The sequence below is a fragment of the Acipenser ruthenus genome, chromosome 19, assembly GCF_902713425.1.
Source record: "Acipenser ruthenus chromosome 19, fAciRut3.2 maternal haplotype, whole genome shotgun sequence".
Lineage (NCBI taxonomy): Eukaryota > Metazoa > Chordata > Actinopteri > Acipenseriformes > Acipenseridae > Acipenser > Acipenser ruthenus.
In genome coordinates, this window is record NC_081207.1 from 30,894,534 (window position 1) to 31,154,533 (window position 260,000).

At 39.8% G+C, this 260,000-nt stretch overlaps 9 protein-coding genes across 23 annotated transcripts in view; 3 read left to right on the forward strand and 6 right to left on the reverse strand.

Moving 5' to 3' along the window:
• Positions 1 to 40,391, forward strand: part of LOC117424146 (nuclear factor of activated T-cells, cytoplasmic 3-like) — a 54,443-nt gene extending 14,052 nt beyond the window's left edge. For both annotated transcript variants that reach the window (XM_034040258.3, XM_034040259.3), the window contains exons 2-10: positions 4,035 to 5,169; positions 8,215 to 8,377; positions 16,696 to 16,895; positions 19,808 to 19,980; positions 21,013 to 21,153; positions 25,229 to 25,284; positions 25,501 to 25,627; positions 28,147 to 29,169; positions 40,138 to 40,391. In XM_034040258.3, the coding sequence (XP_033896149.1) occupies positions 4,035 to 5,169; positions 8,215 to 8,377; positions 16,696 to 16,895; positions 19,808 to 19,980; positions 21,013 to 21,153; positions 25,229 to 25,284; positions 25,501 to 25,627; positions 28,147 to 29,169; positions 40,138 to 40,211 (3,092 nt within the window). In that variant the 3' untranslated portion in view covers positions 40,212 to 40,391. The remainder of the gene's footprint in view (positions 1 to 4,034; positions 5,170 to 8,214; positions 8,378 to 16,695; positions 16,896 to 19,807; positions 19,981 to 21,012; positions 21,154 to 25,228; positions 25,285 to 25,500; positions 25,628 to 28,146; positions 29,170 to 40,137) is intronic.
• A 5,046-nt stretch (positions 40,392 to 45,437) lies between these two features.
• Positions 45,438 to 64,268, reverse strand: esrp2 (epithelial splicing regulatory protein 2). 6 transcript variants are annotated; one of them, XM_058992857.1, is made up of 17 exons: positions 64,186 to 64,268; positions 63,713 to 63,870; positions 62,985 to 63,113; positions 55,865 to 55,978; positions 55,254 to 55,368; positions 54,780 to 54,878; positions 54,005 to 54,059; positions 53,583 to 53,693; positions 53,022 to 53,154; positions 52,765 to 52,807; positions 51,688 to 51,989; positions 51,274 to 51,492; positions 50,631 to 50,829; positions 49,857 to 50,112; positions 49,370 to 49,544; positions 47,101 to 47,278; positions 45,438 to 47,065 (listed from the first exon to the last, which is right to left on the reverse strand). In XM_058992857.1, exons 2-16 carry the CDS (start codon positions 63,842 to 63,844, stop codon positions 47,120 to 47,122), a joined length of 2,241 nt encoding a protein of 746 aa, XP_058848840.1. In that variant the 5' UTR covers positions 63,845 to 63,870; positions 64,186 to 64,268; the 3' UTR covers positions 45,438 to 47,065; positions 47,101 to 47,119. The 6 variants fall into 6 exon arrangements, with proteins under 6 accessions (XP_058848840.1, XP_058848839.1, XP_058848842.1 ...); XM_058992856.1 differs by lacking the exon at positions 64,186 to 64,268 and adding an exon at positions 64,042 to 64,178; XM_058992859.1 differs by lacking the exons at positions 63,713 to 63,870; positions 64,186 to 64,268 and adding an exon at positions 64,042 to 64,178.
• Positions 64,269 to 75,558: 11,290 nt separating this feature from the next.
• Positions 75,559 to 77,556, reverse strand: LOC117424033 (leukotriene B4 receptor 1-like). Its single transcript, XM_034040054.3, has one exon. It carries the CDS (start codon positions 77,545 to 77,547, stop codon positions 76,510 to 76,512), a length of 1,038 nt encoding a protein of 345 aa, XP_033895945.1. The 5' UTR covers positions 77,548 to 77,556; the 3' UTR covers positions 75,559 to 76,509.
• A 2,041-nt stretch (positions 77,557 to 79,597) lies between these two features.
• On the forward strand, positions 79,598 to 88,168 carry LOC117424704 (E3 ubiquitin-protein ligase AMFR-like). 2 transcript variants are annotated; one of them, XM_034041352.3, is made up of 13 exons: positions 79,598 to 80,730; positions 81,673 to 81,765; positions 81,918 to 82,082; positions 82,392 to 82,544; positions 82,786 to 82,826; positions 83,149 to 83,281; positions 83,628 to 83,761; positions 83,876 to 83,986; positions 84,098 to 84,288; positions 84,605 to 84,708; positions 84,808 to 84,924; positions 85,191 to 85,381; positions 85,718 to 88,168. In XM_034041352.3, exons 1-13 carry the CDS (start codon positions 80,467 to 80,469, stop codon positions 85,893 to 85,895), a joined length of 1,875 nt encoding a protein of 624 aa, XP_033897243.2. In that variant the 5' UTR covers positions 79,598 to 80,466; the 3' UTR covers positions 85,896 to 88,168. The 2 variants fall into 2 exon arrangements, with proteins under 2 accessions (XP_033897243.2, XP_033897242.2); XM_034041351.3 differs by having other exon boundaries at positions 79,600 to 80,730; positions 84,808 to 84,942.
• Positions 88,169 to 91,982: 3,814 nt separating this feature from the next.
• LOC117424451 (dipeptidase 2-like) lies at positions 91,983 to 104,229 on the forward strand. Of its 3 annotated transcripts, none has more exons than XM_034040789.3 (12): positions 91,983 to 92,115; positions 93,541 to 93,748; positions 94,626 to 94,752; positions 97,233 to 97,362; positions 97,869 to 98,010; positions 98,860 to 98,926; positions 100,274 to 100,339; positions 100,645 to 100,821; positions 101,425 to 101,509; positions 101,822 to 101,897; positions 103,424 to 103,559; positions 103,740 to 104,229. In XM_034040789.3, exons 2-12 carry the CDS (start codon positions 93,588 to 93,590, stop codon positions 103,917 to 103,919), a joined length of 1,347 nt encoding a protein of 448 aa, XP_033896680.1. In that variant the 5' UTR covers positions 91,983 to 92,115; positions 93,541 to 93,587; the 3' UTR covers positions 103,920 to 104,229. The 3 variants fall into 3 exon arrangements, with proteins under 3 accessions (XP_033896680.1, XP_033896681.1, XP_033896682.1); XM_034040790.3 differs by having other exon boundaries at positions 91,985 to 92,115; positions 100,277 to 100,339; XM_034040791.3 differs by lacking the exon at positions 100,274 to 100,339 and having other exon boundaries at positions 91,986 to 92,115.
• Positions 104,228 to 133,781, reverse strand: LOC117424447 (solute carrier family 12 member 4-like). 3 transcript variants are annotated; one of them, XM_058992860.1, is made up of 25 exons: positions 133,548 to 133,781; positions 122,992 to 123,086; positions 122,218 to 122,349; positions 120,024 to 120,170; positions 119,519 to 119,573; positions 119,113 to 119,243; positions 118,476 to 118,717; positions 117,982 to 118,196; positions 117,461 to 117,625; positions 116,767 to 116,865; positions 115,447 to 115,504; positions 113,845 to 114,019; positions 113,335 to 113,453; positions 112,696 to 112,794; positions 111,888 to 112,007; positions 111,648 to 111,752; positions 111,226 to 111,394; positions 110,844 to 111,039; positions 110,058 to 110,227; positions 109,624 to 109,755; positions 109,389 to 109,496; positions 108,767 to 108,954; positions 108,299 to 108,313; positions 108,061 to 108,194; positions 104,228 to 105,178 (listed from the first exon to the last, which is right to left on the reverse strand). In XM_058992860.1, the coding sequence occupies exons 1-25, from the start codon at positions 133,681 to 133,683 to the stop codon at positions 105,087 to 105,089; spliced, it is 3,297 nt and encodes a 1,098-aa protein (XP_058848843.1). In that variant the 5' UTR covers positions 133,684 to 133,781; the 3' UTR covers positions 104,228 to 105,086. The 3 variants fall into 3 exon arrangements, with proteins under 3 accessions (XP_058848843.1, XP_058848845.1, XP_034784237.2); XM_058992862.1 differs by lacking the exon at positions 109,624 to 109,755; XM_034928346.2 differs by lacking the exon at positions 108,299 to 108,313 and having other exon boundaries at positions 133,548 to 133,780.
• A 23,703-nt stretch (positions 133,782 to 157,484) lies between these two features.
• On the reverse strand, positions 157,485 to 180,313 carry LOC117424449 (sodium-dependent noradrenaline transporter-like). 2 transcript variants are annotated; one of them, XM_034040787.3, is made up of 15 exons: positions 180,072 to 180,313; positions 178,593 to 179,044; positions 176,324 to 176,455; positions 175,147 to 175,387; positions 168,983 to 169,121; positions 168,304 to 168,438; positions 167,922 to 168,025; positions 165,757 to 165,881; positions 165,304 to 165,416; positions 164,837 to 164,965; positions 164,231 to 164,330; positions 161,586 to 161,686; positions 160,503 to 160,670; positions 159,586 to 159,657; positions 157,485 to 159,414 (listed from the first exon to the last, which is right to left on the reverse strand). In XM_034040787.3, exons 2-15 carry the CDS (start codon positions 178,888 to 178,890, stop codon positions 159,391 to 159,393), a joined length of 1,881 nt encoding a protein of 626 aa, XP_033896678.1. In that variant the 5' UTR covers positions 178,891 to 179,044; positions 180,072 to 180,313; the 3' UTR covers positions 157,485 to 159,390. The 2 variants fall into 2 exon arrangements, with proteins under 2 accessions (XP_033896678.1, XP_058848846.1); XM_058992863.1 differs by lacking the exons at positions 178,593 to 179,044; positions 180,072 to 180,313 and adding an exon at positions 177,204 to 177,523.
• A 5,251-nt stretch (positions 180,314 to 185,564) lies between these two features.
• On the reverse strand, positions 185,565 to 198,347 carry LOC117424450 (lysophosphatidylcholine acyltransferase 2-like). Of its 3 annotated transcripts, none has more exons than XM_058992864.1 (14): positions 198,331 to 198,347; positions 196,940 to 197,082; positions 194,123 to 194,340; positions 193,511 to 193,623; positions 192,327 to 192,387; positions 191,972 to 192,030; positions 191,787 to 191,821; positions 190,306 to 190,360; positions 190,107 to 190,189; positions 189,255 to 189,380; positions 188,730 to 188,883; positions 187,786 to 187,884; positions 186,574 to 186,715; positions 185,565 to 186,195 (listed from the first exon to the last, which is right to left on the reverse strand). In XM_058992864.1, exons 3-14 carry the CDS (start codon positions 194,286 to 194,288, stop codon positions 186,017 to 186,019), a joined length of 1,272 nt encoding a protein of 423 aa, XP_058848847.1. In that variant the 5' UTR covers positions 194,289 to 194,340; positions 196,940 to 197,082; positions 198,331 to 198,347; the 3' UTR covers positions 185,565 to 186,016. The 3 variants fall into 3 exon arrangements, with proteins under 3 accessions (XP_058848847.1, XP_033896679.3, XP_058848848.1); XM_034040788.3 differs by lacking the exon at positions 198,331 to 198,347 and adding an exon at positions 197,667 to 197,948; XM_058992865.1 differs by lacking the exons at positions 196,940 to 197,082; positions 198,331 to 198,347 and adding an exon at positions 195,134 to 195,272.
• Positions 198,348 to 199,362: 1,015 nt separating this feature from the next.
• Positions 199,363 to 213,586, reverse strand: LOC117424448 (72 kDa type IV collagenase-like). Its single transcript, XM_034040786.3, has 13 exons — positions 213,139 to 213,586; positions 212,098 to 212,324; positions 211,490 to 211,638; positions 210,930 to 211,058; positions 210,558 to 210,731; positions 208,063 to 208,236; positions 205,210 to 205,383; positions 204,788 to 204,943; positions 204,542 to 204,668; positions 201,919 to 202,055; positions 201,341 to 201,500; positions 201,057 to 201,166; positions 199,363 to 200,093 (listed from the first exon to the last, which is right to left on the reverse strand). The coding sequence occupies exons 1-13, from the start codon at positions 213,280 to 213,282 to the stop codon at positions 199,990 to 199,992; spliced, it is 1,965 nt and encodes a 654-aa protein (XP_033896677.3). The 5' UTR covers positions 213,283 to 213,586; the 3' UTR covers positions 199,363 to 199,989.
• Between the last annotated feature and the right edge of the window lie 46,414 nt (positions 213,587 to 260,000).

The following is a 260,000-nucleotide window of genomic DNA, read 5'->3' on the forward strand; positions in this document are numbered from 1 at the left end:
TAAATGGGATGATATATGTAACGTGGACACCCAATCTCAAATCTGCCTAAATAATGAGTCCCTCTCTTGCACCAAAAATGGTAAATGGGATTTCAGATGTAACATGAAAACCACAAGTCTCAAATTGGCCCCAGTAATCAGATGGCTCATTTAAGAAATGTTTCCTGACTTCGAAGTTACTCATCGCTTTGGAAACCATTTTAGGCTAAAGCAATACTAATCTTGAGCCATTTCCCTACTTTTAAGCAGGGTTTATACCAACTACAGTAGGTTAAAAACAATGAAGAGGTTGGGTATACAGCACGCTGTTTCTCTTTAAACTATGGCTTAGTCATTGGGACAAGTTCACAAAGTATTAACTCCAGGGCAAAACACCAGTTTCTTATAAAAAGGAAAAAGCTAGTAATGCTGTAAATCTAGTATGCACCCTCCAAAGTGAGTGTCGTCAGAGAAATGTAAATTAACCTAAAAAACAACTTTGCACTGGAGCAAATACTGTGAATAATAAAGTGAATGTTATCCAGATTGTGTTCTGTTTTTAAATAGAGTGGGTTTTATTTTGTGAATTAGTTGTTGGGCTGACCCTGTTTTGCAGATGTAGTACAGTAGCTGTAGTAAGTAGCTCCTTATGACTTTAAAGTTAGAAACACTTCATGCAAAGCCTGTATCATCAGGCCAAGCAGCTTTACTTTGCAACTAGAACCTGTTTAAAGAGAGAAACCCTTTGCTTATATTCAAACCAGCATGCCGTTCTAAGGTCTTAGGTATTGCATATGGCTACCCATTTAACGATTTCAAACTGTTATTAGCTTAAGAACAGCAAATCCTATTAAAGTTCTTCATTTTAAATAAATATGTTGTCAGCTGTGTGGATACTTCAGTCATTAATGACGCCTCTGATTAGGTCTTCAAACCGTGATGGGCATGATGACTTTTCTTTGAGACAAGATTATTATCATGTTTAATAAGTACAGTATTATTATTATTATTATTATTATTATTATTATTATTATTATTATTATTATTATTATTTTAAATCATTTTGATTTAACAGTTTAAAACTGTTTAACATTATTTCTAAGTATAGAGTTGAACTTCAGACCAACCTCGCTGACCAGACCTGGACTGTGATAGCCAGCTGAGTTACATTCTCAGCATGTGGGGTGACATATACTCCCCACTGAGCAGGTGTCCACTTCGGTCTTTGCCAGGGTGTTTTCCCACTTGGCTGTAGGGTTGAAACTCAAAGCAAGTTTTAAATATCGGGCTAAACTGGTTGAGGGGATCGGGGGATGGGTTGGAGGTGAAATCATGGTCTTAAGACTTCAGATGACATCAACCTTAACTTTGCAAAACAACCTCAACAGCAACCCCTTCTTTAAAAGAATTGTCGTTGACATTGGAAATGTGATTGCAGTAGTTAAAGGATGTTTTATATTAAAGGGCGTTCTGAGTGTGTTTCTACTGCATGCTCTGATTTGGCTGCCCCTGTCCTCACTTTTTAATTTGCTAAATTGGGCAACGAATTTATAAGGGTGTTTGTTGGGAAACTGTTTTTTGGGAAACTGGAGCATGTCTGACAAAATAATACCATTTAAACCTTTGAGAAACAACAGCAAATTGTTCTGTTTGTAAGGTTTAATTAAAGTGGCTTGTTAATGCAGGCAATATATTGGATCATTGGCAAGCAGTACAGTAATTCATTAAACTGTAAGTTACAAATAGAGTGAAGTGGACAGAGCTCATGGGATATATAAGTGTTTCTGTTGTTGAGACAAAATGTATCCATTTAAAGAGCTTTTTAAATCGGCCTAGATTTTTGGCTTCAGATTTGCATCGGTAAGTGTTTCTGGGAGCCACAGTGAAGTGTGTGATGCAGCCTTTTCACTTTTCAAACATGCATTTAAATAATAAATAGGTTGCAGATATGGGTGAATGAATCACTCATTAGGCTAATTCTGTTTCTTTTTTAAAAATCGGGGAATTGTTTCTAGTTTTTACATACAGTAACTGATCCTTTTGGACGTTATTCTGTAAACTATATATCATCCATTTAAGTTTCACCTTTTAGATATAGGTACAAACCTATTTACTAAAGCAGAACTGATGAAGTATTTTAACTGTTAAACAGGCTTATTGTTTTGGGTTCCTCCAATTTATTTAAATAAGAACTGGACACTGCAATATTCTTTAGTGTGCTGGCATTTAAGGATACAAATGCATATCTTTAGATGCTAAATATGCTGAAGTACAGTACTGGATTGTACCATTTAATATGGTCAAATAATAAAGCGGTTACCGAATGTCTGAATAACGTATACAAGATTTTCAGTCCAATTGATGTTGGGTAACAAAGTTGACGGTAGTATTGCATAGCCTTTGTAACCATGTATATTTGTAAATTCAGTGTTTACAGTTCATGTATAGTTGTGTGTGTTTTGGCCCGAAGTTCAACCAGCAGTTTAGTTTGCGTACCTGCTGATAGTGAAGAAATGTATCACTCACTCCATAATTTAACTTTATCAGTAACCTCTAAAAATCAATACTGTTTTAATTCTGGTCTCCTTTTTCACCCTTGTGCAGGCCATGTGCAGGACATTATGTGGGCGGCTGCCTTTTTAAGCCTTGTTATTTATAGCACAGCACCAATGTGGTGTTGACAGTTACTAGCAGACACAGTTGTGTGAATTTGTTTCCTCAGTACTGTTGTTCATCGGTTGTCCCAGAGTTTGAATGAGTCCTCTCCTCCAAAGTTCTACTGTACCTTACTGTAACCTTATCTGAATAATATAATGGTAATATTTTACAATAGTAAGACATTCATTGTGGTTACAGTTGAACAGACACACAGGTAATTGTTACGGCCTGTTTGCTAATAGTGACCTTTATCCATGAAAGGCTTACTTAATACTTTACTAATGAATGAACAAGATAAATGTTGTATTATTTGCCTTCATCTTTCTTATCATTTTACTTGACGTTGGATTGATACTTACTTTTAAAGTACAATGACAACGAGCTGTAAAAGCTTTTTTTTTTTAATAAAAAGAATTATCGAGCTGCTTGCAGATTAGTGAATAGTAGCTGTTTTGACGAATAGAAGTTTATTATGAAAGTGATTGTTACAGTACAGTAGGTTAGTTGAAGAAACATGCCCTATTTTAGTTTTAGACAGTAATTTAAGACTGTCTCGACTGCAGCTTTTCCCACCACACTGTTGTAAAAGTATTTGTTTCTCTCTTGCATATCTCTCAGTACTGCCAGCTCTGTTAAACAGATGGCATCTGTAAGGTTAAAGTTTATTTAATCCTTGGAAGGAGCTATTTCTACTATGCAAAGTAAACAAATAATGATGTAAGACAGACACTGAAATTCAGATTTGAGTTCTATGTGCAGTAGCGCCCTGTAATTTAATAACTGTTTTAACCCGATACAGGTTTAAAATCTACCATTAATGCATAATGGTTTGAGTAGCCGATGCCTGTTTTGTAATATGCTTGATTTTTATATATTTTTTAATGGAAGATTTGCAAATTCTGCTTCTAAGGTTTATACACCATTGGCTACTGTACATGCCCTTTCTATGTACGAAAGAGGCATCAGTATACAGACCCAGTACAGTGCACACTTAATAATTTTAGATAATTAGGTGTTTTGGATAACGAAGGATGCTTTGAATATGTTACTGCTTCAGATAATCAAGATGTATTTAAGAAGTGACTTTAAGTAGGTTCAGTCACATTTCAGATCCTTTTATTCAGCTAGTACTTTTAGGTGTTGCATAATCATAGTACATATAATTCTTTCCTCCTTGTTTTTAATTAAGTATATATATATATATATATATATAATATATATATATATATATATATGTATATATGTATGTATGTGTATAATATATATATATATATATAATATATAATCTATGTGTGTATATATATATATATATATATATATATATATATATATATATATATATATATATATAATCTAATATATATATCTATCTATTTATTCATTTCTTCCTTTTTCAGATCTAGAACCAGATGACTGTGCATCATTTTACATCTTTAACGGTGACCAGTCTCAGTCTGTTGTCCACCAGCCCATAGGCATCCCTCGCCATGGAATGCAGTCACACTCTCCCATCATTTCACCTCCACCTAGGCTACAGGCGCACAAGAACTATGAGGGGTCTTGTGATATCCAAGAATCCAGATACAGTCCAATGGGCGGTCCCAAAGCCTTTGAGTGCCCTAGTATTCAGATAACCTCCATCTCCCCAAATTGTCACCATGGAATAGAGGCAAACGATGGCGAGCTACAAGCAGGTGGTTCAGATAATGATTACCATGAAAGACCTTTATCAAGGGACCACCTTTATCTTCCTCTTGATCATTCTTACAGGGATTCCTCCTTAAGTCCTAGTCCCGCTAGCAGTATTTCTTCCAGGAGCTGGTTCTCGGACGCTTCCTCATGCGAGTCATTCTCTCACGTGTACGATGACGTAGACTCTGAGCTCAATGAAGCTGCTGCCAGGTTTAATATCGGGTCTCCCTTGGCCTCTCCGGGTGGATCACCAAGGGGCTGCGTGGGAGACGAGTCCTGGCAGCCAACCTATGGGTTTGGTCATTCTTTGTCTCCGATGCAATCTCCAGGCCATTCGCCTAGAACCAGTATCACTGATGAAAACTGGTTGAGCCCTAGGCCACCTTCAAGACCATCCTCAAGGCCAACTTCCCCCTGTGGCAAAAGGCGGCACTCCAGTGCTGACATCTGCTACCCTGGCTCTCTCTCTCCCCACCACTCCCCGAGTCCCTCCCCAGGACACTCACCCAGAGGCAGCGTGACAGAAGATACTTGGATAAGCAATACATCTCTTCACAGCGGACAGGGCCATAGCCCTGGAATAGCGCCATTTCAGTGCTGCCCTTCTGAGGCAGACATCCCCTCCAAAACCAGGAAGACCTCTCAGGACCAGACTGCCACACTGTCCGGGAAAGTGGAGCAATGTCTGGATGATCCTGGAAACATGTCACCGTCCCTAGGGTCCCCAGTAGATGATGCTCAGCATCTACTGAAGAAAGACGGGCCTGGGGAACAGTTTCTTTCTGTTCCGTCACACTTCACTTGGAACAAACCAAAACCAGGCCATACTCCCATCTTTCGGTACGTACTTGTTTGTACTTCGTATAAATGTATTCTTTTTTTCAGCCTGCAGCAAGAACAGATGCAAGATGCCAGATTTCCAGCTTCTAAGGGTACTAACTAATCCTTAGCTAAAATTTTCACCCATAACAAACACCCTCAATCATACATTCTATAAGACGTTACACTGTGCAGGTTCATTTCTGTTAGTATTTTTGATTGTAAAGGAAGAATGCAGCTTTAATTACTGTATAATTTGCTTTTTACAGTATTCATTTTTATTGTCTCATTGCTTTAACTATATAGAGCCAGAAAATCAGAAAATGAATAATACAATTCTTACATAATACATTCTAAAAACAGCAGTGTTTTTTTAATGTCAGATGCTATTTTACAAAAAAAGGAGGGCAACTAATTAAGTAAGTGACTATCTTTCAAAGGTGGACAAGTTCATTAATGAAATATATTAGTTGTACTTTTTGTTCAATGGGATTCCAAATGTGACAAGACATTAATGCAGGGTCTGATATTCTTACATTTCCAGTTGTCATTTATCCTCTGACTGTATGCTTCATTAATTGTTATACAAGCCCCCCCCCCCAAAAAAAAAACAGTGATCTATTCTCTTTTCATGAAACATATCTATAACTGGCTACAACTTGTGACTGGCTGGCTGTTAAAACAGAAAAGAGACTTAAAAAAAGATATTCATGCCGAGTCAGCATCTTTAAAATTAAAAGATTAGGAAATTGCAAAATGAGTACCATGTGATTCTGCATACAGGACATGACAATGCTGGATTACCACTCTGAACAGTATCCATTTAATCTAGTTGTACAGCAACATCAATATGCACTTCCAAGTGCCAGTCAGTGTTTACTTAAAACTGATGAATTTGACTGTTTTAAAAATGCATATAACCCATGACATCAAATTGATAATATGCAGTTTATACAGCATGTAAAATAAATAAGAAATGTAATCAGAACTAAAACAAAATCAGTGAACATGGTAAGCGTGCCAGAGATGCCTGTTTTACTAGGATGTTTTGTCCTGTACTGCCAGTTAGTCATCACAATTACATGAGCCACTACACTCTAACAAGCGATTTAGTTCCTCTAACAGAAAATTAATGGCTATTGTTTACAATCAGCCGGCCAAATATTTGTTTCAACCAGGAGCTAAATATTTATAAGCGGTGGCTTAAAGTACACATGTGTTCAGGGTCTCTGAAATGTCTCTGTGTGCATCATAAGTATACAATGTCAATGTTACATGTCTAGGAAAGGGTAATACCACTCTAACCTGCAGACCACTTTAGTAGTATACTGTAAAATAGCATGTGTAATTTCAATTCTGAATACAGGCAAGTCTGCTGACACACTGTAAAATGATAATGTTTCCCTTCCTTGAGTATAGGAAAACCACATAATAAAAGACAAGAGCAGCCTTTTAAGGTGTTGCATGAATGCATGCATGCAGCTGAATTTAGTTACACTTCTTCCCTGGAGCAACTCTGAAAGGATTTCCATAAGAGTATGATATGCCACTTTTTTTCCTACAATGCCCTTTACGTCAACATACACTTTAGATTGAATTGACTGCTTTGACTTTAATGCCATAATCAGATCAGATAGTGTATACACTACAAAGGACTTTATTATAGCAGCATGGGCTCATATAAAAACACTAACTTAAAGCTGCAGTGTCCTACAATTGTTTTGAAATGCATACTAAAATATATTGGAAACCACTTTCTATCACTACTGCAGGAGTAGTTGGTTATGGAAGTCATCTACAAGCTCTGTTACAGCCCATGGAGCTATGAAAATAAGATTGCCTTATTAAGCTAATATTTAATTAGGAATTCCTTCTGCTCACATACTTTAACATTTTGCTCAAAACTAGAATATGTATAGAATTGTAACTAACGGACGCTAAAGCATTTAGTTTGGATTCATAGATTTTTTTTTTACATGTATGTAAACCTATAATGGACCTATTTTTCCTGTGACATATTGCTGCTACAGCAGGGAGGGGAGCTGAATGATACTGTAACTGTGAATAGCTCACAAACACCTGTACTTTTTGGATGCCAAATGTTGGAAAATGTAATGCCATTGGCATGTTTTTTTTTTATTTGTACTGTTTAATGTCGGGTACAAATTAAGCAGAATGTGCTAGTAATTCATCAGGAAACTGTTTAAAGTGCTCTCCAGCAAGTCATTATTTTCTAGAATGCAGCTGTTCAAACACAAATGTAGACTTTTAATAAATAAAGCATTTGAAAAGCAAGAAACTCAAGAATAATACAAGGAATGTAGTGTACAGTGGTTCAGGGAAATTGCATAGAGATATTCAGAAATGATTTGCCTTTCCCGTAAATCACTACACTTCAAAAAGTGCTTTGGATTGTTTTTAATAGTCTTGTACAAATATGAAATGCCCAGCCTTTTTTAATTTAACACTGGGCAAAGTTGTTGTGTTACGTATTCTTAGTATTGATGATTTTCTTAGGATTGAGGTGCTTGTGAGTCGTAGAGTGGCATTGGGGTGTGGAGCCTTTCACCTCGAGATTTAATCACAGTGAACTTCAGGTCTGGGTGAAATAAGTGTATTTAGTTGCTGGCTTAGCCCAGGCCTATGACAGCTACTAACATCACAAAGTCAGTATTGCAGTCAGTACGGATTGGTACATTTGATGGCATATATTGTCCTGGCCTCCAGGGCTCCTAAGTTCCTATGTGGATTAGTAAATCCACACCAAGCAGTAAAGGTGTGATTTGTGAATTTGAACACTAGGGTAGGAAAGCTAGTTTTTTTTTTTTTTTTTTTAAAACATGCCTTATGAGACTCTTACTTGTGTCTCAAAATCTGACTCCTAATACTATTTCCTACCATCATTGTATTTTTGTTAAGAAATTATTATTATTATTATTATTATTATTATTACCACCATACTGTATGTGTTTAATCTTATAATATTTTAAGAGACCTCACTGTTTTACAAAGTTTTAGTGGTAATTGTTTATTTATTTACGTATTTATTTATCTTTGTGGTTACAGCACATCCTCATTGCCACCATTAGATTGGCCTTTACCAAACCAGTTCGGTCAGTATGAGTTGAAGGTTGAGGTTCATCCCAAAGCTCATCACAGAGCACACTATGAAACGGAAGGAAGCCGAGGAGCGATAAAGGCAGCTTCCGGAGGGCACCCGGTAGTAAAGGTAAGGCACCTGTAAAGGCATGGATGCACTTCACTACACTACATGTACTACATGTACTCGGCACATGTGATTAGATTGATAACCAAGCTATGGAAATACCTACATTAATGTCACGTAACAAAGTTATCTTCTTGACGTGTAATAAGTGTGCAGACTGATTGTACCTGTGTTTTGAAGAGGATACAAAATGAATGTGGGTTCATTGAAGCCAGTTGACACTGTTGCTTACATGCCAGTTGGGTGCCTACAGCTTACCATGATCTTGAATGATACTTGTTGACGTATGTTGTACAAAAATCTTTAAAGCAATTGTTGGGTGGAGTGGTTGCCTTGCATCTTCCCCCTTTCACAGGGCTTTTACATGGTGGACCAATTATCTTGGTTGACTTCTGCTTGCCTTGTGCAATACCATCGGTACATACATTTACATAGTTAACTAATATCATGGACAGGTAAGTTTTCAGTCACATTCTTATATTTCAGTGAGAAGCTTGGGAGATCCTTGCAAATAGATGGTAAATATTGAATGTGTCTCTGACGATGGTTGCCTTTTGTTAGAGCATGGTACCATTCCATCCCTGCAGTCCCTAATTAAGGGTGGAATCTCTGGTGTGTTACTGCACATATGCACTGAACACCCTGAATTAACATAACACATGATAGATACAGCACTATTTGGCTTTTATATGTACAAAGAAAACTGCAATGTACTGATAGATTTGATTTATTAGTAAAAAAACAAAGTCTAAGCAATGTAATTCAGTTTACAGGACAATCCAGCCGTACCCGTGTGAAAAAGCAACAGTTTGTAGTTAGTTGCTCTATAACTGCAATTGTGACTGCAAATTGAGATTATTGTAATACTAACTGCAATTATAGGGCAGTTAAACGGCAGTCTATTAACTGGAAGTGTTTTTCAAATGACCAATTCTCACGTTTCTCTCATTTTTTATTATATTGCTGATCACCATTCCTTGTCATTCACTTTATTATTAGTTCTGTTTAGCATTTTAAAGGTACTTGTATGGTTTTCTACATTTAGAAAATTTGTGAACTAATTTCCCTAGATCTTTATCCTAAAATTACTTGCAGCTAATGAGTAACTCCTTCTAGCCTATATTGTGTAAACTTTTTTTTTAAGCTAATGTGGGTTTGTAGATGCATAATTTAGATATTCACTTGCAGCTGTGGGACTCTGATACAGGTCAGTCCTCACTTCCACACCTTTTCTCTGTGCTTTTAATCTAGAACATTTCTTGTTTCAGTGAATGGGTACTTATCTGACAGATCAGGTGCGCCAACAAGGTCAAGCTTTCATAATCTTTATACTTGTGAGGTTATGTGGACACCTGAATGGGTTAATGTAGTAGTCTAGTAAGTCCTCTTTCTTGGATAATTCTCAGTTGTGATTTCTAAACTTGGCTCCTGTCCTTTTCCAATTCCAACAGATATCTTCTCCTTTTGGATCAGATTAATTGGGGTACTTGTTAAGGAGTTGGTTAGGGGTTCACATCGGAACGGACCACAGTCTCCTCTAACCTGAACTTCTAAATTATTGGTTTTCCTATCAAAAATGAATGTAGCATTCCTGCAGCGTGCCGAAGTACAGTACTTGGAAGTAAAATTTGGAAATGCAAAAAGCCATCAAGGTTGCTGATCATTGTCTGCTTTTCATTATTTTACTTTGTTTTGAACATTTTAATTGTACAGCTTTTTGTGTATTCTTTTAAAGCGTATACTTTCTTGTAATTTCTTTGTGGAAAAGCTTAGTCTTTTTTTCTCTCTGGTAGTTGACAGGTCTGTAACAACCTCATCTCTTGACAGTAATTGTTCTTTGTTGCTCATTAGGCTGCTTAAGGAAGAAGAAAATTGAGCTTCTTATGGAGAGTAGTAGGCAAATTCCCATCAGATGTATTCCCTTAAGAATTGGTTTACCTTGGTTTCTTTAATGTTTCAAGCATACAGAACATAATTTTAACCATCGAAACAGAAAGAAATCCTTATTAACCCATGAGTGAAAGCTTTGTTAATAGAGCCACCTGTCAGATAGTGTGACAGACTGATATTAAATGATTACTTTTAGGATACTTTTGGGTAAATCTGTTTTTTAAATCTGGTTCCATAGCTCACCAGCTGATAGGTATAAAACCAGTACGAATCAGCTCAAAGAGGTTCCTTATGTGGTTTATCCTGGAGATGAAAATGCTGCTAAGACTGCAAACCACAACGATGCAGAACATGCAACAAACAAACTTCTGTACCACTCTACACATTGCGTACCCTGGGGTGGTGAAAGCCATCATTAATAATTAATACTGTAGCATTGCCCTTTAATATGTAAGAATAATTTATAGATTCTCGCTTTGTTATCGTTAATGGGATTCTTGTTTCTTAGAACATTGTCTCATAAAGCAGTCCTTTATTTTCAAAGCATTTTAGTATAATGAACCCAGTTCAATTTCTGAGTTGTTTGTCTAGTTTTGTAACTTTAGTAATGGGCGTATTAAAACCCAGCTAGTGGGGCAGGGGGCTTGTTTGTGGAACATGTTTACACTTGACATTAATGTGTACTAAATATTTAGCATAGCTGATTCATCGTGACTTGCTTGTCTGAGAGTCGAAAATGTGTTCTGCCTTTTTGATTAAAACTCAAAAATACAAAAGCTAATAGCCCTGCATATGATTTGATGGTTTACAGGTAGATTATTATTAATTGATACATTTTGAACATAACTGAACTGGTTTATCTTTTTCAATTAAATACATTTTATGTGTGTAGCAAGTAGGTTTATTCACATTAGATCTGTAGACTATTCATCATACCTGTTGCTAGGAGACTTGAAAGCCCACAACCAGTTTGGCATCTCCTGGCCTGTGTGCATTTAATCAGCTTATTGTGTTTTCTAACACAAAGAGAACCCTAGCGTCTCGATGACATGCCTTGCTGGGGAGCCAGTACAACCAGGTGCAAGATGCTTTCTAAACTCAGCATCGGGTTTAAAGCTGAAACACTTCAGTACTGTAGTACTGTGAAGTCGGTGTCTTTTTTGTATGTTGCTCATTCAGATATAGTTGTTTGGTTTTCTTACCATTCACAGTTCTGAAGTTAAGATATATACAGAAAAGAAACAATTAACTTTGTCTGCATATAAATGTTTTTTTTTAGCACAAAGGTTGGAATGTAGCTAATGATATGAGCTGTCTTGCCAGATGGTAAACTTCCCATTGATTGAAAAATGAAGTATAAAATGAATAGATACTGGCCGCATGTGGTTTCACTGTTTTCATGCTTATTTGTGAGGAGGAGAGGTATGAAAGTGAAACTCTGTGTGTGTGTGTGTGTGTGTGTGTGTGTGTGTTTATTAGATAGATAGATAGCTAGATAGCTAGATAGCTAGATAGATAGCTAGATAGATTATTATTATTATTATTATTATTATTATTATTATTATTATTATTATTATTATTATTATTATTATTATTATTTATTTCTTAGCAGACGCCCTTATCCAGGGCGACTTACAATCGTAAGCAAAAACATTTCAAGCGTTACAATACAAGTAATACAATAAGAGCAAGAAATACAATAACTTTTGTTCAAGTAAAGTACAAGTTTGACAAACCACAATTCAATAATACAGCAGGTAATAGTGATAGTTACATCAGGATATGATTAAATAGTGAAAGTTACATCAGGATGTGATTAAATACAAAGTACTACAGGTTAAAAACTTGGCAGATTACAGTATTCTGAAGTACAGGATTAAATGCAGTAAAATAGGGGCTGATAAGAGCAAAATAAAGCACATTTACATGAAGGGTGATAGTGTCCCAGGATAGATAGATAGATAGAGGATATATATATATGGGTAGATGGACTATATGATAAATATCATTCTGTTGAAAATAGGGAAGAGAAATACACAATGATAGAAGTAGTGTTATGTCTGTTGTAAATCTAAATATATTTGTTTACTGAAGCTGCAGGTGCTGCTACAGTAACAGGAACTGAAAATTGTCGGGGTTGTCCTGATTTCTGCATATCCTGTAATGACCTTCAGTCTTTGACCTCTGAGCTGTAGTTTTACTTGCGCACACACTGACCTTTGCCATGGAAACGATACGAAACACAGAATCAACTTGGCAGAGCTGCTTCTGGAGCAGCAGGTGCCTGTGTGTGAAAGTATAGTGTTACTGGAGGGAAGGTTTACATACAATTAATCATTGAAAGTCTGCAGCACCTCATGCTCTATTTGATATATATATATATATATATATATATATATATATATATATATATAGAATGTGTTTTGTTTTTTCTTTAAAGTTTTACGGGGGGATTTGAATACAGTTTTAGATGATCCCGCTGGGATTGTTTTTGCTATTACTGGAGCATACCAGTGGAACAGATGCGGACCAAAATAAACAAGCTCAATTTAGACGTCCACATGTAATATTATACAGAGGTTTTATTTTAGTTTCAGTTTGCTATCCTAGCGTAAAGGGCGTGCAACTGTTTCTCTGGTTTGGCTGGTAATGTCACTAGTCTAATAGAACTGCAGATTCATCTGCCTAGGCTGCATCTTGCATTTAGCAGCTGGTGAAGGAGGATTTTGTTCAATTAAATGGCAATAACACTGTAGCGTAATATTATTGTGTAGTCAATGTAATTCTATCTATTCTGAGTGTCTCAGTATTTTCTTTGTGTGTTGTACAATGATGAGAATGCAGTGACATGCTTTTCCGCCTGTGCTGCCCTTCAGCAAAGACTGCACACCGTTTTCTTATAAGATGAGCCAGGTTTAAAAGGCCAAATAGCTGGCCTTAAATGACTTATTTAAATGACTTTCTTTAGTGCCATAAAGAAAACAGACAGATGAAATGTATTGCAGTAATGGAGATTGTTTATACAACCCTGCGTTAGTAAATAGAATCATTTTTTCATTTTACAATATGTCTGTAACAAATATCTTTTAAAAAAAAGGAAATAAAACAAATTGCGGGTAATAATTAAAAGAAAAACAAAAACATGTGTGTCCAATTATTTTTATTATTTTTTAGATGCTTCTCTTAGATTTAAAATAAATAAATCAATAAATAATGGTTTGCCTTTTATTTTTATTATTATCTGCAGTTTTTCATCACTTTTATTATTATTCTTTGCTGTTGGTGTTGCTTTCAGTAGAGTGGTCAAGTTCAAGTTGAGCTCCGTGCCTGTGAACTGCTGTGACTGTCATAACAATCTCAGGCATCTGATACCACCCAGGTCATTCCTAAAAAAAAATCTTCCTGGTAGACTGAAGAAGCAACGCTGATTCCCTCTCAGCTTGGGTGCACTGCTCTGAGATCACTTGCACAGCTCCACTGGGGTGCGTGTGCGTGTGTGTGTGTGTGTGTGTGTGTGTGTGTGTGTGTGTGTGTTTTGTATTCAAATATAATATTTTATAGTATAAATCAAGAATTATAAAATTCCATGATTACTATTTATTTATTTTTTAATTTTTTTAAGGAAAATAACAATAGTCTAACCTTTCTCAAATAAAATGAATACAAAAAATATTATTTAAAAAAGAAAAAAAAACACTAACTTGTTTGTAAATGTTGGTAGTCTTTCAACTGTGTTTGGATATTATGATGAAAGCATTCTAAAATGCATTGTTTCCTTGTGGTTTTTAGAATGTGGGATGTTTTCAGTTAGAGTAGTTTTACTGTTCGTATGAACATATTAAATGGAACAGCAGACAACGGTTTTGTTTTGATCTCAGAGTGTGCACCATATGCTGTGTCTGACACATGAGCTACCGAGGGTTTCTCTCTGTAAACAGAGCCGGAGAGCACGTTTCTGTTAAGATCTGAAGTTGATTTACTGCCCTCCCGGAAAGTGGTTTTGGCACACATCTTTCTTTGTCAGCACAGTTTCTTTGTCTTTATTTAATAAACGTATGCCTGGGAGGTCGACCCCAGTGGTATTTTTAACCTTTACCTCCAGTTTCATTTGATTTTGGATAACCACACTTGGTTTTCACAGCAGAGTATTGATAGAAATACAGTAATATAGCTTAATATAGCTTAAAAAAAACAGTGATGCCTTATTCCATGGAAATACACTGTGTTTATCACGTGGGTTCACTTTATACATGTTGCTACAGGAATTTAAGAACATTGTTTCAAGCATTCATACATGGGGATATTTTTGCCTGCTTCTGCAGTCTCTATATAAAAAAAAAAAAGGTTAGACCTTTTGAATTTGTGATATTTCACATTTTGTATTTATTACTATGTTTCAACCATGTTCAAATGATTTATCTACTATTTTGTTCACCTCTTTATGGGTCCTACTGTACGTCCAACTGTCTTGCCTAAACAGTGGAATTTGAATTTACATAACATATAATTTTACAATAAATTAAGTATAAGAAGAGTGAGTGTAGTCTGCTTGGGAATTATATTTGCTTTGCAGTGGCCTGCTTCAAACGAGCAGTAAAATCACCTTTCAGGCCATTACGTAATGTTGTGCATGTTTTTTTTCCCCTGCACACCCTAAAGATTAATTAGCTAGAAAAAACATATGCAGTTACTTGCCGTCATGTCATTGAAATAAATCTTGCAAGCTGTTTTTTGGTTTTTTTTTTCTACAGTGAAAAAAGGAAGATGTTTGTAAAACCAATGTTAATAGGCAAGAGGTCATGTGGAGGAAATGGTACAGACAAAAGGTCATAAAAGGATATTGTCTTCAACCTGTCCATCAGTGCCACCCAAGGTGGAGATATAACATGGCTTTGCTTTAGGATCTGACTGCTCTGTCACAATATTTCTCTATTTTTGGGGGACAGAGAAGCTTCTGTTTGTAAGACAGAATTATTATAGTTGTTTAATAATATGTGATTTCGGTTGTTGGCACAAATGCAAGATTTGTACGGGAATAGATACAACTGTATTGTTTTAATCACTTCTACAATACTTTTCAGTTTCGTTTAGAAACATATAGTATTTAATAGTATTTAAAAAACAAACAAACTAACAAAAAAATGGGAATGTGCTACAAGTATTTCTGTTAATGTAACCTAACAAGAACAAGGTCACTGTTCAACTGGGGCTCAGTTTTCAGGGTCTCCTGGGAGTTTGTTATAAACGAGTTTCTCTGTACCTATAGTTAAGGCACACACCAAGGTTAAATAGCCTGCCCATCTGTTTTGTGCAAACCATAACATTTTAACAGAGTTCCATTGTTGACACTTTTTCTGCAGCAGTAGCCCCTGTAGCTTACATTAGAAAATATCCATGCCGAAGGAGTTTCTAACCTGCTTTCTCACCCAACTCTGAACATTCACAGGGCAATATTTTCTCTTTAACAGGGGTGTTGTTTATAATGAAACCACAGAACTCCATCCATTGAGAAGTGATCTTGATATGCAGGTTGCTCTGTTTTATAATATAAATAATATAAAGAAAAGAAAAAAAAAATCCCCACAGCAATAAGTTAAAACCATGCGTTTATTTGGTTTATTTATTTATTATTTCATATATACACACACATATATACAGCTGGTGCTTGGAAGAGCATGACATACTTGCTGTAATGTCATTGTCTGTGGAGTATTACTGTATTTTAGTCCTCACTTCATTGTGTTATTTGCTAATTGGGTAATGCCTTATTACCTTACCGGGACCAGCTTTAAAAAACTGTATTGCAAGCAAAAAAATAAAAGATTTTCACGTGGAAGTTGCAGTTTGTAGCAATAATTAAATAGATGATAAATGAATAATAAAAGCTGTGTTTTCAGTCAGTGGGAGTAGCAGAATGTGTACTGTTGGTACATGAAGGTGGACAAGGAGACTCTTTTTAGAGATGGAACTTCTTCTAGTTTGCAACAGAGACCCTGCAGAAAGAAAATATGCACATTTTTAATCCATTTAGTTTTGTCAAGCTTGCATCCCTGATGAAGAGAGTACCGTTACACTGTGTTATTAAATACATTGAAGTCATTTGCAGCCAGTCTCCAGTGAAAGCTTTGCTTTGATTAGTATCATGGTGCTCGTTGAGCATTTTGATTACACAGAGTACTTGGAACACAGGTGTAGCGGATTTAAAAAAAAAAAAAAGTATCATTATTGTTAACGTTATGGCCGAACTCTAAAAACAGATTTACATTTAAGAAGTATTTCCACAGTACATATGCACCTTTTCTTTTTAATCTCTATATAAGTTGCTAAAAACTATTTTGCGCTTCAGCAGATAATTGTGTGTGTATTAATTCTCAGTATTGCCTTTTAAGTAATATATTAGATACATAAATGTATTATTTTCTTTCTTTCAGCTTTTCGGTTACAATGAAAAGCCAGTCAATCTACAGATGTTCATTGGAACAGCTGATGATCGCTACTTAAGACCACATGCCTTCTACCAGGTGCACAGAATCACTGGGAAAACTGTGGCTACAGCTAGCCAGGAAATCATCATTGCCTGTACAAAGGTTCTCGAAATTCCTCTTCTACCCGAAAACAACATGTCAGCCAGGTACTTGTCATGACTTCTTAAGGGTTACATTATTCATCCTTGAGCGTGCCACTCTTACAGCCTTACAAGCATAAAAATAGCACCCTTGTCCAAAGAATTTATAGTAGTTGGGACTGTAATGTCTTTCACTGTGAATTTTATAGATTTTTAATTGAAACCAACAGCATAGCAAGGCAGAAAGGAAAATATGAGAATATAAGACCATGGGAGTCTAGAGAATAAGCTAATTTTTCCATTTACAGACAAGCATGGTTTATAAATTTTGCATACATTTGTTTCAACATCACAGCTTTATTCCGTGGAAGAAATACACATGCAGTCTCAAAGTCTTTCATATTCTATTCACGGCCTAAAATATGTTTAAAAAAAATATTATTTTAGCAGGCAAAGGGGGAGTTTCCATGTGTGGTTATTTACACGTGAAGTGGCAGTGCACGTGCACGTTTGGGAGAGGATCAGGTTTGTGGCCGAAAATAACGGCCACAGAGAGGTATAGGATAAGTCTCATTTACTCGTGAGCATGACGTAAAACACAGGAAATCCACAGCCATTTTCACATGGAAGTCCGCATTTCATGTGAAAACGTCCACTGCTCCCAATCTAGACAGCCTTGGAAGCATACGTGGAAGGCATCTGGCACAGATCTCTATAATCCTACGTCTCCGCCGGTTTTCAGACATAGTGATCTGCAATAGCGGGGTTGGTCAGTTTCATTATATACCTTAGGTTAATAATTTTATTTTTTCTTTAATTAATAAGTTGTGTGATTAAATTAGTTGGATTATTATTTACTACGAATGACATGCCACCCCACCAATGGACATTTGAAAAACAATTTGGGCAAGAGCAGTAAAACACATTATTAAACCACCAGGCACAAGGCATTTACAAATCACAGCTTTATTACATGAGCTTAACACTGCTTTTAAATTTTCACTCAAACAAGATGTCACCTGACAACCATGGATTTCCAGGCGAGATCCTCTGGTGCACCTGTTATCTGTGCATGGAATCCACATTTTCCCGAGCTGTCTGTGAAAACAGCACGAAGAATGCTACACATGGCTAATTTGCATATCGACCTCCTCTTCCCCTTCATTTGCATGACGTCAGGTGAAAAGAGGGTCTTCTCGAGTAAAATTAACTAAGCCAATGGAAACCCGACATGTCATTTTTCATTTGGCTCGAGCACAATGTCTCGAGAAAAATTAGAACACACTTGGAAACTCCCCCAAATTTACATTTGTGAGTATTTAGGGTTTTCTTCTACAGAGGTAAAGAGGCACATGAATTCATGTTTTAAGAATACTTGTAATGCAGAGTATAGATTAAAATAAAAATATGGAGTAATAGTCTCCATGGCAACTTTATTTTAACAGACATGTCCCTTACAAATAATGAAGAATGGAGGTGATTAGCAAACAAACCTTTCTTTATTGCTTTAAAGTTGTGGTCTATTAATTGTTAATGACCTATATAGTTGTCTTCTTGGATTTCCTAGTAAATTATGAACTATAATTTAACATGTAAAAAGCTTAAGCAATTCTGTTGCTAGTTGACCAAAGTAACCCTTATCAAACTTACTGTTAAACTTCAACTCCAGATGTAAAAGTGAAACCCTTTCCCAGATCTTGAAAATAATAATAATGTTTTCAAACCTGTAATTGCTATAAAATTGCTATAAAATATGATGAATAAAACACAAATAAATAAATAGTGTTTTTCATTAACCCTTTATGCTCCTGTGTACTACATACCCATGTTCAATATATAAAAATCAAACATCATCAAAACGTGTGCCATTATCGACTTGCTCTGTGCCATTTATTGAAATGTTCAATACAACAGAACCCGGGGTTGCCTTTGCAACCACTGCACATTTTTCTTGTGTGCTTTCTTTTGTTTTAATTTTCGTAGCAGACCCTGCACCTTTTTTACGGTGTCTGCTTCCCTTGTGTTGGAGGGATAGTCACAAATGCGTGTACAGGGCTACTTTGTGCAGGCATTGTGATGGATCTGGCTGCCACAGATGCCTGCTTCATTGCCTGTACCCAGTACTGTGTGTTTTGATAGTATTTCGTCACAGCACTGCCATTTCAAACCAAACAGCTTCCCGTTTGCAGTTGGCTTACCTGTAAAGTAGCTGCATGCTCTTTTGTTTGTACAGTTTGTACTGTTCTTGGCTCCACATCCTCTTCATCATCATCGCTGAGTGATAAGTCAGCATCACTGTCGCTGGTATCGAAATCCCCCGAACCAACTTAACTCCCATTGACGCTCTCCACGTACGTTGCCATGTTTAGATTTCGCTAAAACCAATATAAACTACAACTAAACAAAAAAAACTAATAATAAAACAAAAAATACTAATTTAAAATACTATATATATATATATAGTATTATATATATATATATATATGCGACTTTCATTGCATATTCCACAGTACTAGCACTGCCTTAGAGAATGAAACCTAAAACGCTAGACTGAGAAACCGATCATAGAATAGAATCGGAAACTTGACATACGTACGGCATGGTACTGTAAGTGGGTTTTCATTTGACGTACGTGCATACATCATGGTGTTGAAGTGGTTAATAATAGTCAAGTATGAGCTGACCTTGAGATTGAAGCAACAAATCAAACACCACATTAGAGTTAACTTGTGTATAATGTTTGTCTATCGAACAAACATGTAAAGGGCTTGTTTATTTTTTTTCCCCGTAGTACTTTAGACATTATTTGCAGCAATTTACTTGGCCACAATCGTAAATATTCTCAGTCAGTGTGCAAGTAGCCATAAATAGATATATTTACAAAATGTGATATTCCTGAAACTGCTCTAAACAGTTGCTGGTATAAACTAATTTTTATAATACCAGATATTTTAATTATTTGACCTTTCTCTATACAGCATTGACTGTGCAGGAATTTTAAAGCTTCGGAACTCGGATATAGAACTCCGGAAAGGTGAGACCGACATTGGCAGGAAGAATACCCGAGTGAGAGTCGTGTTCCGTGTGCACATCCCACAACCCAGTGGCAAAGTCCTGTCTCTTCAGGCTCCATCCATTCCTGTAGAATGTTGTGAGTACTGAGTTCCAGTCTTAAACTGTAGAAAAGTTTCATTAAGCTCATTTATAATATTGTTTTTTTTTTAGCTGTGGCTTTGTAATCTTGGATCTGTTCAGGACAGCACATCTGTGAGAGCAATAAGCATGATGTTTATATGTAATAATATTATTTAGGTAGGTAGTTACTGGTTAATAATATGGGCAGTGTGTGTATATATATATATATATATATATATATATATATATACACACACACACAGAGATGCCTATTGGATGTTTATTGATGAGTTGTGATTTATTTTATTTTATTTTACAGACTATTAAGAGACAGATTTGTTGCAAAGACTATATTGGGTGGGACAGACTGTAATAAAATATTGTGTGAACTTGAATGCTGGCCGTACAAAGCTATGCATCAGTGTGGGAAGTTTTAACTCAAAACAACTATAAAAGCTATTTTTCCATACACTTTTGAGCCCATTTCCCCTTTCATCTGACCAAAATACAGACTTGCATCTGTACATTCCCAGTATGATGAAGTTGGCTTAGCTGAATCTTTCCTATGGTGACACTTTGGCACTGTGTCTACCTTGTCATACTGTTCAGCCCCGTTTTCCTTTGACTGGGCCCTCTGCCCTTTAGTTCTGGCCCTGTATTGATTTTTCTTGGGGGGGAAAGCCCTTGCAGGAGTGAAAGACAAACACTAGTCACCTTTTAAGGTAAGATTATTGGCTTTTTTATGGTGCCTGATTTCAGCATTTCCAGATCATATTTTGCAGACCTAAATACCCATCAGTTTTTACTGTATGAGAAAATCCAATAACCTAACCTTACCATGTCTTTGAACAGTACTCCACCAGACCTGCTTCATTTTCTAGACCTTGAATGCTGTCTAAAATCTGTTGTTCATTTGAAGATGGTGTTCCTAATTATTATTAGCATATTGTTTCTGGCATTCCACTTCCGTGTGTTCTTCAATAAACCTCTAGTTATGTTGGAATACTAGTTGAATATAATTGACATTTACTATCCCTGTCTTTCACAGCACAACGATCGGCCCAGGAGCTGCCGCAGATTGAGAAATACAGCCTGAACAATTGCTCAGTCAATGGAGGAGAAGAAATTATTGTAACTGGTTCCAACTTTTTTCCAGAGTCTAAAGTAATATTTCTGGAGAAGGGACCAGGTAACTCACCATTTTACAATGACCATACGGTTTGTAGGCATTTATGAGTAATTCATTTCCATACAAGGTGATCCTGGCAACCATAAAGGTTGAGGCTGTTTTTCAAAACCAGTTTAGCAAATTTATTGGGCTGGTACCAACCTCTTTATTTTTAGTTAAAAATGTCACCGTCAGTAGGTAGTTTTATAAACAGGACTGGGTGCATGGCTAGTGGGTTTATACAAACCTGGTTTAGTCTGGTTTTGCTTCAATACTCAGGCTTATGAAAATCTGCATTGAATACATTGAACTGTCCTTGCCATTCTTGCAGTTCTTCATCTTACTAGCGTTTACAGCCACATAATGTGAGAATGATCTGCATGTGTTATAAACTCCATATCATTGTTGTGTTCAATCAAACAGTTGTTTAAAAATCCAGTTAAATTGTTTCATATAAGACAAGGGTATGCTCAACTTGTTGGTAATTCAGGTTTCCCTGAAAAGGTATGAATTGGGTAATGAACATCAAGGAGAATTGTTCGTAGATTTTAATAGTGATCCAGAGAGTCAGTGCTCAGTAAGGAAAAACGATTTATGATGTATGCATGGGACTAAACTAAACATCTGAAGCATTTGAAACTTTTGTAGCAGTATCAGATTGTATTTTTTCTACTTTTATCTAGGGAGGGGTCCCCCCCCCCCCCCCCCCCCCCCCCCCCCCAAGTCTTCCCCCTTCTCCCTACCCAGTTCAACATCTTGGGAATGTAGGTAGCTTGTGGAGAAGTAAAACTATTTAATTCTTAGTGTCTCATGCCCCGGAGTCCTGAGGATTTGATTTACGTCATCACTTCGCTAACAATAATAAACAAGTAAAGGCGAGCCCAAATTGGATATAGTTCAAAGATGGCATTCTGTTACCAGTCCATCCCTGTCATGATTGTTTGTGCAATGTCTGCCATCTCCAGGGAAGAGCCCTTAGTTATTGATTGCTGACAAAGTTCATTGATGTTTTAATAAGTAACCTTGAAAAGGGAAATCTTTTTAATTTCAATTTAAACTTGACGTTAAGAAACTTGGAGAGGCACCTCACAGCTGCTAGCGCTCTGTATTCCAAAGTAGGAAAATTCTTCAAGATTGATGTGACTGATGAATAGCAGATTCAGACGCAGATTCCATTACTTCAGTACCCCTTTTTCAGAACAAAAAAGAACCAGTTTTTATAGGCCTGAAAGCTCAGTCAACAGAGAGGTCTATTTCTGGAGGCAAAAGGAATTGTGATGGATTATGAGGTTGAATGATATAATAAATATAATGCTCCTACTAATGATGATATTATTTGTGTCAGTCTGTATAACAAAATGTCACAAAACCATTCTCTATTTGTTATTTTTACATATATGTCACCTTGTATAACTAATGTAGCTAAGATGTAATAGTTTAATCCATTGAATACAATATAATACCAGAATATTTAAACTGAAAATATGCAAAGGGCTGTACTACTTTTTTGAATTTTAAAACCTACAGTATTTCTCTGGATCATTATTTTTTTCATTTTCAAGTAAATTAAGTTTTAAGCAAATATGCTGTTTGAACAGGTTTCATATCCTCAAAACTGGCACAAAACAATTGATGCTTGGAGGATGTGGCCACTGTTAAATGAGTAAAAGTAGACCACACATGATGCAATGTTATGCACATGACCTGAACCATGTGGCATGTAATGTAATGGATTGTGCAGTATATAAGGCCTGGGGCAGTTGGGTGTTAGATAGCAGTCAATTGGGTCAGGAAGGTGAATAGTTTGCCGAGGATTGGGAGCTCTGAAAGGCATCAATCAGTACAGGTAGTGAGCAAACTGTATTGATCAGAACAGCGTGCAGGAGATTAAACAGGACATGTTTTATTGTTTTGTTTTCTTTTGTACAACAGTTGGAATTGTGCTTGTAACCTTTTAGACTTATTTATCATCACAGACACATTGCTGAAAGATCACTAGCTAAAACAAATTATACAAATTAATCTTGTTGTGTGGCACTGTCTGGAAACAGTGCCATTAAAACTCATTTTTATCTAGAAAAAAAAACAGAAATAATTTATGAGGTACTGTCTGATTTCTTTCAGATAAATGCAACGACAATCAGAAATTGCTCCCAAGGTGCGATGCCCTAATTATGAACTTGGCATTATTAAGCCAATGTTTACAGCCTTTTACTGTACCAGTATGTTTGCTGGAACGTGTTAGGTCAGGGACCAGGCATCAAATGGCGGAAGGTAGGAATATAGTGATTTAGACAGAGGTGAGGCATGTGGATTGAAAGTGGCCCCCGGTACATGTGGATAAGATTACCTTCCCTCCTTTTTCCTGTTAGGAAAGCAGGGTTTTCCTCCAAATTACACCCACAGTCATAGGCTTCCTGTTGTTACTAGAGAAACTAGGGGAGTGAGCAAAAGAAAAGTATATCAAAATGATTGATATGGCAGTTCTTGTGTGACCTTGAAGAAAAGTTTAGCCATGTAAACTAATAAAGCATGCTCAAGGTTCCAATCAAAAAGACAAACAAACGCAGCACTGCTTCCCTAAGGTAAGGCTATCAGCTACAGGAAGTTTTCTTAAGGGAGTGTATGCCGATTATTTATATATTATATATATATATTTCTATTTTCTAAATTATATAACGCATCACCCTCCCAAAAAAACAGTAATGCATAGCTGAGATCAGAAATAAATCCACAGTTTCAAGGAACGATAATAATTAAAATCAGGAAAAATACTTTTCTTTTTAAGCTGTTTTCTTTGTGTCCCCCCCCCCCCCCCCCCTTCAGTTTGGGAGGAAACCTTTCATAATCACACTCGCACACGCCATTTACCATTCAGTGTTTTCTAAAAGACTATTAAGCTACCCTGTTTAATTACAAGGGTTTTTTAGAAATAAAGTTTAAATCATTTATCTAAGACTTGCAATGAGCTCTGTAAGCTTCTCTAACTCCATTTCAGTGCCAATACTGAAAACAATAAAAACAACTGACCACATTTCTGTCTCATCGTCTTTTAGCTCGGTATTGTGATAATCGATACAGTCTTATGTGAACAAAGTATGATGAAAGCCTAGAGCATTTAAAGACTCCTTAATGAGGTTGAAGTCAATACAATCTGGAAATATGCCTAGAAGAGAAGGCAATTTCGACTGTACTGCTGTATATTAAAGAACAATTCTAAAATAAGAACAGCAGCTGAGAAACTTATCTTACAAAAACGTGCCACTTTTGTCTTTAGCCAAATGTAAATGCTTGTTTTTTTCAACCTTTTATAATTGGGTGAAAAAAGGAATTCTGGTATATTGGCGAACATTGTTGTCTATACGGCCAACAATGTGCTAAGGGGTTTGCTTTAAAAAATTGTTTTCAGGTACCAGTGTAAATTTAAGTATTGTTGAAAAAACCTTATTTACCACTGCCAATTTATATTGGGTCATTTGTAATTCTGCTCTTCCATTTTCATCCTAAGATTACATAATGATCCAAGTTTGGATGGGAAATACTGTATGCATGATTTAAGGCTATATGTATATAACTAGGGCTTGAACTTTTCAGTTTTCATTTTCCAAATATCTACCTCCCTTTAAATGTTAATTAGTAGTTAAGCTGTCTCTGCATCCTAAAGAGAAAACTACACATTTTAGACTGGGTTTAAGACAATTTTTTAATTTTGTTACAAATCAAAGAGACTTTAAATGATGGACTTGCTATCAGTGTACACTCTGTACTGGGTATTTTATGCTGAAAAGAAAATCTGGCAGGACAACTCTGTTAAACGAGTGAAAATAACAAAAGCACAACGATAAACTAGGCGACTGCAAGAATGAAATGTAATTAGGATCAGCGATGAGCAATTAACATTATTTGTTACATCTGTGTGAAATAAAAATTAAGTGAAACAGAATCAGACTCAGTCAAGATATGAAGGTAAAAACAAGTGGCATTGTTTTGTAATTAACAGCTTTTTCTGAGTTTTAAGGGACATCATGTGATCAAAAATAAAAACAGAAAACCTCAAGCCCTATTTATTTATTTATTTATTTATTTATTTATTTAGATGGACGGCCTCAGTGGGAAGTGGATGCAAAAATAATACGGGAGAAAAGTCAAGGGGTAAGTATTAGACGTGCCGAATTCTAAATGTGATTCTTGAAACCTGAGGACATGCACTTGTATGTTTAGTATCAGCTGTGTCATTTAAGTTTAAAACTGTACTAATAAAGTGTAAATGCAGATGTTATGAAAATGGGTTAACAATCAGATACACTGTTAACCGGTTTCGTTAAAATGTATAGTCCAATTGACTGGTAACTTTTTTTTTTTTTGTAGTCTACTATTGTCGTTGAGGTTCCCCCCTACCACAGTAAGACAGTCACATCTGCAGTCCAGGTGCAGTTTTATGTGTGTAACGGCAAGAGGAAAAGAAGCCAATCTCAAAGATTTACATACTTGGCAGGTAACTAAATACAAATAGGTATTCAGTGTATGTGTGTGTATATCCTGATAGTCTTAAGTGTTTGGGGCTGATCTTAAATTTTGCTGGAGTTAATTTGAAATGAATGGCTTCAGAATTGAGGGACATGCACCCGTTTACTGGTCATTATATATATATATATATATATATATATATATATATATATATATATATATAAATACATATATATATATATATTGGGAGTTGAGAAATATTTGGAAATTAGAAACACTGGCTTTCAAAACCTAAAGTTTCTTCTTCAGATGAGCTCTTATATATCACAGTTAATGTAATAAACAGTATCAATTCCTCAGATTTATTACCACTATTAGCTTGCTTTAACACACCAAATAATAATAAGAATAATAATAATCTATTTCAGCAATATTTCATTAGAACATTAGAATAGATTTGAAGAAATGAAGGTTGTGTTTAGTTCAAAACTTATGTACTTTTATAATAAACGACCTTTACAAAATTAAGAAAAAAAAAAACTGTTGCAATCTGCAAATTGTAAAAACATTTTAAAAAAAGCATGAAGGAATACATTTTTTAAAAGTAAAAAAAAGGTGTAGTCCAGTAAAATATGTTATCAGTTGTGATAAAGCAAGCATGTCCTACATTTTTTACTAAAAGTAATATTACAGAAAAGCAGCAAAATTGTACCAAACCCTAACGCCCACCAGGTCTCGTGGTGCACCCACTTCATGCAACTGTTTCCTGTTTTCCTTTTAACAGCCATGTTGTGAGCCAATGAGTGACAAGTACAGGTGTCTGCAGGAAGTGGCTGTTCATACTTTTAAGCAGCAGCCACTGATTATCTGTTAACCGCGGCCTCTTCGTTGAAGAGAGAGTGGCAAAGGCAGGAGCTGTGAACCGTCGACAAAGTGTTTGTTATTAACAACAGGCAGCATGTGGGCGGCAAAGGCACTCGAAGCATGTACAGGAATGGTGCGAAATGCGTAGGCAGGGTATGGCAACACAAACAGCTTGTAATAAATAAAGCTGCTCAGTTTAATTGTCTTGCACTTGTTCGTAATTGGTCAATCTTCAGTCATTTTATAGAAAACAAATTATCGCCGATTTGCCACTAAGCTTCCAATCTAATTTAGATGGTGTTGCGCCTAAAAGCAAACAGGCATTTTCTATAGTCAGTGACACATCTTTTTGTTGTAAATGGCCCACAAATAACATGCCAGAGGGGAAAAAACTCAGCTAAGTTTTCCTGCTGTTTATAACAGTGTTGTTGTATTGGCGGCTGCAAGGGTGATTAGTTTTTTCCCCAGAAGCAGTTTATGCCACAAAGGACAAACAGCATATGCTTTGTAGTTCAGGCAATTCATTTACACCAAAGTACCTTTTTAGACACTTTCTTTTGATGAGTACCAATAGGCAGGTCCTGTAGATGCAGCTGATGCTTGCTTTACTTTGTGTTCTAACACAGCACACATACCAGATAGAATCTGTTTAGTATTTTACTATATTTTATGGTTAATGAAAATTTGATTTATTTATTTATTTGTTATCTTCTATGACTTGCAATAGGTGTGGTACAGGTTTTGAGGAAATCTGTCAACTGGAAAAACAGAATCATAAATCCAACAGCAATTCCCGATAGTAAAGCCAAAATACCAAATGGTACATGCCCTGGAGACTATTACAAATACCCAATTGCTGTGCACATATAATGATAGTTATTTCTGTATACTTTTATCTGTTCAAACCTGTTCCATCAGTACAGTGCCTGGGTGCCTGCAGCATTAAACATGCTTGGATTCAGATCAGGACACAAGCTCTTATCTCCTCAGGTGTGAACCTTTGACTCCCAATTTTCTAGTCTGATCAGCTCTTCTATTCTGAAACAACATCCCCCAGGAATGGTGAAACCAGTGTGGACAAGGAATGAGAGGAGTAACAATCCTTTTCTGTGCGCTGTGCCATGATTTGTTTACAACACACCCTTCATTGCATGTTTCCCTTCAATAACTTTGATGAAATAAACAGTTTTGTTAGTCACAGTGCCAATACAACTACTTTTGTTAATTGTTGAATGTGTGCCTAGCAAGAATAAGGTCAGACAGATCAACAATGGCTAATAGAGTGGATTTAATTAATAGTGTCAGTTACAAAGATTATGGAAGGTGTGTTCGTGCCATAAAGTTAATTGAAGCTGAGTAACTGTCATTTTGGACCTTTACTTGGAGCCTGTTTTTGAAGTATCAAGAGAGGGTGCCCACAGAAATGTAATCTGTATTACCGAAACAAAGAACTCGCTTAGATATACAACTGATAGGAAAAGACTTATCAAGAAAGTGCAAAATGAGTCATACTAATAAAGGTACATCTAACAAAGGGCCCTATTCACAAAACGTTTTAATATTGTATGATAAAGTAAAGTTTTTTTTTTCCCCCAAAATGGCTATATAATTTAATGTGTTTCAACAGAAGCAGAAGAGAAGCAAAATACCTCATTAACTAGAAATGTTTTATTTCCTTTTCAGTTTTAATTAAACAGGAGCACAGAGAGGAGTTGGATTTGCCTGCAGTTCCTTCTATCTCCATCCCAATGACTCATCCTGCCATTGTACCGGGTCTTCATCCAGTCAGGACACAGCTGCCGTCACCTGACCAAGGGCATCCTCATGAAAGTATGCACTCTACTTCACCAAGGGGCCTTGTCCCTTCAATGCAGCAGCGTGCGCCATATGCACCTATGGTCACCACTGTTGTCCAACATATGCCTCATATTCATGGCAGAAACATCAGTGCAGGCTCAGATTGCCAGATGATCAGTCCCCCCATGGTGCACCAGACTTTCCAGGCATCGCCAGCTCCACCCATGAGACCATCCTACCAGCCTATGCAAGCAAACTTGATGTACAATGGACAATCCGGTCTTCCAATCAACTCTATCTCACCACAGGGATACGAAAGAATACCCTTTCAGCCCGATTCAGCTGTGTCTCATCCTTTGAGTCTTGGGTGCCAGCCAGTGGCATACCACTCTCCGAACCCAGGCTCCACGTCCACATCTCCTCCCACTGCAGGGCACCCACTGGCTCACCCATCTCATTCTGGACAGCATGCCCCTCACTTGCAGTCAATTGGTTACCATTGCGCGAATGCGGGTCAGGTCTCTTCCCCAACAGCAGCCCACCCGGGGCTGGGGCAGCCATCGCCTCAGCTACAGCCAATGTCCTACCACTCTTCAAACCAGAGGTCTGCCTCGTCTCCTTCTCCAACAACCCCACACCCCATGGTGCACTCCCCTCATTCTGGACCCTCCTCCCCTCAGATGCATCCATTGCCATACCAGTCGCCCAACTGTAGGCCTGCTTCCTCTCCCTCACCAACGTCCGCCAACCCCATTGTTCACCTGGCACACTCTGGGCAGCCCTCACCACAGGCACACAGTCCTGGAATGGCAGGTCTCTCCGGGCCCAACCTGGACATAAAGGAGGAATCCGATGATGGAGAACTTGCCTTCCGGTCCATCGGCCTGCAGGACATCACGCTTGATGACGGTAAGGAATCAAGTCGACTTAAATGTTCTGCTGTGTTGGTTTTAGATGGAGAAATCAGAGTGAAGTAACTGCTAACTTTTAAGAAAGAAGCCAAACATCATACCCTTTAGTGTGCGAGTGCGAATGGTTTGAAAATGCTTTCAAACTAGTCCCATTTTCAATGATTGGAGCTGGTTAGTACTCGGAATCATTTTTCAAATACATAACTATAACCCCCATAAACTCAGCATTTCAGAGTTTCAGTGCTTTTGTTCTAGTGTAATGTTACAGATAATTACCAAAATGTCTCACTCTACCCTAATTACATATGAACACATTGATAAAGACGTTTCTTTTAGTTTTTGTACATATCTTATGATTGAGTGTTCTATTATGGACAACCCTTTTAGCATGTTAGGAACATTAGTAGTGCCTCTCACTTTTGCAAAGAAAAAAAACAAAACACACTGCATCTTCAGAGCCCTTTTTAGTTGGCAAGGAAGACAAAAAAAATAACCCCTGCTGATTTGTGTTTTTTGCTGTTTTAATAAATAGCACAGTACACTATTTTGAAACTTAAGTGTTTTTGAAACCTGTGATGAGTGTTGAGAGATAACTGGTGAAATGAGTAGGATCTTGTGTTGTGTGTCAACTTGTATGTCACAATGGCAAAATGGAAAAGAAAAATAACACAACACGGAACAAAAATGTAACTTTTGTACGGACTGAAATTAGCTTTGAGGGCTGCTGCATTTAGCAACACCTACTTTTTTATTTTTTGTCATCATTTTGCATTTGTATATGATTTTTTTTTTTTTTTTTAACATCTCCTGTCACCCACATGTAATGTGTAATTACATTGTAAATATATTACAGTAGTTATAGCCATCCACGCAAGTACATACTGGAGTAAGTGGCTTTTTCATTTGAAATTCTATGTGGTATCAAATTCCAGGAGAAGTATTTATGGTACCTAGAACATGTTCCATTCTCATTGCAGTCTCAACCCATCATCAGAAATTTAAGTTGGGACTTATAAAGTATTGACTTTCGTGGCTTCAAATCGTGTGATGAATTGGCAAACTTAGATTTAAAAATGGTGTATTAAATAATACTTCTGGATTTTTTTCACCTTTTTTTTTTTTTTTTTTTAAATTCTGGTGATTTTAGTTGCATTGAAGACTATGCTCTCTAAAATGAGATGTGAGCAGTGGAGGCAGTGAAATGTTCAGATTAAATTAGAGTAAAGCTTAGCTTTAAAATCATTTGCGTGGGCATATCTAATGCTCAGAGATTACTTACAATATTATAGTGTCTGAATAATTCTGTATACATAACTTGGCAAGCAGATTATTTATGGGATTATACTTTTAAATCGGACGCTATAAATAGTAACTAACAGTGTAGCTCTGCAGGACATCTCAAGCGTGAATTCTGTTTATTGAGGTGTGGGTACTGTATGTATGAAAACTATTTATGTAAAGTTGATGTCTACAGTAAAGTTTGAAGCATTGGATACACATTATTACAGTACTACAGTGGTAATGTTGTAATTTGAGTGTTTGTTTTAGCATTAAGGAAGTACTGTGTTAAGATTTGAAGTGCTTGCTTTTTTTTTTCATCAGACTGTTTTTTGCAGTATGAAATTCCAATGACCTTTCTTTAATCCTCTTTAGTTTCCTTATTTTCTATCCTTATTATGTAGGGCTGAAGATTAAAATACAAATCTAAAGTCCTTACATGCACACGGCTCATTAGGTCGACTTGCTAAATTTGCATTGAACAGGAAGGAGTTTCTTGTTAGGCACAGAACAGACTACTCTGACTGCCCTGGTTCTCAAAGAGCCCAGACATGAACTCTGTGCAATATCTATGGGATTATCTCCACAGACTACTCTTTTGCAGGAGAATGCACCCTGTTCACCAGGAAATCAGACAAAGCCTGACCTCCTTAGCTTCTGTGCCCTGGGGTCTTCAGACACCAAAATGCATTGTCCTTTCCTGTTTCAGCAGCTACAATATTAGATTGAACAGATTACATGAAGTATTAATAAAATAATCAAAAACCTAAATAATTACAAACTACATGGGTGGGGTGGTGTCTAAAGAAACAGTAAGTAAATAAATAAGAAAACGTGTTTGTATTTCATAACTGAGGCAGAGAGCTGAGAATAATGTGAGCAGTCAACAGTAAATATTTTATGATTGAGTGCTGTATAGTCAATTAACCTTTCTACTGGGCTAATCTAGACAGATCACTTGGTACAAAGCTGGCTTTGTTCTTTATAATTCACCAATGCAACAGTGGTATGTTGGGCTATGATAATAAGAAGAGATTCACTGAGGCAGACTGAGCTTGCTGTTTGAAGTTGAGATTCATTTACTTTTCTTCTCTTTCAGAACCTGTCTTTACAAAGTAAGTTAGCATGGTTAGGAAAAATGCAGTTTTCATAATGTACCTGTAATTTTTCTTTTCATTGTTAACATCCTGACAACTTTTTACACTTACAACTTTAAAGTCTGTTTTCACAGCTCTCTTCAAAATGTCCGCTCTAGTGCACAGGGGTTTGAGTTCTGTCCTCTAAATTTCTGCAGGAAGAGCGATTAAAAAAAAAAAAAAAAAATACAGTAACCAGTGCTCTGGCTTTTCTGTTCCGTACCACATCATGAATCGTTATTGCTGTGTTACCTGTTTGACAGTGTGGGCAATAATCCTGACACTATCAGTGCACTACAGCGAACATTTTGAAAAGAGCTTTGAAACAGACTTTAAAGTTTTAAGTGTAAAAATTTGTCAGGATGTTAACAAAGAAAGGAGAAATGACAGGTATGTTATAGCAACACGTGGGGACGTGTAAGGCAATATTTTTCGGAACCCCACTACTCGATCTTTTAAGATGTAAATTAATAGTGCATTTTCAGTGTAGCAAATAATGCATTCAAACCATTAAAACATTGCTTGACAAACAATATCTTTGTTTATGTACAGTAAACTGCCTGCCTTTTTAAATGGCAAAACTAATCATAAGTGATCCCAGCAGAAGAATTATGATTTATTGTGGCAGTAACCTAAAATTCTTATTGTGGCAGCCCTTGCGTATAATTAATCACCTTTCGTTGTATTTTGTTTACTCTTTCTGTGTAAGCAAAGCCCCCATATCTACAATATGCCTATCTTTGTTTGTGCTCCAGCCGAGAATCGCAGCTGCTGCACCGCGTATAAGAACGATCTGGGTTAATTATAGGCACAGCCTGCTGCTATGGTGAAAGTTGACACTGTTCCACTTGCAGGTTGTGCGCAGTCACAGACAAGGCTAAATATACCACACTAGCTAATCTGGTGCAGTTACTGGGGCTCTCGACACAACCACAGCTGTTGCAGCACTGCATGGGGATGACAAGCGATCCAACTCTTATCAGGGGAAGCATACGGTATTCACTGCCCTTCACATCCCTTGAGGCATATCGCTAAACTTGAAAAGCTATCCACTGTGAAGTATATCCAAGGCAATTTCTACGCTTTGATAAAGTCTGATTGGTGTCTGTGCTTCAGAAACCCACAGAAGTGAATAAACTAAATAGCATGTCAGCAATGGCAATATTGATCCTCAAGATAAATAAACTCATCCATTTCTACACAGCAGTGCTAGTTTCTTGCTAGTTCCTAATTAACTCTTATTCAGATTAATCTCGACTTCAGCAGACAAATGTTGTATTGAATAGATTCTGAGCACTGGTCCCAGCCATTTATTTCAGTGGCGGTTGTGATGGTGTTTCTGTGTGACGTGTTCAAACATTTCCCAAAGGTAATGGGCAATTTCAAGGACATTTGTACTGTGCCACTGAAGCACATACATTACAGTATAAAAATAATCAAAGCTCTTAAATACGTTGAGCTATGACTCTGAGTTCTGTGGGTGGGGTGGGGTGGGGTGGGGGGAATCCCTAACCATAAAAGAAGTGATATATTAGAACATCACAGATATATTAAGGCAGAGGCTGGGAGAGACTGCTAGGATGGTCACAATTAGTGATCTAATGTCATTAGTGTTTCTAAGCAGCAAACATACAGTATGTGTGTGTGTGTGTGTGTGTGTATATATATATATATATATATATATATATATATATATATATATATATATATATATATATATATATATATATATATATAATGTATGTATATATATATATGTATATATAATGTATGTATATTAGTGACTTTCTCGTTCTCTTTCTGTCCCATGAGTTGTATAAGATTATTCTCCACTAATTTTAAATTTATTTACCTTCTTTACAATGATTTTTTTTTTTTTTGTCTGAAAACAAAAACAGCAATGGAATATAGAAATGTGCCACATCTGCATGTTTTCTTGTCAAATACTGAACAGTATGAAGGAACTTTCATTCAAAACAATGGAAAAAAATATAAAAATACCATTCGGAAAACCCTGCCTGTCCTCCAGTTTCTCTCGCAACACTTAAATAAGCATGATAGACTAACAACATAACTTGAAATTCATCTTGGGGAAATTTCAGTGGTAAAAAAAAGAACGTTAACCAAATACAGCTAACTGAACAAAACTATGAGCTGGAAAAAAAGAAACTGCCATGTGAAAAAACACCTCTGGCACTGTTATTACTCCTTTCTAATTTTTAAAATTACTTTTTAGTTTGCCTATATTGGCTCGGTTCAATAAAATCACACCTTGTTGCATTTAAAAAAAAAGACATTGGATTTCTGGCTCCATCTGAAATAGTTCTTACACAATACAGTTTCTAACTTTTTGGTTTTTATACATTTTTATTACTTTCTGTAAATAGTGCTTGTTTGAATAGTAGCATGAACTAATCGCAAACACAAAGCTCCTTTGCATCAGAATCTCAATTCCTGGACAGCCTAAGAAAGATCTTTGGCAGTATGTATGCTGCTGCTTTTATTTGCTATAATGTGGTGACAGCACCATGCTGGTACAAAGGCAGCAGTGTGGAGTAGTAGTTAGGGCTCTGGCCTCTTGACCGGAGGGTCGTGGGTTCAGTTCCAGGTGGGGGACACTGCTGCTGTATCCTTGAGCAAGGTACTTTACCTAGATTGCTCCAGTAAAAACCCAATTGTATAAATGGGTAATTGTATGTAAAAAATAATGTGATATAATTGTAACAATTGTAAGTTGTCCTGGATAAGGGTGTCTGCTAAGAAATTAATAATAATAATAAAATGTTAGGCTTCAATTTTATTTTCCTAAAAAGTGAACAGATACAATAAACATTAATGCTCATTCCCAGATACATTGATTGGGTTTCTGCATTTGCCTTCCCTGCATTCCGAACCTCAGTAGTGTGTGGACAAAACCGTTGACGGCATATTTCATGTAGCATATCACTGCCTCAGTAATGGAACTATCTTCGTAATATCTTAGTAATGGAACTATCTTCGTTATTATAAACTACATCTACTTTTTAGACATCAAAACAGTATAAAAACGTCAAAATAGCTCAAGTGAATAGCCATTTCCTCACATTATGGACCATATGAAATTGTTATTCTTATACTATTTTACACTTAGTCGTGTAATACGAATACATTGATAATAAGACATAGTTAAATAATCATCCGTTAAATCTATATAGTTTTAAACACTTTAATATTTTACACTGATTTAAAGATCAACCTACCAAATAAGTTGTTGTGTTCAAGCAATTGGGCTTTTTCAAAAAAGAAATACATACTTGAAAAATGAAACGAAATGTGAGGAAATGGGTGCTTTTATACTGTTTTTGTCTAAAAAGTACATTTTGTTTATACTGAAAGTTCACAGTTAATCTACGACGATGAATAAATGAATAGTGTAAGTAATCGCACAGGCAAAAAGGAATGAAACACTGACGCCTTCACAGAATGCAAAATTCAGCATGACAAGAGGAGATGAAGGGAGGTTTCAGTTCTGAGTGACTGTTTTGTAAGCATTATGAATGTTTGTTCACCACTGCTACACCCTGTTAGAAAATAGGCTTTTCCTGCATTTTTTAAACAACTTGTGAACGTGGGAGTATATCTGTACACTTTCTTTAGGCGCCCACAGGACTACTGAGACACAGACATCAACTAGTCCTCATTAGTTTTAATTCGCCTCGGACGAATGTTAGTTTCTAACCGTGCATAAACTTATCGAGATCAGGCTTATGTATTTTTCTCAAGCAATTATTTCATTGTATTGGTCATGCAGTCTTTTTAAAGATGATTAAGCCCTTGACGGTAACTGTTGATTAATCAGAATTTTTGTTTTCCCCCGAAGTCCAAAAAATGATTTTCCCCTTTACAAATGTGAAAAATGACAAATAAGCTTTGGTGCTGTTAAGCAGAAGTTTTTTTTTTTCTTTCTTTTTTTTGGTGTGTGTGAACTGTCGCGTCATAATTTCATATCATAGAATGACTTGATAAAGTGTTTGAAAAAAATGGTGTGATCTGTTAAAAGGGCCACGGCTATATGCAAATACTATGATTTCAGGTTTTGTGCAAAAGAGTGCAGAACAATTGATACAGCTGCCTAATTTCAAACAGGGTTCTGCGTTTCTGTTTTCAGGTTTTATTCTTGCACGAAACAAAGCCGTTATCAAAAACTGCATTTGTTTTAGGCCTGGGTTATCCCCGTACTGTCATTTAGGATTTCCTATTTAAGAAAATGCTTCTTTAGGTGTTCAAAATACATTACTCCCTTGTTTATTTCTCTATATTACTTGCATAAAAATCATAAAATATTGAGGGTGGTGAATTAGTGAACGGTCCTTACACATTTAAAGTAAAAGTACAATTTACTGTTAACATGGTCTAACATGAATTAACAGAATTTGTAAATAATTAAATCATGAAAGAACAAGGGCTCACTGTATTGTTTTGCCTTATTATTCAAACCATCTAGTCACAATTTAATCCATATCTGTTTTGTTAACCTTTTTAACATTGTTGGCTTGATTTTTAAGGATTTTGTTTGTATTTTTAAGCATTATTTTGGAAATAAGCTTGCTTTGGAGGTTTGACAAGCTTGTGGCTGTGGCAGAGTGTAGGAGTGATATTTGTAGTTATGTTGATGTTGCACTTGGCTGTAGGAAAAAAATAAACAGCAAAGGCAATAACATGCATTAGAATATGATTAAGCTCTGTGAACTCGATCGGAGTATTCTTTTCTTTGGAACCGGAAAGCTCACTAGAAGCTTTTTCAGGTTTCAATAAACACCTTATTAGCCCTTTTTAATAGCCAATTTTATTTGTTTTAGTTATAGGCATTTTTCAGAGCCATTTAATTTTTAACAAAGCCTTTTGAGTTTTTCATTATTTTCTAATGTCATGGTTTTAATTAAAAGAATAAAAGAATAAATAAAAATAGTTGTCGAAATGGTATTATCCAGTATCCTAATGTTTATTTTGTTCAAATCAGGCCATTGTGGCATTCAGATTACATAATTTCCCTCCTATTGAAAAAACAGACACACACATACAAAGCTGACGCTTGTTTTGTTTTTTCATAGCAAATGAGGTACATTAATTTGCTGTAATTGATTAAATGTCAATAAACACAGGCAGGTTTTGAGTAAAAGCTGTAAAATCTTTTTTCCATTGCATCTAGCATATTGCCCCCCCGATATTAAAATTGTAAAAACCAGTCAAAACTGGATACACACACAAATATGTTAATCATGCCTTTTTAAACATTTTACTAAAAACCTAAAATCCCCGCTAACTCATTAAAGAGGATTTTATTATGCAAATGTCTTTAATTCTCTGAACAAAGATCATTCCTTGCATACCATTTATTTAGGATGCTGTGTATTACAAAATAAACTAATCATATTCATGCAAATTAATTATTCATCGCTACCATGCAGTAATCTACTGGCACACACTTTAGCCAATCCTCCATATAGTATATCTAGTTTAAGTTTTACTAAAGCTGTGAAGGCTGGGGGTGGTTATTAATAATTAAAAACAATGCACTATGGAATATGCATACCAAGGTACAGTTAAGAACATGCATACAGTACCTGTATTTCTTTATAATGGTATAGCAATTCTAGTTGTTGTGGGCCATAAACAAGGTCCCAGAGATAATGCCAGCATCATATTCAAGGACTTTCCACTGGCCTGTTGCAGTTTATATTCACTTATTCCACAACTAATAAATCATGGGTCATTTCTTATTTGTACTGTACTAGTACATACTGTATCTCTAGTGAGACTGTATTGCAGACTGAATAACAGACAGGTGCTGCTAGAGATTAAAAGTAAATAATAATAAAAAGTACCATTAATTTAAGCAATTCAGTGCCAACACAATGAGTTTTCTCGGGTGCAGGTGTTTTATTTGCCCGTCCAGTGATTGTCTATCACCTGCAGGTAATTGGTTTCCAATCTGAATGTAAAATAATCCAATTTGTAGTTTTATAAAGAGCTGTTAATAGGCTCTAATGTGGTAGCATGTGCACTTCTCTTTTGATTTCAAGGCTAGCAGTATTCTTTTTGTAGCCCTATTTGTTACCAAAAGTATGATTTAATTGCAATTTGAAAATTAGATATGCATTGAAAGGATAACAACACTTCTATCCTGTTTGACTAATTTCCTTTTAAAGGGGACTGGCAGGGGTATGGATTACAGTATGATTTGTAACTATATCAGAGCCAGGTTTAAAAAGAGCTAATGTAAAAAACAACTAGCACATTCATAAGCATGCTCCTGATCTGCGTTCCAAGGGCGGGGCAGGGTTTATTTTTCAAATACCATTCCGCACTGTGATGACTAATGGCATCACTGATGAATTCTAAGTTACAGTCCACTGTTGACAGAGCCTGTGTGTGTGATTTATTTCATGCACTTTAAAATCAACCGCGATCCATGATCATGTGCCATTAACTGGGAGTGTTTCCTTTTGATTTTTAGTTTTGGCTAAAACTGTGTGTGTTTAAATATATATGAACCGGTTTCTCAGATACACGACCAGTATTCCAACCAAGGGCCCAATTTTTTTAGCTGGGGAAAAAAAAAAAGACGTATTAAACCAAATTAATCTGGAGCATTTTTTTCTTTTAATTCAATTAAAACAATATCAATTTAAACAACAACAAATAAAATCTCCAAATGCAATTTGTTTATTGCATGTATTTATGTTTTCCTAAAACCCCCCAGATAAAAGTAAATTTCGTCCCAAAAAGTAATAAGAATAGGAGTTTCAGTGTCAGGTGGTGGCGGTCTGTAGGATTTAAAATCCATGTACACAGACATTTAACATGGTTATAGTCTTGTCTCTTTATTGTGGGTTGATAAGGATTCTGTCTGTAAACTATTATGTATGAATTGTAACCTGCTGTGAAAAAAAAAAAATAATACATTTGCAGTAAAAAAAAAAATAAACAAAATGGTGCTGCATTAGTAACCATTACCTTTTGGCTATTGAGGTGTTTGTGTTTAAAACTGTACAAAGCTTTTCCGCTTGTTTTTCAGAGCTAGCCTACATAGTAAGCCAGCTGTTTTCTGTAAGGATACATATTTCAGTTCAATGTAGTATAATAATTTATAATAAAAGGGCATACCTTATTATTCTCAATATCTTAAGTAAGTTGTTAGCTGCAGCTTCAACACTTGGACTTCAATCCATCAAGAATGTCAGTGTTCAGAATGTAATAACAAACCTTATGAAGCCAAAACCAACAGAGCCCTCTGCTGGAACTAAACATAACTGAACTGTAGTGCTTTTTTGTTTGCTTGTTTTACAATTGAGAATTATGTTTTAATATTAGGTTAGAATAGTCCATTTGTAAGCACCAATGTGACACTTTTTTATTGGCCTCTTTGTATTTTTGAAGCATATTTTGGTATTGCAAATCTTTGGTACCTGTATTTTGTTTTGCCATAATACAGTAAGTTATCGTTTTATTTATATATACACACACACATAATATTATTCCTACTGGCAATATGTAAAATAAATGGATTCACAAACAGCTGTATTATCTGGTTTACAAGTTGTCCTTTAACTTTTGACCTGGTTTCATTAAACAAATATAAAGAAGAAAAAAGTAACCTCACAAGAAGGTGTCAGTTCTTTGCCTTGGTTTGGTGATGTCTTCTCGCTTGTACCCGTCATGGACCACAGTTGACCTTGGTAGACCACAGAACACTGAGACTGATGTCACTGCTTGCTTGCACCGCCCACACTTAATTCTGATTCTAGGAACTCACACCCTTGTCCTTAACACTCAGCATCAGCATTTCCTATAACTTCACAGAGGTTTAGAACCAGGTAAAGTGTTTTATAGTACATTTTGTTAAAACTGGGCAAAGTGCTGTTTGGGACATCATCGTGCTGTATTCCCTGTGAGTGCAAACAGGAGTTTTGTATTTTTCAACTGCACGAACCAGAAGCCTGTCTCCGAGAATTACTTTAATTTACTGTAACCGTCCCATGAGTTTCTTTTTATTGTCCATGTAACAACAAACACGGTACGAAAGCCTTTTCAAACTGTTCTGGTGCATGGCATGTCTAGCCAATCAAACCTGGTCATTACTCAGCACAAGCTTAATTGGGCTCTAAGCATAAGGAAGACATCCACTTAAGCCACCACATGCACCAGTAGGACCCCTGCAGTGATTAAGAATAAATGTTAGATAGACTGCCCTGCTATTGTACAGAGAAACGTTTAGTTTTACAACAGGGTGGCGGCATGTTCGCATCACAATTAATACTGTAATAATTTATCCAAACTCACCCAGAGATATTTTTTATTAAAGTGTTGGGCAAAGGGGATTTGCAAAGTAAGCTATTGGTACATTTTTTTCTCTGTTCAGTCCAGCCACAAGATGTTGGTAATTATAACTTGAGAGGGAAGGGGGGATAATGTTTCAATTATGTTTGAGTATTGTAGTTTTATATAAAGGGGGTTCTACTGTAACAATATCAATAATTCTTATTTCCTTTTTTTTTTTTTTCTTCCTTCAGTCAATGAAATCATAGGAAGAGACATGTCACAGACCCCTGCCTCCCACAGGGTGTCTGGAGATGGGAATTCATGATGGAATTGCGACAGCAGCAGCAGTCACCTGGTCCGAGTGGCAGATTCTCCAGCTGAATTCAAGCTACCTATGTTTCCTGAGCCACGTCCTCCTCTACTGTGCTTCCAATTCAGTGGCCTTTACGAACTGGAACATTCACTCCCTGCTTTGTATATACTGTATTAAAGACTTGATCTGAGATCTTCTTTTTTATTATTATTATTGTGTGTGTGTGTAAAAAATATATATATACATATATGTGTGTGTATGTATGTGTATATATATATATATATATATGTATGTGTGTATATATATATATATATATATATATATATATATATATATATATATATATATATATATATATATATATATGATCAAGTCATTTCAATGCTTTTAAGTTTTGTGAAAGTACTGAGAAGCAACACGTTTGTTAGTTTTCATATGATGTGTTAATATGTGTACATTTGGGTGGGTGGGGTGCTTTTTCTAATCTAGTCATGTTAAAGTAGCCTACTGTATATGGTAAGAGTGCTTTACAAACTTGCTTCAGCTAGGCTGTCTGTTAGAAGTCTTACAAACATTTACATGTAGCAGGGGGTTTAGGTTAATGCCTCCAGTGTGTTGATTCTCTACACCAGCAGTAAGAGAATGGCTGTAATGAACTACTTGGGCTGGATTTTGTTGACTTTTTAAACATCTGCACAGGAGAGAGTTTGAGACTTGAGGAACCTCCCAGCCTTAGTCAACACACCAACAAAGATGTCCCATATTGCAAATAAAAAAAAATTATAATTCTAGTTTTAACAGACAGCAAAGCCAAATGTAGAGCTGCACGTCATTTACCTTTTTTTTTTTTTTTTTTTGGAGGGTCAGGGGGGAGGGCTACACCATTCCATCTTGGAAATGTGTTGGGATTTGTAAAATGCAACATTCCAGGATTAAGGTTTTTTTAATCTGTAGATTTTTTGTTTTTTCTGTACTTCAGGTAGCACAAATGCCTTATAAATATACAGAAGGAAGCTTTGAAAAGAAATGTTACATTTTATAGTAGATTTAGTTAAAGCCATTCTTGGATAGTTTTCAAAACTAGTTTGCAGAGGATTTTAAAGTTCTTATGAAGTGTGTTGGTCACTGCTACTACCGCGTGTAATGCATGTTTGCACTGGGTGCCCAGAATCATTTTACAGACTAAAACAGCCATGCAGGATAAAACAAGCAAAACACAAACAAAAAAATGAAACAAAAAAACAAACAAAGCAGTAACCGATTTATCCCCAGATCATTTCAGAGGTACAGAGAGGGGTAGAGGTAGAATTACTATTCTATTCTAAGCCATTTTTGAGGTCTTAACAGCAGTCATTTTGCTGTTTTTATATATTCCCTCGATTTTGCATTTTTATTACCTGTAATATTAGATCGATCTAAGCCATGCAATATGTATCCTGGTTAACAGGAACTTTTTTAATGTGCCTTTTAAGTTAAATATATATATATATATATATATATATAACTATTGTAAAAATGCCTGTTATGAATTTTGAACACAATGATACAGGCAGAATGGTATAAGCAACATTTTGATTATTATTTTTTAAAAATACATGAACAATATTTTTTTTTAAAAGTACAAGGATCAAAGTCCCCAGGGTGGAAATTGTATATATGAGTTGCATAACCCCATGCCACTTCTGTGACTTGTGGTAACTTACGGTACAATTTGCAATAATTTTTTTAGAAGTTTGCCGATTTAATTCTGTTTAAATAATTATTAAATGCCAATAATGTTTTTTAAATTATTAGTTGCTGAAACCTCAAGACAATATGTTACTATATGTACTGTTTTCTTGACAATTTAAAAAAAAGAATATGTTTATAAATAGACCCCTTTGCATGCATTCTGGTTTCACTTTTTTTTTTTTTTTTTTTTTTTTTTTTACTTCGTGTATTTTAAGAAAAATATTTTTCATTGTTGCATAATGTGTTCAGGGATTATTAAATACCAGATCTATGCAGGTTTAGATTGATCTCCTGCCTCATTCGTTTTATTGAAATCTATTGAAATCTGTTTTTGCATGTGTGTGCTTTGTAAAAATGGCTGGTGCAACCACTCCTTAGTTCTCTTTGCAAATCCTCTGGAATTGAGTGGTGGTAGTGCAGTACTGTACTAGAGTATTGATGCCCGTACAATCAAGAAAAGATAAAAATAAAATAAACGCTATGCACAAAAACCTTTCTGATGCCTTTCAAAACCCTTGATGCCTAGAGACTTTAGAAGCTGTTAATGTTGCTTTTAATATATTACAAAGAATTCTTAAATCTGTAGCTGTGGTTTTAAATAATAATTATAAGCATTTTTTTTCTGTGTATCTGCCTTGTAAATAATTCAATACAAGGGTCTTAATAGACTTTTAAAAAATTAATTATTGTGTTCATGCTAATTTGTAGATACAAGACTGTTAACTCCTGTTTTAATTTCAGTGGTGGAGAAGCACATAAAGTATTGGGCTATGCAAACTGAAATTCACAAAACCAAATTGTGATATTTGGCATATTGTTGGCATCCATTTAAAAAAAAAAAAAAAAAAAAAGTATATATATATATATATACTTTTTTTTTTTTTTTTTTTACCACTTAGATATAGTATATTTTTTAATCCCTAGTAATCTGATGCGCTGTGTGTATATGCCCTGTGTGTTTTTTCCTGGCCAACAGTGAAGAAAAAAAAGTAGTAAAGACTTAACACTTGTAAAGTTTAAGAAAAAAACAAAAAAAACAAACATGAATTAAGTAAATTGTAAGTAAGCTTGATGATTGTTCGTAAGGGAGATCTATGATGAAAACAGGACCAGGTAGAAACGGAAAAAATAAACTGGTTAACGTTAAGTGATTAGTGTGAAACCTGCAACTTGGGGAATTAAAACCATGTCAAATGTGCCCCAACTCCCTTTATTGTGACAATGGACCTGCCATCTTTTATAACCAAAGATTTAAGAAAAGAAAGAAAACAATACAAGTTTTACTTCCTAGTATGAATACAGCTTTAAAAGTATATTTTTGATACTCCAAGACGGATGTCATTTTTAAAGTTTCCAGAGAGGGAGTGGGGGGGGGGGATCATTACATGAAAATGATAATTAAAAATATATATATCTATATATATATATCTATATATATATATATATATATATATATATATATATATATATATATATATATATATACATTTTGTAAAAACAGGAAGATAAATACAGGTTAAGATAACTGTTTAGCTGATGTTTACAGAGCCTTGTATTGTAATTTCATGTACATTTTGTATTTTAACGTTTTGTAATTAAGATTGCAGTGCTATTTGAAGATATACAAAGGGAATACTTTGCATTTTAGGCTCTTAATTTGTAGTGTAAAAATAAAACTCAAACTGCAGAACTCTCTGAGTGTTTATTATCTCTTGCTTCAAGGCAAAGTTACAATTCTACTTTGTTTCCTGCAGTTAATTAAATGCCAGGTGGTTATATCATTTTAAGGGGATGTTTTGCACAGCGAATACACAACATATGTAATTGTTTTTAAATGTTAGCATCAGATGCTGTTGTATTAGATGCAATTTAATTTTTTTACATACTGTACATATAAAAAGGATTCCAATGCTATAAAATGTAGTAAACATTAGTTTCCCTACATAAAGTATTAAAAGTGGATGTTGGAGAGTGTTTGATGACAACTTTAATTACTGTACTTGTCATTTTTCCCCTTAGCACATATCTAAATATGGTCTCTTCTTTTCTTCAAAGTTTTGACTTTGCCAAGGGGCATGTGAAATAAAAACTTCTCACAACACTGTGTTAGACGTTTAGATCCAGGCTCTGTGAAAATGATTTCCCTTGCGATGGAGTGGAACTGCTGTAAAATGCTCTTTTAATGTACTGTACTTTAATGAGGCAGATATTCAGTTTTAAAATCTCTTTTGCAATGCGCTCTGCCTGGTCGAGTCAGATTTGCTTTATTTAAGTCCCTCTCACCTATTATTCTTTGTCCATATGTGGGGGGACAAAGTGATCACTATAGACAATACTGGTCAGGTTAATAAGGTACTGAATCCAATTGCCTCCTTGTGATTGTTCAAGGTGAACTCCATTACGCATTTGTGCCTCATGCATGCTGTAGTTGACTCTCTACCTATAAAAATTCACTACAAATCTGTTTTGTACAGTAACATCTTATAATTTGTGTCTTTTTTTCAGAACACTGGGGAACATTATAAAGTACAAATAAATTTGAACCACTGTCTTTAGGGAGAGAAGGCCATGGGATTAGCCCACTGCACCACCAGCTCCCACAGGACTTTATAAGGTCAATTAACCAATTCTTTAAAAATGAAGGAAGGAATCATCAGCATTTGAATCCAGTCCCTCAAAGAGAAACAGCACAGCATGCTACTGAATGATCCCACTGCACCACTTTGTTCCACTGTGAGAATCTAGCATTGCATATACAATCTTATATCAACCTCTTTATATTATTATTTTTATACTTGACCACTGACACCCGGTTTGTAAAAACCAATTCAAAAAGGGCAAACTCTTTGAAAATGAAAGGAAAACACATGCCCCTAACCCACCAACCTGGGAGCCAGGGCCTATGCTCTACCAACAGAGCTAGCCAGCCAGCCAGCCAGGTGGCTCACCTGCTATGTGAAAGCTTTATTACATTTTGTGATTCTCAACTTGGTTTAATGTGTGACAAACTGGATTCAAAGCCAAACCTTATAGGTCTATAAGGTAAATTAAACAATATTGGGGAAAATTAGGGATTATCAATTCTGCCTCATGTGGTACTTGAAAGAACTACATTATATAGACAATGATAGAGGAGGCTTTTCCCTTGAAGTGAGATGGCACAGTGGGCTAATTCACTTGCATACTGTGCTGTTCTCCTTGGAGTACTGGGTTAAAATCCGTCTGATTCTTTATTTTCAAATAGTTGATTAATGTACCTTATGATCAGTGTGAAACAAGGCTGTCCTGTCGGAGCTGCTGGCAGCCAGTAGACACCCCACACTCAACCACATGCACAGGAGAGGTGGTGTGTCGTGTGGGAAGTTGCAAGAGGGGGGGGCTTGATAATTTAGCACCAGTAGGCTCTCTAGTGCTAAACTTACAAACCGATTCGCACCCCTGTTAAAAGCAGAATATCAGCCCATTAATTAAAATGTGCAAGAGGATAATGAACGCAGAAGCTGTGTATCTTTTTCATTTATTGTTTTATTAATATAAGATGCATACATATCTTTCTAAATCCATCAAGTTTCAAACTTGTATTAAAACAAAAAAAAAAGTAACAAAATATACAGCTCTTAACCTCCAACAAGGATCTTTTCCACTTTGTTCTGCTGGTATTGCACTGTGTTTAATTAAGGCATGAGGGATGAGTGCTCAGACTGCAGAGGCCATTCACACATGGAACCAGATCATGTAAAACACACATTCATACAGCTTATAGACATATACAAGAAACAATCTACATTAGGCATGCTCCAGCAGGCACAATAACTGAAAACAGGCACCTCCCCCTTCAGGAATACACAGACTCGGCTTAACAGTGTGAACACTTTGCATGCACATTACAGACCACAAAGTAAATCAACAGCAAAAACAGTTCTGTGTACAGAACACACACCAAGAAGTGTTTTATTGGATTGAGATTTGGAACAGCAAGTACAGGTAGGCTCTCCCAGAGCAACTGTTGGTGCTGCTGGGTTGGGTGGGCAATTCCAATTCTCCTACACTAGAGGGCAGTAGAGGAACCACGACACTTGATCCAGAGAGAGAGAGAGACTACAATCTGGAAAAAAGACTGCAGTGGCGTCTCTAAAAAATATCAAAACTAAAGACAAAGAGGAATAAGGAATAATGCACCCTGAAACTGTATGGTGGCAGGGGGGCTGGTGGAGGGGGCAAAATAAAACGGTAACATACTCTCCAGGAGTACTCTTCAGATTCCTGAAGCACTGCAGGGCACCCACCCATTGCTTTAAGTAGTAGACAAAGGCAAAAAATTCAGTTTCAAAATAATTGCTTTAAAATAAAAGGTATTAGTTTATTTTAAATGTGGCCCAAACTAACATTGCCTACTATTGGTTTTAAAGATCATATTCTTAAATAAAATACAACTTATAAAAAGTATATATAATCTTTTTTTTTTTTTTTTTTTAATTCATTTTTTTTGTGCCACTTTTCAGGATCTTTGGTCATGAACTCAGGTTGGCAGGTGAAGTAGAAGCTTTGTTATGGCATTATGGCAGTGACGCACACCAGCACTTTAGATGATTGACCGGAACAGCCCAACATTTTCTTTGTGGACATTAGAAATGGTTTCATTGACATTTTGTTCTGACAACTCCTTTGTGTTTTTAAACAAAGATTCTGCTGGGCTCCCAACTGCTTTGCAAAAAAAAATAAAAAATACAAATCAATATGTGCTGCACACAGAGTGGCTCTCCTTTGATCAGGTTTAGGTTTCTGCTTTAACTAGAGCAGGATCTCTCATTATATTAGTTCTAATCATTACCACCCAGCCTCCCAGCGTCAAGCGCAGGCCCAGTCATGAACACAAACACATGCTGGTTTGGTGTGAACATGTCTGGCACCAGGCTGCAGTGCAGTGGTCAGTGCACCATGCACCAAGACAGCAGCTACCTGAGATTTATTTATTGTACATTTTTTTCTCATCTCTTCTACTGCTAAAAAAACCATTTAAGTAAGAAATCTGAACAGAAGTCCCCAGATTCCAAGGCACTTTGAGGAAATCAAAAAAAAAAAAAAGAAAATCCATTACACAGTGCTCCATTTTGTCAGCCCTTTCGCTTGCCCCCCCCCTCCTCCTCCTCCTCCTCCTCCTCCTCCTCCTCCTCCTCCTCCTCCTCAGATTACACCACAAAGAGGTTGATGTAGCGACCTGCCAGGGTCCGCTCCGATCTCTCGGCCACGGCTTGCTTCGCCGTGTCAACATTCGGAAAAGTCACCAACGCCTCCCCGCTGCACTGGCCGCTGAAGTTGTAAAGCACGAGAACAGAGTCTGGGTGGAGCTGCAACGAGAGAGGACACAGAACACTCAGCAACGGTACCCAGCTTCAAATGAGCCACTCTGCTTTCTGGCATGGTTTATTTTTAGGGACCCGGGTTCCATTCTGACATGTGATGATTTCCACTCAATCCACTTGCTATACAGTGTGCATATAGCCTCCACTGGTTCAGACAGATCTAGATAGTAAAAATTACACACACAGTCTCCATCAGACATGCATGTAGAAACCAGGTCCACATTACAGTTTATTACATACTTCAAACCTGTACTACCAACAGCAATAGTGACAGTAAAACACGTTGTAACAATTGTTATATCTCATGTAAGACACCTTGCAAGGAGGGCTTGTCCTCGCGAACACAAATCAGACTTCGGACATTTCCTCCACCGTTCTAGAAATTCTAAGCATATCAAGTGAGTGATCTCCAACCTTCTGGGCCAAATAATAATGAAACATAACTTGTGCAATGGAAAACTGGAGTGTGACAGAATCATACAATATAGACTTGCACATTGCAGCCTGGCTGACATTTAAAGCGTGGTGCCAAGAGTTTTGGTCAAGAAAAAAGCATCTGAAAAACTGCTTTAATAAATAAGACTACTGGTAGAATTTGATCATTTTTCTGATGCAAGAAAGCAAATTAAAATGATGAAGATAAAAATAGAAAAGGTTGATTCAGACCTGCTTTTAATAGTGGTTTGTGACAGATGCTGGTAATGCAGCCGGCACACCCACACAGCCCCCCAGCCTGCCTTCATGATGCAGCCAGGTTCCACAGTGCACACAGATTCAAGTCACACTCTACCACCAGAGGGTCCACCCACACTGAAGGCTAGAGATCCCTCATCGAAAGTGTTAATCATGATGGCTACCACAACCTCAACCAAGTTAGCCGATTCAAACGAGAGCAAGGAAGATGAAAACCATTCCCAAACAAGCAAGGTAGGAAAAGGATTTGCAGAAGATCAGGGCTATCTTCAGAAACACCACCCCCAGAAACTCCCATCGGATTACTCTGCAGTCAGTCCGGCTCAGCTCATGCTTGGTCTTACCTTCTCGGATTAACGAAAGGCGGGGCAATTACAAACAGACCCACTCTTTGGGAGGTTGTAACAAGCTCCTTGCTTGATCGTTCATCTGAATAAGGCTGTTGTAGTCATCGGGTGCATACTACAGTACAAGTGTGATACATATGCAACAGTCAACACAAATATGGCATTTTAAAAATCTCCCAAATAAAAAATAAATAAAATGAAAATAAACACAAAAAGTTAAGATGAATACTTTAAATAATAAATTGAACAGACACAGCATTTAAAAATAAAATAATCTTTATATTAACTTGTTAAGATGGTACGATCTGCCAAAAATAATTTTGATTTGATTTTTGTGTTTTGTTTGTGAAATGTTTTTGTGAATGGTTTTGTTACCAAAACTGGCAATGCTTCTTCAGCCCAAGTTTTGCCAAAATCACACATTTTACTTTATTATAGAGAAAAAAACGCACACACACACACACACACACACACACACACACATATATATATATATATATATATAGATTTGCGTTTCTGTAACTGTAGACTGATCCTAATGCTAACACGTGTCCCATCTCTCCTGCATGAAGCAGACATGGTGCTCTCAAACCCAGTCACCCCTCCACACAAGATGCATCATCCACAGGTGTAACATTCAGCATGTGAATGTAATGAGCCATCCAATCTAAATGAAATCATGTTCCCATCATATGAAGCAAGACTGAGATCTGGAGAACGACGATGCCCAGGCAACATCCAAAACAGAAATCGGACATCAAAACGACACATTTCTGGACAATGCTTAGGACAGAACCACCCACGTCGCAGTCTCTATTTACACACAATGCTGCACCTCCAGCAGCTGCAGCCTCTCAATACAGAGGCGAAGGGAGCACTCATTCAAACACAGCCAGCAAGAGGGAAGGCAGCACAAGGAAGAACAGGACTTGGTTAGGACACCTTCCCTCTATGCCAGGTCTCGTGCTTGTGGTCCACTGTGGGGTTGTGAAGCTTCAAGTCAATGTCAAGCCTGGAGTCAATGTGCAGCACTGACCTGGTATCCCTGGAAGAAGCTGAGGATCTCCTTGACGCCGGTGTTGTAGGGAAGCCCCTGCATTCGTACCAGGGCTCCCGGCTGGGGCAGCATGGCGCTGGGGGAGGCCTGGGCAGCAACCATGGAGCCGTGTGGACCAGCAAAGTAACCCACGGTGGTGGGAGAGACAGGGGGGCTGTGGAGGGGCAGAGATACAGGGAGTTAGAATGGGGAATATAAAGGATTTCAACATCTTGGACTTATGAATGAATCAGAATTATCATGACTTTGAATGTATGTGAAGTACAGCCTGGCAAGTCTTTCTGCTATGAATATAGGGACAAATACATTTAGATTAAAAGATTATGGATTGACAACATTACAGAATTCCCCTCTGCAGGCCATATAAACATTAATAATAACTAAGTTTCATCTAATACAACTGCAGGATGAGAAGGGGAGAAAGGACCAGCACCTGTTCCATGATCTGACTCTAGTGGGAGCTCACCTCGGGTAGTATGCAGTGTAGTTCATGTTCATGCTCATGTTCATGTAGAGCTGGGCCTGTGCCTGGGCCTGGGCCTGGGCCTGGGCGTGGGCGTGCGCGTGGGCCTGCGTAGAGTAGTAAGTGATAGCAGGGGGCGCTGCGGGGGCAGGGTGCTGGGGGGTCCTGGGAGAGGCCAGCAGGGCTTGAGGCTGGTAAAGAGCTGCTTCGGGGATCACTGCGGCAGCGGTCTGGAAAGCGTAGCCAGGGGGGGAGAGGCCTGCAAGAGGAGAGAGATGAACACAGAACAGCTACCTTCCTTGTGAACAGGAGAGGGCATCTCTCATCATGCCACCTACAGATCAGAACCCTCGCTAAAGCAAAGCGCACAAATCTTAACTAAGAAAGCAATCTAGTGTTTCAGGTTGTCTTCCTAGGGTGACCACACCTGGTGGACTAACTCTGTAACTTAGCAAAAAATTACAATAGTTGCAAATACAGATTAAATATGATGTTGATGCAGTATTTTTTTTTTATCCTTTTATGCTAAACAAACAGTGTTGATTTTTACCACTTCCTCCCCAACAAGGCAAAGATCTTTATAGACAGATAAAACACCCTAGAGAGAAATCCCCCGAATGTGTGTTCATTTCATTGAGGAGCCCCCACCGTTCACCCCCTCAAATCAACCTCAGTATTACTGATCCAGTGCAAAGGGGAAAGGTCACAGAGCTCCAGCCCCTTCTAAGCAGAACACCCCTTAGCAGCGAAGGAAGAGCGGCAACTCTTCACACTTACATGGTAACTTACATGGCGGTGGGGACAAGCCACTACGGTTTAAAGTGCCACCCATTAAAACAAAACTCATCTCCTCCCCGGAGCACTGGAACACCTCCACGTAGCGGTCCTTCATCATCTTTTTGTGGCACTTCTGAGCCACCAGGAAGGAGCGCTCCGCGGAGTTCATCTGAATGAAGGCATCCCCGGATGGGCGACCCTGGCACGAGACAGGAGACTGCCACTTTAAAACACGTATGAAAAGCTTCATCCAAAAAAGCCAGATTTCTATACTCAAAAGTGTCTGGCATACATGTGTAAAAGAAGCATCTAGGTTAAAATGTGTGCCACACATATGCATAAAAGTATTCAGATTCCCTCAAGAATTAAAACAATGACCTAAACAAGTTTCATCACAATCGGTTCTCTAGATGTTAACTCAAATGTGATGTACAGATTACACATGCACAAAGTGCACAGACTGCCCTGAACAGAGTTGTCTGGGATGGAAAGAAGACTCCTATTGCATGATCCATTTCTGATTTTACTAGGACTACCAAGACACACCGGAGCTTGTTACCTATACACTGTGGCTAATCAAGGTCATAGTAAAACCTGGAATGGGTCAAACCGCTATGCAGTAGGCACTGTCTGGGATGCTCACCTGCTGGTTGAGGACCATGTGGACGCCGTGGGGCTTGATGTCCACTGTGAACTCGGCCATGAACTCCAGGATGTCCTCGATGGTGGCGGTGTAGGGGAGGCCCCTGAGCCGCACGCAGTCCCGTGCCGGCCCCGTCATGATGAAGGGCTGGGGGATCACCGGCAGCATGGGGGGTGGCAGTGTGGAGATCAGAGGTGTGGACATGTACCGGTTCAACACCTGCACCAGAGAGAGAGAGAGAGAGCGAGAGCGAGGGGGAGGGGGAGAGAGAGAGAGAGAGAGGAGAGAGAGCGAGAGAGAGAGGAGATAGACATTACAGCACAACTTCATTACAGTATTAGCCAGCGTAAAATTGTAATTTTGTCTAGTTGACAACTTAAATGGACCTCAGGAGGAGGTGAAACGCTCCACTACCTGCTGCACCTCTGCCGCAGTGCTGCGGAACAGCTCTATGTAGCGCTTGCCCAGGATCTCCCTGTGCTTCTTGATGGCGTTCTGAGCATACTCCTCGCAGGCAAACAGCACAAAGGCGTCCCCCGTGGGCCTCCCATCAGGGTACTTGACGAAGAGCAGCCCCTCCTTGTCGTCCGTCACAGGGCAGTCTGGACCCAGGAAGCTGAGCACCTCCTCCGCGGTGGCGGTGAAGGGCAGCCCGCGCATGCGGATGATCACCTGGTTCTCCTTTGACAGGAACTGGGCGACTTCATTGGAAGTGCCTGAGAGAGAGAGAGAGAGACACACACACACACAGAGGGAGGTGCTTAGGATCACAAGGCAAAACTCTCCAGTGTAGCAGCAGTTGCTTTGTGCCACCCTTCCGAGGATCCTCATTGTTGTATGCCGACAATGTGGCCTCAGTTATACTGAATTCAATCCCCACAACAACTTGATTTCTGCAGCAAGCGTTCAGAATACCCCCCCCCCCCCGACCCCCGCGTAGTAGTACTCAGAGAAACACATGTGGTTTGCTGACTCACATGCACGACTTGGAACTGTATTCCCAATACCCGCATAGCAAGAGATCCCATATCCAGATAAGGTAGTGCACGGGAGGTTGACTCATAGCAAGTTACGTTCAATACCCTTAGCTTTTGTTGTCATCATCGGTCGCTGGCTAGGAACCAGGGAATGGAAGCTGTACCTTTACAAACAGAGTGCTGTAATAGAGGCTGTGTTTCTAAGGTATGTCAGGATGGTGAGTAAACTCCCAATCTTTCGTTCATGAATATGACTGTTTAGGGATGTACGCCTGGCAAAGGAACTGAAGCCCTTATAAAGCACACAATAACTGCCTTTACTGTACTTCCCCCAGATACAGCAATCCATCCCTTCCTGTTTAACTGACAGGTAATGACCATCTAACAGATGATAAAAGCAATGCTGTATGATGTAATGTAATAAATGGAAGTGTATTGATCATGTATATGGATCTGTAATCCAACATTAATTACAACTTATTTATATTTCTACTGCAAAACAGAGGCAACTCACCACCTGCTATTTTCAGAAATTCCTCTCCTGTAGCTTTATAAACCTGTGAAGTGCAAAACTAAAATTAGTTTTGATCCTTGGCAATAAAAAACAATTATATTTGTAAGTCAGGTTAAAAAAGGCTAAACTACAAAAGCAAGTCTTTAATCCTGACTTAAATATTGACGGACACAGCATCTTTCATAGAAAAGGGCAAGGAGTTCCACAATCTGGGGGCATTGTTACTAAACTATAGCTGTGCTGTCCCCTTCACTCACCTCTATATACCGGCTGCCCATGTGATGCTTGTGTCTCTCCAGGGCCAGGTCTCTGTGCTCCGGACTGACAAACCGAACAAGTGCCTCTCCGTTCCGCCTGCCCTGTGCATTGAGGCACAGCGCCACCCCGCCCCTGCAAGAGACAAGAGCATGAAAACCAGAGAGGACTGTCCCAGCCAGGGGACCCTGCCCCTGCAAGAGCTCAGCCAGCCAGGGAACCTCATCCTCAGGTAATCCTGGTGGAGCAATCACTGCTGGGATACAGCATCTGGAACCTCAGAGGTGGTCGTAAGCGCACTGGAGTTAAGAAGCAAAGATCAACAGAAACATGGCGCACAGCGCGCAAGGAGATTTGCGTTTAACTTTGCTGCACGTTTATTTTATATCGAAGCTTGTTTGAACCCATGCTTTTTCTTTAATGTGTGCAAGATCTCAGGAGAGTGGGGAAAGAGAGAGAGAGAAAGGAGAGCTTGGATCAAGCGACACTCAAATCAGAGTTTTCCCAAGCTCAAAAGCAGGCAGCGAGGTGTGAGGGGAATGCCCTGCCCATCGCACACTCACTTGGCGATGTTGAGCCCTTTGAAGAACCTGGCAATGTCCTGGTCTGAAGACTGCCACGGGAGTCCCCTGGCTCGGATCACTGTCTCGCTGTCCACAGCCTCCGACTTCCTGCTGTAAGATGAACACAAACTGTCAGGTACTCCCTGGGCCAGGCCAGGCCAGACGACTGTCACAGGACAGCAGTATACACCACAAGGGAATCAGACAGCAGCCACACTAGCTTTACAAAATCCCTTTACACCAAGCAACCAAAGTCTTCAATGAAGGATCTTGCGAATATAAAGAAAGTAGAAGTTTAAAAGGAAAGTACTTGCTACATTACGTATCACACGAAGAGAAAGTTCATCTTTTGTTTTTACTACTTTTGATCAAATACAAAGCTATTCCTACGTCTGCAGAGAAGATTCGTAGACAACACTCACCAGGCGCCGGTTTCAAACTTGCACTTCACGGTCTCAAAGTCTGTGAATTTGTGATCTGCAACGGTAAGGCACGGAGTTGACACACCAGGGCTGTTAGAAGGATCTTCAGTTTGGCATGTGAATACCAATTCATACAGCGTAGTTTAAAAAACTGTACAGACGGTCACGTTTGAAAGTTGGATGTTCAACGTATCGTAAAGAAGAAACCCAATTACTTATTTTTTTTTTTTAAAGGGTTGTGTTTAAATACAAAGACTTATTGTACAAACTAGCTAGCTAGAAGTTCCTTTATTACCAGATTTAGTTTGCTGCCTCAGACACACAGGAGATTACATGCCTCGTGTTTTATCTGTGCTGGGGCAGTTGTTTTCTTCAAATTGGAACTGTTATCACAGAGTGCGCCAAGGCCAAGCAGTCCATGGCGCTTCTAGGATAATAAAACAAGCAATACCCCCCCCCCCCCAGGAAAATGGCAATGTCATTGCAAGGCATTACTTGCACTGCCATGAGTCACTGCAATAAACATATCTTCAGACTGAGAGGCAACAGAAAGAGCGCGTTTCAAGCGTCCAAATTACCTAGTACTATTAAAACACTCAATAGTGCTACATTTAGAAATTCTACAAGAAAATGTATTTCCATGGCAAGGGTTTCAACCAGAAATCAAGAAAAGCTTCTACTCAAAACGTTTGCCATTAAACTACACTTTATTAATTCTTTTTTTAAATATTTCTAAATTAAGACAGAACTATTGGGCAATTTTAAAAAGACTTACTGTGTGGTTCAGAAAGAAGTCGTAAAACGACTGCTGCCATAGTTTTCACCTCCCAGACCCCTGCGCTTGTCTCTGTGTTTTCTGTAGGGATGTTTAAATCTGAACATCTGAAGTTAAAGAAAAAACTCAGAACAGACAGACGGCTGTGACCCGGTAACCTTTCGAGCCACGAGAGTGCACATCAAAATGACTAATCCTGCAGGCACTGACAGGGACCTCAGCCAAAAGCGAGTTAAATACACAGGCATGTGGAGGGGTCTGGTGACTAGCCTGGGGTCCTGGAGTAATTCTGTGGGCAGGCTGGGATTTGAAAGCAGGCTCCGCTCCACTCTAAGAACTCCTTGTACCCCAGGTGCTTTAATGCACAACGTTAACTCTTTATATCTGATCTCATGGCTTTAGGAGGAATTATCTTCTTATTGGATGATCCTGGAAAGGCTCAGATTGCCTTGGGGATGAGAACACAAAGGATACATTCTGCCATGGAGGAAAGGGTGTGATCCTGTGCAGAGCCGGAGTTGGGACAACATTTGTGAAGCTCCTTCCGCAGGTCAACAAAGGAATAAAAACAATCTGGCAGGACCAGATTCTGTGGGGAGGGGGGGGAGGAGAGAGAGAGAGAGAGAGAGATGGAAGAATACATCAGTGACAGATACCACTCAGAACATAAATGTCATTTTAACCATGCACTAGGGGCAGGGTGTTACAGGAGAGGGCAGGTTAAAGCTGAGGGAACACCAGGGCACTTTTTCAGGAATAGTGGCTTGAGACCTAGTTTGAGGCAACTTTGTTGTATCAAACCCCAAGTCTCCCCTGGTGTGCCATGCAATAGCCCGAAACCTAGTCTCATGAAACCAAGTTCCAAGCCACAAAGTGGACCCATGTTCCCTCAGCTTACAGGTTAAAACTCTGGTGTACCAGATGACTTGAGAAGAGACATGTCTGCAAGCTCTACCAAGACCACAGGGGTGCTTGTAAAACAGATGACAAAGAAAATAACATAATATGCAAAATATTTCTCTGCTTTGCTCCATTTTCTCTTATAAATGTGTGTTAATGCCGCCAGCCTGGCTCCCACCTCGTACCTTGTTGGAGGCCTCTGGATGGAAGACCTGTCTGATAAGCAAGGGCCCGTCTGTGCAGAGTGTAAAGGAGCTCCTACCCAGGAGCTTCAGCTCGCTCGACACGGACTGGTGAAACTGCGGAGAGTAGAGATAGACCCTTTAGTACAAAAACAGACACTAAGGAATTGGGTGAGAAATTAAAATAAAAAAATAACACCGACAAGCAGTACTTGTTTTTCTGAAGTGCAGGAGATATCATCAACATTATTCAGAGTTAGCGAAGCTATCCAAACACAAGTTTTACTACCAGCTTAGCAACAAGCAGAAAAGCTGGTCTGACTGGTTTCTGTTTGCGCAAGAAAAATGAAGCGGGCGGACAAGTTCAAATCAGCAGGATCTGGGATCGCCCCCGGGAGGAAGGTGAGACATGCGGGTAGGTGCAGATTACACACAACAGAACAGATAGCAATCAGAAAAAAAAAACACTTCAGGGAATGGGCCGTGCCTCTTGCAGTGTCCAGTGTTTAGCAGTCAGCTATCTGTCTGTTCTCTGTCACCTTCAGCGGGGGTTACTGGGTTCATGGAACACTTTCAGAAAAAGAAATCCAGCAAGAAATACAAAGCAAAGTGGCACCTTGCATACACAAAATAACAAACCAACATGAAGGTAGCCACAAATCTACACCAATTGAGAACACAACTGAGAGTGTTTGATCCCTCCTCCCCCCATGGAAATGCCTTTATTTCAATCCTTGTGTTTCTGTTCCACACTACACATTTGTTATGTATTATTTGGAAGCCCTTTTTGAATTGCTGGTACTGCATCATGGATTCTTGACATTGCTGCTGCATTCTCAGTATTCAGTTTTAAAAAAAGCACCTTTGTGCAGAGTTTTAACAGAATCTTTTGTGGATTGATCTGTGTGCTAACATGACAATCCTTGCTATCTCTTCCAAGATTTATTCCATTCCTCCCAAGCTTCCACTGGAAATTCAATGCAATGTTGTTTAGGCTTACCACATGTTCTACAGCCAAGTCTTTCATCAAATGGTGACCCGAGTTCACACGACAGCAGGCAGAAACATTGTGGTCCCTTTGCTTAGTCACATCCACCGCAGACCATGGTGCGCCAATGGCTTCAATTTCATTGAAGTATGGGGGGCTGGCGATTAAGTCAGGAACTCTACACGAGTCTATCAAACATTGTACAGCCCATACAAAACCATTCATTACAAAGATGGTTGGACAATAGAAAACACAGTCTAAGAAGTCAAACAGTTCTCACGATTCACTGTAAAGACACGCTGGTGAAAAGATGATTAACTGCAACATGCTGTGAAGCGAAGCAGGTGGATTGAAGATGACCTCACTCATCTTCAACAGTCTTGCAAGAGCCACTCAATTACTTCCAATGTCAAAGAAGAGCGGAATCCAAAATATTGTAATTTATGAGCCTTATGCAAAATGTACCATTGACAAGATAGTATGGTGGTCCAGTAAAGCTGCTCAACTGCAGTAAGCTAAACCGGTCCATTTACACTTAGACACTTGTGCTACATTCACAAAGGAGGACAATTCAAGGACCACCTCACACACTTAAACACATTTACAAAACTGTGCGATTAAAAAGCAGGGCCTCGCAAACAGGCAACACAGTGTGCACTTAAATAAACAACGTCCTGACAACCTAAAATAAAATGAGCTAGTCCAAGATTAGTGCTAACGGGGTCTGTGAAACCAGCCTGAATGAATGAATTTAAAGGTCGATACAGCCACCTTTAAGCGGGACTCCCCAGACCAGACACTTGTATATTTTGGTCAATAGGAAGTCCTTTATTGGAACCTCTCTCAATACATTTTTCACACTTTATTCAACAAAAAACATACAACTGAAGTTTGCAAAAGCATGCTTGTAGAGTGCAGGGATAACCAGGTTAACTGGTCACCAAAGGGGGAGCACATCGGTGACTCTTCTCTTGGTTCAAGTGTCTGTAAATAGACAAGCTAGGAACTATACAGATACATTCACAGAAAAACCCTTCCACTAAATTCCAGCGAACACCTAACATTTCCACATTCCTAATTTGTCTCTATTATAGAATGACTTTTTGTTTTTTTAAACCAAGTCTAAACTTGGCTAATGGCAGCTCCTTTCTTGCGGTCCCTGTGTTCCTTGGTATTTTGCCATCTTAAGCCGGTTGTACTACTTGTTCAAAAGATGCCAGGTGTATGTTATTACAACATTAAAATATACTGTTGGTGTTTAAATGTAAAACAAATTCAACATCACCTCACACCCAGCATTAAAAGGTACACCCCACATGACGGCAGTTTTAAATTTCAGTCACTTGCTTTAGATGGGGTTAGTTAAGAGTTTGATTGTTTTGGTAAATTGGACATGCTTTCCTGCTCAGCTTCTGTGCCCAGTTGGAACAATGTTATGGTAAATGAGTCCCCAAAATAGCGTGAAAAAATAATTAAACAACCTCTTTCTGTTCTAAAAAAATGACACGATGATGATGGAAAATTATTATTATTATTATTTGTTTATTTAGCTGACGCCTTTATCCAAGGCGACTTACAGAAACTAGGGTGTGTGAACTATGCATCAGCTGCAGAGTCACTTACAATTACATGTCATCTGAAAGACGGAGCACAAGGAGGTTAAGTGACTTGCTCAGGGTCACACAATGAGTCAGTGGCTGAGGTGGGATTTGAACCAGGGACCTCCTGGTTACAAGCCCTTTTCTTTAACCACTGGACCACACAGCATCCTATTCATATAAAAATAAAACAAACAGTCCATCTAAACTGCAGACAGCATCACGGGTCTCCAACCCTACCCAGAATACAATGGGAACAGGCTGGTATGCAAACACTATAGAATGATGCCAAGGGAAAAGTGTGTGCGGATATTAGGACAACATTTTGAACGTGCGACTATGGAACTGAAGAGGAATTAATCCTGCGTTTTCAAAATCCCTGCATTCTTAATCCCAGTATTCCAGCTTCCATATGTATGAAGAGAAATGCTGTTGCTTCATGATTCAGACTAACCTCCCCGAGTAAAAATGAAACCACCGACTACAAACATGTGACGAGTCATAGAAAATACAGCACTAAAAAACAAACACCCTCCAGGGGGAGCTGGCTGAGAAACAATATGTTAGTCAGACAGAAAGAGGTTGCTTTTTTGCCAAGTACTGTAGTCTGAAGGTGCAATTTAATTTTGGACAGTGCAATCATCTTGAGCAAGCAGACTTCAAAATATCCACTATATCATTTTCAAATATGAATGTGTCCATGCTCCGTGTATAAGCTTGCTCGCGTGTGTCCCAGTACAATAAAAGGCCACACTGTTTGTGCAAAGGTGTTTGCGTAGAAACACACAGGCACATACAAACCACCTTCTATAAACATCTTAAAAAGACAACTGCCACACAGCGACTCGAATATAAAAAGCACACAAACATCAGAAAGGAAATGTACAAGTTATATTCATTCAAATCCAAAGGAAAGGGACTGCAAGGGTAAAACAAACAAACAAACAAACAAACAAAAAAGCAATACCGTACGTGTGTAAGATGTTAACTAGTAAAATAATACAAATATTCTAGTGATAAACATGTTCAGTCCTTGTTTGACATTGGGGGGGAGAGATGCATGCAGTTCTGGGAATCTATATGGGAAATAACCACAGTATAAAACCAAATATTGAATTATAAAACAGGCCAACCTTAGAACCAACAAATAAATTCATAAAGCTTTTGAAATCTAAAAACTGGTCAAAAGAAAAGTGGTTCATTTAAAAACTGCAAAATGTCATGTTCCCCTGCTCCATACCCACCAAGGGCAACTCCTAGCCCCATTCCTATCGATTGCACCTCTTGGATCAGGCTGTTTACTCAACACTGTTTGTACTGCAAGGCAGAACCAGTTGGACAACACAGCCAACTTTCAGGGAGGGGGCGCGCCAAGCACAAGATAACACACACACACACACACGAAATGAAAGAAAAGCTCTGGCAGCATTTCTAGTGATCCAGTTGCACCCCATCATCTGCAATACCCCCATGCTTGAGTCAATTAGCCAAGGTGGCTACTTAAAAGGGCATCACCCTTTTTTTGCAGTGAGCAGCAACATGATTTGACTTGCTTCAGGACAGCCTGCACAAGGTGTGACAAGTCTTCATTATTTCACATGTGCATCTCTTCCCTCCGATAGCCGACACACTGACTGCAAAGCAGGTCCCCCTCAGCTATCTGCTTGAAGTGTGTGTCACGGCAGTAAATAAGAGGCAGGAATAAAACTAAATGTAGATTTATATAGTGTGTATCTAAAACTCAAACCGCTTCTAATATTGAACTACAGATCTGGCCAGGAAAAAAATATGTTGCCAGTACCAGGTTACGATTGAATAAGCAAAATAAAATCTCCCAGCTTTATTTATTTTTTTCTTTTATAAATAGTATCAATTTTAGAGGAAATCACATTCATTTAGTACCCGAAATCTGGAGAGAGAAGAAAAAACAAAAAATTCTGAACAAGTTTCTCTACTGGAACAGTTTTCTACCGAGCAACATGTGAATATTATTTTGGATATACCAAACAGGTCCGCTTAGACACACAGGTATTTGCAAATGGGTTTAAATATGGACGAGTAAAAATGAATGAAATCTGCACTAAATTTCAAGATAAAAATCATTAAAAAAAAAAGTCCTGATATAAGTTTAGAGGTGTGGTTGTCCATAACATTGTGAGAGGAGCTGGGATTGCTGCTCACGTCTCTCCCATCGTCGCTCGCTTTAAATCAACTCTCAAGACCCACCTGTTCTCTCTTGCTTTCCATGCTCTTTAAGCCTGATATCTGCTATTAGCTGCTGTATTGCTGCTACCATTTCATGTATTATGCTATTATCATGTATTATGCATTTTTTGCTGTATTTAATGTATTATGCATTGTTTTTCACTTCATGTATTATGCATTTCTCTGTATTTAAAGTATTATGGATTTTCTTGTTGTTACTGCATCTTGTAAAGTGCTTTGTGATGGTGGTCCATTATGAACGGCGCTACATAAAATAAAGATTGATTGACTGATTGATGTGTCCAGGAAACAATCCACAGTAAATGCAAGGGATACAATAACTGAATTAAAGGATTGATTGATGACCAAAAAGATCAATTTGAAACTATACCTGCTACACTGTCCAGCAATTGCCCATCCAGGTATTCAAACAGAGATAGAGATATTACTTAGATTTGATAACTGAAGTACAAGCAATCGCACACTGCCCCCCCCCTCCCCCTCTCTTTACAAAGCCTAGCGTGTAATTACAGTTTGGGCGTGTTGTGAAGTAAACATCCCGTCTTCCAGATGTCTGCAGAGTAGAGAACAGAGACAAGACCGGACCTGCTGGTGATCTGTATCCCAGAGTCATCATTGCCACGGACTAACCGGATGCGGCAATTCAAATTCACAATCCTTATCCTACATCTTTCCTTAAAGACAAACACTGTTCTACTGAACCGACGGAAACTTCTAGGGTGCTAATCTCCAGCACCAAGAACAATGGATTTGACACAAACAGTGTTCCGCCTAATTATACAGCTCGTAACTGCACATTCCAGCTAACTGCATACACCCAGGAAACATGCTTCTTGGGATAGTGCGCACACAGATCTGTTCTAGATAATTGCATATTCTGGGGTCTTGCAAACGACTGTGGACAGTGAGCTGTTCAATTAAGAGGGACGAGCTTTAACTAGCCCCCTGTGTTTGTTTTATAAGAACCCTGGCATGGTGCAGTAGGCTACACCCCCCTTTAAATACTAATCAGACAGTCCCACTAACTGAAACAGCAATGTCCATAAATAAGCACAAATGTATTCCTTTGGGAGATCTGTAAAACATTTCTAAACTGCACACCTCATGATCTATACAATACTGGAACAGTGAAACAATCACGTAGTTAACCCTATAAAATATGGCACCAACAGGACATCGGGTCCTTATCACACAGCTTTCATTCATTTGAGGAATTTTCTTATTAATAAAAATGTTATAGAGCGCAGCTGTTGGTTTAACAGTGCACATTTGTGTACAGGTCTAGGAATGACAACTCCACTCAACACTGCAGGGTGCTCTAGTAGTATAGGGACTGCCAATGAAAATGAGCTCATAGCCAAATCTAGGTGCAATACATCTTAGGACATGTCATAATGTTAAAAATGTAACATTGTCGATGTCAAATAAATACATAAATAAAAATAATAAAAAAAGATTGCCACTCAACACTGTAGACCACGCTACTAGTGTACGAAAGAGAATGCCACCCAAAACTGTAAACAAGTCTAATATAATAATACGTCGCTCTATGCCCAAATTGTGATTTTTCGCCCCCAGTATAATTTTTTTTTTTTGATAAGCCAATTAATTAATTGTACAAGGGCATTCATGCGGTAAAGTTGCTTTGTGCTGAAAGAGTTCTTTTACCAAAGGTGAAGCAAGCAGACTAAATTCATGAACCTGTGTTTACAGAAAAAGTCTGTTTATAGGCACACAATTCATTCCTCTTATTCAAATAAAGTCTGGTCAGTAATTAGTTCATGAGGTGTTTGTTTAAATCGGATGCTGTTGCTATTACTGTAATTCTGAACTACAAAAATGTCAACTCAACTGGTCCTAGTTCCAAATTTTGGAGGACAATAATTCATTTATCTATCACACCCTCGGGCTGCAAGAGACTACAGTAACACTATCAATGGCAAGATACTCACTTCTTATTTAAACTACATTGTCACAACAGCAATACTCATTAATAGAGTAAACATTACATGTGGAACCATAAGAAAGTTTGATGTTTCTAACAAGAAGCTTGCTCCTCCCTGCCGAGTATCATTTACTGCAGAATAAAATGCATTCTCCTAATCTGTTTTGTGTTTGTTTTGTTTAGTTTTGTTTTTAATTTAATGGGCATCTCCAGTTGTTTCTGTGGTTGTATTCCATTCATACCCCCCACCTTTACCCCGGGTCTGCGTTTGTTAATGTAAAAGGAATAGCTTAGCTTAGTTTCTGCTCCAGCGGCCTTGCTCCAATCAGTATAATTCTCCCAGTCATTATGAGGCAGTGGACTCACCTGTTGCAGAACGTCGTCTAAAGGCTCGGCTTTAGAAATGTCATCCAAATTCAGAGCCGTGTCTTCTTTACACTGCTCTGTTAGTTCCAGACTGTCGGGTTTTACAAGGCACCTGTGTAATTTCCCCACCTGTAAACGAAGATATTTATATATACAGACAGAAAAATAAAACAGCCTCACCTGTGTTTATTCATTTATTTAAAGCACCGAAAAATGTCAACTTAATTTACCACACAAGCCACTACGAAAATATGCATAAAACATGTACACAATAAAACGAGCTGCAAGCAAAGTTGTTAATTGTAAACCAAGGGGTTGCTAACCTTACTTAACGTTCAATTCTAAACCGATAAACCCTTTACAGCTGTACACATTCAATGCCTTTTCACAGAAACCTTTTAACCAACAGATTTGTTTTTTTATGGAGCTTGTGTCAGCAATCCACTTAAAATTAAACAAAGATGGCAAGCCGTGACAATTCTAAATAAAAATACACAAATTATATTTCCACATTAGAAAAACAAACCAAAACGAAATCTTTCAGCTAAACTGAATTTACCAGCACCTGTTGCAAAATGTGAAAAACTAATAATGCATGAACGGCAAAACGGCACATTTTGGTTATAGGTGTTAAAGTGCTGTGAAACTTTTATATGTTTAAAATGTTATATTATATATTACATATTATTATTATTTTAAAATCATGAATCAGCTCAAGTGGTCCGTACCTTTTTGTTCTGCAGATCCACAATTTGCCACACCAAGAGAATTAATTCCCTCTCATCCGAACCCAGTTTAACCCCATTTGCACCAGCTGTTGCCCCAAACAACACCACCACAGTATCATTGTGCGAAGCCATCAGGGGGGACCACAAGGGGCAGAAAACTACAATCACAGGCACAGACCAAACAAAAAAAATAACACGAGGGTCACCTTTTTTCCAAGTGATAAGGGGGAACGGGGGAAGGGGGGTGGAAAAATCTAGAAATTAAATGTAAAACCAAAAGAAGAGTTCTCAAACAGAATACGAAAAGAGTGCGAGACCGAATGTTCTACCTGGTCCAAACTCATGTGCGTGTTCCTTTTCCCGAGTTTCTGGTCTGACTGGTAAATGAACCAAAAAAAAAAAAAAACACACATTCGGGTCCCTTTCACTCTAACACCATGACAAGCGCTGAGGATTTTTTTTCTCTTGGTTACCTGCATTTGGTTCAGCCCATGCGATTTAAGTCGGTCTCCCAAGAGGATAAGGCCATTGGCTAGTTCCAAAAGGTAAGATTGTGACGTGAGACACTAACATCTATGCAACCCAATCTGATTGGCTTTTTACAAAACTTTTTTCTATCTTTCTCTGACTCACAGCTCCCAGTACAGCAGTATCCTGTTTAAATTTTTTTTTTTTTTTTTTTTTTTTTTTTTCAGGATCACCTTTACCTATTGGATAATTTCAATATTTAAATCACCTGCCTGGACCGGTTTTAAAGTCTTATAATAATCTTTGACAAATGACGGATTATGGGATCTTTATAATCTTTTTGTGAAGAAATATTGTTTTGTTTTTGTAAAATTAAATCTTGGCATAATCGAAACTGTACAGTACATCGCGTATAAAAACTAAACCACAATATTATTAGCCGACCTACTGGGACAGCAGCACGATGGGGTTATACTTGGTTATCCAACATGGTTATCCTAAGTAGCAAGGTTCATTCATGCAACAAAGGAAAGATATCGCATACCCAGAATTTATATAATGTGAGAATAACTAGTGCCAAACTGGTTGTGCATACATCCCTGAGATATACAGAACAAAGCATGATATACAAGGGCTACAGATCTACATTTCCTATTAGGAATAGAAATTCGAGTTTAAAATGGAATACCTCATAAAAACATCACATACCTAAGAACAACAATAATATTTAATTGGATTACATAAAAAAAATAATTAAAAAACAGAGAATGGAGATATTTCCAGTCTAATGCAGTTGGTAATGCAGGACTTTATCATATAGTTACTGGTCGCTTAAGCTAGTTGTCTGCATACAAACATATCTATACTTTGAATACAACTGAAAAAAAAAAAACCAGAAACAAATGTGTTGGGCAAGTTTATCATACAAGTTAAAAGAATAACTCGAAGTTGCATGGTAGGTTTTCATTTCCCATGAATTCCCATCATTGCGTGGGACTCATGGGATTCACCATGCTGTCCCCATGCAGGCACCATGCTTTACTGCAGTCTGCTGTGCTAGGCTGTAAACTTTTAGCAGGGCTTTCTTCTGCTTGGTAAACTTCAAAACTGTCTGCCTGTATTGTATTGCATGGGACCGTGGCGTGCTGCCCTGTGAAGTGCCCACTGGTCTCCCTGTAACGTCACTGTCCTGTCACAGGCAGGCACTTCCTATAGGGGCAGGTCTCCTGTGTGCTGTGCTCCCAGGTTATACAGTAACCAGGCTCAGCTTGGCAGGGACTGAGCAAACATCCCACTCCCACTCTGCTACTAGAAATGCTCCCACAAAGGCACGTCAACTTTTCACTGGGGGTTAGCTTCTGATAACAGCTGTGGAACAGGACTAGCGAGTAATGCACACATATTGTAATGGAAGGGCAGTGCAGGCAGCTTTACAGACATGTACAGCATGTAGTTGGTGATTCTCAACTAGTTCTGGATGAACATGGTATCCTGTAATACAGGAGTGTCCAATCACGGTCCTGGAGGGGCATTCCAGTAAAATGATATAATTATCTACTTCAGGGCCAGGATGGAGGGTTTAAACAATTTAGAGCAGGGAGAGGTCCTGCAGCAGGAGATGTTTAGCAGTTATCAGCTGTACAGTTCTCTGGGGTGGGAGGTGGGTAGGATGTTGGCTGCATACTAGACTGGATGAGCAGCAACACGATTGCTGTTAGGAGGCACGGAGCTTGTGTATTGTAGCAGATTAATGGTTCGGGGTTTGGAATCGGTGGGTGTACTATAGTTGCCTAACTTTGGTATTTTTCCAGGGACCTCATGGGAATGACTATACTCACAGAGCACGGACTGGGAATGGTGCTTCAGAATACCACTAAGGACAATGCTCAATGTGTCAATAGGGTTAGAAACCTCCCCCCCCCCCCCCCACACACACACTTCGTGTACCCCTCCTGGAAAACCAACAGCTGGTATTTAAACTGGTTAAACTGGTTAAACTTGAATGTGGTTTGTACTCTGAGGATTGTACTCCACCGGGATAGGCTGGAATTGTTTAGTGTTTTACAGCACCTGGATTACATCAACCACTTGTCTATAAGGGTAATACATGCAGGTGATGAAATGCAGGATGATTCCCTGATGCTGGAATCGACCAATCAGATTGAAGTGCAGACAGGTTCAGAAGCTTCGATGCCTCTGAACCCAGCTGAGTTTGGCATTGAAACTCTGCACGTCTGTTTTCAAAGATTGCAAATGGCGTTCATTTGTGTCAGATATGTTGTGATTAATAATTCAGTGCTATAAGTGTCAGTTCAGACAATCAGCCTCCTTGTCGCTGTTAGACATGCATTCATGAGCAGCACTGTCCAGTACAATGGCAGGCAGCCTTCTTTTCTGTATGAGTTGCTGCTCAGAAGGTAATGCATTAGTTATGAGCTGTAAGAACCGTGACACAGTCGTACCTGTGCTTAGCGTAGGGCCTTGTGGTGTGAAAGGTGAAACCTTTCAGCTGGAGAATCACAGATATTAAATTCTCTGACCTTGACATGACCGTGAACATGACATGGTTACCCATCTGTCTAGTTTAGTCCCTATAGAAAAAAAAATCATAAAACTAACAGGAAACAAGTGGTTTTAGGTAGAAGCGGTTCAATTAAACGATCCAAGTCTCATAACACTTTGCTGGCCAGAATCCAATATATTTGAGACTGAGAAAATACTTATTAACTGCTACAGGCATTACCATACCCTGGGCAATAAAGGGTTAACATTAACATTATTTTGGCATTGGCGCCCAGAGGACAAACACTGAGATGTATCAGTGTGTGGCGGTCGCCACATAGTACTGCTGTGCTGTACATCATAAGGGGCGTTAGCATCAGCAGCTTGGTTTCGTTTTATAGTGATCACTCACTTCTTTTAAACACAACAGAAAGTGATCAGAATTGCAATTTAAAACATTAATTTTGAACCTCTCTCCCCGGGATTAGACCTGCCCATGTGAACTAATCTTCAGCTCAGGAAACTCTCAGGGCAGCCCAGTCTAAATTCCTCATCAGGGTTGTGATGCTGAAGAATCTTGCTTGGCTAGATCTTCCAGAATACAAAAGGATGGTAGAACTTGCTGCACAAGAATGGACTGTCGGGGAGCAGTATTTTTGTAATAAATGTTTTTTTTAAGTAAGACTCAATTCCTCAGATACACCCTCAATGGCCCTTCCCCCTGCCTGTGCAGGGCCTTTCACACTCCAATCAGCAGTACGGATCTCTCGTTCACGCAGGCCGCGCCCCTCTCCTTGTGATCAGAGCAGGGTGGGAGCGCTCGCTTGGACAAAGCTGCCAAGAAATCTTTTGTGTGCGTTTGGTTTAGTTTTTTTGTATCCCTGCTTTATAGGCTGGTAAAGAGATCCCAGATTGAAAAGACCGAGTCTGGTTCAGCTCTGGAAAAAAAAATAATAATACTAATAAGCTCCCACACATGCTTTTATGGGTAGATAACAGGCAAAGGCACTCAGGAGTCATTTATAAAGGTGCAGAGCGCATCAATACACAGCCAGTGTTTGGCAGGATGATACTCAGCTTGGGTTTTTCCATCTTCTCACCTGTCATTTAAAGTGTTGATGAGTTGCCATTCCCTGTTATTGGCATTCCAGATCCTGTGATAAAACGACAGTAGTTTGGATAAACAAACCTCACAAAGGGTCCCATTGACAGCCTAGTGACAGCAGCATATGGCCAAGCTGAATGACTGATTCGATTGAGGTTAGACGCAGAACAGCAAAAAAGGGAAGACCAAAACACTTGTCATTGAACAGCTATCACGTGTATAAAAACCTTGACTTCTACTGGAGACTGTTATCTCAATTTTTTTTTTATTGTAACATATCTTTACTGTAGAACACAAGCTCTTAAATACCTGCATAAAAAGGGTGTGTTTTCATTTGTGCACAAACAGTACTATATTTGAATTGCAACATACACTGGCATTGTTTTTCCTGTTGGGCGATTCATTCTGTTTCCCTTCAGATTGTGCGGCAGGCTCTCAGGGATCCACACAGCTCTGTCTGGCAGCCACAGTGTGTGAGCTGCTTGGGGACACTCGCTAGTGGCAGCTCCCTCAGGGATAGAGAGACACAGCAAACCCAGTCAGAGCCAAACCCACTGCCTGTTAATCTGTCCCTCAGGAGAAAACAAAACAAAACACAAACTTTTTGATTCAGAGAAATATGACCCCCTCACCCCACCCCCGAATCAGATTAAGACAACATTGGAGCTCTTGTTTCTGGGTCGATGCAGAGCCTCCGAGTTCCTCCACTTGCTGAGCCACGAATTCTTGGCATACCTGCCTGCTGACAGGAGCAGCAGGTAATCCCTAGAGGGATGAGACTGGTTTCAGCAAGCTATTATCCCCCTATGCATGTATCACTTCAGAACAAAAAACCTGATTCCTTTACTGAGAGTATCAGAATCTAGGGATAGACGAATCAACCTGTCTGTCTTCATTAGCTCACAACAGTTTCAAAGTTAGTTATTAATGTACATATTTTTTGATTTCTGTACATTCTTTGACACAACACTCACAATGTGCTGCCGGTATTAATACCCCCCACATGAGACTAACTCTCACATTCCAGTCTAGGAACCATGTGGGGTCAGCTGGGTTCTCCATGCCTACAGCACTGGAAATGAACTGGGACAGGAAGCACACTTCAACACGCATCTTCACTGGTAACAATAAAGCTAACAGGTAAACAAATAAAGCGCTGAGGGTGGAGATCCTGCCTTGCGATGGCTGCTGGGCCAGGCTGTCAGCAGTGGTGCAGTCGTGCCACAACTTGCATAATCGGCAAGCTAAGTCACATGACTCCCATCTCCCACACAACTGTCTGATTCAGTCAGCAGTCATCTTTACAAACTACTTCATCATCGTTCTGCCACAGACACACACACATGTAAAGTAAAACATTCTGACAAGAGGGAGAAAGACACTTTGTGGCAATACTTGTAGAAATGAGATCAATGCATGACCTATTATATGTATTACTAGAAGTTCAGTATACAAATAAAATGTAATAATTCTCATCTAATGAAAATCAATTATTTTAGTGGCGTTCAGGTACCTTCAGATTGAGGACCACAAGAGATGCCTGATTGTCCTGTGCTTGGCTGCTGGCCCCGAGAATTGTAAAAACTAAAATTGGGAACAGAGTGGGAAGAAAGAAATTGTTATTCTTCAGTTCTGAGAGCGGCACAGAACATCCTTGTTTTCATCCTGCTTTTCCTTTGAATTCACTATTTCCACTTCCTCGTTCCTGCTGCGGAACCTGAAAGCAATGTACCAACACCTGTACCTGTCTGAACTGAGTGCATTTACTGTAACAAGACTATTTCTGAGAACATTGCTCCCTCACATGTACTCAGATTGCAAACAATCATATTATGTTGTGAAGGTACTGGATCCTCGTGTGCAAAAATAGTTTTTTTTTTTTTTTTTTTTAATTGGCTCAAAAGTAATACTTACACATTTAAGTGGAGTAGAAAATCTGAATCTTTTGGGACTCTTGACTCTGTCCAGTCAATAGAATCCCAGTTTCCAGAGCGTCCAGTGTTGGACTAATTTATAAATTCCTCTAGCGTAAGAGAGGCATGTTGTCTGGTCACTACTCCCCATCACACAATATAAAGTACAGGTTAAAAGATATATGTTATGTGAAGTACATTTAAAATCATTTAAAATGTCTTACCTGTTTATGATCCTATAACACAAAATAATAGAAAAAAATAAAAAAAACCTGCTCATGGCTGAATAGGGGCAAATAAGACTGCACAGTCCTTCACTTATAGGCTTCCCTTATAACAGTTTCTCATAGTAAAAGCACAGCAAAGTGTAGTAAAGCATAGTGGAAACATGGTCAAGCACAGGTCAGCATTGTGAAGAACAATAATAAACATGATAAGTGCATAGTGCAGCCACAGGAAAGGTATGGTAAAACTGCAAAAATACAATGCAAAAATACTGTGGTAAACCTTAATAAGGGTTAGTGCACAGTGTAACACAGTTCTCCAGAAGTACTTTTTGCTAGAATAGCTTTTAGGCATGCATGCAGAAACAACACTTGAGAACACACATGATGATATTGAACAGGGACGGAATTAGATGCAAGAAAATGTCTCTAATAATGACAGCTTTCTCAGTGCTTCTGATTTTGAGAATCGACACGACTGTAACCTGAAACCCAGGTGCAGGTTGGGAAGCTCAGTCCTGGGCTGCCTCCCAGGTATGTATGTGTACATATAATTGCATGAAATAAAAGAAGCCTAACTAAACCAAGGTGTGGGGTGCAAACAAAAAATGAAAACTTGTCAAGTTGGGACTGGAAAGGCAGCCTAACAGCAACACAGCTCAGTCACAGAGTCTCCTGACCAAATGTTGAGGTCAGCTGAATTTCCCACGCTATACCCAGAGTGCAGTGCAATGGAGGGCCACAATCACAACTATTATTATTTTACACAGTACATATGTTCCTTTATCTAAAGCAAGGTAAGAGTTTGATGGAAACCTGCTGGTAAGATTTATGTCTCTTTGCAGCATGGACCCTCTCCAGGTTTGAGAGAGGTCTGCAGGCTTCATTCCGAGAGGAGTGATATATCACTGAGCTGCTGTCAGGAGAAACCGGGCTTTGAAAAGAGAGGCTGACATAACTGGCCCCGGGGTGATAGGAGGAGGCTGGTAATGAAATGAAAATCCAGAACTGGTTATTGAAATTGGAAGTTAATGTGTTTGCATAACCAGGACTTAAACATCTGCCAGGCAGAGAGCACAAAGGAGAACTTATTAGGGGAAGATGGCTTTTGCAAAACTTTTCTGACCTCATCATGCTTTTATTTTTTAGAATAGATACATATTGCTGACCATGTGCTAACCAAATCCATTGTCTTATATCAGTGGTGTCCAACCATGGTCCTGGAGGACAGTTCCTCTCCAGGTTTAACAGGCACAATTAGATCTTTAACTACTTCAGGTTCTGGGTGGAGGTTTAATTGGTTCAATTAAACAATTGAGAACAAGGTTGGAACAAAGACCAGGATTGGTTGATCTACAAACAGTAAAGACTCATTTAAGAAATATTAAAATAAACTAGAAGTCTTTTCAATGTCTTCAAAAGGGCTGTTCTGCAGGAAAAGGGAGAAGTTGCTCCTAAACGTGTACGCTGTGCAGCTGCTTGTTTTACAGTCACTTGTGTGAGCTCTCGTTGTACATACTATACACACTGCATAGCTTTACTTAACTGGATAGGGTACTTTTTATTTTTTTTTGCTTCCTGGACTTTAGAAATCATATGACATTGTGACCTTTCAACTCTGTTGATGGTTCCATACAACACCATGTAGCAGGCGGAGTTAACAGAGTTGAAAGGTGGCATGGCTTGTCAAGAACCAGGAACCAGAGACAACAGCCAATCCCTGCAGGGTGGCAGCCAGCAAGACCTACTGGAGCTGGCATCATTCACACCATTGAAAAGGGCCAGGTGTCTGTTGCTCTACAGTACTGGAAGGGTTAACACAGGTGCAGTTGAGCTGTGGGAAGCAAACAGCCTCTTGCATGGGCTCCTGCTGGCAGAGTGCCCAGATCAGGCACATTGCAGACATTACACTGGGGACTTTTATTATTACTGCAGAAGAAATAGGAGAATGCAATATTGTGAAGGTGTGGAGAACATCTCTTAAAAAAACAACAACAACACAGAAACAAAAAATAAACACAAACACACACACAGTGATCAGTTAATGCATTCTTGTGTCCATGTTATATACAGTACAGGAACCTTTTCGTATGACTGGATCAGCACAATTCACGTAGAGACCTTTCGTTACAATTATTTAGGACTGACAGCAGCTGACCTGTACATGCAAGCAAGCACAGTACTTTGCAAGCTTTACTGCTCCAGTACCCAAATGAGCAATCTTTGAAAAACAAGATCCGAGACTGAGACCGCCTGTCACTCCTTATGAAGCCTCATTGCGAGACCTAACAGCAGACCAGCAGCAATGCCAGCTTTCAGGATACTGTAAAATGTAAAATCCAAAGCAGCCAATGGAAGAGCCCACTGTTACAGGCATGCAGGCACTCAGAAGAACTCTTTATAAATAATAGCTTGTTTGCAAAACTGCCAGTGATATCACTTCCTCGTTGGACTGTCCCTCTGTCACAGCAGCCAGTCTGCACTACTCCGAGCAAACCCCGGGATAGTAAAGGGAAGCAGCGCCACCTGTTGGTGTTAACACTCACCTCCATGTAGGCCAGGATACTCACAACACTTTTTCCTGATTGGTTACACACGTGACACTGCTTGCCCATTGGCTCAGGCTGTTCCCTTCCTGCTTTTGTTGTTTTAAAACAAAATCTCATCACAGCAGGGTAAACGTGAGATTCACCTTGTTTTATTTGCACTACAACACATTCAAACGAAACGGGGAATATATATATTTCTTAAAGCAGCCTAACCCCACCGTGCACTTTAGTTATTGGCACACAGACACGGGCATGCTGCTTTTAGCACCAGAATAATTAAAGCTTTCCTTAAACTGCATTGAACAAACTAGGCATTAACAGAAAATATGGTTCTGCTGTTTAGTTCATAAATATTCTGCAAGGTTGCACAGTGCTTGACAGCTGACAGCAGTCTTGATGAGCGCTCGTCGGTCCCACTCGCACTGGTGTCTCCGGCGGCCACCGCTGTGCTTTGCCGATAACATTTTCCCCATGTTTTTCCACGCCGTCATCGCTTGGAGACCGTGCCTTGTGAATAATGAGTGATTTGAGCTGTCCTGGACACTAAAGCACCTGCCAACTGAGCACCCACTATTAGCCTCCTGTTGAAGTCTGACATATACGGGGCCCTGCCCATTGCGAGGAAGACACAGCCTTACTGCAGGGCAGAATTACTGGAAATAACTCAATTGGTAAGGAAACGGATACCAACAGAAAAACAGCTGAATAAACTATTAACAAGAAAGCACAGCTAATTATCCCCGGCGGCGTACTTGACTGCCAGATCCGTTTACACATAATAAACATAGCAACTATAAATATGGTTTTCAAATAGCCTACTCGTTTCTTCAAGTCCATCATTTTATTTTCCGTATGCCCTTTTCTTTATTACGGCGAGCTAGTTCCACTTTCCATTCTCTCTAATTTTGGTCCCTCCTCTGATTTATTAATGCCAATTCTACTCACGTTTAGTTTTTTTTTTCTATAACTATTTGTCTTGCCCCGTTGATGTCTTATTTTTTCTCTCTCAGTTTATTTTAATTAATTCAGTCGCTGTGTCACGCAGACACATTGGGTGCGTTCACGGAGATCATTCTGTGCAGAATCTGACCAATTTAGCCAATGATCTTCTATGAACTGGTCAGATTCTGCACAGAATCTGCGCATAATGATCTCCGTGAACGCACCGATTGTTTTCATTCTACATCCATCCGGACTGGATACAGTGTTACCGTGCTACACCTTCCCTCTTCCGCTGGCAGCACAGCAGCACTCTCCTCCGTTCTTCTTCCTGCTGCTTTTTAAATGGAGTTTAACTCTTTTACGCCACCTGCTGGGTTCTTATATTTTTATATTAGCGGCTGGTTTCACAGACCCCCATTCGAACCAATCTTGGACTATTGACCAGAAACAAAAGCAAGAATCGTTTAATTTACTTTTACCACGAACCTCTTTACCCTCAGATATATTGACAGTGAGGGCTTTTGTTTTCTCCTTTTCCGACCCATGATGAGATGAGATTTAAAAATCTGAAACACTACCACAGGTACTACAGTTCAATGGAAGTAGCTTTTTAAAATGAGGGCTGTATGAAAGATAACGGTATCAATCAATTATATATTACAATTATTTCTGTGAAATATATTAAATACAGTTTTGGCCACCTCAATTTAAATAAGAAACTATTGACTCTGTATTATTTTGAACAAGTGCAAGCAAATGAAAATGAATTTAGAGAGGGGGTGGGGTTGATAGTAACAGGACATAGCAATGAATGACTTTTATACTTTATATTAAATTAATTCTTGAAAAGTCCACAGCATAGAATATATACTTCAAATTTTAAAATATATATCTGGGTCTCTTAAATTAACTAAACAGATGCATTCTAAATGTCTTGCTTTTTAAATACAATACCTACAATTCACATTTCTATAGTGCCTTTCATCACACAAATGAACAATTAAACCATTGAAATAAAAACAGTAATACAAAATGTAACAACACAGAAATTAAAAGAGATAAAAATGTGATTTTAATTGTAAAATTAGAAAAACTAAGATAAAAGGCTATTTTGTAAAAACATAACAATTAAAGGAGGAAGTAATCTTTGACAATCGTTTCCACAGGAAGACCTTGTCCACTTTCTAAGAGATTAGAAGTGAGTGTGTTTCTGTTCCTGGGATCTGCTCTGTTGTGTGTTGCAGTGCTGGTCAAGAGGAAGCAAAACTGCTTTCCTCATCATTTTGTTAGGTCTGTGGCTCCTGTGTGTCGCAATCAATAGAAAAGAAAAGCATCACAAAGGAGAACTGTATGTGAATCATAACCTGCTGACGATGACTTAAAAGTCTCCCTGCTTACTGAACAATACACCTGCATCCAGCCTGCTTACTGAACAATACACCTGGATCGAGTTCTGGAAAGTGGACCTTTCTGACTCCATGTTCTAAAGAAGTTCTAACCCAGGAAAAATTCTTCAATCAGTTTTCTTATTACTACTAAGCATAGGTGCAGAAAGACAGGCCATGCTAAGATTTAAATAAACCCTAACTTTAAACCAAACTAATCTTACTCTTAACTGTACATTGTAGGTTATTCATATAATGTTCACTGTTAGTCTATCTAGCTATCTATCTATCTATCTATCTATCTATCTATCTATCTATCTATCTAAGGGCAGCAGTGTGAAGTAGTGGTTAGGGCTCTGGACTCTTGACCGGAGGGTCATGGGTTCAATTGCAGGTGGGGACACTGTTGCTGTACCCTTGAGCAAGGTACTTTACCTAGATTGCTCCAGTAAAAACCCAACTGTATAATGGTATGTAAAAATAATGTGATAACTTGTAACAATTGTAAGTCGCCCTGGATAAGGGCGTCTGCTAAGAAATAAATAATTATATATATATATATATATATATATATATATATATATATATATATATATGCATACAGTGTTTGTAGTAGAGATCATTTTCCAAAGGCAAGAACCTCAGACTTACATTTCCGTGTGTTTTATTGAGTCCCTTGTTGACTCATTTTAATACAAAGAAACAGAGAGGAAGAGTTGAGCAACAGCTTTCTTTGTAATGACTGAGAAGTCGAGACATGCAATACAGTTATTATTATTATTTGTTTTATTTAGCAGATGCCTTTATCTAAGGCGACTTACAGAGACTAGGGTGTGTGAACTATGCATCAGCTGCAAAGTCACTTACAATTACATCTCACCCGAAAGACGGAGCACAAGGAGGTTAAGTGACTTGCTCAGGGTCACACAATGAGTCAGTGGCTGAGGTGGGATTTGAACCAGGGACCTCCTGGTTACAAGCCCCTTTTTTTAACCACTGGACCACACAGCCTCCTTGGTACAATGCAGGGGTAATACCACAAACATGACAATTGTATTGCCAAAGTACTGGAACTTATTTTCATGGTAGTACAGGCTTTAGTAATCCATGAAAAAATACAATAATAATAATAACACACACACACAACAAAAAAGCAGAATTGTCAATTAAGCATTGTACCTACAAACTAGAGCAAGTGCATTTCCATATATTCTGTACATTTCCCTACGCAATGCATTTTGAAACTTGTTACAGCATTAATAGATCATGTGACAATTCTGAAAAAGGTGCTGTGTATACATTTACACTTAGAGATGGGGCTTTCTGTGTCTGTCTGTAATTCCACGTAGGCTCCTAGAACCCCCTTCTCTCAGCACTTTTTAAAACATTTTAAAACTAATTTTGGGCTGTCCATTTACCCGCTAACTTGAACAGCTGGTAATTGCATTATGTTGTCTATAGTGCACAATACAACTGTTTGGATTACTGTTTCACCTTCAATGCTAAAATGTCTGATTCTGAGTTTTGGAAAATCTCCAAAAAATTAAAAAATAAATAAAACAACAACATGATTTTGTGCATATAAAGGGATTTACGGTATATATGACATTACTGTATGTACTCTAATACATACAATGTCACCCAGTTAAGCATAATACCTAGTTATGGACATTAAATAGGGAATAAATGGGTACCAGCAAGTCACGTATTTAGACTGTCGGAGTGCTCTGAACACTGTGGTCGGTTTGAGAAGTTTGTTTTCTTGATATAAATGACATTTCGTTTGTCTTCTCGGGTGAGGTGGAGGTGGTGATGTGATGAAAGAGGTTTCTGAATCCTGACTCGCTCAGGCTGCTTCGGAACCGGCGTGCAGCGAAGGCGTACAGCAAGGGGTTAATGCAGCTGCTGATGAAGGCTAAGGCTCCAGAGACCAAGACCCCAGTCTGGGCCACTTCATCAAGCCTGTCTGCTGCTTCTGGATATGACTTTCTTATCAGCACAGACACCACCATCATCAGGTTGAATATGTGGTGAGGGAACCAGCACAGGGCAAAGGCGATCACCACGCTGGCAATCAGTGAAGCCGATTTCTGTTTGGTCTTGAAAGTCATTTGCTTTATACGTCTCCCCACGCAGGCGTAGCAAATGGACAAGACAGAGAAGGGAATGGCAAAACCCACCAAGGTCTCCAGTACCAGGCAAACAACCTCCTGCATCTCTGAAGTGTACACCCGGACAGTACACTGCAGCTTCCCATCCACATTGTCAACCCTCTGTGTCAGAATAGTGGGAACGCCAAACAGGAAAGCCAGGATCCAGATGACAGCCAAAGCCTTGAGTAAGACACCTTTCTTCTTCCAGTACTGCAATGCAAACGGGTAGATGATGGCTACAAAGCGATCTGCGCCCATCAATGTGATCAAGAACACGCTGCCGTACATGCTGGAGTAGATTACGTACACCATTGCCTTGCAGAACGTCTCTCCAAAGACCCAGGCACCAGCCAGAGAGTAGATCCAAACAGGCAGAGTGATGAGGACCACAAAGTCACAAACAGCCAGGTTCAGGATCAGAACCATGGTGTGGGATCTGTGTTTGATGTGGCGCAGAATGATCACAATGACCAGCAGGTTTCCAGGGACCCCAATGAGGAAAGACAAGCCAAGGATCACACAGGCCAGGGGTCTTTCTATGTGCCAGAACTCTGAGTTCGATTCACTGCCACCGTAGATATGGGAGTCGTTCATCTTGAAGGCTGCCAGCACACACTGTCACACAGCTTTTTTCTAGTTCCCTATATAAGACTGAAAACCACAGAGGAAAATGACTGATACTTTCAACAGATTCCGAGTCATACTGTAGGCACGCCTATAGTAACTACAGAGGTTAATAAAAAAAGGCTAACAAGTGACATGCTGGTGGCAGCATCGTAAAACATGATAACTAATGACTCCTGGAGTGCAAAAATTGAATTTCATGGAGAATTATAGAAAGTGTATGAATGGCCCCAACTCCACTTCCTTTGAAGCAGATACTCCTTTTTTTCTTTATTACAATTATTGCAACAGATGGGAAAAAACATTTGCTGAGTTCTTGTTCCAGCATCTGTTAACGTTCACTATGGATTTAGCATGTTTAGTAAACTCAGCCACCTCCATAATGTCCTGGTCATGTTCAGACTGAAGAAGAAGCAGTTATTTTTAAGAAAGAGAGACAGAAATGCAGGCAGATACACAGATGACCAGCCACTCCCCAATCACTGTACAAATGACTTGCTTTGGTCCTAACAGTTATTTTACAGTGTGGGAGCTCTGGTCAGTTTGAGAAGTTGCAGTAATGATGTGCACTCAATTGTATAGTTGTGTTGGAGAAATACAAATAATAACTATATATCAAGAAGTAAATAAAATCACTTTTTTTATTTAACACAAAATAAAACTCAGACTGGTAACTTTTCGATAGTCTAGCTTTTTTCAAACTGTCACAGTGCTGATGGTTGATCTCTTCATTCTAGGTGTGAGAAAATTTTTATTTGTTTCCTTGGCCCTGGTGGTCGAGGTAGTGATCTCCTGGAACAACGTTGTTATTCTGGACTCCTTCATGCAGCCTTGGAAACGACGGGCAGCAAAAGCATACAGCAGGGGGTTAATGCAACTGCTAATGAAGACTAAAGCCCTGGAAATGTAGACTCTAGTCTCAGCAACTACAGCTAGCATCTGCTCGCCTTCCATCAGTGTGGATGCTATTCTGATCAGGTTGAAAACATGATAAGCAATGACCACACTTGTAATCAGCGTAGCAGACTTAGGTTTGATTTTGAAAGTCATTAGGATTATCCGCTTCCCAACGCGCGAGTAACAAATGGATAAGATGGAAAAGGGAATGGCAAAACCCACTAAGGTCTCCAGCAACAGACAACCAACCTCCTGCATTTTTGTTGCGTACACCCGGTCAAGGCACTTTGGCTTCCCATCTATATCGTCTGCTGTCTGTGTCAGAATAACAGGCATGTCAAATAGGAAAGCCAGGATCCAAGTGATCTGCGCTCATCAATGTGATGAAGAACACGCTGACGCACATGCTGGAGTAGATTACGTACACCATTGCGATGCCCCATTTTTATACTGTTGAAGCTGAACTATTGAACTCAATTAGGATCTTAATTTAAATAAAATACTTAAAAAGCTGAGACAACGGCCCACTTTGTGAGGAATCAGAACAGACACGCATAGGGTTACCAGATTTCAAGAGGGAAAAACTGGGGCATTTTTTTGTCAGACACAAGAATCCTTCATCAGAGTCCAGTGAGGCACTGGGGTTTTCCAAAGACTGAGGACAACCATTAAGCATAATAGCTGAACCACGAGCAGCACATCATACCTTTAGCAGTTAAAAGAGGTAAAAGCAACGTTTTACCAGTTTGAGAGTTTGAGGAATGTACACTGGACTGCCTTACAGTGTACCTAGGGTAACATTAGGCAGCCCATCCTCATCAGGATTTGCGAAACCAGTTCGACTGTATCTAGCGCAGGAAACTCCAGACCAGTCTATACAGGTGAGACCAGAAGCCACTAGACACTGACGGGGGAACTGCTACAGAGACTGTTGTGAACTCTGAGTATGCAGGTGACGGTTTAGTCGCAGATCCGTGCAGATCTGTGCGGTTCTGTGCAGCCTACCGCTTGTCACAGCGAGTTGAAAGACGTCACACGCAGCCCAAGCAAGCTGACTGCTCAGATTTTACAAGCCCGACAGTTCAGCTTTTAAAAGTAACTGCATGCGACAGCACAGCTTAAATAGTCTTATTTGATGTCTACTACGATAGCACACACTTGACTAATGCAAAGTGTACAGCAAGGTGCAAAAAGCTCGCAGTTCAACCCGCTCTTTTTCTACTGATCTGCGGAATCTACAAACGATTTAAAACTCTGTGGCACGCTAACCGGAAGGAGGAATTTTAGTGACGTAACAAGATAACCGGAAGAGATGGAGGTGGTTAGAAACTCCGTGAAATAGTAATTGGATATAGTGTTGTGTTGGAAATAGAAAGAAAGAGAAAACAAATCGAATTGTTCGCAGTAGGGACTGTGAGAGAAAGAGCAAAGAGCAGCAAAACGGAAACCTAGGGAGAATCAAAATACAGTTATTTAAAGGAAGCTGACGATAAGAATGGTAAACAAATAAGGCCAGGCTGTCAGAAATATCACTGTGAAGTACGTGTATCGCGAAAAAAACAACCAATACGTTTAACTGTTCAAGTGTGCCATACCAAGCGGAGTTTAACTACGATCAAAAACTTACTCGCGAGATTTTTATTTACTAACCGCACATTATACGCGAGAAAAAAGGAAGAAAAACAACTTCACACCCACTGTCAATAAAAAAAAAGAAACTGGCACATTCTGTGACTGTACTCGGAACTACACGCTTTACACAGAAAATATGATTTCATTATATTATAAATACTGTATCGTACTGTTTTCAAAGTGACAGCGATATTGTTGCTTTGCTGGTATAGCTTGTCGGTTATATTAAGAATAAATACAGAAAGAAAGTTAATTAATAAACCGAGCCTCTGAGTGGTTGCCGTTGATTATATATTGCTGTTATTAATATTGCTACTTTAGACAGTTGTTACTTGGGGTAGCCGCATTGCTAGTGGTAGGATGCCGCTACTTTTCCTGGAACGGTTCCCTTGGCCCAGTTTGCAAACGTACACTGGTCTTAGTGCGGTGTTACTGGCTGGCAGTGTACTCAGCGCCTATCACACTGTGACCGAGCCAGTCCACGAGGATCTCGGTGCCGAACTAGACAACTCTAAAATTCTGCACAATGCGACCACAGGGCAAGATCATGAAATCCACGACATCGACAGTGGGGTGGCTACAGACATATTCTGGTACCTCGTTTCAGACAGTTTCTTTGTATGGGTAAGTTTTTAGTCTACTTTTTTTTTTTTTTAATTTATATTGGAAGTTCAAATGTTTTGTTTTATGTTTGTGTATGTGTCATTTAACTCCCAACTCCAGGTAATGAATCTGTCAATACTGTTATCCAGTAGCCAATTTTAAGATAATTTGTTTGCAAGATTAGACAATCATCATAGGCACTTATTACAGGCAATGTATAGCTTGATTTTACTTGTAGCCAGTGCAGTGTTCATGGCTATCCTTATTGACACTCTGTGCTTTGTACTGTGTCTTATAAGTGCATGGTTATAAATATATAAGAAAACATGGGAGTACATGTGTGAATATTGGTAGATCTAAGATCTTAATATGTAGGCCTATGCTTTTTAGCAAACTAGCAGCCAGGTAGGAGATGTTTAAACATGTTATATTGGTTTACTGAATATTTTGTAATCTATAGGTCCTTTTATTTAAATAATTGTTGGCAAATTATATATATTGCACACTGCAGATGCATCTTCCCCTTTTTAGTTTAAACAAATCACTGGTGTATCTATGTAATGTAGGTAGCCTCTTCTATACAGTGCATTTACAGAAGTACCAAATGACATGAAATATTAAAGGTTTGCATCAGTTCAGGCAAAAAGGGTTAATTATACGATTACCCTATACCCCTCTGGGATAAGCCACAGATTGATTTCTGTAGAGCATTTTACAGCACTTGGGAATTGCATCAACCAAGCTGTCAGAAAATACCTTCTGTTTAAGGAACTGACTACAAAGACTTTGAAAACTCCAGATACATACACTTGCACTGAGGGCTTTAATAAATAACATGACCTTGGTAAGCTTTTGGAAAGCAGGCCTTTTTTACCACTTATTTCAAAGTCAAAATATGCAATGAATAATATACACGTGCTTGAGCTATATCGTCTTATATATCGTCTATTTCTCTTCTGACAGGTTCTTGTAAACACAGCCTGTTGTTTCCTGATGCTAATTGCTAGAATTATCCAGTACATGGTGTTTGGCCCCTTGCGTGTCAGTGAGAGGCAGGTAAGGATGAAAATTAAAATCACAATTCATTTTCACAAATTCTGTCACTAGGCCATTTAACAAAAATCAATCAATAAATAAAACATGAGTAGGGTACCAGTCAAACGGAACGAAGACGAATCACTAAAAACTACCATTCTGTTTGTTTGCAGCACCTGAAGGACAAGTTCTGGAACTTCGTCTTCTACAAGTTTATATTTATCTTCGGGGTCCTGAATGTCCAGACTGTGGAGGAGGTTGTGATGTGGTGCCTCTGGTTTGCAGTGTTGGTTTTCTTGCACCTCATGGTCCAGCTATGCAAAGATCGCTTCGAATATGTAAGTAACAGTACTGTAGAAAGAAAAAAAATCTGATTGAATGCTTAGCCCTAACATTCTTAAGTCACATTGTAAGTCTGGTTTTGCAAGGCTGGAGACTGGACGTTGCTACATATAAAATGTAAAATCAAGTTGGGTTGTAGTTAGCTGTTTATAAATGATGTTTATTAGGAATAAGTGCATGTTTTTTTTACCATGTCAGTTGTTTCTTATTAGTTTTGTAACATTGGCAGTTAAATTTTCAAGTCACAGAAATGATCCTTCGATGCTTTAACCCAAACATCACAATCTTTCATTTTTCATATCTAGTTGTCTTTCTCACCCACCACCCCGATGAGTAGTCATGTCCGAGTCCTGTCCCTGCTGGTGTCCATGCTGCTTTCCTGCTGTGGGCTGGCTGTAGTGTGTGGGGTGGTTGGCTATATCCAGGGAATGCACACTGTTGCCTTCATGGCTGCAGAGGTAAGCACATTTTCTTGTTTTTCTTTTAGATATGTGGTACTGTAGATAAAGACCTGAAAACACCTGCTTCTATTGATGTTTGGTTTCTAATAAAAATGAGTTGGTGCATTACTTCAGGCACAGAGTTTCTGAATCCAGGCAAGGACTGTAGAGAGATAAATTATATTATCTAGTAAAACCATCTGTAATTAATAACTGGAACTGATTTCTTTCTTTCTTTCTTTCTTTTTGTATACTGTAGTGCCTGCTAGTCACAGTCCGAACAGGTCATGTCATCATGCGGTAAGTACTGCATGAACTTTCAGAAATAGCTTGTCTGGAAGTCATTTTCTCCCATTGTATTTGTAACCTTCATATATTTTTCAAAATCCAATTACGGAAGGCAGTATCTGTCTTTAACACTCAACACTTGGAAAACACGCTGAACCAGTCAATACGTACAGTTGTCTCTCTACAGTATAAAACTGTGATCAGCAAGGAGGTAAAGGTGTTTTGTAGGGATTTATAACATACCTGAACCCAAGTCATTTTACATGAAGGAAACCACACTTTTGTATGTCTCGTCTTCATTGTGGATCCTGATTCTTGCTGTTTCTCACTTCAGCTACACTATCCACCTGTGGGACCTCAATCACGAAGGCACCTGGGAGAGCAAGGGTACCTATGTGTACTACACAGACTTCTTCATGGAGCTGACCTTGCTCTCCTTGGACTTGACGCATCACATTCACATGTTGGTAAGCATAAGGCTGTGTTCAAGAGAATTCACAATCAATATATATTGATTTATTCATGGTGTTCTGTAACTGTGTTAGGATGCGTGTCGTCTCGTTAATGAAGTCATCCCAGAGGACCTAAACAGAGCATGCTGAACATGTAATTGATCCATTGTTAAAATAGCAGGTTTGTTGCGTGATGTAGAATCATGCAGCTATTGGATTTCATTCAAAGCTTGTAGTCTTGTGTTTTCTTCAGTTTGTCCTTGCATTTATTTTACTGGTTCCTGTATCAAACCCTATAGTATAGGGTGTTTGTTACAGTCTTTAATCCTTTTTATTTGTTTTTTGTCTCCTCTTTGTCCAGCTCTTTGGTAATATCTGGCTGTCCATGGCCAGTCTGGTTATTTTCATGCAGCTTCGGTACCTCTTCCATGAAGTTCAGCGCAGGATTCGCCGTCACAAAAATTACCTTCGAGTGGTTGGAAACATGGAGGCGAGGTGTGTACAGAAAAATAAAATCTTGGGAGGTTTTGAAGGAATAGCAACATGTGCTGCTGAACTATATTGGGGTGAAGGTGGTTTAACTAATCTGTGTTTTATATCTGCTGTCAGGTTTGCCGTAGCCACTTCTGAAGAACTGGCTGCCAACAATGATGACTGTGCAATCTGCTGGGATTCAATGCAAGCCGCTCGCAAACTGCCATGTGGGCATCTTTTCCACAAGTAAGTAACATATACGTGTGCTGAAAAATGTGATGAATCAAAGTTTAAAAAATTCACATAAAAACAAGTGGATTCCCATGGCTGGCTCTGACTTTTCTTTCGATCCCATAGCTCCTGCTTGCGTTCCTGGCTGGAACAGGATACCTCCTGCCCTACGTGTCGCATGTCCCTGAATATCAACGAGAACAGCAGAGCCAGGGAAGACAGGCAGAGGGAGAACTTGGGAGAAAACATTGGGCCAGTGCCGGGAGTTGAGGCCAGGCCTCACATCAACCACCACAACCACTTCTTTCATTTCGATGGTGGGTTTTATAAAAGGAGGCTCTAAAGCAAGTCATTCTCAACTCCATTCCACAGTCCAGTCTTTTGTTCTAAATCTGCATTGTTTTTCAGTGCACATAAAAAGATCATCCAAAGACAACATCTGAGATCTGAACTAGTCTGTTTTTACAGTAATTGTTCTCTATATCCTTCACACCTTGTCCATAAAAAGGAAACTGGTTAAGACAAAAAACAGGTCTGCCTAGGGCCCTGCAAGACTTGATTTGACAACTGCTGGTGTCATATCTAGTGGTTTGCCTAGAAGCATTGTTTGGCTGAATGTCTTGTACCTTGTAGGCTCCCGGATTGCAAGCTGGCTGCCCAGTTTCTCAGTGGAAGTGATGCACACAACTAACATCCTTGGTATTACACAGGCTAACAACTCCCAACTCAATGCTATGGTGAGTATGAATGTTGGAAAACGGTGATGTTGTAAAATGCATATAGTTTTATGTTGTTGTTCTGAGCTCAACAGAGTCGCATTGTATTCTGTATTGCAGGCACACCAAATCCAGGAAATGTTTCCCCAAATCCCTTACCACCTAGTGCTCCAGGACCTGCAGTTAACACGTTCAGTAGAAATTACCACTGACAACATTCTGGAGGGGAGAATCCAGGTGCCATTCCCCACACAAGCAAGTATTATACCTGAAAGGAGGCTTGCATTGAAGTTAGAGGCATTGTTAAAGTTAACTACCTTTTTGCAAACTTTTTATGACCGCAAAAGCGGAATGCAAGCTGGCATTTCGTTACTTGTGTATATCCGTATCTTTTCTTGCTGATGTGTCATTCTTGTTTTAAACTCTGCTGGATATGTTTCAGTCATGTTTATTACACTGTGTCCTGATTTTATATAGGTAACAGTGTTGAATTGTTTTTGCAGCCAAGTGAGCAATTACCCCTGGAGCTCAGTCCAGGCACCAATGAGGCTGCTGGAGCCAGTGGAAGCTCTGAGAATGTACCCAATGAGACAGAGGACTTTGAAGCCAGGGGGAGTCGCTTCTCCAAGTCTGCTGAGGAGAGACAGAGAATGCTTCTGCAGAGGAAGGAGGAGCTTTTACAGCATGCTCGCAGGTATGGTGCAGTCACATTAGGAGGTGCCTGTCTGACTGTCTGTCTGTCTGTCTGTCTGTCTCTGTATGGATATATGAAAGGATGTAACTCTTTCTAGAGAACTGCATATTCAATTGTGACAAAACTTGCTTAGAGTTATTTAGAGTGTCAGAATCTGAGGATATAAGAAGATGCCTGTCTGTCTGTTTACATACAAATGTGGTAAGGTGTGCATCTTGCCAACATGTTTGTGTGTAAATAAATATATCCTACTTAGACTGTACAAACCTGGGTTTCTCTGGATTCAGTCTGAAATCTTTGTTTCTAAATGTTGTTTTCTGTTCATGGGTACTGTAGGCGATATCTTAGTAAAAGCCCTGATCAGGAGGAAGAGGAGGATGAAGACGAGGATGAAGAAAGTATCCTCTTCTCAGAGCGGAGTTCCTCTAGTACAGACTCTCTCACAGTGCGCCGCAGGATGCTGGCGGCTGCTGCAGAAAAGAGAATGGAGAGGCAGCAGGACCCTCTGCTATAAGGACTTCTGGAGGGAGATACAATGATGCTTGATCTTTATACCAGCAGCGGCAAATTCTTCTTGAGTAAACTGACTGGAGCAGTGTCACAGTTACAAAGGAAAAAACTAAAACAACAACAAAAAAGGCAAAATGAAGCTTTTTTTTTTTCCTTCCACATCTCACCGACAAAATAAAGTTGTTTTTTTTAATGTGAGCATGACACTTTGCCTAAATTGCTTGGCTGTTTTTAGGTTGCCTTAGAAAGACAGACCTTTGTGGGACTGTTATCATAGACTGTTGCTGTTAACAAAGCCAAATACTGTAGCATTTAGCTTTTAAAATCTACGTATATATTTTTAGACACAAGGACAGATAAAATGACAAGGTATATGGCATTTGGTTATATCAAATGCAGAGTGATTTCTATTGGTTTAAATTAATTTCCTAAAATTCCTGTTTAAATTAGCCATCTTATTTGTCCAAATGATTTAAAACAGAGAAAGGACTTGTGTCTATTTTTGTAGAGATGCAGGCACTTGGTCTGAGAATCTAGCAGCAGATCAAGTTGCAGATTTAGGAATCGCACACCCCTTTAGTATTTGAAAAGATTTCGTACTTGGGAGTGGCAAAACTGTGGACTGTACTGCTGAGAAGCAATGGGGAAAAAGTTCTGTCATTCATTTTCTGTTTGCCATATAAAGTATCGCATCTAAGGATGGGTTAATATTTAACAGGTTACGCATTTTGGAACCTATTTATGCAGCAACATGTCAAACAATCAAAGGAATATATAACCCAAATGGTCTGTTTACAGCTTTTTCAAAAATGGTATGAGGATGTGCACAACAAACACGTCTTGTGTTTTTACTGAGAAGAAAATCTTGAAGCTGCAGACAGGAAGCATACATTTGCATTTATAGTATTTATAGTTTTGTTTAGCATTTTGATAGTCTGAATAAGCTTGCTTTTGAGTAAAAGATTAAAAGCATTATATTAAGAGCTGCTGATTCAAATGTGGAAGTTTCTTCTGAGGGCTAAGTTTGATATGTATTCAAGATTAAATAGTGCTCCTACAATTAAAATAGCACTCCCATAATATCAGTCAGTCTAGATAAAGCAAGAGGCTAATCAAAAGCTTATCATAAGGACTTAGAAATACTAAAAGAAACAAGAAATTGAATGACAAATGTTTCCACTAGAAGTCTCTTCTTTTTGGAGACATTGAAGAGACTTGTGGTCGAAATGTATTTCTAAGTTCAGCACTGTTGAATGTTTAATAGTTCTGGATGAGTCCTTGTTAAGACTAAGCATTTACCCACGTTTGTTCTTTTAGTGCCGCTATGATGCTTTAAAGCAGTGCTGATGGATGATGTGCAGATCTCAAAACAATTGTATACAAGAGAGCAATTTTTCCAGATTTTTACTTGTAATAATTTGGCTGCAACACCTGAAGTACATTGTTTTTATAATTTAAATGTTGGGAACCTCATGTACCCCAATGAACACTATTAGAGTCCCAACATTTAGTTGCACTCTGATGAAATCCAAGCAATTACCAAGGTTTTGTTGAGATTGTGTTTGATTCCCTTGGAGGTTGCACCAGCATTTACATTTCCCTTATGTCATAAAAAAAAGCTTTGTATGTAAGAAGAATTTCAGTGTTCCAGATGTCGATGGATCATGTTTCAAATGTCATTGTGTTACTTAGTCCTGCTGCACAAAAATATCTTTGTAGCAAAAGTTGTAAAGGTATTTGTTATTATGTGAACCATGCAACCAACCACAGCTGTGTTACATGTATATTTCTACCATCCCAACTACAGTATTTTATATTGTCAAGCAATACGGTACTATCGTCCATGTTGAGACTTCTGCAGATGGGTTTACCAACTGAGAACAAGTTTTATGAAACTGGAAAGGTATAATCTATTTGATTCTTTTTGATAACCCCCAAAACATTTGTGCCCAAGTAAAAAGAGGACTACAGCATAATGTGCACATTATATATATATATATATATATATATTCATTCTTTAGAAGCTGATTATACATAGATTTTTGTAACTCATTTTTTAATGACAAAACACTGATTTTTTTTTATTAAACATTTTGCTCGCCCTGCAAAAGGTAAAAAGCTGCAGAGCTACAATAGAAGCCTTTAACCAAACCTAACTTAATTTTTTGAAGTGATGCATTTATTTTACTCTTTTTAAAAAGTTTCCATTTATCTAGACTTCAGATTGTCTGCTGTTTTGTTTGAGCTTTTAATTGTTCAATAAATAAACTGCCATTACATGTTTTTGTGAGTAACACGTTTTATTGTGCAACTTATTGGTCAGCAGACTTTGGATGTTGTGCATGCTTTCACACATGCAGATTTAAGAGCCTTAAAGCACAGAACTTATGTTCAACAAAACAAAGTGACATTTTGAAGAGCAAGGATGATACACATGGCAGAAACCTAAGAAGCAAGAAAAGCTGAATATATGCAGAAAAAGAGCAAGTGTGTGCGCATGGTGGTCTTACATGAAACGGTTCTGAAATGACTGCAACACTTGGGAGTACACATTGTGATATGCATTTAGATCTGTGTGTAGAGGTGGTGTTATCACAGATACCGGTTAGCATTGGGCTTTCCACAGGCATTATTAGGAAGTCTAAGATTAGTGCTAATAGGGGTTTGTAAAACCCGGCAGTAATGAGGTTTCATTTGTAATGGTGGCTACACCAACCCGATTATACTGCTTCACAAGCTTAAGTCGTAGGAAGAGACTAGTTTGGAAATCACATGATTTAGGAAGCATAGAGCATATCCAAAGACACATCTGTTGAATTTCATATTGCAGAGAGGACTCACAAAAGTGACATCATTTTCACCGATATTAATTCAAGAATAAAGTGGTAGATAAAAAGAATATTAAATTCAAAGGATTTATAGAATGCTGCCATACTTCACACTGGTAATAGCCGTAATTTAAAACATACTGTTAAATTCATCATTTAAATAAGTAAATATCGACCTGGCTTTTTTCATGTAAGTTCAAGCAAAATGCAAAAGTGTATAGTTCTGGTAATGTAATTCCCTTTGCGAACAGCAGAGGGCAGAAGATCGTAGCTCTGATGTTGCTGCACTAATTAAAAACAGCAGGCGGTCAACAAGTACCCCTGGGGCCGGTTTAGGGCCAGAAACTGGTACTTCGTCAGAATGTGGTACGCGTACCCGTTTAACGCCAGAAAATGGTACGCTGTCAGCGCTGTGATTGACTACTGCACAAGTCACTACGAACAAGACAAACTGTAATTCACAAACAACATCGTATATGTTTACAATTGTAGCTAACCCCATGCTTCTCAATGAAAGTTCCATACAGTAATGGGCGTCCACAAGGGAGCGGGTGGGGGGCACTTGGAATCTGAATTTACAAAAAATAATAATAATAATTTAAGGCTCTCAGTTAGTGGTAGGCAGTGGTACAGAGGAGTCATCTATTCGGGTGCTGAAATCATGTTTTTGAAAGCACCAAGCTGATCAAAAGGATACCAAGCTGGGTGCGCTCAGACTACTGGAACAGAAAGGCAGTGCAACGTTAAAGAACTCACACATTCACACAACCTGAGCGCGAAGAAATCAGGACCAGTAAGGGACCTTATTAAATAAAACAATTATTTGTTGACGTTCGTTAGTCTGAATTTGATAAACGGAGTCAATATGGAGGCACATTTACAGCATTGCTTTTCCTCAGATGTTGTGCACGTATACAGTATGTGCTTTACCTTTCTGCTGCATTTATAAAAATGTAATCCTGGCTTTAAACCCCAGCTCAGCCAGTGACTCACTGTATGACCCTGAGCAAGTCACTGAACCTCCTTGTGCTCTGTCTTTAGCATGAGGAGTGAACCCGAGGTCCCGTTCTAGTGACCCTGCAGCAGCGATTGCTGTTGCACAGTTCACAGCTGAGGGAAGTTGTCTTGGATAAAGGTGCTAAATAAATAAATAATAATTTTATTATATAATGCTAATATAGTTATTCATTATTAATAGCATGTTTAATCATGAAACTTGTTTTCATGTCTTCTACAATAAAATCATTTTTATACTTTTTACCCAACTCAGTAAGTTATGCTTAAATTTAAGCTGAGTATAATTATATTGTAGCTTGCTGCTGGCCATTTACAGGATTATAATACTGCGCCTCTAGTTAGGTGTGTCAGTGCTGCGGCTCTGAGCCACACAAACCAATGCATAATGATTATCATAGTACAGTTTAAGTGTGTGTGTGTTTGTTTTAAATGGTTCATTTCGGCTGGAGCAGTGTGTTTTACATGCACTTCGTTACTAATGTCAGCAGGTGACATTTTGTTTTATAGTTTACACTTCCTGCTCTGCTTGGTTGTAGTTGTTTTTCTTTGCAAAATAGGCCTATATTTATAATTGTTTTGAGTCTGTTAATAAAGCACATTTTATGACTGCTGTGTGGTTAAAAATAATTCTAAGATGTGGTGACAGTAGCTAACGTGTATTCTTAAATTCCCCTTACTGTGCAGCACAGACTGCGCACTTGAATTAAAGAAAGATAGACAAGTGTAAACGCAACCTGAAAATGATAAGGATCTCTGCTGCCACCCGGACCTGTGCCGGTGTCCTGACAATCTGAGCTACCCGCTCAGAATGAGCTACCCGGTAGCTCAGACTGTCAGGCAAGTCTGGAAAACTGCGCTACCCCTCAGTATGAGCTACCTTGATTGAAGTATAGCAGAGGTTCATTCAAAGGCAGTAAACTATACCCTGAGAAGCTTGCAGTCTATGGTGTCTATGCTTTTTTTTTTTTTTTTTTTTTTTAACAAAATATGCTTTTTAAAGGATTTTTATTCTATAAAGCAGGTAATGCTTTGCTCTGTGTTAAAGACCGCGGATCAGAGGGGGGCACTTTTTCATGCTACATTGGTTTTGGATAGCCCATAAAGGCTTTCCTATCTATAGTTAATAGCAATATTGACAGTATTTGATACCTGTATCTGTACTGATTTATGGGCGTGTATCGAAAAGTGATTAAGTAACGTAAAAAAAATTAAGAACTTTAAGGGCAAACTCAGTACATAGTAGGACCCCCTTAGGTCCTGTCCACGCTGTGCATTTAAATGGTATTAGTTGCCTTTAAACCAGCTTAAAAATGCTAAATACGGTTAGCGTCCACATTCGCAGCGTTTAAAACCATACTCGAGACCACCTCAGGGGGTAGCCTCGCGTCAGGTAGTGCGGTTTGTCAGAAGTATGAACGCTGTAATACCAAACTACTTTTTTTATGTATCCTGCAATAGTAAAACAGAAGCTGTGAAACAATTCACAACTGGTCTTCTTTAAATTAAAGTTGTTTTGAAAACGCTAGCTGCTGCGGTTGGGGATATCAAGCACTTTTAATTGACGCTGGGACGGTGGTGTGTATATGCGATATGTTATTGTATTTCACAAATTATTCTTAGGCTTCACAGGTAAAACAGAGACTGTGAAACAATCCACATTTGGCCTCCTTTAAATTAACGTTGGTTTGAGCACGGTAGCTGCTGTGGCTGAGGAGATAAAGTCCTCTCACGCGTGTCTGTTATTGTTTTTCACAATTTATTTGTTTGATTCACATGTAACGCTTGTGAATCAATTCACAATTGGTCTTCTTCACATTAAAGTTGGTTTGGACGCTCTAGCTACTGTGGTTGGGGAGATAAAGCCATTTTACGCGTGGCTGAGGCTAAGTGTGCGTATATGCGATATGTTATTGTTTTTCACAAATTATTCTTAGCATTCACATGTAAAACAGAGACTGTGAAACAATTCACAACTGTTCTTCTTTAAATTGAAGTTGGTTTGGACGCGCTAGCTGCTGTGGTTGGGGAGATAAATCCCTTTTCATTGATGCCAGGACCGGGGTGCATATATGCGGTATGTCATTGCTTTTCACAAATTATTCTTAGGCTTCACATGTAAAACAGAGGCTGCTAAACAATTCACAGCTGGTCTCCTTTAAATGAAAGTTGGCTTGAGCACCCTAGCTTCTGTGGTTGGGGAGATACAGCCATTTTCATTCATGTCGGGTTAGCGTGAGTCGAATATCAAACGAATATGGAAAGTCAAGCTAACTTTACTGCGGTGGGCGGAGCAACTGCAAGCGTTTGTGTTCAAGCTTTTTTTCCAGCTGGGTTCAGCTGCGGAAGATCATCTGAAGTGTACAGAGCAGGAGATCGACAGTAAGTTTCTTTCTCGTATAAAACAGTTGTTATTTTGGCCTTACTGTTTCAGAAATAAAATATAAATCATGTTAATACCTTTTATTGGATATACGTTTCCTCGCCACATAGGTACATGAAAGAATGTTAAAGTGCATTTGAGAAGCACTAGTGTTGCAATTACATTTTAAAAAGGAATTCATAAAGTCTGAATGCATGATTGCATTTTTATTGTAAAAGGCTATTTTTTACATAAAAAACTAAGTTAAGCAAATGTACAAATGGTGGAACGTTCAATATCTGTAGCGCAATGCAAGAGCAATTGTATGAGTTTGTTTCACTGTACCTTGTAGTTTTGTTACAGTTTTTCATCAAGTGAAATACTTGGGCATCGCATGCCTCCTCTTTAGCATTTCTTCGAAATAGTATTTTGTAGGCTTTTAAATTGTTGGTGTAGATTCTGTATCTGTAGCTGCGCTCTGCAATGTAGATTCTGTATCTGTAGCTGCGCTCTGCAATGTAGATTCTGTATCTGTAGGCGCGCTCTGCAATGTAGATTCTGTATCTGTAGGCGCGCTCTGCAATGTAGATTCTGTATCTGTAGGCGCGCTCTGCAATGTAGATTTTGTATCTGTAGGCACGCTCTGCAATGTAGATTCTGTATCTGTAGGCGCGCTCTGCAATGTAGATTCTGTATCTGTAGGTGCGCTCTGCAATGTAGATTCTGTATCTGTAGGTGCGCTCTGCAATGTAGATTCTGTATCTGTAGCTGCGCTCTGCAATGTAGATTCTGTATCTGTAGCTGCGCTCTGCAATGTAGATTCTGTATCTGTAGGTGCGCTCTGCAATGTAGATTCTGTATCTGTAGCTGCGCTCTGCAATGTAGATTCTGTATCTGTAGCTGAGCTGTGCAATGTAGATTCTGTATCTGTAGGTGCGCTCTGCAATGTAGATTCTGTATCTACAGGTGCGCTCTGCAATGTAGATTCTGTATCTGTAGCTGGGCTCTGCAATGTAGATTCTGTATCTGTAGCTGAGCTGTGCAATGTAGATTCTGTATCTACAGCTGGGCTCTGCGATCACTTTCGAGCTTTCTATCTACAGTCGTTGCCCATGCATTTTCAAAACTTGTAATCTGGATAAAAGTCCTATATTTTTTACCTATATTTTGATCCAGTTTTTCAGAAAATGGCACTGCTGGATTACATTATCCAGATTACAAATAATCACGATTACTAAATCAGTTTTAATCTCGATATAGTATAGGATATAGGATTACAAAATCCGGATCACTTTTATCCAGATTACAAGTTTTAAAAAACTGGCCCCAGGAGTCTAACCATACAGTGACATTGACTCACTCTGGCTTTTCTCTTCATCACCACTATATAACACACTACAGTCCCTGTCTGCCTGTATTTGTGTGTGTTTTTTTTTCTTTTCCAGGCTTCTAGCACCCAGGCAGACTTGCAGAGGTCCTCACTTCTCTCTCCATGTTGTTCCTGAATCCCCTTCAGTCACTGTGGACTGCATGGCAATCTCAGGGATGCGCAGTGACATCACTCCTCGTTATCGTGCTTCTAGCATGGTCTTCAAGCACCAGCGTGGAACAAAAGACCTTGGATTTAATGAGGAGAGAGCCTCTAATTGATGGGTAGGTGTCTCATTGTGTTTGCTACAAGAAAGGTGTATTTAATTAATATAAAGCAAACAGTAACACTGCAAAAATACAGTGGTAATCTTTTATAAGGGTGCTGTCAGTATCTGCATGCTGTCTGGATCCTGCAATAGCTGCAGGGTGTGATCAGTTGCTTTCTTACGGTCATGTACTGTAATTGTACATTATAAGCTTGCAGCTGTGCTGCTATGATTGTGTGCAGAAGGGATGAGCAACATAATTATTATTAGTGCTTTTAGAAAAACGACACACCGTTCCCATGCTTATACCTTTGAGACCTACTGTAAGTGATCTTTGAAATAAAAACACAGGGAGACTGCTTTGCTGAAGTAGGGAATGAAGTTCACAAGAGACTAGCCCAGGGATCGAGTCTGTCCTGGGGCTGCTTTATTTTCTGTAAAGAAATTCAGATTTTCTTCCAGTTTAATCACAATAAGGAAACTGGAAATGATTCAGTGTGTTGCTGTCTGGCTGTCTGCTTTGCTTCCCTGTTTTGTTATGTGCCCTAATTGAAAACTTCAGTCTACAGTAATGAAGGCACAACAATTGGCATGGTGATCGTTACAAGGTGCGGAGTGTGTGGGTTCTGTACATGTGGAAGCAGTTCAATGTTACTCTACCCTAATAGCCACATACATTCTTATACTGACCCATATACGTTTTATATAAGCTATGGGTCCTTTTCACAAAGTTTTACCTCACAAGCAATTAAAAGAATGTTTTGATGAACTAAATCTAGTGGAAAGCAGTTTGGATTAAGAAATATATAATGTCTAATTATTTTTCAGAGCCTGAAATAACAAATACAATGTTTTCCCGACCCCCCACCTCCCTCCTCTCCCTGTCTCTTTAGACACAACGATCTTGCCCTGCAATTGCGAATCAACTACAACAACAGGCTGAGCACCATTGACTTACACAACCTCTCAAAAACCCACACTGACATTGAGAGACTGAAAGCAGGGCATGTGGGAGCACAGGTAATCAGCACGGGACGGGGTTGTTAATGCAGCCACAAAGTGATTGATCAATTAACCCTTATTATGCCAGCCCTGGCAGTAATTCCTGAGAATTAGAGTTAAACATGCAGGCAATTCCATTAATTAAGCAGTAGAACCTCAGGTAGAAGGTCTTTTGGTGGTTGACCAAGCCAGGAAAAAAAGGTACAGACAAGTTCACCTACCAAGGTAACGCCCAACAATCGAGGAGACAGTGTCTCTGTTGTGGTTTTAAACATTTTGAATCTTGAATTTACATTTTCAATGTTTTTTCTTTCCTTCTGTTTTGATTTTTTAAAAGCGAAGTCTATGTGATGAATCACAGTGGTCTACCAACGTGCCAGTGCTTCCTGATTGGCGAGTGGAAGTTCTGAGGGTTCTGATATATTTGTGAAAGTTCTGAGGGTTCTGATATATTTGTCGAGTGCCGTGTTCTAATCTAAACTGGAAGCAGGGTCTGCAGTGGAGCTATCTCACTTCCTTAAATAGAGTGCTTTCACTAAACTCACAATGCAAAATGTGCCCCTTTCATTTCTATAGGTCAAGTACTCCTCTTGAAATAACAGGAGCTGGTCTTTAAAAACACTTGGTCATGCTTTTGTGTGTCGGCCTGGAAATAAGAACAGACAGTGTCTGGAATTTGTAATGCATGTTTTCTGAAATAAGAGGTGAATGATATAAATGGATACAAATTCTAATAAACTAGAACAGAGAAAGTTATTAAATAATATTTAACTAACAGAGGGATAAAACCCTGAATATTACAATACAATAAATTGTATGCTTGTAAAATATGTTGGATGCAATTGTAATTATATAGTATATAATTAATAAAAATGATTATATATATAATATATATATATATATATATATATATATATATATATATATATATATATTACACACACATACAGGCAGTCCTCACACTTACCACACAATTGGTTCCTGAAAGTTGCGTTGTAAGTCGAAGCGTCGTGAATCAAAGCACATGTTCCCAAAGGAACAATGTTATAAATTGGGGTTACATTCCTGACTCTGGCCAGATAATATGTTTTTACAAAAATGACCCGTTATATTGTACTCATGCAAATATTTATTTAGCTCTTTCCACTCAGCCCATTGATTTCGGGGTGGCGCCGCCCTGGTGGTTACGTGCATATTACTCAGGCACCTACCTGGCTTGTTTAAAAGTACAGACTCGGGGCTTTCCAATGACGTGTTCAGTGTGTGTATGTGCAATTCAATAAGTGCAGTCGTTGTTTGAATAGAAAGTTAGTCACGGAACTGCATTATGGAGCAAAGCACTAAAAGTGAAGGACTTATGAATGGGAAGTTTGTTTTTTGAAAATTTTCTGACAGTTCATTGGATAGAAAGACTGTTACTTGTATCTGTTAGTTCCAGTATCACAGAATGCATCCAGTCTGCTGTACCCCCTGCATGCTGTAAACATGCCTTCACTGCTCAAGTAGAATCCCAGGGTAGAACTACAACCTGCTGTACCACCGGCATGCTGTAAACACACCTTCACTGATCAAATAGAATCCCAGGGTAGAACTACAACCTGCTGTACCACCGGCATGCTGTAAACACGCCTTCACTGATCAAATAGTATCCCAGGGTAGAACTACAACCTGCTGTACCACCGGCATGCTGTAAACACACCTTCACTGCTCAAATAGAATCCCAGGGTAGAACTACAACGTGCTGTACCACCGGCATGCTGTAAACATGCCTTCACTGCTCAAGTAGAATCCCAGGGTAGAACTACAACCTGCTGTACCACCGGCATGCTGTAAACACGCCTTCACTGTTCAAATAGAATCCCAGGGTAGAACTACAACGTGCTGTACCACCGGCATGCTGTAAACACGCCTTCACTGATCAAATAGTATCCCAGGGTAGAACTACAACCTGCTGTACCACCGGCATGCTGTAAACACGCCTTCACTGCTCAAATAGAATCCCAGGGTAGAACTACAACTTGCTGTACCACCGGCATGCTGTAAACACGCCTTCACTGATCAAATAGAATCCCAGGGTAGAACTACAACCTGCTGTACCACCGGCATGCTGTAAACACGCCTTCACTGTTCAAATAGAATCCCAGGGTAGAACTACAACCTGCTGTACCACCAGCATGCTGTAAACATGCCTTCACTGCTCAAAATACACTTTCTAGCAGACCTTCTGCTACAGGCAGCAACAACACAACAACACATGTTAGTTTCGACCAATATTTATGACTCCAACTCTATGAAAGTCAATGGAGTAAATGTGTTCAAAAAAGTGTTCAACATACTCACAGGAGGTATCATTGCCATGTAAGTATAGTGTATCAAACAATATTTATAACACTGAATAAATTGGTAATAACATTGTTGCAAATAGAGGGTATGTAAACTTTTGACGACAACTGTGTGTGTGTGTATATATTATAATGACTATATGGTGTTGTTTGCAGATGTGGTCAGCCTATGTGCTGTGCAGCTCTCAGGACAAGGACGCGGTGAGGTTGACTCTGGAGCAGATTGATGTGATCAAACGCATGTGCAGCAACTATGAGGAGCTGGAGCTGGTCACCTCCTCCACAGGTACAGATTCAGGACTAATACGTTACTGTAGGGCCTGTGAGACGTGCCTATATCAACACTGAGGCGCCTGTGAGACGTGCCTATATCAACACTGAGGGGCCTGTGAGACGTGCCTATATCAACACTGAGGCGCCTGTGAGACGTGCCTATATCAACACTGAGGCGCCTGTGAGACGTGCCTATATCAACACTGAGGGGCCTGTGAGACGTGCCTATATCAACACTGAGGCGCCTGTGAGACGTGCCTATATCAACAGTGAGGCGCCAACAGTTAAACAGCAGAGCAAAACAACAACAACAAAACAAACACAATCTGTCATGTGTCTGTTCTGCAATTACCTTTCAGGGAAACCCTTTGTTTCTTTTTCTATGCTAGTATGCCATTAAGTTTAATTGGCATAATGGTTTCCATGTGTTTAGCTGGAGGCATTTAGTACTGCAGTTATAAAAGTGTTTTATAAGTCCAGTTGTGTAGTTTTATGCAGTGTTGATTCTGTGTTTTTTAGCTGTCAGGGAAACAAAGAAGATTGGCTGCCTCATTGCGATAGAAGGAGGCCACTCCATTGACAGCAGCCTGCCAGCCCTCCGCATGTTCTATGACCTGGGTGTTCGCTCGCTCGCTTTAACCCACACGTGCAACACTCCATGGTAACTGGGTCCTTACATTGAGTACCTTAAGCGGCAGTCTTGAACAAGGTCTAAAACAAAGCACAAAATCTGCTGTTTTTGAAGATTGAATCTGGTAGCTAACTACTGGTTTCAGATTCCATCGAGAGTCAAGGTCAAGTGAATAAAAAAAAAGTTTATTTATTTGAGCTGGTTCACAAAGCTTTGACTCACGCAGTGTTGAAGCTAATTATTAAATAGTGAGTTTTCCGTTTATCAGTTACTATATACACTGCTGTGCAAAAGTCTTAGACACATTCAGGAGTTATTATTATTATTTATTTATTTATTTATTTCTTAGCAGACGCTGTCCCAACTACACTTACTTATTTCTATTGAAGTCTATTAATGTGCTTGTGATGCCATTTACTACATAGTTAATGATGTAATCATCTACTGTTCCTTTCTATTTAAACCTTCAGGCATCATGGATTGGGTGTACTTATCAATGTATTTTCCTTTATTCTTATATATAAGCATTCTTCTGAAAAGAGGACAATCTGACAGTGTGAATCAGAGCAGAGCTCAAGAAGAGGTGTTTCAGGACTGTGCTAATGCGTGGTGCAAATGCATCTCTCTGGTAACACTGCACAGTGCAAATGCATCTCTCTGGCAACACTGCACAGTGCAAATGCATCTCTCTGGCAACACTGCACAGTGCAAATGCATCTCTCTGGTAACACTGCACAGTGCAAATGCATCTCTCTGGTAGCACTGCACAGTGCAAATCCATCGCTTTGGTAACACTGCACAGTGCAAATCCATCATTGCTTCGCATTTCTTTGCACACTAGCAGACCCCGGGAGATGTTAACTGCTTCTTCCTTTTTAGGGCAGAAACATCATCCACCATTCACAGGGTTCACCAGAGGGATATCAGCTTGACTGAATTTGGCAAGGTAATATGCTTCTAATGTGTAGCTATGTATACTAGAAATTATGTTCTCCAGATTTTACAAGGTTGATTTTGTTTATGCAGCAATTATTAGGCAAACATATTTCATGCTCAACTCTAGACACGCTCATAGTCCATATAAAATGTTTGCATACAGAAAACAGAGCTGTGTCATTCATGACTAGTAAACACGCCACAGTGCTGAAGGAAGAAATACTGAAACACTCAAATTCAATGCTAGTCTTTTTCAATGTCTTCAAAATTGTATAAATATTTAGCATTATTCTAATGATAACTGTCAGACTTGTTAGAAATAAGAAGCCAACCCTTTCTAATAATGCTCTAATACAGGGGTTCCCAAACTTTTTTACCCAAGACCCACCTGTTCAGCTGCATTAGGCACTGCGGCCCACTATTAGCACTCCTTGGGAAAATGTCAAATTAAAAACACATTTTATATGTTTAGACCTGTAACGTTATAAATAAACCCAAGCTAAACTGGCCTTTATTCCTTTGAATAAATAGTATAAATGATGGAAATCACAAGAGATGCATGTCTCTTATTATTCCCATTCATAAATCCCTGAACAGGAATCACTTTTGAGTAAAACCAGTATAACGTGCACAACAACATAACTCTTAAATCCTAATTTCTGAACACTGTGTAACTAAAACGTCCAGCAGTTACCTCTCACGCTGAGCTGTCATGTACAAAAAAAGACAAATGCGCAACAGAAGGAAATGAGAGCTGTGCCTAAGTTACTTTTTCACCACTACTCTGTACAACCAATTACAACTTCCAAAATCACATTCAGTTGGCTTGCTGCGCCACTTAACCAAAAGAAAACTTATGAAAATAAATCCATCTGCAGCGAAATTTGAATCAGTCAAAAAAAGTATTTTTTATTATTATTATTTTCAAACAAAACCAATTCTAGCGTTATTTTAAGATGACTGTGAATGGGCCGGTAATCAATAAAATAGCAGTATATCCAAACATTTTAATAAATCAATTACCGGTAAGTAACAAGATTTATCATTTTAATTAATAACTTGATTTAGTTAATATTGAAACATACAAAGTACTCAATATTTTAAATGTTAATAGCTAATTAGTCACAAAAACGTATTCATCATAGGCATCAATTGAATTTTTTAATTCATGTTATCAAGTACAAAAGTTAGTATGAAAATGTTTACAGAACCTGAAAACTTGGCCCACGGTACAATTGCATTCAAACTCCTGTAGCTGCCTTTTTTGTTCTTTAGACTTTGCAAAACGTATTATTTGGTAGCAGATTCGACATATTGTAATTTTATTAATACTGAACACACTGTTTACATCTGCCAGCAGAGCGATCACATGACCTTAACACTGCAGTATTGTCAGAGCTCGCACTTTACATCCTGCCTACAGGTAGGCAATCTTTTAGCTCTGATTTGTGAATTTCTGCTTTGATTGACAGTCCACTAATACTGCCTTGCTACACTTCCAGGACTGGAGATGCCCATCCCTGACCTCGACCTCCACCTCCACACCACCTATATAATACAAGACCAGCATGCATTGAAACCACAAGATTGCCATTTACTTGTCTTGACCGTCATGCATGATGTGGTTTGTGTTGATAGCGTATTAGACTGTGCAGGTGTGCGAGGAGCAGCTTATGCACTAGGGTGATGCCAGCTGGCGTGTGCCTGACCATCGGTCCTGTTTTCTAGGAGGTTGTAAAGGAGATGAATCGTCTGGGGATGATGATTGACCTGTCCCACTCCTCCGTGTCCACAGCCAGAGCCGTGCTCCTCATCTCCCGGGCGCCTGTCATCTTCAGCCACTCCTCCGCCTCCGCTGTCTGCAACAGCCCCAGAAATGTGCCCGATGACCTGCTGCAGCTGCTGGTAAGCAATGAATCAACACTAACACTTAGACATAATGCACAGAGCATGCCTTATCTGAAACACTAGACCAAATACAGCAGATCAGAATTAACACACCGCCACATATTCTCACTGCAACACGCAGCTCGGATAGCGTCAGTCTGCTGTTTCTCTTTTAACGTCACATTTATCTGTGCTGTTTGATGCAGAGTTCCTATTTAACAAAGAGCCTTTACAGTGTGTCAGATTTCTGAATTTTCTGCAAATATTAAAGTCATCACTATGTAAACTACGGTGGCAAAAAGAGCACCAGTGTTTTATGTATTTCAGAAAATGATGTAATGCTCTTACTCATTGACCATGCACAGTCATCTCTCCCCTGGACAGTGACTTCTACCACAGCTAGACCTGACAGTAACGGGTGTCGAGACACAGAGTTGAAAGTGTGTTGACTGCTATAGTCCTAACTCTTCCAGCTCCAAGTGTTTCATGTCATTTTTAAATGTAAAACCTCTTTGCCCTCAACAGTGCACATCTGACCTCTTTCTTTCTTAATACATTGCTTTCTGCAGATTCCCACTCGCTTCTATCATTTTGAAAGTGTTGCTTGTGTTTTATTCTCAGAAAGAGAACAGAGGCATTGTGATGGTGAACCTGTACAGCCAGTTTGTGGCCTGTGGGAACAAAGCGAACATCGCCACAGTAGCAGGTCCAACAGCTTTGTTTTGTTATTGTTTATTAAAGTATATGTAAAGTGTTCACACAGTCCTCACTGATGCAACATTTATTAAGAGCGATGTGGTCCTTTACTCAGCCCCTGCAGTCACTGTAGAAGTGTAGATTCTGTACTGCATTACCCATTTGACAAATGAACCACATAAAACAAAGGAAGCATTTGCTTTTAAACTGCATGGCTTATTGGTGAATATAATGCAATGTATCAGATACTTTACAGTAATCCTTATTAATGAAAATGAGCAACTGAACCAAAGTTCTTATTGTGCAATACTATCTTTCTCAGATCATTTCGACCACATCAAGAAGATTGCTGGTCCTGAATCAATAGGAATTGGGGGTGATTATGATGGAGCTAGGGGGTTTGTAAAGCATTTGTATTTATTAAAAAAAAAAAAAAAAAAGACGAGAGTTCAGCTAAAGACTAGCACTAATGAGTGCCTGTCTTAAATATCTTGGCTAACTGTGTATGAAGCTGAAATGAGTGCACTCTGCTGACACTTTATTTAACAATATCCAAACACCGTCAATTTCATGACGTGAGTCACAATATTGTTCCAGACACAGAACAACATATTTTCTGCACTCAAATGTACCGCACTTTAAAGTGTTCATACCAGTGAGACCCCTGCTGAAAAACCTTGGGATTTATGAAAATCTTAATCTAGACCACTATATATGTATTTTTTTTTATTTCTTTTTTTTGAGGGGGGGGGGAGGTGGTGGTGCTGGTGACGCATTAAGAATTTTTCCACATGGCTGACCGCTACATCACTGACCTAGACTTAAGGGTACCGGGAGTGAAGCAAGCGGCACGAGTACATAAAAAAACAACTGTAGCTACTCATGGAAAGAAAATACTGTCTGCTTTTGCTCCTTTTGTGGAGACAAAATAAAATAAATACAAGAAATAGTCTGGGTACACATTTAACAGTGAATGTTTATATGTGATCTGGTTTAACATGTAAATCATTCAAAAAGAATACATCTACACATATTTTCAGTTTTAATAAAATCTTCAGTTAGTGTGTGAATGTGATTATTATTATTGGTCAACATTATTAAAACAATGAAGCGTCATTTTACAGAAATACGAAACCAGTGACATACCATCAATTTCCAATTGTTCTGTTATTTCGTACCATATGGTGTCTTTCTTTGTGTTGTCTTTATAACCACTGACACTGGCATCATAAAGAACATTATATGTTTCCACTTTAATAATTAAATTCTCATTGATGTCCATTTCTCTTTTATTTCTGTGGTAATTTCTGTGTGAACGAGACAGTGACAGTGAGTAATGACGTGTCGTGTACAGAAACATAGAAGGCTCGCACAGACAAACCGTCAGTTTGAGACAACAAGGCAATACTATCTTTGGAGTAAGGGGGGAGTTTGCGTAGCAGCTACAGTAATATAGAATGGTAATGTACACCTCTTCATGGTGACCCCCTCCCCCCCCAAATGAAATAGTCCGCTTGGACAGTTGTATTGGATTTACCGCTGTATCATGTATGGGGTTTCGCAGCCTCGCGAACAATAACAAACTTATACACAAACGCGAGCATCCATTGCACAGCTTTTTTCGTAACTATTTTAGGTGGCTTATCTGGCAAAGTAGATGGCAATTTAGCCGGCCTGCGGCTGGAAATGAGAAATTAGCTGGTTCCTCTGAATCCTGGTTTGGTTAAGTTGGAAAACATCTTCCCACCTTGCAGCTGTGCTTGAGCACAGCGTTCTCCGGTGTGCTCACAGTATTTGTTTAACCTTCGTTGACCACTACATCATAAAGACACATTTGTTTTCAAATTCCAAAAGAAATCAATTACTAACGTGTGAATTCCTTGTGCGTGTAAAGCTAGCAGTTCACTGTAGTGACTGATCGTAGGTTTCCGGAAGGCCTTGAAGACGTTTCAAAGTACCCTGCTTTGATCCAAGAGCTTCTGCAAAGGGACTGGACTGAGCAAGAGCTGGCCGGAGTTCTGAGAGGCAACTTCCTCCGTGTGTTTGAACAAGTGGAACGAGTGAGTCTAAAAATAATGAATTTGATCTGTAGCATTTGGAAATGGCTGGGAGCACTGGAGAATGTTGGTGGGTTTGGGGTGTACGAAAGGCAGAGAGCAGGATCAGGGACTTGGTTCAGAAGCAGCTGGAAGTAGTTAAATCACTTTGTTGGTTAATTAGGGAAATGTTTTCTTTTTCAGGTGAGAGATGAGCTTCAGGCAGAGCCAGCAAGTGAAAAGGAGATTTCACTGAAAGAAGTAGACAACCCATGTCGTTCAAACCTCAGGACATTACTCCCCAGCTCCGGCTCTCTCGGCAGACATCACCCTTCTGCTTCTTTACCTCTTCCTTTCTTATTGTTTTTTCTTATCGTGTTATGAGAGATTACTCGTGTTGTAATATGTTTTTTGTTTGTTTGCACAAAACCCCACAAAATCAATGAGGAAATGCCTTAGTATATTCATAAATATAATATTAGTAAAAGTCAGAAGTCTATTGCAAATGTAACAAGTGCTCATTGGAAGAATGTATTGGATTTTAAACAGCCTTCACCTGTGTCAATGAGAATGTTTAGCTTAAAAAGTACCTTTCCATTGTTCTTGTGTTGCTCCAATATTGAGATGTATTTAATAAACTTGCTTTGTACTGTATATAAAACATTGTTTTGAGAAAAGAAAGACTGTAAAACAATTGTATATAATACTTTATTGGAAAAAAAGAGAATCTGCTTGCTTTTTATATTTGGTGCAATTAAATTTAAAGCCTATAAAAGTCAACAATAATGCAGCTGTCAACAAGTTATAGAATTAAAAGCTGTAGATATAAAAGCAGACTTTAGTTCTGTCTTGGCTGAATGAACAATACATTATACACACTGATATTCCATATCATATCTCTGCTCATTACCAAGACAACTGGCATTTTATACAACTTTGTTTTGGGAGTTTTTAGCAAATAAATAATAAAATAAATCAGATTTTTTGTAACTTGCAGAAAGAAGGCAAACCTCATCTTAATAGTTTTGCCTCTCCGCTATCATAATAACCCATAATTACTATGAAAAAATAACTGGTATTTTCTAATAAAACTGTTAAAAAAACAAACCATTACAAAGAAAAATTGCATATTCAGCAGTACGAGAAGCATGTACTGCCATGAGTGGACTCACGTAAAGTTATGGTCTGATTTGGAAACCCTTGATGTGACTCGATCTGGTCTGCAGTGCGTAAACACAAAAGCACTCCCCCAGTCACATTACACAGCTCTGTACTGCTAGTCCCTCCCAGCAACAATATCTTCCGTTTCATCAGAGATGACCACTCTTCTTCTCAACAGTCGCTCTAGGGATATGTATTCTGTACTCGGTACAGAACAAAGGCAATAATAAAGTCACTCGAAGAAAGCTCTGAGCTTGACCAATCACACTTCTAATGTTCTGGCAAAAACCAACAAAAACACAAAAAAAACAACGTTTTTTTTTTTTATCTGTCCTAATTTGGAATGTCTTCAATATACTGGCAAAAAAGTGTAATAATACTGCTGGTGTTTCAGGAGTAGATGGTGATGACTTCTCGGCCCCCTCCTCGCACCAGCAGCACTCGCTCCAGACCCTCTGTCAGCACCTCCAGGAATTCCATGTCTGTGCGGAAGAGGAAGTCAAGGAGAACACAGAACTGGGTTCAGCCCCGACTCAGCGGGCTGCACATCATTTAAAATATTCAATCTCAAGAATAATTTCAAACCTGGCTACCTGGTAAAACACAGGCCCAATTACAAAAACTAACTCCCACCTTTCTTTTAGACTGTTTAAATATATATATTTAAACGTTCTAAACCTCACAGTTGTGAGTCGCACATCTCATGATCCTACTAGATTTAAACATCATAAAATCATGAGCCAGTCTAAAATATATCCCAAAAAACTACCAGTGGAAACTGGATCTTCGGCTCGAGACTGTTGCCACTGTCAGTTATCTAGCAGGTAATGACCGCTGCATTGGACAGCAATGCTTAAAGGTAGAATGGAAGAAACTTCCACGAACAGCTGAAAGAATGGCTTCAGCACGTCAGAGTCAATCAAGTTACAACACTTCGGACTGAACATTCACCTCGATGAGAAAACAGAAGTATAAAAGCTTGGGTTCAGGGAATGAAGAATGCCCCTGTACATTACTGCAGAAGGGTTTCTAACTACTTTATTTCCAATTTAAATAGAACATGACTTTTCTTACCATTTATTTTCAAACGTTTAACCCAAAGACCATTAAGAATTGAAGAGTTAAGTACTGGATTATCTTTTACAGTAGAACTATAAAGAAAAAGAAAAAGGGTAGTGGTAAAGTGTAAGTGGGAACAAACGTTTGTGTGAGGAGTGTTTCGTTATTAGATGAAAGTCTATGCATGTGTCTAATGCTACCCCTGCTGTGTATGTGTAGATTCAGCACTGTAAGCCCTTTAAGTGTATTTTTAATTTAGCTTCAGTGGAATGCATTTTGTCTGGACTCCCTTCAATTCAAAGATACTTATTTAGACATTGTATTTATTATGCTGCCATGACCTTCCAGTAAAGGGCAGAGTAAATGTTCCTTCAATGACTTTAAATCTGCAAGCTTCAACTCCTACGCACACCCACCCTGTATGCTACAATAACACAGGGGCAGCCCTAGCCTGGGAAATGTCCTGCTTCCACTTATTTTTCTGGTCATTGACTTCTACAGACACCGTGACGCAGAGAAATGCCAATCCCCTTATGGAAAAAAAACTGCACATGTAGTTGATAGCAGGGAAGCAGGGGGTGGATTAACCTCATTGCACAACCCAGAGCCAGACAGTCTGATCTGTACTTGACACACAGCTACGTTCCTATTTAAATCTGGGATGGGGGGGGGGGGGTAATTCATATATACAGAGGTTTGCAGAAGTATTCACCCCCCTGCAAAGTTTTCACATTTTGTTGGCACCTGAGCGTACTCCATGACGCTTTCAAATTAGACTTTACATGTAGAATCTACACAAACTACTCCACATTGATAAAGTTTAATAAAGTTTAATAAATAAGTAAGACTTACAGAGAAAAACAGATTAATCTCAGTTGCATAATTATTCAAAACCTTTGCTAATCAACTCAGGTGCAAATGATTTGTTTGAAAGGTCACAGAATTAGTGAAATGGTTTCAGCCTGTGTATACTCAAAGTGGTTTAACTTGTAGATAATTTCCATCAGGTATATAAAGACTTTCAAGCTGCAGCTCACATAGTGATCCAACAAAGCAACCATGAAGACCAAGGAGCTTTCGAAACAAGTCAGGGATAAAGTGGTAGAGAGGCACAGAGCAGGAGAAGGGTACAAGAAAATTTCAAAGGCGCTGATTATCCCTCTCAACACAGTGAAGTCCATCATTAAGAAGTGGAAGATGCATCATACCACCCAGATCAGGTTGCCCTCCTAAACTGAGCAGCCGGGCAAGCAGGAAACTGGTTCGGGATGTCTCTGAAGCCAACAATGACTTTGAGAGATCTGCAAAGTTCTGTGTCTGAGATGGAAGTCATTGTTCACACATCAACAAGCCAGTCCCTACACAAAGCTGGCCTGTATGGATGGGTGGCAAGAAAGAAGCCATTACTCAAAAAGCCTCATCTTAAAGCACGTATGGAGTTTGTGAAAAAGTATGTAGATGACACTGCAGACATGTGGAAAAAGATTTTGTGGTCAGACGAGACAAAAATTGAACTTTTCAGTTTAAATTCCAAACGTTATGTCTGGTGCAAGCCCAACACTGCACATCACCGAGTCAACACCATCCCAACTGTCAAGCATGGTGGTGGCAGCATCATGTTATAGGGATGCTTCTCTTCAGCAGGGACTGGGAAGCTTGACAGGATAGGGGGGAGAATGGATGGTGCAAAGTACAGCTGAATCCTTGAGGAAAACCTGTTTGAGTCAACCAAGACTCTGAAACTGGTGAGGAAAATCACATTTCAGCAGGACAATGGCCCGAAGCACAAAGCCAAAGCCACACTAATGTTCTTGAGTAGCCCAGTCAAAGTCCTGACTTGAATCCAATCGAAAATTTATGGCGAGACTTGAAGATTGCAGTCCATTGACGATCCCCAACAAACTTATCAGAACTGGAGCAATTTTCCCGTGAAGAATGGGCAAAAATGTCACCATCCTACTGTGCAAAGCTAGTAGAGACCTATCCAAAAAGACTCATAGCAGTAATTTCTGCAAAAGGTGTTTCTACCAAGTACTGACTTAAGGGGCTGAATACTTATGCAAACAGTAAATTTCATTTTGTACATTTACTTTGCAAGTTTTGCAGACATTTCACCTCCTCCTTATATAACAGTGTTCAGTTTAACCACTACAGCTTTGAATAAAAAAGTCTGTTTGAAAAACTGTGCATACATTATTTGTAATTCAACAAAATGTGAAAACTGCACGGGGGGTGAATACTTATGCAAACCACTGTATCTGTCTGTTGGGGTTGCATCATAACTGTGTGAATTCGTCAAGGATACAGTTCTCATCTCCATCCGAGTTCCTTGGTGGCCCGGGCATGTTGAGCAGCACCAGTTTGGCATCGTGAGATCTATTGACTATCACCTCATTGAGCTTCACTGCTGTGTGCATCCTGCGCACGTTCGACTGGTCCCTGCAGATCACAAGCAGGCTCTCAGACCGTGGACAAACTACACGTGTACTTTAGAAAAGAGCAGCAGAGAAAAGGAAAAAGAAAAGTCCTGGAAAGAAACTTACAGGTTTTCCCACTCTCTTCCAGCATGAACGCGTACAGAGGAAAGAAAAGAATTACTGTGTGAAGAGAAAGACATATTGCAGCACAGACCCTCACCACATAAGCGTCAAAGACATGCTAGAGCTGTTTAACCTAAACAAGCAGAAACTTACAAACAAGTCTCGACTGATACAAGAGGAAACAACATGCACAGAAAGATCATTTTATTCTAGAATGTTTATTCTTGCTGGAATGTTTGCTTTACCCCTGGCCAGAGGAAATGTGCTGTTTTGTCTGGGTTTGATAATACTGAAGTCAGTCACCACAGAGTAGATAAAAGAATGAATACTGGCTGTCCAAGTGAGAAACTTTGAAAGAATAAAAAGATGTTTGTTTGACAAACGGATAGATTCACAATACCAGGGACCTTGTATTACAGTAGGTGTCCCAGCACTTAAGTCAGTGTAGTTTGCGAAGGTCTTCATACTCACGGTTTAATACTGATCAGTTCTCTGAATGTCTGCGGGGCGTTGTGCCTGTTCTTCCTCTCAGCATCGTACTTGTCCTTCGTCCAGGTCATCTGAATCTTCTCAGGAATGCTCTCCACCACCTCCTCCTCTTCATCGGAATACAGACTCCCCATGCGGATCAAAGAGTGCCGGTCCTTCACCAGCTGAGCCTGCAGGGACAGCCCCAGGAAGAGCTCTGTGAGTGGGCAGCTATTCGACACTGCTAACCACAGGAAGAGCTCTGTGAGTGGGCAGCTATTCAACGCTGCTAACCCCAGGAAGAGCTCTGTGAGTGGGCAGCTATTCGACACTGCTAACCACAGGAAGAGCTCTGTGAGTGGGCAGCTATTTGACACTGCTAACCCCAGGAAGAGCTCTGTGAGTGGGCAGACTCCTAGTGCAGCTATTCAACACTGCTAACCCCATTTCAAATTATAGGAAAACAATCACATTACAAGGGGAGGTTGGTTTTAACTAGGGATGAAGTTTAGCAGCTATTCAAGCAGCAAGTATAAGAAATTCTACCAGTTTAGCAGTATACGATTCCAAGGCCTTAGTAAGTAAGAGAAAAAGGGTAGCAAGTCTTGTGATCAAACCTCCGTACCTCTCTGTCCCTCTCTGCACTGGATAAGCGCATCTGCCGTAACATCTGGGACCTCTGTTCCATCATTAGGGTCCGTTCGTACGTGTATGCTGAGATATCACTGTTGTGCTGGAGCAAGGGAAAAATCAGATCACAAATTCAACTGAAATACAAAGAACCCTGCTCTTGTTATTATTTTAACATTGTGTACCTGTGCAGGAAGTTGACCCCTCCCTCCCTTCAAATGCTTCCTTACCATCTCCACCACCTCGACCTCTGCCTCTATGCGGAGTTGATAGAGGAACATGGCAAGATCCTTTTTCATCTGTATGCTGTTGTCATTCATTTGCGCGACAGTGAAAATACGCATCTTACATTTTCTCCACACCTACAAAACACACACACACACACACACAAAAAAATAAAAACACATTGCAATTGGGGGCGCATTGTACAGATCCAAAGGGCTTGTCAGGCAACCTTGAGGACTAAATACAACATACTGTATATGTTATATACTGTACTGATTCCGGACAGTATTAGGCAGATCTATCCAGTTTTAGTTTTATCTGTGGGAATACAATATCAAAGCAGCAGCCACGTATTATTATCCCAGGTGTCATCAGAGGACTCAAAATCGTCTGAATGCTGCACCTAATTCCTGATTTTCAGCTGCTGCTCAGGACCCACCTTGTGCTGTTTCAGCAGGAAGGGCAGCAGCATCAGCATGCCCCCGTCGTGCACGATCCACCACACGTCCACGTGGCCCTCGGTGAAGCGCTCGTGGTTGCTCGGGTAGAAGGAGACGTTCTTCGGCACCATCAACGCCAAGTGAGCTGCCGTAGTGCAACGAATTGTGTCTGTGGGGAAAAACAAAGCAGGGTATGAACTGATGAATGACGCTTTGAAGAGCCTTGATATGCTTTCCAGATACTGAAAGCAGGGTCTTTTTGTTGGATGATGGTTAAAAAAGGTGTTTCTACTATTTAACCATTTGCTCAATTTATTTCTAGAAATCTTCAGATGTTCTGTTGATGGCTATGTGGCTATTAGGGTTTTTATTGCCCAAAAGTACTCTTCAGGAGTCGATGTTTTGATGCAACCTGCTAAAATAAAACAGCACAGAGCTGTTCCCTATTGCAACAAAATACTGTAAAAACTGTCCCATGAACAAGGAGAAACTTACTCTAAACATGAGGCACAAAGTTTTTCCATGGTGGCATGGTCACTGTCGATGTAAACTTTAATGTACTGCGTGGAAGTCAAAGATCAAAGCGCACATACAAACCAAAAAGCGTATCTGTGTGAACCAGACCTTGCTGGCTAATAGATAAGAGATACACATGGACAGGGTTTTCTCTAACACAGTCAAATGCAAACCCCAGCTATCTTCTACCAGGGAAAAAAACGTTTGCTGTACTAAAATTGGCTCAAACTCATGAAGGTGGCAGAAATATTACTGCTAGTAAATCTTACTGATGAATGTTTTCCAGGCTCGTGGGTCCTCACTCTGCCTCCATCCATAGGGCCAGCCCATCACCACTGTGTTGTGTTTCATGCCACCCAGTCCACAGGACTGAATCAAATGAGCGATCCCGTCACGGACCTTATTGGCTACGATCACTTGACAAAAGCCTTTCACCTTTTCAATCTCCATCATGTTCTTAATGGCCTAATGGGGAAAAATAAATAAAAAATTTTAAAAAACAAACAACTGAAGGTAATATTAAACAGATCTACTGTACAGGACATATGTTTAGCTATTTGGAAAAATTCACAACTTTACAAAAGTTATATGATCGTAACGACAACGACAACATTTTCTGAAAGTTTATCACAAAAAACAAACTGTTGCTACCTGTTCTGAAGCCTGCGCCTCTCCAAAGGTCTCCAGGTAATTGCCTTGAATCACTGATCCCACGATCGTGAGGCCTTTCCCAGCTTTCAGCTGGGATGCAAATGTCAGGAGTCGAGGGTATTTTACATGCAGGTCCTCATCTAACTTAAGCAGCACAAGCAGCTGGGGCCTGTCAAAACACAAAAGCACAGCTTGATGCAACACTCTTACATTCTCTCCATTCTATAATTCTTGTAAAGTGGTTCAGCTGCTGCTTGTCTTTTCTATCAAACATTAAGCTCCTGGTATGGTGCAGAGTTAAACTTAAACTGCATTGCTTTCCAGTGTGCACAGGAAACGTCAATCCCCATACACGTCAGGCAGCAAAAATATTTAGGGCCCTCCCAGCCGGGACAAACCCCCTGGACTGGCCAGTTACTTGCCTCCAGTTCTTTGTATGAGGAGGGCCAGCTTCCAATCTCAGCAAGGCATAGCGGGCTGCACTTAAAGACAAGCCCCTGATACCATCACCCCATTCCTTCTCAGCTCTGGGGAAAAAAGGATTATGCTGGTTTATAAAAACAACAACGACAGAAATAATAATAATAATAATAATAATAATAATAATAATAATAATAATAATAATAATAATAATAATAATAATAATAATTATCCAGACCTACCCCTGGTACTCAATGTACTTGTAGATCATGCCTGCGATAACCATTGCCACTAATGCGTAGTACCAGGACGAGATGAACATGAGTGCCAGGCAGAGGCTCATCCCCAGGAAGGACAGAGCCCTGAGGGAGGAAGCACAGCACCTCGTTCAGAACCATCGTGCAGCTTCACACGAACTTGGACGCAACAGGAGGGCATGTGATGGTTCAGACCATGGGCTGCATTGCCCACACGCCAGGAAAGCCCACAAACAATATATGTTCATAATTCACTTTCATATATATCACTTTCATATATATGAAATATGAACATATATTGCCGTGGGGTTCTGCTTTTAGTGACTGATGGTGAGAGATTGTAAAGTAAGTAAAGATTACAGCAGACACAAACTGATGCTTTTCCTTTTGGTAAAACAGTGAGCAATGACCATTGAACATGAAGAAAATAGATGACACAAAGCAATGGTAACCGGACTGTACTTGCAAGAAAACAGACTTCTGCAATGTGACAATCAACACAGTACCAGCCTGGACTGAAAGTCACTGTTGCAGAAAGTCACATGGTAATAACATCAGATTAATCAAGGAGGGCTGCTCAATTCACTAAGGTACAGCATGCACTTCTCTCCTTACCAGTGGTAGTATTTGAACCGAGGTCTCTCCAGATTAATCAAGGAGGGCTGCTCATTTCTCTAAGTTACAGCATGCACTCCTCTCCTTACCAGTGGTAGTATTTGAACCGAGGTCTCTCCAGATTAATCAAGGAGGGCTGCTCATTTCTCTAAGGTACAGCTTGCACTCCTCTCCTTACCAGTGGTAGTATTTGAACCGTGGTCTCCAGTTGGGGGTTCTCAGCAGAGTCTGCACAGCACACGCCAAGTTAACAAAAAGGTAACACATCAGGAAGAACCTGAAGAGAAGGTTCAAACAAACACAAGTTCTTCATTCTAAATAGCAGAGGGTGGGTCAGTCAGACTTGGTTCTATGTACTATGGTAATGTGTATACTGTACATGTAGAGCAGGTGGCAATGTGGCTAGTGGGGGGTTATTTGTTCACTCATGTTTAGGCCAAGATGACCATGCATTACCATGAACTATACTTCAGTGTGCAAGGATCGTGGTTAAATTAATATATTTAATGAAGCATGTTGCCAAGTAGTGCACCTGGTAATCTGGTTTACACATGCTTCAAAGGAGTTTAAGGGGTATAGTAATGTTTAAATGAACAGAGGCACGTGAAACGGGACCACAAACCAAAATTAGGCCAATTACAGTGTGACGGCAAACTCCTGTCTTTGTATATTGCAAGTGAAAAAAAAATCAATATGTTCGAAAACCCTGTGAGAATCTCAGGTCTGAACAAATCCTGGGTTATCAGATCCTGAAAAACAAGACCTATTGCCAATTCTGTATGACGTGCACATATTTCTGAAAGTGTGTGCTGCTCACATGGAGAGGATAGGAGCCACCATGTCCAGGGAAGCGATGAGGATCCCGAGCTCGGCGATGAGGCCGGTCAAGAGCAGCGCCCAGGTCGGCTCCCCATTGGCCTTCCCATGACCAAACACCTGTCCAAAAAAAACAAATAAACAACAAAGCAAATGTGTTAAAATGAGGTTTAAACCCATCTCACACTGCTATAAAAACAGAAGCCTTCAAGTTCAAACAAGTGTAAACGTAACCTCATTAGCACGTGCTGTGCAGCAGTATTTGGGGGGGGGGGGGGTATCAAAGTATAAATATGGTTTGACATAAAGTCCACAGGTGAATTCATTAAATGTTCAGTAACAAAAGAGGAACAAAAACAAACAAAAACAACTACTGCCACCAAAGAACAGCAACCTGGTGCTGGCTGGTCTACTACTATAGAGTTCAGAGCCAGCACAGATCGGCCAGGGCAGGGCAGGTCAGAACCGTCTCTATTGATTTGCAGAGGGCAATGGGAGGGGTGGTACGAACCCGCAGGAAGGGGATGATGTTGTCCTTGGCGATGGCCTGCAGGAGCCGAGGCGCCCCGGTCAGGCTCTGCAGGCCGGCCCCGCAGGTGGAGAAGAAGGAGCCGATGACAATGACCCAGGGGGAGGGCCAGGACAGTGTTCCCACCACCAGGGTCTTTTTCACAGCGTCTCCGAATCTGAGGGGAGGCGAGCAGCAGCCAGGTTAGGGCTGTGCACACAAAAACATCTCACACCCTTCCTCACCAACTAATCCACGCAACTCTTTGTCCAGGCCCTGGTACTCTCCCGCCTAGACTACTGCAACTCCCTCCTGGCTGGCCTCCCTGCGTCCGCCACCCGTCCGCTCCAGCTCATCCAGAACTCCGCTGATCGCCTGGTGTTCTCTCTGCCTCACTTCTCCCATGATACTCCACTGCTCCGCTCACTCCACTGGCTCCCGATCACCCCTTGCATCCAGTTCAAGACTCTTGTACTCACCTACCGATGCCTTGACCAGACTGCACCCAGCTACCTCCAGACCCTCATCTCTCTCTACACCCCCACCCAACCTCTCCGCTCCGCCTGCACTAGAAGACTGGCTGTACCTCCTCTACGCTCCCCTGCCTCCAGAGCCCGCTTCTTCTCCACCCTCGCCCCGCAGTGGTGGAAAGACCTTCCTACGGATGTCAGGACTGCCCAGTCCCTGACCACCTTCCAGCGCCTCCTCAAGACACACCTCTTCAGACAACACCTGTAAAACTCAACTCTTCCCTTCTGGACAATATAGCACTCTTCCTTTAATGCACTTTAACTTGCACTTATCTGCTCCCAATTTTACTGTAATCCTGTACTTAACCCAATCTGTAGTACTTTGTATTTCACTTGCACTCGTATTTAACCCTGATGTAACTATCAACACTGTTATCTTCTCCTGAATTGCCCCGATATCAAATCGTACTGTGTTTTGTATTTACTGTCATTAGGACTGAAGTCATTGTATTTTGTATCTTGCTCTTAATTGTACTGTAATTCTTGATATGTATTTTATTTTGTATACAACTGCCCTGGGTAAGGGCATCTGCTAATAAATAAATAATAATAATGATTACTTTGTATTGATTTGTACTTATTTTATGATTTTTTTTAATATATTACTTTTTGATTTTGTGTACTCGGTGCTCAAGTCAGTCTGCATCCTAAGAGCTTCCCCTCACAGCTTTGCGAGACAGTGCCCCTCAATCCTGGCCTGAACACTGGGTTACAGTCACATGACTGCCCTACAACCATGACAAGCACAGACTGCCAACTATAACCGCAAAATAAACATCAGATTCCACTTCCTTTCAAGTCAGAGAGCAATACTGAAGCTTGAGTGATTGATGTTACAGATGAAAAACTTCCTCCAAAAACACTCAACAGTGTTTGCTTAGGATACAGTCAAACCTGTTTTAAAAGACAACAGTGCCTGGACTACATCCCACTCAAATCGAGCCTGGCTGGATTAAGATGAAGCACTTCTGAAACAACAGTGTTCAAGTACTGAGCAGATGAAACTTCTCTTGAGAACAGTGACAGAAGATATCCCCCAGACCTGAGGAAACCACGCTTTTATTAACGCACTTACTTATCTCGTAGGACCACCCCCTCAAGGCAAGCTCCGAACAACACCACGGAACTGAAGTCTGAGTCGTGCGGTCAAGGAAATGAAACACACACGCCGTGAGAAACTGCACTGCACCAATTAATCACATTTCACATAAATATCACATTTCAGAGATTATATATACAAGTAACTTATCCTTTTACCTGTTATCCTGTTAAGTGGCAAATCTTGTGGTAGATTAATATTAGTCTAATATTAGTCTGGTCTAAAGATTATAGAATACCAAATGACAATAATAACAATATAATGACAATAATAAGCTGAAATGCTAGTCTGGTAGAAGTTTGAGTTTTACTCACAAGCTCAACAGTCAGTATCTAAAAGACCTCCGTTCCTGCATGCTAAACAAGCAGCTGTCCATAACACACTTTTACACAGGATACACCTGCCCCTCCTCTCCCCCCAAAATAATAAAACAAAAATGCTAGAACATGCAAGGGGAGGGTCAGCCTCTACTTTTCAAAGCAATTACTTTTATTTATTTATTTATTTATTTATTTATTTATTTTAATTTAGTAGTCGCCAATTTGTTTTTTTTATATTTTCTCCCTAATTTAGTAGTGTCCAATTATTTTGTTTAGCTCAGCTCACCCCTTCGGGAGGGTGAAAATGAACACACACTGTCCTCCGAAGCGTGTGCCGTCAGCCGCCCTCTTTTTCACACACTACACTCACCATGCAGCCACCCAGAGCTACAGCTTCGGAGGACAACACAGCCGTGGCAGCTTACAGGCAAGCCCGCAGGTGCCCGGCCAGACCACAGCAATTGTGCACCGCCCCCTGGGAGCTCCCGCCCTCGGTCTGCAAATGAATAGCCTGGACTTGAACCGGCGACAGTATAGGAAGCATCCTGCACTGTACGCGAGTGCTTGTACTGGATGTGCCACTCGGGAGCCCCCTCAAAGCAATTACTTAATCTTGAATTGACTTTTAAAAAGGAGAAAAAATAACAAAACTAAGTAATATAATTATTAGAAAAACAGACCCAATAGTTGCCAAACTATTCAGAAGTTTAATGGAAGGACTTGTAAGTAATCTTGTCATTTCTTATTTGTTTTTGAATTGTAATTAATTTTCTTTCCTTTCAGATGATGATGTGTGAGGAAATAGCTGTAAGAATCTAGCCTGTTCTCCCACGTTTTATGTTGCATCTCTGTTTTGTAGCATTTAAGTTAATTACATACTGGTGGAAATGCTTTTACCTAGAGAACAGTAAATGCTTGTGTCACAGGGAACGGTATCAACAGACAATCAGGTCTTCTTTGTGCCATGAAAGGATACAAACTAGCGATGTTGTGATGATAGCCAGGATTGTCCCAACAGGGATAGATTTCTGTGCGTCTTTGAGATCTCCGGATCTATTGGAACCAGCCATAATTCCTGAGCAAGGCAAGAAGACACTTTAAAAGCACTTTTCCGTACATTCAAGCCCAACTCTGTCAATAAAACAATGGGTGTGAGTACATTTACACTAGTGAGATGCTAATGCTGATCACCCGAGAATATTTCTTCTGTCAGAAAATAAAGATTGCAATTCACTATCCAAGAAATAGTCGCTAGAGATGTACAAACTCTCTTTTTCTGTTTTTACCAACAGCAGCCTCCACTTAAATATTTGAGCTCTAACTGCACTCATTGTGCACCAACAGTGATTGACAGTGCCCAGCTCCACATTTTTGAGCATCACTTCCTTTAAGATTATAACTCTTTACAGTACCTTTATCACTGCCCTATGATGAGTACATGTCAATTCAGTTTCCGTGTCTGAAATAAAACTGTGCAAAGATATACATCGCTGAATCAATTCGTTTAGTGGACTATTCGGTACTACTGGAGAGGATTTCTTTAGTGGTCTGTCCGGTACTACTGGAGAGGATTCGTTTAGTGGTCTGTCCTGTACTACTGGAGTGCAGTGCTCTTTCCTAGACCTGCATACAGGTCTGTAGTGTAGAATGAGATCCCCTGCCCAGCTCACCGGTCACGGAGGGGAAGAAGATGCCCACGAGCACAGTGAAGGAGGTGGTGATGTCAGAGGACACATACAGGTACAGGTTACTCAACGATCCGTGCACATCTTCGGAGGGCAAGCCAGGCTTCTCCAAGATCTCGCCTTTCTCCATGTAGCTGGCCCACAGATTGTCTGAAAGAATTAATCCCTGCAAATTAATAGTGGGTCTGTGTCTTCTTGAAAACACCACACGCAGTCATACACGTCAATAACGATAAAGGATGGGGCATTTTTTGCTGAAAACTGTTGCAAATCAATATTTTTTGTAAAATCACTTTTTATTGTTATTTTCATATTAATTCAGGATATGCACAGTTTGCAAATGCAATGCTATAGATACTATACAACTGTTGATCTGATGAGTGCTAGACCACTGGAGTGAGTCTGAACTACAATACTAACCCCATACAGCAAACTCAAAGTACTACACCAGTCTCATCAGGCATATCTTTGTAAATGTACAGGACAGTTCTAAAGCCATGCAGTACCTCTTATGATACCCCTGGCCAGACCGGGGATCCCCTGTATTTCAGTGACATTGTTGTGTGTGAAGTATTCATCACACGTTTCCATCGTCATGTTTGCAGTGCTGCAGAAATTCTCCCACAGCTTGCTCGCTACAGTCATGTTGTTTTGCACCACCGTCTTTGCACAGACGTCAAACAAGTCTCTAGAGAGGGTCCTGTTACCCAACATGCAGATTCTGATTGAAAAAAACAGACAAGCACTCAGCCAGGAGGTGACTCACAGAACCACAGCTGTAAAACATGCAATACACCACTTCAAGATAATGCTTTAGCCCTTTATAACAATAAACAGTAATTAAGATTTCATTTTCAGGCACTACAACCTTTCTATACTTTTACCATTATTTATCTTTATCTTTGATATATGTCATTACAAGGGTCTTAATCATTACTTTAATGATGTACAGTATGAGATTTAACTTTAAAGATATGACCACACACACACTCACACTTACGGAAACTCAGGAGGGTCAAAGATGGATTTGATTGCCCCAGCATATATAGACAAAATGGATATTATCACGCAAGCCAAGAAGAGAGAGGCGAACTTGTTGACATATTTCACCCCCACAAAGACAACCACAGCCATGAAGCTGAGGAAGAGGGTCCCATAGACTCTCATGTTGTTCAGCATGGCGCTGTCCATGTCGTTCACATCACTGCTGTGGAATATCGCTGCCTGGGGGACGATGTATTTCTGAGCAAAAACAAATCAAACTGGAGGTCAAATCAGGTCATCCAGGAGGCGTACAGAAGTGATGAACAGATGCTGGAATAATCTGCTCTTTTCCTGCCTGACTGCACTAAAACACAGTTTGCTAGCTGCTGTTTGAAATAAACTTCAGTATATATATATATATATATATATATATATATATATATATATATATATATATATATATATATATATATATATATATATATATATTTTCTGACGATGCAGTACTATGCATGATCTGCTTCTCTTGGAATATCACAAATTACGTCATGACTTGTTTGTTCTGTATCACCTACGTATCACTAACTAACTAACTAACTCTAACCCTAACCATAACTAACTCTAACTCTAACCCTATCCCCCACATTACTTACCAGTAATATTTCAATTGCACCCAGAATATACATGGCTGCTGCGAAGGTGGTCCCCAAGTAAAAACACAGCCCCACTGCACCCCCAAACTCAGGGCCAAGCGACCTGGAGATCATGAAATAGGCGCCTCCGGCTGCAAGACAAAACACAACTCAGGTTTGCATTTTAATAAAGGGACATGCACCTGCAGTTCTTGAAGTAAGGATTCCCATAACAGCCCCAGAACATCTGATGTGCTCCCGACATTGCAATTTTAAATGAATAATTGTTATAAGGGGAAAATAAAAAAAAAATAAAAAAATGACAATGAGGTGTATGTATATATATATAAAAAAGGGTTACATTACTGGCACATGATGCAATCTTAACATAACAGAGAATGTTTGCATGGAATTTGTGATGCTATACCTGGAACAACACCATTTGTAGCAATGGCACTCATTGATATGGCAGTTAACATTGTCTAAAAAGAAAGGAAAAAAATATTACAGGCATTCAGACAAGCAACTTTCACACTTTAGGTTATCTTTCAACTATAAATCTTATTTTAAGAAATATATACAATGAAAAATTGCACTAAGAAGTATCACCAAGTGGTTCTTTCATTGCATTTATTTATTTATGTATTTATTTATTTTTATTTTAAGAAAAATAAAGTTTTGGCAGTGTCTTCTGAAACCCGCACTACTGTACTGTATCACTGATACATAAGCAAGACAATCACTTTCTTATTGAAAGCTTTCTGATCTCTTAGATTGAAGACTGAAGTCCGGGACATCCAAGACTTAATAGCCTGTAAGAGCCCCAACGCCTAGAAAAAAAAACAAACAAGACAATGGTCCTACTGTCGTCAACAGACTGCTGAGCTTAGCATGAACACAGAGTGCGCCTCTGAATGGAGAGTCCCACTCACACAGCAGCAGCATATTAGGACGATCAGGAGAGACTGCATGATCCCCGCCGTGCCTACGATCCAGGTCATGCGCAGGAACAGGATCACCCCGAAGATATTCTGCAGGCATGGCAAGTACACCCCCATCAGGGTGCCCATGCTGGGGGCCTGGAGGCAAAACACAAACCAGCAGACTCTGTGAATCACACAGGTGGACAAATACGAGCTCTGGGACGTTTACAACAATACATCATTTACTTTGTGTGTGAAATATGGAGCAATGTATTTTAAATCTGATTACTCACCCAAAGTCTTGTTTGTGGGTTAGGGTTAGGGCATCCACTTAGGATTTTTCATGACTTACCTCTATATACTGTATAAACTCACACCAAAGTTTTATTTTTTCGCTTTTTGTTATCAATTCCAAAGCCTTTTCTTATTGATTACAATAACAAAACATATATATATTCAACGTCAGTGTTTATTTTTTAGAACTACTGTCTAATTAAAATAATAAAGACAAATTGAACAAAAAAAAAAAATTGAACAGTTTTACACGCAACAGCGCCATCTGTGTTAATTTGACAGTAAAAAATATTTTATTCCATTAAAAATATACATGACTTGCTAACAATCAGTTCACCGACAGCCAGACTGGTAATCTCGGTTAAATACATTACCCAAGGGCCTGTAATTAGAACACAACAGCAAATATTTTAACTTCTTTTGTGAACAAACAGCACATATTACATGCTGATCCACTCGATATACCAAAGCACCATTTCTCTGCACATGTGAATGGAAACAAGCTATTGATTAAAGTCATTGATCAGGACTCTGAAGGTCACAGCGGCACCCTCTTTCTGCAGCATGCCAGGGCTGCAGGAGCTGTGGTGTCGGACAGCTTGCTGGCTGCAGCTCATGCTCATGCCCTGGGATGCAGACAATTCCCATAACAGCCGAGGCATCTAAATAACTTCTGATGTCATGGGCACACCCTACAGGGCTGGGCACATTGTTTACGCGCTCTCCCACTGTGGATCTGACTTAATGGTCTGGCTTTGACTGGTGACTGCAGACACACAGCGGTTCAGGCACTGCAGCCTCCCATCTGCACAGCAGGGGCAGGTCTGCTGGCTTTTACTGGATTCAGACCTGTAAATGAGGAATATTCTTTCCTGGGTGTGGCCATGCTGTACTATGTTTTCAAACAGAAAAACAGCACAGGGCTTCTGTTTTGGAAGCTTAAGGCTTTGGCAGAGAGAGCAATTGGGGCTCCCTTTGCCAACAGTAAGCAGACAGCTGCGTAACATTTTTAGGTTATGGTTCAGAGGACCCAAACTATAGTCTGTGCAGCAAAGTGGAAACTGAAAGGTGGGTTGCAGGACATGACCCTGTATTGGACACTTGAACTTCCCCTGGGACCTGATTTGCATCTGGTCATGATAGAAAACCAAATATTTTGTAAGAAAGCAATCACAATTTTATGCAGAGTGATTAATCTAGGTTTTCACACGGGCAGAAGTACACAACGACAGGACAGGTGTCAATTGTCTTAAGATGTCTAAAGATAGTAAATACAAAAGTGCTGCTACATGAGGTCCCACTAGACTGGAATCAGAGGCATAACTTAGCATTGGTTGCTCACTATTTCTTTACAGTCAACAGGTTGTGGCTTCTCAATTTAACAGAGAACACCTAATCAGCATAATATATGATATAGCCTATGCTGCCCGAGTTCTGGGCATGCTGTATTTTATTATTATTATTATTTGTTTATTTAGCAGACGCCTTTATCCAAGGCAAATTACAGAGACTTGGGTGTGTGAACTATGCATCAGCTGCAGAGTCACTTACAACTATGTCTCACCCGAAAGACGGAGCACAAGGAGGTTAAGTGAATTGCTCAGGGTCACACAATGAGTAGGTGGCTGAAGTGGGATTTGAACTGGGTACCTCCTGGTTACAAGCCCTTTTCTTTAACCACTGGACCACATAGTCTCCAACCTATTTCATAGCTGTGTGCAGTGGCTGGGTGTGGAGTGGAGCTCAGTTATTACCCATCCTATCTCATAGCTGTGTGCAGTGGCTGGGTGTGGAGTGGAGCTCAGTTATTACCCATCCTAGCTCACAGCTGTGTGCAGTGGCTGGGTGTGGAGTGGAGCTCAGTTATTACCCATCCTATCTCATAGCTGTGTGCAGTGGCTGGGCTCACCTTTGGGATCTTCTTCTTGGAGCCATCTGCACTCTCTGCCTCCTCATGCTCCTTGGCTCCCTGGGTGATGTTGGTGTAGTTGACCAGCCGGTTGAGGAGGGAGGACACCTTGGGGCGAATGTCCAGCTCCTCCTGCACACAACACAATGAGAAACCTGCTCAACATTTACATGCAGCTCAGACTTCCATTGCATAGTAGCTTGATCCAATCCTGGTTTTACTAGGAGTTTAATAAGACAAACCTGAGCTTGTGACTTGTACACTGTGGCTAATCAAGCTCGTAGTAAAATCTGGAATGGCTTAACTGCAATGCAATAGGAGTCTTACATGCATTTACCTCCCTGTCAACACAAACATATTCCCTATACGGAAACATAAAATGTGTCTGTGTATGGGTTAGCATGACCTACATTCACAGTATGAGGAATAACCTTTTCAAAATTCAGTTCTTCATTAACCCAACCAATCAGAGGGCAGAACTAGCATGACCTATATTTCCATACCCTCAAAAACCTGTGTTAAGGAATGCCACATTTAAACTGGATGAGCCTCAAGATACTGCTAAGATTTCCCTGAAAATGATTTTAAACAGAAGTCCTTTACAGACACTGGATTCTATCAATGGATCTAAAAACAGAGGCAGATGTTAATACCGCCACCATTTAAATACTCAATATTTTGAAAGACAAATAAATCACATTACATTTAGAACCACTTGATTCGACCTAGATGTAAACCACATGAGAGAAACTGCACTGTGTGAATACACGGTACCTCAAATAAGGCCAAGTTCTTGTCATAGTAGTCATTTCCATTTGCTGTGTCAGCGCTATTCAGGAAAGGGCTATTTTCTTTATGTTGGCCGTGACCTGGAAGAGAAAACACAAGCAGCTATTTCAATACAGCAATATAACGGGGCACTGTATAGTAACAAGTGAAGGGCAATGGCCAGGGCTTTCAGAAGCTCCCACAGTTTATTAAACAGGGAACCCAGTGAGGTATTGCTGGAATCAGGAACTGTAATGTTGACTGGTATTGTGGTCAGATTAGGCTAGGCTAGGAGCATGGGTCAATGCAGTAGCTGTGCTCGTCCTGGCTCGGAACCCTGGACAGTACTGGAGGGCTTCACAAACATCAGCTTGTGATTTCAGAATAGAACACAGTGCCAGAAATACATTGCAGCAGGTGGGATGTAAAAACATTGCACATGCATAATGAGGGGTGCTTGAAATCTCAACCATGTCTGGGTTAGAAAAGGCTATAAAATGCTTCAAAATATCTGTTAAATTAAAAGAAAACGGGGAAGTGCAATTAACTCTGATAATTAGATAGTGTGATCATATTTCTGCAGCATTCAAGACCATTTTCTATTTAATTTTGAGTAATCCCAACACAAACAGATTAGTCTAACGCAATCCTACTAAACCGCAGCGAGCATTATTAAATTACACTTCAAATCACATCAATACACAAACAGGGCCTTTTAGTTGCAATAATATCCATAAAAAAATGCTTAATCTTGAAATTAGATTTAACGAACATAGAAGAATTACTTAGAGCCAATGCATGGCATAATATTTCTGTACCATAGTAACAAAGGGAATGCAATACCACTCTTGTAAGGATGTGCACACTTCTAAATGCAGAGCAAAACTAGTCTCATATGATTTCACTGTCGATAGCTGTGTTTATTCAGATAGGAAACACCCACGCTTGGTTGCCATCGGCTCTGGATGAAAAAACACTTCTATTTGGGCTTCAGTGTATAATGCTGTGACCTTGTGTGTCCTTAATTTAACATGTGGGCTGTCTAATTAAATGATTGCTGTCAGAGATTTTCAATTAGAAAACTTACTGGCAGATATTTTGTTTTAATAACACTGCAGCTGCTGTTTGCGTTCCAGACAAATCTTTTACTGTAGTGGTTCAGAGCCAGAGATTCAGAGACCCTGCCTGGGGTGTGTGATTGCAGGACAGCAGTGGATTAACAGGAACTCTTTAGTAATCTGCTGTTCGGTCTTGCCATTTCAGGAGAATCGGCTATAATACCAGTTTAGAAAGTGCATTGAGACGTCCAAGATGTAAACATGCAAACATGACTGGGGGCTTACTGTTGAAATGCCATCCAGTCCATCACACAGGTGACAGGATGCAAAGGGGATGTTTTGTTTTTCAAAGCCTGTTTCTACACATCCACTTGTGTGGTACCATTTCCCACTAGCCTCAAGGTCTGAGAGCAAAAGCCAAACTTGACGGCCAAACTCATATACTGTACAATGAGAATAAATCACTAATAACTGTGAGTAGTTGAGATTTAGCATCATCTAAACTATTTACATTGCGTTTGCTACAGATAACACATTACAGGGTTGCACAGCATGGTGTCTTTTGCAATATCCCCACATGCATGACCAAGACAATACATTTTGCACAGCTCTTTTTCTGCCTACCCTGGAACCGTTAGTCATCAAATCACACGTGCTTTACTCATCATCAACCACAAATGGATGAAACACCTCTGAGGTGGCACGTTGTTCATAACCACATACTTCTACATTTGCGATTATTCCCTTAAAAATAAAGTGTGACGGATTTTTCAATTTTGTGAAGATGAAAATAAAATCATAAACTTTCTATACTAACGCAGTCTGGTTAATAAACAAAAGTAAGACCAGACTGTAAACTCGTTATTTGAATGAACTAATCTTGAGATGTTCCCAGTAGTTCAGAGCAAGTCCATTCACAATGTACCATACTTTCTCTCTCAAAATATGAAGATGACAGTTCTTCACAGCCCTGTGTTGTACAGTACAGCAGGCTCAGCCAAATGACAAGGTCTTCTATGCCTGCAAAGAGTCCTTAAAGGAATATACCTGGCTCCATTGTTAGAGCTGCAGTACTGTATCTGTAGGTGCAAGTTCAGTACCTCCTTTGAGGTGTTGTATACAGCAGGAAACATGAAAAACTTAACAAAACCCTAAAGTACGAACAAATAATTCTAATTTACACAATGCACGGTTCCAATCACTGTCTAGTAGACAGTGTTCTAACTTGGAAGGTGTTACAATTATTTATTTACTGATCTCCAAGGCCTGTCCTCCCTCCGGTCCCCCCCTGAAATAGGTATTTTAAACCTACCATTGTACCATGAATCACAATAAATCAGTTTTTAACCCCAAGACCAATTATCCTTCAAGGAAGCGGTAAAACATATTCGGTTTTCAGGAATTACACAAACATTACACTTGCTTTTAAAAGCAGAGTGCTGCCAATAGTCCTTTATTTAATGTAAACACTGCTGCCATGGTGCAAGCAGGTTAACTAGAGACTAGAGAAAGGCTACAACACAGGATGATAAAGTGATTGGTTTAAACTTATCCCAACACATTCTGTATCTGGTTTTCTACATTGTACAGTAAACCATCCATCTGTGGCCAGTTCCATATAAAAGACCAGCTCATTATTAATATCTAGTATCAGAACCCAAACTAATCTGGATTTACACAGGTTGTAATGAAGTATGTCCACTGCAATACAGTATATAAGCTGATACGAAGCTGAAAAGGATCATTATCAAATTTCATATAATAACAAACAAACAAAACCACAGCCATGTTCTTTAGTACCATTTCCTAACTTTAAGATCTTAATTATCCAAGTGCATCTTGGCAGTGAGAAAAAATAAAATAAAAAAACACTTAGACTGTTTCCATCAAACACCAGGATAACCACACAACCCACTATGCCTGCTGGTTTCCCAGTCACCTCACAACAAACCCTGCACACTTCGGTCGCACTGGTGACCCTTCAATGCTAATGCTCCATGCGCCATGCTCCAACATGCTAAGTTACGAGCAAAAGGGCCATCCACCCACCTGTTTTGAACATTACCTTTCCATTTTCAGTAACCTGGTTTACCATTCTTCTCACGCTGCACCCCTCATTCAGTACATATTCCAGCTGGAACTTGGGAAAGCACTAATGCAAAGGGTATGGTGTCCCAGTGGGGCTGTGCTGTGATGTGCTGTGCTGACGAACAACTGCATACAGCATCAGCCATCCAGCAGCATTAAATTGGTTCTGGGACCAATAGGGATCCTCCAGGGGGAGGACTGTGGGTGCCGACTGAAATCCTACTGGAGTGGATGGCACAGGGTTTACTAGTTGCAAAGGGTTTACTTTTTGCACGATATATGTAAGTACACAATTGTATCAGAAAAGGGTTAGGGTTAAGGTTATCTTTTCGCACTATATAACTTTCTATTAGTACACATGTAATTACTAAGTAACTAATATGTAAATACACAGTAATTGAGACACAATGTAAAGTGGGGCGGGGAGGGGGGGGGGGGGGGGGCAAGCCAAGAGCACTTGGGAGTCCCTGTCCTAGACCACTGATGGTCTCCATGATAAACAATGATTGTTTTGCCAAATGCTGCCCTCTTCCCTCTTCAGAGCCAACCCTGCATCACTTATCAGTTGAGACTAACATCAGTGACTTCAGCCCCATGCAAACGGTGCACAGGTTAAACTCATTAAATAAACAGGGCAATGCAAAATAACTCTGTACACCCCGGGCTAGTGGACGTGGCTCGGTCACCTGATGTCTTGAGATTGGAATCGCATAATAAATAATGGTTCAGTTAAGTAATGAGATTAAATAAAAGTTCTGTAGTCTTATTTATAACCTGAATAGGTACAGTACATAACCATTGGCAATCCTATACTTTATAAATCTAGATGATATGAAAGCACTACTCTTCTTCTGATCAATCTGTTTTTTTTAATGGAGAAACAACCAATCAGCGATCTACCTGTCACTTTGGAAATCTGCTCAACTGAACTGTAGTTTCAGATTTCACTGGTTTCAGTTCAAGCATCGCTGGCCCACTAAGACACGAAACAAGCTCCTAATTAAAAATTCAGAAGTGGATTACCACTTATAAGGATATCAAAGTGGCTTCGTGGCTCCCTCCCCCATTAAGCCCTGCTCAGAAAAAACAAGAGGTTTGCATGACAAGCCTGAACAAGTTCTGCTACATGAGGAATGTTTCCCAGTTGGCAGATCAAAGAATGTCAGCAAAAATGATTATATTCTGCCAAATCTCTCTGCTATCGTGCATGACAGAAATTAAGAGTTACTTGGCAATATATTGCTGCCAGGACATTTATACATCACATGTTTTTCAAGAAAAAATTCTCTGTTGCAGGGTTTTGCCCTGATCTGCTGAACCAGGATTCTTCGTGACTTCTGATGCATACTCAAGCTCACAGCCGATGATCAAAAAGGTTACTGTATAGAATTCAATAATAAGCCAGGCCAAAGGGGAAAGGTACATTATTCAGTGCAGAGCAGGTTCTGGGATCTGATGCTTCGCCTGTACATTCCTGTGGCGTTCTCTCCCTATAATCACTGATAAACTAGGGAGCAGCTCAGTATCACTTGGTCTGGCTTTAGACTCAAAGAACACAAAAAGCTACCACAGAAGGAATCCACTGCACTGTTGTAAATGCTTCCCTCCTCTGAGTCACATCACAAGCAGAACTCTGTACAGTGTGCCGCTGACCTCAGACAACAAACCCCCCAGGATAGAATCAACAGAATTTAAAATAAATGAATTTACACAAACTCAAATAACATTATAGTCACACAGTACAGGCAGGAGGGTAACAAGCAGAGGAGTGGCAAAAACAAACCAAAACAGTAAATCTGGTCTCTTAAATGAGACATAAAAACAGGCTTTTCATTTAGAAAAAGGTTTTTACATTCTACAGGAAGGGTGCATTTAAATTTCAATTGGATAATAAGCATTACTTTGTTGGAGGAGGGCGCAAGTGACTCACTATTTAAAGTTGAACTCCCTTACAAGCTGTTATTCAAATCCAAACACATTTTTGTTAAAACTGTGTTTAGTTTTCAAAGTTTTAATTTAAATCCAGCACCATTCACCCTCAAATTCAAGAAACAACTCTTGTCCTTTTTACATCTCCAAAAACATTCATAACCTTCTAGGAAGTCAAGAGCATTAATGTAATAAATTGGACAGTACAACACTTCTCAAGAGAGTTTCTATTAATAACACACACAATGGCCGTTTGTGTACAGTCTGTGCTACCCTTTCCTTAAGCAACAGCTGCTGAGGAAATAACAGCAGCTGTGACGTACAAGTTTCTCTGAGAGCACTGAACGACTCCAGCCTATTTGGAGAATGATACACACATACTGTAAATACAAATTCATCTTTATTAAAATGAGGTTATTGGCACTTGAAGCACACCTCAGAATGACATTTCAGGCCACAAAATAGAACACAGAGGTGAGATGAGATGAGGATTCAATAAGTGTAGGTATTCGATCATATCTCTGGACCCTCTATAAGGAGTGTAAATATTCTTCAGTGCCACAGTACGCCACCATTTGACTGCTTTAATGCAATACAGAACATTTTTTGCTTTGTTTTTATATAAATGCATTTTTTGCTAGCCTGTCTTCTTCTAATAGATTTCTTAGGAAACGAAAATGTATTTGGTGGACAAATCCCTCCAATCAGTCTCCAAGCAGCCTCCAGAAATCCTCATCAACCTACTGTACACACATCCCGATTAACCCCATATATAGAAACATAGGAAGGGCAGTTACAGAGGAATGGAATATAACTCATGTTTGATCATGGTAGGAAAGACTGAATAAATAACACCACTTGTGTCTTCAGGTTTGGAGGCACAGCTCCCATTACATTCCATGCAAGTCTAATTTCCATCTCTTGTAATGGTAATCTTAACACAGATGTGGCATCGGACATTTTTTATTTCAATACTAGGATTTTTATTTCCACCATTTTTTAGTCTATGCAAGAAAATAAGGACAAAATATAAGAAACTATGTCACGTTTCTCTAAAGTTTTTTTTCATCTTAAAACTCGGATGGCTCCTTAAAATTGCAAAGCCTAGGAGTCTCAATGGTTATGTCTTCCTTTCTTTTTTTTTTTTTAAATGAACTTTTAAGATAGAATTAAATAGCACTAAGTACCATTAATTCAGCTAAGCTTGTTTCATGTTTGACTGCATCCCAGGCCATAAAGTTATGCAATGCTAATCTTTCATTTTACTTTGGGGGGAGATTAATTCTTAATCCTTTAATTCAAATGTAACAGAAAAAAATGCCACAAACTTCACAGGTCTAATAAATGCAGTGTTGCCAAGATTGTAATTCATTCACGCCACGGTGAACTCCAGCAAGCTGTCCGGGACCAGTTCACTTCACATCCACTCAAGCACGCAGAGGTAATGTGTTTGTTTCTGTCTTAATAGCTAAGAATCTGTCCACTGTTCACAAACATTAATGGATTAAATAAATGTTTGCTTTTCATGAAACTTTTCCAGACTGCTGTTGACATACTGAACAGCAGACAAGGAACGCTCATGAACTTTATTTAAATGAACAATAATAAAAAAGCAGTCAGGGTAAGGTTTGGTGAACAGTCTAGAGTATAACATGCATTTGACAAGTCTTGACAACCTACAAAGCAGAAAAGTACAATTTCCAGTAATTGTAACCAATCCAAACTAACACTGGGCTTACAGTAGTCACTGGAGTCTGGGAGGGTGTGCTTTCAGCCAGGGGATCCCAGTTAGAAGGGTATGATGCATAAAGGTGAGGTCTTTTCTTTGGCTATTTGCATGTCATTATCTTTGATAGTAACGTCTGGTGAATACACAGAGGGAAAAACACATTTTCTTTACACTATTTATACAATGTATTTTGGGCACCATGCAGGACCCGTAGCCCCAGGTGGATTTCAGGGTTTGTGGGAGTCAGAAATATACTTTAAATACCTGCATTATTGTACATCGCCTTCACTGCAACCCCCTGCCTTAGATCTGCTGTATGTTCAGCTCTCAGCTGGGACTTGAATATGTTTGGTAAACAGAAAGACTAACTAAGGATGACGTGCCTCCAAATGGCACACATGCCAAGTATTATTTAACTGCTGATTACAGGTCAAGTATCAAGGGAACGTCTGTCAATCTGAAATGCACTCGTCACAGAATTGCCCGTCAATAGCGTACTTATTAAATATGAATGCAAGTCTAGCTCTTTGTAAACCAGCTGCAATTGTGATTAAAAATATGATTTAATGAAATGTACAATACTAAATGTCAAACGTCAAAGCTTAATATCCTTTTTTTATAGAGTTCTATGAAGCTCTATTTTACCAGGAGTTAGTGCCTAATATTGCCATAATGTCTGGTTTTAACAGTAATAACATTACTGTATATTGTATTTTAGTTTTGTAAATGAAGCAGGGACTTGTTAGCGGTGTATTTAGCTACTGACTATGTCGTCATCAAGTACTTGTGAATTAATGAGTTAAAATGATTCAAATTTGAGTTTTCATACAACGCTTTTTGTTGCAGAGACAGCGTTTTTGTTTGCCAGTTCAGGGGGATTTTGAAATGCAGTTACTAGATTCTGCAGAAAGTGATTCTACACACTTTATTTCACCTGATTCACTTTGATCTCTTAATGAAACAGTCCATGGAAATCACATGTGGAATGTGATATAATGCATTGTGTTAACAGAGGGGCACACAGTATTTTCAAAGTGTGCATTCCAGTCTTTAATTAGATTTTTTTTTAAGAAAGCACCTGCTACGAAACAAGTTATTTGTTCACTTTAATAAAGACACACTGCGAAAATGTATCCTTGAAGACATTAATGGTGATACAGTATATAATAGTGTGTTGGTATTTGACAAAGGCTAGCTGCTGCTTATGGTGACTTCTTTGTTACAAATATTTATTGATTAGACTTTTTTGATAATTACAAACACCATACATTACACTTTTCCTGTATTTTTTAATGCAAATGCACAGTACAGGGCTGGAAATAAGACTCCCATTGCATAGAACTTTGATCCATTCTTGGTTTTACTAGGAGTCTGATAAGACACACCTGAGCTTGTTACCTGTACACTGTGGCTAATCAAGCTCGATGTAAAACATGGAATGGGTGAAACTGCTATGCAATAGGAGTCTTATTTCCATCCCTGACCTGCTAAATCCTATGAAGTTGTTGCAGGTGCAATGATCTGGTTGGGTAATCACTAGAGCCTGTCTACAGGGCTCTGGTCTGTCAACTGCAATAATCTCAATGATGTACCTGCACAGGGTAAAGAGTTAAACTGCAGATCACTGAACTGCAAATTATATGCATACATCCTATAACTAGTCAAAATACAGCAGACTACAGTCAGATTGATGTTTTTCCTATATTATTATTTATTTCTTTGCAGACGCCCTTATCCAGGGCGACTTACAATTGTTACAAGATATCACATTATTTTTACATACAATTATATTATTTTTTAAATACAATTACCCATTTATACAGTTGGGTTTTTACTGGAGCAATCTAGGTAAAGTACCTTGCTCAAGGGTACAGCAGCAGTGCCCCCCCCACCTGGGATTGATCCCACGACCCTCTAGTCAAGAGTCCCGAGACCTAACCACTACTCCACACTGCCGCCCTGGTAGCCTGTGTCCAGTCTATTTTGGGAATGGGGTATAATAGATGAAATACCCAGTCAGAAATATTTGGCTGAGTTTAGCTTTGCCACTGGTTAATATCATTAACATTAGACTCATTGTGTCAGGTGAAAATAAAAAAATACAAGAAAAGAAGGGGCTCCTACATTCGGTAATAGGCAATACTCTGTGGATCAGTATTCCAGATGGGCTTTTATCTGAATACTCTCTGATATTATGCCTTTGTTGTACTGCATAATCGTTTAAACAGCAATACTCTTAATGCTTAACCCCGTTCAGCTTAGACAAAAATGATTTTCTTCAAACCTCTGGTCTTTAATTCACTCCCATTTTTTTTATTTTTTAAAAGTAGAAGAGCACTTGTTGATGTTACAAATCTAGAACCACAGAAACGACTCAGTACCGCGTGCTCTCTGTAGCCCTCTCTCACAGGTCGCTCTGCTTTGTAACATTAACTAGAATAATTATCATCATTTGTACAACATGTCCCATTGGTTCTCCAAGCTATTTGCAGCACTGTTCATTGGTGCAGGGCTCATGTGACCCGACAGCTGCTAACAGTAGCTTTGCTAGGCCACAGAAACCCTAAAATCAGTTTTTTTTCTTTTTTAACCTTTAACAGTTATTTTTCTGCCCTGTGTAGGGTTAAGATTTCACCTTTATGGAGTCATCGTCATCTATTTATTAAGGGAAAAGAAAAACTGGCACAAAAATATATTATTTGTAGCATGCTCCAAACACCGGCAGTATAAAAGGTACATGCTTTTTCTGCTTGTGTCTTTCTGAGCTGTGGCTGCTGTGTGAGGGACCTCACTGCACTTTACAGGATAAATCAAAATAGTGTCTCAAAAGGTAATTTAGTATTACTGCCAATGAAGTGTTTGGTGAGCAAGCTGTTACACAAGTGAGATGCCTTACCTCCAACAACCCCTACCCCTTCAGCTGCATGCAGTGTACTGCACATCACATTATCACAACTTCAAAGGGTGTCACCTAAAAGATGCTTAAGACATTTAAAAAAAAAAAAAACTTTAACAAGACAGAACTAGCCAATAATAAAGATTGATGGAGAAAGTCCGCCTGGTGGATTAAACATCAAAGTGTTTATTAAAGCAAACAGGAAGCGGACAGAATTAAAGAAAGCAGTGTAAACGTCCCACTAAACTGATGAATGTATGTCACTTATGTCAACACACAAATAAATAAATACATAAATAGAAGCTGTGGGCCTGTGTTCAATGAACTGAAACAAAAACCTTCATGACACTTCTGAAGGAGACCCCTACTGTTCTATTTACAAAAGGCTAAAAGGGTGAATTTGGCACTTGTGTTAAAAGGCTTCTTAATTACACCTAGTTCTTTACAGTGCCCTACAGCTGTGGCACTTTTACTAGAAGACTCAATGTGGTCCAGTCTTGTTACCAGCACCCCAGCAGACACTTACCCAACACAAAGGTATTTAATGCAGCCCTACTGAAGCATGGGAATGTTACAGGGCACAGGGCACAGGGCCCACAGCCGTCAACAGACCAACAGGCGGCACCCATTCATCGACCAGCACGCTGTAACTAATTTAGTGACAAAAAAATGGTAATCCACACACTCCAAAAAGTATTGTATTTACACACAAAAGCAACACAACAAAAAAGTGCTAAACAGTCTCACCAAACAAGATGTTCAGCTACTGCCCCACGATGAATAAAGGACTGTATAAATCACAGCAGACAGGGAATCAGTTACTTTTGGAAAGTGCTAAAAAAAAAAAAAGTTCAGAACTTACCATCAGAGCTTACTGTGTCATTGTGGTCTCTCGAACCTTGCCCTGTATCTCTGTAATCAACCCAGTTGATGCCCTCCAGACTGTCATAGTTCGAAGTGTGATTGTCTTCCACCGGCACCACTGTGAAGTGAGGCATTTTCCTACAGCAAGATGTGTTTGCTTTTGTTACCTCTAGCTGAGCCCAGCCTGTTACAAAGCAGCCACTACCAAACTCAGAACTGCATTCCAGCTGAGTTTGGTCACTTCCTCCAAATGAAATTACAATCCTCCCCTTCCCTCCAGCTCCACCCATTGACTGGGCTCAAAGGCACTCTGTGGAAAAGTGTACACAGACACAGCCTCATTTATGTCTGAAAAGTTTTCCAGGCGCCCCAACCAGAAATACTGAAGAACAATGACGGGGCAAGATATTCAGTACCCATTACAATAGGGAAAGACCAGCAAGTGACAACAAGGTTACAAAATGGGAATTCCACTGTTAACTAGGAAATACACTGCACTGCCACAAAAAAACAAAAAACCTCATAAATAAAGAATATAAAGTTAGTATAGTATTGTTTTCTCTCTTTTGTTTTTCACTGTAGGGAGCTGTAAGAACTCCTCTTTCTGGCTGGCTATAAAAAGCACATAAATTGGGATGGGTCGATGTAGTTTTCCTATATAAACAGTTTTTATGGTTTGCACACAAATCAAAGAGGTTTTTATTGTGTTTAACACAAAAGCCCTCTGCTTTATTCTACTATTTCCAATTTCTAAACTAAGGAATCTGACATGTAATACAATTAACAAAAGACATCAGATGCTGTGTTAAGGGCAGATTTCAATGATACCACCACTCAGTAGAGCTGGGTCTGAGTCCCATCCTCTGTTAATGATCTACATGTGGAAGGATTCAGGTCTGGCACAGTTCTGATCATTGTTATAGCCTCTCATCTCAAAGCACTAAAGGAATCCAAGGGTGTGGAGATGTTTTTCCACAATCCCTCCGTGCCCTTCTGTAAACCACTTGAGCCGAGCCCAGCTGATTCTATATATGGTAATCCCTGCCGAGAAGAATGAAGCACTGCAATGATGAAGCAGCCCCTTGCATTTTGTACCCTTGCCATTTCTAATCTCAGGTTTGTTATTTATTCAGTCAGAACTTGTACAGTATGTTAGTTTTTATATTACAAGTGTGAGCCATCATTCTCTCTTGAAATTCAGCGTGTGCAGCATTCATTCCAAATAATTACTGGAATCTTCAAGAGTTCTATGAGCAAGTGCCCAATCTGCACATTCCATTTGTTTTATTCTTGGTGCCCATTAAAAACACAGTGTTGACTAGCTACTTTGAGTCCCGTTTTAAATAGAGCGGCAACACGCTTAAAAACAAGTATGAACCCGATGCAATGCATACTCCATGATCATGGTTATTATGGGCTGTTGACTGTCCTGAGAGATATAAACACAGCACACTGTAATGAACTGGCATCTCAGACATTGAATTGAATTGAATGGAAAGGCAAGGGCTGGACCTGAACCACAAAGACAAACACCTCACCATTCAACTAAAGAGCAAGCACTGTAGTCAACAGGCAAGTACGTGTCTTATTATTAACATCGGCTGCTAGGTACATTCATTACAACCCCATATAAGGTCATGGAGTGTACCAGTGAACACAAAAAAGAGAAATAAACTTCAACTATAAACAAAAGTTTTTTAACACAGTGCAGAGGACATACAATACACAACCACTATCAGATCTAATATTATTATTATTAGTAGTAGTATTATTATTTTGCTTACTCACATAACCTTTGGTTGAGTTAATAACAATCCTGTAAATACAGCAGGAATCATAAGCCTTCCTGTTCACATACTAAAAGTAATCACTCAACTCTTAGATGCAAGATTTAAAAGCAGTCTTGCATTAAAGCCTGTTTCAACGTGAATAAAAAAAAGAACTGTGTATATACAAACGGCAACGGTATGGAGTGTGGAAAATATAAATGATTGGCCAATTGCTATCTAGGCCACTCTTGAAGGCAGGTCTACAGCTGAAATGTCAACCGCTAACAATTTTTTCTGGCAGCATTAAAAAAAGTTTTTTCTTCAGCATCTTGCTTACTGACACAGTATACAGCCTTGTCACTGATTCCAGGGGCACATCACATGACCCCCCAAAAAAAAAATCCACAGCTCTGATCTCTCAAGCACGGCATGAGCCAATGTACTCAGCATCAGGTTTGAAGGTTAAACAGAGGGGGTTGTAACACAATGAATTAAACAATGCAGATAATAGCAGGAAAGCCGAGAGCTTATCCTAGATCTTACCCTCACCTCATAGAAGGATAAGATCCCTCCCTGCATACTCTAACTGTTTGCTTGGGGGTTAAACAATTAGTATACATTAACAGATGTCATTAAAAATACAGTATTGATAATCAAATATTTCACTTTTAAAAGCAAAACTGCAATTCCTTAAAAAAAAAAAAAAAAAAGTCAAGGAAGCCTGTTAGGAGAAATCTGACCATTTAATTTGCTGTGTTTTTAATAAAAATGCTATTGTGAGTTTCTTCTCTTGAGTGTGGGTTCTTGCTACTGTACATTTATCAAGATCAAATTTATATAAATATTTGTATTTTATTTAATTTTTTTTCATAATTTTAATTACAATGTTAAAAAAAAACAATACATACAGATGTATATCTCCAGACAAATACAGCATAGAATATATAGGAAAAGAACATGACAGTACGTGTTTAATGCTGTAATTCCCAACACAGTCCCTCAATGGAATTACAGTGCAGTGTCTATGTCTGACCTATGTTGGTATGGCATGAGGTTTTTACTACTGGGCAGATCCAGTTCCTTCAAGAACAGGTAACTGCTGATGGGCCAAACTAAAATTGCCATCCCAGCACAGAGAGATCAGTGTGGTCACTGTTGACTGAACAGAGCTTTGTTTAACACTCTCCGCACCGCCACACACAATGGCATGCACTCTGGAATGGGATGCAGCTCTACTGACCATGTGTCACACTCTCTGTACCACCGATGGCGATTTGGGAGTGGGGTGTTGCACTGCGCATTGCAATACTTCATGCTTTCACTGGAAACACTACACCACCATTAGTAGCAGCGAGGTGGGGGGCTTTTTCTCTTCTTTTTTCACGGGTGGGGTGACCAGGAGGTTCTGCAGCAGGAGGGGGAGAAAGCAAGCATGAGTTAAGAATCACTTGGAAAAACTACCAGGCCCTTTCAACTTGTGTTGAGATTAGCAAACTGGAAGAAAATCCCTTTTGTTCCGGTACACGAAAATGAAGCTTATCTCACTCTGGGATCTCAGTGTTGAGACTGCTGTGGTAAGACTGGGGTAACACTGGAACATGAGTACAGGACCATGGGAGGTCTGGATTCAACTATCCAGAAGCCCCACCATCTATTAGCACTAATAATAAACTTTATAAACACAATTATTATTATTATTATTATTATTATTATTATTATTATTATTATTATTATTATTATTATTATTATTATTAATAATAATAAAAACTGTCAGTGTTGGTTTTATTATCTCTTGTGGGTTTATAAATTCACTCACTCTCTCCTGTGGTGTACAGTTGACTGTGTTGGACCTGTGTGACATATTTTAATTTCGCATCGAGCCCTGAGACCCTGTCAGAACTGCAGAAAGGAGAACACGCCCCATAGAATAAATCAATGAGTGAATAAACAGATTATTAAATGAATAATCTCCGAGGTGGATGACCCTGAAAATGAATACATTGATTATATAATGATTTCAGCTTTTGAGTTTGGCTGCTGGGGCCCCCTAAGTGCGTGGGCCCCTGTGGTACTGCACTGGCTGCACCGGCTATTCCTCCACCACTGACTAGGTCACAGGACCACCTGGCTCAACAGCATGCCAGCCTGTCTTCGAGTAGTTTGTAGTTCTTTTGTATGGCTCCCAAATTTTGAAGATGATCGCAAACTACAACTCTGTGGACCACATGCTTATTCGAAGCTGTTAGAACCTGTCCTGTATTTCAATTAATTGAACTTGCAAAGTTGCAACATACTGTGTAGTACAGGCTGTGTCCAATGTTCTCTCTCTCTCTCTCTCTCTCTCTCTCTCTCTCTCTCAGCTGAAGGAACCAGCTGCCCAATCTTAAATACGTTTTTGCACATATACATTATATATAGGAAAGGTAGTAACTTTTTTTTGTTTTAAATATATATGTAAAATGCACCAAAATGGTATTTTTTCTTATTTCAATGCACCCTGTATTTGTCTAATGAAATCCGTTGTAATGAAGAAACACCCACACACACTACAGAATGTCAGTTTAAGCTTATATCAAGGCGTTGCCAGTAACATATTCATGGTAATTATACTCGTAGTTTTGTTATTCCAATGCAATGTTTAAGTATATAGGTTTGCAAAAGCATTATTCACCTTTAATTTGCAAATCTGTTTCCAATTGTATCTAAGCGTGTTGGAACCCAGGCCCTACGATCTCAAGTTTTAGACGGACAGCCCAACCCTTTCAATACGCTTAGGTAGCCTATCTATAGCAACAACACAGGATGTAAAAAAACACACTCTGTCCTCAGCATAACAACTCCACCTGCCTCAGTCCCTTACAATATATGAGCGTATCGTTTTTTTTTTGTTTGTTTGTTTTTTCCATGGTTATACCCTGCGTTTACCATAGTTTGCCAGGTTTATTGATATCCTCTGCCATGCATATTGGAGGTTTGCAGTGCCTCCCTGTACTTTATTATTACACAGACTCGAGTCATTTGGATTTCTCTCAGTAACTACTCAAATACTAGTTTCCTGTACTGTTACTGGCAATACGCTGCTGTGCACTAGAGTGCGCTGGTGCTTACCCTTATACAGGCACAACTAGCAGACAACCGTAACTAAAAGGTGTCTCCTGACTGCTTGTCAAAGCCCCTTTAACACAGAATGATCAAAAACACATTATCCATGTACATTCCCCCTTGTGGCGTATTGTTTCTAAAAAGAAGGAACATCACCTATGAGCTTGTATTCTTTAGCTATCAATACCAAGGGGGATTCACTATTCCTGATTGGGCCAGGTTTCCGATTGTGTTTTAAATGAATGCAATTACCCATGTTGCTGTTCTTTCTAGTCACCTGGGTGTAAGGTTCTCACAGCTTCCAGAAATGCTAACCTTTTTTTTCTGCTCTTACTCTCTTTTTAGTGTGAGATACATGCAATGAAACTGCTAACCATTAGAGGTCAGTATGCACCCACGGCTTTCATTTCTGTTCTTGGATAGTCATCTTTACTCAAGTTAACCCTTTACGAACTAGATGAAATAAAAACGAGTTTTGCTTACAGTACAAAGAACACACCCCAAGGCGCTAGGAGTAAAAAAAACTTTGATAATCTTCCCCATTAATAAAAGCCGCTTTTTTGAACGCTGCTCTACTCTAGGTTCTTGGGTTTCCTGGGAATAAAGTTCTCCAGTCTGCCTGGGGAGCGCTGGCCGGCCGTGCGATGTCCGGATGCTTGTTTTCTTTTTGGAGTTGGCATGGCAGCACGATTAATCAAACACAGCCCCTCTGCAGTGGTATATTATTTCTTTCGGTTTAACGAAGAGAGAAACATGCTGGAGCTCGAAGTGACCCATTATGAGCGGATTAGCTAGCATGGAAAATGAAGCAGCCATTCAACAGGGGGGAAGAGACCCAGGTCAGCAGCTTCATAATTCATTTGATCACATGTTTGGGACTTAAAGCCAGGAAAACTCTTTACATTGTGGTTACAGAGTACATACATGTGTCCTTACGCGTAATTACAATGTTATTATGCATAGTTACAGTGTACTTAACGTGTACTTAAAAAAACCCAAAATACAATACAATCTCAGTCCAACAGAGAGCAGTATTCAGTTGAAGACATGCATAAGAAATAATATGCATGTTAACTAAAAAACAGCGGTTGCGTTTGTTTACTTATTTATAACCCATATTAATATAAATACCTGCAAAAACACATTTCAAAGTGACCCCCCCCGCCCCGACCCAGCCACATTTAATCCTTTATATATGTATATGAGCAAATACATCGAAAGATATAAATAAAATACAAATCATTCAATTATACCATTTGCCTACTCGTTTTTGTGACGAAAAAAGAAAATCCGTGGGTTTTCCATGAAAGCATTTTATACTATTATTGCAAAAGCACATTGTAATTCCATATTTATTTGAAAAGATCCCAACTCCCAAACAGAAACGTATTCCTGTAGGCGTTTTAAAATGTCGCCTTTTTTTAGGCGTGTTGGTTAATTTTAGACAGTGTGACTGCAGGTCGTCATTCATCATCATTCATTGTATATAGATGACAATGCCGGCTTCAGCAGCCTGCAGACACAGATTATCTTTTTTTTCAATTCTGCTAATAATGCGCACGACTGAGTGGATAAAGGTTGTTCCATTAATGCGATATTAATTAAAAATAACTGTGTAGGCAAATTGCCCTTTGACTCCGTGTAGTGACAATCTTTGTTGTTTCAGACTAATTCTGTGAGCCACTTACAGTAGGTTGAGCCATCTCTTTGAGTCACTCAGATATCCTTCTAGCTCAGTGAGTTTTTCTTGTTTGCATACTAATGTATAGGACTCGTAAGTATGTTTTCAACATCGAATTCAGCTTCACTACCAACACTGTTAAATTCTAATCATGAAGACTTTGTATAATGATGCTACACCTGCACCTTTCATACATATAACAGCTGGGGCTTTCTCTTCTGAACCGGGGCTAGCTAACTGCATAATTTATATATGTACAGTACATATAAACAAAAACACATAGTTAATTTTTTTTATCATCATCCATGATTAGTTTATTTAAGGCTCAATTATTATTATTATTATTATTATTATTATTATTATTATTATTATTATTATTATTATTATTATGCACCATTATGTCTTCGTCTACTTCTAAAGGTAGACTAGAGATAGAAAGAAACAGAGAATTAATTTTAAATAAAATGTTGTCTTAAGAAAAAAAAAATATTATACAACTGTTAAAATTATATCAAATGAATTTGTAATGAACCGGAGCTGTCTGTAAATTTGCCCTCCACATGGTATTACAGTGTATTAATGTCAGAGACTTACCTATATGCATTTATCGATGACTGCCCTTAGTCGAGTACTGGCGGCCAGATGGCTTGTGAACTTGACAATAAGGATGTGATTTAAGCAAATTGCTACCTAATGCATCTGAGTGCTGGGTAATTTGCTTTTCCTGTCTTTTCTGAAAACATCTGCATTGTGTACAGTAAACAGAGTTACTCAGATACAGTGTCTTTTCAGTTGATTGATTTGAAGAGGTCAGTAAAGCCAGGCCTCACCTTTGGCATAGTTTATTCAACGTCAATACTTGGATGAATACAAGTTGGATTAATAAGAAACTTTCTAGACCTTGTTTCTGCATTTCACAGAGGTAACTTCTACCAGTCAGTGCAGTGAATAGAGCCATTAAAAACATATTTAGGAACAGAGCCCAGTGGGAGTTTGTTTTGAGTAAAAATAAGTTATTTGAGTCAGGAAGGGAATATAACAGTAAAATCTGATAAAGAACAGAATAAACACATGAAAGAGACCCCTGTAATATAATCTGTAACATCCAAGGGAGATGCTATCAGCTCATGGGAAACACATAAAAACTAAAAGGTACAGCAAGGTTCAGGTTAGGGTAGCAGCCAAAAAGTGTGTGTCTGTGAGATTATAATGGATACATTGAGTGGGCTGAGAGGAGCAGTATATCCAAAACAATAAAACAAAAAAAAAAATTGAAACTTAAGATGCTAGAGTAGGAAATCTTTTTTTTATTTATTTAAGAGTTTAATAACCTTTGTATGCTGTTCTGTTTTTATTAACCCTCGTGCCTCTGGTTTGAAAGACCACGATTATCTTCAATCTTTGAATACCTTACGTAACTTTTGGTAGTCCTAGATTAGTGCTAATCAGGGTCTGTGAACCAGACCACCCTATGAACGAGACCACGCTGTGTTTTTAGTACACAAAAAACATTTTGCACACCAATAGATTTTTTTGTGTGATCTAACTTCGATGCTGTGTAAAATGCCATGCTTGTTTGCTACACCCGGTTTGTAAGATTATTGTGCATCGGCGTATTTTCATACATTCCGGTTGCACAGCATGGGGGTGTGGGTGTGGGTGAGGGTGTGGGTGTGGGGGTGGGGGTGGGGGTGTGGGTGTGGGGGTGGGTGTGAGGGTGGGGGTGAGGGGGTGGGGTTGGGGGTGTGGGTGGGGGTGGGGGTGAGGGTGAGGGTGAGGGTATGGGTGAGGGTGTGGGCACAGATCGGTTCAGTGAAGGCGAATGCCCAGCCTGACAGCAGTTTTTTGTATGTATTTAGTTTAAACCTTTTGTTTTGACCCTTGTGCCTGTTTATTTGTTCCTGTGTTTTGTTCCTTTTTTTGTTTAATAAAGTGTGCAGCAGTGCTTCACTGAAGCTTCTGTCTGAGTCTCTCTTCCCTCTGGTAACAGCTTGGGCCGTGACGCTATCCTGTCTCAGCTGGATAACAATGGTTCCTCTGACAATAGAAACGACTTTCACATCTTACTGTAGCCCGCTGCCTGTCTGCCTTTTAATGTTTGCATTACAATATCATCCTGTAGAACGCTGGACTACCCAAATTTAGATTCCAACATTGTGCACACAGGTACTAGAACACTAGAGTTTTACTCTTTGTGATCTTTTCTGCATTTGGAACTTGCAAATTTTACTGGACAAAAGTTTATGCATTTAGTCTGTTCTGGCTGCAGATAATGAAATCCCAAAAAGACCATAGAAGCTAAAATAGTGTTGCTACAGCAGAATTATCCAAAATGTATGTCCAGAATAAATGAATGCTATGTTTTAAAACCTGAAGGACATTACTAGGTTATAGGTAACGATGCTTCACTAGGAAAGCCGATGTTTCCAGTACCTGCACAGGGGGTGATTATAGCGCTACCAAGTTTGAGATCATTTATATGCAAATTATTTTTAAGGCAGTAATCTCACAAACAGATTGAAACTGTTGAAGCACCTACCCTGAAAGCGAAAAAAATTATTCTCCTTAATTAATTAAGCAAGTCAGATGACATTTTGGTAAATTACTTTGGTTTTATAATCTGGATGTGAAGAGCCTATATGAAAACAGGTAATGAATCATTTAAGGGAAATTGTACTGAGAGACTTAATTGCTTTTCTGGGTAGATAAAGGGTTATTAATGATAACATATTAACTGCAGACCAGGTGCACCTCTTCTTAGCTTCTGAGATTGAAATCCCTGTTGCAATGTCTGGGGTGGCCTTGGAGAGGGTCACCTGGTAAAGGCACTACTGTGTGGTGTGCAGGGAGAGTCCTAGAGGCAGGAGAGCGTCATGGCTGTGCATGGTGTGCAGAGTGTCCTAGAGGCAGGAGAGTGCAGGAGAGCGTCATGGCTGTGCATGGTGTGCAGGGAGAGTCCTAGAGGCAGGAGAGCGTCATGGCTGTGCATGGTGTGCAGAGTGTCCTAGAGGCAGGAGAGCACAGGAGAGCGTCATGGTTGTGCATGGTGTGCAGGGAGAGTCCTAGAGGCAGGAGAGCGTCATGGCTGTGCATGGTGTGCAGAGTGTCCTAGAGGCAGGAGAGCACAGGAGAGTGTCATGGCTGTGCATGGTGTGCAGAGTGTCCTAGAGGCAGGAGAGAGCAGGAGAGCATCATTGCTGTGCATGATGTGCAGAGTGTCCTAGAGGCAGGAGAGCGCAGGAGAGCATCATGGGTGTGCATGGTGTGCAGGGAGAGTCCTAAAGGCAGGGGAGCGCAGGAGCGTGGAGCTCCTGGGTGTAAAAAGGCAATTAGCTTGGGGGTAAAACAACTGTAAAAAAAATAAATAAATTACAAATATATCGGGGTGAATGTTATTATTATTATCATTTATTTCTTAGCAGATGCCCTTACCCAGGGTGACTTACAGTTGTATACAAAGAATACAAATCAAGAATTACAGTACAATTGAGAGCAAGATACAAAATACAATGACTTCAGTCCTAATGTTACAATCTATTGGCATCCATTTAAATCATTTAAACAGCAGATGTATCTTAAACTTAGAAGCTTGGCAAGTTTCCCCTGTACACGGTATTTCATAATGACGCATAGGGCACTGTAAGTCCCCCATGCTGTGAGTATAGAACAAATCTGTTAAGATCACTAAAATAGAGATTGTTGACTCAGTTTAATGTTGCTACATAAAGGTTACATTTTAGCGGATTTCACTGGAGAAGTCTCAAGACATCTATTTGATATAACACGGTAATCAGGGCATATGGCAATGTGTCTGGTGTCTTTTTGACGTGTGGTCAGCATAAGATTCATTTGTAAGAGTTTCCACAATAAAAAGAGAAACTAAGCAGGTGTTGCTTGGGGTATTCCATGCCATCTGTACCAGCGTCCTCCTGTCACAAGACATGGCACTGATGGGTATCAGCTCAATTAGGGAAATCATTTTGATCCATTACTTTAATGAAGTTAACCTCAATGCTGAGGCAGGTCACATAAGATAAATAGCAGACTATTTCTTCTGTCCGGTGGGAAACTATTTCAAAAGTTTTTTTTTGTTTATTGGTAAGAACGTTTTTAATATGGAACTGCCATGGAGGGGTCTTTTTTAATGATCTAAGGAGTGACGGATCTAAATAGCACTGCTGTTTAACTATATTAATCCTGCTAGGATATACTGTATTGACAATAAAAATACAGTGAAACGAGGTCCGCGGAGATTCAGGGTTATGGGTTTCAGCACAGAGGTATTAAGATCTGCCACTGTTTAGATAATTAAAATAGACCCCTGAATGCTCCTCACATACAACAGAAAGTACAGCACATTGGCCTCCAACTAGTATTGGAACAGTTTGCTTTGCTGTGGGTAACATGGTCTAGTTGTAGTTGTAGTTTGAACTACGACACATCAAGTGATCTGGTACCAGGTCGTGGCAGAATCTTCCCATCACAAGATTGTTTTTGCACATTGCAAACTGAAGTATAAAATACATGCAAAGAACCAAAAGAGCAACCAGAGATAGTATTGCCAGTGCTAATGAGAGGTAAGAAAATTGATTTTAAAACGTTGGTTAGCATTCCTTCAAGATCAAAGTACTGGTTTATAAAGTTATAGAGTTGTTTGTAATGATGTGGTTTCAATGTTATCTCTTAGCTGACTGAGGAATAAAAGAGCCAGCTTTGTCTGTTTAAGGCTGAAAGAAGATTAGCAAGATGTTGCACAGTCATCTTACTGCAGCAGTGAGAACTGTTCCTTTTGTACAAAGCTATCAGGGCGTGAAATCAAATGGGGAGGCGCACAATTTAATTTTATTTTCCAAATGCAACACTTGAATTTATGATTGTGTTAAAAAAAAAGAAAGGAAAGGAGAAACGCTCTCCAGTCCTAATCGTTCAAGTTTTTATGCATGCCACAGCATCTGTTGCAGGAGTTGGTCGGCTCCCCTCATGTTGCACCCTGTGTTTAGTCAATGTTAGCCTGTCTGCCGGGCCTAGATACCGATGAAGGCCATGCCTCTTGACTTCGGAACATCAGTATCTGGTATGTGGAATGCAGAGACAGTCAACATGGTGTGCTATTGTAGCAGGGCAGAGGCTGAACACGAACCGGCAATCCCACACACCACAGGCAAGCGCCTTAACCACTATGCAAGAGCCAGGCTCGTCTGCATTCATGGATATAGAGATTTTAACCTCATCACATCACATCAGCAGGGGACAGAATCTATAACGGCAGTGCATCTCACAACACTGCCCTAGTTACACTAGGCTAAGAATACACAGTGTAAAACAATGTGTTTCAAGAAAGGGATATTGCTAATATTTTGCATCTCGATGTCCACTGTGTCCAGAAGAGAACTCTGTACTCTGCTTGTATGGTTGGAGGCGTGTCACCAGCAGCTGGTGCACATTTTAATTTTTTTTTTTTTTGCAGAACTTGTGTCTGAACCACAGCACATTCTCTTTCTTTCCTTTCCGTTTGTGATGATACAGTACTTTTTTATTTTCACTGCCATAAAAGGGCTTTGAACATTTTTCCAGCTGACTTTTAAGCATCGCTGGCAGTGTCTGCATGTTTTCAGAGCAGTATTTCATACTGTAATAAACCCTTCTTGGCTCTAAAATCACAAATAGATGACCTCTTGTTTTCCAAGTGAACTTGCTTAACAGTGTCGCGTGGGAGAGGAAACCCTCTTATTTGCTTTCAGAGAAGATAAAGAAAGCTTTAATATCATGCAACAATAAAACACTAATGTTGGGCATAATTAAGTCTAGGAAGACACTCCAATTCAAAAGCTGCTCCAAACTGTCTGCAGCAGTTCTTAATATGAGCCACAAGGTTTATGAGCGGTCAATAGTTTTATGACGAACCAAGCTTGGTACAAACCTGTACCGTACAACAGCAAAATTGGTTAGAATAGAGCTGACAATCCACATGTTGCCACTGAACAGACATCCTCATTCTTTCTAGAGAGGTAGAGAGAGTCGGTAGAGCCAGCAAGTTACACTGTTACATGATTTCAAAGGAATGACCAAGTCAGTTTGGACCCGCCAACTCAAATCAAGCTCCAAGCCAGGTAAACCGATAAAGAGAAAGATTATAAAATCTCAACATTGGACCCAAGATCACTCAGAATGATCTGTGCCTGAACATTCCTCATGAACGTCAAGGATATTAACGTGGGGCTGTGCCTGCTGGGATCAGTATAGTATAAGAAAAAGTATATTGAGGCTTTTAAATGACATTTCAACTCAAGGACTATTGGATCTGTTGTTTTGGGATGTGCATGATGTATTTATTTGATGCTTGTTTTATTGAAGAGCCACTGATAAACAAACACTACCACACAGGCTTGTTAAATGCCCTTTACCATAGTACTTGTAAGGAATATGAAAGAACTGCATACATAATGGCAGTAGGGGTCACCACATGGAGTGTGCTAGCTGTGTTAGGTCTCACACAGTATATCAAATACTGTGAAAATAAACCTCCCTTTACGTGTATATGTATTAGTGCCAGATCTACTATTAAAATAACTATCAACCGCTTAAGAGATCCCACTTGACTGAGTTCAACTGATTAAACTAAACATTGTGAGTTGAAGCTGTGCGTTTTACACTCCTTTGCCAAGTCAGCTAACACAAACCATCATCTCAGTTCCTCTCAAGCCACTAAATTCACATGATTACAATTTGTAGAAAAAGGGGCACATTCATGTAGAAACCAATTAACCTTTGGCTTTGAAAGGAACTTTGTTTGTCATCCCATCTAAATCTCATTGGTTTGATTTTCTCATGTGGATTTTCCTGCGATTTGCTTTACCTTACTTCCATGTGCTTTATCATGCTTTTGCACAGTGATTTACTACACGTTGTAAAGCTTTTACCATGGGATACTGCTTTCTCCATGTGACAGGTTTAAGGAAAAAGAGACCCTTTTCAAGCCACTTACCCAAATTAAACAGCACTACAATGAATAAAATGATTTGTTTAACAGCTACAACATATTATTTTGTAAAATTATAAATCACCTATGACAAATCAACTGTTTTTCACTCTGCAGGCCCTCCATGCAGCTACTTTCAGAGCTACAGCGTTGGAGGATCACACAGCTCTGGGCTTACAGGCTAAACCTGTTGTTATTGATCTGCTCTTTTCTTTGTGATTTATAATATTACTTTGTCGTGTGTTAACAGACATCAGTATGAGCAGACAGAGACGGCTGTGGTACTAGCGTAGTGGTCAAGGCTGACTGATGGCAGGTACACATTATTTACTAAGCAACTGCTATGTAAATATACAATAATTAGAGACACAATGTAAAGTGTTACTGATAAAGACATTCATCATGAAAGCAAATGTTGTCACCTTACACCGCATCTACTTTGTCTGTGGTTTACTTGAAGTCATTCCCAGGTGATTCCGGTGAGAGAAGAGAAAACTTCTGGTTGGTAATTGGAGATTATACAAGCAACCTGTGTAATAGCCCTGCCTTCCCTGCCTCATTGACTGTGGCATGCAGCTTCATAGCTCCTATAAATCATCAGAGAGCTGCCATTACTGTAATGATGCACGCTTTCCTTTCCTTGTTATTACACTTTACTCCTTGAAATCCTTCAGGAGCACTTCTGGCTTCCAGGAATTCCTTTTACGGGAACGCGTTTGTCAAACCGATGTTATTTATGAAACTTTCCCCTTCGGATATCAAGCCACTGTGAGATGCACAGGAGAGGCCAGGAACACATGCAGGACCATGTGGAGAGCGTGCATTAGGGCAGCATATGATGCAACTTCTTTCCTGTAGTTTTATCATCAACAAAGTAGATTTATTTGAGTTATTAAAGAAACACTTCAAAGACCAGTTCAGACTTCTTCGCAATGGGACCCCCCCCTACTTTCTTAGTGTATATTGTAAACAACTAATCTCAGATACATACAGTATATCTTTGTTCTAGCTGTGTTACTTTTTCAATCTGTGATCTGAGATTATTGAACTGACCTCATTTCGTAATATATGTTTTTTGTACTGATTAATTAGGCATTAATGTCTGACGCAGTTGTTATTTCTTGCTGGGTAATTGACCATGTCTATAATTCGTTGTCCCAAGATCAATTATTTACAGGCAATGAAAACTACGGAGTATATGTGCTATTATAAGTCACATTTTCAAATGTGTTTTTAGGTTGTATTTTGGTCTGGGTCGCTTAGGCTGCTTGAAATTCATGTTGTGGATTAATGCAAGTCCTATCAGCTTTCACCAGGGATCTACCTGTGTCAATAATGACACACTGCAAGTACTATCAGCGTTTACCAGGCATCTATCTGTGTCAATAACGACACACTGCAAGTCCTATCAGCTTTCACCAGGGATCTACCTGTGTCCATAACGACACATTGCAAGTCCTATCAGCTTTCAACAGGCATCTATCTGTGTCCATAACGACACACTGCAAGTCCTGAGATGATCTGCGAGATTTATATTTCAAGCTTCAGGACCCCTGTCTAACCCTGCTGGCTCAATCAGAATGACTCAAAGGTTGATGTTCAGAAATGCATATGGACAAATGGAGTCCATTTCCAGCAGCTTGTCTTGGCTGCACGTGCCAGCTGCAATGGCTGGCAACCAAGTGTGGTTCTGTGTGGGGGTGTCGGTAACTGATGTACAAAAACCTGCTGTCAAGTTCCACGTTTCCAAATGAATCAAGCAAATAAGGGATTGAGTGAGAGTGGATGATTGTAGCTGTTCTGGTTCCCTTGTGATAATAGCTGTATTTATGTGGCTGTGATCACAGAGGGGTAATTACAACATCCTAATCTCTCAGCCCTGCAGAACAGAATACCAGTGACTGCTGATATCAAAATGTATGGGACCGGTTGGTGCCATTTGATTTCTTATTATACATACCCAACTTTATTTTATCACAATAAATTTTGCTATTTTAACAGAACACTGAGCTATTGTTATGCACGCATGTGCTGAAAAACATTGCTGAAATGCGGCTTATCACAGCACTGTATCTTATTGTTTAAAAAGAGGTCCTATTTTTTGTGCTTTCCTTTCTTATTATATTAATACTGTTAGTGTAATGGTGTTATCAGTTTTGGCATCTGTATACACTGTTCCTTTCTGAAACATACTGTTGCAGATGTTGAACAGATTATAATGTAAATGTACTATTCCAGATGTGGAGGCAAGCACATTCAATAATTTATCAAAATGCATGTGGCGATCTGCGTATTCAGAGATGTAGATATACGAACTGACCAGAATTTAATCGAAACCCATCTGAATTGTATGTTCTTGCCTTGAAAGCAGTCGATTGGCATGTATTTCTGAAAGCTTGTCTGAAGAGTGGATCTAGTTAGAAATAAAGAAGGGACTGTGAGGATTACACGTTTGGACACTGTTATTATTTAGCATGTTTTTTTCTATCCGATTTAGCATGGTTTTCTTGAAAAGTTTCAAACTCAGATTTTCAAATCAGAGTAAAAACATGCTAAAGAAAAAAAAAAACACCTATTCATATTTTTTCTTACAAAACAGTACCCTGGCCTAAGCTCATTAACAAAAAAAGGTAATAATCCATTCCCAAATGCATCAAACTCCAGAAACCTAATCTCAAGTTCTCAACCAATTCGATGAGCTTTGCTGTACGTATTTTGGCTCCATTACATAATGCTTGCCTGATTTTTTTTTTTGGTTCAGATAAAACAGGCACGTACTGTATAAGTATTTACCGATATTCCATGTTAATATGTGATTTCTGGTGGGGCTCACATTTCAGTATTTGCACACTATTTACTGCAAAGCGCTGCACCTTCATCCCGGGTACACAGCATGTTCTATATAGCAACCTGTCAGACAACGTTTCAGGAGCTGATTTACTGCATCCTCAGATCTGCTCTCATCCTCACCAACATACCAAGAGTACAGATGTTGTCTTTGTTTTTTTTAATTAATTATTTTTTTTAATGCAAGAGAAGATCTGGTTAGACTGGGTCATATTTATCAGATTAGCCAAAATCACTTTTCGGGGTTTTTCATGTGTTGAGACAACCAGAGAACTGCATGGGAATCACAGTGCACGCTGTACCTCTGTTGCAACAAAATACAGTGAAGTGCACCATGGACTAGGGACGAGAGTGAACACAAAATATGTAGTAGTCTCTAGTGTCCTTGCAGTGTCTATAGGATACAAGGTGCTATCATGCTTTTTATTTTTTAAGGAGTTTTATTGGCTAAAAAAACTAATTATGCACAATAAACAGGTATCAGCTGTCCCCCTGTAGCTTCTACAAAAAATCAGAAGGTTGCTAAAAAGTTCTCCAGTTGTTGACTCACACACACTCCCTTTTACAAATACGAGCCTGGGGGTTCGGTATGGCTGCTGATGTAAAAGTCAGATTTTCAAAGAATAAAGCTTTTAGCTGGGCAGTCACATGGATTAACATGCGGCAATTGGATTATAAGGGAAAATTCTTGATATCAGGAAGTTCACCAAAACCTCTTTCTTCTTCCCAATTGGATTAGTGCACCATTGTCACAGCAATCAGGATGCTGAGTGCAGCTCGCCAGTTTGACTTTTATTAGTTAAACAAATTTAAAGAAAGTTTGTAGTTTTGCCCTTTTGGCTGCATTGATGCTCAATAGATAAGCAGAATTGAAATGGCAGACTCCACTGTACACATTATTATCAACAGAAAATAAGAACCTGGAGCAGATTTAAAGGTGCTCTATCCATTTTAGGAAGAACCTGTACGGTGCATTGGAAAATAAGATTTTATTAAGCATGCAATATTTTAACAAGCGATTGCATTCTGCAAACTGACAAAAGATGGTAGCCTTGCAGTTTTGCACTTCACAATATCTGCCTATACTTTTCAATGTTTCCACCATGCTTCACTACACTTTGTAGTTAGCCTCAAATACATGGAGGGCGTTCGCAGCAAAGCCCTGGCTGAGAATGAATACAGTACCTCCAGTCCCTCAAAGAGATCAGTAAGCCTGGGTTCTGCAAAGAACGAAACAAAAGGTAGGGGAACGTTCCACTGAACAATCACAAGAAACGCAAGCTCAATATCCGCCACTGCAAAGACTAGAGGGGCCCTTCCTGCCGACTTGGGCAGCCACGCGCCACGGTGGCCGTGAATTTCATTAATTTCCAACATGTTTAGGAACACACAAGTTCACAGTGCCTCTCTACAGCTTTTCAACCCCCCTGGAGGTCCCAGCGTAGCTCCCAGGGGATAGGAGGTCCTCGATATCCTGTTCAGCACTCAGTTTATTCACATTTAACATCGCACCAGGGGGTCATTCTTTTCTTTTTTTTGTTGCTTCTCTTCCATCTTCTATCTGACTGATTGTTCATCGGCAGTCTTCTGGACTTGGTTGCACTTTAGCCTTTTCTGAAATCCCTGCTGCAGAATGTTCTAGATTTCCCGTTGCTGTACCACGTCCAACACCAGAATTGCAGGGTGGAGCGCACTGTTCCATAAGGCAGATGTATAAAAGCTTCACATATTGAAAAGTATTTTTTCTCACATACAAATATTTAAAGGAATACTTTGTACTCTTTGAATTCGTATAATGTCACATCTGTTTATCTGTTTACGATTCCCATCATATGTGCTCTTGTGATATTTGGCATGTTTAATAAAATCACCAAAATATATCAGCTTCAAGACAGAGTCTCTGAGCAAACCTGAGCATGGTTCCTGGAATGAGGCCAGTATAAAAACAACAACTTGGGTAAACATCCCTCTCAAATCATTCAATACCAAATGCAACTTAGAAAGCAGGTAGCAGTAACCACCATGAGCAAGGCACAGCCACCTAATTACAGAAACCACAACAACAAATTAGCCACAGATGAATTTGTAAGGGAACTGGGTGAAGGAAACCACTGGGCAGGCGAAGGCCTGGGAGCGAGAGAGATCAATCTCTGAATTAGAGGCTGAAGCTGTTCAAGCAAATACCGTTAGGAAGCAGATAAACGGAGGGTAATGGGCGATCTGTCTTGTGGGGCTGGTCAGCCACGTATCCACAGCCCGTGGGGCTCTGCAGTCACTCTTCAATTAGATCTTGCGGCGACGTGCAATTTATTTGTGTTGGTTTCTTGTTTAACCCATTAAGTAACAAATACAATCAGAACACACGCTGTATATATGTAATCTGATACATTCTAAATCAGAACACACGCTGCATATATGTAATCTGATACATTTTAAATCCAAACACACGCTGCATATATGTAATCTGATACATTCTAAATCCAAACACACGCTGCATATATGTAATCTGATACATTCTAAATAATAGTTCTTTACAGATTTTTTTTTTTAAATCCTTCATTTTTGGCTGCTGCATCCTATTTTGAGGACAGTCAAAGTAGACGTGCCCGTAATCAGACCAGCAAACTTAAGTACATATTTGTAATTGTGGGAACCATTGATAATGTTGCTTGTGCCAGTAGGAGAAGATTTCAATTATAATTCCTGCCTATGATGCCTTTTAGCGAAAGCAAAACTTTTTCTTCTATTTACCAGCACGTCAAAACTGTTCTGCTCACTAAAAACCTGCTTTATGATAACACAACAATAGGGACCCCTGAGGCTAGAATAATTAATGTCATTCTAGGAGCCTCTAATCACTTGATATCATAATTTAACATTTGCCCCTTGTGCTGAGCTGTCCATTTGAAATATAAACCAATATGCCTGAGAACCTAATCAAGATCTAATTTGTTTTCCTATTATCCAGTCCTGTCCCATCAGTATAAGGCAGAACACAGTCGGGTTTGCCCAGGCTATTTACTAGACCTCAAGTCAGGGTTGAAAGGGCATAGGGCAGCACACTGAAAACCAGATCATCCTGCTCTCCAAACAACCTGTTTAAACTCTGTGGACTGACATGAATAAGTGTGTACTTAGTCATCTACTTAATGTACTTAGAAGGGGTTTCATCCTCACCTGGGATCCAGGGTAACTGTGTATATACGAAGGGGGGTAAAGCATGGTGAAGGCATTGTAAACATGCTGTTTAGGCCATGGCTGCTTCATCTAGGCCATGGCTGCTTCTTTCAAAGCTATCTCCTCTTGCTAAATTACTACCTTGAGGAAAGCTTGAGCCTTTGTGAATATTTCTTCCTGCTCTCTGGTTCACAGAAGCCTGCTTCCTAAAGCTATGGCTGTAGTTGACTTCTCCTCCTGTTGCAATGGACTGACTTACATCAACTTCAATAACAGATCCCTTGTATAACCACTCCCAGAGGAGAAGGAGGGGCGGGGGTGGGTGGAGATCATGGAGACTGGAACATCTTATACAGAGAAACTCAAACAGCAACTTACATAAAAATAACATTCCGTATTGTGATAGTCGTGAAGCCAATCAGAGGTCCTCACAGAATAGAGGTGACCAATCAGAACGCTAGATGGGTCAGAATCTCAAAGCTAATTGTTATTAGCACAATTTAATCAGAAAAGAAAAAAAAAACACCTGATAAAGTTACCAAACCAGAAATAATAAACCAGTTAGATGTTTCTAATGGCAATTTGGAATAAGACTGATTTGAGAATGTGACCTGGTGTTTCCAGATACATGTGTTTACAGCAGTGAGTATACTGGCAGCGTCTATTATCATTGATTTAGAGATCCTGAATTTGCCTTTGTGAGTAATCCACATTTTATAGATACAACGTTTAAAACAAAAATCTAATAGAAATGTGCTTTCCACTGTTCTATTCCTTACAACAGCTGACAGTCTAACGATGCCACTGAAGTATTATTGCTATTAAAATAACATAAAGTAATAATACTGACTTATAACTTCCAATAATCAGCTGCATGTCATTTGGTTCAATTAAGGAGGTTATTGAAGCGATCAGGTAAAGCGTTTGCTGCCCCGTTGATAAACACATTTAGTTTGGACATCCTGCTTAATGATAACTTTCATTATCAAACCATTGCCAGCTGCTCAGAGACTCCCCTCTCTTGGTGATTAGATGTTTCTGACACACTAAGTGATGCTCCCGCAAGGAATCTGGTGTTTATGTTCGGACCCTTTTATCTTACTTAATTGCTTCCTTAGAAATAAAGGAAGAAGAACACTCAGATTTGGAGGAATACTCTATCAGTGGCAGCTGCCAAGTCACTTCTGATTATTTGGGAAAACTGAGCACATTTTACAAGCTTGGCTACAAATGCTGCAAGGGAGCTTTAAACTATAGCAATATATATATATAATTGTGTGAAAAATAAGGTAAACATTTATCATGATTAAATAATGCACCATATCCATTTTTTGTTCCTGAGGCAATTCATTGAATTTCGGTCAAAGCTGGGGAAGATTATTATTAATCCAAAAAGAAAAATGGGTGAATTGTCAAACCCCTACCTTATATCTAGGTGACTGTAATTATCGGTACACATCAAGCACCTTCTGCAGCTTTTTCCTTACTCTATGGTCCAAGAAACAAATGGCTCAATGCGAAAATGATAAAAACAAAAAAAAAAGAAAAAAAAAAAGCATATTATACTCTGGTGTTTTTGTTCAGATTTCTTTACAAGCAGTAAAACAAGATTGTTATACACTTCAGAAAAACCTGCAGGTTAACAGTAAGGTCATGCTCATATGTTTCAAGGCAGGTTGAGATTTTGTTAAACTCCATGGGTGCATTGGAAAGGATGCCTATGTCTATTTGAATGGGTCACTCAACACACACCTACCCCTGAAGGCCACCAGGTCCTAAATTATACTATCAAAGATTTCTCTGTGGATGGAGAACAGAACTGGAAGATTTACATCCAAGGAAGGGAGGGAGGGAGAGACACCCCAATATTATACTGTATACTACACTGTTTACAGAGAGAAAGCAAGGGCACATTCATTCAAATCTTGTTAAAGGTATAAAACTAACAAACAATTAGCTGCAGCCAGGAACACGTACAGTATATAATTGTTCTGAGTAAATCCTGGCTACAGTAGTTTTATACTGTTAAAATTGGTTTGTGCCTTTGCCCTGATAAACGTTGCACAACAAGTCCCAGAAAGGTTAGGAAAGTTACATGAAAAAGGGTTTGCTATTGCTTCACAATGCAACCTTGTGTTGTTGCACACAGGAAAGCCTTTCTTCGAGAGATGGAACTAGGATCTCTGTTTGAACTGCTGGCTCAGTACTGAAAAGATAACTTCAGGGAAACTACGAATTTTACTTAATATTCCAGCCAATACACTGATGATAAAAGCAATCTAAATTGATCACATTTTTTATTCTTATATCTGAACTCCCTTCCACCTCGGTCACACCAAGACTAGCGAGAGGATAAACTCCCAAAGATGAATCCTGCCAACTCACACATCAACTGGCCACAGGCTTAATCCCGGTGGAAAATGGCCAGCAATAACCAGTACTGGTTTATCCTGGCCAAAGCTTATAGTTTGCTGGATTGTAATTATTATTATTATTTATTTCTTAGCAGACGCCCTTATCCAGGGCGACTTACAATCGTAGGCAAAAACATTTCAAGCGTTACAATACATGTAATACAATAAGAGCAAGAGTAATACAATAAGAGCAAGTCATTGGTCATACTGATAGAGAAAACTAATTTATATATATATATATAATTTTACATTCTACAAACGCTACTGTCTTTCCTAAATTAATCTAAGTGCTGTAAAGCTGTGATGCACTTTTATGAAATAGCTGGGAATATCCCAGTTTCTATTCTTGCTGTTCACTGCCAGCTTTTGCTCTGCTAATGAATCTGCAGCATGTTTTGATGGGACAGGACTGCAGAGAAAGGTGTCTATGTTTCCCATAGTAGAGAGTTCCTAGGGTTAAGGTCAAATTATTGACATACTGTACTGGAGAAAAAGCTCAGTACATCTAACTGTAGCCATCAATTTTCTGTTGGAGTCACTGAGGAGAAAACTAGGCAATGCAGGCGATGGAAAATACACTGTCCGACATGTGCTGACCGTAAACAAAACAAAAAGCATGGAACAGATTCAGCACACAGAGGTGTGCAACGCAGAGAGATTAAAACCTGCTGAGTACGTCGCTGGTCCCCTGGTATAAACATCACGTATGTGTACTGAGACACAGACATAAGGACACCAGCTCGTTCTTGTGTTTTACATTACATAGAGTGACCAGTTAGTTCCAAGCTCCGTTTCCTTCTACATGACAGTGTGATGTAACCATGTGGTGCCCAGTGTCTAGAGCCCAGTCCCATTTCCGTGGGGCTGTACCAGCAACTTTTTTGCCTTAGCTAGACTCAGAAACCATCCAGATTTCTACACTGTGAATGTTATTGTGTAGATTTGCAGTGATGCAATCAATGCCTGTACTATATAGTCGTTTCTTGTTCACTTCAGTGGTTTTTTTTGTGGTGTTATGTTGTGCGTCTTGACGGTGGGAGTTGGTTTGCCCAATGGGTGATTTTCAGACAATTAAATGAATGCTTGTACTGTACTGTGAAATGTTTTTCTTGGTCCGTAGGCGTACACCTAATTAAACAGGTAGCAACCATTGTCCAGCGCAAGAAAAGATGTACTGGTTTTGTAATTCAGGAGGAGTTTTTTTTTACAGCAGTTTTGATATCCAGGCACCATGAAACCCAACCAGAAGAAGACTTATTAGTTGCCATTTCTTTTCCTGTAATAAAACACTGTTGTATTTCTCTAAAATCACAGTGCTATGAAAATGTGTATTATTTAGAGGCAGCCTTATCACCTTCTTCTTCTTTTCAGGGCCCAACCTTTTGATCTTCACTCCAGCATGTGTGTTTGTATCACGGACAGCCAATCTCCAGCCCCAGGACTAGCTGTGGCCCTCCAGAACTTGAATCTGTCCCCCAGGCCCTCAGCCTGTTCTGTTGAACTGCTGCATATGGCAGGACACTGCACTTGACAGCCACTCTGCACCCTGCATGGATACTGGATTCAGCTATTTATATACATGCCCAACAAGACAACAGTATTTTCTAGCAGTTTCTTCCCTCTCATAGCAGGTCCTGAATGTCCACTTGACCAAAACTGTCTGAAAACAACAGTGCCACTTAAAGGCTGGTCATTGTGTTGTTTAGGTTTTGTGTTCACACTTTTACATAATCTACAAACATACTGTTACATGATAGATTATGATTAGGAATAGCAGCACTGAATTACAATACGTGTTATCAGAATGTATAGGAGCAGTCTGATTGTGGTTTGGATCTTGCTCAGTGTCCTCGTTTTACTAAATATCTTCTGAACTACCTCTGGTTCAGAGCCTGCAAAGAATTGTCAAAACGAGGCAGAAAGCAGCAAGAAAGAAATAAAAACAAACCAAAGTGTCTGTAACTACTTTCCAATATGTATAGAAGACACTCTTTATTGTTATAGTGTACTTGAGAGACACTTTTTTCACCCACTTTTAACTGGACTTCGGAATGTACACAACAGTCTGTAGACAGTTCATACAGTGTAATACACAGCTTGTAGATAGTTCATAAAGTGTAATACACAGCTTGTAGATAGTTCATAAAGTGTAATACACAGCTTGTAGATAGTTCATACAGTGTAATACACAGCTTGTAGATAGTTCTTACAGTGTAATACACAGCTTGTAGATAGTTCATACAGTGTAATACACAGCTTGTAGATAGTTCTTATTTGTAGTACACTGAACACACAGAGACGGAATGGAACAGCAGACACTGACACTGAAAAGAGACTTTACATCCACAGATTCTATAAACAATTTGATAAATACAAGATTAGAACATACACCGCCATTATCCGCGGTGTCACTGCGTAATCAGCAGCTGTCTACATTAGAACTGGACGGGGGGGGGGGGGGGGGGGGGGGGCACAGCACAGTATAACAGAATAAAAAATGCAAATTCAAAGAAGTGTGGCTTTCTTCATACCTAACAAAGCATTTCTTTTTATTAAATGCCGTCTTAATAATTTATGCAATAGAAATAAAATAGAAATGTCTTATATCTAATTATATACATATTTTTTATATATATATGTATGAAACTGTAATTATGAAGTAATGCCTCAAAGGTATCGGCCACCCGTTTGACGTTTTGGTTTGAGTGTTGCACAACATTAGTTTGATTTCGTACCTCTTTAAAACGGCTATAATTCTACTTTCATTCTAATTTAATCTGAGCATGCTGTGTATTTGTGTGGTGTGGTTTATGAAGAAGTGATTAAACGAGCAGCACAGCACGGCCACACCATGGTTAAAAAAGAATAATAATTTCCATGAACATGCAGCACATAGAGTAACATGCATGCTGGGGTGATATATTTTCATGAATGATTAATTAACACGGGCATTCTTAGCATTACATTATGCTGGTATTAACTTTATTCTCTGCCTGAATTTGTCAGTATTTCACTGTTTGTTGAAAAGGGTGTTTTGTATTTCAGTCTTCGATAGTGACATTTTGGTTCTATTCATTTATACAGAGGCAGCTACTTCACTTCAGTGTGGCCTGCTTACTTGATGCGAGGTGTGTACAACAACAGTGTCTATTTATTCGTATTTACAAAACCAAATAAACAAAACAAAAACCTAACTCCCCAAGGAACATCTGAGAACGGGTCATGGACTGTAACAGAAACCTCCAGAGCAATGCAAAGCACATATACAAAACTGAACAGCACAAAGCGTCTGCGTGGGACATTCATTTCTCAGTCTTAGCCGAGAGACCTAGTGTATGCATTGTCATACTAATTAGTTCTCTTGCATGGAGAACCACAATTATTAAGGTTTGGACAAAACTTGATCCTGACAATGATAAAACGGAGGAGGAGGAGAAGAAGAAGAAGAAGAAGAAGAAGAAGAAGAAGAAGAAGAAGAAATAGTGGCAGTAGGCCATTTAATATTTTCCCTACTCCTCTGGAACACAAGTGAAAACCTGACTTCCTAACCAGACGGCCTGTTTATTCTCACTCGGTCTCCTGCAAACAAACATCGCGTAGATTTAGTGTTCATCTGAAGAGCTGACAGCAAAACAGAAGGTGCATTAAAAGCTGTCATGTTGTGTAAAAAAATGGTACAAAAACTCAAAAGTCAGTTAGGCAAAAAACAAACTTGTCCAGCCACCATATATCTGTGCTGAACATGTAAAGAAGAATCTTGCTTCATCCCAAAGATCCGAGGAGGCACGCCAACACAGGGCATTTTTTTCATTGGCCAAGACAGCACAGAACTTCCACCACTGATTCCAGACGGATGCAGCAAAGCAGTCCTTTCATATGGCCAGCCAGTGCTTCAGCTGTAAAATACAGGAAGATGTGAGGCCATACTGTACCTGCCAACTGTATAATTAAATAAGGATTGGATTGGTTTTCTTCCAAGCTTTATCAACATTAATTTAGGCTACTCACTTGAATTATTATTATTTTTTTTTAATAGGATGTGCAAATGTTTCAAATGCAACACTCACCTTAAATTGCCGCACATTCCCCTCAGCTACAAGATGATGTTCATTCTCAGGGGTGATGCAGTAAGCCAGCCTCTGAAATGATACATAGGTATCAATCATTGAAAAATCATACAGTAAAACCATGGCTTCTTGTCCAGATGTATGAAACAGGAGTAAAAAGTTGCTGTGAAGAAAATACCCCTTACTGACAATATCTTTAACCCTGATCACTACGTACTGTACAGGTGACGCCTGCTGCTTTTAATTACCATGCTATACCTGTGCTTTATACATTCATCCACCAGGGTTGCGTTATAGCTGTGTTTGCCAATTCTTACATTGATCAAAATTCTCTAAACACTTAAATAAATAATTGAATTTCAGTACATGGCCCTTTTACAAAGTTTTGCAGCGAGAATCCAAAGCGGCGTCTTGCGATTCTGGATGCTGGTATTAGGTTAGCTGATGCCTGGCCAGCCTGCTATACAGAACACTTTCCTCGCAGCCCATTCACTTCATTTCCATTAACTTCTTATCCGTGACGTGACCTCTGATGCCACCGCTAATGGCTTGTGTGACAACCTGTGAACAAGCCCGCACTCACTCACTCGGAGACAGCTTCTTCATCTTCGAGGATGTGCGCCTGTCTGTTTGAATCAAGCTGTTTACTGGTGCAGCAGTCTAAAGAGTGGGAGGGGCCCTTTTACAAAATGTACCAAAACAACACCTAGGGTCCTGTAGCAATGAACTAAAAGGCATCTGACTGTGCATTAGATTACTGCGCCAAGAGCTATTTTTTATTACAAAGGGTATGAAAACCAACAGTGCATGCAAGTCTCTCTACCACACAGATTTGGGTATGTGTAACACCGTGATTTAAACACCAGCGCTATTCCGATCTTTAAAACAGCATCCCTTCTCTTTGATCTTCCACCCACCTCTTTAAATGTGCCTCGCACTGTCAGGAATTTATAGATGGCATAAGCAGGTACAAAGAGCATTGAAGACATTGTTATTCCCCAGCCGATCAGGCTAGCCCAGGGGGGGAAGGTATAGTCATCGTAGGTCAGTGTTTCCATCTTCACAATGCTGGCGACCACCACAAACTGAAGAACAGGGAGGCACATTTTATAAGTACAACAGTGTATTAAATACAGCATGCGACTGAAACAAACGCTTTGGTAGCAGAGCTTATTACTAGGTTCTGATTGTCAACGGATCTGACCTCAGATACAGGGACATTTAATCACAGCTGTATAAACATGTTGCCCGTCCTCCACAATGCTTGTCCAACTGAATGTCAAAGGCTACACAGATGGACTCACAAAAGGCAATATGTAGCCAGGAAAATACCTAAGAAGCGAAATCCAAGGAGACATGTTAGTTTGCTTTACGATTTATTTCTGACATTCACCAGCTGCACATTCAGGGAGCTGCCAAAAGCACATAGGTTTTTGAAATTTTTGTATTATTATTATTTCTTAAAGCTAATATGAAATAAGCTCAAACCTCAAGCAAAGTAGTTAGTAGCCAACTATGTTGCAAGAGCTGTTTGGGTTATAAAGACTTCCTTTTTCTTACAGAAATGGCATTGGTGCCAGATGAGGAAACAGCCCCTAAAACAGGACTCTGCACAGCAGCAATTTACAGGGTTGAAACATTTAATTCATTTAATGACTCCCACTGTTCATACACCAAAGATGTTTCATCCTGGTCCTATTTCCGCTCTTACTATTCCAAGCAGAAGCTTGGTAACCCTGCCATACTCATCGTATTCCCTTGTAAAGCCACTTAGCCCCTCTTGTCCTCTATCCCCTGCATTTCATACACCAAAGCACATGAGAAGTGTTAATGGAGTGTCAGGAAACAGCATTTCTTTAAATTCCCCACTTCACACAGACGCACACTCCTCTGCTTTCTCAGGGCAGACATGCATGCAGCTTGTACACATTGCAGGGTTACCAGCAGCATGTCACAGCACTGAGAGCGAGAGCTGACAAGATCATTGTCCCACAACATACCAGCAGAAAGGCAGGGCTAACGAACTTCCAGCAGAGCCTCCAGTAAAGACCTGGCTTGAAGCCCATCATGCGCTCGATGTCTTCGCTGAATCGGTCCACGCCTGAGGGACAAACACAAACACAAGCCATGAGGGCTCTGCTGCCAGAGCCGGGCAGCCTTCCCCAGTTTAACTGTCAGAGAAAGCACAAGCCACATATTTCACAGCTCAACAGAGTGAACAATTAGGTGCCTGTAATTGGCATGAGAATCTTGTCATGTATTTCCAGAGAGGTTTTACCCATTCCATCCCAAAATAAAAAAAAATAGCTGAAAGTACAGTTAGGGTTGCCAACTTTCCATTTTTCCAAAACCAGCAATGCCAGCGAAGCAGTCCCGCGTGGGATTTTAAATATAGATGCTCAGTAATCGTATCCTGCTATGAAGTGAATGGCCAATTAACGCAGAATACTTTTCAGTTCAGTTCTCTAACTTAACAGACCAATAGTAAAAGGACTGGCTCAGCGAGAATGGAGATACCCAAACGGCAATGAACAGTGAGTAAGCAAGATTCGCAAGAACCAGACTTTTGCTGTCCGGTCAGTTTTGCTGACCGGACGCTGTAAAATTTCACTTAAATGATGTCCGGTCGAAAACTGGACAGCTGGCAACCCTAAGTACAGTGGTTGGTAGCAGGTAGTGTGAGGCAGGCGGCAGTACAAATTGGTTGTTACTGTATTGCAAATAGCACAGCTATGGTATAGGAATAGCATGTTTAATGCAAAATAAATAAAGGTTATATATATAAAACACTACTCATTTTGCTTAATATAATGATACATTTTCTATACCACACAGGAACATTAACATTATAGTGGTTTGAAGAAAATTCTTAAGACAAAACAATCCGACAGCATACTGAAACAATAAACTACAGAGGTGTCTAAAGAAATCCAATGACTTTATTTGCATTTTAATAAATTCAGAAAGCAGTGTCAAGGTTTGTTGATGGAATGATTTCTCTGAAGCCCGCATTGCATACGCTGGGAGTAGTTCTCCTCTGAGTACAAGTTGAGGAACGCCATACAGTGACTCACTAATGACATATGGGAGGCCCCGGGAAATGGAACTTTCTTATTGCTTCGCTCACCGTGCAGCATTTAAAACATTCCTAGCAGGGCTGTAATTGTCCTCTTTGGGAATAACATTTTCACTATTTCACGTCATGCAAGACATTAACTCCACAGGGTGGATTTTATAATGTATTGTCAGGAAACCTTCATCCTGAACAATGGGGAGGTGGCCAACCACAAGCTTTCCCTGCAGTGAGGTGGGTGTTCCAGTGAATGAAAGTGTACACATTCAGCTAGACCTCTTTACAGGGCTGCAGGGTTGAAAGACTTAATATAAACTTCCTGATCATATAACTTTGTGGGAAGTGCTGTGCTCAGTTAACATACCCGTATTTGAAAGGGCTATCGATCACTCCAAATATCAATCACTTGAAATATAAACAAAAAAAGCAAATGCATGATAATTGGCCTTTCCATGGAGCAGATGGCAATGCCTCTCTTCATTGTATAAATGTCAGGTGTGCCCCGGGGGCCGGGATGGAGACACTGTGGGGTCCGCGGGCCAGGGGGTCCCTCTGCTGTCAAGAGAGGGGCAGGGTAACGACAACACGCAGGAGCCAGCGAGTTCAAACCCAGCCGGGGGCTCCAGCGCACTGCCATCCCCAGAACAGACACTCACTTCCCATTAGCCGAAGCTTCCCAGAGAAGGCACTCCGGATCACAGGTTACGATGAAGGAAAAGCAATGAGAATGTGGAAGAGGTGAACTGTCTCTGGCCAAAAGCCAATACGCATAGGATCAAAGACAACACATATACCTAAAGATGTTCAAGTTAACCACTCTGTTTTACAGCTGAAGACGTCATTCAACTGCTATTTAGTCTTCCTCTTAGCTGATAGTAGATATTGGTTAAGCACACCATGAAAGACAACTTCTAGACAATTAGCGACAGTTTTCCACAAAGGGACTGCTTACAATTCAGATGTAAAGCTCAGGGTACCAACCTGGCATGATGGGATGTCTATTGGTGATCTCCCACCAGCTCATTGATATCCTCAGTGATTTCCAGTGGATGACTACAATAAACAACTGGCATTCACTTAAAGCTCGCTATGACAAGGGATTGGAAGCCATAGACAGACAGCATGTGAGGATCATGCAAACCGACGGTGTTGAAACACTGGGACAGTACAGACATCAATGATATTGACACGCATTACGCCAGATCATGGATTAGACTCATGGAAATGCAATGGTGGCAACTCCCCTTCCCCTTACAAACGTACAGGGAGGCAGCTTCAGATTCCATTGCATGGGCTGTGTCTACGAGTGAGTGTTACGAGAAAGGAATCTGTGCAGCTCTCCGTCAGGCCTGTAGAACACATTGCCAGACACTGGATGCATACTCAGCTGCTGCAACATCAATAGCGCCAGTGGAAACGCATAGGGAATGTCTGCCACTACTCCGGCTTGGATCATTTCATTTACAAAATGCAAAAAGAATCACTCGCCAGTGTATCGGACCTCTCTGGTCATCTTTAAGCACACAACACAGTCTGTTACATTTACAGAGCGATGAACATACAGCAGCTCACCATAAAACCAGGATACTCCGATGGCCTCTATCAATACTCCAAACAGAATAGATGTTCCTGCTGAAAATGAATCCAGCAGAGTCAGGACATAAATCCCACCCTATAATAAAAAAAAATAGACAGGAAGTAAATAACAAACCACAAAAACAAACTGTGGAGACAGCAGCACAGCGTGGGGTCAGCACACTGTCAAGACATCTGGAGCAGGGTTCAGCAACAGTGCCCCCAGCCCATCTCCCCCCAAGAGATTTTGTTCATTTTATTCAACAACTAAATGTGATTCTCATCATGTGTTTCTCATTGGGGATGGCTGTTTAACTGGTTTAAAGTAAAAGACTGCTTAAAAGTATTTATCTTTGCGAGTCAATTGCATTCCTTGCTAGGTCTTTAACCCTTTCATGCATGGAAAACTCTTCTAATTTTTATATGGGGACACATGGAAGATACCAATGCATGACAGCCTTATATCTTTTCCCCTATATAAAGCAATGGGAAAAATGTTTAGTGAAAAGTATATTCCGTCAAGCAGGCGGCAACTCAGCTTTCAAAACCGGGACATGGAAGGTCAAATAAAATTCAAACAGAATTAAAGAGGATCGAACTCACATTTGTAACGCAAGATAAAGCTACTAGGAAGGTGCCGAATGCTGTCACAAAGGTGAAAAGCTTCCTGTTTCTCTTCAGGATCTTGAAGTCATCCGTCAGACCCGTGATGATTGCCTCCATGCCTCCCATCTGAGGGTCACAAGGAGAAGGCTTTATCAGACACATGCAGCTCTACATAGGGACCCTAAGCACTCCCCCTTCTGCTGCTGAAGGAGCCTGAACACAGTGGAATAAAGTGATTCCAGGCAGATTCTTATTCTATCTGGAAACCTGCTGGTTCCGAAGTGAGGAATGCACCATTATGTTAACTTGTTAAATTCATACACCATGTCATTAGATATGAATACTGTTTTTGTTACCGAGCTACCTAAATAATACTGCATTTCCTAGCATACTTTAATTGGAATGCCATACAGTCTTCTCACGTACATAAAGAACGTTATGTTGTTACTGAAAGATGTACTCACGGAACTGTCGATGCCCAGTGTTAAAAGCATGAGGAAGAAAACTATTGACCAGAATGTTGAACCTGGTAGGGTTGAAATGGCCTCTGGATAGATAATGAACACCAATCCTGGCCCTACAAGAAAAAATTTAAAAAAAAACCGACAGTGCGTCTGCATCCCATGACAGGGGGTGCGAGTTATTCCACTGTAAGAGACCTCTTTGGACACAATCCTACAACAGAACCCCCCCCCCCCCCCCCCCCCCCCCCAGCATCCTTATCAGCACTTCTCTTTAGAAGAGGAAGCATTTCCAAACAGTTTCAGGAAACCAAATTCAGTGTTTGCATTGATTTCTACACTCACTGCGACATGCTTATGATAATATGCATTCACATTTTTTCTTAAAACAGAACACCTGTGACCGCTGGGTAATCTAAATTGATCACAGCTGAATACTTCAAATGGCTGACTTACCTTCAGTTGCTACGTCCTCTATATTAACCCCATGCATGTAGGCCATGTAGCCGAGGACTGAGAAGATAGCAAATCCTGAGAAGAAGCTGGTCACGCAGTTTATAGTGCTTGTGAGAATAGCATCCCTGTAGGAACAACAAACAAGCAAAACACAGCTCGGTCCGATTAATTATCCTGTCGTTCAGGAAAGCAAGAACTGTCTAGAACAGATCCATTAGTATCAAGCTCGACTTTATTCTGATTGTCAACCTTTAAATAAAAGCAATAAATAACAAAATTAATCTAATCAATCTGCCTGTGTGGTATTCTAGTGGTGGGATGAACATGGATGTGTCATGTTGAATATTCAAACTAACATTCGGCAACCGATATTTGTATCTGAATACTTGAAGATATTGCTCAACAAGAAGCTTTTCTTGGTAAAATAATGGTAAATATCCTCTGTTCCGAGTGCCACCCTCCTGTCAGCCCTGCTTATGCTCACAGACACCCCGGCAGCTGATTGAAATTGGATTAGACCGTTAGACTTTCAACACCATCCCAGTTGTCAGAGAAATGAAAAATCAGAAACCTTCCTCAACTCATTTGACCTCGCTGTAAAACGAGCCTCATGTTACCCTCATAAATAAGAACTGAATGATAAAACAGTCAGGTCATCACCACATGGTGCGCATTCGACATGTACTCGAACGACCATGTTAGAATAAAGGACCCACTGTATAAAGATAGGCCAAAGTGCGAAGTTACAAAAACCTGATCGGTCCATATTAATGTAATGGGCAGTGTTGAGGTGAGGTTAAAAGCTCTAAAACCACAAATGTGGACAAGCCCGGCTCTTTTGCAATATATGCAAGTAATACCAGCAGAGTCATGGCTAAAGGTTCACAGGTACTGTGGTCACCAGCTGAGCAGATGAGAAGGTTCAGCTATACTGTGGGTCGGCAGCTAGGCGGATGAGAAGGGTCAGCTGTACTGTGATCACCAGCTAAGCGGATGAGAGGGGTCAGCTGTACTGTGGTCACCAGCTAGGCGGATGAGAAGGGTCAGCTGTACTGTGGGTCAGCAGCTAAGCGGATGAGAAGGTTCAGCTGTACTGTGATCACCAGCTGAGTGGATGAGAAGGTTTAGCCTTTACTTGTACCCTACAAGCTCTGTTCCTCGACTTCAGCGTTCCCTGCAGCACAAAGAAGACTTAACAGAATTACCTGTATCTCATTACTGAACAGAACAAGTGATAAGTGACAGAAACTCAATCAAGATTTCTATGCAAGAGGGTTCTTGGAATCGAGACAGAACAGAGAAGATAAGCAACGCCTGGTGACATGTGCTCTAATCACTGGCAGGCTCTAATGTCATTACAACCATGGCTGGGAGCTAGCATTCACATCCAGTTTGTTTCCTTTATCTTTATCTCCGGGCTCAGGGATACAGTTTGTGTCAATTTAAACTCAAAACAGAAAGGAAAAGACTAATACGGTTTGCATTGACTCCCAGTTTTAGAACATCTGAATGGTTGTTTTGGTCGGCATTAAGCCCTAAATAAAGTTATACACAAGAATCGAACTGCCACAAAGAAGCTAGAACTCCCTGAAAAAAAAAAAGGTTCTCAAATGCACATTTACATATATGAAAACAGGCCTTACACGAGTGTGCTATTTGCACAGTATTAACTTTAGCAGGGAATTTGCAGGTCGAAGCTAAACTAAACATGCAGGCACTGCTGGTGTGAAGAACCCAAAGTGTGAGTAAATCCAGGGTCAACAGTGGTGCAGAGGTAATGTGTGCATTTCATTACCATGGCAGAGACCTGCTTGCACAAAGCAAAGGAGCGGATGAGACCGTCTCTGCTCTAGCACCTGTAAATGTGCATGCTAACTGGCAAGCTAATGATCCATTAAAACAGATCAAGGACCATTTTCAGCCACTCAGGGGAAGAGCCTTTCTTCAGATCCAAACCGATTCGTTAAAGATCAGGGCGTCCTCATGTATTTGCCTTATCCTAAGGTTTATGCATATGTTAAACTACAGCGATTAAATAAATGCTGTTCAATACATTTGAACATAACAGCAATAATAAAAGTGGGGGCATTGATAGGGTGTCCTGATTTTACCAGAGATCAGTGTCTAATTACACTAACTTTGGAAAAGGTTTGAAATACTCTCACCTGTAGCAGTTATTGTCAAACTTGTTATAGCTGGCAAATGCGATTAAAACTCCAAATCCTGCTCCTAGGGAATAGAAGATCTGTGTGGCTGCATCAATCCAAACCTAGACAGAGAAACATGTTCTATAATATTCTCTACTGATGCCTCATTTTACACTGAAAAATCGCATTTGTGCAAAAAAAATGATATTATGATACTTCAACATTACATTGGTATACACTGCATGATTCATTGATACTTCAAGTTCACTTCAGTTTATGGAATCTGTTACAAACGATTCTAAAGTTACAAATTATATATTGTGTGTGTTGTTATTCAGTTTTAATATTCCTAATACAATTGTTAATAGAATCATTATTAATAGTATGTATAAACTCTTACCGTGGCGTTGTTCAGGCGTTTTAAGTCTATGTGCAGGTAGGCTCTTATCCCATCCATAGCCCCCGGCAGGGTAATACCGCGGATCACCAACACAAACAGCACTACGTACGGCATAGTGGCTGTGATGTACACCACCTGCAGCACAGAGACCTGGCTTCACATCACATCACACAGCGCAGTGCAGCGCAGTGCAGCGCAGCGCAGCGCAGCTATATAGAGGCTGCCAACTCCTGCTTCTCCACTCGTATGAGCATCAGAAACACCAGCCCTTTATTAGCATTGTGCCAAAGGTTTTGTTTTGTTCTTTCAACTCTGCAGATATATTCAGAAAGATTCAACTCCTGCTACCTGGTACCTTATCACTGCATACGCTGCACCTTATCACTGAAGCAATTGTGGCAGCTCATCTCCCTCCTCCCAGAAAGAAAAAATACCCCATGGAAAGCAAAACCGCTGTAACAATCATCTGCTTTAGGTTTACCAGAGTTAACTTACACAGAAATTCTGCAGTTCTGCCATGGCTTTCCCACGGTTATAGTGCAATGCATTTACCAGTTTATCATCATTTTCCATGGGTTTTTTTATACTGTACTCTCTGGGCTTTGCATTGCTTCATTTTATAAGGGCTAAACAGAGCCTGTGTATAGTCTGAGTCAGGGGTCGATGAGGGGTTCCGTACCTTGCCAGAGGTTTTCACTCCTTTGCAGAGGGTAAAGTAAAGGATGAAGACCACCACCAGGAGACACAGCACCAGCTGCCATCGCGGCGGGCCCAGGTCATGGATCCCTTCACTTTCATGGAGGTGCAACACTCCTCGTCTGCTCACCAAAACAAGGGAAGGAAAGGGTTAACAACACTTGAGTGCTCCACCGTGGCTAGTTCCACGCCAGCACCAGGATTCTGCGCTCTACATCAGCTAGATAACTCACAGCATGTGTGGATACACCCAGACTGATTTTATGCCAGCCATCCAGATCTATGTCCAAATACTATTCCAATACTGTTTCGAAAAAGCACTGCAAATGTTTGAAGTGGACCATGTAACAGTGATTATGTGTTCCCATCATGCACAGTTGTCCCTGTTCTACCCACATTGCACTGCATTCATGTTCCACAATAAAACGCCTTCCTCAAAGGCACAGGAGCTGTAATGGTCCATGAAAAAGACCACCAATTACACTTTCCAATCATTCTCTCCTATGGGGATATCCATGAACAATTGGAACAGCAAATGGAAAAATGTCACAGAATAAGCAGCAACAGCTCCAATTGGACTACAGTACCAGAATACAATATGAAAGAACCGACCTGGACAGACTATTTTTAGAAAAATTACTTTGGCTCCCTGAAATACAACGCACTCCTGCTTGATCGTGGTCTCAAACCTTTGTTGCTTAAAGGGTTAAATCAGCAAATCTAATCAATATTTTAAACTTTACAGATCAGGTTTTGAGTAGAACAGTAATTATCCTACAGGTAGATGCCCTCTAAAAGTTAACAGGGCTTTAGAATCCTGAAACTCACTTTTAAGTAGAGACACAAATTTCAAGCACAGTAAGCAATCCTGACAGAATACCTATATGCTGCAAGGTTTCTTTGTTTGGTTTCTAATAGCATTGATATCCTCCCTACAGAGAATTGACTTTGGGATGCCTAATTTTTATCATGTTCAGTTATCTAGCAGGTAATGTCCGCTGCGTCAGACATTAGTGCTTATTTAGACTTGGTTTTAAGTTCTGGAAGACAGCTAGTTAACTACAACTTCTCTGCTCTGTTCCCATCATTGGGAACAAACCCACTTGTCTGGTACAAAACAAAAAGTTAACAACTTAGAAAGACACTTAGAATTTAACCACAGGGAACATGGGTGTAATTAAAGTATAGGGTTTCTTATTCCATGCTATAAAACATACTTGTTATCCTAGAAAAAAAACATTCTTAGCAATTTCCTCCATCAGCCCCTTTTTATTGGATGTGTGATTCACACTAGCGTGGCTTGGCAGGGACCTTGTGATTTTAAGCATGGTTTCACAATTTGCTCAAGTTCAGACGGGTCTTAGCTTACCTACCTAGGAAATGTCTCATTCCAATGGCGCTTAAGCTTTTAAATATAATAAAAGACGGAGAAGAGCTTAAACAAAAACAAACAAAACAAAAAACTGAAATAAATGGGCTGCTTTTGTGAAAAGAGAAATTCATTTAAAGCTATAAAGGATTTTATTTCAAAGATTATCCGCGCTTTATTAAAAAAAAACATATTACACACAGACCTGGAACTGCCAAAGCTTAAACAGTTCATTGCAGTTTGCGAGATATGATCTAATTGAATGCTGGATTTCGCCAGGACAGACACACACTTACGCCAAGCGTCAGCTTGTTGGTTTGCTAAGATGCCAGCTGTTACAGATGACATGGTTAAGTGCAATTGCAATATCATAAACCCGTCGCTATCAGTTTTTCTAGATTGAGATGTTTGTCGAGTGAGAAAGAGACCATCTTACTGATAATCAAACGCAGGCCCGCTTGTTACTGTCAGGTTCCTGTCCCGCTGATTAATTTGAAAGCCAAACCCCGATTGTGTTTGATTGCACTGCAGAGCTTCGTCCTGGTGCTAGGATCCCCCTGTAAGGCTTCTATCTAAAGCAGTTATTAGTTATCAATTATTGTGGGACGTCGATCATTTCTTCTTCATTCAGAGATGTTTTGATCCTCTCTTTTCCAGTAGACAACTCATTTATGTGTTAAGAGAAACATTACCCATTAGTGCCCAACCCCACTCCTCTGGACTCCAGAATCATATTTACTTGCTGAAGAGCATGCAGTCCAGCACAGCTGGAACATTACAACATGTTTCAAAACTGTGGTTTTCATCTAGTGGGGCACCAAGCTATTATTCTGCCCTGAGAAATCATACCATGTATCCTGAACGCTCTGTTATATTGAGTTTTTCATCGTTGGTTGGTTCAGAGACTGACGCACATCAAAGAGACTGTTTGAAGGGTGCTTTACATGATCGTCAGGAGCTGCAATTGAATGCTGATTTGCAGGCTGTTGAAAGAGACATCATGCTATCTGCTTATATTAAATTACATAAGGGCTGCTGCCAAACACCCATGAACAACACAGCAGGGAATACACTAATACAATAAGATTATTCATTTTTATTTGTACACTGCCAGTCAATATACATCGGAATACCTATATGCTGCAAGGTTTATATATATATATATATATATATATATATATATATATATATATATATATATATATATATATAGTTTTTAATAACTTAATGAAATTTAGCCCCATTGTGACTGAATTACCTTTCTGTCTTATTCTCTGCTCAGCTGCCAAACTATGAGCAGTTACTGTATTGATGTACTAGTCAGCTGTTGGTCCAATTGCCCTTATTTGTTAACTAGACAAACTTACAAACACTGTTTCTTACTGAACATTTTTTTTGTGTGTTAGCAGACAGGAGAACGTTCCTCTAATTTTAAAGAAAAAATCTGATGCTGATGGATTTTGTGTTCTGCTTGCTGCCAACACTCTTTGAAAACAAAGCAAACAAGGTAATTATAGAAGGTTTCTCTGCAAATCTAACCCTAGCACTGCGTTCTCCTCCACTTTCTTCTTGCTACAGATCAATAACCAGCCACTCAGTGATACAATTCATTCCAGAACTAGGTATAGATTCTTTTACAATAACCAGCCACTCAACAGTGATACAGTGCATTCCAGAACTAGGTATAGATTATTTTACAATAACCAGCCACTCAACAGTGATACAGTGCATTCCAGAACTAGGTATAGATTATTTTACAATAACCAGCCACTCAACAGTGATACAGTGCATTCCAGAACTAGGTATAGATTATTTTACAATAACCTGCCACTCAACAGTGATACAATGCATTCCAGAACTAGTCACAGTATAAATCTGTATTCCACCAATAGAATTCAGAATTCTTCTTCCTGCTAAGTCCTCGATAACACAACCTGTGCTATAAGGAGTCATTTATTCTGGGATCAATGCAGTATTATTTTTTTGTTGCTGGTTTTTTTTAGGAAACATTAACATTTGGCTGTTATAATAAAGAACTCCTTTGCTTGACAAATGGAGCGCCCAGCTTGTGTAAATGTTTATGACACACAGAGCTTGGTTTGTGCTGCAACTCAGAAATCCTGTGCCATTGGTTAAATGCATCAGGCCAACAGTAAAATAAATAAATAAAAACTGTCAAGGAAAGTGTTTTTCCTTGTTGTCAAACTTCCAGAAAACTGGTGTATAAACTCGGTAGCTCTTTACTGTCGGGTGCACCCAATTAATCACTAAATAATATGCTGGCATACCATGTTGTCAATATAGGAAACTGTTTCATTAGATTTTATATATAATGGTATTGTATGTCGGTTTACATTGAATGGTCAGGCTGGGGTCTATTTAATTGATGTTGATCCTAATGCTTACTGAAGTACCAAGGTAGGCAATGAAGCCAGCACCTCGGACTGTGTATTCTTGGCCCCTTGTTGTATTTTCTCCTCCCCAAAAAAGAGAGATTACTGAAACGCTGGCAGTATACAGATCAGATTAATAGACCCTGATGCTAGGACAGGGAAGTGGGCACTGTGTACATTTCCACACTCCTGCTTGACAAGACAAGAGCTCTGGTTCTGCTTCACAGTGTATTATCTTTACCTGAGCCAAGTTATTTTTGCAGGAATAATCGAGGGATAACGGTGACATTTCAGTTATAAAGAATCAATAAGACATCTTTAAATGTTCTATAAAGAGTGTTAGGCTGCTGTTAATATTGGGTTATTATTATTGGTAATATCGTCAGGAGTAGAAGTGAAGGGACCAAGTCTTAAGAATTGGGTTTCTTAGTGACCTGCCGTGGAATAAAGCAGGTGAAGCGTGCGCTCTGATTGGCTGAGCAGTCTATAATAATCACAGACTATAGCGATATAGTATTGTAAGAACATGGAAGTGTTCCTGATAGTGCTTATATTTAGATAGAAGAGCATCTCCTCTCCACAAACTGCAGTGTTGTGTTTTCATCATGTACGATATGCAAACCCACCTTTTGTAGGTATTTAGAAATACTGCTTCAAATGTTTTTTTGCTGCTGTTATTGTTGTTAAGAACATATACTGTATGAGTACAGTATGTGACCAATTTCAAACCTCTACACTTCTGCTATACAGTATGTGTGTACTTCTGTACTGGGTGTGCTTTCACAGCTGTTATTTTTAAATAATTATAGGAAAGGGAAAAAAAGCATGCAGCTTATTTCAAAATACAAAACTACAGTACATGCATTAAATGTGATCTATGTAAAATAATTACATATAGTATATGTAATAGTGTTTAGCTATTAATAAATCAAATCATTGGTGATCCACTAAATTTCTCCCCGTGTCCTTTGGGGTGAATAAGCAATCTTCAGTTACACTGTTGAAGCAAGTTTCTTTAAACATGTATCTGCTTCAAAAGCTGCTTCTAAGCTATTTAACATGCTTACAGAGCCTTGAACGTTTAGAGGAGGTTATTTTCAGAAACGTTGATGGCAGCTTAATTAGATAGTGACCCAGGTCAGTGTATTCCTTTTATTCTAGCTGGCACTATTTGTTAGATTTATTTATAGGTGGTCCTTTATACCACAGGCTGTTCAGGGCTCCCATTCAACATATAATGTAATTGTACTTGCGCTTGCACTCTGGTTAAAAAGGAGGGCCACAAATAGCACAGCCTCTTAAGAACAGATCCTGACTGCAGCCACACAAAAGGGCACAATTATTTCCTAAGGCTATGGAAGGCACCAGACGAAGGGTTAATTCATCATCTTCACGCTAAACATTTAGCTCAAATGTGTACTGATGCAATGGTCTGCCTCGTAGCCAAGAAAACATACTCAGCTGATGAAAATGTTTTGTAACATGCAGTTTGGCAACATATTAAGCAAAGCACCATACAGAATAGTGCCACAGAATGATGACAGTCTATTTGCAGCTCCAGAGAGCCGCACAAGACAAAGGCAGTTTGGATTGACACACAGCATTGATGGTAGAGTAGGGCCTCAAAGGAATACTCAGTCAGTCAAAGAGGGTAGCTACTACTCAACAAGAGTGAAAAGACTAAAACGATGCACACTCACTTCCAGCATGTTCATCTAAATACACAGACGGGCTCACAATTCCAGCCAAAACATTCCGCTTGCACATTCTTCACAGCTTTCTATTTTAAACTGCTCAGCACCTAACATTTCTGACAAGCCGGGTTCAGACAACCTGCGTCTGTTATTAGAAGATTCACATCAGAATCTAATGGACCCGTACGTGCCCCGATGGGTCAACACAAAGCTTTTATTTAAAGTGATAAACGACTTGTCTTTGCTACACCCTGAAGCACAGTATGTACTGCTGGGAGACAGGCCAGCCCTATGACCTTGGTTTTGGATGCAAGGTTTAGCTTCACACAGTCACTCCGTTCACAAAGCAGACAAACATGGGTATAGCAGAGCATCTAAGTGTATTCAGCTGTTGCACTGCTAACCAGAATGTGAAAAACAGTGATAAAAGTAGCGACTTAAAGACCTCGGTATGGGTATGAATATCAGCGGAACTTTGTTCCAATCAAGTCCTAAATTAGCCAATCGGCAGGGAACATTTGGTAAAGAAGGAAATAAAATCAAGGCAGAGTATAACAGACAGACAGGCTGCTGAACAGACATGGTCAGCACCTAAGGGTCCACATTTCTTAACGACTGAGTCTGTGAACTGATCCACTCCTTCTCCTCCGTATGCGCTATGGACAGTGGAGAAAAGGCAGCACGCACTCACTCGTAATACTCTGCAGCGGGAGTGATTTTATATTTGGAGTACTTGGTCTCGTTGCCCAGCAGCACGCAGCCGTTCAGCAGCTTGGGGTCGATGCAGTTAGGGCTGTTCCATGGGTTTCCACAGCGCAGCCAGGGCAGCTCGGAGGCGAACGAGGCAAACAGATAGTACAGAGACCAGGCTATGATCACATTGTAGTAGAAGCCCACATACAAGGCTATAATGATCACAGTGTAGCCCACACCTTTAAAAGAAAGAAACACATTGTTAGGGGTTAAACTGCAATCCTGCAAACCTAAACTAAGCAGTCACGTGCCATTACCTGCCAGTAAGCAACTGGCGGCTTTCAGCATCCACAATCCACAACCTGGTTATTGCTTATTTCACCGTAGTAAGCCAATTGTGTTGTGGCAAAGTGGATTTCCTGTGTCTTTCTGATAAGGTTCTTTATTTAAAGGAAATACTGCATTGGGTTTTGTTATGCTGCTGTAGAACTTTATTTTAGTACACTAACATATCATCTGAACCCTTCAAACTCCACGCACACCACATGCAAACCGTGCAGAAACAGTTCAAAGACCCGACGTGGCTGATACAGTACACACTGTCTGCAATAGCAGTCAATTAGAAAAACGTGTTGGTGTCTGACATTCGTAAAAAGCAAACAGGTAGCAGCTGAGCTGGCCGGTTTACATTATAGAGACATGAAGCATGGCATACCAGTAATACCTGTTAATAGAAATATGTAAAAAAAAAAAAAGTTCTGATTAATGTAAAACAATAAGTACAGTCTCAGTACTGTCAGAACACGTGTCGCAGATGTGTTATGGTCCTTATAAAATATCATCATAGTCCAAAAAGTAAACTTTTTATGTATTTAAGCTGATGGAAATATTTATTTAATAGACACTGGCACTCAGCGTCACCGCTTGGAACCCTGCTGTCGTGAGACGGTGGTTAGGAGGACTAATATTTTACTTTCTTTGGTGGAGGGGCAAGAAAAAGTACAAAATAAACTAAAATGGTCTGTATCTAAAACTCTAATATTCTTTTAATAGTGCAGTCAGACCTCCTATTAATTACAGGTAATGTGTCGATTATAATGGCAGATATGCTTGATGTACCTAGACAGCATCCTCCCCCACAGAAGAACCGCTGTTTTAAGCATCCAACAGTTTACCTTTAAAAACAGGGCAGATTTTCCAGACAGTGGCAGCTCCTTCCCGATTATATTGTCCCAGTGCCAGCTCCATGTAAAAGAGAGGCATGCCAGCAATGACCAGGAAGAGGGTGTAGGGTATCAGAAAGGCACCTGGAAGCAGACATGCACCGGGGTTTAGTATTTGCTTGTAATGTACTGAATAATCTCCCCTTGTTTCTCCACAGGAGACCGTGGTATAGCGATCATAGGAACAAATATAAAAAAAATAATAATAATAATATTAAATCCACTCAGCTAAGGAGGGCTATGATGGAGAGCATATTGAACGACAATGTTTACAATTAGTTTGGCAGAAATACATTAGGTGCCTTGTGGATGTCATGCCTTTGAAAGAAATGTTATATTAAAAGACTGCAAAGACCCCACTGCTCGAAGCAGTTCTGCTTTGAATTAAATTCATACCATTTGATGTTGTCCCTAGGTTGTCAAGCAAATTCCACATGTTTGGCACAGGAGATATTTTGTGAACTGGGAATCTGGATCTACTTTGCTATTTTACAAGGAGAAAGGCAGAGCAATGGTTTGAACCTTATAACCTGCAGTGTACCCTGCCGTCGAGGGTAAGAGATTCACACAAACACGAACACACATCAGTGTATCAGCATCGTTACAATGCCATGTGGTTAAAAGAGTACAACCAGTAAGGAAAATCACTTTCATTTCCATGATGAGTCACTTTAGAAGTGCCTGTGTGTTATTGCTTACTTAAACACGTTTACTGGGGGGTATACCACACAAAGGTAAAGCCCTAGCAAAGGGCTTTAAAGCATGCCGAAAGCAAGGCAAAACAGCGAGACAGAGTTATCATTCAGTGCAGATACATGCAGGTAAAACTTACAAGCCAAGCAGACCAACGCCTCGGCTAGTGCCTTCGTCAGCGAACTCTAGTTACATGCAGACAGGAATTCCAGTGGCTTTCACAAAATAAATCCCAAAGGTTATTCCAATTTAAGAATCTTGAAAATAAAAGCATCAGAAAAGTGTGGGTTTCACAAGTTTAATTCTCTGATTTCCGGCACTTTTCCTTTCAGAAAAACCTCAATGCATGTACAACCCTGTGAGAGTTAACGTTTATAAAGGTCTGTACATTAAATAAAGGCAGAATAATCCATACTAGGGCAAAAGGAACTTGTACACATTGCTAGAATAACTAAGCACTTGAAGTAGCTTCACTATCTGCTCTGAGTCAGTGTATACAGCCTCAGGCTATGCATAGAAATGGATTGTATTCCCTAGCTACATCCCTGCCTCACACACAGCACAGGGATTAACTAGGAGGCTTGCAGCATACAAGCAGTGAGGCAGGAATGCAACGCCAGCATTCTGGAAGAGTTAATTGGGTATAAAATCTGAAAAGGCGTGTAAATCCATGAGGCACCCCTTTAACCACACACACAGGCTTCTCAAGTCTTATGTTATTAATGCAGTGGAACATGAGGCTGTTTCTAAATGGAATATATAGAGTGTTGTTTTCTGATTTCTCAGATTCTTTCATAAAGATTTTAAATTATATATATTTTTTTATCATTACTGCAGTAGGACTTCTTATCCCTTGAAGATCAAAAACAGGTGGTAGTATCCCCTTACTCTGCAGAAGTTGTAAAACCACCTTGATAAAGCTAGTCAGCTAACCAATTTACAAACCAACCCGGTATGCCGACAATTCTATAGAATCAGCGCGTTGACAGCGTGCATGCTGAGATAACAGCTGCGTCTGTTTTACCGTGTTGTTAATAGTACGCGTCTATGGAAGCTTCAATTCAACCTTCCAAATGAATTATTTCATAAACACACGAATAATGATTCCATCCTGGATGTGACCGTATAACTGACTGTGCCAGTTCAATCGCACTGAGTACATTAACATCCCCCAGACGAGATCCCAGTGTCAGAAAGCACATTGAATGTTGAACTGCTTAAATAATAATAATAATAATAATAATAATAATAATAATAATAATAATAATAATAATAATACATTAAAAAAACAAAACAAAACATTTCAGTTCATTTTTTCTTCGCGGGGATATACAAGATAAATCAATTCAATTACATTTACACAATAGTTATAATATGGATAACAAAACATAGTGTATTGTGGACCTGATTTTAACTGCCGGTATGCCTTGTCCCTTTGCAGAGCTCCAATCTGCACTGTAAAGCACTGTTATTATAACAGCGCTATAGGAACCTTTCAACAGTTGCTAACGGGGCACAACAAACTTACCTCCGCCGTTTTTGTAGCACAGATACGGGAATCTGCAGATATTAGCAAGGTCCACTGCGAAACCGATGACCGACAGGAGAAAATCGATTTTCTTGCCCCACGTCTCCCTCTCCTCGTCCTCGGACGATCTGATCTGGACGCGCGTCTCCGGGGCAGCGATGACGGCGGTGTTGGTGTACTGAACCCCATTTAGTTCCTTCACCAGAATCAGCTCCACGTCCTTCTTTTCCACGGTAGTGTACTGTTTGAGGGGGACCACGGACGACAGCTTGTGGTCTGAGTGGACTTGCACGTTCATCCTTTCGGCAGCCTAAACCCAACCTGCCAAGCCTGTGTAAAAACCAGAGTCCAGTCGGTGAAGCTGATCAGACTCCAGTCGGTGAAGCTGATCAAACTCCAGTCGGTGTCGGGTTCTTCCTCTGGGAGATGGACTGCATAGCCTTTCTCTTCAGCTGCGGAAAGAACATTGATCTCTAATTAGATGCATACAGGTGACAATGATGACCAAAACCCCTCAATCAATAGCGCGTCACGGCACAGAACTCAAGCTTTACATAGCCTTAGTACTACGACTTGTAATAGTTTTATAAAGTTTAGCCACACACACACACACACACACACACACACACACACACACACACACACACACACACACACACACACACACACACACACACACACACACACACACACACACACACACACACACACACACACACACACACACACACACACACACACACACACACACACACACACACACACACACACACACACACACACACACACACACACACACACACACACACACACACACACACACACACACACACACACGGAGGCTGTGTGGTCCAGTGGTTAAAGAAAAGGGCTTGTAACCAGGAGGTCCCCGGTTCAAATCCCACCTCAGCCACTGACTCATTGTGTGACCCTGAGCAAGTCACTTAACCTCCTTGTGCTCCGTCTTTTGGGTGAGATGTATTTGTAAATGACTTTGCAGCTGATGCATATAGTTCACACACACTAGTCTCTGTAAGTCGCCTTGGATAAAGTCGTCTGCTAAATAACAAATCATACATACATAATATATATATATATATATATATATATATATATATATATATATATATATATATATATATATTGAGCAGATAGATTGCAAAACATTTTAAATACAATCTTACTTCCATAATAATAATTGGAGGGCTCCCGTTATTATTATTACTGCAGTACATGTAACAATCTCGTAAATATGTATGTGTCACACATGCATACTATTCACTGACTGGTAGGCAGTTATATTTTTACAGCCTACAAACAATAAACACACACAAGACTTTTTTGAATCCCAAAACAGAAAAAAAGAACGAACAATTACTTCAAGATGTTAAAGAAGTTCAGATGATGACAAGAAGCATGCAGTTAGTTCATTATAAACAATAGCTCCGCAAACTCCGAGACGGAGAAAGCCGCACATACTTGACTATCAGAAGGTAAAGCCCAAGATACAGCGGATGACATGGAGCCGAGGTCGCGACGTGCTGCGGCAGGACCTTTTCTGAGCAGTAACTGTCCGTTGCGTTGAAACTTTAAGACTCCCCCCTTTGAGAGGCTGCGGGGGGATGCAAATCTGCAGCGCTTTTAACCGGACTCCACTCTCTCTCCACGTGATTCGCTAGCTAAACCCCGCCACCGTTTGCAGGTATAGCTACCAGTGTGCTACAATTACAGTGACACACATAAATAACATTGATATAGTAATGCAGTAGTGGGAAGGCAAAGCCAAGAAAAAGCAGCACTGAGACGCATTAGCCTATGTAACATACTGTACGTGTGAAAAAGATATGCAGTACTCTATCATGTATCGTTTATATATTCTACTGTTCCTACATCATGGATCATAACACTGCTCTCATTTTTTATTTTGTTAAATGTAGACAAAAATGCTGTCTCCCAAAAGAAAGGTTCAGGCACAATGCACCTATTATTTAATGCTTGCTTAGCACCTTGCTTATTGGTAGACTGCTAGCTTTGTTAAGTATTTATTGGATTACGGTTTTCACGGTAAAAACCCCAAACACACCTCGTTCTAGAAGTACACTGGATTGCTCTTTGTGTTGCCTGTGGCAGTACCTTTTCTCTCAGGTTCTCTAGCAGGTATATCTTGTTAAAGTAAAGGTAATTCGTTTAGGAGCATCCAGTTCTTATTTCTTTTTTTTTTTTTTTAATGCATTTCGCTCTATTTTTATGTATGGAGTTTATATCATTCTCGTTGTAAACGATAGAATCTGTGGATAACTAATTTGGTGACCTGCAGTTCGTAGTATCCTACATCACAATAAAGACCAACCCTGTGCGGAGTTATAACCGGAGGACACACCCAGTAACTAATGGTTGCTTAATAAATGGGAATGTACATTGTATACCTGCACACCCGCAACAGAGCAAGCAAGCTTATTTAGGGTATTTCCATCAGGTACAACACTATTTTTATTATTGATTTGAATGGCAGTGGCATTAAGACATGCCAATGTGCAGATCATTAAGATAGACCCCATTATGTTTCCAACATGATTGAAGGACAGTCCCCTCGCTCTTCTTGATGCCTCTAAGTAGTTTCTCCTGTTTCTTCTCCTGCGGTTTCTTCTCCATTCTGACAGCTGGATATTCCATTAGGACTGACCAGTAAACAGCCTCCCTTTTCTGTGGGTCTTCTAGCTAAGAAGATAATTAAATAAAGCTGACCTGTGGTGCATTTCCATTCGCTACGCATGTCTTACATCTGCAGTTCTACGGTTACGAAAGAGACACGTGTAATTGCAAACGTGTTTTCATATTCAAAGAAATTTAATCTGCTATCATGTTAGGTTTTAACAAGGTAACACTTCAGATCAAGTTAACAAAAGTTTAAGCTGGTGCTTTCATCAGCGTGCACTGGAGCAATCCAAAACGTTTGTCTGTTTCACATTAGTCTCTTTAAAGTTTGATCTGAAGCTATGTGAAAGAAAGCGATGCACGCATGCCATGGTTTAGAGTCTTGTACTTCCTCGGCCACGTCACCTGGATACTGGAACTGTGCCCACCCCTTCGACGCCCTCAATCCTGTCATTAACCAATCAGCTGCTTCCGCTATTGATTGACATGCTTTAAAGCTAGTGACAGGCTTTGCTCCCAAAAGACACCGCTGAGGTGGAACTCCTCAGCGAAACAACTTGTCCTTCTTTCAAAATTGCATACGATGTCTATATAAGTGGAAGAGCCCAGCTGGCGGCTGTACAGAATGATAGAATTAGCTACAACCCTCATGCTTTTTGCTTTGCATTAATCAGATGGCACTCATGCCCTTTTTCCTTTGCTCCCCAGAGCTCTGCTAATTGACCAGTGGTGAAATAAGATCAGGGTTACACCTGATAAAATATGCATCCTGGACTGGTATTACTGCTGTGGCAAACGCACAGCAAGGCACAGTAAAGCAAAGAGAAAGTTTAGGGTAAGGCAAGCATGATAAAACACTGAGGGCTATCAGTGATGGAAATAAGACTATGGTAATAAGGTTTTACTATACGTTTAAAAAGACACACCTGAGCTTGTTACCTGTACACTGTGGCTAATCAAGCTCGTAGAAAACCTGGAATGGGTGAAACTGCTATGCAATAAGAGTCTTATTACCCTGAGGTAAGGCAAAACATTATAAAGAAATATCCCTAATGCATAAGAAAATGCAAAGTATACTGTAAACTTTTCCATTAGTACTAAAAGGATTTATCCAAAGAAGCAGAATTGTGGTTACTTTTTGTATTTACATTCCATGTAGTGTATAATCTGGTGATGCCTGTGTCTATATCTTCAGTAGCATGCCGATAGATTAGCAGGGGTCTCCTACCCTGGTCCTGGAGAGCCCCAATCCAGCAGGTTTTATAGGTGTCTTTGGCTACAGATCTGGAACACCTGTTAATCTTGACTAATTAAGGCAATAACTGGTTCAATTAAGCAGCAGAGATTGGTTGAAACGAGCAACCAGAAGCCCCAGTAGCTCGCCAGGACCTGGGCTGGAGACCCCCGGACTACAGTATAGCATAGTACAGTATAGTAGACTCTCCAACTTTATTACAAAAGCAGGAAAATACATTGGCAATTACATGCACTCAGAAATAAAACAGCATTAAAAAGAAACTGAATTAAACAGAAATCAATTCATCTGTTTCCCCCACACTTGCATCCTGACAGTTTTTACTTACAGCAGAATTCCAGTGTCCAGTGTTTTTAAAATTGGACCCCTTAGCTTGAAAATAAATTGCAGCAATAACTACAACAGCAACAACAAAAATGATTCTGGCTGCATGAAAACACGTCAATTAAGCAGCAGGCAGGCAGGCGTTTGCAGGCTTTGTTTTAATAAAAGATTCTTTATTGTTTCTTAAGAGGGGTGTTCAACCTAAACCAGTTACATTAGGTGGTGGTCAAATAAAATGAAATTACCAGCACTGAGCATTTGCAATTTAACTAGACAGGCTTTTCTTGGGGCTGCGGAGAAATGAACACGCCACGCTTGTGGACATTGATTCTTGGTAACCTTATCAAGTGAGATTAAGGCTTGAGAAAGTGATGAACTAGCTTGTACAAAGAAAAGGTTCAAACAAATTGAACCAAGTATCTGTTCTGAACTGCAGAAGCGCAGGGTCACAGGTAAAGTCTCTATATAGCCTAGCTTCCTGATACAGACATAAGTGGTATTACAATATATTATGGATTACCACATATATTGTGTAACACATGTGTGAAACTATATATAGTTTGTAAATATATTTAACAATATACTGTATATTATATTGACAAATATATTGCGCCATACATGAAAAGTGGCATTAGCCTATCTGTATATTTTCCCAACATATTTCACTATATAATTCAAAACAATACATCTGTATTTTTGAAAGTAGAAGAAAATATTGCTTTTCATTAAATATAAATAAATAAATAAATAAATAAAAACACATACAGTAAGATAATGCTCCAAACTGTTACAAGTTTTGGAAAGACAACAAAGCTCACTACCTCCCTCATGTGTTATAAAAGGATATTGCACTACAAACCAAATCTACAGTATGCACCACGTGTAGCAATTGTGTATAACAATGCAGGAGTCGATACACGTTTATTGTTTGATGTAATTAAATAATATTTAACGTTTAAAGGCTTGCTTTGCTTGTATTTGGAAACAGTATGTAACCCTGCTTTCTGGAGGTAGCCTAATATTATAATTATATTAAAGCTCAAACAACGTTGACAGCTTTGCAAAAAAAAAAAAAAAAAAAAACTAAAAAAAAAAAACCTGTATATTAATATACAACGAATGTGTATAATATGAATTTGTCAATGCTTTATTTAACCCCGAGCTTTACAGCGACATGTTTTTTAATCATTAAAAAGTGTGGTTGAAAAACCAAACAAAGCAAAAAGCATTCATTAATTTAAACTATGTGAATAGTGAATATTTATAGATAACATTTAAAAGTTTACATCCACCGGTGCTTGCCAGTGTAAATGTGATAATCCAGCTATCACCACTGCCTGTTTAAAAAAATAATTAAATCAATAACCAGCTTGGGGTTGTTTGGGTTCGTGATGCAGTTTGTATCGATTCCTAAACCAGTTAAAAGTCACATATATAAACATTAACGGCACTCACTGACCTTGTTTTCGGCGGCTTTTAAAAACACTAACATATCATTCTTTGGCGTTTAATATATTTGTTCATATTGCAGTTTAGTGCTTACAATTCGAACGGATTGTTTCACGGTCCCACTAATCTTGGGCTACCTAATACATCTTTAGGCTGATCAGTGTCTGTGAAACCAGCCGTTTTAATAGTGTGCGTTTCTTAAACCAGTTCCTATGGAAGTTACTAGACGCATAGATTCATTATAAGTAATATCTCAGTAAGGATGCTGTAAGAGAGGGCTTCTCTGCTCCAGAAAGGCGAAATACTTATTGACAGTCCAGTTTGTTTACATGTCCTATATGGTACAGCTGGGGGCAAATGAAACATCAGTGAAGTACTACTTTAATTTCTCAAAATGTAACTAAAGCAGTATTTTGTGTGTGTGTGTGAAAATCTATTAATTACATTTACTTAAAACATCAACATGAAATGTATTAAATTATTAATTAGAATTTTTTCCCCCTGCAAACAAGCGCCAAACGCAGAGCGCAATTCTATCGTGAAAAAGTACCAACATAAATATGTATTTTCTGACTGGTAAATGGTCTCGGTCACTTTACTATACAGGGGAAAATAAACAACCCTGTTATATGGCCACTCTAAAACTATTAGAAGAGATAGAAAAATAAAAGCATTTCAGTTTTTTTTTACCTTCTGTATAATTATCATTATATCTATCTATCTATCTATCTATCTATCTATATATATATATATATATATTATATCATAATAGAATGCTCCCTTTATTTCTGTGTTCTATTGTCTCATATTATTTATTGTACTACACTGGTGCCTAGGCTACTTACATTTAAGTGTACGATGCACTCACTGCTTAACTAAAAGTTTGTGTCTTCCATTTTTCTATGCAGCTGTTCAACGGACAGGTGGAGGTGTGGCATTGTATCAATGTATTATATATATATATATATATATATAATTAGGAAAGTGAAATATTGATTTATAAAAAAACAATACACTGCATAACTACTGTACCTCCAATGTTTTGATGTGCGATAAATGCAAGTTGTTATTGACTGGTATTAAAAGTTAGACAGGTAGAAGTAAATGTCATAAGCCTGCAGCGAATACTATGCAGGTCGTAGAGACTTACTATAATTGTGGGCAATGCTAATGCTTTATTGGAAAGCACCACAGCAAAGCAGTTTAAAATTCTGCAATGCTCTGCAATAACAGACCAGTTAAACACAATCTCCTTATTCCTATAAATAAAGTTATAAAAACAAAGTGTGTAACAGAAACAAAGTTTATTCAACTCCTTAGTAAAAGGAAGTGTAACACTTAGGCCACTTAAAAATCCTGCACATTAAAGCATTTATATATAAAAATGAAAAAAAATATTAATAATAATAATAATAATAATAATAATAACAATAATAATAATATGCATAATATGCATAGTATTGACATTATTTTTACCTCCAAAAAAATTTAACTGTGGCGGCTAAGTGAAGGAATTAAAAAAAAATTAAAATAATAATGTTATGTCTAGACCCTGAGATCATTTATCTTGTGACTGGGACAGAATGGTTTGAAATGTCAAGATCCTGCAATCATGTATCACCTGATCTCGACAGAACACGTTTCTATTGACTTATCCTCCACTGTCCTTAATGAGCCACTGTATCGAAGTCTCTCGTGTTCTATTGGAAATGGTGTGCAGTGCGAGCCAGTGACTTCACGGTCAGTCTTCCTTCTTGTCCGAGGCACTGTCCTCCGCTTCAGGGCTGACTGTATTAGTGGGAGGTGCTGCCGCTGGGTCCGTGTCCCCCGAGTGCAGTGCGTGGTGCCTCTGGAGCTCAAGGTAAGTTGTAAATAACTTGCCGTACTCCGGGTGCTTCAGAGCAAAGTCTTCAAACTCAGCTGTGGAGAGAAAACACCACAGAAACATTTGCTAGAGAAATGGATGTTCACCCCGTCTGGCATTATATATACCGCACTATAAGTTTCCATCCCTTTCTGTCACCAATTATTAGCTTCATTTTTAGAAATTTGAAAAACACTGTGTGAACTCTATGGATTTCTGAGCAGTTGCACTGCCATAACTTAAAAAAAAACACATGCATACATAGATAGGAAACTTAAAATGGTACAATTATGCACGCAGTGACTGAAGGGCATATTGAGCATGCGTGTATCCAGATTACTGTGTAAATCAAAGGCCAACACCTTTGGTAATTACTACTTGCAGAAAGTGTTTGCTCTCTGCAGTCCAGCTGCCACTCCCTCTTCCGCACTTACTGTATGTAATCTTTCCCGAGCCGTCTGCGTCTATGTCTTGGAAGAGCTTTGTGACGTCCAGGTCAGGCACCCCCAGCGAGGAGCGTAGCAGGGAGGTGAACTCCTCCTGTGTTATTCTCCCGTCATCGTCCACATCGAAGAGCTGGAAAAATGAGTGTGTTTGCATACCCAGTACAGTAATTACTGTTGCTTCCCAATAGTGTTCCCAGAACTAGTGTCAAAACGGAGTCCTGGGGATATGGACTATACAGCAGATTGCTGTTGATTCCATTTCGCTGTACAGGAGTCCTCAACGTGTGAATCATTCCTATTGCACAGTACTCTCTATATCGCAGGTACGGCTTTTAAATACAGAAAAAAATCACAATGTCGGATATTTACATGCTCTGTAGCAATAGCCAGAATAGGTACCGGTTTTGCTTGTGTTGTGGCTGCAGCAGACATACTCATTTTGTCATGCGAGTTCGGATCTGTGGGACAAACCAATGGAGGAAAGCCTCAGGGACTGCAGGAGCAGGGAGATGCTCGTACCTGACTGGAGAGCGGTATTTGAGAACTCTGTGGCTTCACAGAGGAGCTGGGATTTGGTGCAGGTTGTAGGTTCCACATGCTCTTACCCCCCCAAAAAAAACATTCCAGGTTTTTTGTTTCAACCACAAACCTAAATATATTTTTTAAACATGCATTGTTTTCCGGGGCAAAAAAAAAAGCCAGGACTTTCAGACAGCCCTCTGAGACTTTAAACAGTAGCTGCAATGATTACTTTAGAGCAGGGGTGTCTAATCAGACAGGTGGAGATGCTGCATTGTATCAAATCGCTTATATAGTGTGTGTGCGTGTGTGTTGACTCCAACAGGATGTGTTAAAATGTGACCTGTTTTTATTTAGATTGAACTGCATTAATATGCACAAGGGAACCGTGTTCTATGAAATAAACCTCTTTAGTGTCTGGATGGAGGTTTAATTGGTTCAATTAAACAATTTAGAACAGGGTTGGAACAAAGACCAGGACTGGAAGGGCCAACTTTGGCCACCCCAGCTCTCAAGTACATGTGCATCTCCACACCGCAATGAAAACAAAAAAAAGAGTGAGCTGATTGAATAAGGACCTGGAGGACCATGGTTGAAGACTACTGCCCTAGAAGACTCCACTGTTCCTTGATCTAGAAGCATCATACAGTTATGGTTGTCTTACGCAGTCATTTGAATTACCTTAAATAACATCTGGATTGTGCCCTTGGTGTTGGCAGGTCTACACAGTACGGTTAGACCAATCACATATTCCCTGAAGTCTACTGTGCCATCTCCATTCTGCAGGAAAGAAAAACATGAGAACACAGACATTGTTTTTTCTTCTCCTTTGACACCATTAAACAGATTTGAAATGATTTTGTCTTGTAATTAGATCATTAAAATCGAAATGTCACAGCCAGATAGAGGATAAAGAGAGATCTAGGGTCTAAAGAATGATCACAGAAGATGTACTGATGAAACTCCATGAAAATCTGTTCTGTTAATCAAATATCATAAAGACTAAACACCCAATAAACGAGTTACAATTGCGATCACAATGTTCCTATTAAAACAGCATTAAAAAGACAAGTGTTTTATAATACTGTATCTTAGATAACACAAAACATTAGAGGCAGAAACTAATGACACATTATACAACCATTCTCTGTTGTTCTGTGAAAACTACAGCCCATAAAAGCACAAAAATACAGAACCATAAACAGACGAATAGAACTAATTAAATCAACAGAAATAGATTATTTATCTTCACTAATAAGTTTGTTACCAGCAGAACAAGCTTTACTGTAACTATGCTACTGCCCTGCTTTTGGGCATTGGGCTATGAAAGTAATTTGTTTTTATTAACAAGATAAAAAGCAAGAACACTGGTTTCTAACCCTTGTTTGCCACTCCTTTCGCGTCTGATTGCTGGCATTATAATGTACGTTTTTTTTTTTTTTTTTTTTTAAATGTTCTAATAAATTCCAGCTGCGACTTGTCTTGGCTGGGTAAGGGCTGATCAAATCAACCCCCAAGAAGAGAGGACAAGCGTTTCGACTCGTGGAGCTTTAACCCAGTTAATACTGGAATCCCCTCAGTGTGAAGGTGCAGATAAAGACAGAAATGCAAGAGTAAATACCAACCCTGTCGAACAGTGTGAACAGCTCATTCAGAGCTGGACTGATGGGCAGCTTAAGGAACTTGGCAAATTCTTCGATCCCAATTCGTCCGCCTTTAGATTCATTTGCGATTGCTGCAAAGCCCTCCAGCTCTTTCTTGATGTTATCCCATTTCAAGCTTGAAATGTGTTTTAAAAAGAGTAAGACAAAAAACAGGTAAAATGCTTTGGAAATTGAGAATAAATCTATCTGTCCCTAAAACAGTTGGATAAAAATGTCATGATCTTCAGGCTTAATTAAATTAATCCAAATGGGTTTAATTTATATATTAACTGTGACTGTACCACTACAATTTGCCTTACAGTCTCATAAGTCCCCATCAATATTTGAAAATGTTATCATCAAAGCCAAAAGCGAAGACAGAAGACGCCTAATTAAAAGATAACAATAAAGAAAATTAGATTATTAGATAATTAAATAATAATTTGCGACACAACAGCATAAAGCTGAGAAAAAAGGAAACGGGATATTGAAACTGCAGTCACTCACTTTAGCTTCCTGCTGATCTTGGTGAATTCTACTAATCCTGCTTCCATAGGCAGGGTCAGCTCTCCTGCAGAAATCATGAGCCGGCAGTCTTCGTAAGTGTGATCTGTAACGGGCACACCCAGGGCTCTGCAACACACACGCACACGCACGCAACATAGCTTTTAAACTGGAGCTTACTCGTGCCAATTTATACAAAGAGGGTACTTAGGGGGTAACAAAGTAATCAATGAGTGACAAACACTCAGGGGAGGAGATGGTCCCAAGCTGTCTATGTCTTTACTCATGAGCTGATTATTTTTGAGTTCCCTGCGAAGAGCCGTTCTATTTTCTGTTTATACATCAATTTCATGCAGTAGTTTATTGTGGCGGGCTCTGAATTCAAAGCTTGGCGAAGCCGCTCTCGTTTCTTTAAGGAAAGGCTTTTGAGGTCTTGAAAGCTAGTGTTTACCACAGCTAATCTAATAAACCTGGGTTTATCATGCAGGATGGGGTGAAGGAGTGGCAACCACGAATAAGCTGCAATGCACTCTCTACTAGATTATACACAGTTACACACCGTTAAGAAACACAAAATGGACAGGCACTTCAGGTGTTTTTAAATTTAGCATTACATGTCAGTAAAACTGTCACTTTTGTTCACAGAACTGCATTGTAAGATGCATGCAAATAAGAAAGGTCAATGCAACTGAATAAGCAAATAATGTAAACAAGTACGAGTTAGGAAACAGTGATATACTTTTGCAAGAACACTAACTTTTGCATACATTCAAAACATTTTAGAAAACAATCAAAATAATCAAGTGGAGCTGTAGTGTGCAGCGAGGAGGAGGTATTTGACTGGACCGTTCTTACGTGGCCATTGTGTCCCTGACTCTGTTTGCAAACAAGGATGGCAACTGCTTCTCTTCTTCAGTGGGAACGTGCGGAGGTAGAAACTAGGAGGGCCAACAAGAAAACAAACAATTGCAAGGATCAGTGTTGCTCTGTTTCTTGATTGAATCGAGCCCTCAGTCAGATCTGCATGGCTTGGACATTACAAAGCTTTTCTTACCTCGACCTCCACGTTTGTATACAACTGGCTCAGTGTCAGTAACAAGATATCTCTCCTACAAAACAACACAGAAAGACGCAACATTAACCCCTGCATTGGAGAACACTGCACACATTCAAAGCAATTCTGTGCTTTCAGTAATTACTAAGCTTTAGCAGATGAGCATGGAAAAACAATACACAAGTAAAATGACCTTTCGTAATACCACAAACATTTCCTATAGTCTTTCGGAATGCTGTAAATGTTTGGGATATGATCAATGAAAAATAACTTCAAAGGTTAAAAAGCACAAACCCCCTTGTCTCTGGTTAGGCTCTGGAGATCGATCTTTCTATTTCTGTGCATTTCTATGTTGATCTTCTCAAGACTCTAATGTGGAAGTCCTCGTAAAGTTTAGAAACACTAAAAGAAACTTAACAAATTCAACGATAAAGGTTTCATTCGTAAGTCTTTCTCAATGTCAATGCTAACTTCAAAGCAGTCTACAATTACCACTACACACATTTTTTGAAAGTATTTATTTAAAATGTACAGAGATGGGAGCTCCCGAGTGGCGCATCCAGTAAAAGCACTTGCGCAGAGTGCAGGATGCGCCCTGTAGTCTGGATGTCGCCAGTTCGAGTCCAGGCTATTCCTTTGCCTACTGAGGACGGGAGCTCCCAGGGGGCTGCGCACAAATGGCCGAGCGCCGCCCGGGGGAAGGGAGGGTTAGGTCGGCCAGGGTGTCTTCGGCTTACCGCGCACCAGCGACCTCTGTGGTCTGGCCGGGCGCCTGCGGGCTTGCCTGTAAGCTGCCCAGGGCTACGTTGTCCTCCAACGCTATAGCACTGGGTGGATGCATGTTGAGTCAGCAGTGTGTAAAAAAGCAGGCGGCTGACGGCACACTCTTCAGAGGACAGCCCCTCCCGAGTCAGCGCAGGGGTGGTAGCGGTGAGCTGAGCTAAAACAAAATAATTGGACACTACTAAACTAGGGAGAAAATAACAAAAAAACACTAATTGGCAACTACTAAATTTAAAATAAATAAATAAATAAAATGTACAGAGATGTAAAGATAACTGAGCTGGACTGTGACTTTTTACAATGCAGAAAGCGGTTTCAAATTACAGCTCTAAGTCTTTCTCGATGTCAATGCTAATTTCAAAACCTTCTACAATTACTGCTGCGCACATTACTTAAGATGCACAGATATAGAGAAGTAAAGATAACCGATGCAGAGATGTAAAGATAACTTTGCACTGCAGAAGGTGGTACCAAATTATAACCACTTCCTCTCTGTCAAAAGCTCTCCTCCGACTGCTCCGTCTGATACATGCAGGCATGTTAATAAGACTCTTACTGCATAGCAGTTTCGCCCACTCCAGGTTTTACTATAAGCATGATTAGCCACAGCGTACAAGTAACAAGTTCAAGCGAGTCGCATTAAACTCATAGTAAAACCAGGAATGGATCAAACTGCAGTGCATCCCTGAACCACTTACGCCTTGTATCCTTGCCAGGTCCAGGTCACTGTGTCCTGAAATTAAAGATCGGTGCATGCGTAAGTGAAAATAATTAGTGGAAATGTTAAGAAATGAGAAAGCCTCAAGTGGCATGGCATTGCATTGCAGCTGCTATACATCAGCAGGTTTATCCAAACAGAGGCTGGGTTTGCGATGACACTTACGTGTCTGTTTGGATATCTGAGCAACACTGGCTGCACTGGTACTCCAGGTATAAAGGCGCCTACAGTAATAGAAGCAGACAGAGTTACTGGAGCATTCCTGACCATTATTAGCAATACCAACAGAATGATAAAAACACAGTCATTCTGTGAAACCACGAATTGAACCAAAGGATTACATCTTGTATCCTTATTACTACATGAACAGTCAATCATAAATTGTGAGAGGAAACTGTAACATGGTTTCAATAGCCGAATTGTCCCAAGAATGAGGTCCCGTTATATGCAGCCCTCAGTGGTGCTCTCATTGTTAGTATATAATCTCTTACAGGGCAATGCAACACATAATCTCTCTCACCTTGTTTAAAAGTGATGAGACAAGAACGATTTGTGCAGGTCCCTTCAGGAAAAATCAACACCTTTAAAACAAACAAGAAATAATAATAAAAGATGAGTTCAGCTGAGAGAGCAAAACGAAACTATAGACTTCTGAAAACTGAAAAAGGGACCCTTTGGACATTCTGTATACTAAAAACAGGCCACAATATACAATATATTCCAAATAACAGAACGCTCCCTCAAAACTGTGCTCGCGATTCAATCAATCGTTTTCTTTTTTTCTCATCCGGTTTCTTATTCACGGGAGATTACTTGCATTGTAACTAATTTATTTTTTCTCGCCTAGAAATCCCTACAGGTTAACTCCCTCTGCCTCACACACAGTATTTCCTCATCTCTTCTAATTGTGGCAAAGTGCCCCGCCCCTGTGTGCATTTGTGTGATATGTGTATGTATGTTGCGTGTGTATGTTAATGTTGGTGTATAGATTGGTACACGGGATATAAACGGGTCTGTGTTTCACGTGTGTTTAAAAAGTGTAGATTTGTATTTAGGCACGAGGAGAGCACAAATCACTTCACGTGCTGGTTAAATGTAATATGTGAGCACGGGGTTGCACAGAATTAATTCACGTGCTGGGATTCAAGTGAATAATTAATTAGTAATTGAATCCCAGCACAATAGTATATATAGACGCACATTTCTTGCACTCAGGGTTGGTGTTCGGTGAGTGGAGAACGAGTGTGGAGAAGGAGAGTTAAAATAAGAACGGAAGAACGTAAATATAAAGTAAATAGTGTTTTCACTCACCGTGTTTGTTCGTCCCTGTTTGTTAGTGTCTGTCCGTTTTGTCTACCTGTTTATTTTGGCGTGAAGTGCCGTGTCCCGTGTTTTGTGCTGTTTTCAACCCTTTTATTTGTTAATAAACGCTGAGTGCAGCCATTGCACTCAGCTCATCATCAACCACTGTCTTTGTTTTGAATTCCTGTCTGGTCTGACGCCACCCACTCTGGCCGTCTTTGTGACATAATTCACCTGGGGTTTTGGTTTCTCTGTGTGTGTGTGTGTGTGTGTGGCAGTGCCACAGTAAAAGCTGCACATGATTTGTGTTATTGGGTTACTGTGTGCTTAAACAACACGCTACTGTTCCGTAGGGGGACACTTCTCAAGAAGATCACACTGTTTATAAAGGAACTTGCTCACCTGAGGCCATTCCCCACATGACGTGGCTCGTCTCTCGATCTCTAAAATCGTATTCTTTCGAGAATCAGGATCGAGACGAGACACCAACACAGGCTGAAGACAGCGCAGGAACCCTGGGTTTTAAAAAGAAAGAAATAAATGACCTGAAAAAAATAAATGGTAAAATGCTCCCAACAAATCATACAATTGTCAGCACCCATTCTTTAATCAAAGTAATGAAACAGTTCAAGTGTATTCTATGATACGATGATTACTGCAGAGACCCTCTGCAGTAATCTTCTATAAACATTAATGACATTCTAATAGACAAGACACTTACAGACACATCAGGAATGCTCCTCTGTACAAATTAAAGTCCAACTCTGTTTGTTAGCCTGTCTTGACAATACATACATTACGTTTAATCGATGGTGTTTGGTTAGCCTCCCAACACAACGCTGCAGTGTGCCTGGTTTTCAACACACACACTTAGAGAGATTATAAAAGGTTGCAGTGGTCTGAAACTACAAAGCTGATCCTTAAGAGAAATTCCAAGGCTCTTGGAATCTTAATAAACATTTCCTCAAACAAACGTTCAAATAAAATAAACAAGCAAACAGAACTGGAACTCACTGCCGAAAACTGGAGTGGCTAAATTTTCTGAACGAGACACGGTTGAGGGAAGCCCAGCAATAACACACACGATCCCATCGAAGAAGCTGGAATGAGGGGCCACAGCAAGGATGGGGGCCTCTTTACTGCTCACCCTCTTCCCCTTCACTGTCATTCTGAAGCCCATGAAGAAGAAGAAGGCTCGACCGGCACAGCTCACCACAGCATGCCCCAGACATCTGGAACACAAGGCAGCAGGACAGTCAGGTCAGGCAGAGAGGTGCTGTTACCATACAGCCTGCAGAACTACTAAACCCTCAACAGTACTAAAAAAAAAAGTGTTCGTTGAAAAATAAGTTTTATTCATAAGCGGTTTCCTTTCAAACTGACTTGCCCGCCATGCAACAATATTTTAGAATTACGCATTCTAATAATGTAGTGAATAAGGCTGTCTAGATGATATCCCGGCACTAGACCAACACAGTTAGGATATGAACTTGGTGCAATTTAGTGATTTGTTTTTCTGCCTACCATTCCTGAACCTAGGATGAAATGCAAGAGAAGGTATTTTATTGGTTTTGAATGAGTGTCAGACATAACTTCGAACTCTGATGTACATTCAGAGTCACAGCAAGGTCCCAGAGTGAGAATGCGAGTGCTGACTGAGAGGCCAAGTGAAGGCTGCAGTACTAATCTGATAAGCTCGATCACACTGGAGGCTTAGGCATGGCCAGATGGTGTGGAGCACAGGAGAGAGAGAGAGAGAGAGAAAGAGAGAGAGAGAGAGAGAGAGAGAGAGAGAGAGAGAGAGAGAGAGAGAGCATGCCCTAGTGAAAACGATGAATAAATCATTACCTGAAATAAAGCAGGCACAAATTAAAAATAATATTGCATTCAAACAAACATTAATATACTGGACTTCATGCCATGCCGAATTCTGATATTTTAAAATACTTTTCGGTAACGGGCACTTTTTATGTGCAATGAATGTAAATACATTTCTTTCATTCTCTAGCAAGTTTAAACACGCACCTGTATTTGCAGGGTAACTCTGATGCATCAGTGGTTTTGCTTTGCTACAGAACAGCGTATGAAACTGTCCCGTCCCAAAGCCCTCTAATCTTCAGGAAGTATTAAAGGCAGGACGCTGATGCACAAAAGGCGCTCTACCACACTCTTAATCTTGTTGACTGTTTACTGTGCATTTAAATAGTACACATAATCCAGACCATGCAATTCAGCAAAAAGGGAGGCAATGCATGGTATACGTTTGAGTTCAGTATTACACAAAGCCACCATACCTCTCTGTCTCATCCCAAGTGAACAGCAACACAGTTAAAAGCAAGTAGCTTTAAATATCATTCCCATTATTTCCCTTACAATTGTATGGTGTTTGCAATCATTCCAAGGAATAATAATAATTTTTCTTGAAATCTACCTGTAACTGGCTTTGAACAGGTTTGAACTTATCTGGATAATCTTAAGTACCGGGCGTTCCTTGTTCCATTCACACCGTGACAATATAATCTTGCAACGCCCAGCCCCATCTACTCTACATGTATGCAGAGCAAGAGAGAGAGCAGGTGGGGCAAGCAGGTCTTTTCATTATCTCACACACAGTGATGTGCTAAAAGACCGAAAAGGTTTCAATCATAAAGCAAGGGTGTCATGTAATTGGAGTGTAAAGCAGAATTCTAGCTGCTGTCTAATTCAAGTGTTGAGAAGCCTTGCAAACAACAGCTGCAAGACGACCGTACTCAGATAAATAATTTATTTTAACTACAGTGCCTAACATATACTGTGTAACTTAATGCACATGTTGTTTGCCTAAAGACAGTGCTGAGAGTTGCATGTGTTACGACTGCTGTGTACACCATGCCTTATGACAGAGCAGTACTGACAGCGTGAGATTCTGACTGTGCCATTTACCATACAAGATGCATTTCGTTCTTAATACTGCAGCTTGCAGGAGTTGCATGTGCTCAAGGATATTTGAAAGCAAGTGCAAGTGGTGGGCCAAATGTCTTTGAGCCTGGTGTGGAGGTGCACTGCAGTTTATGAGCAAGATGATGACAAATGAGAACGCAAAATGAAGTCGCCTCAAAACTGTGAGGAATACCAAGGCTTAAAATAGATGTGCGTGTTCTAACTGCTTTAAATTGCAACAAGGGCACACAATTCACACATTCCTTGGACTGCAAAGAGGCGAGTTAACTAGCAAAATTAATAATCCCTGCCTAAGGGCTTCTCCTAGCTCAGCCCGACACACATGGTCACTGTTTTTTTTATCAGACCATTTCCTATCACACTCATTCTGCTCCGATCAGATATGTCAGTTTGTGTGACTTCTCATACCACTTCCTCTTTTTTTTTTAAGCCAAACATCAGCAGTCAGCTTTTGAACACTGATGCAACTGCAGTTATAAAGGGGACACTTTCTCATGGCCTGGTTCCAAAATAGACATTACTTATCAATCAGCTCCTTTGAGATGAACCTTACAGTAAACACTGGTTTTAGGAACGCTGTGATTGGGCTTGTGAGCTTTCTAAGCAGCACACCAGATTCTACGTGGGGTCCTAATAGCTGCTCTACAGGAAGTGGATTTATAGTGTGGTGGTGGTGGGACATAGTGAAAAGTCTTAAACTAAACAGCCAATGCAATTACAAAGGACTTTTGTTATTATTTAGAACACAGTCAAACTTGGATCAGACCAATGTTCTGTGCAATATAAATTGACACTAAACAAGAATTCCGTTGTGGATTCTCTGAGGGTTAAACATGGTGATGCAGATCACACCCTTTGCTTCTTTGGCCCGATGAGAGAAAGCCGTCCTACCTTCTCCACCCTTTAATGGGCTGTCTGGTTCCTTTGGTGGGACCGCACAGAGTGGCAATGGCTGCCAAGGGCCAGGACAGCACCAGGAGAACAGTAAGGCACAGCACTCGCAGAGGAACCAGTACTGACCCAACCAAGAGGAGCTGGAGAGAGATACAAAAACATACATGCCTACTTCAACAGATATGTACTGTGTGTGTAATGGTAACAATAACATGGAGAAATAGAATATGGAAAAATATATCGCAATAAGAGATAATAAGTGCTTGTCAAATTATTTTTAACATAAAAATATATGCCATAATTTATGTAATGATAATAAAATAAAAAAAGATATATTTGTAGTCTTGCTATATTGCAATATCCATGCACTTCCTAAAACGGTCAGCGATGTAGCAATCTCGGATTACACAACAGTATACTGCATGTGTCACACACACACACACACACACACACACACACACACACACACACACACACACACACACACACACACATTACTTATATATTATTTCCTTACCACTTAAAAATAATGATAATAAATACAATACAAAAAAAAACATAAAACAAAACTATAAAAGTATTATTTAAACTAAAATAATGTACATATGTAATGTACGGCATATCCCTTAAAGAGATCTCTAATGTTTAAAAGTTACTCTAGCGAATCACACTCTTAAGATACTTGTAATCGCGACGCTTCAAACAACACTGAGATATAGCTTACTCTGATTTTATCTGCCGTTGTCAACTGAATTTCTTGCACGAAGGGATTAAGCACCGCCGGGGGGAACAGGGATTCCTGTCTCGGCAAAGCAAACACCCTCTGCGGCATCCTAGCAGAGTAAATTCACGGCGTCTTTCAAAGTAACATAAACTCGAACAGTGCGCTCCTCAACCTCTGAGTGTTCTTACTTCCTAAAACGCACCATCCCCGCCCCTGCCCTGCAGCCCTGAGTGTGGATCACTCCTACTAGCAGCAGCAGCAGCAGCAACATCACCACCGCCCGGAACATGAGTAACCCCTCTTCACAAATTCACAGACGCGCACTAAACAAGGCATGTAATACTTCCATTGGACAGCAGGTGGCGCGTTGGTTTTTTCTATTAGTGGTACCCCTTGATGACTGAATTAATAATGTTTCCGAGGCCCCTCCAATAATGGTGCAGAAAAAAACCTTCCTAACCGATGCCGTCTGTCAATGCAGGCAATTAAAAAAGGGCCACGTCACTTAGCCTTTACTTCATTAAACATTGTGCAACAAATGAGAGAACACGTGCTGGTTATGTTAAAGGAGCCCAGTACGCAGAAGTTCCAAAACAACATTCTTGGAAAGGTATTTAAAAGTTTAGCAACATTTTATTTTTCCTTTCAGAAAAATATGACCTACCGGTATTTTTTAATTTTGTAATGTCCTGCACTCCACCAGCTGGTCAGTCCTATGCATCACACGCAAGTGTTTGTGTATGTCTTATACATGTCCTGGGGTGGCCTGCTGTCTGCTGTAGTGTACTGAAGTACCTCTCGTTGGACCCGGAGGGGGGGTGAGAGGCCCTTCCGAGGTGGGTCAGACCTGAAAAGCAGCTGGAGTTACAGACAATGCAGGACACACCCTTAATGAGTGATACGGCCAGGTTATGCAGCCTGCAGATCTAGACATGTCTACAGTGGAGCGAGCTGTGTAGGAATGTTCTTTAAAATATATTTTCATTACAAGGCTAATTTTAAGTTAGATTTTTTTTCTGAACTGTATCATCTTACAATTCCAGGATGTCTTTGTTATTAAAACCTATTTTGACTACTGTCATAAAAGAATGTATTTCATTGCCTGTGCAAGTTTATTTAAAATCAGCGCTGAGAGTTTCTGTGAGATTGTTATTGCATGTGACCAGTTTTTTTTTCTTTTTAAAGTTTATGTTCACAAAATGTTCTCTTTTTAAAATTATTTTAGGTTAAACTGCTTCGAAAACGAGTTGAAACTAATAAACCTAATTACATTGTTTTTAATTTGCAACTGTAACTGTGCTTGTACAACTGTAGCTTTGTAATTCTGTTATAGCGTCCATCGGCCAGGAGAGGGCAGTCTGCAGTGACAACCCGCACCCACAAAAAAAACCCAAACTAATTCAACTCTGTTTTGTGAAAGCCAGTGCTTCAGTGCAGAAGGGATGTGCTCAGCATTATGCACTGATATTATTGAATTTAAGAGCACATGGGTTTTGTCATTCCTCATTGGCTTCATGGCCGTATCAATCCATTGTGTATTGTCTATTTTCCCTCCCTTTGCCAGCCTATGTCTAGGGCTGCTGTGTAACCCATACAGGTATATTACAGCTCTATTGTTTTATTAACAGACATGTTTTTTAAATAAATAAAAAAAACCACAAATTCTCAGTAATTTAACACACATGTTCAAATGGGGCCAAGTTTAGAAAATTTATTTTTTTAAACAAAAGTTCACAAAGTAAATTACCAAAGTACTCGTTGTCGAGTTAACCCCCCCCCAAAAAAAACAAGTTATAATAAAAAGATTATATTAAACTTTAATGACAGTCGCTTGTCATGACTCCATCATGCAACACACTACATACAAACCTTAGGCAACCTGTGCCATGGATCGTTCTGAACAGCACGTAAAATATTAGCAACAATGACATGAAAGTGAAAAGGTGACCTCGTCAAGGCATTTGTTACAAAACCCAAAGTGCTTTAAAAAGAAAAAGATCTGTCCTTTATTTATTAAAACAGAATAATAATAAGATGTCACAGCCAATGGAATAATATTCGTGTGGACATTCCCAATACAGTACCCATACTATAGAGGGCAATGGTACAGGTCCTGTTTCTAATTGGAATTCGATACCACATGTGGTTTATTTGGACACTCAGCTGGAATATCAGCGCTGGTACTCGGGTGATTAGTGGAACCATTACCAGGCTGGATCACAAACGACTGCTGACTCCAGCTGTGGCTCCTCACTGATATGGCTTATAGGAAGAGGGAGGGATGGCTATGCTGGGGTTATATACAGTGAGTGTTTCACTCAGCTCAGCAGCCCAGCCAGTCAGATTTCACACTTCCCACTTTCACAATCTTCAGATTGGTGTCATCCATCTTGAGATAGTACCAGTCCTTAAAGAAGTAGGTGAAACCTGGACCACAAGGAAAGAGACAGAGTTACAAAAACCGAACAGGGCTTTATTTGAGAGGATTGCTGTTATTATTACTGCATTTTCTATTGAAAAAATAATGCAATATATACCATAAATGAATATTGCAAAAGTAAGTCAGCAGCAGTTAATTGAGTATATAAAACATTAATAAATTAAATAGGTCATTTATACAAAGACATATAATTACTAAAAACAGCAGTCCTCAATTAAAACAGTAAATTAATAAAATTGTTTCATGAAACTAAACAAACTTTTTTTTCTTCAAAATAACTTGTAGCATTGGGCATATATTTATAGCATATATAGTATTAATACCTAATATTCATATCTGGTATTCATATCACACAAGGTGCCCTTCCTTGATCTTTCTATGTTTACCTTTGCATATAAACTTTTACAGAATCAAAACACACAATCAAAAATATAAGGTAAAACACAGACAAGCGTTCTGCTAGTGCCTTCACCAGTGTATAAGGGCTATAATATCTTGATTGTGTCTCCTGAAAAACGTAATAAGAAAACCAAGCTTCATTGAGATTTTTTATTTCTAAACACTCCTGCTATGCACTGCTGGGTTTGCTTCTAACAAGTTGATTAACAGGTCGACACAGGCCGCTTTGTAAAGCAGCACAGGCATGCTCGATTAACTACTGCTTTGCTCGGGAGGTGAAACAATACTGAGAAAGAAACGTAGGCCCCGTGAATCTCGACCAATACCTCACACAATTACAAATGCTTGTAAACGTTGGAAAGCGACTCGAAGTAGCCGTCTTGAAGATCTTGTTGTTTTCGGGGGCACAGTGCCAGACTTAATGAGGGGGTTGGCTGCCTTCCTCTAACCACTAGAAATGTATGTCTCCAGGAAGTCTCCAAGCAGACAGCAACACTCCAGCTAGCCTCCAAGCCCTGCTTTGTGCGGAGCTCACCCCACACCCAGCTTACCATCGCCATTAAACTGGAAGGCAGCGTCTAGACTGTCCGGCACTCCATTCCAGGCGTCTGCAATGAGCTTGGGGAAGCCAGGGTCCATCTTCTTCTTCACCTCGTTGTATCTGAAAGAGATCAGGAGGAGACGAGGCGTTCTACATAGGTTCTACATATGCCACAAGATACTGCCCACCTCTTAGATAAAACAAATACATATGGAACATACTATTAAAGGAGTGTGATTCCCTGCTTTATATTGTAAAATGATTTTTTTTTTTTAATGAATAAATAAAGCTCACCTCCAGAACTTATCCCCTGCAAAGAGGTAGGTCTTCTTGTTCTTCTGGAAGGAGAAAGCTGCATCAACACGGTCCAGATCAGCAGGCAGCCCCAGAGAGGAGATCTTCTTCGGATGCCCTCTCTCCAGATTGCTGGCTGAATAGACCCAGTACTTATTCCCTGCAGGAGAAAACACATTCTGAATCACCGGTACAGCTTCATCAGGGACCAGGCCACTGGGGAAGCAATGAAAAGTGGTAGGAAGCAATAGCAGAAAAGGAAAATGATGGCACTGTTAACTTTGCTTCAACAGGGGGAGCGGGTACAGACTAGGAGGGGCAATTCAGCAAAATGCTTTTCCACGGTCAGCAACAACGGGTCTGTATCTTGTGAAAGCTTCTCAACCAAATACAGGCGAGCAAGGTTATCTTTGAAAAAAATAAAACTAATTTAAAACGGAATGAAACTAGCAAAAAGTACTCTGAATATTAAATTAAATGCTCCTCCTGCAACAGTTTTTTTTTTTGTTGCTAGTTTTATACAGTTGTATTCCTCTCCCGGGTACTTGCTTCTAAAGCACGTGAACCTCACACAGTACCTGAGAAGAACACAGTCTTCTCGTCCTGAGGGATCTCATACACGGCATCGATGGTTTCTGGCAGCTCGGACCAGAAGGTGGCCACGAGCATGGGGCCTGTGGGCTTTCCCCTGGGATTGGTGGTCCTCCACAGGAATCTGAAAGAAAGAAAATCACAATGAACCGATTCATCGGCACATCTGTTTCTCTTCACTGTCGGCACGGAGGAGCCAAAAGTGCAGACTTGTAATTGCCTGCCTTTTTTACACACTGGGCTTAAAACAATCCAGTCTTTAGCAGACCTACTTTCTATTAGAAAAGGCTGGGAAGTACTGTAAGCAAGTGGTCGGGGTGCTCTGGTGCACTAACTTCCAGCAGGAGTCAATATCCTCCAGCTGTAAAGACTCTGCTGCCAAACATTTTAAAAGCATTTAAATGTATCTAACTGCGATACAGTGTTACCCAGAACTTCAGCCTGTTTGGCGGTCAGGACTCCTGTGCTTGAAAGAGAACAGTTTCCCTCGAAGGAGAAGCACAGTGTTAATGGGGGGGGGGCAGTCAGAGGCATGTTTTCATTCAGCAGCACCAAGCAATACAGCACTGGTGAAGAAAAAAAAAAATAGCAAATATATTAAATGATTACTTTTCAAAGGTTTTTACAAAGGAGGATACGGACAACATGCCCCACAGGCAGAAGTGTTAAAGGGACTAGGAGCTCTTAAAATGAACAAATCCCCTGGGCCGGATGAGATCCTCCCAATAGTACTCAAAGAAATGAAAGAAGTTATTTACAAACCGCTAACCAAGATCATGCAACAGTCTCTTGACACAGCGGTTGTACCGAAAATTGCAAATGTAATACCGATCCACAAAAAGGGAGACAAAACCGAACCAGGTAACTACAGACCAATAAGCCTGACTTCTATTATATGTAAACTTATGGAAACTATAATAAGATCAAAACGGAAAATTACCTATATGGTAACAGTATCCTGGGAGACAGTCAACATGGTTTTGGAAAGGGAGATCGTGTCTAACTAACCTGCTTGATTTTTTTGAGGATGCAACATCGACAATGGATAATTGCAAAGCATACAACATGGTTTATTTAGATTTCCAGAAAGCTTTTGACAAAGTCCCGCATAAAAGATTAATTCTCAAACTGAACGCAGTAGGGATTCAAGGAAATGCATGCACATGGATTAGGGAGTGGTTAACATGTAGAAAACAGAAAGTACTGATTAGAGAAAGACCTAGGAGTTTATGTTGACTCAGAAATGTCTTCATCTAGACAATGTGGGGAAGGTATAAAAAAGTCCAACAAGATGCTTGGATATATTGTGAAAAGTGTTGAATTTAAATCAAGGGAAGTAATGTTAAAACTTTACAATGCATTAGTAAGACCTCATCTAGAATATTGTGTTCAGTTCTGGTCACCTCGTTACAAAAAGGATATTGGTGCTCTAGAAAGAGTGCAAACAAGAGCAACCAGAATTATCCCGGGCTTAAAAGGCATGTCGTATGCAGTCAGGCTAAAAGGATTGAATCGATTCAGTCTTGAACAAAGAAGACTACGCGGTGATCTGATTCAAGCATTCAAAATTCTAAAAAGTATTGACAATGTTGACCCAGGGGACTTTTTCGACCTGAAAAAAGAAACAAGGACCAGGGGTCACAAATGGAGATTAGATAAAGGGGCATTCAGAACAGAAAAGAGGAGGCAACTCCCCAGTAATGTTGTTGAAGCTGACACCCTGGGATCATTCAAGAAGCTGCTTGATGAGATTCTGGGCTCAATAAGCTACTAACAACCAAACAAGCAAGATGGGCTGAATAGCCTCCTCTCGTTTGTAACCTTTCTTATGTTCTAAGACTGGGGGTGCACCACAAGGGACCAGCCTATCTATGAAAAGGAACTGCCAACACTCCTGCCGGATGACACTGAAGACCATTGCTAAAGTTCCCATTTTAAACAGGGAGGAACGACAAATAAACCTTCAAAGCCTCCCTACGAAACAGTTTATGAAAGAACACACAGATTTCAAAACCCTGATTTCTCCTCTCGATCCTGTCTCCAGGGACCCGTAGACTTTCTGGTCATCCAGAAAAAACGCAGGGTTTTATTTTCAAATTCCTCTGCGCTCTCAAGAGTGTTAGTCATAGCACTGTTTACCTAGGAAGTGATAGCGTACAGCACAGGCTACAGAGTTCAGCCAAGAAAGAAAGTTGACTGGAGATACTAAAAACAATGGGATCGGTGGTTTTGCAATAACCCAGATTATTTTTTTTATAATGTCTGGTCTCAGTGAGTAAAGAAAGTATCCCAGACTTTATATTAGTTTTGTATATATCACAACACCTTCACTGGACCTACAGGCAGGAGAGGCAAGTATGGTTGCTGTGGTCAGCATCTCACAACCCTTTTAGGGTGATTTGATCTGAAGTACAGAACTGTTTTTCCACACCACTCAAAAACGATGCTCCAGCTGAAACCGGCAATTTGAAGCGCTAAGCCTTGAGAAACCACACAACACACAAGAGGCAGAAGTGGTACTTCATGAATAGAAACTGTAAATCCCCGTAAGAAGTCTGAAGTCTGAACAAAAGCAGGGTCAGTCTGTACAATGAATTCCCTTTGTGTTACCTGTTTTTGAAGAAGAACGTTTCTCCCCTGATCTGGGCCACGCCATCATAGACAATGTCCTCCTGACACAAATCCATGGGGGTGACCGGGCCCTGGGTCGGTGGCAAAGGTTTATCCGTTGGTGCTCCTGTAGCAGACAAACAGATCATCAGATACATCTTGTTTTGCCGGGCGTGACTGGAAATCACAGATTGGAGGAGGCTTGTCTAGAAACGTAGAACTCTGTTGCACAGAGCACTGTTTTACCGTAGAGCTCCTGAATTCCTTTGATGTCATCGTTGGAGAGGCGGAAGTTCTTTGTGTATGTGTACATGGGAGCCATCAAAGCTCCCGGATCATGGGAATGCTCCAGACCCAAGGCATGGCCAAACTCGTGGGCAGCAACCAGGAAGAGACTGTAACCTAGGAAACGAGGTGCAGGAAAACACTGAATACAATTCAAATCTCACTCAATGAAAACAACCTCCTGTTCTTTCAAAAGCAAGTTAAGGATAACAGATCTCACACCATCTCTCTCAGATCTCGACTTCTAAACGGAAGAGCAGACAACATTTTTTTTTAATTGACTATAGAAAGAGATTCACTTTTCTTTCTGCATATAATTCGGACAACGAAAGAAACGCATTAGTTTGTGCGCTGGCAGGCAGCCCATGTTGACTTTGCTGTACCCTGATCAGGGCAGAAGCCCCACTTGCGGTCATCATCGTAGCTGCTCGTGGTCGCACACCACATTTTGCCGTCACTGCGTCCCTCGGAGGTGCAGGAGTCATAGGTCTTTCCCAGGAAGGTGAAGGGGTAGACGCAGGGAGAGCCGTCAGCATTCCCACCAACCGTGGACATGGCTGCAAAGAGAGCACAGGTACCACACATTGCAATTAGAATTAGTGGTGGCAGCTACTGGAAATCATTTGTCTTGCAACGTATGGAGGCTCCATGACTGTAAGAACACTGGGGCTGGGACCCACGGAAGAAGTGGATTTTACACGCAGTGGGTCTGTTTATACTGCAGCAATCCATATAGGTGTACCGTGGGTCTAACAGTTTCACAGTTTTCCTATCATTTTTTTTTTTATTACCAATTATTTGCATTATTTTATTACCAATTATTTGCATTATTTTCTCCCAATTTAGAATGTCAATTACTTTTAGGCTCAGCTCAGACTCGGAAGGGGCGAAAACGAACACATGCTGTCCTCCAAAGCGTGTGCCATTAGCCGCCTGCTTCTTTACATACTGCAGACTCACCATGCAGCCACCCAGAGCTACAGTGTCGGAGGACAACGCAACTCTGGGCAGCTTAAAGGCAAGCCTGCAGGCGCCTGGGCAGACCACAGGGGTCGCTGGTGCGCGGTGAGCCGAGGACACCCTGGCTGACCTCACCCCGCCCCTCCTCCCCCCCCCCGGGGGCGCTCAGCCAATTGTGCGCTGCCCCCTAAGAACTCCCGTCTACGGTCGGCAATGGAATAGCCTGGACTCGAACCGGTGACATCCAGGCTATACGGCGCATCCTGCACTCCATGCGGAGCGCCTTTACCGGATGCGCCACTCGGGAGCCCCTCATCAGTCATTTTAACGTAGATACATTACAAAAGAGAACAGCAACAGGATGAGCTGAATAGTTGACCTGGTTTCTAGTATCAGAAAAGTATTAAAAAGAAGGGTACTTTGTGAAATACAGTAATCTCTAACGAGTCTGTTTCTTGTATTTTTGTCTTTAAAAAATAAAAAAAAACGCCAGGTTCGGTCCTATTGTTAATGTTATTTTGAATGGTATTCAGAGTCATCATTATCAAAATCTCTGGGGACAGTGGATCTGAACCCACAATTAGGTGCACATCCTCTAATTCCATTGTAACATCTGGAGAATGCTGCTGACGCCAAGCACTGAACAAAAGAGCCCTTTGTAACAAACTCTGCTGCTGCGTTCCCAAAACGAGAGGCAGCAGTCGCTTGGTAATGTCCTCGAGTCTGGAGAATCAGCAGCACTGCAGGGCTGGACACGAACTCAAAACACTGGAAACAGCAGCTCCGCTGGGACCCTCCAGTGAGGATCGTTAATGATAATCCGTATGATTAGAACAAAAATCTCTGCTGGAAATCTCAGCCGCCTTTCTTTGTCCCTTTCGAACGCAAGTTGTTTATAAGGGTAAGGGACAAATAAAACTCACAAACTGCCAGCAGCAGGGTGGAGGAGCCATTACACAAGTGTCCCATAGTAAATGCATAGCAAAGTGTAATAAAGCACAGCGAAAGCAGGGTAACGCATCGGTAAGCACTGTAAAGAATAGCAGTGTATGGTAAAGCATATTGATACATATAAACGATGTTAAATGTTTAGTATAACTATGAGAAACGCATGGCAAAGCTGCAAAAATACAGTGCAAAATGACTGTGGTTATCTTTTATAAGGGAGACTCTTTTCTGTCCTTGTTCTTTAATAATAAAGGACAACTGTGTTCATTGTTAAAAACTGAACTGCCTACACCCTACAATCCAGGCAGAGACCTTTTCATCTAACATGTCTTGTCTCAAGTATTTTAAAAATGGAAACGAGTTCAACAGCTGCCGTAACATATGAAAATCCTCTACTTTCCCAGCGTTAATGGCAATTTGGCATGGTGTCGGTCCAGCCGCCATCCAGCGTAAATAGGCCTGTTTGAGCAATGCACCAGAAGCCTTGTAACTGACTCACCCGGAACACTTTTCCTGGCTGCATTTTAATTAGCCACATAAAATGTACACTCATCACTTTTCAGAGACCAGATTGCATACAAGCATGAAGCAAGGCTGCATTCTCAGTGAACTCAAAACAGATGAACGATCTGGCTTGACTGCTTCCTGTTACACTACACTGAGGAGACAGACTTTGCACAATGGAAACACTCCGAGCCAGCGCACCATAAAGTTTAACAGACAGCTATCTTAAAAACATTACAGGCAGAAGTGAGGCTTTCTACTTCAAAGACTTTTATATATCGAAAGACAAGGCACTAACTACCAAGACTCTGCAGGTTATATGGTTGTATATACATGGTCACTTTGCACTGCTGCTGTGAAAAAAAAACACATCTGAAAAAAACGCACAGAAGCAGATAAGATCAGTAATCAAACATTTTGCCTTCAGTGTTGTATGATTTGCTAGGGGTGTGTGTTTAGTATTGAGCTGGACCCTTAAAAATAGTTTACTGCAGTATATTATGGGACTTACATTGTTTAGTAAAGCATAGTAAAGGGTAATAAAACACAGCTAAGGGCAGAAGTATGGTGAACCCTTGTGAAACAATGTGAAGCACGGCTAACACATGGTATATGTTGCACGTGACAAACTGAAACCATGGTAAGAGGGAGGAACTCCTCAAGATGGCAGATAAAAGAGTCAATGCAAATACACTTGGTTGTGTTCGTCTTTAACATGAATCTTGTTGCCGCAGTGTCTTTATCACCACCCAGTACACAGCTACAATGCAGGCTTGACTTCCGCTATAAAGTCTACCAGCAAAGCAGCACACATGCAAAGTCACCTGTCTCTGGACAGAAGCCGTAGGTCTTGTCCTTGTCGTAGTCTTCCGTGGTGCCGCACCAGCGGTAGCCATCAGTCCTCCCCTCCGTGGTGCAGCTCTCGTATTTGGTGCCTTGGAAGTTGAAGGGGAACTTGCAGGCGGCGCCCTCGGCATTGCCTCCCAGAGTGAACAGCACTGAGGAACGAAGCACAGACACAGTTAGGCAAGTGTATAAAATACTGTTTCATGTAAGCTGCACTGCTAACAACAGCCTTGGTACCAGCGATGCCTCTGTAGCAACATATTATCTGAGAAGAAGTATTGTGAAAACTGCTTTCTAGAATCACTGGTTAATAGAATCAACTGTGTATTGTAATTCAAAGTTGCATTCTCATTGCCTTTCAATGGTTTCATTATATAAACTGCTGATTGTGATCAGAGTGAAGGTGTACTAACACGATCATATTAAGATTTTTTTTTTACTGTAAGAGTAGCTTTTATCACTGAGATGGAGTGTTGCTTTACAGCTGTGCAGGCCTCGATACTTCACTAATCCAATCCACAGTGGATCTCACCAACAGAATTCGTTCTGTCGCATTAAAGCACATTTCCATGAAATATGTTTCCCAAACAACAGTAACATGATTATCTTTCATCTTGTAATGTTCCCACTGCAAAGCCGCTGTGTTTACTCAGGCCAAACAAGCTTCGTATTTCATCTAATTGAATTAGGAGCAAAATGGCAAAATGACAGCTTTAGCTTTACAGCTAAAATAAATGGGTTTTCCATTTCTAGGGCAAGCTCTGCTATTTTCTTTTTTCCTAATCTCATCAGGAAATGCCTGTGGTGGTGCACTGAAAATCAAGATGTTTTGACACACACAAAAAAAATCTAAAAAAACCTTGATCACGATACAGAAAGAAAACAAAACCTTACATTTAATTTTAAATCCGTCTCTAACAAACTGTAGTTTAATGAAACTTTGCAGCTGGCAAATCTACAATATCGTGCTGCGCAAATGACTCCTAGATAATCAATCGCACACACACAGCTGCATGCTTACTGACTTCCTTTGCAGCTATTGTTGGGACGCTGGCTGGTAATACTTTAAATATAATTAAAGGTATAGCTTTATATACATTGTGTGAGTAAAGATGAGGGGTTGCAGATATAACCTACGATCCGTTTTTCTGTAATGCTCTAATTTGATCATTGTAATTATAATATTAAATATTAAAAAGCAGATTCTGCTTTTGGCATCTTATCAATGTTATAAATACTCTATTCTAGCAATTGGACACTGATAAACCTGAATGTACTTTGAAATGACATGAATTGCAGCTGAAATGCCACCCCCCTTCCAGCGCCCTTTCACACCCCCCTTGTTGGTTTATCTGGTCAGGTATCAACGCACAAATCCACTCCAAGTCTCATTGGAAATGTTTTCGGCAGCTAGCACAGTGGGGAATGAGCAGGGGAAATGGTGCAATGCAGATTGAGTTAGCGGTCTAAACAGAAACCAGAAAGAGATTCACAGCTTCAGGCTTAAGCTAAGGCAAACAATAACACCTTAATTTATAGGGCGATTCATTTTAGCCACAATATTTTCTGAACAGTCGGCAAGGTATTATATGTATTTATCTCTCAGAGGTGTAACCATGGATTCATCCACCTCATTCTGTGTCTTGCCTGACAAAGCAAAACAGTGTTGAAGAGAAGTGATGTGATCAGACAGCAGTTGCTGATGGAGCAACATTACTTCCAGACGGAATATGAGCGAGACCGAATTTCCAGGCAGATGCTCTAAACACAGGGCTTAGGTTGCTTGGGTTGAGGAAATTTGATTTCTTCTTGTCTTCAGGCAGAATCACATAAAAAATATATACGTTGTGTGTAGGGTGTCTTTTACTATAAAAGGCATGTTTTACACAGTCTGTGCAGCCTGAACCATTCAGTTTAATGTCTGTTCTGCACCAGATGACACCCTTATTAACTTCTTACAAGATACTGCGTAAAACATAAACTCTATTACTGGGTACAAGCCCCATGTGCAATAATATCTGATACAAAGCTGCCCTCAAGTAAACACAAAAGTTATTTTGACTGGAAACATCTATTTGAGTGTGTGTGTGTGTGCGTGCGTGCGTGCGTCTTCTAAATAAACGTTTCAAAACCATCATCCTGGAGACTAAAACAACTTAAGCACTTATAATTTTCAGTCTACAACCACAAACCGGAGCATTGTAAAGCACATTCCTCTGCTTGCTCATGACTAAGGTGCCACTTTTGCTATTACCCTTAAAAACAAAAAAACAAAAACAAAACAAAAAAATCTCTACTCATTTACTGTGGTTGCTCTCTAAAAATGTTAACAGTTTAATTTCCGGTATGGAATTGTAAAGTGCACGCAGTATACATTATTTACAAAAGGACTTGGGAGTACAGCTACTTCAAGACCCTCGTATCAGGGCTTCTACCGAGATCCAAAGCGTTTTAAATGTTTCGCATCACTTACGTTCATGGGGGCAAAATCCGTACTTGGCATCGTCGTCGAAGTTGTAGGTTGTGGAGCACCACAGGAAGCCGTCGTCGCGCCCCTCGGTTGTGCAGGTATTGTACTCCTTCCCCAAGAAGAGGAACGGGAACTTACAGAATTCACCATCCGCGCTTCCATACTTCACTTTCACCACTGCAACCACACGAGAAATCATCATTTTTCATCTACTTTAGGTGAGAACTCTTTTTCCATTTATTCCAACCCCCTCCCCCCACCACACGCTGCTTAACTTTAAAAAAAAGTTAGTATACCATGGAAAAAATCTGTAGAAAAACTTGCCCCCCCCATCCCCCCTGCCCGTATCCCAGCGCTGCTGCAAATCCTGGGTACCTTGTCCTTCGCCGAGGGTCCAGTGTTCATCGTCGTCAAAGTGCGAGTCTCCACCCACGCCTGGGCCAGGGGCAAAGGCATGAGCCAGCAGACCATCCTTCCCATCGAAGGGGTAGCCATCCCCGTGCTCTTCACAACAGCAAGGAAGAGGAAGACACTTTAACACTGTTAGACTACGCACTGCATGAAGCACTATACTACTGTCCTTAACATTAAGAGTACCTGCTGTAACTAAGCCTGGACTGTGGCGGCTGCCTTTAGGAGTGCAGCAGTGGTACAGCGGTAGAAATGACTCTGGTATTTCGGTTATGAACCCTTGTAAAGGTTACCACTGTATTTTATGCAGTTTTCCCACTCTGTGAAGCTGGCCTGCAAGTAGAGGTGGTAAGATATTTATCTGAAGTCAAGGTGAACTGTGTGGTGTGGTCATTCTGAATCTGTCCACAGACAGATGTTAAACTAGTGGAACACTGCCCACCACGCCCTTGTGAACAATCAGGCTTTCACTGATTGGTGGCCTAATATATATATATATATGATGATGATGAGTGGATAACTACCCCAGCGTCCGAAGTTGATCATGATATCAGCTTCCCCGTCCATGATCCTTGTGAATTTCAGCGGCGTCACGTTACTCCACACTTGAAAGGCACGAGCAAAGGCATCATCCACTACCTCTTCATCCAGGTCGGGCGTGTGTCCCAGAATCCTACAGGAGACGACACAAGACAATCATTCTAAAACTCTCCTCTCAGCAGCTGCAAGAAGAGAAGCTCTGAGATACAATCTGCCTCAAAGGAAAACCAAGCTGGATTCGAACCCAGGCTTTCAGAACCAGGGCTTTGCTTTTACTTGAAATGCAGCCATGCAGGGGTAAAGTCCTTTGTGAATATGAAAAGCGATGAGCAATTCTAGAAAGTATACCATCTCCATCACCATCACCATCTCCATCTCAATGTAAAATGAGATACAGGTACAAGTATTCTGACTGCATATTAAATTAACCTTTGAAAGGTCAAACTGAGCAGAAGAACCCAGGGGCATTCTTCACAGTTGAATACTGGGCAGAACCACCCAGGGGCATTCTTCACAGTTGAATTTTCCTTCTTGCATAACAAAGCAGGTCTCAAAAGGTTAAACAACAGAGATCCCATTCGTACACGCCTACCTGTAGGTAATGCCCGTCTTTTCCCACTTGGGCTTCCTGGCAAAGAAGTTATAATTAGCTACGTCTGGAACTCCACAGCGAGGCTTCTTCATCACCTCCACCGTCTTCTGATCAATCTCCCCCGTCTCTGGCAGTGAGAAGAACTTCTGCATGGTCTTCAGGGTGTCCTTGAGCACCATGAGGTTGCATCGGTCTTGTGGGCAACCATAGAACTTGTTCAAATAGTGCTTAAAGAGACAGAGAGGGGGATTAGCAGACTGAAGAGGCTATTCACAGTGAGACACAGGAAATGCAGAGAATGAAGAAAGCAGAGCTTCAAGAGTGAGCTAAAACAAACAAACAAATAAACAAACAACAAACCTCCCTTTACAACAGCGCATACTGCCCACTATGTAGAAAAGCAGGTAGTGGGAGCCAGGTCTGAAACAGCTAATACCACACATTTACAGAGTTAAAGTTAATTTTCATTATTGTTACAAAGTCATATTAATAATCACATATTGAAGGCTTCATTATTTCACTGATATCATGATCTTCAAGATTACTTCCGTTACCATGTCATTTTATTGCGATTAATAGTTTTTGTTTAACGGTTATTGCTTAACTGTTACACAACCCAGAAGTGTGACGTCAGTAGAACCCAAAAATAATGTAGGCGAGCGGCAGTCCAATTACAGACCGCATATAGATATGCAAGTATCACAAACTGTTTAACAAGCTGATGGTACATTGCTAATTAAATAAACACGCGATACTGAATTAAAATAGTTATTAGTTAAAATCCAATTTTAGATTAAGGACCTTTTAAACAAGAACCAATACATAATTATCATAAAAAAAATACAAAAACAATGTAAATATGAAACGTTTAATGCTTGGTCTATCAAAACATTTTTTTTTAAAATTTAAATACACAGATAATAATAATAATGCTAGTTTTTATTTTTCCCTGACCCCGAACCTACACAAAAACACATCTCGTTTCTAAACAACCAGTTTTACAGTAAAGAGTCAGGAAAACTAAAGTTTAAGAAAACTTACCAGTGCAATCTCTTTGTCTGTTTTTGGTTTTTCATCTCCGGGGAACTTTATGATTGGTGAGGGTGCAGCTGAAATTTGCTGCAAAACAAAAAACTGGACGAGGAACACATTTAAAAGGTGTTTAGGCTGAAAAGCGGTCCTCATTTTGTCGAGATTATGTTTTGCCCTTGCTTACTGTAGACGTTTTTCACTGAAGCCCTCTGTTCACTCCAGTCTCTCAGCCACTACAGTATGTTCCTATCTGCACATCCTGCCTCTGATTTCCACAGTCTTTTCCCTTTGCATTAGCAGTTCTTTTGTGCGTTGTTTTAAGTGCATATTACTGCGCAGTCTCCAGTTCCAAGATCTGGGGAACGAGGGAAGCGGCTGGCAGAGATGCAGGAATGCCAATACTTTCTTTAAAAAGTGACGATTTGCTGAAAAAGCAAGCACGCCTCGGGACGTGCTTCAACGAGTGCGGCAGGGCGTTATTATTAACCACGTCTGTGGATGAGGTAACAAAACCTACAACACATTTCACTTATCAAACACTTAACGACGCCTTAGAAGATGGTGGTGTTGTTTTTATTACGATTAAATCCCGATTAAATAATAAAACAACGATTAGATTAGGTGATTACCTTTAGCAGGCGCCGTTTTACAGAATTTACACTTTTCCGTCATTGTCTTTTAATGAAGAAAACCTGCAAATTGCAAGTCCCATATCTTCAATTCAGACCTCTTGTATTAACGACTGTTGTCTGTTTCCCCCCCACTCACCACTTCCCACTCCCCTCTCCCCACTATCCCCCACTCACCTCTCCCCACTCCCCACGATCCCCCACTCGGCAGTGAATTTCATCTCTGGTCGCTCGGTGCATGGTCATGGTAAAGGCTGGTCGCTCAGTGCATTGTCATGGTATAGTCTGGTTGCTCGGTGCATTGTCATGGTATAGGCTGGTCGCTCGGTGCATTGTCATGGTATAGGCTGGTCGCTCGGTGCATTGTCATGGTATATGCTGGTCGCTCGGTGCATGGTCATGGTAAAGGCTGGTCGCTCGGTGCATTGTCATGGTAAAGGCTGGTTGCTCGGTGCATGGTCATGGTAAAGGCTGGTCGCTCGGTGCATTGTCATGGTAAAGGCTGGTTGCTCGGTGTATGGTCATGGTAAAGGCTGGTCGCTCAGTGCATTGTCATGGTATAGGCTGGTCGCTCAGTGCATTGTCATGGTAAATGCTGGTCGCTCGGTGCATTGTCATGGTATAGGCTGGCCGCTCGGTGCATTGTCATGGTAAAGGCTGGTTGCTCGGTGTATGGTCATGGTAAAGGCTGGTCGCTCAGTGCATTGTCATGGTATAGGCTGGTCGCTCAGTGCATTGTCATGGTAAAGGCTGGTCGCTCGGTGCATTGTCATGGTAAATGCTGGTCGCTCGGTGCATTGTCATGGTATAGGCTGGCCGCTCGGTGCATTGTCATGGTATAGGCTGGTCGCTCGGTGCATTGTCATGGTATCGGCTGGTCGCTCAGTGCATTGTCATGGTATTGGCTGGTCGCTCAGTGCATTGTCATGGTAAAGGCTGGTTGCTCCGTGCATTGTCATAGTAAAGGCTGGTCGCTCGGTGGGTGTTCTAGCTGAGATATTATCAAAGTTGGAGTCTCACTGGTAGGTCTATTAGGTTAACCATGCTTTTCATCTCTTTTGTTCTTCCCCTGACTTCTGCACCACTGGCACAAGCCAGCTAATTTGATACGGGTTATGTTTTTGAAATATTCCTTCTGTGTTAGGTAGTTCTTGGATGTGGGCAGCTTGCTATATGGCCTTAGGAAAAATATGATAATCAGTCAAAAGAACATTTCCAAGAACTCTCTCACTTGGATTAAATGCTGAAGGGTAATTAAGAAAGAAGATGCTGTATGGTCTGTGTGTGAGTGTGTGTAAGTATAGCTGTACTTAAAGGACAGCTGTTTGGTCTAAGACCCTCGATGAGCTTGTTGAAAAATGTGTTGCTATGGAAAGAAAATGAAACTTTCTCTGAAAAATCTGGTACTGATTGACTTTTGGCCTCCTGTTTTCCTTGAGATCTTGTTTCAGTAGTTTGCAGTTTTACTTTGTATTTCTTGAGCCTGTATTGTTTGTATTGAGATGAATGCAGGTCGTGGACAGATCTTCTCTCGGTTTCTCTCTGTGACAATGCAGACCTGCACTTCTCACTGTCTAATCCCATTCTGCATGTACATTGAGATTGGGTCTGGGGTTCTGGAATGGAACAAAGGGGCAGTCTAATCCCATTCTGCATGTACATTGAGATTGGGTCTGGGGTTCTGGAATGGAACAAAGGGGCAGTCTAATCCCATTCTGCATGTACATTGAGATTGGGTCTGGGGTTCTGGAATGGAACAAAGGGGCAGTCTAATCCCATTCTGCATGTACATTGAGATTGGGTCTGGGGTTCTGGAATGGAACACAGGGGCAGTCTAATCCCATTCTGAAATGGGAACATTTTAGTTTTCACAAAGCATGAACTCGGGAGTAATTTAAAGATTGCATTTCCAAAGTCTTTTTTATTTTATTTTGTAATTAATAAAATAATTTGATATGCATTAAACTGTTCAAAACTGTTGCTGGCTTCCTTAACAACATCTTAGAACAGATTCATGGATGTCTTTATTTTCTTTTAATTAAAAAAAAAAAAAAAAAAAAACTTTGAAAAAGTTTTGTAATTGGGGCCTTAAATCTTGAAATACAAAATAAAAAAAGATTTTTGTGACCTGTAAATCTTATTAATATACTAGGCTTAAAAAACTATTTTTTCCCTTATGAAAATCACACTATAAGGGCACCGAGAAGCACTTCTGGTAAAATGATCCTTTCTACTGTTTGCTTTCTCTGCCCTCCTTGTGAATTCACAGCCTCTCTGAAGATCTGAACAGCTGATCTAACAGATGCAGGTCACTGCAGCTCCAGGCAGGGTTTGTAAGAAATCAGACTATTAAAATGTTTAGTCTGAGTTGACCTTATCTTTTTTATTTCTTTTTTTTTTTACCAACAAGGGACTACAAAATGTGTTTTAATTTAAAGCCGAACCAGCTGCATGCATGAATCACTTACATTAAGTAATTGCTTTCTGTCTAACCACTGAAGGACAAAATGTGCTAGATTTGCCTAGTTTTGCCTGGATATTTTTGTGCCTGTTTGCCTGCTGATATCAGGTCCATGAAAGTGTGATTGAAGTAATGTTGGACATGGTACTGGTTGTGTGGCTCTTTCAGATGAGCTTGCATTATAAACAGACACAAGAGCGTGCATTACATTTGAGATGATATAATTTAATTGATTAAGTTCAGGCAGTAAGGATCCCCTGGTTGTACAGTGCTGTGGTCATGGGGGTTCAGTCTTGTGGAGCTCCCAGACTCGGAAGGATGAAAGGCTGAGATGTAACCACGGTCTTGATTGAGACACTGCTGTTTTGATACTCCAAGTCCTTGGCACATTCTGTTCTCAGTCTCCGTATGTTTTTCCACAGAACCCGTTTGATCTTTTTGTCTTTTCCTGCTTTATTCATATGGCCTTGTTGCATAGTGACTGGTTGCCTGGGGACATTGATTAAGAGGTGAACATGTTATAATAATACATAGAAATGTTTGGTTCGGAACATATCTTATCACAAAATAACAGATAAACATGAGACATAACTTCTGTCATAATATATGCTGACTCTTTCATATATTCTAAAACTCTTTCATATATTCTATGTTTAAAATTAGATAAAAAAAAATAATAATAATGTAAAAGTCTGTAATCCCACCAAGGTCTGAAGCTGTGTTGGTATAGAGAGCATTGAAAGCAACACTACATTTCTTAGAGATAGTTCTATAATTCCAGGCACAACATTCATGTAAGAATGAAGACTGGCATTGCTTTAACATCCACCAGTTCGTATGCCATGTGTTTAAATTAAACCATCCACGTCATTCATTTTAGGGAAAAAATAAACACCAACGTAAAAGATTGGTATGGCTTTATGTGGTGCAGCTCTGCCATCTAGTGGTTATTATTTGATATTGGTATCCATAAGAAAATAGGACACGTTTTATCAAGTACCACCACTAGGCAAAAGTATGCGTGTGTAATAGCTTCTAATGCTACAGGAATGTAAAGACCTACATTTTGTATTCTGGCTTTAACTGAATGATCTGCAGGCATACGAATGTAAAGTTCTGCGGTACAGACGCACGCAGATTGAAATGGTAAACTTAGATTGGTATGTCAATGCTTCCTGTATCTTATTTTGAGGGTTCTTTCAGACCGGAGTGACTTGACTATTATCTTACAGACCCGTCAGCTGTTATATCACTCTTTAAAATATGAAGTGTCAGCATGATATAGCGGGTAAAATATATCTTAGACCAGATTTTAAAAGGAAAGTAGAGACACATTTTTATATAATTCCATACAACGTCGTATGTAAAATACCAGATCTGAAACTTGACATATTTTGTGTTTGGGAGCGTTGTGGACAGGGTGATATATTCCGGGCTGAGATACATAAACTGAAAAGATTAGCTGGATAACTTTGAAATGCAATTTGAAACTCGGATCAGCAGAACGTCTCTTAGGGGAGAGGACAAAAAAACTTTGTTTATGGTGAGTAAAAAAAAAAAAAAAAAAAAAACAGCATGTAATTGATTTGTCTTTGTTTTCATAAAGCAAGCAACGCATTCACAATTTGAACACCTTGCGCCACATTGTGGATAAACTGAGGTACTGCCACGAAAGTATGCACTAGCGTCACTACGTGTGAGAAAACAGTCGTCCCAGCTTTTAAACAGTTTTCAGACACAGACTATCATGATTGTGACAATGTATAAGACATATAGTTGCTGTTTCTTTTGTCACATTTTTCAAGCAACCTCATGATCTGGTGGCATCTTTTTTTATAACATTGAATGTATTCAGTTTGTCCACATCTATGAATTAAAAAAAAAACTCCCAAATACAATTCTAAAATGAGTAAGAAACTACTGCAGGTTTTGTTAACTTTATTGCGCTAATGTAAATTCGGAGTAATTGGCTTTGAGAATATAGCCCAAACTGATACCAAAAATGAGCAGGTTATTTGCACTACCAGTGTGCAGTATATGCACAGTGAAATGTGTTCAAGATATGAGCAGATATCTGCAATTGTGTTTGTGTAATCACATTTATTTCTTACCCGAAATTAAAAGGATTTTAAACATGCTCAGGGTTTAAGGTACTGTGTCATGAAATATGCAACTGAATCCTAAATGGCTTTTAGTTATCTTTTAAATATTTAAGCATATCTTTAAAATATTAGATTTTCCCCTCTGAAATGTTTTGAACCATGCTGGCTGTGTGCAAGCTGGTGCTAAATAGCTTTTTACTCTAAAAGGTTTACTGAATCGTGTAAGTACACCACAGCAGGCTTACTGGTCTGTGCTTGTGACCTTAATGCTGTGAAAAAGTTTTACAGAACATTTCATTCTCCACGAGTTAACTGTAAATTAAATGAAGGGGTCATTTCAGATATTTCACATGGGTTCTGTGTTAAGATGGCCAGTTACTCTGCCGTGTCATAAGAATGTGTTTATCCTATAAACAAATACCCACATAGAACTATGGTAATGTTAGAACATGAATATAATTTCAGATCTATCCTTTTAAATTCTTATACACTTTTACCACAGGTAAACGTGCACGATAATTATGCATGTTTTAACCATATCTCTCTGGGCTTTACAGTACTTACTGTACCTGTGGTTTCCCATGCTTTCACTGTGCTTTATTACACTTGCTATGCTTTCACTATGGTCAACTTTTGCCTGCAGTTTATTTGTCCAGATAAAAAGTTAATGTAGAGCCCTCTTGTGGTCTCTGCTGGTATTCATGCCTTGAAACATGGTTAAGCAGGACAAATTCATAGTGTCACTGTGGGAAAAGCATGATAATCTTTAAAATGACCATGCAAATTTAGTAAATTTAAAAAAATGTATCTATATTTTTCCTTTTGGAAAGCACTGGAGAAAAAGTTTTCAAATAGTTGGGCACCTTACTCAAGCCAACCAGAAGGGATTACTTAAAAAGTGAAGTTCCCTAAGCAGCTGTGCTCCGGCTCACTGGGATAGGACACCTGCAGGTATGCGCTGTTAATCTGCTTTAGAGCAGAACACAATCTGGGCTAAATATGGTTTGACTTGATGTGTTTCTATAGGAAGAAAAGCTGTACATCATACAGCAAGATCCAATAGCTGTGCCGCTGGCTTTTCTAATCTCTGCAGCAGACTTGTGTGCTGTGCTTCCTTTAACCCCAAGCATGCCATTCATGTGCATTGTTTCACAAGGATAGGGTTGGGCTCCTCTTCTGTGTTGAGATGCTGTTTAGAAGAAATCGTTCTTCTGTATATTCAGCTCAAGGTAGAGTGTCTCACCTTGCACCACTGGAAAGGAGTATAGTGTCACCTACATTATTAATGAAGCACTGTTAAATACATTCTGTAAAAATGCAGGTCTTTTTTTATGTTCTGGTTTACAAAGTGCAAGCTGCAATGCTTATGCTGTTGCCATGTCCTGTCATTTTACAGAATTTGTTACAGTGTTTTATTAATAATTTAGGTGACTCTTTATGTTACGTGTCTCTTAATCACCTTGTAGAAACACTTTAATAAACACAGGTGCTTGTGTTGTTATAATGCAACTACATGCTGAATTACAAAATGATACTGTCAAACGTGTGGTTGTGTATTTACAAACTAATGTAATTAGTGTAAATGAAGATACTTTCATTGAAGGCACTGGATGAACATTGGTCTACCTAAACTAGAATCAAATAGATAGGAGACTACTGTATGAAAAACAAAAGCATCTCTATTTATACAGCTAGAAATCCACTGTAGAGACTCACAATCACAGTTAGATGTTTAAGTTTGATTACATATCATATATTTTTATTATCTCAGTGGCTTATGTAGATCCACCACAGTCTAGATCAGAGGTCTCCCACCCTGGTCCTGGAGAGCCCCTATCCAGCAGGTTTTATAGGTGTTTTTACATCATCAGTGGCTAAAGATCTGGAACACCTGTTAATCTTGACTAATTAAGCCAATAATTGGCTCAATTAAGTAACTGAGAGATTGGTTGAAACGAAAACCAGCAGCCACAGTAGCTCTCCAGGACCAGGGTTGGAGACCCCTGGTCTAGATCAATTGAATGTGTGTTTATATCCAAAAATAAGTTGAAGAGGCATCCGTTTTTGTAACCTTGGTACATGAATGGCCTAGTTAAACCTGGCCTCAGTATCAGTGTGTTGCAGTGAGTTTGAAGCAGTGCTGGGTCACTGACTGTCTCGCTGTGCTGGGTCGCTGACTGCTTCGCTGTGCTGGGTCTCTGTGCTGGGTTGCTGATTGTCTCGCTGTGCTGGGTCTCTGACTGTCTCGCTGTGCTGGGTCTCTGACTGTCTCGCTGTGCTGGGTCTCTGTGCTGGGTCGCTGACTGTCTCGCTGTGCTGGGTCGCTGACTGTCTCACTGTAGCTGGGTCGCTGACTGCTTTTCTGCTGGGTAGCTGACTGCCTCTGCTGGGTCGGTGACTGTCTCGCTGTGCTGGGTCGCTGACTGTCTCGCTGTGCTGGGTCGCTGACTGTCTCACTGTAGCTGGGTCGCTGACTGTGTCTCTGTGCTGGGTCTCTGTGCTGGGTCGCTGACTGTCTCGCTGTGCTGGGTTGCTGACTGTCTCGCTGTGCTGGGTCGCTGACTGTCTCACTGTAGCTGGGTCGCTGACTGTCTCGCTGTGCTGGGTCTCTGACTGTTTCGCTGTGCTGGGTCTCTGTGCTGTGTCACTGACTGCCTCGCTGTGCTGGGTCGCTGACTGCCTCGCTGTGCTGGGTTTCTGTGCTGGGTCGCTGACTGTCTCGCTGTGCTGGGTCGCTGACTGTCTCACAGGAGCTGGGTCGCTGACTGCCTCTCTGCTGGGTCGCTGACTGCCTCTTCTTGGTTGCTGACTGTCTCGCTGTGCTGGGTCGCTGTGCTGTGTTGCTGACTGTCTCACTGTAGCTGGGTCACTGACTGTCTCGCTGTGCTGGGTCGCTGACTGTCTCGCTGTGCTGGGTCGCTGACTGTCTCGCTGTGCTGGGTCTCTGTGCTGTGTTGCTGACTGTCTCACTGTAGCTGGGTCACTGACTGTCTCGCTGTGCTGGGTCGCTGACTGTCTCGCTGTGCTGGGTCGCTGACTGTCTCGCTGTGCTGGGTCTCTGTGCTGGGTCGCTGACTGTCTCGCTGTGCTGGGTCACTGTCTGTCTCGCTGTGCTGGGTCGCTGTGCTGGGTCGCTGTGCTGAGTCGCTGACTGTCTCGCTGTGCTGGTTCGCTGACTACCTCTCTGCTGGGTCGTTGACTGTCTCGCTGTGCTGGGTCACTGACTGTCTCGCTGTGCTGGGTCTCTCTGCTGGGTCACTGACTGTCTCGCTGTGCTGGGTCGCTGACTGTCTCGCTGTGCTGGGTCACTGACTGTCTCGCTGTGCTGGGTCGCTGACTGTCTCGCTGTGCTGGGTCTCTGTGCTGGGTCGCTGACTGTCTCGCTGTGCTGGGTCGCTGACTGTCTCACTGTAGCTGGGTCGCTGACTGCTTTTCTGCTGGGTAGCTGACTGCCTCTGCTGGGTCGGTGACTGTCTCGCTGTGCTGGGTCGCTGACTGTCTCGCTGTGCTGGGTCGCTGACTGTCTCACTGTAGCTGGGTCGCTGACTGTGTCTCTGTGCTGGGTCTCTGTGCTGGGTCGCTGACTGTCTCGCTGTGCTGGGTTGCTGACTGTCTCGCTGTGCTGGGTCGCTGACTGTCTCACTGTAGCTGGGTCGCTGACTGTCTCGCTGTGCTGGGTCTCTGACTGTTTCGCTGTGCTGGGTCTCTGTGCTGTGTCACTGACTGCCTCGCTGTGCTGGGTCGCTGACTGCCTCGCTGTGCTGGGTTTCTGTGCTGGGTCGCTGACTGTCTCGCTGTGCTGGGTCGCTGACTGTCTCACAGGAGCTGGGTCGCTGACTGCCTCTCTGCTGGGTCGCTGACTGCCTCTTCTTGGTTGCTGACTGTCTCGCTGTGCTGGGTCGCTGTGCTGTGTTGCTGACTGTCTCACTGTAGCTGGGTCACTGACTGTCTCGCTGTGCTGGGTCGCTGACTGTCTCGCTGTGCTGGGTCGCTGACTGTCTCGCTGTGCTGGGTCTCTGTGCTGTGTTGCTGACTGTCTCACTGTAGCTGGGTCACTGACTGTCTCGCTGTGCTGGGTCGCTGACTGTCTCGCTGTGCTGGGTCGCTGACTGTCTCGCTGTGCTGGGTCTCTGTGCTGGGTCGCTGACTGTCTCGCTGTGCTGGGTCACTGTCTGTCTCGCTGTGCTGGGTCGCTGTGCTGGGTCGCTGTGCTGAGTCGCTGACTGTCTCGCTGTGCTGGTTCGCTGACTACCTCTCTGCTGGGTCGTTGACTGTCTCGCTGTGCTGGGTCACTGACTGTCTCGCTGTGCTGGGTCTCTCTGCTGGGTCACTGACTGTCTCGCTGTGCTGGGTCGCTGACTGTCTCGCTGTGCTGGGTCACTGACTGTCTCGCTGTGCTGGGTCGCTGACTGTCTCGCTGTGCTGGGTCTCTGTGCTGGGTCGCTGACTGTCTCGCTGTGCTGGGTCACTGTCTGTCTCGCTGTGCTGGGTCACTGTCTGTCTCGCTGTGCTGGGTCGCTGTGCTGGGTCGCTGACTGTCTCGCTGTGCTGGGTCACTGACTGTCTCGCTGTGCTGGGTCGCTGACTGTCTCGCTGTGCTGGGTCGCTGACTGTCTCGCTGTGCTGGGTCACTGACTGTCTCGCTGTGCTGGGTCGCTGACTGTCTCGCTGTGCTGGGTCTCTGTGCTGGGTCGCTGACTGTCTCGCTGTGCTGGGTCACTGACTGTCTCGCTGTGCTGGGTCGCTGACTGTCTCGCTGTGCTGGGTCTCTGTGCTGGGTCGCTGACTGTCTCGCTGTGCTGGGTCACTGTCTGTCTCGCTGTGCTGGGTCACTGTCTGTCTCGCTGTGCTGGGTCGCTGTGCTGGGTCGCTGACTGTCTCGCTGTGCTGGGTCTCTGTGCTGGGTCGCTGACTGTCTCGCTGTGCTGGGTCACTGTCTGTCTCGCTGTGCTGGGTCGCTGTGCTGGGTCGCTGACTGTCTCGCTGTGCTGGGTCGCTGACTGTCTCGCTGTGCTGGGTCACTGACTGTCTCGCTGTGCTGGGTCTCTCTGCTGGGTCGCTGACTGTCTCGCTGTGCTGGGTCACTGACTGTCTCGCTGTGCTGGGTCGCTGTGCTGGGTCGCTGTGCTGGGTCGCTGACTGTCTCGCTGTGCTGGGTCTCTCTGCTGGGTCGCTGACTGTCTCGCTGTGCTGGGTCGCTGACTGTTTTGCTGTGCTGGGTCTCTGTGCTGGGTTGCTGACTGTCTCGCTGTGCTGGGTTGCTGACTGTCTCACTGTAGCTGTAGTGTGAGGTTGTTGCCCAGTTCCTGCTGCCATCTCTTTCATCGTTTAAATAACAGCATTATTTCTGAAAGCAATGTGAATTTTCAGGATATTAAAAAGGACCTTCATGTGAACCAGCGCTCTGCAGCCCCCTCTCTCTCTCTCTCTCTCTCTCTCTCTCTCTCTCTCTCTCTCTCTCTCTCTCTCTCGACTTCATTGTTCTCCAGAATTGCTGCTATAAATTATGCTATCAGCTTACGGGTTTCAGGTATAGAATTCAGGGAAAGTTTCAAAATGAAGTGCATTCTCACTGGGAAAGTGAAGTGGTGACAGGCATGGAGTTATTGAAGAAAGCGCTGGCTGGAATTCCTGTGTGAGAGGTGTGTGCATGTCACCGGTCTGTGTGACGTGGGAATGTGAAGCTCCTTAAGTGGCCCCATTCTTGAAGATAAATGGTTAAAAATTCATTTTGAATGTTAGTAAAAAAATAAATAAATAAATAATAATAATACAAATATGAAAATAGCAAATTTGAACATTTAACATTTATCAGTTGTGACACGCTTGGAAAATCAGAAATGAAGACGAACATACGGCCCTGTACTGCCATACACTGTTATTGTTTTATACCTGTCTAATCTTTTTTTATAACATTCTTTATAACACATTTATAGATGCAAGTTTCTTTTTAGGTCGAAAACTAATGATGATTACATTCAGGGGAAATCAATTTAAAATAATTGATTTGGGGCTTACCCTGACACTGTACAGGGTTTTATAATATAAGGTTGAATATTTAAATAAAAAGTACAGTATAAGTAACATATAGAGTATAAATATATAAATGTTGGAGGATCGGAGGTCAGTCGGAGCATTGATGTTTGCCATGTAGGAATCTGACTTCATACGCTCTGACACGGAGTAAAATAATGTTCTGCAGTAACCTATACCATCAATATGAGAGGAAAAGAGAAGGCTTTGGCTTAATTTATGTGGTTCTCAGAAGAATTATTATTATTCCTAGGATCTTGGCAGCAACATTTGGCCTAAGAAGAAATTAACTTTGTCTCCTCTCTAAGTACTGCAATACATCAAGCTATAATCTTTACCGTAGACGAATCATATTTCATATTATACAAGAAGAATATATTAATTTTTCATATTTTTTTTCCCCTAATTTTTCCTGTCTGACCATCTGTATGTATTAAGTATTAGTAAGATTAATCCTGCGGTCACATTGGAAAGAGAGGCAGGTGTTTTGTGTTATACAAGTATGGATAAATAATGCAAACCGGCATCGAAATATAATCCGGTGCATTATTTTTCTATCTCCGTAATATATCAGGGACATTTGTTACGAGGAATAAAGCTTGGTCCCTGTGTGATTATGACAACAGCATAGGGATTGCACAGGAGTGGCTTGTTGAACGTCACTGATGTATGAAATTACTCTCCATGTTCCCAGATCAGAGTGCTAAGTCATTTAAGAAGTGGTACCCATCCAAAGTGCATCTGCTGACCCACATCGAGTCCCCTGGTAACAAAGCAGGGGTGATTATTTTTCTGAGAACCTGCTGTACTTTATACATGTTGATCCTTAACCCAGCGAGGCTCTGATCCCTGGTACTGCGGTCCAGCGAGGCTCTAATCCCTGGTACTGCGGTCCAGCGAGGCTCTGATCCCTGGCACTGCGGTCCAGCAAGATTCTGATCCCTGGTACTGCGGTTCAGCGAGGCTCTGATCCCTGGTACTGCGGTCCAGCGAGGTTCTGATCCCTAGTGCTGCGGTCCAGCAAGGCTCTGATCCCTGGTACTGCGGTCCAGCGAGGCTCTGATCCCTGGTACTGTGGTCCAGCGAGGCTCTGATCCCTGGTACTGCGGTCCAGCAAGGTTCTGATCCCTGGGACTGCGGTCCAGCGAGGCTCTGATCCCTGGTACTGCGGTCCAGCGAGGCTCTGATCCCTGGTACTGCAGTCCAGCGAGGTTCTGATCCCTGGTACTGCGCTCCAGCGAGGCTCTGATCCGTGGCACTGCGGTCCAGCGAGGCTCTGATCCCTGGTACTGCGGTCCAGCGAGGCTCTGATCCCTGGTACTGCGGTCCAGCGAGGTTCTGATCCCTGGTACTGTGCTCCAGCGAGGCTCTGATCCCTGGTACTGTGCTCCAGCGAGGCTCTGATCCGTGGCACTGCAGTCCAGCGAGGCTCTGATCCCTGGTACTGCGGTCCAGGACAATGTGCAACATGCCATCCCACCCGCTGTGCCTTCATGACCAACTGACTATTCTTATAGTGACCAGCATTTACTCTTTTTAGAGACAGAATATTTAGATACATTGCCAGTGTTGCCTGCATCGGTTTATTTTATTTTATTAAGAAACATCTTGTTTATTATGATGTTGCACATGGGTAAGCATTATAGAATATGCAATGATTACGTACCAGCTCTCAATACACAGTGTTTATTACTGTTGGCCCCTATTTGTGTGTTTTACAGTGTTAGCAGCACAGTGATACATGCATACTAACCTGAGATTTCTGTGATATATGATTTTTAACTCAAACTTGTGGAAGCCAAGTTACTTTAAATGATAAATTACACATGATTTTAATGTTTCTTTAGACTTAATGCATTTTCCATTTCCATTAGTTTATTTTATTATTACTCTTTCCTTGTGTTTTGCTGTGAATAGTCTTTGGCTAGATGTGGAATTGTAACTCATATAGGAGGCTGTGTGGTCCAGTGGTTAAAGAAAAGGGCTTTTAACCAGGAGGTCCCCGGTTCAAATCCCACCTCAGCCACTGACTCATTGTGTGACCCTGAGCAAGTCACTTAATCTTCTTGTGCTCCGTCTTTCGGGTGAGACGTAGTTGTAAGTGACTCTGCAGCTGATGCATAGTTCACACACCCTAGTCTCTGTAAGTCGCCTTGGATAAAGGCGTCTGCTAAATAAATAATAATATTCTATGAAAGCAGAAAAGCACTTCTGTATTTTATGAAAGCTTGAACCACAATACTATGAACAATAATTCAGGGGTTTGTAAGATGTGTTTGTTTCTCATTTTGTGACAATCATCCTTTTAAAAAAAAAAAAAATTAAAGACTGCCTTTCCTAAGAAGACACCTTCAGAAAAATTCCCATGCAGATGCAGAACTCACAGATTCTACACAGAACGTAAAGAAGCCGTCTGAAATGTTGAAGTCTTTTAAAAAGCTTCAGGTTTTATCCAATGAGAATTTAAGATTTCCCCAGTGTACAACTTACATTACCTAACACTGTCATGAAATGAAACTAGCAAAACCTGCAATTAACTTAATTCATGTATAGCAATCACATTTTTAATGTGGTGTAAAAAAAAAATGACATTGTGATTTGTCAAAGTTATTAATTTCATCGTATAATGATACATTTAATGTATGTAGTTCATTTTACATTTCATGTTACCAGGGCGAAGTTCCCGTTGGCTAACTCCATTTCTTGCCTCTTAATAGCGTGGCTTGGTGGCAACAGCAATTTTAACAGCAACAATGAACTCTTTGTCACAATAAGGCATGTTGATTAGATGAGCTCAGTTGGAAAATGAAAATGAATTCTTCAGTCTCTGGAAAGGTGTCATCTTGGATATTGCTGGGTCAGCCTCTAACTGGAAGGGTATGCAAAGTAATTCATCTGCGGCATTATCCCCAATAATGATATATTTCAAGGATTATAAATTGGGATGTTTGCATGGCTGCTGTTTAAATGTTATTTAGAAAGTGATTCAAGTTATTCTGCCCTTTAACCCCCAGTTAGGTTGGTCACCTGTGTGAAATCTTTTATAATAGCAAAAGAGCAATTTGTAACACAGTATAATCACAAAGATAACTATTACAGGGGGACGGGATGTGGGAATGCGCGTTTTCAAATTACATTCTTCTACACAGGACTTAGCAGGTTATTATTTCAACAACAGCGTGAGTGTGGCATATAGAACCGTTGCAAAATGATCAGCATCAGTTATTTTGTTTGTTCCCTGTGCTGGGTTTACAAGAAAGGGCTCGTTTGTAATGTCATTCTACATTTTAGATTGCCTTCAACTGTATTTATTTATTTATTTTGTAATATCCTTGTAATATCAGTCCGTAGATCCTTTCCAATAAGCATTTGCATAATGGCGAAAGAATCAGCCGTGCTAATCTGGAACAATATAATAGCTGGGATATACTGGTTTACCATTAGCGTTAACCGTATTTGCTAGTTTAACATCACACAATCAAAAATAAACTGTAAATGGGGAATACAATGTGATAGAAAAATGTGGCATTGGTTTGCATTGGCTTGTACTACATGTGATTGCTTGTAATAACCTGCTATAGATGTGAACTTCATAGTGACTATTTGCAAGTCGTTGGTTATGCGGAGTGGATCAAGCCTCTACTTTTGAGAAATAAACTTGTACAAATGCTGTAGGTGTATAACCAGCCTGAAGATGTGCACACTCAAACAAGCCCCTAAACATATCAATTTCAAAGAGATTAACAAAATAAATAAATACAATGTTCTGCAACCTGGGTTTCACAGATATACTGGCCAGACTCCCTTGTGAATAAGGATTAGAAAACAGAAATTGTATTAAATAATATTAATTCTCGCCTGTCTTATTAACAGATGTGTGTAAAGCATAGTGGAGAGTCTTAGTCCATGCTAATAAAACAGTTCCGCCAGAATTACTCCCTGAATTAAAATTACATTTAAGTAGCTTATTTTTACATTGCGTTTAAAGCCCGCTACAGTGTGAGCCTACTTGTTAGTTTTTAATTAAATTTGTTTAGAATTGGATTGAGTTATAACCAACTTAACCTGGAGGGTACTTATCTAAATGCAACTGTGGGTGGATGTATTGAAGCAAGCAATAAAAGAGCCATACAAGATTTATTACACCAGACGCTCTGAAAACAAGGGGAAGGGGCTGAATATGCAAACCAAGAGCTTAAGCACTGTGCTAATATATTGCTGTATATCACTCTGGGTATTTTTAACTGCTGTACGGCATATGCTATAGCTGGGGGCCCTTAGATATTCCAGGATAATTGTACTCAGGGAATGTGTGTCTGTATGCAAGTATGCATGTGTGTGCATATGTATGTACTGTCCATGTGTTTGTCCTTGTGCACAATACAATTCATTAACCATTCGTACAAAAGTATAGAAGGCAGTCAACTGGAAATCTCATTAGGAGAAATACAACAGATAAAATTGTCCTTGGCTTTTTTTTTTTTTTACTTTCTGAGCTAATGCACTGATGGCCTGCTAGGGGCGCCCTTTCTCTCCTTCTCCCTCTCCTCTCCAGCACTATTAACAGAATAAACTCCAGTCCACTGCTGTTGCAAAGGCAACAGTGATGTTTAAAAGGGTGGAAATGCCCCCACTGGTTTTATACAAATGTGTTCAGTCTTTCTCGCTATGCGATTTGGCTTGGTTAAAAATGGAAGCAGTGTTATCAGTTTTTTTTCTGAAAGAAAAGCAAGTCATACTGCACAGCATGTCTGGGCTGTTTCCTCCGAGTAACTTTAAACATGAGAAGCTTGCCCGAGCTCTTTCTTTCCTTTTTCTCTGTACGCTGATAAAGCAGCCCTTCTCAGTTTCACAGCAGTCTGCCGTTAATTAGGTCAGCTTATTGGTAGCACATGTTGCCTCAGTAAATGGTTTGTTTTCCTTCACGCAAAAAGGTGGCGAGGAAATCAACAGGCCTTCCATCAAATGCTAACTTCTCCCTGGAACTTCCTGCAGTGAGTCTGCACGTGTGCGCTGGCGTCTGCCTGGTGTGAGTGGAAATAATATGCATGACATCCTCATCTCTGCCAATATCCACCGACGTGGCAGGGATCCAAGATCCCGAGGAATGAAATATCCGGGCTAGACCCAATATCTGTCAGGGCTAATTGTGTGAATAAACAGCGTAAGCAAAAAGAAAGAAATGTAACCTGCTTTAATTCAGTTTTATTGATTTCTCTTCAGGGATTATATTTTGGGCTTTTCATTTGTACAAGTGAGAACCCAAAAGCAGCTGCCATGTTGTTGAAACGATATAATTCTCACACATTCTCTCTTATTGAGGACTTATTGAGGTCTCTTAATGTTTGTTTTTTTGTTAACCTTTGAAAAGACTGCACAGCTTACGAACTACACAGCTCACGGAGGTGACTTTTCATGCATCTGTACTGTTTCACTGAATAATATATATATATATATATTTTACTAATTGTATTAAACATTATGTGCAAAATGTAGAAGTGCTAAAAGAAAAATCTAATGACATTTTTTTTGTTTAGTATTTTGACATTTTGCTGTATTAAGTGTTGCATTGTTACAGATGATAACACTACATGCAAGTACAAAGTGTGGGAATGCATTCATGTAAACAACAAAAATAATAGGGGGCTATTTTGAAAGATTTTTTTTTTTTTAATGAGAAACAGATAAGTAAGAAATAACTACACCCTGTAATAGTTTTTATTGTTTTTTTCAATTGTTAATTTAATTTATGTAAGGATGAAACAGAGACAGTAGCAGGTCTTTGGAAATTAGTGCAGTCTTTTATGGCAAAGATTTAAAAAAAAATCCAACCTTCTAATGTAGTTGGGCGTTTTCACTATTTGCAGGAATCACCAATCTCTGCTTTCTGCCACAGTGAGATCACAGCTGACCCCAGTCTACTACTCCATTTGCTTATATACCTGCCCAGGCATCACATGACCCATCTGGGCAGGTCAAAAGTCAAAAAAAATAAACACAATAAATAAACAAAAAATAAATAATCAATATACATAAATAAATATTAATGTGTACAAATAAAACTGTACATGTTTATATTAATGAAAATAAACAAAAGGAAATTGCATCTTAAACCAAAAATATCATAAAACAAAAACTCAATATGCCATCCATCCATAATCTTCTTGTAATCCTTTTGCAATGTTATCTAACGACAAGAAACAACAAGAAAATTGACTTATTTGCACGTATTTACAAAAATATATGATACATTTCTCCTTTGTTTGATATAAAAATGGGGAGTGGTCATGTGACCTTCAAACAGGCACACAAGCACAGATGGAAGTAGGTAAGTTGTTTTTCCTTATTTTTCTGTTACATGGTTTACTCATTTTGTAACAATATAAGAAAACATAATAATATTGCTGTTTTGTATGCATTTGATTGGAGTGTGTACACCTAAACAGATTAAGAATAGGAAATGAATGAATGATTAACAATGCATGTACATTTTACAACATTACCCCAGTGTACTATTTACATATAGCCACGTGCCAGACTATCAGAGGCAGGCATCCTGTCACAGGTTCTTTAGACACGGAGTTGTACTCTTGAAAAAATGTATTATTGATCTAACTGAAAATAAAGCACATAAAACAGATGACGTTTATATATTGGGATGGTACTCATAACTGTTTGTGATAAATCTAGATGTATCACATTTTGTTTTTGTGTGACTGAGAATAATATTAGAAATCTCTAGAATACCCATCTACCTATTAGGGTTGAGCTTGAGTCTAGATTATTATTCAGATTCATGCCTTATCCAAGTACTCGAACATTCGAATAACATATACTGTTGGGTTCAGAACAGAAGCAAAGATCAGTCAGCAGTTTCCTGATAAAGTGTCCACACCTTGTCGTTTTTAGAGAGGCAGTCAGATATTAAAGCCTACCTGGGGGAACCTGTGCTTGCTTGAAATACTTACTTGTTGATATGTGCATTTTTAATAAAGGTAGCTTTAGCGAGCAAAAAGCAAATACAATAAAGTTGTACAGAGTCCCCTATAAATGAATGTAGAGACGTGTGTCATATTGCACCAGAGTTTGCTTCCCTACACTCCACAGAAAATATCAATGATGGTTGTTTTATGATTTTCATTGCCCCAATGAAAAAGGTCCTTAACATCCATAAATTGGTACCCGTATAAAACATTTACATTTCCAAAAACAGCATCCTAGTCCTGAAACAGTAAATGATATTAAAACGTATATTATTGCGAGTGCTGGTAGTAGAATTTGACGCAGAGGGGGAGGTGTGAATGCGATAGTCTAAGACTGGTGGCGAATTGAATTTTCAAAATGGATGACAATTGGCGGTATGCACAAAATGAGTGTTTTTTTTTGTTTTGTTTTGTTTTACTTGCATAAGATATTTGATGTGATATTGGATTCGGTTATGATCTGTACAGTGGCTCATTCCATCAAATACTCCTTCCAGGGTGGAAATGTGTTGTGATATACAAGCATCGCTGAACTGTAAAATCTGAAAAACACCATTGACACAAGAGTGAAAGACAGCTGTGTAATAGACTGCAGTCAGCCTCTGGAAAAAAACAAAACAAAACACAAGAGCTGAAATTAAAATGAAAACCACAGTGTGACGGGGTACTCCCCGCCCCTGTGTGTATTTTGTATTATTCTGTAGTATTATTATTAAAAATGTATGGTTTGGTGTTTAAAAACACAAACCCATTCCTGTTAGAACACCAAATCCACTTTCCTCTTTCTATTGTCATTGAAACTCTTATTGAAAAACAGTGCAACAGTACAGTCCAATTAAGGGTTACTTCAGGATTCAGCTCATTCGCTATTAATGTAGGATTTACGACATGGTCATTCTGTTCTGCTAATGTAAGGCACTGGTACCTGCAGTATGCTGTGTTCCTCTATTGTACTGTATTATTTACTGCAATTGTGAGAGTGCTTGGACTATCGCAAGGTGTAGTCTGTTGTGAGAGTGCTTGGACTATCACAAGGTGTAGTCTGTTGTGAGAGTGCTTGGACTATCACAAGGTGTAGTCTGTTGTGAGAGTGCTTGGACTATCACAAGGTGTAGTCTGTTGTGAGAGTGCTTGGACTATCACAAGGTGAAGTCTGTTGTGAGAGTGCTTGGACTATCACAAGGTGTAGTCTGTTGTGAGAGTGCTTGGACTATCACAAGGTGTAGTCTGTTGTGAGAGTGCTTGGACTATCACAAGGTGTAGTCTGTTGTGAGAGTGCTTGGACTATCACAAGGTGTAGTCTGTTGTGAGAGTGCTTGGACTATCACAAGGTGTAGTCTGTTGTGAGAGTGCTTGGACTATCACAAGGTGTAGTCTGTTGTGAGAGTGCTTGGACTATCACAAGGTGTAGTCTGTTGTGAGAGTGCTTGGACTATCACAAGGTGTAGTCTGTTGTGAGAGTGCTTGGACTATCACAAGGTGTAGTCTGTTGTGAGAGTGCTTGGACTATCACAAGGTGTAGTCTGTTGTGAGAGTGCTTGGACTATCACAAGGTGTAGTCTGTTGTGAGAGTGCTTGGACTATCACAAGGTGTAGTCTGTTGTGAGAGTGCTTGGACTATCACAAGGTGTAGTCTGTTGTGAGAGTGCTCGGACTATCACAAGGTGTAGTCTGTTGTGAGAGTGCTCGGACTATCACAAGGTGTAGTCTGTTGTGAGAGTGCTCGGACTATCACAAGGTGTAGTCTGTTGTGAGAGTGCTCGGACTATCACAAGGTGTAGTCTGTTGCTTTAAAACCGGTGGCCAGATATGATAATCATAATCTCCGAACTGAAGGTAATTGCTGGTAATAAAGCAGACTGTCCCTGTTCAGAAATATAGACTGTGTTTCAGAAGTATCACTATAAAAGCACATTGTCGCCCATGCATTCACTGTGTAATTACCCCATTTTGAAGATATATTCAGTGTATAGTGTTGTATCCATCATCCCTGTCCCCTTTATCATAGAGAGCGGGGCACTAAATGGACACCTTTTACTCATATACATTTCTATGAAGTCATCAATTGTGAAGAGTCTATCCGTCGTTTGATCTGACAGAGGCAGGCCCATAATGATCAAATTCTGTAGCTTAGAGGGACATATTAGTATTGTAATGTTCCATATTAGCATGTGTTTACTTGCAAACAGTTCTAAAGCAGGAGACGCGATGCAGACCAGAGTGGGCTGCGGGAGCAACCACATTCTATCTATTTTTTTTTTTATGTATATAATAACGAAAAGCAATAATAGAATACTAATGAACAAAAAATATGATTCAAATGAAAAAAAGAACAATTTCGATGAAGTTTGTTTACAGTCTTACAGGTTTAAACATGTTTTTAATTTGTAATTTTTCTTAAGAAGTGCTAATAGTGGGCTGCACTGCAGCTGAAGACGCGGGCCTCATGTATAACAGTGAGAACCCCGGCTTGAAAGGGTTGGTTTGGGGTTTATCTCTGTAAAGCGCTAATACATCACGGTTAAACGCTTTTTAGAGCAGATTTCGAAGAATATACGGTTTCTGTTATTCTGTTTATCTGAACATGTCTGCAACATATTTTCCCAGATGTTTAAAACAAGAAGAGCATTTTGTTTTGTGATTTGACAAGTAACTTACATGAATAAACCGTCTTGTATTTCTTGAAGAATAAAAAAAGACTAATGTTTGTTTTTTTTTCTTCTTATATATATGTTGTGGATTCTTGCCGTAATGCCCGGGCAGTTGGTGAAGTGCCCACAGCCACCCGGGCTGATGGCGAAGAAAGACTTTAGTGCACCCCGTTGTAACAAATGAAAGGCTAATGGAAAGTAACACAACAGTGTTCATCCTCTGGGTATCTACTGCAGTTCTCAATAATAGTTTGTCAGTCGAATAACTTTATTTAATCATTAGACCGACTGAATCGTTTATATTTATTTTTATTTATTTATTTTAATGAAATGCTGAGGCAAATGTCTAATTGTCTGAGATCTGATGTCAACTAATGTTAGACATGAAATAGTATTGTTTGAATGTGTAAAAAAATATTTTCTACAGAACGAAAACTAAACTTTTTATAAAAAAAAGTTTTCATCTGAGTCAAATTGTCATTTATGTTTCTAAATAAGAAAAATACAAACTTTATGCTGTTGATTAATGATTCATTTATATTGCTATGATAAATTAGTTTTGGCGCTACGTTCTTCCTGAGTTTCAGGTAACTATATTTAACTGGGTGGCTTTACGTGTTAAACTTAACTGTGATTATTAGTCTCTTGCTGATATTGAATGATCTCTCATTCAAACAACGCAACTCTGCTCTGAAATTTCTATTATATTACTGCAATAAGAATAGCATTTTATTCTGGACTCATTCCTGTGTCATTTGAAAAAAAAAAAATAATCAAAGAAGCAATTTGTAAAGACAGTAATTGATCATGTTCTCTCCTGAGCAGACAAGTTCTAGTATGTCAGGATTACTCTGAGTACAGATTTATTCAGATGCTGAAGGCAGTTGGATTAAAAACCCTGTGCTCCTGTCCGGAACCCTGAGGGGCTTTTCTTTCTATTGAGGTCAGTGTAGTGGTTTTATTTTAGAAGAATATATATTCACATCTTATTTTCTCAGTTAAAATTGTCAAGATAACCAGTATCTGAAGAGATTAGCGTGTTATTTTTCAATGTAGGCATGCAGGTAGGTGTTGAAAGCTGTGAAAGGTGTTGAAGGTGTCAGCTGTTAAAACAGGTTTGGTTTTTGACCATGACCGTGAAAGATTTTAAATATATTATTATTATTATTATTATTATTATTATTATTATTATTATTATTATTAGTCATTGTAGTAGTATTAGTATTTTTAGTATTATTAATATTTGTATTATTATTATTAGTGTTGTTGCTGTAAGTGTTAAGTCCTAGTTCCCTACTATTCCATTTGCTATCTCATAGTTATACATGCAGTATGTGTTTTTTTTTTAAAAAAATTATCCATTATCATAAGTGCTGGCCTGTGGATTCTGCGAGCATGTCTTTCTTTGTCAGAGCTCCATTTGCCTCTGTAGCTCTCTGATTATTCTGTATAATGTGACACTCACTCACTCACTCGTCACACTTGGTTTAATTCCACTAACACTCCTAATTCTTTTCTGTAATGTTATCCTGTCTCTTCACACCTTCGGAAATTATAAAACTTTGAAAGTTCTTGCTTTTCTGGTTAGCGCTCTGCTCCTGCTCTCATTCCTTTCTAATCTCCATTAATCCCTGAATACACCTGCAATCTTCACAACATCCCTGGGTCTTCCTCTGTATTGGACATTAACATTGTATAATCGGCCCTATTACCTCCACCTCATTCAATATGTTGCTCTGCCTGGTCTTTAATGCATACCATATGGCAAACTAGATAAGATGCATCCTCATTTTAATCCCATTTCCATTTTTGTGTAGACTGTAGAGCTACTTTGGTTACACAACCAAACACCAATGCTGCTGCTGCTCCCCAGCCTCTACCCAAGAACCAGGACTTTTATTTTTATTTTGTGCCCCTGGGCTTCCCCTGTCACCTGCTTAAAAAAAATCTTGCTATCATCATCATCATTTGTGAATGCTGAGCTTTTGGTAGTTCCACAAAATCATTTAAAATCAGGAGAGACGAGGGCCTTTAGTTGCTCTGCTCCCAGCGTTTGGAACTCCGTCCTGAGTCCTATCAGGAATGCTGGGACAGTCCAGTCTTGTAAATCACATTTAAAAACATATTTGTTTGAGTCGGCTTATTCATGAGCTGGATTGATTAGCCAGTGGCGTTTATCTTTTATAGTTCTTTTGTAAAGCGCCCTGGGTTTGTCTGCATGAACGCTATATAAAAGCAAACTGTATTGTATTGTATTGTATTGTATTGTATTGTATTGTATTGTATTCTCGTCTATCACCATGCAAGCAGTTTTCCAATGTATCGGTTGGACTCCCTGTCAAGATCTTTCACAGCAAGCGGGGCTAGGCCAGTGTGCAGAGTGGCTGTGTTTCACCAGACCTGCAGAAGGTGTATTCTTATTGGATTCTTATTGGATTCTTTGAGACTGCTTGACATCCAGGGAGTGGTTCAAGCGTACGATGTGAACAATCTTTCATTGATCGTAGTGGGAATTGACATAGAGTCAATGTATTAATGCCTGTGATCTTTTAATAAGCATCTGCAAACATGTCAATGGAGGAGTTGATCATGCTTGCTGCATCATAAAGTATTGTGTGAAAATGCTAGGAAAATTCAACTGCCTTCTATAATCTCTGCAGAATTCAGATTTTTTTTTTTTATAGTGCCTATGAAAGATACCCAAACTCTTTCTGAAATTCTCAACACCATGTGGCCTTTGTTATGAAAAAAAGACTCTCTGGGTACAAAGCTGGTTCTCGAGACTCGGTGACCTACAGTAGACAACTGCCTCAAAGGACATTACTCATGAAGTTGGCTCTGCTCACTTTCTTATTAGTAGAACAAAAAATAACAGCTCTACTTGAGCACAGATCTTTTCCTTGGTACTAATTAGAAGCCCAATCCATCATGCCACAAAGTTTCTATTCATTTAGGTGATTGGGGACATGACAAATGAATCTGGGAATAAATGGGGTGTCAGACGAGAGCAGGAGATGGATGTGTTCTGCATGGGATGAGTGTAATAAGTACAGTTAATGTTGGCGAGTGGCCAACCCCCCTCTTCATACTGCAGGAGATCCTCCTCAGCGCTGACCAGAGCTAGAGCTCCAATAAATGCTTCCACTAACCTTCCATTTATTAGAAATTGAACACCTTGTCAGAGATGATTCTGTGTTTTCCAAACTGTCACTTTGCCTCCAGGATAGAGACTAATTGAGTATCGCTTAATCGTGGCTGTGTTTTAGAAACCAGGAACCATTTCTTCTCTGGTTGTTCCTCTCGTATGAAGGCATTTACAGAACCACAGCTGTTGATGCTTGATTATACATAGCTGGAACTAAGCTCTTAAAAAAACAAAAATAAATAAAAACTGCAATAAAATAGTGAAAGGATAATTGTCTTAATATGGAACTCTTGGTTTTAGGTTGGTGCATCATTTTACATGTTTTCAGACCGTGTGACAATACATTTTTAGGTAAGTAATTTAGTGTGACCTTTTGTGTTACACTGCCCTCCACTAATACTGGGCCTGATGATTAAATGCAAAACTGGAGATGGGATATTTGTAGCCCAATTATTATTATTTTATTATTATTTATTTCTTAGCAGACGCCCTTATCCAGGGCGACTTACAATCGCAAGCAAATACAAATACATTCAAGTGTTACAATATAAGTCACACAATAAGAACAAGAAATACAATAATTCTCAAGTGTGACAAACCACAATTCAATAATACAGCAGATAATAGTGAAAGTTACATCAGGATATGATTAAATAGCTGGATTACATACAATACATGATATCACCAGTAGTTGATTACATACAATACATGATATCACCAGTAGTTGTTATGAACTAATTCATGGAAAAACTGCTAATTTCCTGGGCATCTTTCATACTATTACTGTTGACTATGTACGAGATAAAATGTGCGAATTTAAACGGGAATTGTGGGTTTTAACAACGTTTTGGCATGACCAGGTGTATTGAACTGTTACAAAGATAAGAAGATGAAATCTCCAGAGGCTGTTGCTTGAGCTGGGAATAAAGAATATCAAATCCTATACTACCACCATACCAAGGCAACGCCAGACAGCGATCAGGGCCAAAGGAGGACACTGGCTAAAGAGACTGGAATATTAAACACAGAGCTGTCCTTTCAGAAAGCAGAGCACAAACAGACATGGCTGAGATGATTGCAATGGTGTACTAGCCAGCTGAAAATGGGAACTGCAGTCACTATTGCTCATGTCAAAGTCCAGGTGTATTTTTAGGCTTGTAGTTGTATGTCATATCTTTTGTGAGGAGCGCCCATCAAAGAGAGAACAACCCGGAATAGGAGAGCCCGGCTGGGCTGGACTGGGTAAGGGCGTGGCCCCGTGGAAACATGGAACTCAATCACAGACATTGCAGAGAGAGCTTCGTAATTCAAAATGCTATAATCGGAGTCCGGGACACAAAAATAACTTCCACATTTCAACAAAATGTAGTTCTTTGTACCTTACCTTCTATTGTAATACATTTAAAACAATGAAATAAACATTCTTCTCATTTTATATCAGTTTAGAGCAAAGGATGCAACACAAAGCTGTTTAAGTTCATCTACTTGTAGTAACTTATTCCGCATTGTAGGATAGTTGCAGATGAGAAAATGCAATCAAACCTAACTGAGATGAATACTATAAAATGTAATAATAAAGATTAATAAGATACTATTCTGAGTACTACTTTGACAGCTGCTTATAACCTGTGGGTTCGAAACGACAAAGGTTTCCTCATCAGACAGGTAATAATTGTAGTACCGTACAACACATTGTCAAGGCCAGTTCATTTCCCAGATGTCTGAAAAAGAATCAGACCAGTTAAAATGTTTAAGATTCAGGTCTTTTGACTGTATTAGCTTACTTTTCTATAACACAGAAACTTTAAAAACTGGAAACAGCTTGATAATGGATCTATTGAAATGCATTGAATTGGAGAGAAAGCAACATGAAAATTAAAAGGGATTTCAGCTTTCAAATGCATTAGAACCCATTAAAAAAAGTTTAACTGACACGCTTAGAGTCTCAAAGCCATCTTTTAAATTGTATTGGCTTATTAACTAGAGCGCTGAAGAGATTTCTTTGTTTTACACACAGTTCATTTCAAAAGGACAGACGAGTAGGAGATGCCGTATGCGCAGATTCAATTTGTCATATTTTACGATGACTCTGAGTTAACACTACTGGTTTGTTTCAGTCATCCTTTTATAAATAATTCTAGCTCTTTCTGCAGGTCTCTCACATATCTTTATTGGTTTGTATTTGTATGTAAATGTATAATTCTGTGTTATAGAGGTGTAATTAGTTGTCACAACAAAACTATATGGAGGCTTTATCCATCCGTGCTGTGCATGACACTGAAGCTGGAAAACAAAACATACCAAATTAGAGCAGAAGCAAAGCCTTCATCTGGTTTCAATTGGTTCACACCCCCTTTCCTGTGGTTCTGATTCCCTCACTGCTTTGTCAAGGAGATACGCCCTGTAATAACTGGCAAGCAATGTACCGTCCTGAAATCTATAAATTCCCTGAAAGTTTTTGAGTGATTGAAGTTTATAAGCTGTTACAAGCACAACCTGTGTGTTCTGTTGAAAGCTTCAGTCACAATGGAAGGCTTGTGTCAGTCTTGGAGCCAATTTTGCAAATCATTTACAAATGCTGCCTATTAAGTGATTACTACAAACTTATAATTACAAGATTAATATGCTAGAAATAACTTGTTGCTTTCAAGGTGATTATTAGCTCAATGTTTATGCAATAATAACACACAAAAGGAATTAGCAGAGATTATGAACCAGTTTTGGTCAGTTACAAGCTACTTTGTGAAAATGTTTTTTTATAGCACACACAATTTCTGCTTTTTTTGTTTGATAGTGTAAAATATACAACAATATTTTATTTAAAGAACCTTGAATGTTATCAATACCGTTAAGCTATTACACCAATGCATAAAACACACACTTGCACATAATTTTGATATCTTTTTTAATATAATCTGCATCCACTTTCTTGAGAGGAAATGCACAGGTATTCAGACAGCAAGTGTTAAAATGAATACCAGAGATTTAACACCAGGTTTCAAGCAAAATAAATGGTACATGGAATTGTATTTACCAGGCAGCTGGTATAGGGGAAGTGATTGGGGGGTATTGCTTCCCTGAGCTGCAGGGTATATAGTCTGTGCCTTTTCAGTGAAAAACTACCTAATGCTTTATAGTCTATAGTTAATATAACTGGCACACTTCCAAAACCTAATTGCAAAAGCAGCGTTTGAGAAAAAAAAAGAAAAGAAAAAAAACATTGAGTTGGTGGTTTTAGAAAAAGGAGCATGATTGCAAATTTTAAAGATGTTAAGTGAACCATCTCACACGCAATCAAAAAGCTCATTGTTGTAAATATTCTAATAATCCGTTACTTGTAATAGGCATATGTCATGTCAATTTTCCAGAATGAATGTGACGAATCTGCATACATACACTATTAGAGTCTGTCCTCTCAGCTCTATTCAAGTGTTTAAATTAAAAATTCCCCATGCCCTTCAGCATATCGAATCTAAAAGCAAGCAAGAGATCATTTTTCTTTCAATTATTGTTTCTTACTTTCGGAAGCAATATCGGAGACAGTTTCCGTATAGATAAACCCTGCTCATGCATGCGTTAAAATTCATCTTGTAAAGCACCTAGTGTTGCCGGGGATGAGATAAACAAATTGAATCCTGAAACATGTCTGTGCTTCAAGCACTGTATGGCGGAAAGAAAAAGGAAAATCCATTTGGCCTTAGGTGGTTATGTGGATAGGAGACAACTTCAGATCTTTTTTTTTAAAGTGGAGATGCATTATGTTTTCCTTTGAGGGGAAAAAAAAACAGATTAAATGATCAGAAACAAAGCTTCCTGAATATCTTTGCAGTTGTTCCCCAGAGCCTCGTTTTTTCCTATTCTTCTCATGATGATAATCAAAAAGAGCTTTTTTAAAATCTTTGTACACCTTGGTTTAAATATCAATAACACAACTCGGTAATATGAAAGTACCCGGGCTTCTGTTTATTACAATGTAACAATGTTGACTGCGTCTATTTAATATAAAACTGACATTTAAATTCCATGTAGTCTTTGGGTATGAATGATTTAAATTAATAACATTTTACTCAAGAGTAAAGCCTCCCTCTGTCTGCGTTTCAGCGCATTGAAGTTTTTGAGGTAGTCAGTTTTTTTCAGAGGAACCAAATTGTGAAGACATCTGTTATGTTATTAATTTCACATAAATCTTAAGCTCCTCAAGGCCTGAAATGAGGCTTCATTCAAGCCGAATTAATGAAACATGATTGTAAAGTCCCTCTCATGGAGGAGCTGTCATACAATATTGAGTTGCTTATAATCACTGAGTAATCTTAGAGGCTGCCAAGGGAGAGCTACTTTAAATCCCTCCAGAAAACAATATCTTGAAAAGATCAGAATCTTAACTATATCCTGCAGGATTAATACCAGATAACAAAAAAAAAAAAAACACATTATGAAAATAATGATGTTTTTTTCTTGGTAAAGGATACAAACATTTCTTGTAATTGAATAGGTCACGGTGGTAAATGTAAATGCTATCAGTTATTATTGTTTGCTACCTGTGCTGGTAATGTTGTGTGTGTGTGTGTTTGTGTAAGCATTCAGGGAGAATCCTTATTTATAAGCACTGTGAGGCACCACTGTGAAACACTGCACTGATAATGCTTTCACACTGGTGTGGTGAGCAAACAGCTGGTAAGGTCGACATCCTGAACGTTATATAGAGGTCGAGACTAGGGCTGCTTTTTCAATCGATTCCATTCCACATTCTATACATCGAGATAAATACTACACCGAACCCCCAGCCTTGCTAGCTGCAGTATTTCTGCCAAAGACAAGCTGTGGTCTTGTTCTTCTTTTCCTGCTTAAGTGTTAACTAGCATCTGATTTGCTGGTCCCATCCTGACTACCAGTGAATCAGCTGTGTAAGTATGCGCTCTCTGTGTATTCGATGTAAACAAAAAGCGTGCCCCCTTGGATCCAGAGCAAGTCGACAAGCTTGTATTCCTGGCAGGCAACATGTAAATAAATTGTGCACATTGAAGAAAACTGACTGTATGTAGTTTGCACATCTTTGGAGTTTCAAAATGAACTGTTAAACCTGGGAATAATGCTGCTTTTTATGTTTTTCCATCTGGGTTTCCATGATTGATAACCACATCTATTCCATGTAAGGACAATCAGTGCCGCCCACAGCTGATAAATCATTTTTATGCCAGTACTCTAGAGTACCACACGCGACGCTATATTACAGTTAATTAACCCTCGCGTTCCATTGTTGTGTACAAGCTTTTACTGAACAGCAATGATATCAAAATCACGTCGGTGGGAGGGAAGCGAAAATATCTGTGGGCGGTACAATCGTCGATATTTTTTTGAACGATTATATTTTGTGTGTCCAATTAATTGATTGCTAGTTGGAGGCTTAACTGACAGCCCTAGTATTATTATTATTATTTATTTCTTAGCAGACGCCCTTATCCAGGGCGACTTACAATTGTTACAAGATATCACATTATTTTTACATACAATTACCCATTTATACAGTTGGGTTTTTACTGGAGCAATCTAGGTAAAGTACCTTGCTCAAGGGTACAGCAGCAGTGTCCCCTACCAGGGATTGAACCCACGACCCTCCGGTCAAGAGTCCAGAGCCCTAACCACTACTCCACACTGCTGCCCAGAGACTGAGGATCGAACCCTGTTCTTTGGGTCCAGGATAACAGAACAATGTGTTGTCTGCTGATCTGAAAGAGCCAGGCTGCATTAGCAGAGCTGACAGACACGTCTTGAGATTACTCAGACACTTCCACTGGTTTCAAGCATATAGCTTTGGAACTCAGTTTCTGGGTTCAGATCCATTTGATACTTTAAAAGCGTCTAAAATATAGAATCCACAGCACATAGAAGAGACCCCATTGAGGATCAGGTTGCTGTTAAATCGGGTCATATCTTCATATCGGTAATCGTATGTCTTCAATACCAAGGAAAAAAAAAAAGGTTCTTCACGTCAAATATTTCGCGGTATTGTAATGATTTGAGTTCCTCTTCCTGTTGCAACATTTTGCAAACTGCCAAGCTTTCTACAACAGCTAATTATTTTTTCAAAATGTTTTAATTAGAAATCTGACACAGCTTGCAGGTTTGTATTATTAGCATGCACCCTGGCAAGTTAGTCAAGAACAAATAAGGTTGTGCAAACATTTCCTACAATGGTGCTGCTTACACATCTCCCGAGAGCCTTCCTACTTTACCCGAAGACTGACAGAAATAGGCTGCCTCACATATCACTTCATTAACGGAGTATAAAAACAACTTGTCACATCCCAGTGATTGCTAAGCTCAGACTCGAGGAGTTCATTGTCTCCCACTGCCTCGAAGTCCTGTTTTGCTCCGCATTTTGAGTGCTGTCTTTAGCCAAGCTGTAGTGGTCACTTGAGATTCCTCTCTGTCTACAGCAGACTCTGGACTCTGTAACCCCTCTTCAGGTAATCCCCACTCTCAAAGGCACTATTGCATTTTTTTTTCCAGAGAAAAGGAGTCGAACTTCTTTAGTGTCTGCTGCGGGTGCTTGATTCTCATTCACCTCTGCAAATCCATGTCAAAATAAACCCAGACCTTTTAAGGCTCCACTCTTTGAAGTGCAGGAACGCAAATCCAAGCACTCCACCACATTTGCAGGCCTGAGAATTAGCAGCGTCCCAGCATTCCCTTTGATGTGTCCCACTGCGCTCCTGTGATAGCAGATAAATCAGATGGAACGCATTCGGGCCCTAGATTAAGATAACGATTTGCTTAATGTGAGGATCGCTGTTTTGAGATGCCTTTACTACAAACGACATTACCGAGCATGAAAGGGATACGAAAGCTTGGACACCTTTTGTGGCATAGCTTGAGTATACAGTATATAATTTTGAACAAATAGAGTTAACGTGAGAAAAAGCAGTAGCTATAGAATTACAAATATCAGCATCAAAAGAGCCAATCAAATCACGTGAAAGTCGCCAAAAGGCATCAACATTTACAGAATTTTAAAAGTAACAGTAACTGCAGACATGTTTTGCCCTGTTTGGGGCTCATCAGTGCAACGTAACTGTGCTCCGACCATTGAAAAGCTCAGGAGAGGAAGTAAATAAATATATAAATCAAAAGGTTTTTTTTTGGATGCACACAAAAGGTTGAAATTATAAAACAGTAACTACCTTTGTTACTGTTTTATAATTTCCTTTTAGAAAAAAAAAGTGTATTCAGAGTCTTTAAATATCACAGTGATGGATCTGGATCTCATGTCAATAGGGGTACCTGAGAAATTGGTCGTGATCTCACTTTGACAGCTTATAATGTGAGTGTGTGTGCATGAGTGAGTGTAAGTGTGTGCGTGCGTGCGTGCCTGTGTGTGGGTGAGTGTGTGTGCATGTGTGAGTGTGAGCGTGTATGAGTGAGTGCGTGTGCATGTATGAGTGCGTGCATATGAGTGTGAGTGCGTGCATTGCGTGTGCATGTGTAAAAATATGACACACCATACAAATAGGAAACAACTTACAAGACTACACTTACAAGGCCCTGTGAAATGTGTTAGTTGATTATTTCTGATTTGGTAATATTATTGGGTGCGTTTTTCTTTTCTGGAAAAAAAACTGATCCAAGAACAGTTTGCAGTGAAGATGTTGGATAATCTGGCCCTTGGTTCTGTTTTGTTTTTGAGGGTATCCTTTGCTCTGCACCAGCAGCCACACTGAGCCTCCTCACACAGCCTCACCAGCTCTCCTCTAGGGGGTGCTAAAGTCATCCAGCACTCTGGTCCTTTCTTTGAGGCTGAACTCTGTTTCCCTGCTGGAGTCAGGCTGAGACACCTGCCACTCAAAGGTCCCTTGATGCAATGATTGTATTCTAGAGGTTCTCAGACCTGTGGGTCCGTTCCAGTGCAGTACATTATTCCAGTCAAGTCCTAAATTAGTTCATTAACCCAGTAACGCTTTACATTAAGTATTTCTAATTACTATGTATTTGCATAGTAGTTATTTAGTAAATGCATCTGTACTTGCACATAATTACAATGTTATTATGCATAGTTACAATGCACTTAATGTGTAAATATTTTTTGTATAAAATATGTAAGTACACAATTGTATCAGAAAAGGGTTAGGGTTAGGTTAGGAGCTTTAAAAAAGGCATGGATGGATTGAATTAATAATAAACAGTTCACCTGCAGTCTGATTTGCTAATAGGGACTGCCAGGACTGGTACCACCATTAAGAAAAATATCTCCAAATGCTTTTGCATACATTTTATATGCATACTTATGAAGACAATGATCTGTTTAGAGATATAAAGATATTTATTATGCAAAATATCGATGGAGTAACAAGCAACAAAGATACTGTGCAAAGTAGTAATTCCCTTCCTTGTTATGTGAGTTAACATATATTGCATGTATATGAGTTCATGTTTGACAGCTAACATACCATCTGTAAAATATAGTATATTGTGGAAGTCCTTTACTTTTTAAAAGCATTTCATTACTAATAGCTTTAACAATGAGAAGAAAAAAGTGGTATATTGAAACATACCAGAAACCCAATTTTTGAGCATAAAGGTTAAAGTAACAGAGTTAATTGTGGCGAGCGCAGTGACACATGTTTTACTAAACTCCCTGTGAACCTCTCCGGTTCAGATTGCTGTGTTTTCATGCTGCCTCGGGGCTGCTGTCGTTTGTGTGAGATTGCTTCGCTGTTTTCTCTTTTATTTTTGGCATTTGACGACAATCAGTAAAATTGTTGGTGTGAGGTAGGGTTTCAGTTCACAGTTGATCTAAATTGCTGCCTCTTAGCGATCAATCTCTAATAACCTGCTTGGTAAGCAGTGAACTATGCAAGGCTCATTCAGGGGAGATGCTATCAGGGGCAGGGAGAGCAGGGTTCAAGGCTCTTAGCGATCAGTCTCTAATAACCTGCCTGGTTAGCAGTGAACTATGCAAGGCTCATTCAGGGGAGATGCTATCAGGAGCAGGGAGAGCAGGGCTCAAGGTCTGGGTTACAACAGTTCAGGTGTCATGAGATAAAGAAGCAAGATTAATGTCCTCTTTGAAAGGCGTATTCTATAGGATTTACTTGCCTTTTGGGGAAATATGTATAAACTTGCTAAGTATCGGGTTAGATGAAGCAAGGTCATTTATTTTTTAAAAACCCAACTCTGAAATGATCTGTGTAATACAATGATGACATATGACTTCCAATTCAGAGCACAATGAATGATGCAATTAAGCAAGCATGGAAAAAAAAAAAATGATCTCAACATCTTGTCTGTTGTTACTGATTTTTAAATGGTTTAGTGTTTTTTTTAATCATTTTTTAATTAATTGCTTCTTTCTTAAGTTACAAAATAAATAATTTAAAAAATGCAGATAAACTTGAAGCCCGAACCAATCAGAAGAATTTATAAAATCTCAAAGTATTTTTAATAATCAAAATGACGACAAAAAAATTACTTAAAACAATACTAATTTTGTTTACCATTACACTGTTCTTAACATGCTATCTTAACAGCAATTGTAAATTAAAATAAACTACTACTCTAAGTGTATTCTACAAATAGAGAGTAAATAAACAATACCGGATGATTATTTGGATAAATGTGTTAACATTTCAATGAACTAGCCTTAGACACAGTGCATGCATACAGTATGCTCACATTTGCAGAATGATCCCAATGCACTAGTACATGATTTTACTGTATCTAAAACATAAGAGCAGACATCGTTAAATGCCGCTTTTCTGCGAAAGCTCAGTCTGTACAGATCCTGTCTACGTTTTCTAAGACAGCTTTGTTTGAGTGGAGACAAAGTCAGAAAAAAAATCAAGAAGTAATCCTTTGTTATTATTGTTTTGCCTTGTGTGTTCTCTAGTTCAGTCTTTGTTTTGTCAGTATCATAGACCGACAGTTTTAACCCGTGGCATGATAGCATAAACATGTTGACAGTAACTCCTTTGTAAACTTTGTTGCCAGTGACATTGATTCAGTAACAAAGAAGTTATTTGAGATGCCTTCCTGGGCAGGTTTAACATTAAAACAGTAATCAGTTGTCAGAATGCCAGTAGATTTAAATGTGAAGGCCACCCATGCTGGGCCCTTACTTATAATCACGTTGGTGACAATGTTTCTGTTAGTGTTGCTTTTTTATCAAGCTTGCTTGGCATTACCAGCAACAAACATAGCCAAGTAGATCTACATTCTTCGGGTGTTAATATGATTAGTTTGGCTGCTATTACAAACTGAAACAGCAAACAAAAAACAACAACAACAAAAAAAAGAAAAATAACGTGAAATAACCTAGAGCGTGAAACATGACGCTTTTGTTCCGCGAGTGTAATTAATACCGTCTTGTTTTTGGAAGGGTTGGCTTTCAGTGCTGCATGTGAATAATTGTGTCTGTCTTTGTATAATTTACCAACAATTAAGTCTTCACAGAATGACAAACATATTGAGCACAGAGGTCGGACTTGATGTGTCAGTCCCTGTCTCGGACAAAACCGAAACCTGATTTGACCTCCGCAGTATTTATTCAGAGTCTACAGCCCTCCCCACTTACTGAAGAGTATCTGAATACATCATTAAATGAGAACCTTGGAGGACAAGGCTTTTGTGTAAGGCATTCTTAGGAATAAATAACAAAGGAACATGATAGAATTGCAATATGAAAACGTGACATTCAAAATACATACTAATTAATGATAATGCATCAAACGGGCTTAGGTTTCTGCACCTCAACACAAATAAACTCTTGCGTAACAAAAGCTGATTGTGGTATAGTGTGGTAAACACACACCGAAGTGTAATAAAGCACATGGTGAAGACTATGTTACAGGAGTAGTGGCAGTTGAATTATACATATTTAGCACAGCACATGTCTATTGAATGAGAGCTGGCTCTGTCTCCTTCTCTTCATTACAAACAGCCTGTTTCGAGGGGGCATCAAAACGCTCCTTATTAGGAGCCCCTTGGAGCTGAGAGGTGGGCTGCCTGTCTCTCAGCACAAGAGGTGAAACTTAAGTCTAGCACACCTGATCAAGGCTCCACTCTGCCTTGCAGGTATTTTCATACAAATGTGTCTTTCATGTGACTGATTGAAGGTCTCAAACCTGCAATAAATGAAACATTTGATCCCCTTGAATCCAAATCGCTTTCTCTTTGATTCCCTCTTAACTCTTTTCCCTTTTACTTTGTTTGAAGCACAGAGTCGGATTTCCTTTTATAAATTGAAAGAATGTGTGTGGGTTTCTTGTGAGAAGCAGTGGTTAGTTGACCAGCATGCTGAAATGGCACAAGGGGGGTGAAATGTTGGTGAGAATTGTCTTTGGGGGGAGCTTAGCACATGGGTCCTTCCTTTCTATGTGATATTTGTTGACTTGGTTAGTCCTGGTTTTCACTGCTTTGTTTTTTAACCTGGTCTACCACAAGGCTGTGTTATGTTTCATTGCTTTAAAGATAGTACGCCCCCAAGGCTGGGGAAATACCTCTTACCACTACTCCAAGTATATGAATAAGTAATAAGTTTCCTACTTTTTTCTATTGCGTTTCATCCCTATACTGTATATTGCATATACATTTATAAAATATTTATTTCGTAAATGCACTGAAGAGCCACGCTAGCACTCCACACACAGAGCCCTTTCACTGCTTGCAATTCACTCCTAATGAAAAGAAAATACAGACAATACAAAAAACATTGAGAATTAGTCCCATTGGACGTAGACTGTACATATAAATGTAGAACAGGTAACCAAAATCTATATTTTATAAAATATACATTTGAGGCATTGTATCTCGTACTGAAATAGCTGCTAAATGAACAGCATGCTACTGTTTGGAACACAATACAATGCTTTTACAGTTTGTGGTGTCTGGTTTTGAGTTTTATTTTAAATATATTAAGGCTTTACAGTATTTAAATCAGAGCGTCAAGAAAACAAAAAGAGCATGTTTTATGATCCCTGCTGCTGTTCTACCCCAGCTCATGGTTCAGTAAGAATAATTGCTATTCAGGGACAGTATCGTCTCCATGTGGGAAGTGCTCTGTATGTAAATATGTCATTGCTTTGTTACAGAGGACAGCAGTTAGGAAAATAAGGGCATTCAATTAACAGTGACATGTTTTAAAGCGGCTGGTATCTAGGGTATAATTTACTTAAATATCATCTCAAACAGTTAAAAAAGAAAAGAAAAAACAGTGTGTTTTTGACAGTCATCGTAGCCCCTGGGACATTTCAAATTTATGGCTGCACTCTGCTTATGACTTAGGGGAATAATCAGCATTTAACAAACCTATAATTCTGCAGCTTCGACTTGAAGACTATTCCTATAGTTTAGCTCCATCCTTTGACAGCCCAAGCCACCCACACATATTCCACTAGCTGCCCTCCCGGCGTAATAATCATGTTGTTATCTCATGGAAACAGATTTATAAAGACAAGACGCTTGCTAAGCAAGGCCGGCGAGGTGACAGAATAAACGGATCTCCTGCCTCCCTCGCCTGTCCTGTGCAGCTGTCATCCCTCGCTGACCCCCAAGAATGCCTCTGATCTCCAGGCTGACACCCTGGCAGGACCCACTGTCATCACCTCACAGATGCCCAGCCTCAGTGGTGGGAGCTGGCTCTGCCTCGCACCTGCCGGTATACAGGTGTCCACTGCTGTTCTCTTCCCCGATGTATTGAACGAGCTGATTTATTTCCAGTTTGCAAAGACGAAACATTCTGGAGGAACAGCTGCCGTTTCTCAGTTGAAAGTCTTAATGTTTTTGACGATACTTTCTAAGTGATTGTTCATCACATTCTCTGTTCGGTAGTGTCTTGCTGCTGTGCTGTACTCGTGAACATTAATGTTTCTGTTTCTTTAATTAATAATGGAGCTGCTGCCTTTGTGTTTATGCATACAGAAGGCCTTATGTGCAAGTCTGCTGTGTTCATTGCTATTTCTCTAATTGGCCTAGAATTGGTAGATTTGTCATACCCATTATCAAGGCCCAAAACCTGCACAGTACAATTTTGAATCCCACAGTAAATATGGTCAAAATATAATGACAAGTATTTATGAAGGATTTGTAAAGGTGGTTACTACTGTGCTCCTAATAACTTGCTCTAGACTTAAAATATACAACTTTGTTTTGCTTTCTGGTATTCCTGTCTACCGAATTTGATATGAGAGTATTTTACAAATCTCTATTTTACTAATCTGTTCAGAATGACACCAGGTTCAATTCTCAAACCAGAATATGTGCAACCGAAAACAAAAACAAGTGTGAAGTTTCAAACAGGCTGAGTCTGCAGTGACAGCTTCTTGCTCTTACTCTGAATGGTGCAGGTTGTACTGAATGGGAATTCTCTGCATGGATGTCCCTGGAGTATTTGCCTCTGGATGAAGCGTATCATACCGGGCATTGCCTGGCATAGGAGTGGAGCCATGGCACTCCAGAGTATCAGAACTGCACTGAAATAAAGAATAAGGTTCATGTGTGAAGTGGTGGTTGCGTTTGAGAAGAGAAGCTGGTGCTCTATCCTTACACAGCCTCACCTTGATAACATTGTGTTCTCACCTGTGGCTCCCTGTCATCCGGCATGCTAATTGAGTGCAAAAAAACAAACAAACAAATAAAAGAAATACCCCATGGCACACAAATGAAAACAGAAGGGGACACGTCAGACACCATTGTAATTCCAGCCAGTGGCACCTGTCTGTCGCTCACGGGATGAAACAAACTTGAAGGTGTCCTTATTAACAAGAAATGTGTTGTCATCAATGCCGCTTGAGCGAGATAAATATTTCAGGCTGTTCCTGTGGCACTGCTCGATCTGCCTCCTGTTTTTGTAAAGTCATTTGGAGCAGTTTGCAGCTCAGACCCAGGCCCTGAGCTATCTGTTACACAAGCAGAGATCAAAGCAGTGTTGGCAAGCATTCCAGGAACACAGAGCCATCCACATGGGCCCTTCGCAGTCCTATTTAACCAGCTGTAGGACAGGAACTGCCTCGCTCTCTATTGACCAGGCTTTGAAAGATTTATGGGCTGCATGTGTCATTAACTTGTGAATGATTGATGCCCCGGTTTGTATTTCAAGAAGTGAAAGGAAAAAGGAGTGCATGACTTTCAAAGATATCTATTCATCTATGCTTTCTTTCTTTCTTGCTTTCTTTCTATCTTTATTTCTTTCTCAATATAGAATATCTGTGTGGGTTAAAGTATGTTGCCTATTTTAATGTGTAAGAATATTTGTCATGCTGAATTTGGTGATTGTAAAAGGAGAGGGCTGTGCAGATTGAGGGGTATGGTGGGGGGGGGGGGGGGGGGGAGTGCTTTGTTCATTCACAAACCAGGTACAGCTGCATGGGTGGGCTTGCACGCTGGTCTGCTGTTACACCCTAACTTGCTGACAAAGAGACCAGCCTCTGTTAAGATAAGACGAGAATTCAGTCTTCCAGCCACATTCATTCTTGCTTCAAAGGCTTTGCCGTGAACAATTGTAGGGGTTTTGTAAATGTACACTTCAGGGCTACAGCGAGCAACTTGCTGGCTTGACTGTTGTGAAGAAGATTTGTATCTCTGCAGCACATGGGCAGTTTCCAAGCCACCTGGAAAATAGCACTGCCAGAATCTTCTATTGCAGAGACGCTTATTGCAACAGATCTAAATACAGCGGCGTGCTTTAACTGTAACTTGTAATACAGAGCGCTAGAGCTTGTTTAGGCGCTTTAAGGAACCGCCGTAGTTTAGACTGTTGAAATTGTCTTGCTGGAAACGGTGAGGATCAATATAGCTTGTCTTGCTGCGCTGCTGGTGGCGGATGTTGAGAGGAGTTCACTAACTCTGTGTAATACTGTACATTGTTCTATTGATTCTGCTTTACTGCTGATCTTTACAACAGCCTGCAGGATGTGGTCTTTAAAAATCTTGATTTCATATAAACCATTATAAACCACACATTGTTCAACAGTTCTACCACCCATTTGCCTGCTGCAAAATAAATTACTTTTCCAAGTCAAAAGCCCCTCATTGAATTGCAGTGTGTTCCTAACTTACAACTGAAACCAACGTTTTTTTTTCCATTGCTTTATATAGGGGGAAATGGCATCCTCATAAGAGGTTACCATGCATTTGCATCTTCCCTATGTCCCCATATAAAGACTAAAAGAGTTTTGTTTTTAATCTGTCCCCATACGAGGTTGCCATGCATGAAAGGGTTAAACTAAATCACAGGATTTGATATACAGTACTTACCGTATGTCCAGCAGATTTGAAGTTTTTTTTTTTCAATTCAGAATTCCCCAGTGGTCCTCCGGTACACAGATATATATTCAGACAGACATGCATGGTTTTGAACATTTCTGTGTGTCTACATAGTAATTAGTCTAGGGAATTTCAAGAGCACTTGTTTTGAAGAAGTGCAAAGTAACAGATGGACATTGAAAAAATACGGGACATTTAAATACACCGTAATCCTGTGTTAGTTTGGGAAATGTGATGAAACAGCTCCGACTACATGTTTTTCATGGAAACCCCCCCCCCCCCCCCCCCCCCTTAATCTGTGCCATGAAACCACTTTGACCTCTGATGAGTTTTTTCTTATTTGTATTTAATGATAATGCTGTAGATATTTAGGTGGTTCTTTATTCTTGTTTCATTATTGCTCTGAATCATATAAAACTTCTATGTACTCAAAGGTTATCTATTACAGGGTCTCTACATTGCCCTTACCTGCATGCCAACCTAAGACACCTATAAAGACCTCCAGAATATCCCAGACTGCAATGTCTCCACTTACGGCCTCTTTTGCAATTGGACTTTGCTAAGACTTTGTCAGTCAGACTTTTGCATTATAACTAAATCTTCCAATACCATAATATAAGACATACCAGCAGGTACTGTATTTTTCTCCTAGACCTGACAGACACGTGTAATGGAAATGGTCAGGAAATTGCTGTGCTAAGATTGTGGCGTTATGTATGAATGAGCAGCTGGGATTATGATCTAGTGCTAATGCAATTCAGGTATTGTTTTCTTGTGCAAAGGAGCCAGCTACAAACATGATTACATACTGTACGAGTTTGTGGCTAAAATATTCTATGAGGAAATGCTTGTTTTAATGGAATTGTCTACGACATGTTTCAAGTTTGGATGACAGCGCAGTGCATATCTAATCATTTTACGTGACGTCCAAACGCATGGCCGCTGCCGCTAGTTTATTTCTTGTCTGTTTCAATTTGAAAACATAACAGCCTCTTTAATTTTCCAATCTACAGCACCTGCATGAATACAGCCTGACTTCCAGTACACGATCAGCCGGTCAGGCTCTGAAACGTTTGATAAATAAGCAAAGACCACAAAGCTCCCTGGCTGATATTAAAACCTCCTATCAGAAAGCTTCGGAGTTTGGAAAGTTAGACATTCGAGGCACTTAACCGGCAGCTTGACTCGCCCCTGACAACATATTCCTGGTAAGAACATAAGACTTGTCTTCTGGCTAACACAGAAGTTCATCTCCAAGTGTCCCTGCTCTTGACATTTTGACACGGGCAGCACATTGACAAATAGCTGGAGTTTTCACCTCGTGTCATACAGCCTGCCTGTACAATGACTTCCCCATTAAATCAGTACAGTTACTATATCTCAGCAGTCACAGGTCTGCTGTCAGGCCAGGATGCTGATTGAGGTCTCTATGGGTGGTTTGTTTGAACAAAAAGGCCTGGAGAGTCCAGTTTTTAGTTTCTTTTAAGGATTTTTTTTCCCCCTCTCAGTTCAGTAACTTGTCAGTTTTATGCGGGCGTACTGTTCCTGAATTATACATTGTAGTGGATAGTATTGCAAGCGCATTACAGGAGGAGAAATGGAGAGAGATAGAGAGAGAACTGCTGAGATCTCAAATAGGTCAATAATATAAATAGGCAAACCTGCTCAAATCAAAGCAGGTCTATTTGAAAAAAGCGATTCATTTTCAATAGATATTTATTTTTATATGCAAGCCTGTGGTGTACATATGTAGGGCATACAGTTCAAATATATGGCTTCATTAAAATACACACACACACACACACACACACACACACAAAACATGAGTATTTAATTTGAAAGAATATTTTCATTTGGTTAGTATTTTCCTATTTGACCTAATGTACATATTAAGATAATAATAATAATAATAATAATAATAATAATAATAATAATAATAATAATAATAATAATAATAATAATGATAATGATAATAATAATAATAATAATAATAATAATAAGCAAAACTGTAAGACTAAATTCTTGTTTGCACTTTGCCTAATTTGCATAGACATGGAAAATAATAATAATAATAATAATAATAATAATAATAATAATAATAATAATAATAATAATAAAAATAATAATAATAATAATTGAAACGTCCTCAATGTACCACCACAGTGATTATGATGATTCCCAAGGTTCAAATCTAATTACAGCTATAGAATTATGAATGTGAAGTGCTCTTTTTTGTAAGTTGAATTTGTTGTAATTCATTTAGAGTTATGCTTTGCATTCGTAATGTCTCACAGTAATTACACACATGGCTGTGTGGTTACAGTGTAATAACACGCTTAATTACACACCACTGGCAGTTGTTGGTATATTTTGTAATTACAATGTTGTGCATTTACAATGTTATTACTATGCCATCACAATGTAATTAGTGCAGTGCATTTAGCATATTATTACTATGCAATGCAATTACTGTGTATTTAGACACAACTGATGTGAAATGTTACCAGGTTTTGCATTCGTCTACTGGGAGAAAGAAAAAATGTTTCTCATGCAATTGGACATCTACATTGCAAATGCAATCGAACATCACTGTATCTTACTACAGTTTACTGCAGATCTCTACAGGACATGTGTTATAATCTGTATCAGTAATATTGTAAATATCTGCAGGTTAACCAAACCTCAGGAGCTCCCTGCACTTTCCCTGCAGTTAAGAAGCGGGTGTTTTTCATTCAGCACGGGGGCAATATGATAGCTGTGTCCAATATCTAGGTTATATAACAGAGTCAACCAAATGTTGGATATTATATGGTACATTATTGATCAAACTCCTTGCCTGCATAACCCCCATCTCACTTTCAGCCTGGCCCAGATTCCCTTCATTTTGCTCCATGTAACGTATGATTAATGCTGATCCCGGGTCCCTGTGAGAGAGAGCTGGGTGTCAGGTAAGGTTTGTCAGCTCAGAAGTATAGATTATTTTATGTTCCCTGAACTTTGTGGCCACGAGAGCACAGTGCTTGATTGTTAAATCTCTCCGCTCATTCCCCGGGGCTATGAAATGCCAGATACATTAAATACCCCCCCCCCTCCCCCTCCAACTCCGTTCCATGCTGTTTGGAGGAAATGGGATCAAAGAAAAAAAAGATGATCCTCATTGGATTTTGTTAAAATATTTATAGGTTAGGGTTGACTGGCTAAATTGAATATCTATGCTGATCTCACTTGCATGTTTAACTTGTGCTTAGGAAAATATGTTTCCTAGGTGATAACCTTTTATGTAGCAGCCTGACTTCATTGAAATGCATAAAGATAAGAATATGTCACACTTCATGGCAATGCTATTCTTGCGTGGCAGCACGATTATTCAAATGATAATTGACCCCCACCTGTAGACGGCTCAAAGTCTGTAGTCAATCATTCCATTTGATGTTAAAATATGTAAAAATACAATTATGTCATTTACATTACAGATCATTTGTGAATGTCAAGTACCTCCGGCAAGCTGTTGGAACACACACAAAAATTCTGGCCTATTATTCTGTGAAAGCTATTTAATAATTTAAACTAGCCGTTAATGTGTAAAACTCTGTGTTTTGTTGGTGTCTTACGCAGTATGCAAGTTTTAAACAGACTATTTAAGATTCTTTTCAGAGACTCATTTTCGTTTAGAATTTCAGCTCCCAGATATTTGAGCAGATTCATGACACTGACTGATGAATCAACGGACCTGATAAAAATGAACAATGCAGACATTATAAAACTGGACAGATAGACGTTTCTCATTTCAATGGTGTGAATGTCTTATACCCTATAGACACAGTCTGCCATTTCTCAAATTTAATAAGAACCTGGATATAAGAATCTGTTATAAATAACCACAAACGCGTCTATAAAACGGTTGTAAATGGTGATGAAAACAACATTAGGCCATTGTTCTTAACAGTAACAGGCTCTACCAGGCACATGTACTATAACTAAGGCATTTATAACCTTGAGGTGAAGCTTTACAATAGTGATGTGTGATTAAAATGTTATTATAATAAACGGCTACTTCTTGTTAATGTTGATGATTTTTTTATAGGTATTTTATAATCAATTAGATCCTTCAACTAAAGTATGGCCTGGGCTCAGAGATTCTTTACTTGTGGTCAAGGTTTTATCTGCTGCAGAGACATGGGTGAGATTTGGGCTGTGCATGGTTAAAAAAATAAATAAAGTCAATCTGAGTAATTCATTTTGTCAATAGAGCTCTCAGTACCTCCTACTGAACTCATCACTCTGCAAGGTGCATTGGATTACAGGTATGGAAAATGGTAAGGTATGGAAAATCTACTGCAGTGAGGAATATCATTATAGAAGGGAAGTATGTGTTTTAATTCAAACTACTGCAATAATTCTCCTTGTCATTTAATAGGAATACATCTTAGATATATCTTGACTAGCCATATAGTATCAACACATATTTGTAGTGTTCTCTATGGAATGTCTGATAGTAATTGCAAGGTAGATCTAGTCAGGCTGCTAGTTTATGCCTGGACCCAAACAGGCTCATGGCACCCTGATTTATACAGTGATATTTGTCTCCCGGAGGCTCCTTGGTTTAAGCCATTATCCTGATTATTCACAATGCATGATGATATCTGCAAGTTCTAATCTGTAAAGCACACTGATGCTGAATTAAAAGAAATGACGAGCGTGACGGAACACATTTTACAGGAAGCATTCAGCTTTTATATGATTTAAAGTAAACAAGTACATTTAAAGAGATGCATACAGAATCCGTGCAGCTCAAGGTAATCACTTTAGAACCTTTTAATTGCAAGTCTGCGGAAAACACGGGTAACAAATTTTCCTCATAATGGAGCAGCAGTTTGTTCTTTTGTAAACAAGCATGTTGTGCTTATTACTGCCGTGCATTTCTTCATTAAGGGTTCATTGCAGAACTTGCTAAATGAAAAGCAGCAAAACCACACAGCCCCATTTCGGCGCTAGGCTGTTTCTAAACCACACAGCCCACTCCTCCACCAGGCTGTTTCTGAACCACACAGCCCCATTCCTCCACCAGGCTGTTTCTAAACCACACAGCCCCATTCCGGCGCTAGGCTGTTTATAAACCACACAGCCCACTCCTCCACCAGGCTGTTTCTGAACCACACAGCCCCATTCCTCCACCAGGCTGTTTCTAAACCACACAGCCCACTCCTCCACCAGGCTGTTTCTGAACCATACAGCCCCATTCCTCCACCAGGCTGTTTCTAAACCACACAGCCCCATTCCGGCACTAGGCTGTTTCTGAACCACACAGCCAACTCCTCCACCAGGCTGTTTCTAAACCACACATCCCACTCTGGCGCCAGGCTGTTTCTAAACCACACAGCCCACTCCGGTGCCAGGCTGTTTCTAAACCACACAGCCCACTCCGGTGCCAGGCTGTTTCTGAACCACACAGCCCCGCTCCAGCGCTAGGCTGTTTCAAGTCTGCAGGTCTCTATTGTTGTTATTATTATTATTATTAGCACTGTTTAATTATGAAATGGCAGCTGTGGAGAATTTGGAATACACTTCCCTTGATAATTAGTTACAGGGCAAAAAATGAAACCCTTTTAACAATGAAGGCTTCATATTTCAAGCTTATAGCTGCTAAAAGGCTGTACTCAGAAAATCAATTTTATTAAAGTCCTCGCTGCACTAAAGGGACTTCTATGCAACTAAGCAATTTTAGAAATACGTCCACAGGCCGCGGCAGTTTTGATTCATGTTAACGGCGTTGCATTCTGACTGTTATCAATATCATCCTCACAGCAGGGTCAGCTCTCATTTTCGACTACCTGGTTTAAATCAAACTCTGCTTAGCACAGTTAATTTCGATTGTTGGTTTATAACCTTTGCTGAATACATAAGGTTCATGAGGAGATTGTCATCCCATTAACTAAAACAGATTAAGGGCAGGAGCTTTCTCTTGTGAGGTATGCCCTCCCAATCACCGCTAATAAAATGAAGCTTTGGTGTCCTAGGGAAGCTTTAGCAATTTCACTTTTCCAGGATGTACCTTTGCCAAATCATAAACAACAGCATAAATGACTATTTACCATAATAACTAAAGAAAATGCATAAAGACTATCATCACTCGATCATTGCACTTGAGCAAAGTGTTCATATTGACTAAAGAAATGATTACGAATTTACAAAGTATTGCAACCACAGTTATCCACAACGGTGCTTTGCATTTGGTACTAGTTTCCTTTGTGAAGAACATGCTGTCTGAATTAGGGTTTGACTCGAGTTCTGGTGGTGAGAAGCAACATGTTGGATTATTCTGAGGAACAACTCAAAAAAAGTAAAAAAAAAAAAAAAAAAAAAAAAAAGGTAAAAAGAAATGCTCTATAGATCGGTCCTGTTTTTGGTCCCACATCAAGGAAAGCACTGTAAAAGATAAATATGGCCTGCAAATGTGAAGATCTAACCGTGCACGTTAAACAAAAACAATTTACACATACGTTTTCAAAACTTTGAGTTAAACCACGTCACTTTGACGTCTTTCACTCCCTCTCTAGCAGGAATGGCTACAGGGTAGATTTACAGTGTTGTGTGTCAGTTGTTGATCACCGCTTGCACCGCTAGGGAGCACGATTAATGCAAGCGACCCACAGCTCTGATATATCTGGATGTCAAGTACCCCAGAGGTTGTTAAGGAGCATGTATATTGGATTGCAAGCCTGCTGTTTAATGTGTTAGCTGCAAACGCACGGCACTATTGAGCTGCAAGACCTGGTTGTAGTTTACTGTTTTGTGAGGCTTTGTAATGTGCAATCTGGGTTAAACAGCTAAGCTATTGCATGGCCCATGGAAATACCGTTCCTTTATTTGTATCTGGCCCTGTGTTCCAGCTCAACTTGGATATACTCGCATGTTGTCATCCTTACTGTATAGAGCCAAAGCTGTCACTCTGCTCCCATATTGCATGTGGATAGAGTGGTCTCTAGAGGTCACTAAAGTTCCACAAGTGACAGATGCAATCACATCGAGGCTCACACAGTTAAATAGATGCAGTGAGACAATAGAAAACCCAGTGAGATAAAAAAAGGGGGGTGGTCAGGGAGGTCAAAAATAATAACAACAACAGAAAATATGACCTTGTCAACAGCCAACATAAAGGAATGATTTCCTAGGCAGGTAAAAAAACAAACAAACAAACAAAAAAAAAAAAAACAGGACGATAAACCCTACTGTCATTTTATGAAACTGTATTTCACTTGTATGTGAAAAAAATAATAAGTGTATCATATTATTATTATTATTTATTATGTATTATTATTATTTATTTCTTAGCAGATGCCCTTATCCAAGGCGACTTACAGTCGTAAACAAAAATACATTTCAAGAATCACAGTACAAGTAATAATACAATTGAGCAAGATAAGTCCTGTAAGTAATAGCCCAGTTAGACATACATACTTGTACCAGGTAGGGTTTTTTTTTTTTTTTTTAAATGTTATATGGCAATTTAAAAATAAGGATTGTAAGTTGTGGTTGTATTGGTTACTTTCAAATATGTATAACTATTTCAAATAAACATAGGATTGTTCAGGAACAACGAATGAGAAAGAGA

Excerpts from the sequence above, each read along its gene's own strand:
- LOC117424033 (XM_034040054.3), bottom strand. The coding sequence starts at position 77,547 with ATGAACGACTCCCATATCTACGGTGGCAGTGAATCGAACTCAGAGTTC.
- LOC117424449 (XM_034040787.3), bottom strand. The coding sequence starts at position 178,890 with ATGAACGTGCAAGTCCACTCAGACCACAAGCTGTCGTCCGTGGTCCCC. Across the intron at positions 164,966-165,303 it reads CACTGGGCATCGACAGTTCC|ATGGGAGGCATGGAGGCAAT; the intron begins GTGAGTACATCT and ends TGTGACCCTCAG. Across the intron at positions 161,687-164,230 it reads CGGAGTATCCTGGTTTTATG|GCGTGGACCGATTCAGCGAA; the intron begins GTGAGCTGCTGT and ends TTTGTCCCTCAG.
- LOC117424451 (XM_034040789.3), top strand. The coding sequence starts at position 93,588 with ATGTTGTTCCTGAATCCCCTTCAGTCACTGTGGACTGCATGGCAATCT. Across the intron at positions 98,011-98,859 it reads CACACGTGCAACACTCCATG|GGCAGAAACATCATCCACCA; the intron begins GTAACTGGGTCC and ends CTTCCTTTTTAG. Across the intron at positions 103,560-103,739 it reads TGTTTGAACAAGTGGAACGA|GTGAGAGATGAGCTTCAGGC; the intron begins GTGAGTCTAAAA and ends TTTCTTTTTCAG.
- LOC117424448 (XM_034040786.3), bottom strand. The coding sequence starts at position 213,282 with ATGAGGACCGCTTTTCAGCCTAAACACCTTTTAAATGTGTTCCTCGTC. Across the intron at positions 210,732-210,929 it reads GACCCTCGGCGAAGGACAAG|TGGTGAAAGTGAAGTATGGA; the intron begins GTACCCAGGATT and ends GTGTGGTTGCAG. Across the intron at positions 204,944-205,209 it reads GGGCTTCTGCCCTGATCAGG|GTTACAGTCTCTTCCTGGTT; the intron begins GTACAGCAAAGT and ends CTCGTTTCCTAG.
- esrp2 (XM_058992857.1), bottom strand. The coding sequence starts at position 63,844 with ATGGCTTCGCACAATGATACTGTGGTGGTGTTGTTTGGGGCAACAGCT. Across the intron at positions 55,369-55,864 it reads ATCCAGAGGCCTCCAACAAG|AATCTGGTCCTGCCAGATTG; the intron begins GTACGAGGTGGG and ends CCCTCCCCACAG. Across the intron at positions 54,879-55,253 it reads CCTTTCCTCCATGGCAGAAT|ATTTAAACATCCCTACAGAA; the intron begins GTATCCTTTGTG and ends TCAGATGTTCAG.
- LOC117424704 (XM_034041351.3), top strand. The coding sequence starts at position 80,467 with ATGCCGCTACTTTTCCTGGAACGGTTCCCTTGGCCCAGTTTGCAAACG. Across the intron at positions 82,545-82,785 it reads TTGCCTTCATGGCTGCAGAG|TGCCTGCTAGTCACAGTCCG; the intron begins GTAAGCACATTT and ends TGTATACTGTAG. Across the intron at positions 84,709-84,807 it reads ACTCCCAACTCAATGCTATG|GCACACCAAATCCAGGAAAT; the intron begins GTGAGTATGAAT and ends TCTGTATTGCAG.
- LOC117424450 (XM_034040788.3), bottom strand. The coding sequence starts at position 197,774 with ATGCCGCAGAGGGTGTTTGCTTTGCCGAGACAGGAATCCCTGTTCCCC. Across the intron at positions 194,341-196,939 it reads CCCATTAAAGGGTGGAGAAG|ATGTCTGGGGCATGCTGTGG; the intron begins GTAGGACGGCTT and ends CTTGTGTTCCAG. Across the intron at positions 188,884-189,254 it reads AAGATCAGCAGGAAGCTAAA|CTTGAAATGGGATAACATCA; the intron begins GTGAGTGACTGC and ends ACACATTTCAAG.
- LOC117424447 (XM_058992860.1), bottom strand. The coding sequence starts at position 133,683 with ATGCCTCACTTCACAGTGGTGCCGGTGGAAGACAATCACACTTCGAAC. Across the intron at positions 117,626-117,981 it reads GGCCAGGGGTATCATAAGAG|ACAATCTGTGGGCCAGCTAC; the intron begins GTACTGCATGGC and ends TAATTCTTTCAG. Across the intron at positions 112,008-112,695 it reads CGGTTCAAATACTACCACTG|GGCTCTGTCCTTCCTGGGGA; the intron begins GTAAGGAGAGGA and ends TTCCTCCCTCAG.